Consider the following 288,358-nt stretch of genomic DNA (forward strand, 5'->3'; position numbering starts at 1 on the left):
CCCAAGGTATTTTTCACTCTTTTATGGGATGGTGTTAATTTCCTTGACACCCCTCTCTCTCCCCCCCCCTCTCTCTCAAAGTTAGGAAAACAGAAAAAATATGAATAGCGTGCCCAGGAACAAACACCAGCTTATGTGCAGTAACATACCATTTTCTGCACTTTCCATTCAGAATGCATCATCATAGCTAGACAGTTACTAACATTTTCCCTTATTGTGTCCAGTTTTTCCGTTTCGATCTTTCATGACCCTTTCCATTTCCTTTTTCCTCCATTATCCCATGTTGTTTTCCTGACTTTTCGCACCTGCTGAATGAATGGTGAGTTGTTTGAATGAGCCCCACTGGAACTTATTTTCAGAGCCTGGGAGGAAAGACATACAAGCAAACTTCCCTTATAATAAACCTGTTGCATACTGATGATACCATTTGCCACCACTGCTGTGTCTGTTTTGGTCTGATCACCTTCTGATTAAAATTGTCCAACATTTTCAGTGCCCTAAATTCACCTTCTTGGTCCTCTTTGATGTCTCTCAGGCAGTATCAGTAGAAACCTTGCTGGTCAGAGAAGGAGCCTTGTGACTGTCATTTCGAATAATAAATTTCAATGATTTGACAGCTGTAACTAGTAGAGATCCCCATCTGTGAGGAAGTAAGACATCAAAGTATTGCTAAAATTGTCTCCATGCATACTCTTAACACAATCCAAAATCTAAAGCAATGACCTAATACTCTTCCAACTAGACAAATAGATTTGTTTATTGTTTGGAAATATTGTTTTGAATTACACCTCCCAGAATCCTCTAGCCAATATGGTAGCAGCTGGGAGGTTCCGAGAGTTATAGTCAAAAGATAACACAATGTATTAAAATTTGAAAAAGTTTCTGTTCTTGGTTTGAAAGTGTTATTTCCTGTTGAATTGTGCTGTTCTTACTTTGAAAGTAAGGGAGAAGGGCGGGGTAGAAATATTGGAAATAAATAAATAAAAAGTAGTTGTTATACTCCAGAAACCTTTTTGTGACTGAGGGTCGTACTATTATTTCCTTCAGTTTCTATGCACTTCATTTGTATTTTTCCTTAATGAAAATATGTCATTTTTAACTTTTCAGTGTGCAGACTGCAACAGAGTTTTGCAGTTTAATAAACTTTTTTCCATGTTTTTATGATAGAGGCAATTAGGAAATGACATTTATAACCCAAGAATAAAAATTGTGTTACATAGTGTTTTAAATTGTATTTTAATATTTTACTTTATTTAAATGGTTGCTTTTGTACTCTGTTTTTTTAAAGCATTGAATTGTTGTCATGTTGTGAAGCTGCCTTGAGTCCTCTCCGGGGTTGAGAAAGGCAGGGTAAAAGTACTGTAAATAAATAAATAAATTTGTCCATGTTCAAATAATAAGCAATATAAGATAGCCTGGGCTGGAAACATGTCGCCAAATTTGCCACTATTTTTATTTCACTTTCATCAAACTCAATTCCTAGTGCTACAAGTATTTACACTTGTTTTGAAGTTAAACCTCTTGAAAGCATGAACCTTTTTACAGTATATTTACATCAACTACAACCTCAAAATGTTAGCACTATGCTTTATTTGAAGCTACAAGGAATAATTTTCACTTTGATATGTGAAAGCAGTTATATATGTTTGTGCTATGAAGAAGTATGACAACTTGTATTATTGTTTAAATTGGGAGTATTCCTAACCAACTGATTATTACTTTGTGTATAATTCTATTATTATGTGTATAATTCTATCAATTACTGTCATGGAAATAACAACAGCAGCGAAGACAGGCTCCTGCCTTGTAATAAAAGTGGAAACTTTATTTTCATTCATATGTTTTACCTGTACAACTAAGACTTCCATTTCCATCTCTGTGTGATGCCAGTGGCTACTTTGCCATTACACATTGATTATTACCATGACTCTTATGCCATTACCTTTGAGCTCCAGAGCTATAAGTAAAGTTTTCCTATTCAGATGCCTCTAGATTTTCATCTGAAGGATTACATCACCTGGAAGAGGTGGCATTGCTTCAGAATCTAATTGTTTGCTGTTCCTGCCCTGGCACATGGAATTTGGCTGTAAAACATAAATGAAGTATGACAGGAAACCACTGCTGCATTTGTTGCTATTTTTGAATGTTGCCCAACAGATACATCCCTGTCATAGGTACTGGGGGATTTGTTTTGCCATGTGTCACAACTAAGATTCCCCTCTCATTCCAAAATACAAAGTGAATCCATACTATGGATATACATTATTTTGATACCATTTTAACTGCCATGACTCCAACTATGGAATACTGAGATTTGTAGTTACACAAAATACTTCTCCACTGCAATCCTCTGAAAAATATTGAATTCTAAGCCATTTGCCAAACTACATATTCCAGGATTCCATATGCGTCAAGACTTCTACAAGAGTATCAAACTTCTAATACTGTGCATAGAGTTTGATACTCTTGTAGAAGTCTTGACACATATGGAATCCTGGAATATGTAGTTTGGCAAATGGCTTAGAATTCAATATTTTTCAGAGGATTGCAGTGGAGAAGTATTTTGTGTAACTACAAATCTCAGTATTCCATAGTTGGAGTCATGGCAGTTAAAATGGTATCAAAATAATGTTATGTTAACCACTGCTGCATCTGTTGCTATTTTTGAATGTTGACCAACAGATACATCCCTATCGTAGGTGCTGGGGGATTAGTTTTGCCATGTGTCACGACTAAGATTCCCCTCTCATTCCAAAATACAAAGTGGAACATACACACATTTACCATTGTTATGTTAACTATGGAAGGACAAATGAAGAGGCCAAAGGCCTGATATCCTAACAATGTTGCTCCTATAAAGGTATCTAAGCACAAATAATTTCATTTTTCTCTCATGTTCAAATGTTTTAGAATCTCCTGAAGTAAGGTAGAAGAGATAATCCCCTCATTTTGCCTCAATCTTGGAAAGGTCCCTTTAGAAGATGTCTGTCTTAATGTCCAAATAAGAAATTACGTTCTGACAGTGCATATGTGTTTGAATGACAATCAGTTAGCAACTGTGGTAGATACTTAATGGGCAATGTTTAATGATATCACCAAGGATTGTCTGTAGATCTTGAGTTTTGTCTCAGATGCTTCAGGTCCTGGAAAGATCTGAAATTGAAGCCCTAATTTTAATTGTAACTACTGTAGGCGTCAAAATATAGCCACCAACCCAAAATATCCCAAGTTCTAATTTGAACATTTCCCTATAATCAAGTAGTTATTTACACTCAAATAATGCTACTTCTCTCTTCTATTCAAATATTTTAGTCACAAGTATGCTCAAGCTGCAGTCATAACTTGGTGTTGGTGGAAAAACAACCATTAAAACAGAACTTCCAAGTTCTAACTTCTCTCCCAAAAGGAAAATTAGCTTTTGGAAAATCTGGTTGGTAGGTCAAATTGTCATGGAATATTTATCTTTCTGCTTTCAGAAAGAGAGAAATGCCAAAGCAAAGAAGTGAGACCTTTCCTATATCAATATGCATATATTTTTAAAAAGACATCTCTCTGAGTGCCCACCAGATGTCTTGGAATATACCTTCCATCAGTCTCAGGGCCCTTCCAGACAGGCCCTATATCCCAGGATCTGATCTCAGGTTTTCTGCTTTAAACTGTATTATAGGAGTCCCCACTGCCAGATAATCTGGGATTCACTTAGGAGAATCACAATCCCCTTATGCATCAATTCAAGAGTCACAGTTTCACTTACCCACATTCCAAAAAATATCTGCTCCCCTGGATATGTTTCTCTAGGTTATCCAGAGTGATTCTATGGTATACTTCCAGTCCAGTTATAGCAAAAATATAGAGTACACTATTATCCAGATTCAGGTATCCATAGAGGGTCTTAGAACATATCCCCTGTGGATATGGAGGTCATACTGGAGTTGACCGGCAGTGACCATGTGAAATAAAAGGGGGAAAATTCAGAACATTCAGAATTGCCAGAGGAGTCTATAAAGAGCTATTGTGACTTGTGTTGTGTATCTTGTTTCCTATATGGATCCGGCACAGTCTGGCTTCAGGCTGGGGCATGGTACCGAGACAGCCTTGGTCGCCTTAGTCAATGATCTACGCCGGGAACTGGACAGGGGGAGTGTGTCCCTGCTGGTTCTGCTGGACCTCTCAGCAGCCTTCGATACTGTCGATCATGGTATCCTTCTGGGGCGCCTTGCCGGGATGGGTCTCAGGGGTACTGTTCTGCAGTGGCTCCGGTCCTTCATGGAGGGTCGTTCCCAGATGGTGTCACTGGGGGACACCTGCTTGGCCCCACAACCATTGACTTGTGGGGTCCCGCAGGGGTCAATACTGTCCCCCATGTTGTTCAACATATACATGAAGCCGCTGGGAGAGATCATCCGGAGTTTCGGGGTGCGGTGTCATCTGTACGCAGATGATGTCCAGCTCTGTCACTCCTTCCCACCTGTCACTAAGGAGGCTGTTCAGGTCCTGAACCGGTGTCTGGCCGCTGTATCGGACTGGATGAGAGTGAACAAATTGAAACTTAATCCAGACAAGACAGAGGTCCTCCTGGTCAGTCGCAGGGCTGAACAGGGTATAGGGCTACAGCCTGTGTTGGATGGGGTCGCACTCCCACTGAAGACACAGGTTCGCAGTCTGGGGGTTCTCCTGGACTCAGGAGCCCCAGGAGCCTGGAGCCCCAGGTCTCGGCGGTGGCCAGGGGAGCCTTCGCACAACTCCGCCTTGTGCGCCAGCTGTGCCCGTACCTTGGGAGTTCTGACTTGGCCACGGTGGTCCACGCTCTGGTTACAGCTCGTTTGGACTACTGCAACGCGCTCTACATGGGGCTGCCTTTGAAGACAGCTCAGAAGCTCCAACTAGTACAACGGGTGGCAGCCAGACTAATAACAGGAGCGGCTTACAGGGAGCATACTACTCCCATGTTGAGTCAGCTCCACTGGCTGCCGATATGCTACCGAGCCCAATTCAAAGTGCTGGTTTTGACCTACAAAGCCCTAAATGGTTCTGGCCCATTTTACCTGTCCGAATGTATCTCCCCCTATGAGCCTTCTAGAACTCTTAGATCATCGGGGGAGGCCCTGCTCTCGGTCCCACCAGCCTCGCAGGTAAGGCTGGTGGGAACGAGGGACAGGGCCTTCTCGGTGGTGGCTCCTGGGCTGTGGAACACCCTCCCCAGCAACATACGGCAGATACCAACTCTCCTAGGCTTCAGGAAAGCCTTAAAGACATGGTTGTGCACACAAGCTTTTAATGAATGATAACATGGACTTTACATGACCTGTACAAAGACTTGAGGATTCTGGATGAATGGATTTTAATCTTGGACATTCTTAAAATTTTATATAATGTGATTTTATTTTGTAATGGTATCTGTTTTATATGAACTGTTGTTTTGTAGATTGTTTTATATGAATTGTTGTTTTTACATTGTTTTTAGGCATTGAATTTTTGCCATTTACTGTAAGCCACTTTGAGTCTCCTCAGAGAGAAAGGCGGGGTAAAAGTGATGTAAATAAATAAATAATAAATAAGTCTGGAGTGTGAAGAAAACACATCTCACACTTAAGCACATCTCACACTTAAAGACATCTTCTAGGCTCATTGCTTACCTAGTAGAAGTTATTTTTTCACTTGACTGAAAGCAATAACGAAACATATAAAATATTAGAGATTGGGTACAGCATTGTTTAATGCCTTTCTTCCTTCTTGAGATGTTTCTGGAAATTCTGAAAAACCATGACTGGGGAGAGAAAGTAGACATGATCTATTTTAATGTGTACAATACGTTTAATCCTATTTTGGGAGGAAAAGATACAGTATAAATAAAATCAGCAACAACCACTCTAGCATCCCCATTTCTACAGAGATAAAATAATGAGAAAATATTTATTAAATAGTAATACAATTAAAGGATTTGTTTAAATATAATATTAAGTTCACAGCCATGCAAATAGACTAAATGTATGAACCTGCAGTTTCTCTCGTAGGCAACAGGATTACTATTTCAACAACATCTTCTTATGCTTAGTTATAATCCCACAAGGAGTCTCCAGTGGCCTAGGGGATAAAAGCCTCATGACTTGAAGCTTGGGTTGCTGACCTGAAAGCTGCCAGGTTCGAATCCCACCCGGGGAGAGCATGGATGAGCTCCCTCTATCAGCTCCAGCTCCATGCGGGGACATGAGAGAAGCCTCCCATAAGGATGGTAAAACATCAAAACATCTGGGCGTCCCCTGGGCAACGTCCTTGCAGACGGCCAATTCTCTCACTCCAGAAGCAACTCCGGTTGCTCCTGACACGAAAAAAAAATCCCACAGATGGTAGCTTTGTGGCCCAAGATCATGTTTCAAATGTCTGAACCACACTATTAACACCTATCAGAGTGACGTTTCACCGTGCTAAAACACTTGGTTTTTTAATGGAGTATAATCAATTATCAGAGACAGTAGTTCAGCGTCAATAATGCACCTGAAGTTAACATACTGGTCCACACTATATTTGTACTTGGCAACTGCATTTAGTATGTAAAGGAATTTAATATAAAATATATTGGAGAATGTCACATTAAAGTAATTAAATATTAGCTTCGTGATTCTGTTAAGAAAAAAAATGTTTGATGCACCTGTTTCATGGAAATGTTTCTTCAACTAGAACACTGTGTTTCAAATTCTGCTGTCTTAACCACTTCCCTGACCATGTTGTTTGCAGCAAATCTACAAACCCTGCAGATGTCTTCTGGTGGTTTCATAAAGCATATATTCAGCAAAAACATTTGCATAAAATCAAGGTAAACAGCCCTTCATGATACAGAAGACAAACAGTATTAATGTGTGGCATATCACTGACAGGTAAGAGGTGCAGAGCATAAGCTTTTAGTTGCATGTTACCAAGATATAGAGAAAGGCTGAAGGGATTGTCTCAGGCTGCAAGTGAGAGCTATTTTGGGTTATATGTGGTATAATGTTTCCTTGTGTCCTTTTGAAAAAGCAATCCCTTCGCATCATATTAAAAGTAAGAAAAATTAAAGTTGCTCATCCTTAACTTAAGCAATTATAAGTCTTATAAATCTTTGTTTTGTTTAGTGATAAAAATGAAACACTGAGATTATTATCTGACATGTAAAACACAAGCTGTAGTCCTGCCACAAAGAGGAGATGGAGCATAATGTTCCCCCATATATTTCCTCCCAACTACAGTTGCTGGGTGCAAGTCTGATTGAGAAAGCAAGATGTGTCCCTTCTCAATTATTTATGGCCAAGGAAGTGCATGGAAATTACTGCATGTAGCTGTTCATCTGCAACCATTAGTTGTCCTTGTCCTAGTTCTCCAGTGAGTGACACTAGAAATCAAGGGAATGAGACAGATGCTCTTTTTTTTCAGTTGCTGGCCAGTTGTGCCGGCTTGCCCAAGACACATTGGCCAAGAGAACTCGCAGCTGTCTTTGCAGGATAAGGTCATGCCTTTTGTCTCAATTATAAAAGGATATCTAATCTATCTATCTCAGGATTCTTGCCACTGAGTTGATCATGTAAAGCAGTGGTTCCCAACGTTTGGGTCTCCAGGTGTTTTGGACTTCAACTCCCAGAAATCCCAACCAGCTAACCAGCTGTTAGGAACTGTGGGAGCTGAAGTCCAAAACATCTGGAGGCCAAAAGGCTGGGAAACACTGGTGTAAAGTGTTTGTCAATAATGTCTGGTTTATGACACATTTCTGTACTGTCTCTCTTTCTTGTACAAACTGCTTATTTTTTTCCACGGCTCACACTGGAATACAGTTCGTTTCAGTGCTGTTCTTTGAGTATTTTTCCTTCAACAAGTGGTCATTTTCAATTGTTTTCCCTGGTTAGTGCTACTGTTATCAAGTCAACTGCATGCAAAAGATGACTGCAGGTATGTGAAAGATGACCTGTGTATCCCTACTACCATTCATATAACATACACAACTCTATTTCCCATTTCACTCCCATTTTTGAAAAGGGGTGTTAGTTTAGAAAGCTTTTTATGTGCAGGTAATGGTCTGCTACAGTCAGTTAATGAGATCCTATCTGGTGTTTTCCAATCTCTGCTCTTCCAGGTGTCTTCGACTTCGGCTCCTAAGGACCCAGATCATTAACTAAGACAGCTGAGGTTTCTGAGAGTTGAAGTCCAAGAACCAGAGTTTGGGAATAGCTGCTTTAACTAGCAGACTGAACACTCATATTCCCTGGTATAACCAACATACTGTACCTATTGATCTGTAGTGATTGCGGTATTCTGACAATTTGAAGTAGCTTGTACATGAGTCTTCTTTTATTTGGTGCCAGTCTGGTTAATCCAAATAGGCCCAATCTACCATCTGATAATATGACTGATTTAAATTTGAATTGATATTCAGAAATCTGGAATTATGGTCTTTCTTGCAATAGGAAAACAAAAGTGGCTGTAATTAAAATATATATTAAAAATATATATTTTTCATGCATCTACATAAAATTTGGCAGCAGAGTAGACTCCATCCAGCCTAAGTAATTCCAATTGTTGTTTTGGACCTTCTGGTTGTTTGCAACTTATGGTAACTTTATGGTAGCGCTATCATGGCTAGGTCATTGTGGATGTTTTGCAAGATTTGTTCATGAAACATACTTTTGTCTTTTTCTTAGTTTGAGGGCCCTTCCACACAGCCACATAACCCAGAATATCAAGGCAGAAAATTCCACAATATCTGCTTTAAACTGGATTATTTGAGTCTACACTGCCATATATTCCAGTTCAAAGCAGATAATGTGGGATTTTATTCAGCTGTGTGGAAGGAACCTGAGAGCATTGCTCAAGGTTACTCAGTGGATTTCCATGATCAAGCAGAAATTCAAACTCCAGAGTTGTAGCCCAATGTTCAGACCAATACACCATGCTGGATTTTGTGTCAGACACTTGCAATTTACTACTGTACTTCTTTTAAAAAAATCTTGAAAAGCTGCTGTTGTTTGTGCAATCTTGACAATTCCTTTCAAACTGTTTTTGTTCTAGCATTGTTTCCCCAGAGTGTTTAGAGTTTGCTAAATCTATTTAAGTTCAGTTAAGATATATGATTATGATCATGATAAGGACAGCATTTTTGAAGAGTGTAATTTTTTGCTTTCTATCAACAAATCTGCTGATGAAATTCAGTGACACAACTTGAGGAAGTGAGGGGGTGGTAGCGAAACATATTTTATGTGTTATGAACAAACCAGTTTATGAAATCCCTTTGACAACCGCTGCTCTCCCTGAAGTCATTTGGAGACCTGGGCTTATTCTGGAAATTTTCCTGTCATGGCCCTATATTCCTTCTTCTCATCTGCGGATGAAGGTCTTAGGAAAGGAAATAGATGTACAGCTGCCTGTCTTGCGAAGATTAAAGATGTTTAAAGAAAAAGACACTCATTTGCTGAAAGCAGAACAGCAAACAATGTCATAGAAAATGAAACATGGGAAATATTTGAAAAAGCCAATGTGGCCTTGCAGTAAACTTGAGGGGGAAGTTGGGGGGGGGGAGCAAAAGGGGTAATATTTTTTAATATGTATATATAATCTCTACAAGAGACTTAGGAAAAGATGAAGAGCTTTTTAGGCCACATGGTAGGCTTTCAAAAGTGTGAATTCTTTCCTGTTGTTATGTGCAGCCCAGATGAAAAGTGCAGCTGCCATAAATTGCAAAGGTGCGGAGACACAAGCCAGACAGAAGGACCAGCCAAACTGGCCTGGCACAGAAGTGTGGTTTAGCTTCTTGTGGAGCAACTCAATTCCAGCTGCATAGCATCCAACTGCACCCAGTGTGCACAGACCTATAGAAAAAGTGGCATAATATTAGGATCAGGTGACAGAATTGAATTCTTGAGCCATGTGATTAAGATATCCATATTTCAGTGCAGAACAACTAGAATATATTTGCTAAGACTACTCACCTGCCAGGAAGTGGAGGGCTCCGGTGGTAATGGTAGGGTAGAGACTAAAACAGGCACAAATACATACCCCAATGACAATCCCAAAACACATGAGTCCAAGGCTAACAAAGGGCAGAAAGAACTGCAAGCGCCACAGATCTGGTAGAAAGACGCACATGAACAAAATTAGGCCATCCTAGCTTCCAGCATCATTGTCTAAAACCAACTGCCTATCTTTTCTTTATTGTAAGGAAAGATAGTAAAAATAATAGATGTAGTTTAGAGAGGAGAAATATTGTAAATATATTAATATACTTCAGTCAAGGAAGAACTGTAAGTCTTTTAATGGATAGTGGGGATTGGAACAATGTCGATGTATTTGTCTTTTTTCTTGCATGTATTTTATCTGTCTGTAGTTAAGTATTGATATATTAAAATTTATCAATAAAATATCTTTTAAACAACAGCCTGTTCAATTCAATTTCATATTTTATTTGTGTCGAACATTTTAAAAATGCATTTTGGTTTGTGTCAAGCACTGCAGAAATACTAGAGTAAACATTTAAAACAAACTATACTGTAGGCCAGTAACAAGCAATTGCAGTGAGAGCAGAGACCAATTTGTATCTAATAGGCCATGCTGGTGCTCCCAGCTTGACCAGAAGTGATGTCTCATCAGTTTTGGCTTCAGGTTTGAGAAATTTTTGCTTTTGGGGTGGCTCTAACATAGTGGTTCCCAACCTTTGGTCCTTCAAGTATTTTTTGACTTCGATTTCCAGAAATACCAGCTGTTAGGAGTTGTGGGAGCTGAAGTCCAAAACACCTGGAGGACCAAAGGTTGGGAACTACTGCTCTCACAGTTGGGAGGTGTAAGATTTTGAGCCTTCGGGGCATGTTTTGGGGTTGGGATTCTGAGCTATGCTTTGCAGACTCCAAGGCTCACATGCCCATTGCCCAATCTTGCTGTAGGAAAGCACAAGCAGGCCATCTGGATACTGAGGCTCCATCTACGCTGCCATATAATCCAGTTTCTGATCCCAGATTATCTGCTTTGAACTGGGTTATGTGGCAGTCTACACTCATATAATCCAGTTCCAAGCAGATAATATGGGACCAGATACTGGATTATATGACAGTGTAGATCCAGCCAGACACTAACTTGATGAACTTCGAGAAATTAGCCATTCATCTATTTTTGGAAGAGGCAAAAATCTGCATTATTCATGTTCCATTGTAAAAATGGCATGTTTTCATTTCTAACAATAAAAGCATACACGTCTGTATCAAAGTAAATCCAATGTATTCAAGTGAATTAATTCATAACAAACTAGGTACATAAGAGTTATCGACATTTTAGATTCACTGAACAAGAAAAACAACATATACTTACAGGTCCGTATCATATCACTGCCACTGTTAGGATTTCTGGGGTCGTTATATTTTTCCATGAACTGATCCGAAAGAGCAAAACTGACACACTTTGTGACCATTTTCCCTTTCAGAATAGAAAAGCAAAATAACCTTTATTGGGGCCTGAATTGCTTTACTATTATTCCTCACCCAGACTTAAACATGCATGCCGACTAATGAGAATGTATATGCTGTCCTCCATCCCCACCTGCACAGAAAGGAGTCCTAATAGGCACTTGAGAATGAAATGTATGCTTTCTCCCTTTCAGTTGCTCCAGATCTATTGATTTTGAAAAACATACAAAGATAGTCCCCAAGTTACAAACATCCGACTTACAAACAACTCATAGCTAAGAACGGGGTGGGACAACAGGAAGTGAGAGAAATGTACCCCTTGGAAGGGAAATTCACTGCTTAAAAGAGTTATCATTATTTTTCTGGGGGGAAATCGATGTGGGAAACCTTGGAGGCATAATACATGGGACTTCTGTTGATGCTGCAGACTCAAAGATCCAACTTCTGGGTGTTCAAAAACAGTATTAGAATCACCGCTGAAAAGAAGAAAAAACAATACAGTAGAGTCTTGCTTATCCAACCTTCGGTTATCCAATGTTCCGTATTATCCAGCGCAATCTGCCTTTTAGTAGTCAATGTTTTGTAGTCAATGTTTTCAATACATTGCGATGTTTTGGTGCTAAATTCGTAAATACAGTAATTACTACATAATGGTACCATGTATTCAGAGGCGGTCCAACCATAAGGCAAACTAGGCACTTGCCTGTGGCGCCATCGTCCTGGGGGCACCTTCGTCCCGGGAGGATGGCACCACCCCCAACCTACTTCTCCTTTGGGCCATCTGGCGGCTGCGCTGGGCCTCCTGGCGGCCGCACTGGGCTTCCTGGTGCCCGTCCTGGGCCTCCCGCCTTCGTGCCGTGCGGGCCCACCTTTGGGGCCTTCAGAGATTGTGAGGTCTGTGGGAACTTGGAAGCTAGGTAAGTGGGGTTTATATATCTGTAGAAGGTCCAGGGTGGAGAAAGAACTCTTCTTTGAAGCAGGTGTGAATGTTGTAATTAATCACCTTGATTAGCATTTAATGGCCCTGTGGCTTCAAGGCCTGGCTTCTTCTTGCCTGGGAGAATCTTTTTTGGGAGGTGTTAGCTGTCCCTGATTGTTTACTGTCTGGATTTTTCCTGTTTTCAGAGTGTTGTTCTTTATTTATTGTCCTGATTTTAGAGTTTTGCCTGGGGGCTATCTGGGTTATCTAAGTCCACACTGCCCTATATCCCTGTTCAATGTTTGGTGCTAAATTCGCAAATATAGTAATTCCTACATAACATTACCATGTATTAAACTTCTTTTTCTGTTGATTTGTTGTAAAACATGATGTTTTGGTGCTTAATTTGTAAAATCTTAATGTAATTTGATGTTTAATAGGCTTTTCCTTAATCCCTCCTTATTATTCAACATTTTCGCTTATCCAACGCTTTTATTTTTTAGTGATTGGTTTCGGGGGGGGGGGGGGGGCGGACACACCAAAATTTTGTTCGCCTACACTTGAAAATTACCTAGGGCCGGCTCTGCATGTATTGAACTGCTTTTTCTGTCCATTTGTTGTAAAACATGATGTTTTGGTGCTTAATTTGTAAAATCATAAAGTAATTTGACATTTAATAGGCTTTTCTTTAATCCCTCCTTATTATCAAACATTCTGCCAGCCCGTTTATATTGGATAAGTGAGACTCTACTGTATGTACAAAAAATGGTCCCCACCCTCCTCTCCTTTAAGAAACAGTTAAAGACACATCTATGACCTTAGCATATGGAGAGGAGGAGGATTAATACAACTGCCACCCCATAGCAGCTATGGCTAAGTGAAACTACAACAAATACTGAACACTTTCAGCAACTTGGTCATTTTAATCGGTCCAGGTATACGCTCGCTCTGTGCAGTAATGTTTTTACTGAGTGTCATGTTTATATTTATTGTTTTTTCTAATTTGGAATTTTTTATTATAATGAGTATGTTATTGTCATTTTATACTTTTGATATTAGTGAAGTAGTTGTGGCATTGAATGTGTGCCGTATGTTAACTGTCCTGAGTTCCTCTGGGGGGAGAGGGCAGTCTATTATTATTATTATTATTATTATTATTATTATTATTATTATTATTGGTACAATATAAGTTTTTACCATTTTTTTTCCTGGAGCCCCCGGTGGTGCAATGGGTTAAATCCTTATACAGGCAGGACTGCTGACTGAAAGGTCAGCAGTTCGAATCCGGGGAGCAATGTGAGCTCCCATCTGTCAGCACCAGCTCATGAGAGAAGCCTCCCACAGGATGGTAAAACATTTGGGCGTCCCTGGACAACATCCTTGCAGACGGTCAATTCTCTCACACCAGAAGCAACTTGCAGTTTCTCAAGTCACTCCTGACATGAAAAAAACAAAAACAAAAACCAACGTTTCCTTTCCAACGCAGCTTGTGCATGGGGTTTGGCCTGGAAATTACAATAAAATTAAGTTATCTGAAATTCCCAGTTAGTTTTGGGTTTTATGGGAGATTGATCAAAGAAACTCAGAAATATCCTAACAGTATACAGATTACAGTACGCAGAAAAATATTTTTTGGAGTGGCTTACCTGTTGAGTTGCACCAGTAAGAGTTTTCAGGTATGGTGATACATCTTTGCCACAGTCCAGTGGTACCATTCCATTGATAGAGAGCTTCTGTATACAAGTCTTCATTTGTATTTTCTCTGAAGAGTTCATCACAAGGAGACTTACTGATATTTTCAGGAGGTAAGGGGTTGCAGTATTCAAACCACACATCTGTGCCAATTGAGACAGCCAAGAAGATGGTGGAATTCAAGCTGAGGATGCAGGCGATTACCAGAGCGGTAGCAAAATGGTTATCACTCATGGTCCATCAATTGCTTTTAAAACATAGTAATGACAGAATGCAACAGCAATAACTGACTAGCCCAAGATATATTCAGCTGAACATCAGCAAGCCAATTTTATCCAAAAAATATTAGCCTTCTGTTTCTTCCATTGTTTTTTCCCCAGTATCTTTGCAATCCACCTTTCAAATATTAGAGTGAATATTCCTTCCTGGAAAATTATCAAAAGTAAAATATATCGATTGAGCATAAGCAAGGTCAAAAGAAAAGAAAAAGAAAGCAAATTACTAACAAGGAAACACTATTGTCCACTCTGTCTAGCTAAATCATGTGCTTCCAGATGTCCCCAGTGTCAGCTCTTATTTCTGAAAAAATGATGCTGCACTCCTTGGAAATGATGCAAATAAATAAAGGCAGGGCTCGGGAGATTTGGAAAACACAAGCAGAAAAACCAGCCAGGGCAAGTAGTCATCCTGGGATAATGACTTGGTGGCTTCACTAGTTAAGACAACCACCTGATGGCAGAGAAGATGCAAGCAGGCAGATATTTAATGATAGGCTTCTCTGAGGCTTATTAATTGTCTGAAAATTGAGTTTTTCAAAATGTGGAAACAAAAAAAAAACCACTCCTTTTTCTAAGGTTGTGGAATGTGGTTTTCAAAGACAATTGCTTGGTGCCTACTCTTTTTCCTTTATTCTCCCAAGTTCAATTAGTTTTGTTAACACAAGCTTTAAATGATAAGTAGGTTATAACTGCTCTTTCTTCCTTTTTTTTACTGTTTCTTCATCTGTAGATGTGTTGTTATTTTGCTTTTAGATATTTTTGTCATCTGTTTTGTTAAACAATGTGATGTTAGCTGCCTTGAGGATTACATTGTCAAAAGTTGGAGCAGAAATATTTAAAATACAATTTGAAAACATGAGATTGCATATTGTGCTGTTGATATGTGCCTTCAAGTCAACTACACTATGCAACAAAATTCAAGGGGGGGGGATCTGTTCCTGGTTTGAAAGTGTTATTTTCTGTTTTTGTGTAGTACTTACTTTGAAATAGTTGTTATACTCCAGAAACTTCGTTTTTGTGGCTGCCACAAACTATGTTGAATTGGTTGAGACTCTTACTATTCACTGAAAAATTATAGCAAAATGTACTGCACGATGCAGTTAAATAAACCTTTTCCATGTTTTTATGATAGGACCAATTAAGGTAAAGGTAAAGGTTTTCCCCTGACATTAAGTCTAGTCATGTCCAACTCTGGGGGTTGTTGCTCATCTCCATTTCTAAGCCGAAGAGCTGGCGTTGTCCTTAGACACCTCCAAGGTCATGTGGCCGGCATTACTGCATGGAGGACCATTACCTTCCCGGTACCTATTGATCTACTCACATTTGCATGTTTTTGAACTGCTAGGTTGGCAGAAGCTGTGCTTCAGAAAAGCTGTAAAAACATGGTTGTGCGCCCAAACTTTTAATGAGTAAACGTCAAAGTTGACATGGTCCGATTTACGGCATGAGGTTTTGGGACGACTGGATCTAATTACATATGTTTTTAAGTTTTATAATGTATTTTAATAGTTTTTAACTTATTGTATGTAGTGTTCTGATTTATAATTGTGTTTTAGGCATTACATTTTGCCAATTGTTGTAAGCCGCCCTGAGTCCCCTCGGGTGAGAAGGGCGGGGTATAAATGCTGGAAATAAAAAAAAATAATTATTTTTTTTGCAATCAATACTGTTACTGATACCCGAAAGGTATAGATCCATCCATACACATCTCTGAGGCAGTAACTGCCATCTGATTCATGGAGAAAAGTAGGTCTGGCTCTGCACTTCCATAACTACAATTTGGAGCTGCATTATGTGGTCATTGAACTGCATAATATAAGTCTACACTGACTACACTGCAACCAAAAATGTGTAACACTGCAATATCAAACAAGATTTAAAAAACAAACAAACAAACCTTAAATACCATACTAATTTTCATATTCTAGTTTTTACCTTGTTTTGTTACATCTCTGAGGGCTCCATTGCTTTCACTGCAGTGTTTGTGGAGAATTCTGAAAAGCTGATTTTTGCTAGATTTCCCTGTGGGCATAGTTGCAAAACTTTCGTAAGGTACATAGACTATTCTGAGATATTTTTTAAATCTGAAAAAATGTTTTGAGTGTTGAGAAACCTGGACTGACATCAGTTTTTGCAGTACATGATTTATTCTGTGATGTCAAAGGCTTTCATGGCCAGAATCACTGGATTACTGTGAGTTTTCTGGGCTGTATGGCCATGTTCCAGAAGCATTTTCTCCTGATGTTTTGCCCACATCTATGGCAGGTATCCTCAGGGGTTGTGAGGTATATTGGAAAATAGATCAGCGAGGTTTATATATCTGTAGAAGATGCATGGGGGGAGAAAGAACTATTGACTGTTGGAGACAAGTGTGAATGTTGCAATTAATCATCTTGATTAGCATTGAAAAGCCTTGCAGCTTCAAAGTCTGGCTGATTCCTGCCTGGGGGAATCCTTTGTTGGGAGGTTTTAGCTGGCCCTGATTGTTTCATGTCTGGAATTCCCCACAGATGTGGATGAAATGTCAGGACAGAATGCTTCTGGAACATGGCCATACAGCCTGGAAAACTCACAGCAATTCAATGATTTATTCTGCATAAATTCATGTATGCTTGACTTGCATAGAAACCAACATTTTCTATATCAAAAAGAGCACAAAAATATTATTTTGCTTAATGACTCCATTTCTACAAGGGTGAGAGACTTACTTTTTAGCAGTGAAAGCTCGGGAACTAGCTCAAATTACAGTCCAAATGAACATCAAGAGGCATACCTAGAATTTAGGTAAGTCCAGCGCACATCTACACAATTAATGAAGTTTGACATGATGTTAACTGCATGGGCTCAATGCTATGGAATCTTAGGATGTGTAGTTTGGTGAGACACTAGCTCTCTTTGGCAGAAAAGGCTAAAAACTGTGTAACACTTCAACTCCCATGATTCCACAGCATTGAGCCATGGCAGTTGAAATGACATGAAACTACACTGTAGATGCGCTCCCAGCCAAGCTGGTAGTATTGCAATCCCAACTACAAGGCTCACACAGACTAGTTTAGGCTACAGAAACAGAAGAACTTCTATAAAGATGGACAATTCAACTCTTTCATTTATAAAACATCACAGTGAAGTATCCAAATCCAGGTGTATTTATTTTGGTGCCCAGAATAAATGTTTTGTTTTTGTTTTGTTTTTTAAAAGGAAGTACATTTGGCATATCCATTAAAAAAGTGGAGGTTTGCAACAACAGTTTAACCTATATTTAGAAGGGTAAAAGATTCATAGAAAGGAAGGAAGCCAGTATTTGTGTGCTGTTTAGATGAAACTAGTAACAGAGGCAAATGAAGGTCACAAAAAAACAAAAGACAACCCTCTCGGTGATTTAGGTTGAAATTAAAACGTTAAGACCAAAATAATGGAGAAAATTGAGAAAGCAGAGACAGACAAAGTCAAACACCTTGAATTACATGTCATTTTCATTCAAATTGTCAGCCATGGAGTTATGGCAACAGGCCTTAAAAGCCTCAAGGTGATCATAAACGTATTCTTGTTTGGAAAACACTTACTCTTGCACAAAATCTCCTGAGCCTACTTTTCTGAAGCCTGACAGCTTGACTCCAACAGAAATTACAACTATTCTCACAAATTGTATCCAGCTTTTTTGAGAAACAAAAAAAAAAAGCAGCAGTTTCATTAAAACATATAGCAGGCTTTATAATCTGCTAGGTTTTGGTTCCGGGACCTTCCTTGGAAACCAAAATCTGTTTATGCTCAAGTCCCAATACATAAAATGGCATAGTTAAGTTGTGTCCCTTATATTAAATGACAAACCCAAGGTCTGCTTTTGGATATAAAATCCATGGATATGGAGGTCTGACTGCATATTGAAATTTAGATGATTTCCAAAACACTGGGGCTCTGATTTCAAATTTTGTCTAAACCCTATGAATCAGAAAACCATGAATATTGTAAAGCAGGGGTTCTCAAACTTTTTCAGCCACAGAGTTTTTTTTGAAGCAATAGTTTCTCATGGAACCCCAAGAAATGTTTATATATTATATGATATATATCAGGCATGAGCCAAGCCAGTGGTGGATGAATGGAGAGTGTTTGTGTGAACTAACTAAGGGAAAGAAAGAAAGAACAATACAATATTTAAAGTGAAGAACAGTTTTAACCAACATAGATTTAACAGTACTTCAGTGGAAGACCCCAGGGTCCATCCAACCATGCAGGAAAAGCACAATCAAAGCACCCCTAACAGATGGCCACCTAGCCTTTGTAACAACAACAACAACAATAACAACAACAGCAACAGCAACAACAACAGTAGAAACACCAACCTCCTTCTGCCATGCAGGAAAGACACTATCAAAGTACCCCCAACAAATGGCCATAAATAATAATATATTTTATTTATATTCCCCAAGGGGACTTGGGGCGGATTACAGAACAAATATACAGCAAACATTCAATGCCATTGTACAATTAACAAGGACAAACAATACATAAAGAGAGGTAAAGGCTTTCCCCATCTTTTCCATTTCCGGCATCTGGAAATTGTGCTCGACTCCAGCCATGGGAGCAGGGATGTGTGGGTGCTGTTACTCCATCTTCCATGTCGAGGACCTTTGTCACGCTTAGATGTCCTTCCGACTGAATATTTCTGTTTTCGATCTGCTAGGTGGGCAGGGAGCTGGGGCTGATGACGGGTGCTCATCCTGACCTGGGCTTGAACTGCCAACCTTTCGATCGGCAGGATTTTCTGTAGCTTTAGCGGTTTAACTTGCTTTGCTAAGCCCAGTCCCCAAAAGCCATCCAGCCTTAGCAGCAGCAGCAGCATTAATAATAATAATAATAATAATAATAATAATAATAATAATAATGGCAGAAACCTCAGAGGCCATCCAGTCCAATCTGCCATGCAGATTTGAATTCCCTCTCGATTGAAATCAAATCAGCTCCGTCCATCCTGACCTTCAGGAAGAAAGTAAAAACATGGCTTTGGGACCAAGCCTTTGACAATAATGCAGTGCAATAAGTGAAGATTAATATGTACAATCATGACTGGAACAGCTTTTAGATATGATTTCAGATTGTGTGGTTTTTAAGAATTGCTTTTAATGTTTATGTGCTTTTAAATTTATGCTTTAATGTGTATGCTTATTTTATCATATGTCTGTTTTATGTGGCATCAAATTGTTGCCTATTATAAGGACGCTCTGAGTGCCCTTTGGGGTATCCAAAAAGTTGCTACAAACAGTCTCCCAAAGAATGAAACAAGCGGATTGGAAGGAAAGAACCAGAAAAAGTCAAAGAGGTGTCTTGCTAGGAGTCACACTTCATTAGACCAGTCTGGAAGAGCCCAAAACAATTTGGACAAATATATTTTTTGGAAGTTAATCATTGCAAAAGTATGAACAGTGTAAAACCGGTAGAAAGTTCACATGTTTCTCATGAACTTTTCTCTCTATTTTTATCTAAAGACTTTAAGAGGTTATGTCCTCGGACATAAAAGTCAAATGAGTCACCCCATGAGTCACATTTTTCTCATGCGGAGAAAGTGCTGCATGAATTGGAAAAATACTCAATCTGCAATAGATCTAGCAAAATCCAGTCATGATCATCACTATAAATGCTATTTGTATGCCATTGTTTCTCACACTGCTTTCTGCACCTGACAAACACAAGACACACATTTCAAGAAAATTATGTTGACAAGCAAATTCTGGAAGCATCAAAAATCTGCCCTTTTGCATACTTAAGTAGCAGTAGTAGCAATATATATGAGCGTGCATATACTCTAAGACAGTGGTTCTCAACCTGTGGGTCCCCAGATGTTTTGGCCTTCAACTCCCAGAAATCCTAACAGCTGGTAAACTGGCTGGGATTTCTGGGAGTTGTGGGCCAAACCACCTGGGGACCCACAGATTGAGAACCACTGCTCTAAGATCTGCAGAAGAAGCATTTCTCTCAGTCCCATGACCATCCCCAATATGTCTAACAAGCAGGCCCGGCCCAACACGGCACGCTGGCCATGCCCCCGCGTTGGGCGCCACCTTCCCAGGGGCGCTATTGAACCCCTGGGAGGCGGGGCCACACCTGGCGGAGGCGGGGCCATGTGACGTGGAGGCATGGCCAGCTCTGGCCCCGCCTCCCGCGGGGCGCGCCATGGCGCAGCCAGGCCAGGGCGCACCCCGCGGGAGGCGGGACCGGCCACGCCTCCCATGGCGCGCGCCCGCTGCAGCGGGAGTCCTTTCAGGCTGCGGCCTGGAAGAACTCCTGCCGCAGCTTGGCTGCGCCAGGGCGCACCCTGCAGGAGGCAGGACCAGCCACGCCTCCCACGGCACGCGCCCACTGCAGCAGGAGTCCTTTCACGTTTGGCCCCACCTCCCGCGCCGCGCACCCTGGCCCCGCCTCCCATGCCGCCCGCACTGCGGGAGGCGTGGCCGCCCGGCGTTGGAGGCGGGGTTAGGGCGTGGGGGGCGGGGGCAGTCCTGGCCACGCCTCCTGCAGCGCAGGGGAGGGGGCGCAAAAAAAAATTTGCGTACCCCTTCGAATTTCCTCGGGCCGGTCCTGCTAGCAAGGCCACAAGAGAGAGCCTTCTTGGTGGTTCCTCCTGCTTTTTACAATGAAAAATAGCCCTTTTGGAAATTCATAATTTAGGGATTTCTTGCTCACAAATCTCAACACAGTCTATGTGAAGAAAAGGAACCAAAAATGTAGGAATACATTTGGGTAGTCTCTTTCTTCTTGTGGTTACTTAAAGTGTTAGGCTATCTTCATGCAGTTTGAACAGCCTTTCACAAGGAACGTCCCAAATGATTTCTTTCAAGATGCCAGGACAGAGCCAGGAAAGAGAGGGAGGTGACAGTGAAAAATGAAGATAAAAAAGCAGTACAGCATGATCCCCAAATCTGTAGAGGATTCATTCCTGGACTTCTCTTGAATACATAGAACCACATATAATAGCAAACCCTATGGAAATGAAGAACTTCTGACCCAGGAAATGTCTAGAAAGCACATATTTTGTCAGACATGAATAAATGAAGCTGCTGATACCAGTCCCATGGATACAGGGGTCATACTGCACTCTAACCATCTTATCACTTTGGGACAAATTGTCCCTTTGTAGCACTTTAGGGGTGGGGTCTGCTTTGCTTGGCTAATGTAATAAGGTCACAAGTCTAAATCTAACAATAAACCCCCCTCTGAACAGATCTTCCCAAGAAAACTATCAAATAGGATAATGATAAGCCAGAGTTGACTTGGATTGTCATCACTCGAGGCTCTTAAACAAGTTCTACTGTCACAAACCCATCTTGCTTGCAACTGCAGTGCCTCCTCTTATCACACCAAGCCTTATTGAGAGTACTTTGAGAAACCTCAAAGGGCATTAGCTTACCACAGATTCAGGGACACTACACTACGACATTCCCTCTATTTGCATTTTGCTTTTCTATGAGAATTGTGGAATTCCAAGAGTTTAGAGGTTCAGAGCTCTGTACTTCCAGGCCTTCAAAGTACTGAAGCACCATCCATATGAACACTTAAAATATTAATTTACAAATAAATGATCATTTGGCAATTAAAAGGCCTTTTTTATTGTCTTTATTCTGCAAGAGGGAGGTATAGTTTTGACTTTGAAACTTTTCTCAGCAACGCAAAACCATTAATGAGCAGGCGGTTCTACCAAAACGGTCTCACCTTACTAGAAAAGAAAATGAGGAATATATTATATCAGCTGCTTGCTGCAGCCAGAGAGCTGTACAGTTATTTGAATTTTTTTGGTAAGGAAGTGATTGGGGGGGGAAAAGAAAGCTTTGGCTTCACATCCCAACTTCTTTTCTGTCTGCTTTCCAGAAGTGGCAACAGCAGCAGAGAGAAGGAACACCCACAATACGCCCACAATACAAGTCACTGGCTCCAGACAAGCTATACAAGTTTTTTTTTTATTAAAATAGGATGTTACTGTTCATATAAACATATAGAGCTAGATGAGATCTGAAGGGCCATGCAAGAATATACAATCAAAGAGATGGATATTTCTCCTTATGTTTAAGTAGAATCTCTGCAGTTTGAATTGATTATGAATCTGTTTTGTGTTCTCAAGTCATTGCCAACTTACGGCAACCCAAAGGCAAACTTTGTTCGGGTGTGATGCCCTTGTCTTCCTCTGAGGTTGAGCGAGTGTGACTTGCCCAAATTCACCCAGTGAGATTCCATGGCTGAGAAAGGAATTAGAATCCTGGTCTACAGATGCACAATCCAACTATCAAATCACTACACCAAGCATAGTATTTTTTTATGTTTGTGCAAAGCAAAAACTGAAGAATCAGAAGGTATATTTAAACTCTTTAAAAAGATATAAAAATAAAGCAATTTTTTTAGAGTTGCAAAAGAAGAAAACTGATATTAAAGCTCATGCTGATATTCAAAAGCACAACTTTGTAAACTGAAATAAGAATTTGACTGCCACAAAAACTGAGACACACAACCTGTATAACATTGAACGTTTGTTTAAGAGCAGGAAAAGTAAGTTGTCATTTTGTAAAGCAATTCAAACCCAGATTGAGCTGGTTAGCAGTCTTTTAAAATAAAAGCCCTGAACGAAATTCTCTGCTTTCTTACTTCTACTACTATCTATAACCTCAAAGCCTTATTCTTTCAACAACAACAACACAAAACAACCCCTTCACTCGCCAAAGTTCAAGGAAACCACCCAACCAATGCTTTATGGTCAAATGCAGCATGTTGATTGGTCAGATGAAACCAGGTCCTCCCATTCTGGGGTTGGCATTTACATTGTTCATCAGAGATTTATGAGTGGTTACGGCACGGATGCTTTAAAAAATTCTTGCCATCTGGAAGATATTGAACAATGAAAAAAAAAGATGAAAACAATGGCTTGTGGCATCCCTAAGATGTGATAGTGCAAAAACGATATTTCACAGATTGACTACTAAAGAAGCATTCCGGCAATGGAGGAAACAATGCCAAGCTATTATGATCTATATTTTCCCAGTTCCGAAACTCCTGAAGAGATTTGCCTTCCTGTAGAGGTACCTTACAAGAACATTGTCCTACCTGTTCTCTATGCGACTGTATTCTTCGTTGGGATCCTTGGCAATACCCTTCTGATAGGAGCTCTCATCTTCAAACAGCGTATTCGGAGGCCGATTGATATCTTCATTGTCAACTTGGCAGTTTCTGATTTTATTTTTCTTATCACGTTGCCCATTTGGGTAGACAAGGAAATCTATTCTGGACTCTGGAGGTCTGGCTCTTTCGTCTGCAAAGGCAGTTCCTACATCATCTCAGTCAACATGTACTGTAGCATCTTTCTACTGACTGTCATGAGTGGCGATCGGTACTTGGCCATCATGTACCCATCAGTGGCCCGGAGAATCAGAACAAAGCTCTATTCCATCAACCTTTGTGTCTGTGTGTGGATTCTGTCCTTCCTGCTGGGTTTGCCAACCCTTTTGTCCAGGGAGCTACAGAGATATGCTGACAAATCCTATTGTATAGATAAGGACCCCACGCTCAAGAAACGGATTGAGTCGCTGCTGCTGCTGGCTTTGGCCTTCTTCGTCCCTCTGTTTAGCATCTTAATGTTTTATTGCTCTGTCACCAAGAAACTCTGTGTGCATTATCAGAAATCAGGGAGACATGAGAAAAAGCTGAAGAAATCAATCAAAATCGTCTTCATTGTAGTGATTGCTTTTGTTTTCTCGTGGGCTCCTTTCAATGTCTTTAAGTTTGTAGCTATAATGTCTGACATCCAAGACTTGAAGCCTCCTTTCTGCCTTCTCTACAAAGTTGGCAACTTTGGCATGGAACTGAGTGGCCCTTTTGCTTTTGCCAATAGCTGCACAAACCCGCTCATCTACTATTACTTTGACGACCACATCCGTAAGGCCATGTTGCGATGTATTCTTCCATGTATAAAAACTATGAGCTCTGGATCCAGTTCAGATACTTCTGACACTCAGTCTTAGCTGATCCTTGACTGCATTTGGCCATGTTTCCAAGGAAAGATGTTTCCAAGGAAAGAAGGAGGTCAGTTTCATTCTGGAAAAGAGGCATCATTTTGAAGATTTCATTGCTCACAAATCAAAATGAGGAGATCACATGGGGAAGAGGCTGGGAGTGGGTTTTATTTTCAATAAAAATAAAAATTATTTTCAAAAATGAGAAAATGAAAACTAAGGTTGAAAAAGAAACCGCTGGTGAGCTGATTGTAATAGGATAGTAATTTGAATTGAATGAATATAGTGCATTACTTACTTTTAGTTATGCAGCAAATTGTGTTGTTTAATTGGAATATAGTCTACAATTATAACAGGAATCATGCAGTGTTACAAACTAGTTAGTAAGAGACAAAATGATAGAAATGTAGAAATTATGGTGAGCTACTGAACTATTTAAACCTAGCTGTTTTAATTAAATGAATAAATACTTTGGAAACTTCGATAGTATAGAAATGTAATTAGGCAACCTAAATGTTTCTTCTTTTCTGCTCCTGTTATAATGCTGAACAATTCATGATTCTTTCAAAAGCTACTTATTAGTTTTCCAATTTGAGCTTAAGATGTTTGTGTCTCATGCTATTCAATATGAATATTATTTCTGTTTCAATAATATCGTTGTTATAATGTCTTCACAGATCGAGAACTTTTATGCTTTTTTCAGTAATAAAAACATGTATTAACTAAATTTGTAAATAACATTTTTATTTGTGTAAAAATGGTTCAAAATGTGAAGGAATCTCAATGAAGTTTCTCTGAAAAAATTAAGGTTTTAATCGTTGTTATTCAAACAAACGTAGCCGAGGTTCAAAGATGACAGATAAGTGTCTGGCTTTACAGAAGTTCTGGGGAGATTAGTCATCACTAGATATCTCTTTTGGACTCATACATTAATCAAAACGGTGATTAATATCATGTATTTTCTAGAGTTAAAACAGCATCAAAGTTACCACTAATTTTACATATTAGATTTTTGCTGTTTAAACCCAGGGAGGAAAGACATACTCTGAGCATGTATACATTTAATTAAGAATAAAAACAATATGTTGCAATGAAGGATAGTGACTATTTTAAGGTAAAAACCTAACGACTAAATTGTGTGGTTTTGTACAATTGATCACTATCACTGGACTATAAAATGTTTTGTAGAAGAAAATTCCAGCTACAGTGCTAGATCGTACAAAACCCAATGATAGGGTCACAGTAAACTGGAGTTGATTGAAGGCATATGATGGAACAACAACAATTAGTTACCCAAATTTAATAAATCAAGCTAGTTTAATGTAATAAAGTGCTGAATCTGGACTAAAGAAATTTGCATTCAAATTGCCACTCAGCCGTGAATCTTACTATCTGAGCTAATGTCATTACCTTCCAGCATAATTTATGACAGTGTTATTACAAGAGTCCCACTCCCTTCTAGTTCTTTAGCTCATCCTGACTACTGCTAAGAACTAGACGTTGCTCAGGGCGTCCCCCGGGCAACGTTCTTGCAGATGGCCAATTCTCTCACACCAGACGTAACTTGCAGTTTCTCAAGTTGCTCCTGACACGGAAAAAAAAAACCTAATGACTAAATTGCATGGTTTTGCATAAGCCTGGAAATGAGCAGTCACTTTTTCTCAATACAGTTTTATACCACTATATCTGTGGTGGAATTAGAGCTCCTCATAGGACCTCATGAGATGGGTGTAGGGCTTTGTTACCATGCACTGCGGAAGCAGAATCCCGTGGGAGTCCCACAGAAGCCACTAAATGATGCAAGGGCACCTCCAATGGGGCTCAGTTTCTGCAACATATGGAAATGGAGCCCTACAACCACCTTCAGGAGATGCTCTTTGTACTAGTTGTAATTTCTGAGTCGTCTTCAGAGGCAGCTCCACGTAGAGTGCAATGTAGTAATCCACCCAAGATGTAATCAAGGCATGGACCACCATGGCCAGATCTGGCTTTCCAAGGTATGGGCAGAGCTGCTTACAAGCTTTAATTGTGCAAAGGCTCTTCTGGCCACCACCGAGACCTGAGCTTCAAGGGTCAGCACTGAATCCAGAAGGACCCCCAGACTGCAGACCTATGCCCTTAGGGGGAGTGTTACACCATACAGCACAGGTTGTCATCCTATACCCCAATCAGCCTCCCGACTCACCAGGAGGACTTCTGTCTTGTCTAGATTAAGCTTCAGTTTGTTAGCCCTCATTCAGCCCATCATAGCTGCCAGGCACTGGTTCAGGCCCCGGGCAGCTTGCTTGGCTTTAGATGGAAATAAGTAATCCTCAGGTTGCCTTAGGATTGCCAGAGTTGTGTGTCACCTGCATACAGATGGCACCAAACTCCAAAGCTCTGGATGACTTTTCCCAGCGGTTTCATGTAGATGTTAAATAGCATGGGGGATAAAATTGAGCCTTGCAGGACTCCACATGTCCAGGGGTCAGATCAGGCATTCCCCAGCATCATCTTCTGAGTCCGGCCCTCCAGGAACGAGTGGAGCCACTGTAAAACAGAGCCCCCAAGTCCCATCCCAGAGAGTTGACCCAGAAGGATACCATAGTCGATTGTATCAAAAGCCACTGAAAGGTCCAGGAGAACCAACAGGGACACATTCCTCCTATCTAGTTCTCTACAGAGGTCATTCACCAAGGCAACCAAAGCTGTCTCTGTTCCATAGCCGGACCTAAACCCAGACTGCGATGCGCATAGATAATCGGTTTCATCCAAGAATCCCTGGAGTTGAATAGCGAATTGAGTAAGATTTCGAAGCACACTGTCCTAAACTGCAAATACCAGGAGTCCATAAGGTATAACCATGGCAGTTAAAGTAGAATCCTTGCTGTCTCAATATGTAGTGTGGAAGAGACCTAGATATAAATAGGCAATAATGAATTGTATTCACTAGCAGGATGAGAATGTACAAGGAATAGACTCCTATGTATCCAACACTCATTCCACTATATCAGCATGGTGCAGTGGGTTGAGGGTTGGACTAGGATACTGGGAGACCAGGAGTTTAATCCACACTGATCCATGGAAACCTACTGGGCAAGTCACTCAGCCTCAGAGGATGGCAAAGGAAACCTCTTTCTCAACAAATCTTGCCAAGAAAACGTTGTGATATGTTCACCATACAGGGTCACCATAAGTTGGAAGCAACTGGAAGGTACACAAAGTCAAATTCAGTATTTTGAATTGTGTCCGAAAATGAACCAACTGCCAGTAAAGCAGTTTCAACAATGGAATTGTGTGTCCCCTGTAGAAAATACAACAGCTGAAGCTGCAGTAGTGACACAAACTGCATAAAATCTGTCAGGGGCTAGAGCAGATATGGGCAAACCCAGGCCCCTTGGGCTCTTTTCTCAGGCCCTTCTCCCTTTCACCATCCTTTCTTCCTTCTCTTTTTCCTTCCTCCTTCCCTCCTGGGTGATGTTTATCTGGGAGAAGAAACAGTTGAGATAGAAGATAGAAAGTTTGCCCATGCCTGGGCTAGAGTAGCAAATCTCTCTGAACAAATTCTACCAAGAAATGCTTGTTATAAGGTTGCTTTAGGATTGCCATGAATCAGAAATGACTTGAAGGCACAGAACAATAATAAAACCTTACATGTCACCACATCAAAAAAAAACAAACAAAAAAAACCCCAAACTGCTCCAGACTTTTCCAATTGGAGGAATGTGCCGAGGAGCCATGATGAGAAAACCAAGGGCAAGTCTCACTGCACAAGCAAAGGTTCTGCTGGGTGACCTTGGATAGAGGCCTGAAAGAGGTAGAAGCATTTCTGTCTATTCATTTCATACCACCCATCTATATATATAAAATGATAAAGTTGTTTGCGCAGTGACTATAACAACAAAACTAAACATCCCAGAAATACGAAATTTGGCAACACAATGCAAAAGGCTTGCCTCCAGGTTACAACAACACAACCACACCACAAAACCACAATCCAGACCCACAAAACTCACAACAACGCATCATGCGATAACAACACAACTAAACGCCCCAGAAATACAAAACTTGGCAACACAATGCATAAGCCTTGCCTCCCAGTTGTAACAACACAACCACACCACAAAACCACACAGGACCCACAAAACTCACAACAACGCATCGTGACAATAACAACACAACTAAACGCCCAAGAAATACGAAACTTGGCAACACAACGCAAAAGCCTTCCCTCCAGGTTGTAACAACACAACCACACCACAAAACCACAATCCGGACCCATAAAACTCACAACAACGCATCGTGACTATAACAACACAACTAAACGCCCCAGAAATACGAAACTTGGCACACAACTAAACGCCCCAGAAATATAAAACTTGACAACACAACGCAAAAGCCTTGCCTCCCGGTTGTAACAACACAACCACACCACAAAACCACAATCCGGACCCACAAAACTCACAACCATGCATCGTGACTATAACAACACAACTAAACGCCCCAGAAATACGAAACTTGGCACACAACTAAACGCCCCAGAAATATAAAACTTGACAACACAATGCAAAAGCCTTGCCTCCCGGTTGTAACAACACAACAATACCACAAAACCACAATCCGGACCCACAAAACTCACAACAATGCATCGTGATAATAACAACACAACTAAACGCCCCAGAAATACGAAACTTGGCACACAACTAAACACCCCAGAAATACAAAACTTGACAACACAACACAAAAGCCTTTTCTCCCGGTTGTAACAACACAACTACACCACAAAACCACAATCCGGACCCACAAAACTCACAACAACGCATCGTGACTATAACACAACTAAACGCCCCAGAAATACAAAATTTGACAACACAACGCAAAAGTCTTGCCTCCCAGTTGTAAAAACAGAACCACACCACAAAACCACAATCCGGACCCACAAAACTCACAACAACACATCATGACTATAACAACACAACTAAACGCCCCAGAAATACAAAACTTGGCAAAACAATGCAAAAGCATTCCCTCCCAGTTGTAACAACACAATCACACCACAAAACCACACTGGACCCACAAAACTCACAACAACGCATCGTGACTATAACAACACAACTAAACGCCCCAGAAATACAAAACTTGGCAACACAACACAAAAGCATTCCCTCCCGATTGTAACAACACAACCACACCACAAAACCACAATCCGGACCCACAAAACTCAAAACAACGCATTGTGACTATAACAAATACAAAATTTGACAACACAACTCATCCACCTCCCCAATCCCTACATTCACACTTGGCCTCCAAAAAAACAATTACAATAATAACAATGACAACAACAACAACAATAAGAATCAACACCATCACAGGCAAGAAACAGCCAGGCACTGAGGCTGAGAGGCCAGTCAGTGCTACACTGGGCCTCCAAAAAACAATACAGTAGCATCTAACTTATCCAACCTTCATGACCACTACAACAACAATAATAATAAACACCTACACAGGCAAAACAAAAAAAGACTATTGTACCACAATAAAAATATAAACAGCACTCAGCAGAATCAGACATTACAACTAACAACAAACCAAAGACAACAGGGATCTCAAGCAATTATCAATCAACACAAAAATTGAAGAAGGTAACAGACTTCAAATACTACTACTAATGTGAGTATAAAGAAGGTGGAGCTCACAGCATAAATACAACCTAATGTAGACTGACCAACACCACCAGACTCAGACACAGCAACGCGTGGCCGGGCACAGCTAGTCTATATATATAAAAGGATAAAGTTGCGGGCGCAGTGACTATAACAACAAAACTAAACATCCCAGAAATACGAAATTTGGCAACACAATGCAAAAGGCTTGCCTCCAGGTTACAACAACACAACCACACCACAAAACCACAATCCAGACCCACAACACTCACAACAACGCATCATGCGATAACAACACAACTAAACGCCCCAGAAATACAAAACTTGGCAACACAATGCAAAAGCCTTGCCTCCCAGTTGTAACAACACAACCACACCACAAAACCACACAGGACCCACAAAACTCACAACAACGCATCGTGACTATAACAACACAACTAAACGCCCCAGAAATACGAAACTTGGCAACACAACGCAAAAGCCTTCCCTCCAGGTTGTAACAACAACCACACCACAAAACCACAATCCGGACCCATAAAACTCACAACAATGCATCGTGACTATAACAACACAACTAAACGTCCCAGAAATACGAAACTTGGCACACAACTAAACGCCCCAGAAATATAAAACTTGACAACACAACGCAAAAACCTTCCCTCCCGGTTGTAACAACACAACCACACCACAAAACCACAATCCGGACCCACAAAACTCACAACAATGCATTGTGACTATAACAACACAACTAAACACCCCAGAAATACGAAACTTGGCACACAACTACACGTCCCAGAAATACAAAACTTGACAACACAACACAAAAGCCTTTTCTCCCGATTGTAACAACACAACTACACCATAAAACCACAATCCGGACCCACAAAACTCACAACAACGCATCGTGACTATAACACAACAAAATGCCCCAGAAATACAAAATTTGACAACACAACGCAAAAGCCTTGCCTCCCAGTTGTAAGAACACAACCACAACACAAAACCACAATCCGGACCCACAAAACTCACAACAACGCATCATGACTATAACAACACAACTAAACGCCCCAGAAATACAAAACTTGGCAAAACAATGCAAAAGCCTTGCCTCCCGGTTGTAACAACACAACCACACCACAAAACCACACCGGACCCACAAAACTCACAACAACGCATGATGACTATAACAACACAACTTAACGCCCCAGAAATACGAAACTTGGCAACACAACACAAAAGCATTCCCTCCCGATTGTAACAACACAACCACACCACAAAACCACAATCCGGACCCACAAAACTCACAACAATGCATCGTGACTATAACAACACAACTAAATGCCCCAGAAATACGAAACTTGGCACACAACTAAACGACCCAGAAATACAAAACTTCGCAACACAACACAAAAGCCTTGCCTCTCAGTTGTAACAACACAACCACACCACAAAACCACAATCCAGACCCACAAAACTCACAACAACGCATTGTGACTATAACAAATACAACATTTGACAACACAACTCATCCACCTCCCCAATCCCTACATTCACACTTGGCCTCCAAAAAAAAACAATTACAATAATAACAATGACAACAACAACAACAATAAGAATCAACACCATCACAAGCAAGAAACAGCCAGGCACTGAGGCTGAGAGGCCAGTCAGTGCTACACTGGGCCTCCAAAAAAACAATACAGTAGCATCTAACTTATCCAGCCTTCATGACCACAACAACAACAATAATAATAAACAGCTACACAGGCAAAACAAAAAAAAGACTATTGTACCACAATAAAAATATAAACCGCACTCAGCAGAATCAGACATTACAACTAACAACAAACCAAAGACAACAGGGATCTCAAGCAATTATCAATCAACACAAAAATTGAACAAGGTAACAGACTTCAAATACTACTAATGTGAGTATAAAGAAGGGTGGAGGTCACAGCATAAATACAACCTAATGTAGACTGACCAACACCACCAGACTAAGCCACAGCAACACGTGGCCGGGCACAGCTAGTGATTTTATAAGCTTCTAACGTTGTTCTTTCCATCCCTGTCCCAGTCCCCATTTAGCCATTTTCTTTTCCCAGTCCTACCTGAAAGACAAATGTATGGCAGGTCCTCTTCTGCTCAGTTATTCTTATACAGTGCAAAGTGTGGATCACCTTCCATACGGCAATGCCCTAAGTGGAGCTATTCCTCAATGCATTCTGAATGCTTGAGAAGTATGATATGGAAAAGTTCAGATGTGGGGTTATGAAGTCAATGAATCTTTGAATTTCCCCAAATGTTCACCCTTTGAGTTAGCAGCACAAGCGTAACAAGCGTGGTTTGATTGATCTCCATTGATTTTCACCAAGCAGTGAGCAATCTTTGACATATTTAAATAGAAGATGACTAATTTCTCTCATCAGTAGAGAAACCCTCATTGCACGCAAGGTCTCTTCTCACGGACTTTAGCTAAACTTTCGTTATTCAAAGTCACACAATATTTTCCAAGGCTCCAGGAAGATACAGTGGAGGTCATGTGTGTGTGTGTGTGTGTGTATGTATTTGATTTGTACCTGATTTTTATGCTTAAAATGGGATTTAAACAAGTTTATAGCAAGATGAAATCAAATGCAATCAAATGTTTAAACTGGTTTAACATGTTCAAATACTTTTAGCTAGAAAACATAACTTAAAGCAATTGAAAATGAACAAAAACATGAAACACCTTCATCGCAAAAGCATTTTCTTTCACTGGATTGCTGTGAGTTTCCTGGGCTGCATGGCCATGTTCCAGAAGCATTCTCTCCTGACGTTTCACCCACATCTATGGCAGGCATCCTCAGAGGTTGTGAGGTCTGTTGGAAACTAGGCAAGTGGGGTTTATATATCTGTGGAATGTCCAGGGTGGGAGAAAGAACTTTTGTCTGTTTGAGACAAGTATGAATGTTGAAATTAGAGAGAATGTTCCTGGAACATGTCCATACAGCCCAGAAAACTCATAGCAACTCAGTGATTCTGGCCATGAAAGCCTTCGACTACACATTTACTTTCAGTTACCCAAGTGTCAAAAGGATAAGAGGGTGCATCTACACTGTGGAATTAAAACAGTTTGACACCACTTTTACTGCCATGGCTCAAAGCTATAGAATCATGGGTGCTGGAGTTTTACAAGGCCTCTAGCCTTCTTTGCCAGAGTGCTGGTGTCTCACCAAACTACAAATCCCAGCTTGTAATAGCATTGAGCCATGGCAGTTAAAGTGCTGTTAAACTGCATTAATTCCGCATTGTGTAAATGTACCCAGAGAGGGAAGGAGACTTTTGCTTCCAAAAGAGAAAAAACAAACAATGCATTTACTTATATAGGCAGTTCCCAAATTTCAAACAAAATAGGTTCTGTAGGTTTGTTCATAAGTGAATTTATAAGTCGGAACAGGTACATGGATAGCAGTCATGGATAGCATGAGGAAGAGTTAATGTCCCTGTGGTGTTTGTTTTGCTGCTTGTGCTCCTGTTCAGAAGATTTCACCTCACTTTCTGTCCCTGTGAGGATTGGATTCTGAAAAATCTTGCTTGTTGTGGAAACAAGGATTGGTGCAAAACGATCTGTGGAGACACCTTTTCCCCATGATAACTCTTTCTGGAGTAAATTTCCCTTCCAAGGGATAGATTGCTCTCACTTCCTGTTGTCTCACCTCCATTCTTAACTATGAGTCATTTGGAAGTCAGATTTTTGTAACTTGGGGACTGCCTATACTGTTAAATTCATCACTAGGGAAAATAACAAGATGGGAAAAAAGTTTTATGTACATGATGTTCGTGCTGGAGGGGAAGTTTCTAATGCTCCCAGTTCTGAATGTGGTGGACTTCTACTGCCACTAACTGAAGCATACTAAACCAAATTCTATTTATGGGCACATTTGCATAGGCCTGCGTGTTATATCGTTTTTCTTTCATCTTCCTGATAATAGAGGTTTGTGCCCCCTTATTCAGATGTATCATCCATGGCCAGCTAAATCACAGCATAAACTATACAACTAAATCTAAAACCACTCTCAATTCATAAGAAGATAAAAGAAAATCTTATACATGTTGAGTCTCTGCTTTTAACCAGATATTTGAATACCTGTATAGCATATGGAGCGCCCGGTGGCACAGCGAATTAAACTGCTGACTGCTGATCTTGCTGACTGAAAGGTTGGCAATTCGAATCCGGGAAGCGGGGTGAGCTCCCGCTGTTAGCCCAGCTTCTGCCAACCTAGCAGTTCAAAAACATGCAAATGTGAGTAGATCAATAGATACTGCTCCAGCAGGAGGGTAACGGTGCTCCATGCAGTCATGCTGGCCACATGACTTTGGAGGTGTCTACGAACAACACCGGCTCTTCGGCTTAGAAATGGAGATGAACACCAACCTCCAGAGTTGGACATGACTGGACTTAATGTCAGGGGAAAACCTTTACCTTTACCAATGGCATATATGTATATAGTGAGCAAGGTATGGATGGAAAGGGGGATCATTTTTCTAAAAGAGCCCTAATAGACAAAAGAAGAAAGGGGGGAAGGGGGTTTTTTTTCCGTGTCAGGAGCAACTTGAGAAACTGCAAGTCACTTCTGGTGTGAGAGAATTGGCCATCTGCAAGGATGTTGCCCAGGGGACACCCGGATGTTTGATGTTTTACCATTCTTGTGGACTCTGTGAACACATTGTCCCGTAAAAAGGAAGCCCAGTGATACTTCCCTGGTGGTTAGCACACTTTCTGCCCTGTTAGCAAAGTAGCCAGAAAGAGAGGACCCCCCCCCCCCCCCCAAACACATACACACATTAATCTTTTTCACTTGGGGAAAGGCAAGTGCAGATTTTGTTGACCAAGAATCACTTTTAAAAAACCCAGATGAGACCAGATCAGGTACATTTATTTTCATTGGTATGACAGGTTTTAAAATTGTAAGTGGCTGAAGTTTTTTTTAAAATGAGCACGCATTCCTTCTGTGGTGAGTGTTAACAGTTGGTGGTTGACAATAAGTGAATCAGGGAGGAAGGGATTGGTTAGATCAGTGGTTCCCCAACTTATTCAGTTCTCAGACTTCCTGACTGTTGGCCAAGCTATCTGGGCTTCTGAAGATTTGGGTCTGTTTAGCCTGCAGAAGAGATGGTTGAGAGGAGACATGATCGCCAGGTATAAATAAATATGTGAAAGGATGGCATAAGGAAGAGGAAGCAGGCTTGTTTTCTGATGCCCTGGAGAAGGACTCAATGGGTTTAAATCACAGGAAAGGAGATTCCACCTGAACATTAGGAAGAGCTTCTTGACTGTAAGAGCTGTTCAGCAGTGGAACTTCCTACCTCGGAGTGTAGTGGAAGCTCCTTCTAGAAAGACCTTTAAACAGAGGTTGGATGGCTATCTATCAGGGGTGCTTTGATTGTGCTTTTCCTGTATGGCAGGGGGTTGGACTGGATGGCCCATGTGGTCTCTTCCAACCCTATTATACTGTGATTTTATGATTCTAAGTCCAAAACAAGACAAGAGAGACTAGGATAAAAAGAAAGTTGATGAAAATAAAACTGCAATTGGCTTAGTTGAATTTCAGATATTGAAATTCAGGGTGCATCTACACTGCTGAATTAATGCAATGTGACACTACTTTAACTGCTATGGTTCAATGCTATGGAACCATATGAGTTATAGTTTTACAAGGCTCTTTGACAGTCTGCTGTTGCCTCACCAAACTACAACTGAGCTATTGCAGTTAAAGGGGTGTCAAACTACGTTAATTTAACATGATAACATATTTTAAGAAATACAACCAGTAGACATGAATTGGATTAATGAAACCCAGAAAATAGTGAGAAAGAGTGGGAATAGTGAGAATTTTGGTGGGAGGCAAACAACATCCTTAAAAATGTGCTTACAAGTGGAATCAAAAGAAGCTGTTTTCCTCATAGACTACAATAAAAACCAACCACAACTCTCCATGATTGCTTTGAAAAGGGAGGAGAGATAAGGAACTAATTTTTAATTTTTATTTCCATGTTTTTAGTGTATTTATATTTTTCTGCTATTGGCTGCATTGAACACTGTGTACTGGAAAGCGGGATAGTAAAATGAAATACATGCACAGAACTTTTAAGTGGCAACATAGGAAGGAATTGAGAAGAGTGTGGTTTACACATGTTTCCTTTGTTGTACACATGTTATATTTCATGACAATCCCCACTTTTCTAATTTTCTAAAGCTTAGAAGTTGCCGATTGCTTAAAATCAGGACTTGAGTGCATGACTGCATACACATCTTCCCACAGGATTTTCTTTCAAAATGAAAGACTACTCCACCCACATCTGTAATAGTCAGCCCATAGGATAGCAGTGTATAAAAAAAAATTCTGATCTCCATGGCTGCAGAAAGACATTTTGAAGACCATCAGGGCAGAAGGAAAAACTGGAGAGGAAACTAAAAGTTTAAAGTCGTCTTTCAGTTTTCATAGTTACTCAAACAGAAATCTGATATACTGAAAGTTCATCCCCTCCCCAAATACAGATTTGAAATGAACAATCTGAGAGTGTGCGTGTAATAGAAAAAGAAAAGATATGCTTCCCAACAATTGTTGCCTACTAGCACCCAGTATACATAGGAAATACTAAATGATGGTCCAAAATCTTAGGCGCTTGTGTGGGCCAAGTTCTTCCTGGAGAACATCAGGTGGTAGCAGCAATTACTTCTTTTCTATGGGCAGATTCTTATGCTGGCTTCTCATGCTTTTACAATATGTTTTGTAACACTGAATGATGGGATGTGCTACACAGCTGTTGATGCTGTTGCTTGTTTTTCACTTGCAGACGTGGGAAAGAGGAAAACCAGATCAGGAGCTGCTAAGGTCATTCCTGTGAAAAGCCCCCGTAAGAAGAAGAGTTGTAAGGAAGCTAGAATGGGTTGCTGTGAGTTTTCTGGACTGAATGGCCATGTTACAGAAGCACAGTTTTGATGTTTCACCCACATCTGTGGCAGGCATCCTCTGAGTTTGTGAGGTCCGCTGGAAACTAGGCAAGTGGGGTTTATATATCTGTGGAATTATCCAGGGTGGGAGAAAGAACTATTTGAGGAAAGTGTGAATGTTGCAATTGACCACCTAGATTAGCATTGAATGGCCTTTCAACTTCAAAGCCTGGCTGCTTCCTGCCTTGGAAGGATGCCTGCCATAGGTGTGGGCAAAACGTAAAGAGAGATTGCTTCTGGAACATGGTCATACAGCCCAAAAAACCCACAGCAACCCAGTGATTACAGCCATGAAAGCCTTCCACAACACATTGAAGACAGAACATTTCGGGTTGTTGGTGAATCAGATGGAAGTCCATGAAAACTCCTTTAAGGTTTTAGACCTGACAAAAATGGTGTGCTGTGATCAAATGTTTTCTGAATAAAGCTGTCTGAGACCCCATCCTCACTGCCATATAATGCAATTTCAGAATGCAGTTTAATATGAGTCTACACTGCCATATTCAATGTAGTTAAACTGTATTCTGAAACTTCATTATATGACAGTGTAGGTGGGGCCTGAATTTACTGAAAGCATGTGTTTCTGAACTGGATTTTGCCTTAACAGCAACTACATACAAGTATACCCTGCTAATATAGCAGTCGCAGGTTGAATCTACACTGCTATATAATCCAGTTTCTGAATCCAAATTATTTGCTCTGAACTGGATTATATGAGTTTACACTGCCATATAATCCAGTTCAAAGCAGATAATCTGAACTCAGAAACTGGATAATATGGCAGTATAGATGGGGCCTCAGACCACTGCCGTAAACTGGACATCACTTTAAAGTGAATCAAAAATTTTTATTCACTTACTAGTACATATAAAAATGTAAGTGGATGTAAGTGGATATTTACACTATAATAAAGTGTGGATTTTAAAAAAAAATAACGCAAAAGAAAATATAATACATTTTTAATTTTTAAATTGCCACAGACAAAAAATGCCCTAATACATAACTGAGCATGTGCAACAAAATGATGCAGTACTGTATAACTGAAAACTATGTATAAGCATGGTGCTCTTGAGGAAAATGTTATTCTATAGCTTCTGTAAATCTAATATACAATTCATTATAATTTGTTTATCCTCTTCTTTTCCATATCTTATTTCTTCTCCAGATACTGTTCTAATTACAACTGTATCTATTTATTTTTAAAAATATTTTGCCAAAAACAAATGACTCAGCTTGGTGGTCCCATTATTGTTGTATTTGTATTTGCATACTGAATAAACAAAAATGTTGTCCAAATTTTATAAGCCATTCTATTTTCTTATGTAGATTTAAGAGGACGTGTTGGCTTTTCTATTAAGGCAATACACCAAATTCTACCTCTCATCTGCACCACCTAGAGTAAGTTACGGGTTTCAGGTAATGAAATGTTCTGCCTGATCTCTCTTGAAGAGAGAATTAGAAACCTTGGTTCTCTATCTAATATTTTGAATTTATATCCTGCCTTTCTCCTAAATGAGACCAAAGACATTACAACATTCACACTTGCCTCCAACAGACAAAAGTTCTTTCCCCCACCCTGGACCTTCCACAGATATATATATATAAACCTTCCTTGCTTAGTTTCTCCATATACCTCACAACCTCTGAGGATGCCTGCCATAGATGTGGGCAAAATGTCAGGGGACAGTGCTTCTGGAACATGGCCATATTGATTAGCATTGAATACTCTTGCAGCTTCAAAGCCTGGCTGCTTCCTGCCTGGGGGAATCTTTTGTTGGGAGGTATTAGCTGGCCCTGATTGTTTCTTGTCAGGAATTCTCCTGTCTTCTGAGTGTTGTTCTTTATTTACTGTCCTGATTCTGGAGTTTTTTTTAATACTAGTAGCCAGATTTTGTACATTTTCATGGTTTCCTCCTTTCTGTTGAAATTGTCCACATGCTTGTGGATTTCAATGGCTTCTCTGTGTAGTTGTTAGTGTGGTCCAGCATTTCTGTGTTCTCAATTAAGTTCTCAAATTGCCTCAAACAGACAAGAGTTTTTTTCTCTCTCCCTGGACATTCCACAGATATATAAACCCCACTTGCCTAGTTTCCAAGAAACTTCCCAACCTCTGAGGATGCCTGCTACAGATGTGGGCAAAACATTAGGAGAGAATGCTTCTGGAACATGGCCATACAGCCTGGAAAACTCACAACAATTCAATGTGCTTACAACAAACTATCACCTGTAACTAGGTACTGTTGTGACAGATACCAGAAATTCTTCAATTATCCACAGAAACCAGTGTTTCTTAGTTAGTATTTTATTTACTTGCACATTTAAAGCATTTATATTACATGATGTTTTTTCTTTTTCTAGCATGTATTTATTTTGTTCTTAGCTACAAAAGATCCTAGAGCCACGAGTAGAGGCAAATAGCATGACAGTGCCTGCCCAAAAAATCTAAATTGGCTGCACTTTAGATATAGTATTTTGGTTATATGGAGATAACACATGTTGGTTAGTCCCAACTAGAGTGGATTCACTGGATGATTTCTGCTTCATTTTCATCTCGGAAAAACCATACAGACACCATGACTTCCAATTTGTTCCCCAGTTCCCATTTGCACACTTCTTTACTCTGTGAATTCTAGAAATTACACAAACTTACTTTTTATCCCTGTTTATTTAGTCTGATAACTGTATTATTACAGTAACATCAATTTTCAAATAAACCATTAAAACCTTTTTATAAGAAAAGATGTCGTATAAAATAAAATTTCACTTTTGTGAGAACAACTTCCAGAGGAGTAGCCCTATTGGAACATTTTTCGCAGCATAACCTTTTCAGATGGCTGAAGCTTTACCCTTAATTAGCAGATATGAACAAACAGAACCTTTTGTAAACACTGGGGTCACACAGTGATACAATACAAAAGAAACAGTTTGTGATTCACAACAGAAGTAGTAAGCGACAATAGATGTTATGGGAAGTTTGTATACTCCGTCTTTGTTAGAATTGGACTGCCGTCTCCCTCTAATGGCAATATCAAATACTACACTCTTGATTTTCTCAATGAATGTATGATCATACACAACACAGAGAATGCTGTTAACCGTTTGTTCATTCCTACTGTTGTGCTGTCTTTTCTTCTTCCTTCTTCCATAAGCCAGATACTTTTTCTACCAGCTCCTCAAATTGCACACTGATTTTAGATGTTTCTTTTATCAAGATGTTCCTGGAAGAAATCAACATTTATGATAGTGAGTTGGTACTGGACTGTGCGCATTTAGGAATTATAGAAAGAGAAGTGTATTGCTGTTTGCAAGATGAGAAGTACACAACACTTGTTGGAACTGCCTGGTGGTATGACCTTCCCTAGGAGATTGGAAACCATGTCATTTTCAAAGTACTGCAAACCTATCATGCATTTTTCAGAAGAGGTGTGTCATCTCTTTCCTCTAAGGCTGAGAAAGTGTGACTTTCCCAAGATCACACACTGGGTTTCCATGTCTGAGCAGGGATTCAAACACTGGTCTCCCAGGCTAGATCTACATGGCCCTACAATCTATAGTAAACTTCCAGGAGTCATATTGGGGAACCTAGAGATTTCTAGAAAGAACACCTCTCTAGGGCCCCATCTACATTGCCATATAATGCACTTTGAAAGTGCATTATATGTTGAGCATAGACTCATATAATGCAGTTTAACTGCATCGAACTGCATTATACGAGTCTCTATGTCCTCTAGTGAGATTCTATGGTCTGCTTCCACCAGAAACCTGGAAGAACTACAGATCCCTGAAGAGGCATGCTCTTAGGTTTAAAAATAACAAGCAATTTTTAATTTGAGACTTTTCCATTTTCATTGGGGTCCTGTGCCCCTAAACTCCAGCAAATGAAAGCTCACTGTATTACCCCTTGAAAGACATTTGTGATCATTGTCATGATGCTCAAGACACAGTCACATGTTGGCAATGTTAAGTACTGTATTAACAACACCGGAAGTTACCTTCATTTCTGTTCATGATGCTAAAAAACAGCATCCCCAGTGTACACCTTAAGGAGGGGGGGGGGATAATAGCCAGTGATTTCAAAAGACATCAAGTACTCTTAACAAAAGAAAGCACAGAGATAAGTAACAGGGATCTTACAAGTTATTTTTAATCAAGTCCAGCTCGAACTCAACTAAATATATTCAGCAGGTATCGTTATAGGATTGACGGAAGTTTTTTCTGCTACCTGAGTTCAAGGTGCATTTGGCTTAAAGATTCACAAGCATGCAGTCCTATGTACAACAAACATTGTCCATGTTGACATATGTCTTCCAGCACAACTGACAGCAAAAACTGGCTTATGAATAGCAAGTCAGCAGAGCTCTGCCTGAGCAGTTTATGTTCATGAATATACCTAGCCTATTGTCATATCCAGTGTGCTCTCCTTTTTTTCCTCCCTACTCTCCCTCTGTTTTTTTAATTAAACAAGATTACATTACAGTCAGTCCTCCATGTTCATTAGGTTTAGGGGCACAGAAACCCTGTGGAAATAAAAACCCATGAATAATGAAATTGCTTTTTAAAAAATTGATGAGAACAGCTTTCTAAGAATGTCTAGGTCTTCCAGCATGATTTGCATCAAAAGCTGACCACAGACTTGTACTGGAGGACACAGCCATTCCTAGAGAGGTGATCTTTCTAGAAATCTTTAGGTCCTCCCGTATGCCAGAGGAAGTAGACCATAGAGTACTCCAGGAGATTCCTATAGAGGACATTTTAATCAAACCTGTGAACAATCAAATCCACAAAAGTCAAAACTGCAAACGTGGAGGGATGATTGTACTTCACTACCATTTGTAGACTCTGTTATTTGCTTTCTCAGGAAACTTTCTCACTCTGCGTAAAAGTAGGGTCTAACATGTTCATGCCTATATTTCATGCCTCCCAAATCCACCCTCAGAAAGATTGCTCTTAACATTAGGGAAAGTCAGATGATTGTCCAACAAATATCGGAGAGTAGCAGTGGCAATCTCACATGTGCTCCTTTTGAACCATGTGTGTCAAACTCAAGGCCCATGGGCCAAACCCAACCCATCATTTCACTCTTTGTGGCTCTCCAGATGCTGGACTACAGCTCCTGTCTTCCTCATCATTAGACATAATGACTAGAGCTGATGGGAGTTGTGATACAGTAAAATCTGGAAGGCTGCAGTTTGTTCTGTTTAATCAGGACAGCAGGGTTTGCATAACTGCAAGGCATGTGAATATTATGTCTGACTGTAACCTTTCTCCAATGTCTGAGCCACAAGTACTATTGGGTTGCAATTTCATTATCCCCAGTCCACATGGTGGATAGTCAAAAGTAATGGGAGTTGTTGATCAATAACATCTGGGAACCCAAACTGGGTAAAAACTAAAGAGCACTAACTCCGTCCATGGATTCAACAGCCCTTTGAAGGCAATTATATGGTTGATATGACCCTCAATGAGAATGAGTTTTACACCCCTGTTTTAAACTCTCTAGCTATTTCATGGCAAAACTGTCTATACTGCACAATCCAAACTGCGCCCCTTGAACTACTGTGCAGTTGCAAACATAGTAGGGAACATTTTTACACACTACACATGCTAAAGTCGGATTCAGTTCCCAGTCCAGCCAGGTTCTGTCCATGGACTGGGTAGGGTCCCTCATCTTGTCCTTTGGCTCAGGCAGCAATAGGCCCCAGGCACATCTCGAGCCCATGCCAGTCATTATTGCCAAATATCATACCTTGTTTCAAGAATGAAGGGAATTTGGACAGCCTGAGCCAAGTATTCAGCAGTTTTAGGAGACACTTTGTTCACTGACTCATACACATAGAACGCAATTGCATCAGGTATGATCAGCCAGTCTCGCCGGACATGTCTCTTTGAGATGGCTTTACCATTAACTTCTGTAAAAGAGGAAAGAAAAAGAAAATTAAAAGTGAATCTAATGTCCATTCCTATAATATAGTATATAAATACTGGACTTAAGTAGAAGACCCCGTGTGTGTATGTGTGTGTTGAAGTACACAATTACACCAATTATGATACTTTATGGAGGCAAACTTTTAGTAAAATAAGTGGATAAACTTCTCATGTAACACTAGTTGTTGAATTGAGTTGTTGCTAAGGTATATCAAATCCTGAGAGTCTTCACATTATACCTTATTTTAAGATCCTCAGAAAGGTACCTTTATTGGAGGCTTTCACTACAATAATTAATATTATATCTTAAAATCTGCATTCCTTAGTATTAATAAATCACAGTCACTCTGTGAACACAGTCAAATATCTGAAGTTGGTTATTTGCCTTTACGCGTCATAATTCAACATTAGTTTTGGCCATCCAGATCCCTCTCCAGGAATTGGTTGAATGATGTTTTGTTCATTAGCAGCAAACAGGTATGAATGAGTCATGCATTCCACACTTAATGGAAGACAGGAGTGCATATGTTTTAAGCAAGGAAAATATATTTAAACCAAGACTTACGAAAACATGATTTTTTTTATCTTTCCTACCAGACAATGTAGATCCAAAAAGAAGTAGAAGACCAACAGTTAAAGCTTTAGATGGAATCATGGTTTAGTTGAGTTTGGTGATACTGTTTTACAGTGGAGTACTGCAAAAAAGGAAGTTTGAATACTTTTAAAGAAGAAGTAACATGGTTTCCCTACCAATACAAACCAGTAAAGCCACACAGAAAGCCCACCACTGAAAAAAAGGCAGCTGGTGCTTTCTACTCATTTCTTTGGTCTCCAAAAGAACAGAATGTGTTTCCTCATTGTGTGTTCTGTTTATATAATTAATATATATATTAATAGATTTATAGAAATATAGATTTTTGGCATGTATTTTAAAAGACACATACAAGCCTCTCTTCATCAGTAGGTATTAGGGTGTTTTCCACCTACCTCTCTTGCTGATTGTAGCTGTCACTTTTGATTCTGAAACATTGTCAGGTCCGACACACTTCATATAGCTGCAGTCAAGGGGTCAGAAGTCCAATTTGTTTCACATCAGCTCTTTCACAACATAGACCATTGCAGCAACACAGTGTACCATGACACAGTGTACCACACACAGACATCCAAATGACACAAATGTGATCTCCTTTTTCATTTTAACCACATCATTGTTATCACAGTTAAAAGAGCTAATCAATGATTTTTTTCATTATGAAGACATTTGCGGGGGGAAATAGTGATTATGAGAATACAACCTAAGGATTCTTTGACCCAGATTCAGAACGTCCGAAGCAGCTGAATTCAATATAAATTCAGATTGGCAATTGGTTATTGGTTGTTGTTCAGCATATGTTTTATGATATTTTATATGCTTTTATGTATTAATTTGTTGTAATTGGAATGTATTTTATATTAATATTGGCACATAGTGGCACATATCAATAATATACCTCCACAGTATTCCAAAACCTCATCACACTAGAACTTGGATCCACTTTAAATCCACTTTAGGGAGGGGACTTTAAACAGTTCAGCCAGATAGGTCCTGGGCCTCTCTAAACTATAAACCCCAGAATTCTGCAGGAGGCAGAAACCGGATTCAAAGTGGATCTATGCTCTGGTGTGATGAGGCAGCCAATCCTGAACATAGGAGACTTCTGCTTAATACTACCATGTGGCTTAATAGGGACAACTATAGATTTGTAGGTCCTGTGATTTATTATTCAAGGCAACTAACAGTAAATATGACAAAATGCAAAAACAACGTAAATGCATTAAAACATGAGTATAAAAATTAAACAATTAAACTATTTCTGTCATTAAACCATTAAACATAAAAATATTGAAATACATTTAAAACCCTACACAGCCACCTGAAAATCCTAATCACATCATCCTCAGCAGCCCATCATGTAAAGCTTGCATAGTGAACACCTTTCTGTTATAGATTATCAGATTAGAAAAAGTAATGGCCTGTTCCAAATGCATGTTTTGTGCTTTTTATTCTGTGCTAAATCTCTGAATGCAAAATGTAGCAAAGCCTTCACTTGACATGATTCAGCTAAAACCCATTACAGTGTTCCCTCACTTATCGCGGGGGTTACGTTCCACAATCACCTGCGAAAAGTGAAAATCCGTGAAGTGGGGACGCTATATTTGTGTTGTTTACAATCTCACTGGCAAGTAGCGTCTCTGTCTGCCGCTGCCTTGTGAGGCAAAAACAAAGTTGCTTCAGACTCCTTTTCCCTCCCTTTGGCTTCTCCTTCCTTCCTTCCTTCCTTCCTTCCTTCCTTCCTTCCTTCCTTCCTTCCTTCCTTACTTAGGCTTCTCCTTAGGAAGGAAGTAGAAAAAGGGATTTATAATATTATTTTATGATTTATACTATTATTTTAGTGTTTATTTAAAAACCGTGAAACAGCGAGTCCGCGAGAAGCGAACTGAGAAGTGGCAAGGGAACACTGTATTTGTAAATAATTTGCTAAGCTCAAACAGTTAATTGTTGGATTGTTTATTGAATGCAAGCTTCCAGGCCACTGAAACTTTGAAGGTATTTCCCAAACTAGCCCAGACTTTTGTTAAAAATTAACCATATATTTACATAGCTGTTTAACACTTCACTCATGCAAACTTGACATGCTCCTGTATAATTCCAGGATTAGTTATAAACTTCTCATTCTTTTTTTTTTAACAAGAACTCAGTAAAATCAGATTTGACCCTGAAGAGGGAGTAGATAAATCATAGTTTGTTATACATCTTTCATAGCAAGTCAACAAAATATAAAACATAAAATTCACTGCTTTTTAATGTTTCAGGGATTACAGGAATGCTCAATTGAATTTCTAAGCCTTAAGGCAAGGTGTGGGTGAGATTTTGGATTTCAGTTCCCAGAAGCCCCAGACAGCAAAGGCAAAATAACGAGGCAACATGTGAGGTGTAGCCCAAAACAGCCTCCATGGGACCAAAGTTCTCCATCCTAGGCTAAAAGGAGAGCTTGCTCACCAGAGTACCAACATCGCCCTCTTCCCCATTCTTGTCTTCACTGTATGGTAGAATGACTTATGAGCATTAGTGGCATTATGAGCATTACTGAGTCTTTGCTCTTAGATAGGAAGTGATTGACCAATAGAGTTCATATGCCATCATCAATTTTTCTATAGAACAGTTGAGAAACTTTAAAAAAGAAACAATACAATGTCCAGATCAAAGAGCAACACTCTCATAGGAGTTATAAAAAGGTAATAGAAAAGAGTGGAATTTTGGGAACTGGAGGGAAACTCCCCTTTGTATTTCAATTGTTTTTGGTTTAAAGCGATTTTAACTGATTTTTTAAAAAAGAATTCTAAGTTTAATTCTATTTTAATATTTATATTTTGTAGATTTTGAATTGCACTGTTTTGGGGTTGTGAGCTGTTTTGCGTCTTAATCCAGAGAGAAAAGCAGGAGATAAATAAATATACCTATGATAATGATGATGATTTACTGGTTCTAAAGATGAAGGTGTATTAGTGCAACAGCATAAGAATAAGAAATGTTAAAGTGGAATTCCTCCAGAAATGTTATTTTTCCATGTATGTTTTCCTAAGAGCAAGCTCCACTGAACTAGAGCTTAGAAAGTTATTTTGAGGCTAGTCTGTAACTTGTCAATGTTTGAAAAGCACTACAGTAAATTGATTCAGTGCCATTATTAGTTACAATGGTGAAAAATTGAAGTTGTGCAATAATCTCTTCCAGTCCTCATTCCTTTTCTATTATTTCCTTTTTAGAAAACATATCTCAGGGATGAGAAGAAAATGTCTAAAACTTGGGGGGAAATCTGTCAAAATGTCTCTGAAATGACTTAAGGCATAACTGCTGAAACATGAAAGCAGGTAACACTAGAGGAGGGGTTGATTTTTTTGACAACAAAGGAATTCTATGCAAGTACATTTGTTTATTGTATTTACATACTGCCTACCAGCACACATGGGCTGCTGAGGTGATGTACACAAAGAAATGCAATTAAAACAGTACAAAGATCAAAGTAAAAATGTATTAAAATAGACCTTTTAAATGTTTAAAAACAGTCTAAGAAGAATCCTAAAAAAGGAACAAAACAAAGCACTTTCAAACATCAAAGTGTGCGGAACAATGCTGTTTCAGCTGCTCACTGGAAGCTTAAAAAAGATGGAGCTATATTTTTTAAGACACTTCGGCTAATGCTGAGATATTCCTTAAATACAAAATAAATTCACAGAAAAGACTTTTTCCCCAGTAACTAACCTTCTTTGATATAGAGGCCCTGGGGGTTGAGTTACTGAGACACAAAGCTAGGTCTCCTCTACAGATCTCAATTTTCCAATAGGCTTCTAGTCTTTCAGATGCCCTGGCCTCAAATTGGCTCAGGCTTTGTAAGTCAAAAACCAAGCACCTTGAATTGAACTTCGAAGCACATGGGAAGTCAGTGCAGTTCTTACAAGACTCACGTGGTCTCTATAACACACACACACATACACACACACCAAATATCAGTTTGGCTACTGCATTTTGCACTAGCTGCGATTTCTGAACACTTTTCAAGGGCAGCCCCATATAAAACTAATTATAGTAGTCTAATTAGACAGTATTGAAGGCATGAACCATTGTGGCCAGATCTGCCTTCCATAGGAAATGGTACAGCTGGTAAACTAACCAAAGCTGGACAAAGATACTTCTGGCCCCTGCAGACACCTGACCTTTCAGGAGCACTGCTGTGGCCAAGAAAAACCCCTAAGCAACAAGCTTGAAGAAGTTGTGATGCTAAATTCCAAACTGGTTTTCCTATTGCCCAGCAGCACTTGCGTCTTGTCTGGGTTGAACTTCAGTTGATTCAGCAGCATCTAGTCTTCCTTGCACCCAGACAATGATTTTGGATTTCCACATCCTCCTTGCATCAGTTATAGAACAAAGGGAAAGCTGGATATGGTCAATATATTGAGGGCACTCAACCCTTAAACTGGATGATCCGCCCCACCCTCAAAGCTTCATGTAGATATTTAAAAACATTGAGGACATATTGTAGACTCAATTCAGACTGAAGTCAAACACATGAGCACATTGGCTTCTTAATGTATCAGCATCTAGAGATTAGATTTGCTGCCAGGGCCGGCCCCACTAATGAGGCACCTGACGCCGCCGCCTCGGGCGCAGGCCCGGGGGGGCGCCGTCAGGCTGGGCGGGAGGCGGGGCACCGCCCTGACGGTGCCCCGCCTCCCGCCCAGTGCGCCCTGGCCCGTCTGGCCTGCTAGAAAAGGCCAGACGGGCGAGCGGGAGTAGCGTGGGAGGCGGGGCCAGCTCTGACGCCGCTCCCCCCCCCGCCCAGCGTGCCTTGGCCCTGCCTCCCACGCAGCGGCGTCAGAGCTGGCCCCGCCTCCCACGCTACCCCCGCTCGCCCGTCTGGCCTTTTGTAGCAGGCCAGACTCAGCGGAGGTTCCTCCAGGCCGCAATCGCGGCCTGGAGAAACCTCCGCTGAGTCTGGCCTGCTACAAAAGGCCAGACGGGCGAGCGGGGGTAACGTGGGAGGCGGGGCCAGCTCTGACGCCGCCCCCCCCGCCCAGCGTGCCCTGGCCCCGCCTCCCACGTTGCGTGGGAGGCGGGGCCAGGGCACGGGGGCGGGGCCAACTCTGGCCCCGCCCCCTCACTATTCGCCCTGGCCCCGCCTCCCACGCAGCGTGGGAGGCGGGGCCAGGGCACGCTGGGCAGGGCCAGGGCGCCGGTGGCGGGGGCGCTTTTCAGCACCCCCGCTTTACATCAAAAAATATCTCCGGCCGGCCCTGTTTGCTGCCTATTTCTAACCATGTTTATGATGAAACTTTCATTTATTTCTATTGGCTTTACTGGTTTGCATCCCTTGTGGCTATGCTTTTTCAAAGGCTGATAATCTGGCTACTGCTGAGCTATTCCTTAAACACAAAATAAATGCATAACAAGGAACTTTTCTTAGCATAGACACACCTTTTCATAAACAACCATATTGGAAATTAAAGCATTCAATGTAAACAACCACAGGCTGAAAGTGATGAGAAAATCATGAGATGCTTGATGATAATTGTTCACAGCCAGAGATGAATATGTCTCAAGTGAGCAGACACAGTCACTCTATTATACTGTAGCCAAACTAAAAAAGGACTAGAGGACCACACTCCTTCCACTGCGAGAACTGTCTTTTTCCTAGAAGAGAAAATGAAAGCTCATATTAGTTAAAAGCCAGAAAGTGTATCAGGTCCCTATTCATTTTTAATTATCGTAAGCTGCATTTTTCCTCATACTGACTTACTGGAGTATCTCATTAGTTGACTTATTTAAGTATGTCAACTACTGCTGCTACATCCATTTGTGCTTGGAATTTCTGCATTCCTAAGAGCAACACAACACTGACCAAAGTAAGGAGATGTATCTCAGAGTACTGCTCTATGTGATATATCACTCCTATACTAAAGTCATTCCATTGGTTGCCAATAAGTTTCTGGGCAAAATACAAAATGTTGGCTATAGCCTTTACAGTCTTACATGGTTTGGGTCCAGGTTACCTACAGGATAGCCTTCCCCAATCCATCTCGTAGGACACCAAGGTCCTTTGGGGAACTCTGACTCCAAGCTGCTGGAATCCAACTAACAACTGTCACCCAGAGGGCCTTTTCATCGGCCACCCCAGGACTGTGGAATGACCTGCCGGAAAAGCTCCAACAGCTAAATGATTTTCAGAATTTAAGATGCAACTTAAGACCCATCACTTCCGAAAGGGCTACCAAGTCAACTTTTAATCATAAGTTTTGTGTGTTGTTAAAGGCTTTCATGACCAGAAGCCTCCCACAAAGATGGTGAAAACATCAAAACATCCAAACGTCCCCTGGGCAACATCCTTGCAGACAGCCAATTTTCTCACACCAGAAGCGGGTTTCTCAGGCCGCTCCTGATATGGAAAAAAAAAAAAACACACACACACACCACAATTTTATCTTGAACCTTTTCATTTCAAAAGTTTGTGTAAAAAAAAAAGAGCACTTTTATAGAAAACAGTTATTTTACAATATGAGCCATTTCACACCTGTCCATTGTAACACCTAAAATTTATACGAAGAAAACCTATTTACCGATTGCCGCTCTGTCCGGCTTCTGTTTATGTCAACTTTGGCTGAGCCGTTTTCAACCGATGTATAACTGGGTGGTTTATCCTCCGCCCAGTGTGGGGAACGGCGCTGGTATTGTTGTCTCATTTTCCTCCGCAAGCGCTCAGACTCATCAGATGAGCTCCAAGACTCCCGTCGGGAAGGGGGAGAATAGCTCCGATGTCGTTGGCGGCTCCGGCGATCACTGCTCTGTCGATAAGGTTCTTGCTCAGAACGCTGATATCTTCTGTCAGAGTGCTGTTGTCTGGAATTCTCCCTCCTAGCCTCCCCCGGATAGGAACGAAGACTGTTTCTACTATGCGATAAAGATGTTGTGTCTCGCCTGGAACTCCGAGACCGGCCATAATAGTTGCTATCCCTCCGCCTCTCAGCTCTGAGCTCCCTGTTTCTGCCCCATGATTCTTGATCATCGCTGGAATGAAAATCTTCATCCAAAGATAAACGGCGCTTCCGCCTACTCCCTGGCCTCTCTTCCTCATTTGGGGTGCTACGCGGTCTTGGGGTATAGATAGTCTGACGTGGGCGTGAGGAACTGCTAGATCTCTGAGAAGAAGGGATGTGCTCCACTAAGGGAGGCAGCTGGATCACTCTGCGTTCGACAATCTCTGGTCCCAGAGAAGAAAGGATGCTAGGCTGTCGGCTGACCCCAACATGGTGTGAAGGCAGCACAGGCTGGGAAAGGTTGAGATTCCTGAGTTCAGACTCAAGATGGTCTAAGAACTTATTGCTGTGGGGCATTTGAGGAAGTGGAGGCATCAGAGGCTGACTGCTATGTGTAGACATTTCTAAGAAAAAATAAATTCACAGTTAGAGGAAGCTGATGGGCTGTCTTATCAGGACCAGACATTTGGCTGTCTAAGATGAAGAGGATGCCAATGCCCTCTCCCATTCACTATACAGAAGCTGACTGAAGTGGTAGTTGAATCTTTCTTCAATTCTAGCTGTGGCTGTATATGATGACATAGCGCCCAGAAGCCTGCTGGCGCTCAAGACCAACAAATGTATTTTTTCCAGGGTTGCACACTGAAGATGAGGCAAAGCAGTAGTTTAGGTTGGGCCTGATTGGCCTATTTCTCTAATCCCTTACTTTCTCCATGATTGTTAAACTTACAGTAATTTCCGTCTGCCTCTGCCCATACTGGCAAAGATATGCCAGTGAAATGCTTTAATAGCATTCTGGCCTTGAATACCATCCTCCCCAGGACACAAAGGCAGTTGGCTAGGTTCGTGGGAGCACACTGTTCTCTTTTCCATCACCTTGTTATTTCTTCCCCCAGCACATGCTTCTTAAGGTAACACATTCTGCTTAATAGTATGGCTGGCTAGTTCAACACTACTTAGATGGCCAAAAGTTCCTCTGTTTAGAGTAAAGAAAAAATCCTTCTTGAGACCTTACACAGACTCTCCAAGTATCTCATTATCACTAGTTTAATTTTGGATTTTTACTTGGAAATCAGTCATGTCCCTGTGCTACAAAATATATTTATACTAGACCAGTGCTTGTGTGCACATTGTATGTTGAACTGCAAGTTCCAATGACTACATTGGAACACATGACTACATATAACACATGATTCACAACCTCTGTACTAGGACCTTTAAAAAACTTTTTTGGGTAAAATAGAGTGGATTTAAAGACTACCTTTGTCTTTCTATGAGTTCTATGCCTGATTTATTTCTGAAGGGAAGACTACATCTATTAGGAATGTCTTGATCCATTTACACAACAGTTTATGGCATTGACTGAACTACCTCTCTGTAACAGTGGGTTTAGTTGGTATGAAGACGCCTGGGAGTGGTGTGCCATCCATGGCAAAAGCTGTCGAGCCTGCTTCATGAATTGATGCCGTTCCAGGACTACAGAGCAAACAAAGAAATAGATTTTTAGTTTGTGTGTTTTATATAACCATAATCACAAGACAGTGTGAGCCCAAATCAATGATAGTAAAGTTTCTCTTTCATTCAAGACAAATGACGTATCTGACCACAAGGAATGGAAGACTATGATAGAGCCTCCATTTTTACTTAGTTCAATCTTTTTACCTGGTGTCCTCCAGATAGTATTAAACAGGTAAAGTATATGTCAAAGACAGAACGCCACAAGATTCAAAGTAACAGAGTTTATTAGATTACAGAACTCAAAAATGCCCGTAAAAACACAAGGGCCAGGCAGTTTTTGCCTTTAGTAGCAAAAAGGGACAAAAGTAAATGTTCAAAAGATAAACCGGATTAAACCGGAGTTTAATCCGGGTAAAAACAAACTGCTTGCTTCAGCCTAGGTATTAACAGAACAAAAGCCAAGGAACAAAAGATACAAAGAATGCAACTAATTGGCAGCAGATTCCTCTCTGCTGCCAGCACTGTGCTTAGAGTAACTTGCGTCGCTCCCACACACACACAGTAGACAGGATCTCCAACACGAGCAATTCAGCCAAGGATTGCAGAAGTAGAGTAGACCAGTTCCGTTCCGTAGATCAAAGCCAGAAGCAGACGTTTGTAGTTTTTCCAAGTCCAAGAAGGGGGGAAGACAAGCCGTGGTCAGTTCAGTCCGGGTTCTCAAAGCAGGAGATGGCGTCCGTCAGAAAGACGACGGAAGGTCAAGCTAATAAGAGTAAGCACAGGTTTGCACAAACAAATGCCCACACAATCCCTCCCGCCGTCTGACCTTGGATTCCAATCAACTTACGTCTCAGCACAGGAAAGCACACAAGTCTTCAGGGAAGCGTCCCACACACACACGGATCCCAAGCGTTTGCCCAGATTACCTTGCCCGACGCAATTTGCAATTGCTCCCAAGCCCCATTTTATGCCAGTTACAAATCTTCATCACTGTCAGCTGTCCTCCTTAACCCGGGCGTTTCCTCATCACTTTCCTCGTCAGAGCTGGAACACCTCTGACTACGCCCAACAGCATCTCCAGCTGTGGATCCCGTCCCATCCCTCCAGCTAAGCCATGGGTCTAATCCTGAAGGTCCCCATTCATCTTCTGTCCCATCATGGCCAGTGGCACCCAATTCCTCCCTTACCCGAGTCCAATCCATCTCATCCTCCTCTGAGCTAACCAGCCCCTCCTCCATTCTCTCCGTAAACCCTTCGAAAGATTCTTCGTCAGATGGTGCTGCAAATATGTCTCGCAGTCTTTTTCTCTCTCGCTCCTCGAGAGTATCTGACTCCCGAGGAGTCTTACGCCCACGTCTGTCAGTAACAGAGCCATGAGGCTCAATCATAACACTATCCCCTCTCACAAAGGCCTCCTCCCCCGATGGCGGAGAAGTGGCAGTGATACCCTCCGCTATAGCACCACGACGACTAGAGGTATCAAGTTTCAACAGTGAACGATGAAAGACTGGATGGACCTTTAAACTAGACGGTAAACGCAAACGAAACGCAACGGAAGAAATCTTTTTAACGATAGGAAAGGGACCCAAATACCGAGGCGCAAACTTTCCCCCAGCCTGTTTAATATGTTTGGAAGATAACCACACCAAATCCCCTTCTTCCAACTCCTCCCCTGCCTGCCTGTGGCGGTCAGCCTGAGTCTTCTGCGTTGCCTTAGCTTCCAGCAGTAAGCGACGGGCAACATCATGCAATGCAGCCATTTCCGTAGAGCGGTACACAGGGTCCGAAGAGACCACATTGGTCGACGGCGCCACACCTCCCCGTGGGTGAAAACCATAAGTTAGCTCAAACGGCGTATGCTGACTAGATGTGTGCACCGCATTGTTGTAAGCAAATTCCGCCACCGGTAGCCACTTCACCCAAGCCGTGGGTTGGTCTAAACAAAAACAACGCAGATATTGCTCTAAGAGCCCATTAACCCGTTCCGACTGTCCATCCGTTTGCGGATGGAAAGCTGAAGAAACGTTTAACTTAGTCCCCAAACACTCATGGAAATGTTTCCAAAAGCGTGACACAAATTGCGGAGCCCTATCTGAAATAATCACCTCGGGTGCTCCGTGCAAACGATAGATGTGCTTAGTAAATAGTAAGGCCAACGTAGGGGCCGCCGGAATGGTTGAACAAGGAATAAAATGAGCCAGTTTACTAAATAAATCCACCACCACCCAAATACAAGTATAACCCCCAGACTTAGGCAAATCTGAAATGAAATCCATGGAAATGATTTGCCATGGCCTGTCCGGAACAGGTAAAGACGACAACAACCCTCTAGGGCGCCCAACAGGCGTCTTACTCTGCTGGCAAACGGCGCAGCTGTCACAAAAGCGCAGAATGTCTTGCCGCATCTTTGGCCACCAATAGCTCCTGGTAATGAGCTGCACGGTCTTGAATCTGCCAAAGTGCCCAGCCATGGGTTCGTCATGGTGGGCTCTAATCACCTCCAACCTGAGGGCCCCCACTGGTACGTAGACCTGCCCCCTGCGTACCAATACTCCGTCTTGATCTTGTAGATGCGGCAGTATGGTACGGTTACCTGCTGAGAGCAGCATCAGTTGCTCCTGTGTCCACACATCATCCCTCTGAGCCGCAAGGATCTGGTCATGTAACCCGAGCTCATTATCTACAACACACAGAGAGGCAGTAGGCAAGATGGTCTGACATACAACCTGCTCATTGGTCTTAAACTCCGGCTTGCGGGATAAAGCATCGGCCCGCAAGTTTGCCTTCCCCTCTACGAACTGCACCTTGAAGTTAAACCTGGAGAAAAACAAAGCCCATCGGATTTGACGCTGGTTTAACTTCTTTGCTGTTTGCAAGTGCTCTAAGTTCTTGTGATCAGATCTGACCACGATCTGGTGCCGTGCCCCTTCAAGCCAGTGCCGCCACACCTCAAACGCCACCTTAATCGCCAACAACTCCTTCTCCCATATGGTATAGTTCTGCTCGAAGGGTGTTAGTTGCCGCGAGTAAAATCCACAGGGACGCAAGGTCCCTGAGGAGTCCTTCTGAGACAATACAGCCCCCAACGCGTAGCTAGAAGCGTCCGCTTCTACCACGAACGGTTTGTCAACATCAGGATGGGTTAGTATGTTGTCCGATTGAAAACTAGACTTAAGTTGTAGAAACGCCTCGTGAGCTTCCCGCCCCCACACAAATGGCTGTTTCTTGCGCAGAAGCTGCGTCAAAGGTACCGTGAGCTTTGCAAAATTCGGAATAAACTCCCGGTAGTAATTAGCGAAACCTAAGAACCTTTGTACATCCTTCTTAGTTTTCAGCTCCTGCCATGAGTTGACGGCGTCAACCTTATGTGGGTCCATTTTAAGTTCCCTACCTGACACTACATGACCTAGGAACTCCACTTCAGGCACATGAAAGACGCATTTGGAAGCCTTGGCGAAAAGCCCATTAGCCCGCAGTCGGTGCAGAACCTGCTTGACATGTTGACGATGTTCTTTCTCGTCCTTAGAAAAAATCAAGATATCATCCAAATAAATCACTAAAAATTGGTCAATTAGGTCCCTGAACACATCGTTCATGAACCTCTGGAAGACCGCAGGAGCATTACAAAGCCCAAAAGGCATGACTCGGAACTCGTGGCATCCGAAACACGTGTTAAATGCCGTCTTCCATTCATCCCCTTCCCGTATACGGATTAAGTTATAGGCCCCCCGCAGGTCAAGCTTGGTAAAGACCTTAGCCCCTTGCACCCTTGATAACAGTTCCGAGATTAAAGGCAGCGGGTACCTATCCCGAATGGTGTATTTGTTTAGGATCCGATAGTCGCAGACCAACCTAAGTTCCCCAGTCTTTTTGGCTACAAAGAATACTGGTGCCGCAGTTGGAGAACTAGATGGGCGAATAAACCCCTTGGCTAAATTTTCATCTAAAAACTCCCGCAAAGCTTGCCTTTCCGGTACAGTCAAGGCATACAGCCTCCCTGCTGGCAGTTTCGCACCTTCTGCCAGTTTGATGGCGCAATCATATGGCCTGTGCGGTGGTAATTTGTCCGCTTCTCTTTTACAAAATACATCAGAGAACTCCCCATACTCAGCAGGCACTCCCTCCATATCAGCATGAGTAACGTTTAAAGTGCAACAATCCTGCCTCTTTAAGATCACTTTACGTGTTGCCCAATCCACTTGTGGGTTTACTACAGCTAGCCAATCCATCCCCAGGATCACATCATATCTAGGCAAGCTCGTAATATCCCACACAAACGTTCCCGTTACTCCCTGCACCTCCCACGTTACTGCTGAGGTTTCCTGGTTAACCACCCCAGTCTCCAGCAGTCTCCCATCTGCTCCCTCCACCCACACGTCGCATGCCTTGCGCACTCTAGGAATGCCATGCTTCTTAGCAAACTCAATATCTATATAGGAGACCGTAGCTCCTGAGTCCAGCAGTGCCAGAGTAGAAACAAGTTCCCTTCCCCCAACAGATAATGTAATGGGTACGAAAACATGCTTCCTCCCCTCAGTTGACTGCTTGAGGAGCCCTAGTGCGTTGGACTCACGTCGCACTAGGGCTGGCCTTTTCCCGAAAGCTGGGAAGGTTTCACATTACAATTTTTGGCAAAATGCCCAGCATTCCCACAGTACAAACACAAGCCCAGCTGCCTCCTACGGCTCTTTTCCTCTGTAGACAGTTTTTTAAAGACCCCAAGCTCCATGGGCTCTTCCCCCATCACCACAGGTGCCCTGGTTACATGCATGGGTGGCGCACACATTGCTTTTGAGTGTTTACGAGCCTCGAACCTTGCGTCTAAACGCAGCACCTTAGCTACTAAGGCGTCCCAGCTTTCAGCCGGCTCCAAGCGTGCTAATTCATCCTGGAGCATATCACTTAACCCGGCAGTAAATAAAAGCATGAATGCATTTTCCCCCCAATCCAGCTGGTGGCGATACAGGTTAAACTTATTTAAGTAATCCAAAACAGTCCCCTTTCCCTGTTTCAACCGATACAGAGCCCACCCAGCGTTCTCCGTGCGGAGAGGATCCCCAAAAGTATCAGTTAACAACTTTTTGAAATTATTCAAATTGTCCTTGACTGGGTCATTTCCCAAAATTAAATTAGTGGCCCATTGTCCTGCGGGACCGGTCAACAAACTCAAAATAAAAGCCACCTTACTAGTGTCAGTAGGAAAAGCATGAACACTGAGCTGTGAAAAATAAAGCTCCACTTGTGCCAAAAAGGTTGGCAACTTGCACCTGGTTCCGTCAAAGCGTTCAGGAGTCAAAACATGTCCTTTCACAGCAAAAGCTGTTTGGCTTACGGTAAAGGCCGTTTGCAATTGGTCTACTTTGGCTCTTAACTCATCCATCGTCTTCCTGACGGGTTTATTGCTGCAATAAACTTTTTATGGGCGTCGGGCAATCTGTCAAAGACAGAACGCCACAAGATTCAAAGTAACAGAGTTTATTAGATTACAGAACTCAAAAATGCCCGTAAAAACACAAGGGCCAGGCAGTTTTTGCCTTTAGTAGCAAAAAGGGACAAAAGTAAATGTTCAAAAGATAAACCGGATTAAACCGGAGTTTAATCCGGGTAAAAACAAACTGCTTGCTTCAGCCTAGGTATTAACAGAACAAAAGCCAAGGAACAAAAGATACAAAGAATGCAACTAATTGGCAGCAGATTCCTCTCTGCTGCCAGCACTGTGCTTAGAGTAACTTGCGTCGCTCCCACACACACACAGTAGACAGGATCTCCAACACGAGCAATTCAGCCAAGGATTGCAGAAGTAGAGTAGACCAGTTCCGTTCCGTAGATCAAAGCCAGAAGCAGACGTTTGTAGTTTTTCCAAGTCCAAGAAGGGGGGAAGACAAGCCGTGGTCAGTTCAGTCCGGGTTCTCAAAGCAGGAGATGGCGTCCGTCAGAAAGACGACGGAAGGTCAAGCTAATAAGAGTAAGCACAGGTTTGCACAAACAAATGCCCACACAATCCCTCCCGCCGTCTGACCTTGGATTCCAATCAACTTACGTCTCAGCACAGGAAAGCACACAAGTCTTCAGGGAAGCGTCCCACACACACACGGATCCCAAGCGTTTGCCCAGATTACCTTGCCCGACGCAATTTGCAATTGCTCCCAAGCCCCATTTTATGCCAGTTACAAATCTTCATCACTGTCAGCTGTCCTCCTTAACCCGGGCGTTTCCTCATCACTTTCCTCGTCAGAGCTGGAACACCTCTGACTACGCCCAACAGCATCTCCAGCTGTGGATCCCGTCCCATCCCTCCAGCTAAGCCATGGGTCTAATCCTGAAGGTCCCCATTCATCTTCTGTCCCATCATGGCCAGTGGCACCCAATTCCTCCCTTACCCGAGTCCAATCCATCTCATCCTCCTCTGAGCTAACCAGCCCCTCCTCCATTCTCTCCGTAAACCCTTCGAAAGATTCTTCGTCAGATGGTGCTGCAAATATGTCTCGCAGTCTTTTTCTCTCTCGCTCCTCGAGAGTATCTGACTCCCGAGGAGTCTTACGCCCACGTCTGTCAGTAACAGAGCCATGAGGCTCAATCATAACAGTATATGATTGCATTCCTTTCATTGCCCTCAAAGCCTCTCACAAGTGTCAAAATAGTTTTCTGGGCATACACTTGCTTATGAAAAGATTCTGTATTCCACAGAGGTTATTTTGGATTTGTTTCTGTAAACCACGAAAAAAGGCAGGAAATTGACTTACCTTTTTCATTACAACAGCAGCGAGTTGGGCAGCAGGGACAGCGCACATGGCAGCAACAATGCTGGGGGCAACACTGGCACCAGCAAATCCCAATCAGCAAGAGAAGGAGCAGGCCACCAATGATGATCAAGATTACTGTCAGCCAGTCTGGTCAGATGAAGAGGACAAGCTCAAAATAAATGTACTGTTCACTGTTTTTCTTGTCATTTTTATTTTTAAATTTCTTCTGGCTGGATATCGTTTTTAAGAATCATAGAGTCAGAAGAGACCACATGGGCATCTAATTCATCCCTCTGCCATGCAAGAAAAGCACAATCAAAGCACCCATGGCAAATGACCATCCAGCCTCTGTTTAAAAGCCTCCAAAGAAGGCACCTCTGCCACATTTTGAGGCAGCGTTCCATTGTTAAACAGCTCTCATGATCAGGAAGTTCTTCCTAATGTTTAGCTGAAATCTCCTTTCCTGTAATTTGAACCCATTGTTCTGAGCACTAGTCTCCAGAGCAGCAGAAAACAACTCTGTTCTCTCTTCCTTATGACATCCTTTAAAATATTTAAACATGAATATCATATCTCCTCTGATTCTTCTTTTCTGCAGGCTAAACATATCCAGCTCTTTAAGATGTTCCTCATAGGGCAAAGTCTCCAGACCGTTGATCATTTTAGTTGCCCTCCTCTGGACACCTTCCAGTTTGTAATTATCAATATTTTAAAAATATTTTACATCATTTTTATACAAAAATAGCATATGAGGCAGAGCTTTCAGAACATTTCATGTTGGTGACACACTTTTTTATACATGCATCATTTTGTGACACAGTAATTCACTTTTACTAGCAAACTGGAGGTTAAACTTGTCATAATGAAATGTATGGAAAAACAACATATCTCATGAAATCCTTTCATTTATATATATTTTTTAAATATGATGTATTGCTTATTTCACAGACTCAGATGTTTCTCATTACGTTTGTGTGACACACCTACACATTGCAGCCAACACACTAATGCAGGGGTCCCCAAACTTTTAAAACAGGGGGCCAGTTCAAGATCCTTCAGACCGTTGGAGGGCCGGACTATAGTCGGCCACCAAGCAATAATAATTAATAATAATAATGGAGCCCCGGTGGCAGAGTGTGTAAAAGCACTGAGCTGGAGACCGAAAGGTCCCAGGTTCAAGCCCCGGGAGCGGCGGGAGCGGCCACTGTTAGCTCCAGCTCCTGCCAACCTAGCAGTTCGAAAACATGCCAATGTGAGTAGATCAATAGGTACCACTCCGGTGGGAAGGTAACGGCGCTCCATGCAGTCATGCCGGCCACATGACCTTGGAGGTGTCTCTACGGATGAGCACCAACCCCCAGAGTCAGACATGATTGGACTTAACATCAGGGGAAAACCTTTACCTACTTTAATAATAATAATAACAACAACAACAATAATAATAACAAAGAGGGTTGGAAGAGACCCTTTGGGCCATTGAGTCCACTCCCCTTCTCTTCCTTTGTGCACCGAAAGCACAAGCAAAGCACCCCTGAAAGATGGCCACCCAGCCTCAATGTTAATAATAATAATAATAATAATAATAATAATAAAGAGGGTTGGAAAAGACCCCTTGGGCCATTTAGTCCAACCCCCTTCTGCCTTTGTGGACCAAAAGCACAAGCAAAGCATCCCTGACAGATGGCCACCCATCCTCAATGTTAATAATAATAATAATAATAATAATAGTAATAATAATAATAATAATAATAATAATAATAATAATAATAATGGTTGTAAGAGAAGAAGAGACCCCTTGAGTCATTTAGCCCAACCCACTTCTGCCCTTGTGCCGTGGGGGCCGGATAAATAGCTTCGATGGGCCGCATCCGGCCCCCGGGCCTTAGTTTGGGGACCCCTGCACTAATGTGTCACGACACACAGTTTGGAAAGCTCTGGTGTAAGGTATAACTATACAAAACAACACATTAACATTAACTAAGCTATTACATACATGACTAACAGACTGATTTTCCTTTTTATGAGTACAGCTGAAGCATCTTCTGTAGGGTCCACTGTAAACACTGTGTAAACATCTAAAACAGCCACTAGGTGTTCAGAAAACTTTTACAATTGCCAATTATTTCAGGATCCCAACACTGAACTAAGAAGATCCCATTTGGGGTTGGGGCCCACAGTTTAAGAAGGCCTGTCCTAGAGCATTACTTGACTCTCAGTGCATGGCTAAACTAATTCAACCTGGTTTACCCCATGTTAAGGACTGGAAGTCCTTGGACATCATGTAGACATCCAGTAGTGACTTCTGGGCTACTGTGGGTTTTGTAGCCAGTATAGACAAGCCCTTAGATATTATTAGGACACGAGTATCTTCTTGGTTACGATCTTTAGGCTACTAGGGTACTATCTTTGGTATCCTGTTATTTCCATACTTTCTTCCTGTCAATATGATGGATGGTGAGAAAAGTGAGGAATGGGAGAGAATGCTATTCTGAAAAGAAGAAAAATAAAATAGTGCTACATACTCAAAACAATGAGCTTGACCTCTTTATCTGGGTCACCAGATGTATCTCCTGGAGCTTCAACAGCACAGTAATAGACTCCATGGTCCCACCACATCACTTCATTGATCACGAGATCTGCTTCTACAGAGGAGAAAAGTCTAATAAATTAAGATGACTGGCTTCTGTTTATGTTGTTGTCCAAGCGCTACAGGACTCCATTCTTTTTCCTCCATAACACAGAAGAACACTGAACAGTGTGATCTGTCATCTTCCTTGGTGGTGTGCAGCAACAGGATCTTCCAGGAAAACTAGGCCTTTCATTGCAACTGGATGTATAAATAATGTCCATAGCATATCAACATATAACCCATATTGATCTCTTATCCTTCTAAACACTGCAGTCAGCTTAGGGCTCACAGCATGAATGACTGGTGCTATGGTGATGGTGGTGAGGGATTTTCCCAAGGATGCAAATACTTACTGTTTCGAATGGTGATCTTCCGCTGGCTGTAATCAACACCCAGGACAGGTTCATTTTGCCCCCTTTTCTGAGCGACAATCCTCACTTCCCGTTGGTTGTCATTGCAATCATTAGAAGGGTCTTGGCCCAGACCTAGGCTTGCCTGATAGGCTAGAGATAAAGTGGCAGAGTGCAAAATTAATGCCTTCTAAACTTAAATAAAAATGTCTGAAAGGTAAAGTAGCAGATTCTAGTAGTATGCACAATTCTGCAAACTTCCCTGGGAAATATGGAAAACTCCCCCAGGGAACTGGAAAAGATGGCTAGGCTGGTGCTCACATTTAGAATAAAGTTAGAGCCCTCAACAATGGGAAGAAAAATCGCAAAAACCTGAAATGGCCTTGAGTATCAATCAGCTTGAGATCTATCAGGGTCACCAAAATTTCTGAAATGAAAACTGTTAAACTGAATCAATGGCATTAATTCTTCCCATAGGAATATTTATCTCTGCATCTGAAACAACTCCTCCAGAAAGTTGTATGATCTTCTTTAATAGGCCATGCTAGAGATCCTAGAGATTCCTAGAGAGTAATTTTGAAGGACCTAGAGATTCCTGAAGAGAACTTTAAATCCAATTGTGAATAATGAATTCTGTGAACAATCACATCCACAAAAGTTAAAGCTGCAAATGTAGAGGGACAACTGTACTATATAATGTAGCGTAATCACAACCCTCATTATTTCACAAACCCTCCTGGCTCTCTTATTTGTTGAGGGAGAGTACCACTTTACAGTAGTAATGGGGAGCAAATAGAAGCACTCACCAAAAGAGTAGTAGTCAAGGATGGGATCCTTGCAAAAGGATTTAAAACGCCAGGTAACTACCACATCCTGCAGTGGTGCGGAGGTACTGTAGTCACATCTGAGTATCACAGAGGCAAATAACATGGTGTACCGCTCAGTTTCTGGCACCGTCACCAGGACAGAGATACAGCCTACAAGGAAGAATGTACAGATCAGTTATCTACAAGTACAAAAAATATATTAGAAGATATCATCCAGGAGAAAAATAAAAAAATGTTAATCAGTACAATTTCAGAAGCTAGAAAGAATTGCAGGGAGAGACAGAAACCAAAACTAGCTGGCCATGTGAGCGATAAGGACAAAGTAGTTACCCTCTGCAGAAGGTTCAATGAGTGGACGAGCCTCCATAATCTCCTTCTGGATCAGTTATGGATCTAGAAAGACCAGTAACTAAAACAACAACAATGTCTTAGGGACCTTCCATACAGCCATATAACCCAGAATATCAAGCCAGATAATCCATAATATCTGCTTTGAACTGAGTCCACACTGCCATATAATCCAGTTTAGTGTGGATTTTATACAGCTGTGTGGAAGGAGCTATAGTTGTTGTACTCCTGTTTTCTGTTTTTTTGGTTTTTGGAAGAAGTCTTGAGTGTGCTCTGATTTTTTATTAGAGTAAACATGGTTTTCAGAAAATCCATTTTATTTGAGGGATTGAGGTCTCTTCCACACAGCAGAATAAAATCCTACATTATCTGCTTTGAACTGGATTATATGGCAGTGTGGACTCAAATAACCCGGTTCAAAACAGATACTGTGGGATTTTCTGCCTTGATATTCTGGGTTATATGGCTGTGTGGAAGGGCTCTGACATAGATTATGTTTTCACTCTGTTTTCCTTGGAATAGGCTAATGCATTTGAAGTTCATCATTTTGTGTTCCAAACAATTTTTTTAATTTATGAAATTTCTATCTCAGATTTATTTACTATAACATTTATGGAATTTCAGTACAGTACACAGGTAAGATCATGTTCCGCAGTATATGTTCTCAGAACATCAACAAATAAAGAGTAGAAAAGTTATCAATTTAGAACACACAGCAGTAGACAAAACTTAATCCAAACATAACCGCAAAGGTTATGGATCAGCAATTATGTCAAAGATCCAAAAATTGAAATCATAGTGGAACAATGACAATTTCTTAAGGCTTTTAAAGTAAACATTCCTATGTTTATCAAAGAAAAATAAACCAATGTATCATTCCGACTGTTAGCAAAGCTAAAGATAGTGATATCAGTAGAGATAAATAATATAAATATGTGGTTTGTATGATTTAAAAAGCTCAGATATTTTGAGCAGCACCTAGCTGAACTAAAGATGTAAATGTGGTTTTACCCATAAAATGGTTTATACTCTTTTAACTACCATATTCAATACTGTGTTTTAACCTTGTTCTTCACTGTGTTTCTTAATATCTAATTGTATACGTTTCTACACTATTCTGATGCTTGTACATTTTCTGTTGCTGGTCATCGACTGTAATAAATAAATATATATACCCATAAAAAGCTGAAAGAGAAGGGTGGAGCAAGTTCATGTACAGCATTTTCCCTGCCAAGCCTATACCCTCATCTCACACTTTGGTGACAGTATAGTAAGACCCAGGGATTGAAGCAATAAAAAGGCACTGGCAAAGTCCCAGGGGTCCAGAGATCAATTTATTCTTGCCAGGAAATCCTTTTCATTTTCAGCCATTGTGAGGATTCTAGCTAAAGTCAGTAAGAATATAAAAGCCTGGGAGACAGCAAAAATCACTGTTCTTCTTGTTAATTAAAAAAAACAAACCTTGACACTTATACTTTGTGTGAGTTCTGCTGCAACACCTGGGCTGCATATATATTATAGAATTACTGCAGTTTGACACCACTTTAACTGCCATGGCTCTGTAGTTTTACAAGGTCGTTAGCCGTCTCTGCCAGATAGTACTGACATCCATAGCTCCTACAATTCCATAGCACACCAGTGGTAATTTAACTGAAATTTTCATGTATGACAATGGCATCATTCAATAAGCCACCCTACTGGGATCTGCACGTATCATCCGAAAATACATCACACAGTCCTAGACACTTGGGAAGTGTTCGACTTGTGATTTTGTGATATGAAATCCAGCATATCTATCTTGTTTGCTGTGTCATAATAATAATAATAATAATAATAATAATAATAATAATAATAATAAATAACAATAATAATAATAACAACAACTCTATTTTTGTACCCCTCCTCCATCTCCCCAAAGGGACTCGAGGCAGCTTACATGGGGCCAAGAGCGGGTAATTACAATAACAGAATAAAACGTATCAAAATAAAAATACAAATTTATACACATTAACATAGTAAAATTAAAATGTACATACACTACAATCATATGCATACACTCTGTGAAGCAGGGCTAAGAATAAGGCAGTTTTCCCAGTGTTGTTGGATTGGAACTCAGTTTCTGTTAACTCAGAATTAAGACTCCACTGAGTTCATTATTCTGCACTACTAAGCTGATTCAATTTTTCATGTCACAGTGAATTTTAAGGTAAACATTAAAGGTTTTTCTTTTCCATATTCATTGTGATTTTTCCTTCTAGTGTTAGCATTGTGTGCCATCACCCTTTTTGCACGGTGGTGACCCTAAGGCAATCCTATCATAGGGTTTTCTTTGTAAGATTTGTTCAGGAGACAGTTGCCATTGCCTTTGTCTGAAGCTGAGCAAAAATTTGAATCTTGGTCTCCAAAGGAGCCATTATAAGCACTACCCTGCATTTATTTATTTAGATTTAACTTGGGGCAGACAAAAATTTGCATATGCAAATGCTACTGCCATAGACCCTCCGAACAGAAATTAAGAAATGAATTAAGAAACTTCAAAAGAAGTTGGCACACATTTTATATCTGACCTCTGCTACCATAAAATCTTATATCTACACAACAGTAAACATCTTATAACCACACAACAGCCCAACTGGAAGATACCCATTGAATAGATGAGATTCATTTATGTGAACATTAAGGAAAACTAATCAGGAGAAAAATAAATTGAACATTAAGGAAAACTAATCAGGAGAAAATAACCCTGCAACTGTTGTACTAAATGCGGTAGCATTGAATTTATGTTATGTAAAACTAAAAATATTGATTTTAAAACAGGCTTTTGACCTTGAGTAGATTGAAATGGACCAACTGAGGTGCACACTCTGGCACTTTAGTTATGATTTGATGGCAGCTAGTTTTAACTATAAATGTTCTGTGGTTTTCAAATTGTGCTATTTTGATTTTATGTGTTGTTAGTGGTTGTTATAATTTTATGTGATACCGTTTTATATTCCTGTACCGTTTTATGTCATATGCTCCCCGAGTAGAGCTCAGTGATCCTTTGAGATGGAAAAATATATAGAATTGGATTATATGTAAAAATTATAATACTGTATTTAAAGTCAAATTTTAAATTATTTTTTAAAAAGAGAAGACAGAGTTCCAATACTAATTGGAAGTAACATTTCACTTGTTTAATGGGGGAAAGGCTATATATATATATACCTCCTTCTATATACAAGTGTCTGCCTTGTCTGTAAAAAATGGCATTGAATGTTTGCCGCATATGTATGTCCCGTGATCCTCCCTGAGTCCCCTTCGGGGTGAGAAGGGGAAAATATAAATCATAGAATCATAGAATCATAGAATAGTAGAGTTGGAAGAGACCACATGGGCCATCTAGTCCAACCCCCTGCTAAGAAGCAGGAAATCGCATTCAAAGCACCCCCGACAGATGGCCATCCAGCCTCTGCTTAAAAGCCTCCAAGGAAGGAGCCTCCACCACGGCCCCGGGGAGAGAGTTCCACTGTCGAACAGCTCTCACAGTGAGGAAGTTCTTCCTGATGTTCAGGTGGAATCTCCTTTCCTGTAGTTTAAAGCCATTGTTCCGTGTCCTAGTCTGCAGGGCAGCAGAAAACAAGCTTGCTCCCTCTTCCCTAATACTGTAAATAAGTAAATATTTAACTTAGTGTTATAGGTGCAGTGTTTAGTGTTTCAATGTATTCTACTGGAGCCCCCAATGGCATAGTGGGTTAAAGCCTTGTGACTTGTAGGTTGGGTTGCTGACCTGAAAGCTGCCAGGTTCGAATCCCACCCGGGGAGAGCGCGGATGAGCTCCCTCTATCAGCTCCAGCTCCATGTGGGGACATGAGAGAAACCTCCCACAAGGATGGTAAAAACATCAAAAACATCCGGGTGTTCCCTGGACAACGTCCTCGCATATGGCCAATTCTCTCACACCAGAAGTGACACGAAAAAAAGTATTGCAAGTTGTGCAAACATGTATACTGTACTTGTTACTTTCTCTGTTTCTATAGTCTGATTGTTGTTTGATGTTGTCTAAAATGTATACGTTTAATAATAATAATAAGAAGAAGAAGAAGAACAACAACAACAACACCAACAACAACATTGGGTGCCATGCCAAAAGATCTCTGCCAGCATTTGGAAACAATAGACATTGACAAAATTATGATCTGCAAAAGGCCACCCTACTGGGATCTGCGCGCATCATCCAAAAATACATCACACAGTCCTAGACACTTGGAAAGTGTTCGACTTGTGATTTTGTGAAACGAAATCCAGCATATCTATCTTGTTTGCTGTGTCATACAATACTACTACTACAACTACTACTACTAATAATAATAATATGTTACTGGTAAATAAAAAGGGGAAAATTAGACTTCAAAAGAAACTGGCACACATTTTTATCTGATCTGGAGGGTTTTTTCTTCTTCTTCAAACAAAACGCTTTGTCAAACAAACGTTGGAAAACAAAAACAGTTTGATGGCACTCATGACAGGTTTATCAGGAAGTGGTTGAAAGGACAAGCAGGAAGGCAGGGCAGGAGGGAAAGGGTCACCTTCGTGGGCCCTCCGTAATACTGCAAGAGAGAAGGATTTACCGGGGGTGAGAAATATCCTTTAGAGGAGGGGCGCATCTATACTGTCGGATTAATATAGTCTGACACCACCTGAGCTGCCATGGCTCAAGGCTAGGGAATCGTGGGAGTTGTACTTTGTCGGGAAGAGAAGGCGAAAAGACTTAGAAAAATACTGCAACTTCCAGAAGTCCTTAGTAGAGATCCTTGGCAGTGAAAGAAGGGTCAAACTGCATTAAAGCGACAGTGTAGGCGCCCCGCTTGGGACTCACCTGTCGGGAAGCAGGTGAGGCCGAGGAAGAGCCACCAGGAGGCCATGGCGCCTCCACCCCGCCCTTCCTTCCCTTCCCTGGGGCGACTCCGAGTTCAACACGGTTCTTCCGGAAAAGGTCCTGCTCAGGTGTTGGGTTTCTTGTCCACTTTGCCTGGGAAGGACTCCTCGGTCGTTTCTCTTGGGAAAGGAAGAGACGGCCTTCTTTCCTTCCGCTCCAAAGCTCCTTCCCCAGCCCCCTCTGCACCTGTCCGCAGCGCACCTTCCTGCAGGTGTAACATGCTACGGATTCCTGCAGGGGCCGCGCTTGACTTTAGGAGAGCGCGTCTCTTCCCTGGGGCATCTACACTATGGAATTAACGCAGTTTGGCACCCTGGCTCAAGGCTATGGAAGTTGTACTTTGGTGAGACCCCAGTTATCTTTGGCAGAGAAGGCTCAAGTCTTAAAAAAACATGGAGGCAGATAAGAAGGTGCTTCAGAGGGTTACCACTACTGCCTAGATAATTACAGTAGAGTCTCACTTATCCAACACTCGCTTATCCAACGTTCTGGATTATCCAACACATTTTTGTAGTCAATGTTTTCAATACATCGTGATATTTTGGTGATAAATTTGTTAATACAGTAATTACTACATAGCATTACTGCGTATTGAACTACTTTTCTGTCAAATTTGTTGTATAACATAATGTTTTGGTGCTTAATTCCTAAAATCATAACCTAATTTGATGTTTAATAGGCTTTTCCTTAATCCCTCCTTATTATCCAACATATTTGCTTATCCAACATTCTGCCAGCCCGTTTATGTTGGATAAGTGAGACTCCACTGTAATTCTTGGTTGCCCTCTCGCCTCTTTGGAAGGACTGTATAATTCCTGCCGCCTTAAGATGGCTCAAAATATTATTTATTTATTTCTTTGTTTCCCATACTTGTATCCTGCCCTTCTCACCCCAAAGGGGACTCAGGGCAGCCACAGACTCGGCAGCAATTCGATGCCCAACATACCATTCCAAACATAACAATTACAATTAAAACCAAACATTAAACATACTGTAAATTAATTAAAAATAACAGTTAAAATCACACAAGTTCCATATCAAAGTCCAGGATAGGTCCAATAGTTCGTCACACTTTAGTTTTTTAATACAGTACCAGTAGCCAGATTTTGTTCATTTTCATGGTTTCCTTTCTGTTGAAATTGCCCACATGCTTGTGTATTTCAATGGCTTCTCTGTGCAGTCTGACATGATGGTTGTTAGAGTGATCCGGCATTTCTATGTTCTCAAATAATATGCTGTGTCCAGATTGGTTCATCAAGTGCTCTGCTATGGCTGACTTCTCTGGTTGAGTTAGTCTGCAGTGCCTTTCGTGTTCCTTGATTCGTGTTTGGTGGTCCGTATGTAGACTTGTCCACAGCTGCATGGTATACGGTAGACTCCTGTAGAGGTGAGAGGATTCCTTTTGTCCTTTGCTGAATGTAGCATTTGTTGGATTTTCTGCTTCTGGAACATGGCCACACAGCCCTGAAAACTTACAGCAACCCAGTTATTCTATTCTATTCCATGACTCCCCAGCATTATCATGGCAGTTAAGGTGGTTTCAAACTTTATAATTAATTTATAAAGTTAATAAAAATTTATTAGCAAAAAGATACATCAAAGGCAAAAATGATGGGCTCTATCCTCTAATCTTGGAACTAAGCAGGATCAGTCCTGGTTAGTGCTTGGATGGGAGACAGCCAAGCAATATCAGGTGCTTTGGGTTATATATTTCTGAGGAAGGAACTGGTAATACCACACCTCTTGAGTATTCCTTGCGTAAGAAAATCCTATGAAATTCATGGGGTCACCATAAGTCAACTTGATGGCACATTCACACATGGACGTGGGTCATGTGCTTTGTACCAATCCCTCAAATCACTGCACTCTAGGGATCCTTAGACAAATGAGGTGGTAAAATGAACAGTAGACTTTTGGTTCCCTATACTCTACTGTACATATTAAGACATTTGCCACCAGTTTAATTGCCACGGATCATTTTTATGGAATCCCTGGATTGGCAGTTTTGGTACAGTACTTGCACTTCTGGGCACAGAAGGCTAAATAATAATAATAATAATAATAATAATAATAATAATAATAATAATAATAATATACAATATATACAACACAATAATCGTGGTTGTTATTATTATTATTATTATTATTATTATTATTATTATTATTATTATTTCATTTCTTACCCACCCCTCCTCGTGGCTCCAGGCAGGTTAAAACATAGCTGAAAACACATAATTATATAAAATACATATATTAAAATACACAGAACAATGGTTAAAATATAAAGACCTTATAAAACTACAGCTCCCAGGATTCTGTAGCATTGAGCCATAGCAGTCAAAGTGTTGTCAAATTGCATTCACTCCACAGTGTAGATGCACCCATTATGGGTATATAACCCCAGGTTCCAAACTTTACACAAGGTACTTAGCACATTATAGTCTAGCCCTGGGTTATTCGCTGGTACTTATCATTTTACTCAAGTCATGAAACGAGGCACACATTATGAAGGCCACAGTTGCCCCAAGGAATTGCTTTTTACAATGGCATAACCAGTTGGGTGGCTTGGCCTGTTGTTGTTTTCCTCCTGGATCTCTCTGTTATTAAACTAGGATAGTTACCTAACAGATCGAAGGAGGTTCAACTGGTTTTTTTGTCTTGTCTGATGAGCTACAATCGCAAAGTATTTTTACACATCTCCCCCCTCTGTAGAATGAATGTAAAGGTAAATGTAAAATATTTCTCCTGATATTAAGTCTAGTTGTGTCCGGCTCTGGGGGTTGGTGCTCATCTCCATTTCTAAGCCAAAGAGTGGGCATTGTCCATAGACACCTCCAAGGTCATGTGGCCGGCACTTCCCATTGGTTATCATTGCAATCATTAGAAGGGTCTTGGCCCAGACCTAGGCTTGCCTGATAGGCTGCAGACAAAGTGGCAGAGTGCAAAATTAATGTCATCTAAACTTAAATTAAAATGTTTGAAAGGTAAGGTAGAAGATTCTGGTAGTATGCAAGATTCTTCAAACTTCCCTGGGGAAAAAAATGGAAAACTGACCCGGCGAACTGGAAAAGATGGCTAGGTTTATTGCTCACACTTAGAATAAAGATAGTAAAAGATAAAGGTTTCCCTTTGACATTAAGTCTAGTCGCGTCCAAATCTGGGTGGTGGTGTTCACCTCCATTTCTAAGCCGAAGAGCCGGCGTTGTCTGTAGACATCTCCAAGGTCACGTGCCCGGCATGACTACATGGAGTGCCGTTACCTTCCCGTCAAGAGCGGTACCTATTGATCAACTCACATTTTCATGTTTTGAACTGCTAGGTTGGCAGAAGCTGGGACTAACAGCGGGAGCTCACCTCGCTCCCCGGATTCAAACCGCTACTTTAGCAGCTCAGTGGTTTAATCCACTGCGCCACCAGGGGCTCCATAGAATGAATGTAGTTTTGCATAATTTCAAGTGCTATGGCTCAATGCTGCGGAATAATGGGAGGTGCAGTTTCCCAAGGTCTTTAGCCTTCTCTTTCAACATAGTGATGCCTGACCAAACTAGAACTCCGATCATCCCATAGCACTGAGCCACGGGATTTAATGTGATATTAAAACAGTTTAGAGATGCAACTTAATTATTAAGAATTAAAACAGTAATAAAAATAAATTACTGTCATTATGAAAGGTTTCCCAAAACTGCAAGTGCGAAATTACTGAAATATATATCATTTTATAATTGAACATTAAGGAAAAACAAACCAGGAGAAAATAATCCTACAACTGTTGTACTAAGTGTAGTAGCACTAGATTTGTTATGGAGCCCTCTGTGGCGCAGCAGTTTAAACTGCTGAGCTGCTGAACTTGCTGACCAAAAGGTCGGTGGTTCAAATCTGGGGAGCAGGGTGAGCTACCTCTGTTAGCCCCAGCTTCTGCCAACCTAGCAGTTCGAAAACATGCAAATGTAAGTAGATCAATAGGTATCGCTCTGGCAGAAAGGTAACAGCACTGCATGCAGTTGGCTCTTGGGCTTAGAAATGGAGATGAGCACGAACCCCCAGAGTCAGACACGACTAGACTTAATGTCAGGGGAAAACTTTTACCTTATATTGTACTATACCACTGTACTGCAATATTATTGGTAATATTATATGTGATATATAATATACACTTATTATATATTATCATATTGTACTATATTATTATACCACAATATATATAATACACTACCAGTATATTATACTATTAGTATTATATATTATATTGTATTGTATCATAAGTTGTGAGCCTCCGGTGGCTCAGTGTGTTAAAGCGCTGAGCTGTTGAACTTACAGACCGAAAGGTCCCTGGTTCAAACCCGGGGAGCGGAGTAAGCGCCCGCTGTTAGCTCCAGCTCCTGCCAACCTAGCAGTTCGAAAACATGCCAATGTGAGTAGATCAATAGGTACCGCTCCGGCGGGAAGGTAATGGCGTTCTATGCAGTCATGCCGGCCACATGACCTTGGAGGTGTCTACAGACAACGCCGGCTCTTCGGCTTAGAAATGGAGATGAGCACCAACCCCCAGAGTCGGTCACGGCTGGACTTAACGTCAGGGGAAACCTTTACCTTATCATAAGTTGTAGCATATATCCAAATATATCATTATTTCCAGGTATATATCCCAAAACACTCATTAAAACTTTGTGTTTTATGGCAACATAACTATCATCACTAACAACATAAGGAAAGAGAGCAGATACTATCTCCTTGCCCCTCCTAGGACTACCCTGTTTATGACTCTGCGCAGGCGCATCGGGCGAGCAAGAGTTCGGAACTCCACTTCCCAGAAGTCTTTGCGCGCTTGCAAGGTGGTTGCTTAGCAACCGGCGTCAACCAGAAATGGAGCCGAAAGGGGAGCCTGAGCGGGAAAAGGAGAAAGGTAATAGCTCCCTTTCCTCTCAATATTGGTACCAACAGTCATTGAGGCTGGAGAGAGGCTGAGAATCTGAAAGGCTGGTGATACAAGGGAGCTGATCTTAATATCGATATAGTGCAATATTGTACAGGAGCCTGTTTCATTTGGAAGAGCAGGAGCAGCAGGCGAAGAATAGCGCCAGCAGTGTATGGATGTTGGAGCATTTTGACCTGTATGTTTCTATCCCAGGCATGGGCAAACTTGGGCCCTCCAGGTGTTTTGGACTTCAACTCCCACAATTTCTAACAGGCCCAAAAAGAAAGGGTCTGGGGCTATTAGGAATTGTGGGAGTTGAAGTCCAAAACACCCGGAGGGGCCAAGTTTGCCTATGCTTGCTTTATGTGAACAAGACTCTTTCTGTTGGCCAAGTGAAAGCTCAATTAGACCAAAATCCACAGATGCCATTGCCAGGATATGTATTTCCTGTGGATAAGGAGGCACCTAAGATTTCAACCCAAATGGTTCAACGGATTCCCCTGGTTGGCCTACTCTTTTCATGTACCAGGTGCACTCTGTGGTGTTTGAAGTAGAAGTTGTGGATAAAGGTGGTCATCAGGAGCTTGGTGCATTGGTGGCTAATAATAATAATAATAACAACAACACTCTATTTATACCCTGCCCTATCTGCCCGATGGGACTCAGGGCGGTTTCCAACAAAAGTAATAAAATGGCAGACATTCAATGCCGAAAACAGACAATGATAAATCCAATCAAAACAGTGGATAAAACAATCTCAAACTTATAAAATTAAATAATAAATAATACATAATTGAACAGAAGTAAACATAATATAACCTAAATAAACTAAATAAGCTAAGCTTAGTCATCAGTGATAAACATGAGCCAGTGAAAAATTTAAGAGAAGTCTCCACACAAAAACTAAACAAACACAAAACAGGAGTCCCCACTAAAGCTCAGGAGGAACAGAGTTGAAAGTTGAGCATCAGCAGAGAAGTCAGTGGCCCCAATCCACGCCAAGCCCAGTTTCAGGATTAAGTTGATGGTCAAAGGGGAGCTGGTTGGTAAAATTTCCCATTACTGTCGCCCTATAAGGTATCAGTGACTTGAACTAACTTTGGGCCATGGCTAGCTAGCAGTGAGATCACAGCACAGTGGCGGGAAATGGCAACAATGGTAGAGCGGTTCTGTTGCACCAACCTCTCCAGGTCAATGCTGGGCAGTGGGAAGGAAGGCTGAGTGGGGCGTAGCTCAGGGAATCTGCCAATTGAATCGCAGGGCCTGTTGAGATCTTGTACCAGATCTAGAGACACTGACCTGAAAAGTCATCTGGGGGAAAAATTTCAACCCCTTCTGAATTTTTGTGTGGCTACAGGCCTGTTCCTAATTCCCTAGACATGGTTGGAAAACTGAATGTAAAGTTTACATGCTGTATTGCTGAAATAATTCCTTTCAGAAGACCTGGATAGATTATGTGGTTTTGTTTTCAGACCAGAATGAACAATCTGACAAATTGGACAGCACGGAGGGGAAAAAAGAAAGAAAGAAGAAGAGTACTGATGGTGAGTTTTATGTGATCCTTGTGATGATTGCTGCAGTTCAGATGAAAAACATATCTTTGAATGTCTATGGAAATGGTTTGCTCCCTTGGCTTTTACATTTTCTATTTTATTAGTCCTAAATTTGAGTCTTGTTTTAAAATGTTTATTTATTAAAATGTAATTTTGTTATGCCATGCCTAATTTGTCTCACTATTACTTGATGTAGATGTTTAGTATGTTTTATTTTATTTATGACTGTTTTGATTATTTTGGTTTTGATTGCACTTTACAGCATTGAATGTTTACCGCTGTTTGTTGTGAACTGCCCAGAGTCCCCACAGGAGATAGGGCAGGATATAAATAAATTATCATCATCATCATAATCATCATCATCATTATTCTGTGTTGTACTATTTGATATTCAGATATCAAAGATTTATTGTAGTTCTATTCTACTTTTTGTAAACTATGGGACTATTCACACAGTTTTGGGTTTGTTTGTTTTTTTTGCAGAAAAAAAACTTCTTGAGTCTGAAGAAGAAGAAAGGGTAGCAGAAGATGAAGAGGGAGAAGAAAGTGGAAGTGAGGGTGAGCTTGTCCATCAACCTATAGACCTATAGGACCCTTCCACAGAGCCATATTACCCAGAATACTAACACAGATAATTCACAATATCTGGTTTGAACTGGATTATCTGAGTTAACACTGCCATATAATCCAGTTCAATGTGGATTTTATACAGCTGTGTGGAAGGGGTCTTACTCTTTCAATCTTTTGAACTGATATTTTCATTATCTAAGGGCCCTTCCAGACAGGCCCTATATCCCAGGATCTGATCCCAGGTTATGCGCTTTGAAGTGGATTATATGAGTCTCCACTGCCCAATAATCTGGGATATAAGGACAGTGTAGGAAGGGCCTCAGATGCTTGTTCTCTCCTTTTAAGCCAGTGAACTGTTCCAGGCATTTGAATCCTGAACTATTTGAGTTGAAATGCTACCCAGCCGTTTGGTAGATCTGAATTTAGTCCTTCTAAACCTCGCTATTAAAAACTTCAAATGTATAGCTCATATACCCTCTCATACTAGAAATGCTTTATACCCCCAGTTTTAGAGACAGGTATAAATGGAAACGTAAAGAACTTTTGTTGTGATAGGTCCAGATTCCAGATTTCCAGTATGAGATTCCCATGCAGTTTTTTTTAACCTAGTAGTGTTCAGTTGGACAAACAAAAGAAATAAAATTGCATATTAGTCGCAGATTGCTGTATCTTACCAGTTTGAATAATATATGGCATTCTTTATTCTAACCTTTTGAAATGCAGAAGAAGAGGAGGAACCACCACCACCAGAACCTGAAGAGCCTCCAGCACCTGTGAAGAAGAAGAAAAAAGTAGTAGTTGAGAAGAAAATCTCTGAAAACTTCTACTATAACTATGAAGAGTTGTGCTCATTCCCGTATGTGACACCAGATTCTGGGATACCGCTTGACATGCTCATTCTTATGTATCCTCTTTAAATGCTACAAAAGTCATTTGGGACTTGGGTTTCCATTTACAGAGATAGTAAAGCACTCAAATGCCATATCAGTAAAAACAAAAATCCCAACTTTCTTGTTAGAACTAACCAATAAGGTTCCAGTCACAATATATATAAAAGTGTTGCATTTGGGCTGTAGAAACCTAAGTTCACATTGGGTTGTATGTTTTCCGGGCTGTATGGCCATGTTCCAGAAGTATTCTCTCCTAACGTTTCACCCACATCTATGGCAGGCATTGTCAGAGGTTGTGAGGTGTACCTCAACCTCTGAGGATGCCTGCCATAGATGTGGGCGAAACGTCAGGAGAGAATACTTCTGGAACATGGCCATACAGCCCGGAAAACATACAACAACCCTGTGATTCCGGCCATGAAAGCCTTTGACAACACTAGGTTCACATTCTTCCTCAGTTCTGGAATTTATTGAATGGCATTTGGCAAGAAGCTATCCTCTGCAAAGTTTGCTTCAAAACACATTTTACTCAATCCTAAGCCATTTCAGGCCCAGAAAAAGCTGTTTTAAAAAAGAAAGTACAGTAGAGTCTCACTTATCCAACACTCGCTTATCCAACGTTCTGGATTATCCAACACATTTTTGTAGTCAATGTTTTCAATACATCGTGATATTTTGGTGCTAAATTTGTAAATACAGTAATTACTACATAGCATTACTGTGTATTGAACTCCCTTTTCTGGCAAATTTGTTGTATAACATGATGTTTTGGTGCTTAATTTGTAAAATCATAACCTAATTTGATGTTTAATAGGCTTTTCCTTAATCTCTCCTTATTATCCAACATATTTGCTTATCCAACGTTCTGTCGGCCCGTTTACGTTGGATAAGCGAGACTCTACTGTAAAACCATTTTGGCCTATGTGCTGTAATAGCTAAAAACATGGTAAAATCATCCCCATACCCCTCTACTGGATGACATTTCCACCCACTTTTTAAATCATGTTTTTAAAAATGGTAACAGGGTGATGATTGATGACAGAAACCTCAAAGCCACCTGGAGAGGGACTGCAAGAGTTACTCATTTATATAAACTACTCTTTCTATTCTTCTGTTAGCTTTAAAAGAAATCTTATAATTAGAAATTACAGCTCAGTGTATTGTATTTTCCCTGTTCTTTATAAGTAGCGTATTTATTACTGCATGTAGGAAATAAATCTTGTTGATAGCACCTTTTATTTTCCTTAGTGATTGTTTCTCAGGCACTCCTTTGGTTATGACTGCAGAAGACGGGCAAACATCCTAATGCTAGATAGCCAAACTCTTCTGTATATTGCTGGCAATCATCTAGTACTTCTGGACTTGAAATTTAGATATCTGAGATATCTTCGAAGCACAAGTGGTGGCGGCATTGGTGTAATCACGGTACAGTGTTTGTTGCATGAGAACCTTTCTTTGGGTCTTGGTAATGAAAAAGCAGGTATTCCTGATGGAGACACTTTTTTACTATGATAAATATTTGGGTCACTGTTTCACAACCTGAGCAATTCATTGACCTGTTTATCTTAGAGACATGCCTTTCAGGACACTGCTTGTTTGTGTTAGGAAAAAGCAAAGATTGGGAAAGTTCATTTTATTACATTGCAGTTCCCAGTCTCTTCCAGTCAGCATAACCACTAACAATGACATAGAATAGACCTAATGAATTATTTGGAACGTGATAAGTCAATGTGTTTGTAGGTTTCCTTTCAATCTCCCCCCCCTTCAGTTGAGAGTGCCAACTGGACTTTGAAAGCAATTTTTCAAAGCTCTGATAAGCTGGATATTGGTATTCCTACCAATATGTTGTTGAAGGCTTTTATGGCCGGAATCACTGGGCTGCTGTGAGTTTTCCGGGCTATATGGTCATGTTCCAGAAGCATTCTCGCCTGACGTTTCTCCCACATCTATGACAGGCATCCTCAGAGGTTGTGAGGTCTGTTGGAAACTAGGCAAGTGAGGTTTATACATCTGTGGAACGCCCAGGGTGATAGAATCTGTGGAATGTCCAGGGTGGAATGTCCAGGGTATGAAGTTATTCCTAACAATAGCTCCACAGTTAAACAAACTGTGTGTACAAACTGTGTAGTTTATAATGAGCCACAGGTGCTTTGCCTAGCTCTTCACTGTCTTTCTTTGTCCTTGAATTGGGAAAGACCAGTGGTCCTAAGGAAAGGAAGGCCATGGCAGCTCAGGGCAATGATATTTGGTATTGGCGTAGAGCAGGCCTATACAACCTGTGATCCTCCAGGTGTTTTGGTCTAAAGCACCAAGAATTCCTAGCCATTGAATAAATTGACTGGGGCTTCTGTGAATTGGAGTCTCAAACACTTGGAGGACCACAGCTTGTACAGGCCTGGCATAGAGGCACAACCCCAGTGTTCTTGTGTGCTGCCAGAATTTGTGTACTCAGAATTTGGGGGAAGTACTATTTTTTGGGTTACAGCTCCCAGAGTCTTCAGAGTCAGCCACTGGCTGGGAGATTCTCAAAACTGTAATCCAAAAAACAAAAACAAAACCCCCCAAAAAACCCCAACTTTTCCAAACTGTGCTTGAAGGAATGGATAGAAATCAACTAAACGTACTTTTCCAGACAAATGTGAAAGAGTTTATGATGATGTGAAAAGGTCTTTGCTCCTACTAGGCACACCCTAATAAAACACACTTTGCAGTTGGAGAGAAAGGATGGAAACCAAACATGATTATCTATGAGTATCCTTCCTTGAGGCCATACAGAATATTACGAGGTAGGTTAGAATAACATACTATTCATAATTCCAAATGCATACAGAAGAAATAATAAATTCAGAAGTGAAAGCAATACTGTAGTGTTTCAATTTCTTGTATAAAGATATTAAAGTTTGGCCTGAATATCTGACTTCTTTACCTTGGAAGATAGCACCCTTTTCAAAGTATTTTCTCAGGCTTGCCCACCACTGCCTCTGTTCCTTTCACCACAACATATCTCTTTTTCTATCCACAGAATCCCCCAAGGCTATGTTCTGCTACTTGTCTTTCTTGTTGTGCCTTGATTGGCTCAACCAAAAATCTACAAAAAACACCATGCAAGCTTTTTATACATTTTTTGTTGGTTCAATATCATTGTTTTAGGAGGTTACTTTATTTTGCTGTATGGGCAATAGGCTACCCTTGGATATTTTTCCCATGCTTTTTAACGTTGATGAAAGAGTGACTGTGGAATTGATTTTATAGCTCCAAATTCTTAGCATGGTACTCCTGTGTGTCACATTCTTCCAAGTGTATATAACGCTTGTGTTTGGGAACTGTCCTTTTCCCTATAAGCATACACTGTATATTATTCTTCCAGGAAGTCTGCTCTGCTCCATTCAAAAAAGCCTTTATCTTCCCTAATAAATTGCAATGTAGGCCTCAAGTTGAATAAATCAGGATGATTTGTTGGTACTGAGAAAGAAGGAAAACAAACAAATAAATGCTTGTAGTATTGCATAAACGTGAAAATTACAGATGTAAGTTCAAGACTGTGGGTAAATGCGATTGAAGCCTATGGTTTATTTTGTTTCCCGATTGTATTGTCACATTGAATACATTGGCCAACACATGTTTTGGTGCCTCAAATGGTAGTTTCATTCCTGGGTATATTTGATCTGCTGATTCCAATAATGACACCAGTTTTACCCTGTCAGCTCTGGTTTTTGAGATAGAGAGTGCATGCCATATACCAGCTACTTGTTGGACTGTGATATCTTGTCTGAGTGCATTGTAGTATCCTATTTTTTTAAAAATGTTATGTATAATTATCAATCATGCTCGTTGATTGATTTGCAAATTAGTTTGTTTTGCTGATCTTGTATATTTTATTAAAAATCTGTCATTTTATCTGATTTACAGGCGGAACAGAGAAAGCATATGCGTTTGCTGATTTTAATCGGTCGGGCACCTTAATTGCCACTGTTGGGAGCAGCCCTGACTATACCTTGACAGTTTGGGACTGGAAACAGGAAAAGATTGTTTTGAGATCAAAAGCATTTTCACAAGATGTTTATAGAGTCACATTTTCTCCTGAAAATGAAGAACAACTGACCACATCTGGTTTAGGCCACATCAAGTATGTTAATATCCTTATCCCAATGAATTAGGATATGATGGAGGCAGGCATGGAAGAATCAGATTCAAACTGAGTGAGAATAAACCAAGCTGCTTCCTGAGCTTTTAAAAAAATTGCTCAGTTTATTTTAAGTCTATTCATGCCTAACTGGTGTATATAGGATAATATTTACAAATATAAAATAGAAAGAATGCCCATTATTATTTATTACCAGGTTAAAATTGAGGTTTCTGACAATTGATAAACTCTGTGGGAAAGAATAATATACCAATGAGAATCTTGAAAAATGTTCTCCCAATATTCAAGTATTCTGTAGTATTGTGGAGGAATTATTATGGCTAGAAAAATGTGGGATTTTACAGAATTCCTTTGCAACTTTTAAGGTCTTTCATATATGGGAAAACTACTGTGGAAGAATGTTCATTTTCTCCTGTGATAGGGAGAAAACTATTGTAATTATTCATTTCTGCTTGTGACAATGAAATAGTCAAAGATTTACAATTTTAATATTCTTATCTTGCTATCTTTTTAAATAATGTTTTATTTTTAGAAAAAATTATAAAATGCTCAGATTAGCAATATTCTTAATTTGTTATATTACTCAAATATAAATGTCAGAATCAACTAGTGCTAAAAATTAAGAAGTAACCTAGCACATTTAAAATGCTCTAAACCTTCATTGATTTAAGAATAGACATGTATTTCCACAGTAGACTGTGACAGAACACAAGGAGGTATGATTTACATGTGAGGGTAATCTGAATCAGCATTTCACAAACCAGCCTGAATGTTCACATTCATTTTCAACTATTTTACTTGTTATGTCTAAATCCAAACAAACTTTCAATCTGTCTTGAATCCCAGTTTGAGGCAAAAGGGAGAATAAAATGACAATGACAGTAATGACAATCGTAACAGTCTTAACTACTTTAGGAAACAAGCAGCTTCCAACTGTGGTTTATAATCTTGGATTACAGCCTAAAATATGAAGGGCTCTTGCTTTCTGCTGGGGCTTGGGTTCCAGGACCCACATGGATACCAAACTCTGTGCATGCTTAGGTCTCATTATATGCATTGGTGTAATAAAGTGCTGTCCTTTATATAAAATGCCAAATCAAGGTGTGCCAAAATCAAGGTTTCAAGCAATGAATGATGGAATCCATGGATGCAGAATACATGAGTGTGGAAGGCCAACTGTACCATTAATATGAATCATAATTCTTGGTTCAGACAAAATAAATAACCAGTTAGTTGAAAACAGCTTTATCTCCTCCTTGCACCAGTGGAGACACAGGAACCACTTGAGCTTAAGATCTCTGAACTGTGGTTTACCATCACATTTCACTGTAGCTGTTTGTTGTATAGAAAATATTGTCAACATTGTCCTGAAATAAATAATGAGAATGTAATGTGGATTTTTATGTGGGCAGGTTCTGGAAGATGGCTCTCACTTTCACTGGTTTGAAATTACAAGGATCATTGGGGAGGTTTGGTAAAACAGCAGTGACGGACATTGAAGGATATGCAGAGCTGCCAGATGGAAAGGTAAGAAATATGGAATGTAGTTGTTGAGGTTGTCAGCACATCATTTAATGCATGTGCAGACATCTGGTCCAAGATAATTGTGTGCTACTGTTTAAGAACATTGCTGTACTTTGAGAGTTCACCCTCAAATAGGACTCAGACAGATCTTTAGTATTTGAGCAGCACAATCCAATATGTTTTCCAAAATCCTGCTTGGTATAGGATAGGAGCCTTAGTTCGTCAGTGGTGAAATTATATATTTGCCCTGATATAAAACACACTGATTTCAATAAGGCTTATTCCTAGATAAGTGGACTGAGGATTTCAGCTGTACTCTTGTTGCCATTTTGTCTAGCAAACATTATTATGTTTCTGCAGGATAGGACCCAAATTATATGTTATAAAGTTACAGGTTATCTACATTATGCCTTTTACACACATCACTATGAGATATTGTAGTATTAATGTTATTTTTGTTATTTCATTTACATTGCAGGTACTTTCAGGGTCGGAATGGGGTAATATGCTACTCTGGGAAGGAGGCCTCATAAAAGTGGAAATTTGTCGACCTGGCCATAGAAATTGTCATAATGGTCCCATTAATCAGCTGCTTCTGGATGAGGGAGAGATTGTCACAGTTGGATCAGATGGATACATCAGGGTGAGTTGTTGTTTTTTTTAAAGGTATCCAGTGTATTCATTGGTTTCAGGGCAGTACTTAATATTATGCACATTGAACTGAGTTGTATACACTATTGGAAAACATTGAGGAAGAAAAGCACTTGTATTAGAGAAATACAATAAGCAAACCGTAGTATAAAGCTTCACAGTTTAGCTGCTCTTGCTGCAAGCAGAAATGGTAGAGTTTTATATACCAACACACACTGCTCATAAAAAGCAAGCTAGAGCTTAACATTTTAAAGTAAAAAAGTTGCATTCAGGAGTAACAAATATAGCCCTCAATAATATTGTATTACCACTATTCAAATGGAATTTCAAACATTTTATTTACTTGTGCTTTACATGGTTAAAAAGTAATTGAGGTAGACGTCATGTCAGTTGCATGAATGCAGTTACGGTTAACTTTTTTCCAACATTAATACCTGTGGAGAAGCTTGAGCAGCCAAAAGACCACATTGAGGAGTGTAGTGGACGGGTGTGTTAATTTTTGATAGTGTTTTCAACTTCTCTAAAACTGATTGCATTTTACAGGAAGGTTATGTTAATGCTAATTGACCTTTCTTAGACATTCCAATAGTAAATTTAGAGACACTATTTTTATGTGGGCGCTTCAAAAATGTACCTGTTCTGACTGACATACAAATTCAACGTAAGATCAAACCTGTAGAACCTATCTTGTTTGTAACCCAGGGTCTGCATACATATACCACATTTTCATAAAGTTTGGCATTTGTCAATGAATAAATTCCTTTCTCTTCCAAACTTCATGCAGGTTTGGGATTTTGAAACAATGGACACTGCTGATGTTGTGGATGACACAGGACTGATGGAGATGGATCCTATGAATGAACTTTTAGTTGGCAAAAATGTCAATCTGGGTTACATGGTAAAAGTTCATGAACTTGGAGAACCATATTGGTATGCTCAGGTAAACATTCTTGTCTTTTCCTTTTGTACAAGGAATTCCATTTAGTACAAAAAGGTGTGCAATTTATTTTCCTAACTGCATACTAGATGCATGTGCTTTAGATGGCCCATCCAAACGACACTTCAGGTAAAAGCGAATTAATTTGGGAGAAAGCAGGAAAACCCTGCTTTGTCCCAAATTAATTAGGCACTGGATTAGACCTGGATTTTCCTGAAAGACCTGGGTCTGATCCAGTATGAACCCAATCTGGACTGCCACCTTGGTATTCCTGGGACTAAAGAGGGGGCAGTCTGCGGAGCTCTCGCAGATTTCATTAGCTGAATCAGCCTTGAAAATCCCGAGGACACCAACTCCCTCCCCAGAAACCCCCCCAAAAAGCCTTTAAAGATAAAATAACTTAGTAAAGGTAAAGGTTTTCCCCTGACGTTAAGTCCAGTCATGTCTGACTCTGGGGGTTGGTGCTCATCTCCATTTCTAAGCCGAAGAGCCGCGTTGTCCGTAGACACTTCCAAGGTCATGTGGCCGGCATGACTGCATGGTTACCCAGCCACTATTATACTGCTGCCAGAGGTACATAGAAATGATGTGCCAGGAGAAGGGGTGAGAAGCAAAATTGCTCCTTGCCCCTCTCTCCTGGCGTGTCATTTCTACGCGCCAAGAGACCTCTGGCAGCAGTGTAATGATGGCCGGGTAAGTTATTTTATTTTTAAAAGCTTTTTGGGGGGTGTTTTGGGTGTCTCAGTGCCTTTCCAGAAGGTTCTGGGAGGTCATTTAGACACCCACTGCAGATAGTGCATGCTTTTGGAACTGATGTGCGGACTTTTCCGCTGTCTAGAAATGTTCAGAGTAGGGCCAAATGAAAGTCTTTTGTAAGTGTCCATGGAGATATTTCTGTATTTTTATCTTCTGTTGTGATAATATTTAAAAATTTTCATCTCTAATAAGTTTTAATTACAGGTCCTAACAGCCTTTAAGACTAAGCAAAGTGGAGTTGCTGGCCTTTGCTCTGCAACAATTAAGAGAATTACGTTTCTCCAGTAGTTCTGGTATTACAACCCTACTACTACTACAATATATATTTAGTCACAGAATTGAGGGTTGAATCTGATCTCCATGTTTCAGAACACAACTGCTTAAATTGGAAGTAGGGTGCTGTAGGATTCACTTCATTTTATTGAACATACCAGTATATGATCATTGATATCATAAAGTCTTCTACGGTTTTTAGTGAAAAATTGTAACTGCTTCCCCACTAATCTTGTGACAATGTGTTCGTGTTTTCCCAGAGTTTCAAGGTAAATTGGATGTTTTACTAATGCCTGTTTTGAATTTTATTTCCCTCTTCTGCTCCTATCATCCCACAAAAACTGGTTCCAGAGGATTTCCTGGCCACTCAAATTTAGTTTAGGGCACATCTGGGGTGCTACATGGCTGATAATTGATTCCCCTTCCCACTGGTTCTGCTGTTCTGCTGTTAAGTTTTTATTAGCTACCTTTAAGTTGACTTTGACATATGGTGAGCCTATGAATGAGAGACCTTTAAATAAGCCTATACTTAGCAGTCCAGCTCAGGCAGATCTATGGCTATGGCTTCCTTGATAGAGTGTATGTACAGTAGAACCTCTGTAATTCGAGTTAAACGGGCGGACCTCATCTCGGTTTACCCAGATAACTTGAATTACCAGGCCCAGGCACCCCCTGAAAAGTTTCCTCTCCCTTTGGCGGGCTCTTGGACCCAGGGAAGCGGGAAGCAGCAGGCTTTGTGCTTCCCTGGGTCCAAGCATCCGCCAAAGGGAGAGGAAAATTCTCCCTTCAGCGGGCGTTTGGGCCTGCTCGCTGGCTGGCTAAGTGCCCCGTGCGTGTTGCTAGGTAGATAGCAAGCTGTCAGGGTCCAGGCTGCAGAGCACCAATAACCATGCACAGAGACCAGAATCTATCTAATATCTTTATTATAGAAATATATAAAGTCAATAAAAACAAGTGAAGAATATAGTTCAGAAGCAGACCTTTCAGGAAAGGCCAAATATAGTCCAGAAATGTATTGTCCAATATAAGATATTAGAGTTCAAAGTTTTAATCCACTTGACCGAAACACACACTTTGCCAAGCAAAGTGTGGGGAAATGACAGGGTCCTTAAAATCCAAAGTAGCTTGACAACAAGGCTGGAAAATAGACTTGATTCTTGGCAAAATCAAAACTTGAAACGAGGCAACATGAAATATGAACTGAGTCCAGAGAAGTCCGTGAAACAAGGCTAGGCTGGAAACTTGATCCGTGAAACAAGACAAGGCTGAAAACTCGATCCAGGAACAGGGAACTGGGGTACGAAGTCCACACACGATCTCTCTCCTCAAGCTGAACAAATTGACTCCGCAAGGTTCCCCTTGCGGCAAAACCCCTATATAGGATCTTGTTTTCCCGCCAATAGAACACTTTCCCTGGAGAACAAGAAGTGAAACCCAAACTGTGTCCAGATGCATGACTCCTTAGAATTTCCCAAGGGAAGCAGACTTAATCAGCTAATTGTCTGGCAGCGATTCTGAGGCTCCGGCGATTAGCCTCCCTCGCTCCTCTATCTCTGTTATAATTGTCCTTTCGGGAAAACGGGGGAGAATTCTGCCCAAGGCTTGTTTGGTTAACTTCCTGAGGACAAACATCCTCCAGGTGGCGAGGCTCCGATTCAAGCTGAACCGGTGGAAATCCCAAATTTTCCTCCTCATCTGCCACAATAGCACTAGGAACGGGACTACAAGGCCCATGAGACATCACACTATCCCCCTCTTCAAGGCCCCTCTCCAACATGGCCGCTCTCCTCGAGTCGCGGGGCCGCGGCTTGGCGGGGTAGGCCTGATGAAAGCGGCGAACTAAGTCGGGGGCATGGACCGTGGAAGCGTCTTCCCAAGAGCGTTCTTTGGGCCCAAAACCCACCCAGTCAATGAGATACTGGAGGCGGCGGCGATGAAAGCGAGAATCCAAAATGTCCTGAACTTCGAATTCCTCCTCCCCGTCCACCAAAACAGGGGCGGGGGCCGGTCGGTCCACATCGGGGCGTACCCCATCCGCCAGAAGGAGCAGGGAACGATGAAACACCGGATGAATGCGCATGGAGCGCGGGAGTTGGAGTTTGAAAGTCACGGGGTTAAGTTGCGCCACCACTGGGTAGGGACCAATGAAACCGGCATCTAACTTTCGGCAAGGGCGGTGGGAGGGCAAAAAGCGAGTGGACAACAGAACCCGATCTCCTACCTTGATTTCAGGGCCTGGCTGGCAATGGCCGTCAGCGTGGCGTTTATAGTCCTCCTTGGCTTGATCCAGTTGTTGGTGCAAAAGTTGTTGCACCGCTGTGAGTTCTTGCAGCCAGTCCTCCGCTGCAGGGACTTCTGAAGTTTCGATGACAGAAGGGAAGAAACGCGGGTGGAAGCCGTAGTTCGCAAAGAACGGGGTTTCTTTAGTTGAAGCCTGGACACCATTGTTGTAAGCAAACTCCGATAGAGGTAATAGGGAAGCCCAATTGTCCTGTTGATAGTTTACATAACAGCGAAGGTATTGTTCCAAAGTGGCATTGGTGCGCTCAGTTTGCCCATCTGTTTGGGGATGGTGAGCTGAAGATAAACGAGAGTCTATGCCCAATAGTTTCTGTAGTGCTTTCCAGAAACGAGAGGTGAATTGAGATCCACGGTCAGTGACTAAACTCTTGGGCAATCCATGTAGCCAGAAAATATGCTGAAGGAATAAATCTGCAGTCTCTTTGGCCGTGGGGAGACCATCACAGGGAATGAAATGGGCCAACTTGGTAAAAAGGTCCACCACCACTAGGATCGTGGTAAATCCAAGGGAGGGTGGTAGGTCAGTGATAAAATCCGCAGAAATTATCTCCCATGGGCGAGATGGAGTAGGAAGGGGATGCAGTAGCCGTGACGGCTTCTCCCTTCTTGTCTTGGAACGCTGGCATACCGGGCAGGTATTGACATATTTCTCCACATCCTTGCGGATCTTGGGCCACCAGAAATCCCGTAGGATCAAGTGCATGGTTTTGAAAAGTCCAAAATGCCCTGCTGGCTTGCAGTCATGACACAGATGAAGTGCCTTTTCTCTGCCTGGACCTGGAGGGATGTAAACATGATTTCTGTAGCGTAATAGCCCATCCTTAAGTGAGAAAGGGAAACGTAGTCCTTGGCGAATCTGTTCTTGAGCCCAGGCATCCGCCTGCTGACTGGCTCTAATTTCTTGAGCGCAAAGGGGTTCTGGGTTAGAGGGAGTTGGTTCAATTGAAGTGGATTTGGTGTTTCCCACTGTGAGCGTGGCAAAGTTTTTGGGCTGCAGCAATCGAGATTCGAAGGTCTCTCTGCGTCCTGCAGCATACTCTGGTTTCCGTGATAGAGCATCTGCCTGCTTGGTCTGAGCCGGGGTTACATAATGGATCTGGAAGTTAAAACGTTCAAAGAATAAAGCCCAGCGCTGCTGTCTTTGATTTAGCTTTCGTGCGGTCCTTAGGTGTTCCAAATTTCGATGATCAGTATGAACCTCAATGGGAAATTTGGCCCCTTCTAACCAATGTCTCCAATTTTCAAAGGCTGCCTTTATGGCCAAAAGTTCTTTCTCCCAAATAGTGTAATTTCTCTCTGGGGCTGTTAGTTGACGGGAGTAATAGGCACAAGGGTGAAGATGCTCTCCCACTGGTTGCATGAGTATAGCCCCAATTGCCACATCAGAGGCGTCAGCCTGCACAACAAAAGGGGTTTTAGGATCAGGGTGCTGTAGAATTGGCTGGGTCGTGAATAACTTCTTTAGTTGCTGGAACCCTTTCTCTGCTTGCTCCGTCCAGCGGAAAGGCTGTTTCCCACGGATGCAGCTGGTGATTGGGTCAGACCAGCGGGCGAAGTCTGGGATGAATTTGCGGTAGTAGTTCGCGAACCCCAAGAAGCATTGCACTTCCTTCTTGTTGGTTGGCGCCCGCCATTCCAATACTGCTGAAACCTTTGCCGGGTCCATGGAGAGCCCTAGTGGCGAGACGCGGTATCCCAGGAAGTCTACCTCTTGTAGATCAAAGGCGCATTTTTCTAACTTGGCATATAGTCCATGATCTCGCAATCGTTGTAGCACCATTCTGACGTGTTGCTCGTGTTCCGATTGTGACCTAGAAAACACCAAAAAATCGTCCAAGTATATGATCAAGAACCGATCTAGATAATCCTGGAAGATATCGTTGACAAAATGCTGGAACGTTGCGGGAGCTCCGGATAATCCGTAATTCATGACTAGGGACTCAAATAATCCGAATTTGGTCTGGAAGGCGGTTTTCAATTCGTCCCCTTCTCTGATGCGAACTAGATTGTAAGCCCCCCGGAGATCCAGCTTGGTGTAAACCTTGGCCCCTCGGAGCCGGTCTAATAGGTCTGAGATCAAAGGCAGGGGGTAGCGGTTCCGTTTCGTGATATTGTTCAATGCTCTATAGTCCACAACCAAACGTAGGTCCCCTGACTTCTTTTTCACAAACATCACTGGAGAAGCAGCTGGGGATTGAGAGGGTCTGATGAACCCCTTGCGAAGGTTTGACTCTATAAACTCCCTGAGAGCTTCTTGCTCTGGTTCAGTCAGGGAGTAGAGGTGTCCTCGCGGAATCGGGGCCCCCTCCACCAAGTCAATGGCACAGTCGTAGGGTCTATGTGGGGGCAGCTTCTCGGCTTCCTTTTCATTGAAAACATCCCAAAAGTCCGAATATTTCTTGGGCAAGGTGATAATGGGCTCAGCGTCCGTGGCATGACAGACCTTGGCTACTAGACAATGGTTTTGGCAATATCTTGAGGCAAACTGTAGTTCTCTGTTGGACCAGGAGATGTTTGGGTCGTGGAGTGTCAGCCATGGAATTCCCAAAATCACAGGGAAGTGGGGAACCTCGGTAACGAAGAAGGAAATTTCTTCCATGTGTTCCCTTATCCACATCCTGGTGGGTTCAGTCCATTGGCTTACTGGACCTGTCTTTAGGGGACGGCCATCTATGGCCTGCACCACCCGGGCATTCTTGAAATCATGATATTGTAATCCTAGAGAGTCGGCATACTCTCTATCGATGAAGTTGTTTGTTGCCCCTGAGTCTATCATGGCATGGATCATGACGGGTCCTTTTTTCACTGACCACAGTGTGACCACCAGGAGAAATAGGACCCCGGTTTGTGGCTCTTGAGTGGGGTTTTTGACCGGGTTGGCGAGCCTCTCTACGCCCGGTCGCTGGCTTCCCCCGCCGGCTTTGCTCCAGCCGCCTCGGCCGTCTCTGTCTCCGCGGAGGACGCCGCCGCCAGGCGAGCAGCGGGCTTCCTTTTGGCTGGACATTCTCTGGCGAAGTGGCCCCCGTTCCCGCAGTACCAACATAGATTCAAACGTTGGCGGCGGGCCTTCTCGGCAACATCTAGTCTGGGGCGCACATTGCCCAACTGCATCGGTTCCTCCTCGCTTCCCATGGGGGTTGGGGCTGGCGGTGGGGATCTCCATACTGGACGTGGTTGAACACTGGCAGAAGCGGGGGGTTTCACTCCGGCTCTCCCACTCTGGCCTTGGAGCCACTGTTTTTTGTTGGCTATTAGGGCTTCGGCTCGTAAACACTGGTTGATGAGTCCCTGGAGGATCCACCTTAGAGATCTCTTCCTGCATCTCGAAGTTGAGGCCCTCACGAAACTGTCCTCTAAGGGCTATATCGTTCCAGCCGGTGCTCTGAGCCAGCACCCGGAACTCGGCTATGTACCGGGACAACGGCCTGTCCCCTTGGAAGAGACGCCGGAGTTTATGGCCGGCCGCCTCCTCGTCGTCTTCGATCCCCCAGGTCTTTCTAAGGTGATTCAAGAAATTTTGCGCAGAGCTTAGGTGCGTGGAACCCGCATCAAACAGCGCCGTCGCCCAATTGGCCGCAGGCCCATCTAGGAGGCTGTAGATCCACGCCACTTTGACACTTTCTTGAGGAAATTCAGCTTGGCGGGCTTCTAAGTACGCCTGGCATTGGCGACGGAAAACATGAACCTTGGAGGCTTCTCCAGAAAACTTGGTTGGTAGCGCTAGGGCAGCGAGGCACACACCGCGTTCCTTCAAGCCCAGAATTTCACCCTCCTGCGTTCGGAGAGTATCACGGATTCTATTGAATTCTTCTTGGGAAATGGTGTAACTGGCCGGTTGAGCCTCCGCTCCGGTTCCTGTAGACATTCTGGCCTTGGTTAATTGGTGCTTAAGTTGGCGGAGTCAAACTGTCAGGGTCCAGGCTGCAGAGCACCAATAACCATGCACAGAGACCAGAATCTATCTAATATCTTTATTATAGAAATATATAAAGTCAATAAAAACAAGTGAAGAATATAGTTCAGAAGCAGACCTTTCAGGAAAGGCCAAATATAGTCCAGAAATGTATTGTCCAATATAAGATATTAGAGTTCAAAGTTTTAATCCACTTGACCGAAACACACACTTTGCCAAGCAAAGTGTGGGGAAATGACAGGGTCCTTAAAATCCAAAGTAGCTTGACAACAAGGCTGGAAAATAGACTTGATTCTTGGCAAAATCAAAACTTGAAACGAGGCAACATGAAATATGAACTGAGTCCAGAGAAGTCCGTGAAACAAGGCTAGGCTGGAAACTTGATCCGTGAAACAAGACAAGGCTGAAAACTCGATCCAGGAACAGGGAACTGGGGTACGAAGTCCACACACGATCTCTCTCCTCAAGCTGAACAAATTGACTCCGCAAGGTTCCCCTTGCGGCAAAACCCCTATATAGGATCTTGTTTCCCCGCCAATAGAACACTTTCCCTGGAGAACAAGAAGTGAAACCCAAACTGTGTCCAGATGCATGACTCCTTAGAATTTCCCAAGGGAAGCAGACTTAATCAGCTAATTGTCTGGCAGCGATTCTGAGGCTCCGGCGATTAGCCTCCCTCGCTCCTCTATCTCTGTTATAATTGTCCTTTCGGGAAAACGGGGGAGAATTCTGCCCAAGGCTTGTTTGGTTAACTTCCTGAGGACAAACATCCTCCAGGTGGCGAGGCTCCGATTCAAGCTGAACCGGTGGAAATCCCAAATTTTCCTCCTCATCTGCCACAATAGCACTAGGAACGGGACTACAAGGCCCATGAGACATCACACAAGCTACCGAGCAACACGCATGGGGTGCTTGCCCCTTGGGAGGCGGCCCATGCGCGTTGCTAGGTGGCTTGCTATCTACCTAGCAACATGCATGGGGCACCTAGCCAACCGGTGAGCAGGTGAGCGAGGAGGACTTTTGGGGCCCTCCTCCTTCACCCGCCTGCCCATGCCTCGGCTCCCTTGACATCCTGGGGCTGGCAGCACCGGCGCCCAGCATGGCGGAGGAGCCAGCCAGCCAGTGGTTGAGCGAGGAGGACTTTTGGGGCCTTCCTCCTCCACCTGCCTGCCTATGCCTCAGCTCCCTTGACATCCTGGGGCTGGCAGCACCAGCGCCCAGCATGGCGGAGGAGTCAGCCAGTGAGTAGGTGAGCGAGGAGGATTTTTGGGGCCCTCCTCCACCCGCCCACCCATGCCTCGGCTCTTTTGCCACGCAGGGGCCAGCCTGATGGAGGAGCGAGCCCACTCTCCGTCCCTCCCTCACTCACTCACCTGGCTAGGTTCCGGCAGCACCGGGATCTGGCAGGGTGGGGAAGGGGGAGACGAATTTGGCTCGGTCTACACGGATGCTCGGATGAGCGGGGCTCGATTTAGCGGGGTTTTACTGTATTTTGAATATGGTCTTTCTCTTTTCCTTCTGCCTACCACTTTTTCAAACATTATTGTATTTTCTAGTGAATCAAGTCTTCTTTTCATATGGCAAAGTATAACAGCAATAGTTAGTCATCTTGGCATATAGGAGGAGAGTTCAGGCCTGACTTGCCAGTTAATATTTTTAACAAGCCACAGTATCATCACAGCTCTTTCTCCAGCATCACATCTCAAATAAGTTGACCCCCCGTCAGCTTTTACAACTGACGGATGGGGGGGGGGGGAGTCAACTTAGAATAGAAAGTACAATGTCATGGTCACATAGCAGCAACATTCTTTAAGTGTTTCAGCTGTGTTTGCGCTGTGGGCTAGATTCTAGGCTATCTTTGTTCTTTGGTGTCTTAGGGTTTGTTTGTTTTAAATAAGCTGCTGATTTGATCATATTTTATTCAAAGGAACAGTAAAATGATGCTCCACACTTGGTATTCTCCCCTAAAGCTTTCTACGAGGGCTATCCAGAAAGTACATTACATTTTGGAATTTAAAAAGAACAAAGTATAGGATAAAACACTTACCATATGCAGTTGAAAGCCAGCCGATCCCAGTTGCTTGCAAACTCTGGCCAATTGCAAACCTGGCCGATCCTGCCTGATTCTCCTTGGGAGCCGTTCTCCTCCAGGCCGTTTCCAGAGCTTGCCTGAGATTTCATTATAAAACTAGTTATAAGATTGCCTTCTGGGAATTTTTTCATTGTGTTTTTTAAAAATGTTAAAATTGGTTTTAAATACTATTTTTTTCTACTATGCATTGCCCTGAGTCCCCTCGGGGAGATAGGATGGGATAAAAATCAAGTATTATTATCATTGGGTTGTTTTATGTCTTTCGGGCTGTGTGGCCATGTTCCAGAAGCATTCTCTCCTGAAATTTCGCCCACATCTATGGCAGGCATCCTCAGATGCCTGCCATAGATGTGGGTGAAACGTCAGGAGAGAATGCTTCTGGAACATGGCCACACAGCCCGAAAGACATAAAACAACCCTGTGATCCCGGCCATGAAAGCCTTCGACAACACATTATTATTATTATTATTATTTATTATTATTATTTTTGGGAGCCCATGACACCTAATGATAAAAAAATATTTTCAACAAAATATTGTATGAGCTAATAATAAGGTGCTAAATGTTTTCTTCTTTAGGATTTTAATGGAGCCATTTGGAAGCTTGACCTGAGTTTCTCCAATGTGGTAAAAAATTTTTTACATTACTGTTACTTTCTTTGTTTCCCCCATTATCCATCAATTATATTTGGTTTATACATTATAGATAGAGGCCAATTTTTGTATTGCACAGATCCAGTGATTTATATAACTTTTTTCTTTTAAAAAGTTGGTAATTGTTAATAATTTTATGAGTCAAATTTCCCCATGTCATTCAAGGCCCAGGAGAATCTTTGTTTTAAACCAGGAAGTACCATATTTCATTGCATAATTGTTGCTACCACATGTCACACCCACATTTTTAGGGTGGCAGAATTGGTATTTTGCTGTTCCTTGCATCAAATCACATTTTATTGATTAGCCCATCGGCCGTATCAAAATATTTAACACATAGACATACATACAACATACAACCCGCAGTAAAAAAAGAAGTTAAAATAAACAAACTGTTAACAAGACCCCGTTCAGGTCAAATATCTGCATCACCTCCACAGTTTACCCCAATTGATTCCAGATATGCAATTCTCAGCTGTGTTGCTTTGAATAGGAAAAGGGCTGTGTGTTATTTTAGGATTCTGGCCGGCCAACAAAAATGAAATTTTAATATGTGAGTCCCAGTGTGTTTTGTGAATAATGTATGGCCCGAGGCATTGGTCTCTCTCTTTCTTATACAATTCACAGCTGAACAAAACATGTGCGATATCCTCCACCTCTGATGCTCCACAAATACAAAATCGTTCGTTGTATGTTGCTGTTCCTTGCATATAGTCACATCCTTTATTCACTCGCATGCATGCCTGCCTAGGTGAGTGAACAAAGTGTGTGACTTCCCTGTGCACCTGCCCCCTTTGTAGCTACAAGGCTTCTCTTGGCTGGCAGTTGAGTGAAGTCCCGTAGCTGCATTTTTTTTACCACGTAATAGTTGCCACCCCCATGCAAAGGATCGTTACCTTGACGCGGTGCTGGGGCTTGCGCACCTCGATGACGTCATGAGCTATACCGTGCAGGGCTACCCAAGACGGGAAGGTCATGGCAGAGAGGTCAGACTAAATACGATTCCTGGGGAAGGTAATGGCAACCCACCCTAGTATTCTTGCCATGAAAACTACATGGATCAGCACAACCAGAGGAATGTCGGTATACCATCAGAAGATAGGACTCCCAGGTCGGAAGATGGTCAAAATGCTACTGGGGAGGAGCAGAGGACTAGTCCAACTAGCCCCAGATGTGATGACGCAGTTAGCTCAAAGCTGAAAGGAAGGCTAACGGCTGATGGTGCTGGAGATGAATGACGAATCCGATGCTCTGAAGATCAACACACTATAGGAACCTGGAATGTAAGATCTATGAGCCAGGGCAAACTGGACGTGGTCATTGGTGAGATATCAAGATTAAAGATAGACATTCTGGGAGTCAGTGAACTGAAATTGACTGGAATGGGCCACTTCACAAAAGATGACCACCAGATCTACTACTGCGGACAAGAGGAACACCAAAGAAATGGAGTAGCCTTCATAGTTAATAATAAAGTTGCGAAAGCAGTGATTGGATACAACCCAAAAAATGATAGAATGATCTCAATTCGAGTTCAAGGCAAGCCGTTTAACATCACAGTGATCCAAATATACGCCCCAACCACAGCTGCTGAAGAAGCAGAATTAGATCAGTTCTATGAGGATCTGCAGCACCTACTGGATAACACACCAAAAAGAGACATTATTCTCATTAGAGGAGATTGGAATGCTAAGGTGGGCAGTCAAATGACAACTGGGATCACAGGCAAGCATGGTCTGGGACTACCAAACAAAGCAGGATGTAGGATGAAAGAATTTTGCCAAGAAAACTCACTGTGCATAACAAACACTCTCTTCCAACAACCTAAAAGACGGCTTTACACATGGACTTCACCAGATGGTCAACACCGGGATCAGATTGACTACATCCTTTGCAGCCAAAGGTGGCGGACATCCATCCAGTCGGTGAAAACAAGACCTGGAGCTGACTGTAGTTCAGACCACGAACTTATTCTTATTGCAGAATTTAGAATCAGACTAAAGAGAATGGGGAAAATACACAGACCAATTAGATATGATCTCACAAATATTCCTAGTGAATATGCAGTGGAAGTGAAGAATAGATTTCAGGGACTAGACTTGATAAATAGAGTCCCAGAAGAACTATGCTCAGAAGTCCACAACGTTGTTCAGGAGGCAGCAACAAAGTACGTCCAAAGAAAAAGAAAACCATGAAGGCAAGATGGTTGTCTGCTGAGACACTGGAAATAGCCCAAGAAAGAAGGAAGGCGAAAGGAAACAGCGATAGGGGGAGATATGCCCAATTAAATGCACAATTCCAGAGGTTAGCCAGGAGAGACAAGGAACTATTTTTAAACAAGCAATGCATGGAAGTGGAAGAAGACAATAGAATAGGAAGGACAAGAGACCTCTTCCAGAAAATCAGAAACATCAGAGGTAAATTTCAGGCAAAAATGGGCATGATCAAAAACAAAGATGGCAAGGACCTAACAGAAGCTGAAGAGATCAAGAAAAGGTGGCGAGAATATACAGAAGATCTGTATAGGAAGGATAATAATATAGAGGATAGCTTTGACTGTGTGGTGAGTGAATTAGAACCAGACATGAGTGAGGTCGAATGGGCCTTAAGCACTGCTAACAACAAGGCAGCAGGAGACGATGGGATCCCAGCTGAGCTGTTTAAAATCTTGAAAGATGATGCTGTCAAGGTGATGCATGCCATATGCCAGCAAATATGGATAACAAAAATGGCCATCAGATTGGAAAAAATCAATTTACACCCCCATACCAAAAAAGGGAAACGCTAAAGAATGTTCAAACTTCTGTACAGTGGCACTTATTTCACATGCCAGTAAGGTAATGCTCAAGATCCTGCAAGGCAGGCTCCAGCAATACATGGAGCGAGAGTTGCCAGATGTCCAAGCTGGGTTCAGAAAAGGCAGAGGAACAAGAGACCAAATTGCCAATATTCGCTGGATAATGGAAGAAGCCAGGGAGTTTCAGAAAAACCATCTACTTCTGCTTTATTGACTGTGTGGAACATAATAAACTGTGGCATGTTCTTGGTGGTATGGGGATACCAAGTCACCTTGTCTGTCTCCTGAGAAATCTGTATAAAGACCAAGTAGCCACAGTAAGAACAGACCACGGAACAACAGACTGGTTCAAGATTGGGAAAGGAGTACGGCAGGGCTGTATACTATCGCCCTACTTATTCAACTTGTACGCAGAACACATCATGTGACGTGTGGGGCTTGACAAATCCAAGGCTGGAGTTAAAATTTCTGGAAGAAACATTAACAACCTTAGGTATGCAGATGATACCACTCTGATGGCCGAAAGCGAGGAGGAGCTGAGGAGCCTTATCACCAAGGTGAAAGAAGAAAGTGCAAAAGCCGGGCTGCAGTTAAACATCAAGAAAATCAAGATCATGGCAACCAGACCGATTGACAACTGGCAAATAGATGGAGAAAACGTGGAGGCAGTGACAAACTTTATATTTCTAGTTGCGAAGATCACTGCAGATGCAGACTGCAACCAGGAAATCAGAAGACGTCTACTTCCTGGGAGGAGAGCAATGGGCAACCTCAATAAAATACTGAAAAGCAGAGACATCACACTGGCAACGAAGGTCTGCATAGTGAAAGCAATGGTATTCCCCCTGGGAACCTATGGCTGCGAGAGCTGGACCATGAGGAAGGCTGAGCGAAGGAAGATAGATGCTTTTGAACTTTGGTGCTGGAGGAAAATCCTGAGTGTGCCTTGGACCACAAGAAGATCCAACCAGTCCAGCCTCCAGGAAATAATGCCCGACTGCTCACTGGAGGGAAGGATACTAGAGGCAAAACTGAAGTATTTTGGCCACATCATGAAAAGACAGGAAAGCTTGGAGAAGATCATGATGCTGGGGAAAAAGGAAGGAAAAAGGAAGAGAGGCTGACCAAGGGCGAGATGGATGGACGGTATCCTTGAAGTGACTGGCTCGACCTTGAAGGAGCTGGGGGCAGCGACGGCCGACAGGGAGCTCTGGCGTGGACTGGTCCATGAGGTCACGAAGAGTCAAAAACGACTGAATGAGTAAAGAAGAAGAAGAATAGTTGCCACTGCATAATAATCACACCCCTTTTTTCTATTTAAAAAGGATGTGACTGTTATGTGGTGAAATATGGGAAACCAGAAATGAACTTCCAGTTTACTTCTTGATTTTCATAGAATTTTATTATCAGAGTTGGAAGGGGCCATTTGAACCATCATATCCATCAAATCATTCTTACTAGGTAACTGTTTATCCCCTTTGTGAATGCATCCTTAGTAGGACACCGCGTCACCTATCTAAGCAATTGATTCCATTGCCAAACTGCTTTCATGGTCAAGAAGATCCTTCTAATGTACCCTCTTGTAACTTCAAACCATTAGACCTAATTCTATCTTCTGAGGCAGCAGAGATGCCTTTGTGCTATACCTTGAGGTATTTAAAGAGTGCAGTCATTGCAGCCCTCAAACTTCCCTTCACCACTCTAAATATGCTTGCCTTCCCTTAAATTTGCTCCAGCTCATATAAATCCTTTTTAAAATGAGGTGTCAGAATAAATGCACTACTCCAGATGAAGCCTAACCAGTGTAAAATGTAGAACTGTTACATTACTCAGTTCATGCTTCTGTTTATGCTTGCCTTCCTTGGTGTAGCATCATACTATTGCCTCATGTTTAACTTACGATCAACAATAATCTCGTGTTCATATGCATTACTGCTGAACCAAGTATCCCACATCCTATATCTATGCATTGGATGTTTATGGCCTAAATGTATAATTTTGTATTTGTGTCTGTTTGATTGCATTTTGTTAATTTCTCCCCAATATTCTAGTATATCAAGGTCCTTTTGAGGGGTATTGGGGTGGAAGCAGTTCTCTCCTCTGTCTCTTGCTGCCTTTGTGCTGAGTTACTATTCCAGCATTAACCTGTGTATAAGTCAACCTAGGTTTTGGGAGGCTTTTTTGTAAAAACTTATTTTATGTTTGGGTATCTATGATCATTTAATCCCTTATGAATGCAGAAAATCTACTACAGCATTCTTGATAGGCCACCCAATTTGCTTCACAGGCTCTCATGAGGGAGAGTGTATGAATAACTTTATAAATACTCCTGTAAAAACTGTTTTTATTTTCCACTGCAGACTCATGATCCAGAATGTCTCTTCACATTTCATTCTGGAAAGATAGAAGCTGTGTGTGTCTCTCCAGTCACATACATCTTGGCTACAACAGCTCTCGACCGCAAGTGCTTCTCTTTTGACTTCTATCATAAATGTGTTATTTTGTTTGTTTCAGCAGCAATTTGTTGTTGTTGTTGTTGTTGTTGTTGTTTTGTTTTACTGTCCCATGTTATAATCATTTATGGCCAATGTATATGTATGTCCAGCAGGTGTTTTTTTTTTTAAAAGGGTTTCACATTCATCCAGACTTCTGCAATTCTGATGTAGTATTTTTGTAGTATTTAGGTAACAAATTACTATATTCATTTCCTTTGAGAAAAGTATCCTTGTGTTTAGTAGCAGTAGTATCACACTGCTAAGTAGTGTTTCTACATGAATATTGTACCATTTTAATGATCTAATAACAATATAATTTCTATTAACCCCTTTAAAAAGGAGATAATATGCCAACCATTGCTTTACACAGTTTGTGGGAAAGCAGGACCGGCCCAAGGGAATCTTCAGGGGTATGCAAAAAAAATTTTGCGCCCCCCCCCACCGCGCCGCGGGAGGCGTGGTCAGATCTGGCCCCGCCTCCCACACCACGCGCGGGTGCCCTGACCCCGCCCCCACGGCGTGGGGCAGCGCGGCAGGCAGGGCCAGACCTGGCCCCGCCTCCTACGCTGCGTGCGGGCGCCCTGACCCCGCCCCCCACAGCGGGAAGCGGGGCTGGCCACACCTCCCTCGGCGGGCACCCTGTCCCAGCCAAGCTGCAGCGGGCGTGCGCTGCGGATTGGCTGGGACAGGGTGCCCGCCGCGGGAAGCGGGGCTGGCCACGCCTCCCGCGGCGGGCACCCTGTCCCAGCCAAGCTGCAGCGGGCGTGCGCTGCGGGAGGCGTGGCCGGCCACGCCTCCTGCAGCGCACACCCGCTGCAGCTTGGCTGGGACAGGGTGCCCGCCGCGGGAGGCGTGGCCAGCCCCGCTTCCCGCGGCGGGCACCCTGTCCCTACGGCAGGCGCCGCAGGAGGCGGGGCCAGACTTGACCACGCCTCCCGCGTCGCGCGGCCATGCCTCCCATAGCGCGGGAGGCAGGGCCAGGCCGCCGGAGGCGGGGCCAAGTGTGGCCACGCCTCCCAGGGGCTTCGATAGCGCCCCTGGGAACGTGGCGCCCAACGTGGGGGCGTGGCTAGCGTCCCGTGTTGGGCCGGGCCTGTGGGAAAGATAATTATTCTTGTTTTGAGTATGAAAAATTGATTTCAGAGATAGGGTGCCTGGATCTCTTCTATACAAAATGAAAGAATATTCTGGAAAAAGGTGGGCTCTTTCCTCACTTGAAGGCCACCTTCAATTCATAGAGTCATAGAGTCATAGAATAGTAGAGTTGGAAGAGACCTCATGGGCCATCTAGTCCAACCCCCCGCTAAGAAGCAGGAAATCGTATTCAAAGCACCCCCGACAGATGGCCATCCAGCCTCTGCTTAAAAGCTTCCAAGGAAGGAGCCTCCACCACAGTCTGGGGGAGAGAGTTCCACTGCCGAACAGCCCTCACAGTGAGGAAGTTCTTCCTGATGTTCAGGTGGAATCTCCTTTCCTGTAGTTTGAAGCCATTGTTCCGTGTTCTAGTCTGCAGGGCAGCAGAAAATAAGCTTGCTCCCTCCTGCCTATGACTTCCCCTCACGTATTTGTACATGGCTATCATGTCTCCTCTCAGCCTTCTCTTCTGCAGGCTAAACATGCCCAGCTCTTTAAGCCGCTCCTCATAGGGCTTGTTCTCCAGACCCTTAATCATTTTAGTCGCCCTCCTCTGGACGCTTTCCAGCTTGTCAACATCTCCCTTCATCTGCGGTGCCCAAAATTGGACACAGTATTCCAGGTGTGGTCTGACCAAGGCAGAATAGAGGGGGAGCAGGACTTCCCTGGATCTAGACGCTATTCCTCTATTGATGCAGGCCAAAATCCCATTGGCTTTTTTAGCTGCCGCATCACATTGTAGGCTCATGTTTAACTTGTTGTCCACAAGGACTCCAAGGTGTTTTTCGCACACACTGCTCTCAAGCCAGGCGTCCCCCATTCTGTATCTTTGATTTCCATTTATTCTGCCGAAGTGAAGTATCTTGCATTTGTCCCTGTTGAACTTCATTTTGTTAGTTTCGGCCCATCTCTCTAGTCTGTCAAGATCGTTTTGAATTCTGCTCCTGTCTTCTGGAGTGTTAGCTATCCCTCCGAGTTTGGTGTCATCTGCAAACTTGATGATTGTGCCTTCTAACCCTTCGTCTAAGTCGTTAATAAAGATGTTGAACAGAACTGGGCCCAGGACGGAGCCCTGTGGCACTCCACTTGTCACTTTTTTCCATGATGAAGACGACGCATTGGTGAGCACCCTTTGGGTTCGTTCGCTTAGCCAATTACAGATCCACCTAACCGTAGTTTTGTCTTGCCCACATTTTACTAGTTTGTTTGCCAGAAGGTCATGGGGGACTTTGTCGAAGGCCTTACTGAAATCCAGGTACGCTACATCCACGGCATTCCCTGTATCGACCCAACTCGTAACTCTATCGAAAAAAGAGATCAGATTAGTCTGGCATGACTTGTTTTTGGTAAATCCGTGTTGACTATTAGCAATGACCGCATTTGTTTCTAAGTGTTTGCAGACCACTTCCTTAATGATCTTTTCCAGAATCTTGCCTGGTATTGATGTGAGGCTGACCGGACGGTAATTGTTTGGGTCGTTCTTTTTTCCCTTCTTGAAGATAGGGACCACATTCGCCCTCCTCCAATCTGCTGGGACTTCTCCTGTTCTCCAAGAACTCTCGAAGATAATTGCTAGTGGTTCTGAAATAACTTCCGCTAATTCCTTCAATACTCTTGGATGTAGCTGATCTGGCCCTGGTGACTTGAATTCGTTTAGAGTGGCCAGGTGTTCCTGGACAACTTGTTTCCCTATTTGGGGTTGGATTTCCCCCAATCCTTCGTCCATTCCATGTTGCTGAGGTTGAAGATGGCTTTCTTTTTGTGAGAAGACCGAGGCAAAGAAGGCATTAAGCAGTTCTGCCTTTTCCCTATCCCCTGTCACCATCACCCCATCTTCTCCTTGCAGTGGCCCTACTACTATATCTCTTCTTTGTGCCTGTTTGGTCAGCTGTTGACAGAAGGCTTCATCAAGTCCTTCATCCTGACTCGGAGGTCTGTAGTAGACACCCACGACAAGGTCTTTTTGAGTCCCGGTTCCCTTGATTCTTATCCAGATGCTTTCAAGCTGGTTTCCCGGATTACAGTCTTGCATTTCTTCTGCAACGTAACTGTTTTTGACATATAAAGCTACTCCCCCTCCTCTCCCCTTTGTTCTATTTCTGTGAAAGAGGTTATAGCCCTCAATGGTTAAATTCCAGTGATGGGAGTCATCCCACCAGGTTTCAGTGATGCCTATGACATTGTATGTGTGCTGCTGTGCTAAGAGTTGGAGTTCGTCTTGCTTATTTCCCATGCTCTGAGCATTAGTGTAAAGACATGTAAGCCCCTGTGACCTCCCCTTGAGCTGTTTATTTGGGATTATTGTGCTCTCGGTAATTGGTCCTTGCTGTGTTTGTGCAGCCCTCCGTTTAGCCTTTTGGCGGTTCCCTGTAGTCGTGGGTAATATAGTGTTCGCCAGGCTGTTGTTCCCCTCCTCCAGTGGATCTAGTTTAAAGTGCGCCTGATGAGGTTTGTGAGTCTGTGTGCAAAAAGATGTTTTCCTACTTGTGTGAGATGCACTCCATCACTTGCCAGAAGTCCATCCTCTTGGAAGAGTAGACCATGGTCAAGGAAGCCAAAATGCTCCTCTTGACACCATTTTCTGAGCCAGTTATTGACCTGTACTATTTTTCCGGCCCTTGTAGAGCCATGTCCTACAACGGGGAGGAGGGATGAAAAGATCACATGTACATTATACAGTTTTAGCTTTGTTCCCAGAGCTCGAAAATCATTTATGATCTTTTGAAAAGTATGCCTAGCGGTGTCATTGATACCTACATGAATCAACATAAGGCGGGGAGGGTGATGGGGCTTTAGGAGCCTGCTGAGCCTCTGAGTGATATGGTGTATTTTTGCCCCCGGGAGGCAGTATGTTTCTCGAGCCATCCCATCCGGTCTGGAAATGATGGCTTCCGTTCCTCTAAGGAGGGAGTCACCTACTACCAAGACCTGTTTCCTTTGAGGATTGGCAGGGTCCCTTTTGTGCAAGACAGTGTGTATGTCCCCTGAAGAGTGTTCCTGTTGAAGTGAATCATGTAGGTGTAAAGTGTTGTCCTCCTCCTCAACATCCCCAGTGCATTCATCAATGACAATCCATTGAGATACATCCGAGAGCCCATTACTCTCCCAAGGATGTTCCTGTTGCTCCTGGTCTATGATTGGGGATGGAGCATTTGCATGATTACATAAGTGTGACTGTGGTGATGCACTGTCCCCGTCAGGGCTATCCCCTGCGCATTGATCAAGGGTGGCCCACTGAGTAGTATCTAAGAAACTGTGGTCCTCCACAAGATGTGTTTCCTGATTGTATGTTGATGGTGTAAGAATATCAAATCTGCTGTGTAAATCCAGCTGAGCAGAGGAGTTCAGCGGAGGCTGCCTGGTCCTGTGTCTCCTTCTATGGGTGACCTCCTTCCAAGCCTGAGGGTTGTCTACCTTTGAGTTGGTCTCCCCATAAGGTTCGTGATCATGGTCATGGTGGTGTTGGTGTGATGCAGGCTGCAAATCTACAGCAGCGTGTTGTGCAGTGTCCAAGAAGAGCTCGAGTGCCTGAATGTCCTTAAGGGTCTTAATACGGTGCTCGAGCTGTTGGATCCTCTCCTCCATCAGAGTCATCTGTTTGCATTTGGAGCAGATGTAGTTGACTACTTTTTGTGTGAAAAAGCGGAACATGCCGCAGCTGGTGCATGTGATGGGAATGTTTTGCTTTTGTTGCATCTCTTGGTGAGTGTGGTGGCCAAGTGGGATCTTTGTACAGTTAAGTAATATGCACGCACTTTATGTGCAGACTGCCCCAAACCACCTCTTTGTGTATTTGTTTATGTTGTTTTGTTTCCTGTATGTACTTCAAAGGATAGTTAGTAAAGGTGTCTTTTTCGCGCACGCCGTGAGGTGCGCACGACACTGGCAAATAAAGCTTTCCCAGAAACTCAATTAACAGGGGACAATGCCTGCTGTCAATCAACTTAAGTACCTGGCTCTCTTTCAACACAACAGTCACACAACAGTTAGACTTTGACCACAGGAGCCAAGCCCAAACTCAGTTTAAAATCTTAGCCAAATCTTAGCCAAATCCTACCTGAAGCCAGGGAGCAAAAATGTCCTCCTGCTGCCTCTGCTTCTGCGAGAACCAACTGTCTATATTACTCACAATTTTGTGATTAAAGCCTGTCAGATTAGCAGTGCCTTACAAAACTAACAATATGTCAGGAAATTGTTTTATACATGGAATGTTTTAAATTATCTTTTTAATTAAAACTGTACTCTGCCTTTGCCTTAAAACTCTATATTCCATTATTGAAATCACTACAATAAATAGTATGATCACATTCTTTTGCTCACCATTTGAACCACCAGGTCTCTATATGCTCTTCATGTTCCTCTACCATGTTGTTGCATTCAAAATTACTACCATCACACAGGTTCTCAATGATTTCTACAAGACGAATTTCACTGGACTCATATTTAGATAGTGTCTTTTCTTCCCAAGCTGTATTGCCACCTCCAAAGTTCTTTTTTGCAGTATCTGATTCGAGGAAGAGAACTTCATTGCAACCCAGCATCTTCTAAAACGTTGCTCTTTTAGGTTACAATAGACTGTAAATATGAAGTCACATTTTTCAGAAATAATGCAAAGCAATCTGTCCTAGCTTTATGCACTAAGCATGTTCTTGAAGGTGCTTGAAAAACGCTTGAAGCTACAAAATAGTTCTTTTGAGAATGTTAGTGGTATGAAAATAATTGTGATCCCCATAGCAAAATGTATAGTGAATCTTAGAAAACAATATAAACACATCTTTTCCTTTTTCCTTGACCACTTGTTAAATTGTTTTAACATAGGTATGGTACGTGTTTATGATTTCCTTGGTAAGGTGCAGCTGGCTGAGATGAAGTTTAAACAGGGAGGAACAGCAATAACATGGGCACCAAAAGTGGTAAGTAAAGCAATGTAAGTTTGGGCCAGAAAATAGCCTACTTTTTCTAATATACCAGTGGTCCCTCTGGAATAATCTGTAGCCTTTTAAATCATGTTGTGTGTTTAGAAGACAAAAAACATGGTTTCTGATGGTTAATTGCACTCCTGGCAGTATTCAACTTCTTCCAATATGAACAATAAAGTTTTCTTTACTTATTTGTATGTCTGAATTGTGTCTTCATTTGAGATTCAAGCATTTTAGCCTTGGGATCATCAATTAGAGTAAAGATGGACAATCTTTGGGCCTCCAAATGAACCTGGATTTCAATTGACCCATCAACCTCAGCTAGCATGGTCCATAGTTGCAGATAATGGGATTTGCAGTCAAAAATTTCTTGATGGCCACAGCTTACCCACCTCTGCTTAAAGAAGCAGGTTTTAATGTGCAGGATAAATACTTTTGGTTTCATCTTTCTTTTTATTTGATGGGGGTGGAAATAATGGTCCAAAATTGCTTGGACAATGGGAAGGGGGAGAAGGCATCTGCCACTTTGAGTGTCTTTTAAAAAAGAAAAAGGAGAATACCAATAAATATGATAGCAACAATTGCCGTAACAATAATAATGAGCAGATTTATTGTATTTTTATTTTGTAAGTTTTTATATTCATTCTCATGCAAACATTTACAGTTTTCTTTATTGATTTTTGTGTGTGCCCTGTTCTAGGTCTTCTGCTAAGAATGATAGTAGTGTTTTGATATTGAAATTACAAAGCAACGTTTGAATCAGATGTGTTGTCGAAGGCTTTCATGGCCGGAATCACGGGGTTGTTGTATGTTTTCTGGGCTGTATGGCCATGTTCCAGAAGTATTCTCTCCTGACCTTAGTAAATAGGAACACCACATCGAAGCTGATCAGGATGTCCTTGGTGCTTAGCTTGAGGTTGCTTATCTTTTCTATGAAGTGTGTTGAGTCCTTTATATAGTGCGTGGTGAGCCCAATATGGGTTTGTAGCTGTGTAGCCAGAAATTTGGCCAGGTTGTAAATCGGAGATCCAATAGCACTCACAATGGGTCTGAATGGGATGGAGTCCTTGTGGATTTTTGGGAGTCCGTAAAGCCTGGGTGGGAGGACTCAACCTCAAGCTAAGCACCAAGGACATCCTGATCAGCTTCAATGTGGTGTCCCTATTTACTAAGGTCCCGGTAGCTGACACCATCACACTAATCAAACAAAACTTCCCAGAAAACATCACAGCCCTGTTTCACCATTGTCTCACCACTAGCTACTTTCATTGGGACAATGAATTCTAGGAACAGAAATATGGAGTGGCCATGGGGAGCCCTCTCAGCCCAGTAGTAGCAAATTTCTATATGGAACACTTTGAAAAACAAGCCCTAGAAACAGCACCAAAAAGCCAACTGTATGGTTCAGATATGTTGATGACACCTTCACCGTTTGGAGCCATGGGGAAGAAGAACTCAGCAAGTTCCTGGACCACCTCAACTACATCCACCCAAACATCCAATTCACCATGGAAAAAGAAAAGAAAAGAAAACTGCCATTTCTAGATGTTCTGGTCATCCGCAAACCCAATCAACACAGTTTACAGAAAATCTACACATAGAGATAGATACCTTCATAAAAACTCCAACCATCACCCAAGTCAAAAAAGAAGCACAATCAAAGCCCTGACAGACCGTTGCAAAGAATCTGCAAACCTCACCTCCTCCAAGGTGAACTAAAGCATCTAAACTGGGCTCTACAGGCCAATGGATACTCCACCACATCAGAAGAGCTGTGAGGCCAAAAACAAACCATGAGAGTAAAGACAAAGATCCATCCAGAGGAAAGGTGTTCTTACCATACATCAAGGGAACCACTGACCGCATAGGCAAACTGATGAAGAAACACAACCTACAAACTATCTACAGACCCACAAAGATAATCCAACAAATGCAATGGTCAGTGAAGGACAAGAGGGATCCTCTCACCTCTGCAGGAGTCTACCGTATACCATGCAGCTGTGGACAAGTCTACATAGGGACCACCAAACGCAGCGCCCAGACACGAGTCAAAGAACATGAAAGGCACTGCAGACTAACTTAACCAGAGAAATCAGCCATAGCAGAGCACTTGATGAACCAACCTGAACACAGTATATTATTTGAGAACACAGAAATGCTCGACCAACAACTATCATGTCAGACTACACAGAGAAGCCATTGAAATCCTCAAGCATATGGACAACTTCAACAGAAAGGAGGAAACCATGAAAATGAACAAAATCTGGCTACCAGTATTTAAAAAAACTCAAAAATCAGAACAGTAAATAAGAAGCAACACTCTGAAAACAGATGAGTCCCAAACATGAATCAACCAGGGGCAGCTAATGACTCTGAACAAAGGATGCCCCCAGGCAGGAAGAAGCCAGGAGATGAAGCTATTCAATGCTAATTAAGGTGATTAACTACAACATTCATACTGGCCTCCAACTGACAAGAGTTCTTCTCTTACCCTGGACTTTCCACAGATATATATACACCTTCTTTGCTTAGTTTCTCCATACCTCACAACCTCTGAGGATGCCTGCCATAGATGTGGGCGAAACGTCAGGAGAGAATACTTCTGGAACATGGCCATACAGCCCGGAAAACATACAACAACCATTTGAATCAGAGTTTGTGAATTATTTTGAATATATGCAAACATAAGATGCTGAATAACACAATGTTTAAATTAGCACTTTGTCTTTACGTTAAGCTAATGTAAACTGTTTTCTTTCTGAAAGGCAAATCCTAAAGGAGGTGTAATTGTTGTTGGATTTCAAGATGGTGTTGTGCGCATTATTGAACTTTACAACCCTAAGGGCCTTCCTATTGTTTCTAGTCAAGAAAATCTAGCGGATGCATCCTTACGCCTGAAACAGGCTTTCAAGCCTCACACCTCTGTAGTTACTGCACTGGCCTATGAACGCCATGGAGAAATACTTGCCACAGGAGTATGTTTTGACATTTTATATTAGTACTTATTAGTAAATGGTTTAGGCTTTATTTTCCCAAGAAGTAGGATATCATCTAATGCCATCAGGGCTAGTTAGTATTAATGTTTTTCATTATTGTGGGCTTTCGTATTCGTTCTCTTGTAAATTTTTGCAATGTTGTTTTATAGATTAGTTTGTGTTCCCTTTTCTGAGTATTCTGCTAACATTGGTAACAAAAGTTGGTTGCATACTCCAACAGAATTATGTTTTGTTTGTTTCAGTTAATGCTTATTACTCAACTGCTTACATTTTGTTTTTCTAAATATATGGGACACTAGCTAATGCCTCTAGGGTTGAGTGCCATTTTCCCTACCATGGTCTGGAAGTATTGGTCAGCTGCAATGATGTGCTACAATACGTTCCAGATTATTTTTTTTTTAGTTGGACACAAAATCCAGGCAGTTGAGTTTAGCATTCAGCCTGAAATACATTTATAAATGGCAGATGAAAAAAAATTCTGGAGTTTGCTGCTAATAGTAGGGGTAACTAATGAGGATGACTTTTGCTTTTGAAGCTTCATACAAAAGCAGATTTAGTAATGGTAATTTTGGGCTCTATGTGTCTTTGCCTGAAACATGGCTGCTGCTTAGAAAAGTATGGTGCTGATCATTTTTCCATCTTTTTTTTCAGAGTAGAGATAAAAACGTATTTTTCTTTAATGTTGATGAGACGTATGATCCAATTGGGTTCATTAGTGTTCCAGGACCTGTGCAGGCATTGCAGTGGTCTCCTCCTTCTCATGTGAGTTGCTGGTGTATGTCTCAATATTTCTGTCTCATATTTTTTGCCATGTACTATATGCTAAAGGATCAAAACTTGTGCAGGTTTGTACGTACAGTATGTATACATACACACATATTTAATATAGCCGTACTTATACAGTACAGTTCAACTCTTGAACAACGGTAGTGTGCAGGAGATTACCTTAACATCTCTTTAGCAAATCAAAAGTTTATTGTTTTTGAACGCAAATGTACAAAATACAAATGGTCTATTGGGAAACTTCTCTTAGAGCAGGGAAAAAGCTTCCAGTTCATGGGACTCACCTTCACCATACACTATCATGGAAAGAACATAGAGAATCTGTGACCCAAAAAGCAAAGGCGGGCCGAGCTGCTATACTAAGGACAGCACGTCCCCATGGGATTGAAAAATTTTAATGCCAAAATTGCTTTGAAACTTCTTTTTGATGCAGCCATTTGGTGGGAAAACACCTATGTAAACTTAGACAGAGTCTAAGCAAGGTTTATAAGACACCTGTTAAACGTGCCGTACTGTGTTTCTAACATGGTCCTGTTTCTAAAAATGGGTGAATGCCCACTAAGCACAAGGGCCTGGATTCTGAAAATGACTGTATGGCTGAAAACAATTGTATTTAAACTAGGAATGGACTTTTCACATTTTATCCTATCCAAAACCACTCAACCCCTTTGGGCAAGGAGGGCCAAATGGAAAGCGACCTCAATTGGTCTATCAGCGTCCCTTTTGCTTCATCTAGGTTTTAAAAGGGCACAGGAATCATTGAAGCAACGGATGAGGGACATTGACCTGGGAGAGCTTGGAGCCCACTCAAACTCATCATGTTTCCCTAGATCCTTGAACTTACCATACACTGAGCCATTCAAGTTATGTGAATATCTTAACAGTCTCACAGTGCCTAATTACTGTAGACTCTTTTAAAAAGCGAGACTAAATGTATTTCCATCAGAGCTGCTAAATGGCAGACTATCTGGCACCCCCTACTCCCAAAGATTATGCCTGTGCGGTGGAAATGAAATAGAATCATTAGAACACATCTTTTTGCAGTGTCGCTATTACTCAGCTCAACGTGGCCAACTCTTACACCCAATCCTGACCCGATTGTCCAACTATTGCCCGCAAGGGAAGGTCTGACATCTTTTGTAAGACAAGCACCATGGGGTGACCCTCATGGTGGCAAAATTCCTTGCAGTGGTAGCAAGACTGAGAAAGAGCCTAGTCTCCGATCAGGGTATTACCTGACACTGTGTAGTATGTGTCTGCATAGTTTATTTCCCTGATTACGAGGGATTTGTAAATTCCTGTATGCTATTTATTCAATAGTTGTGGGTCCATGGACCGTAGTAAAAGTTATCTATCTACTTCCACATCTCTGTGATTATTGTAAGAAAAGTTTACTCACTGTAAGTTATAAGAGAAAATCAAAGTTTGGATTTTAGCAGAAGGCATCAGTTCCATAAATGATGAATGGATGGGAAGTTACTGCAACAAGTGTAATTGTTGGCACTTGGACAACACATATCGATTGTAATAAAGATAAACTTTTAAAAAGTGATATTTGGCATCCTCACATTCTATTGAACTACTGGGAGTTACTTGGATCCCCAGTTTTTTTGGAAATTCAGAACTGAAAATTATTCCCCAAATATTATCTGGAATTGTCATCTGGGAGGTTAGTAGGTTACAATCACTAGGAGCAATAAATTTTGGAAAGAGCAGGAGAGACAGGTGATTATAATAATAGCCTTCCATCTCAAACTACATTTATACAATTCATTTCACTTAATCTTTGCTGCTTTTCCTTTTATCCTTATTCCTCTTCATTTAAAAAAGAAAAAGAGGAAAATCTCCTCTCCTTTTGCCACATATAATGACTTCAGCAGCAGCATATTTAAGCAAACCAAGAAAAGCCAAATGGGTTCATAGAATCATAGTAATAAAGTTGGAAGACACCAGTGGGCCATCTAGTTCAACCTCCTGCCGTGCAGGAAAAGAACAAAGTACACCTGATGGATGGCCATCCATCTGTTTAAAAGCTTTCAAGGAAGTAACTTCCATTGCACTCCAAGGTAGAGAGTTCCACTGCTGAACAGCTCTTACAGTCAGGAAGTTTTTCCTAATGTTTAGGTAGAATCTCCTTTCCTTTAATTTGAAGACTTTGCTCTAAGTCCTAGTTTCCAGGGCAGCAGAGAACAAGCCTGCTCCCTCTTCCTTACGACATCCTTCCAAATATTTAAATATAGTCACCATTTCTCCTCTCAGTCTTCTCTTCTGCAGGCTAAACATCCCCAACTCTTTAAGATGCTCCTCATGGTCTCCAGACTTTTGATCATTTTATTGCCCTCCTCTGGACACCTTCCAGCTTGTCAGTATCTCTCTTAAATTGTGGTGCCCAGAATTGGAGACAGTATTCCAGTTGAGGGCTAACCAAAGCAGAATAGAGAGGCACCATGACTTCCCTCAATCTAGACACTATACTCCTTTTGATGTAGCCCAAAATCCCATTGGCATTTTTGCTGCTGCGCCACACTGTTGGTTCATGTTCAACTTCTTGTCCACAAAGACCCCAAAGTCTTTTTCACATGGACTGTTATTGAGCCAGGCGTCACCCATTCTGTATCTTTGCATTTCATTTTTTCTGCCTAAGTGTAGTATCTTACGTTTGTCCTTGTTGAAATTCATTTTGTTAGTTTTGGCCAGCTCTCTAATATGTTAAGATCATTTTGAATTTTGATCCTGTTCTCTGGAGTATTAGCTATCCCTCCTAATTTGTTGCCTTCTACAAACTTGATCAGCGTGCCCTCTTAACCTTCATCTAAGTCATTAATAAAGATGTTGAGCAGTACTGGGCCCAGAACCGACCCTGCAGCTCTCCACTAGTCACTTCTTTCCAGGATGAAGAGGAACCACTGGTGAGCACTCTTTGGGTTTGGTCGCTTAACCAATTACAGATCCACTTAATAGTAGCATTGCCTAGCATGCATTTGACTAGTCTGTTTGCAAGAAGGTCATGAGGGACTTTGTCGAAGCTTTATTAAATCAAGATATGCTACATCCACAGCATTCCCTGAATCTACCAAGCTTGTAACTCTATCAAAAAAGATAAGATTTGTCTAGCATGACTTGTTTTTCTTAAATCCATGTTGACTTTTAGTAGTCATAGCATTCCTTTCTAAGTGATTGCAGATTGCCTCCTTAATTAGCTGCTCTAGAATCTTTCCTAGTATTGATGTCAGGCTGACTGTTGTCCATATTTTCAAGAAGGGAAAAAAAGAGGACCCAAACAATTACTGAATTGTTTGAGTCCTCTTTTTTCCCTTCTTGAAAATAGGGACAACATTTGCCCTTATTGTCTGCTGGGACTTACCCTGTTCTTCAAGAATTCTCAAATATTATTGCCATAGGTTCTGAAATTACTTCTGCTAATTCTGTCAATAATATTGGATGCAGTTCATCTGGCCCTAGAGACTTGAATACATTTAGAGTGGCCAGGTATTCCTGGACTACTTGTTTGCCTATTTTGAGTTGCATTTCCCCTATTACCTTGTCCACTCTATATTGCTCAGGTTGAACAACAATCTCCTTTTGTGGAGTCCAACCCATAGTATTATTCAGGAAAATCCTAGCAGGAAATTGGTAGAGTGCTTAATTAGGAGCAGTTTCAGTGTGGAAATTTGATTTGAGGAATATCCTCTGTGAAAAATATTCCTCTCACTAAATGAGAGGGTGAATGAGGGCCTGGCAGAAAGTCATTTTCTCCGCAACTGAGGAAATTACCAGGTGCATCAATGACAGAATTAGAGATAGCAAAGTGTAAGGAAGGCAAAAAGATGGAACATTGTTTGCAGAAAGGGAAGGGAAAAAGGGAGCAGGATGGTAAAAAGAATTTAGTTGAAAGAAAAGAGGGGAGGGGAGAGGAAAAAGAACGCAGACATGGTCATTGCGAAAACTAGCCATTTGGCCATTGGAAAGACCAACAACACAACATTACCAGGTTGTCCAGGATGTTCCCATGGGAAAAACTGGCTCTTAGCACACACAGACTCAGGGGCAATCATCTTTGTTAAGGGAGTCCATGCAGGACTCCCACTTGAACAAAACAAGCCACAGCATTCTGAACGTGACCATCCATGGATTTTGGTATCCATAGGGAGTCCTAGAACTAAAACTCACCTAGATGCCAAGGGCCCACTGTGTGTATTTTAATTTATTTGATTTTTAAGTCATATTTAAATGTTTTGTTTGTTATGACTTTGAGCTAAAGCAATAAAAGAGAAGTAGAATTGAACTATCGAATTGTAGAAGTAGAATTGAATATACAGTGTTCCCTCACTTATCGCGGGGGTTACGTTCCAGGACCACCCGCAATAAGTGAAAATCCGTGAAGTAGGGGCGCTATATTTATTTTAATATTTATACATTATTTTAGTAGTTATACACTATTTTAAGTCTTTATCAACCAATCGTGTGTTGATAAATCACTTCCTTTTCCTCCCGTTGCCGCTTGGGCTCCTTTTCTCTCCCTTCGGCATCTCCTTCCTCCCTTCCTTAATAATAATAATAATAATAATAATAATAATAATAATAATAATAATAATAACAACTTTATTTTTATACCCCGCCCCATCTCCCCGGAGGGTGTAAATTGTAAATTCCTTAGGCTGTAAATTGTAATTTTGTATGATTTATAATATTCTTTTAGAGTTTATTGAAAAACTGAAACAGCGAATCCGCAAAAAGCAGACTGTGAAGTAGTGAGGGAACGCTGTATAATGTAAATAATTTCAATAACAGTGAAGCAGTGACAACAGAAATAATATAATCCCATAGTTGTTTTTGGAATATAATGTTTCCTACAAGTCTGTCCTTTTCCGTCGTATTCCAGTGTTTGCATGTGTTTTAATGTTTGTGCTTCATTTTCTGATCTGCAGCGAGAAAATAAGCTGCTTATTTTCTGTGAGAATGGCATTGTTGTCCAGGTTCCTGCTCCACAGCAAGATTTTGATGCAGCATCTACCTATAAGATGAAGGACTTACCTACAGAGTATTTTCGCTTTTGGAGCATAAAGTCTCAGATTTTGGTAAAGTACAGCAGTAAAAATATTAATAGTAATCATTTAAGTCATGGAGCCCCCGCTGGCGTAGTGGGTTAAAGCCTTGTGACTTGAAGGTTGGGTTGCTGACCTGAAGGCTGCCAGGTTCAAATCCCACCTGGGGAGAGCGCGGATGAGCTCCCTCTATCAGCTCCAGCTCCATGCAGGGACATGAGAGAAGCCTCCTACAAGGATGGTAAAAACATCAAAACGTCCCCTGGGCAACATCCTTGCAGACGGCCAATTCTCTTGCACCAGAAGCGACCTGCAGTTTCTCAAGTCGCTCCTGACACGAAAAAAAATTAACTCATTAATTCATTCATTAATTTAAATCAATAAATTCATAGTATTGGACCAGTACAATAGTACTAAAGTTAAAAAAACTGAATTTGGATGTGAAGCTCCAGCAAAGCTTATTACAAAAGTGGTGGCAAGATGTTATTTAGCTACCATTTTGTGCTTGATTTCTAATCATTTTTTAGTTATTAAAGATGAGAAAAGAATAGATATAAAGTACAAGACAGAATTAGTGAATCAGAATCATTATAAATATAGTAGATTGAGCTCATATACAGAAAAGGATCTTTCCACATTCATATTGCATGTTTCACATATCACAAACAAAACCAGTAAATAAATATATATAATACTGTTTTTTTAATCTTATTTCTGATTTGTATTGATTTTTAAAAGCCAATGCAAATGAAAAGAAAATGTTCAGCGTACACTTAATTGACTCTCCAGAGGTAAAGAAGTTGTTCAACCCAAAGGTTGCAATTTTAATATCATTTACATGGGAGAAAGTGTCATTGTCACAATGGAACATGTTTCTGAATTACTTCAGAGAGGATTCCTGTAGGGATCTGGGGAAATCTGGACTTGATAGACTTTTGCTCTGACCCAGCAGGGCTTTTGTTTTACTGATTCCAATAAAGAGAGAAGATGAAATTAAACGGAGAGAAAAAGTGAAAGAAGAGAAGGAGAAAGAAAGGCAGAAGTGGATACAAGAACAATTGGATGAAGGGAAAGAACTAGAAGAAATTGAACTTCTAGAGGAAGAAGCTGAGGAGGAGGAGGAAGAAGAACCACTGCCAGATATCTTTGTCCCCAAGACTCCCAGCCCAATCCTCTGTGGGTTTTACTCTGCCCCAGGAAAATTTTGGTTGTCTTTGGTAAACATATTTTTATTCTATTTTGATTGGTGTCGTAGATTATCAAATTATAAAAAAATTGATACCCTCTCTCTTTTATAGTACCACGTGGATGACTTGAAAGTTGAGCATGTCTTACCCAAAATGTTTGGGAGTAGAAGTGTTCCTTTTTGTATTTGGGACTATTTTTATAGAGAGAGAGAGCGCGGGGGGGGGGGAGATCTAGGGGTGTCAAATACATTTTCACCGAGAGCCACATTAGCCTTATGGTTGCCTTCAAAGAGCTGCTTGTACATGTAAGACAGTATAAACTGTCATAGGATGGGTTTGTTAAATGATTTATAGTTTCCAAATCACAACCTCCCTTAACCTCTGCACCCTGGATAGCAAGTGTCCTAGAAGCAAGCAAAATACAGTAGAGTCCTTTCACAGCAAAAAAGTGCTTCAGCCCACCTTTTATCAGAGTCCAACTGCAAGCATCTGACCTTATCTACACACTGTTTAGTAAACTCACAGATTCAGGTTTTCATCCAAAATATCTGGAGGCTTTAATCTTCACTGTTTCTATATATACAAATGTACAATTATGATATGCAGATCCACTTTCAGGCTTGTCCTTATAAATAATCAGATCCTCAAAGAGTCACATACAGAATACTCAGGCACTCACAATGAGTCACGCAGGAAAGAGAAAGATGGAACCTTTCATTCTCCCTTTTTAGCCACCTGCTGACAGATCATCAGTAAGGGACAATGAGTGATGTAACCGCTTTGCAATACACCTCACATGGTTATGACTCAGCCATTACCACATCCCCTTAGGTATTTCATCATGGCATTCACAGTCACTACCCAGGTACTATCAGTATTCCACATGTTCATCAAACAGTATTTTATACTAGCTTGGGGACCTGGCGGTGCCCGGGTTATTTGAAAAAGGCATTATTTGTCTTTGAATGTTATGTATTCTCAGTTTGGAGTGGGTGAACTACAATTCCCAGAATCGTGGGTCAATCCTCCCCAAACCCTGCCAGTATTCAAAGTAGACCATTTTGGGTCTGTGTACCAAGTGTGGTCCAGGTCTGTTGTTGGCTGGTCATCGCCTGGCTGCAGTGCCCTCTGGATGGGGGTGAAGTACTACAACTCCCAGATTTCCGGGGCAATTGTCCTGAAACATCTGTCAGTATCCACAGCAGGCTATGTTGAGTTTGTGTGCCAAACTGGGTGTACTGGGTGTAGGTGAACTACAACTCCTAAATTCCCCAATAGGAGTCACAGTGCTCTGACTTGATGCAGGGTGAACTACAACTTCCACCATGTGGAGTCAATCCCCCAAACTCCTCTAGTAAGTGTAGTTGCTGCTCAGTTCAGCTCTGTTTGTTATGCAGACAGATTTGAAAGGGAAAGGCAGCAGGCGGGGTCATGCAAATTTCACACCAATGGAGAACCCTGGGATGCCTGCCTGTGGTGGAAGAAAATGCAAAATCTAGGACGAAATGGTCCCCAAATTAAAGCATTCCTTGGGTGGTGAGCCATGGTGTTTGGAAAGGACACTGGCAGGGTTTGGGCTACATGTTCATGGAGCTACTGTCAGTGGAAGGGAGTGACTTGGTGGCTCCTCAGCACTGTAAAATATAGCCTGTTTGTGAGCAGACACCCGTTCCACATACACACATACAGGTTTTCACTTTTATTATGGATGGATGACTAAACATGTTTGCTATTTCTGTCTAACATAAACATAACTATGTTGCCCTGGTATAGAAAGCCTTGTGGGTCACATAAAATGACATGACGGCTGGATTTGGCCCAAAGACCTTTCATTTGACAATGGTGTCTTATATACCTAGCCTAAAGGTAATTTTATACACAGTATTTTAATAATATTGTTTATGAAGCAAAAGTTTGGAAACATTGAACTATCAAAAAGCAAAGGTGTTACAATCCCAGCCACTCATGTGGATGATTTTGAAGTATTTCCAATTTTGAAATTCCAGATAAGGAATGTTCAGCCTGTACTACACAGTACACTGTTGAATTACATCCCCCTTTCCCACTCTGAAGCAAGTGTCTGATACTAATGCACTCTGAGCTGAATGTGTACATATGTGGAAAGTTTAAACCACAACCAGTTTTTCTCTCAAAATTAGCAGTGAAAAAGAGGGAAAACATAACTGATGTATTTATTTAGCCAGTGGTTTCATCTTTGTTACTGTTATGCACCTTCACGTCAAGTCCAATCTATGGAAACCCCCTTTATGGCAGCATTCAAACTTCTAGAGGAGATGGAGGAGAAACCACTGACACTGTTCTCATTCCCCCTTCTCTTCAATGGCAAGACTGGTATACGAGTCTTGCCTTCTCCAGATATGCCTAGCTCCACCTCTGCTTAACACCTATTCATGATGTTTCTTTTACAGGGAGGATATGACACTGGATTCCTCTTCCACTGTGCATTTTCTCCTATACAGCACCAAAAAGAACCTGATCATCGGGAAGATGAACCTTTTGATTTTATTCGTGTGGAGGGTGCAGAAGACAATCCTATTACACGGATCTGGTTTTGGTAATATAATAATAATAATAATAATAATAATAATAACTTTATTCTTATACCCCGCCCCATCTCCCTGAAGGGACTCTGGGCGACTTACATGGGGCCAAGCCCGGACACAACAATGTAAAAGCAAAACAAAAAAACAGATCAAACAGCAATAAAACATCAGAAACAATAAAAACAGTCATAAAAAGTCATGTACAAAATAAAATGATAAAATCAGGAATTAAATTCAAGGATCTGGGCCAAGGTGCAAAATATGTCAAAGTCATCAGGGAGGGGTGATTACCCAGCTATCATAGTCATTAAAGTGCCAATTATAGTACTAGGGAAGGCATACATGAGGGTCTCTTACTGAGTAGGCAAACAGGACGATCCTACAGGGATCAGTCGTCAAAGGCCTTTTGGAAGAGCCAGGTTTTCAGGCTCCTCCGAAAGGAGAGGAGGGTAGGGGCCTGCCTGATCTCCCTAGGGAGTGAGTTCCAGAGCCGGGGGGGGGGGGTACAATGGAGAACATACTGGCTTTTGCAGTATGTTAATTGACCCAATTGCTAGAACTTCCGTGAAGTGGAATGCCAAAATACTGTTTATTTCCTTGAGTTTGTTTTTCCATATGCCCATGTATTTATAAAATCTGGCACACTGATAGTGTGGTTGATGGGTTTCCATTCCACACTCTCATCCTCTCAGCTTAGTATTGGATAAATGCTGTGTAAAATAATGTTAAAATGCAGTAATCCAACTTGAACGTTGAGAGCTACAGTGACTGAAAATGCAGCCTGATATAATCTTTGCATACTAGTTCTGTCTTTCAATTAGCACATGCACAGGGCCTGAAATCAACAAACCTCTCTCTTTTTTAACACAGTGTCTATAGGTGCCCCAGCAATTGGTTGTTAAATCATTCAAATGTCTGCAATCTAGTAGGCAAAATTATTGGTTATCATTATATGGGATCCATGGGTAAAATTAATGGTGGCTCCCCTTATCCATGGGCCTATATTAAGTCATGTTGGCAGACCTAATGGATATCTTTCCATCCTTCCATAATACATAAGAGAAGACATAAAACCATGAAAATTACCTATGTTTTTTGTAACTTGGGGACTGCCTGCACTGTATGCAGTAAAGTAAGAGAAAGAATAGAAGTTTGCAGAGGTTTCTGAGATGGGAGGATTTCTAATACCTCCTTGTAAGAAGCTGTAGGCAGTGCTCAGGATAGTCCCTGATCTGACTACAACAGACAGAATCCCCAATCACTGAAACCACATGTGAAAGAGATGAAAAGTAATAATGGGAGATGTGGGGTGGGATGTGTCTGACTTTTGTTTACTGAAGCAAATAAAAATGTGAAGGTAGCAGTTAATTCATATATCTAGAATTAAACTGTGTCTGACTAAATGAGATCAAATTGCTGTGAAGGGCTCAAGAAGCCTCCAACATGTCTATTCTGCTTCTGTTCTGTTTATGTAATACTCAAAAATGTCACTCTTCCCTTAGTGAACTGGAACTACAGTGGTTATTTCTGTTTGGTAAAAACTGCAGTAAAACTGCTAATGCCAACATAATAGATTATGCATCATTGAGAGACCTGCTATTCTCCACATTTGCCTGGTTTTCTTCATTTAATCCCTTTTTAAATAGAGTTAGTTGTCAAGTTGATAGGGTGTTATGGAGAAGGTTATTTATTTATTTATTAATCTGATTATCTCTATAGCTCTTCTGGTTTACTAATGTTCTGTGGGATGCAGAATGGAGCAGTGCGGGTCTATCCTCTCCACCAGAAAGAGTTCTCAATAGACAATATAGCTGGATATTGGTCATTTGGCTTACATGACAATGACTATGGGAAAATTCAAGGAATCTGCTCCAGTTTCGATGATCGGTTTCTGGTAACCTGTGGAGCAGATGGCAATATCTTCACTTATAACATCCTTTCTGTTGAAGAAATTAAAAAAGTCCTGAAGACCAAGGTGCCCTCTCCAAGAGTAAGTACAGCCTGGAAGACATTGTTTCTATAAGATTGAAGAGTAGTAGGAATCCTCACTAGCAAAAAGATAATGGCATGTCTTGATTTCTGTGTTAAGCACACTACTGTGTTTGTGATTTGACTGTTTTAACTTGAATCAAAGCTGTGTATAGCAACATTATTCAATTGCTTTGTTCCACACACAGAGAGGCCTAGATCAAGAGGGAGCAGCAGAAGATATCGAGGAGCCCAATGCCTACAGGTAAGGCTGCTAGAAGCAAGACTCAGAGCTTGGCTTCCACATCTCTGCTAGGCAAGTTTTTTTTTTGTTTTTTGTTTTTTTTTTTACTAAAGGGTTTCTTTCAAAAAGAGGCTTGTCCCAATACAAGGAGTCTCTGTATCAGGATAAAGGTGGAATAAAAAGTAAGTAAATAAGTAAAAAAAAACCAAAAAAGATTTGCTCCACCAGAAAGTACTATTGTTTTAGTTGTTTTCAGGGTTGGCAACTGTGATGCCATGTGGCATATGTGCCAGTTTAGCTGGCACAAGGATTTAACCCATTGCACCACCGCGGCTTTCTGTGCAAATGATTCATTGCGAAATAAACTCTCATGGCCAGTGCCTTCATGGGCAGATATGTCAGCACCAAGTTGGGGCACTGAGGAAAGAAGGAGTGTGAAGCATAAGTTGGACACCTGAGTCAGGAAACAAAATTGTGAAAGAGGAGAGGAAGAATCCAGTCTAGACTCTATGCCTCTTCTACTGTGACAAAGACCCAACAGGACGGAGAGAGAGGGAAAGGAGAGACACCCCCCTCTCCCAAGATAGAAAGGAAAGGGGGAAGAAAAGGAAAGGCCAATACACTCACAAGACAGGAAGTGGGAGTGATAGACCCACAAGACCCATAAGATGGAAAGGAAAGGAAGACCTAGACATATTGCCAGGTGGGAGGGTTGCTTCCTCCCTCTGCCTCACAGATCTCAAGGCTGGAGTCCCCAACAAAGCCCTCCCGGCAAGGACAACAAAGTTCCAGGGAGAAACGTTTTGGCTGAGAAGAAGACACCTCTTCTCTCCCTCCTCTCTCCTTCGCCTCCTCCCTGTTGGCCCCACCGTCTCAGAAATTTATTAACATGGGTTAAAGATTGGATAACCTTAAAGAAAGAAAAATACTCATATTGGAAGGTCACAACTTACAGGTGGGATGGCACTCCTACCTATAACACAGTAGATCTAAAATAGAAAAAAAATTCGGAAACCACTTTGTCAGATCGGCATTATTAAGAGTATGGGAAAGATACAAATCATACTTTTACACTAAAACTCCCTTATGGGTGTCGCCCTTAGAAGCAACTCAAAGAAGACTATTGGGCTGGAGGAGATGGCCCACCTACAAAGAGATACTAATTAAGAAAAATGACACGCTACAAATGAGGTCGCAAGAGGAATTGGCAAACAAGTATAAGAACCTTACATGGCTACAGTACCACCAACACAAGAAATATATAATAAAGATAAAAAATGGATTCAATGAGAAAGATGACTTTTGGGAAAAACTGATAAAATTAGAGAAAAAAGAGATAACCAGAATATACAATAAACTCTTAGAATGGTCAACAGAGACGGAACTTATAAAGAATTGCATGATTAAATGGTCTGCTAACATTGGGAGAAATATAAAACTCAAGGAATGGAAAGAAATTTGGAACATAAAACTAAATTATACCTATGCATCTGATTTAAAAGAAAACTGGCTAAAAATGATGCACAGGTGGTATATGACCCCAAAAAGATTGGCATTATGTATAAAAATTCAGAAAACAAATGCTGGAAATGCCATCAGCATGAAGGCAGCTTTTACCACATGTGGTGGTCCTGAAAACAAGCAACAAAATATTGGAGTATGATTCATGAAACATCTCAGAAGATCCTAAAAACAAAATTTGAAAAGAAACCAGAGTTCTACCTATTAGGCATGACAAACTCAGACATGAATTTAAACAAAAATCAGGATATTTTATTCACATACCTTACAACAGCCCCTAGAATGGTTTATGCTAAAATATGGAGACAAAAGGAAACCCAATACATCATCATCATGTATTGAACAACTCAATAAAGATTATTTAAAAAAGAAAAGAAAAAAAGAAACCCCATCAAGGGAACAATGGTTGGAAAAAGTTTCAGAAATAAAAGATATGGACAAATTAACTTTTTTATTAAAGAAAGTCACAGGTAAACAAATAAGACTAACGGATTGGAAATACTATGAAGACTATATGCAAGGACTAAACTAATTGTGATAGGTAAGAAAGAGTATTAAAAGAGAAAAAATGAAGAAGAGTAGGAGACTAAACATAAGAATTCCTTTTGGAATATAGAAGAAATAGATTTAAAGAAGAGAAAATATTCGCGAAGAAGATGAATGGAAGTTAAACATTACCCTCCCCCCCTCCTTTTTTCCCCATTCTTTCACTTCCCGCCCTCTGTCCCCCCCTTTCTCTTTTTTCCCTACTTTACTATACAAAGTAATGTTCCCCCACTTTTACTATATTGTTTTTTGAAAATTATAATTTTTTTTAAAAAAGAAAAAAAATATCCTGACCCAAACATAAAGCTATGGTGATGTGATTTGGGATCATGACCCACACTTTAAGAAGCTTTGTTCTAAAGCAGCATAAGCAAAATACAGGTCCCTGCACCAAACAGCTTACAACTTTTTAAAACTGTAAAACCAGATATTGCAAATAGATATGTCTCTATTCTTCTGACTTTGCCACCTAATGAAATGATGTGCTTTCTTTAAGACACAGCACTAGAAATTTTATTCTGTATTTGTTCTTACAGATAGGTCAAGCCATTATGTTCTTCTGTCTTTATGTCTTTTCCCACTCAGTATTGAAAATGCCAAACAAAAAAAAGAACATGATTTGATAATGAGGGCAGCAGAACGGAAGAAATTTCTGAAGCGACAAGAACTGTTCAGTCTAAGGCAGGCATTTCAGGAGCTGCTTCGTATGAATGATGAGTTGCCCAGGCACATGCAGCTTCATAGAGCTGTATGTATATGCATCATTTTTCTTTCCAGAATTAGGAATTGTTTTAGCAAATAATTTTAATAGTACATTTGCAGAATTAACAATAAAACATCTGTAAAAACACATGCTCTTTTAAACAATACCTCCTGCTGGCCAACAATAATATATTATAAATTAGATCTTTAATTAAGACATAAAGCTCTAAATTTAAGGATTTTCTCTATGTAAGATAGAAAGAAGCAATATTAAATATTTATAGGGTTTTTTTTTACTTCTAACATGTATTTAAAACTTAAAGTGAAAAAGAATAGGATTAGTATAAAGCATGCAGAGAAAATAAATGTAATACTTTGGTCTACTCTTAAGTATTTATAGTGGGTAATTTGTTTTTACTATATTACATTTAGGTTTCTGCCCCAAGTGCTTAGGTTGCTTTGCAACACAGACAAAACCCCATCCACTTCTTTTGTCATGTTTAGTCCCATTAGCGAAGTCTGCTATTTTCTGGAAAAGAAAAATGCTTTTAAAAATAGTTGTGTATACATTTCTGATTAGGTTTTGATGGACTTCAGATGTACAACTCCTTGTTTGAAAAGTTTTGTCCTATAATGGGTTCTCAATCATTTCCAAAGGGTTAGCTGTTTAAGCAACAGCATTTTAGAATGCTGAATACTAGGACATTGGCTACAATGTTTTATTCTTTTAGGATGATAGCAAATTCAAAACTTGAAAACGGGAAGACAGCTTTGTTAGCTAAAATATTAGAATAATACTGATTTCTAAAAATACTTTTTTCATATACATTACTGAAAAAACAAAATAATGTAATTATATTATATATTTATATTTAAGTACTGACTGCTCTTCAAACTACAGTGAGTCTACATCTGGTTGCAGTATGTAGCTGAAAAGTAAGTGTCAAGAGTCAGACGCCAATTAGCGAACAAAAATAGAGTTTATTCAGCAGATAAGCCAAAACGTAATGTTAACACAGAAAAAACCTTGAAACACTTCACTATCAGTGCTTCAAGAGCAGTTCAAACAAAAATATAATTCAGCAACACAAGCAGGTAAAAACAAAGCTAAACAAACTTAGTGCAAACTGCACTTTCTGAGTCCAAGCCCTGCCAGCTGTCTCTGTAGTTTTCAAAGGAACAGTTCCCAAAAGAAAACACCAAATTGGTCAGGAAACAAACAAACAAAATAAGAATGCAGTAGACTGCTTCCACAATGTGGATAAAGCCGAAGGCTCCAAAAGGATGGTGAAAAGACGTCGGCCAGGATTCCAAGGTCAGGTCAGGAGATAACAGCGGTGTCCAAAGAGCAAGCCAGGAGTCAAAAGCCGATAGTAGTCATCAATCACAGAACGAAGGCAGTAGCAAGGTCAAATTCCGATCCAAGGTCTGAAGAGGGTGCAGTCATCCAAAACAGGTCCACGATAAGACACAGCGAGAGCCAAGCTAGGTGATAACAGCAGATTCAAATCATAGTCCAAGTCCAGTCTTCATAGAAACACAGAGATCCCAATGGCGCCTCAGCAACACCTTGCCACACGCAAGGTGCAATGGCCAAACATTCCCATTTTATTCCCCTTCCTCCTGGGTGACCAAACACTCACACCCAAACACCAGGTGTCCCAAATCTACTCAGAGTCTGAGCTCCACACAGCTAGAGCTCGTAGATCTGGAGTACCTAGCAATTCGTCGGAGTCCCAATCATCCTGCCCACACTTAGCCCCATGAACACTTAAAGAACCATCCTCCCTTCTCCAAGCATCCCAATTGGGATCAGCTCCTGCAGAAACCCCAGGTTCAGAAGTATCCATAGACCCCAAATCCCCAGACATCTCCGGTGGCTGTGCCCATTCAGTGCCCGCTTCCCCAGCCACCACCTGTTCCTCAGCATCCATCTCCCCATCTGAATCTTCCTCAGAAGATCCCCCATATAGCTCTCTAAGTCGCTTCCTGCGCAACTCCTCCAGTGAACCCTCATCACGAGGGTTTTTTCTTCCTCTTCGAATTCCATCCCCATCAACCATAATCCCCGAAGGCGCAGTCACAACAGTAAGAGAAGGCTGCAGACATTAAAACTGAATCTTCCAAATATTACAGAAAAGAAGAAACAAATAGAAAAGTGATATATTCAAAGATATAAAATCAGCTGGTAAACAGAGTCATTTCTATACATAGACAAAAGTATACAGGGTTATTGTTGATGGAAAATAGGAGAGTTAGTAAATCTAGATATTCTATTAATAGATCTTAAGAGCAAAAGCTGAAAAGAAGCCAAATTGGCTAAGGTTATTGAATATTAAAATATGTTATTTATTTTATTTGGAGAATACAATATTCTATTTATTTAAGCTTGCTTTTAATGCATAAGCAGGGAGGCTTTCTGTTAGGCATTCTTTACTCACCTTTTAACCTTTATATGTTTATAATATATTTTAAAATGTTTTATGATGTGGTTTTAATTGTTTTTAAATTATATGGGAAATGTTTTTGATTCTTTTTGGAAGCCGCTTTGGGTCACACTGTGGGAGAAAGATGGATATAGAATGAATGAATGAATAAATAAATAAAAATTAAACCTCTGCTTAAAACAATACTAAAGGGAGGCAGTTGCTATATAGGGTATAAGAGGGAGACAGAGGATGCATCTACATTGTAGAATTAATGCAATTTGACCCCATTTTAACTGCTATGGCTCAATCCTAGTCACGGGTGTTTTAGTTTTCCAACGTTTGTAGCCTTCACTGGCAAATAGAACTGGTGCTTCACAAAACTACAACTCCCATGATTCCACATTGGCTTTTGTCCGTTAAAGCGGTGTCGAACTACATTAATCCTCCAGTGTAGACCCAGAGAGAGAGGAAGAAAAGTATGCACTTTGAGATGCTTACTTCCACTTCCACTCTACTTTTTAGATGTGCGAATGAATCAGATATAAAAAAAAACACAGTACATGTGCTCTCTCTCTTCCTGGGAAAATTAGAATCAGGATAGTGCAGTCTTTAAAATATTCAATACTGTAGGAAGGAGGAAAAATCAAGCATATTAATTTTACAATATCCAGCAATTTGAGTTGGACCGTAGAATTCGTGCAGAAATGGACAGAAGGACAGCCCGGAAGATCCGACTTGTGATGAAAGAATTGGGCTGGGAACAGGAAAGACACCGCATCGGGCTGCGAAAATTACAAGAACGGTAGGTTTCCTTCTGTCCCTTATTTCCTAAGATGTTGTATTACAGGAGATGAAACATGTGATTTATTTTATTTCAAGGGATTGTTCATGCGTTGGTCAACATACTTTATTATTAAAAAATTCATATAATGTACCCCTGGGTGTGAGTTACATTTCTAACAGCAGCAGTGGTATTTTCATTCCATAAAGTCCAAAAATTAAAAGGGCAAATGATGCATTCAAACAGCAACAACGCAGTACCTCACAGAATTTGGTGACCTATTTTCAAGACAATAGGCCTAGGGCATATGATTGTGAAAAAATGGGCCTAGGCCAGGACATATTGTGAGAAAGGACTGATCAATAGTACATTTCATTGATGCAATCACATACTATATTGCGAAATTTGCTTATAAAGCACCAGGTGCAACATGGTTCGGGGTACCCTTTGGTGATTCCACCATACCAAAAGGTGAAGTGGGTTGTTGTGAGTTTTCCAGGCTATATGGCCATGTATGGCCATACAGCCCGGAAAACTCAAAGCAGCCCAGTAATTCTGGCCATGAAAGCCTTTGACAACATAAAAGGTGAAGTGTCCAGACACTTGTGATCTAATGACAGTCATTACTCTTGAAATAGTCCCTCCCACTATATATAAGCTTGATAGGTAAAGGTAAAGGTTTCCCCGGATGTTAAGTCCAGTCGTGACCGGCTCTGGGGATTGGTGCTCATCTCCATTTCTAAGCCGAAGAGCCGGCGTTGTCCATAGACATCTCCAAGGTCATGTGGCCGGCATGACTGCATGGAGTGCCGTTACCTTCCCGCCGGAGCGGTACCCATTGATCTACTCACATTGGCATGTTTTCGAACTGCTAGGTTGGCAGGAGCTGGAGCTAACAGCGGCTGCTCACGCCACTCCCGGGGTTTGAACCTGGGACCTTTCGGTCTCCAGCTCAGTGCTTTAACGCACTTCGCCACCGGGGCTCCTATAAGCTTGATAAAACCTAATAAATGTTGAATTGGCAGGGGAATGTTAAATGGTCTCTACACTTGATAAGACTGTATCTTTTTCTGAAGAGGGCCTCCCTGGATCCAAATGCATGTAAGAGTAACTGCTATATTGGGTTGCTGTGAGTTTTCTGGGCTGTATGGCCGTGTTCCAGAAGCATTTCTGACACTTCGCCCAGATTGTGAGGTCTGTTGGAAACTTGGCAAGTGGTGTTTATATAAACCCCATTTGCCTAGTTTCCAACAAACCTCACAACCTCTGAGGATGCCTGCCATAGATGTGGGCGAGATGTCAGGAGAAAATGCTTCTGGAACATGGCCATACAGCCCGGAAAACTCACAGCATCCAATGATTCCAGCCATGAAAGCCTTCGACAACACAAACTGCTGTATTTACACTACTCTTCTTGAGGAAGATGCTTGGGTATATATTATCTGGGCAACATTGGGCATTCATGAAGGAAACATATTCTCAGGAAAGGATATCACATTGAGGAGGGGGCAAGCTCGTTTTCTGCAGGAAAACTTCAGGAAAAGAGATTCCAACTAAACATTAGGAAGAACGTCCTGATGGTAAGAGCTGTTTGACAGTGGAATATGCTGCCTCAGAACGTGGTGGAGTCTCCTTCTCTGGAGTTTTTAAGTAGGGGCTAGATGGCCATCTGTTGGGAGTGCTTTGGTTGTGTTTTCCTGCATGCCACAGGATTGGACTCGATTATCCTTGTGGTATCTTCCAACTCTTTGATTGTAGGACCATTTCAGCCTTTTTCTGGCCAGAATATAACAACGAAAAAAACAAAAACAATTTTATTCTTGTACCCTGCCTCCATCTCCCTGAAAGGCCTCGGGGCGGCTTACATAAGAAAAACAGTCCATAAATTTAAAACACAATATAATAACAATTATAAAACAACATAACATGACAATTATTAAAACCAAAACATCAATTGCTATGTACAGAGTGTGATTAGTGCAAAACTCTGAGTAAAGTCCATGAATAAAATAGAGATGGGCGGGGGAGGACAAAGAACCGATCACATTAAAACACCAAAACCTATAAAATGGAGGGCAATATTAAAGTGCAGCACAGTTTGATAACAAGATACATGGCTGGTGGCCTCTTCACTCAAAAGCGCACTGGAACATCCATGTTTTTAGACTCCAGTGGGAGGTGGACAACGAAGGAGCCAGTCTAATCTCCCTGGGGAGCGAGTTCCAGAGTCGGGAAGCCACTACCGAGAAGGCCCTCTCTCTCTCATCCCCACCAAACCGTGCTTGAGACGGAGGTGGGAGTGTGAGAAAGGCCTCCCTAAAAGATCTTTGGGCCCATGCAGATTCATAGGGGAGGAGGCGATCGCAGAGATAAGCAGGTCCCAAACTGTTTAGAACTTTGTAGGTGATAACCTGCATCTTGAAATGGGCCTGGAAACATGTTGTTAGCCAGTGGAGATGCTTAAACAGGAGGGTTGACCGCTCTCTGTAGCTAGCTCCAGTTATTAATCTGGCTGCTGATCTTTGTACCAGCTGTAGTTTTCGAACCGTCTTCAAGGGCAGCCCCATGTAGAGCTTATTGCAGTAATCCAGTCTGGAAGTAGCTAAAGCGTGGACCACCATGGCCAAGTCAGTCTTCACGAGGTACGGTTGCAGCTGGCGCATGAGCTTTAACTGTGCAAAAGCCCTTTCAGCCACCACCGACGCCTGATTTGCTCTGACCCGATGACCATAGTGCATTCTGTGTGGAGGTGCCCTTGAAGATTGTAGATGCAATTTATACAAGCTATAGAAACTGGATGACCCTATCTTTAAAGGAGTTGCACTGGCTGCTAATCTCATGTTCTAGATGGCTTCGGATCTCACTATTTGAAGGAGTGTCTCCCCCTGTATAAATCTGCACAAATATCCCTCCAAAATAAGCAATATACATATTAAAAGGAGGACACAGGATGGGGATTGTCTGCATTATGGAATGTTTTCCTTTTGGGACCTTACAAATGCTGACATTAGTTTCATTTCCACACCAAGTTAAGATACAACTTTTTATCACATCTTTTGGGGTTTAAGACCTCAATACATATATGATTTTAAGATTATTTTTATGTTCTGGGGCATTTAAATTGCTCACTACTGTTTTAAATTAATTTTGATTTTGTGCTTCTCTGAGATCTTATGATAAAAAGTAGGACAGAAGGGTGAAAATCAAACCACTTGTTTTTTTTTTATTACTGCGTTGGTCCCTTTTAATGCAGACAATCTGAAACCTTTGAACAACGTAATTATGACATTAAAAGGAAGTATCTTTGCTCTGATTCCTTAGGTTTCGAGGCAATTTGGAATATGACACAATTGTGGTATGTGCAATGAGAAGTAACCATCGAATCTCTACATACAGACTGTTGGCAATCTCAGAAAAATTCTACAGCTCCAGAAAGCAGAGTCAATCATGGAAGAGAAGACCGAGCAAATACGATTGGAAAGTAAAAGAAGATCAACAAAAGGACAGCCAAAAAGGTCCAACAAGAGTTTGCAAAAGGCCTGAGCATTGCAAAATATTGTTTTAAAAATCAAATATTTTATTTAAAAAAAACTTACTTAAAAATGAATAAACACAGAATTTTATCTCATGTCTGCTGACCTCATACTTGTAGTCTCACAAAAAAATGAATTAATGGCACACATTGACTTACCTAAAATTAAATAAGACGAAGTAGATATGAATGACAGCAGACATGTGTAAGATGGGAACCAATTGTATAAGATTTATTTGGGATTTTAAAAATGAAATTTTGATTTTCTTTTTGTTAAAACTTGAAATGTAAAAAAACAAAACAGTCATATTATTGTGGCGGCCAATAGGTATAAGGACTGGTGTTTAAGTCCTTTTCTCAGAACCTACCACCATTTCTATCTAGAAAAGACACATTTACTAAGTGGAATTGACCGAAATGTTGACTTACCAAACATCTGTTGATTCCATGAGCCTGTGCTAAATGGGGCTAAAACAGAATTTAGATTTAAATTTTGTCAAATTTGTGTGAATAATTTACTGCTTATTATTCCTAATATACTGATGCACCATCCACAGCTTGGCACAGCTATTTTTTAAAATTTATTCTGTCTTTCTCTCATAGTGACTTACAATAGAAAGTTAAAACTAAATAGCTAAAACAGTGTATGATATTTAAAGATCATTCAACAATCAATCTAGTTAATACATTGTTTGAATTTAATGTCTTAAAATAATTGAAAACACATAAAGCACATAATATATTGTAAAAAGATCCCAGCACAATAATTAAAAGTAGAAGTCCTGTTTAATTTGGAAGGCTTTGGCTTCCCAGCAAAAAGAGAGCCAAGAGGGAGCCAACTGAGCTCCCCTTAAGAGGCAGTTTTGTAGCCTAGGAACAACAACCAACACCTTTCTCAGTTTCCTCATTGGATAAACCTGAGAGATGTGTAGGCCTTTTTTGTTAATGAGACTGTTGGAAATGGCTCAGTTAATTGGCTTTTTAAGGAGTAACAATTGGCTAAGAATAGTTACATCTCTGTCTTAAGTGTGTAAGGATTCTATGAGAATTTAGAAGATAAGCTGTTTGTATTTCTGAGAAGTGGGGATGCAACAGGAGTTTTTGGTGTGGGCTAGACAGAGGAAAAAATGTAAAAAGTTAGCTAAGGCCTGAAAGTGGCTTGGGCTGCAGGCTGTTCTCTTCAAAGATTATAATTTTCAGTTGGGCCTGCTGCCTGAGAAAAACACATACATCTATGTGATGAGGGGAGTCAGCCTTCCTTCAATTGGCTTAAAGGCACCAGTTTCTATTTGATCCTGGAAGCTAACCAGAATTGGGCCTGATTGGTACTTGAAAGAGTAACTGCTAGAGAGTTCCAGGAGCTATATAATGTATTCAAAGAAAGGTAATGGCAACTATTTTCTGAATAAATATTACCCAAGGCCACATCTACACTGACCACTTAGGTCAGCGCAGAGCTAGAGCAGCCCCTTGGTGGCCAAATGCTACACAGGGCTGATCCAGGGTAACACGCCTTAACATGACCTTGCGCCGTGTTACCCAAAGTCAAGGGAAAGTCTGCATACTGGACCAGAATTTGGATTATCCCCCAACTTTGGGCCTATGGGAATAGTTGGGCCAATTCAGAAAAGAAACAAAGTGTGACTGTCCACAATGCCATCCCATGTTTGCTGGGCTTGGATGACCTGAGGACACATAATGGAACTTCCCTTCTACCACCTGCTCCCTGTCACAGTAGTCTCTGACAGTGACATGGGTTCTGCCTATCCTCCATTGCCTGCAGTGATGCTTGCTAGGGCTATAGGGTGCTCTGGGAAGACAGTGGAGGGGGGCCTCCTCCTCTCCCCAGTCTGTCACCCTGGCCAGTATCACTGTACTTGATGGCAGGCTGGTGGGACCCATGTTGCAGCTGGAGACTACATGGGGGAAAAGGAAAGTTGTTTGCCCAGCAGTTCCAAATGCAGCTTAATACCACTGTGAACACTTCCTACTGTGGCAGCTGGAGGTTTATTATGTGGCCTATACCCAGGGCCAATCCAGCATAGGACATGCCGGAGCAGCCTGCAGTATCAGTCAGTGTAGATCTGGCCCAGGAAACTCTTACGGTAAGGTCACCATAAGTGAGAGTCAACTTGAAAGAACATCACAGAAACTAAAAGAGGTCATTTCAACAACTTTTCTTAATATACAACATAATACTAAAGATGTCTTTTAAAGTTTGGATAATGTAGATACATACATGTTTATTATCCTTTCCATATACATATGCATGTTGATATGCTTGTGCAGATATATTTTCATCTCAAACAAATACCATCTTGGAGGAGGAACCAGAACCTGAAAAGGTGAAAAAGAAACCCCAAACACTGCAAAGCCGTATTGTTGAGAATAGAATGGAAAGACTTAGAAAAGTGATTGAAAAGGCAGAAAAAGCCAAAGCAAAGATTGAACAAAGGAAAAAAGAATGGGAGGAATTGTGAGTTTTTCTTTTTTAAAACAATGATTCTTCTGTGGCTCTTCATTAATTACATCCTTTATTCTAAACAAATGGCAATATTCCTTGGCCCCTTTCATGACCTCATACTTATAAAAATTGTAAGTATGTGGAGGAAGAAATGGCATGAAAGAAGAAATCAGATAACAATTGCTGAAATGTATTAAATCTTGGTTTTGAATGGAGATGCTAAAACGTTTTAAACAATGTTCCTCAGAAATGAACAGAACTTGTTTTTTCATTGATTCCCTAGGGAATGAAAGGAAATTACTTTGTCAGAGTTTCAACAGTTTTCTTTGTTGCTTATTAAATGTGTTGCAGTGAATAACTAAAATCCATATATGCTGATTTTTTGCCAGTCATGCTTTTAATCAAAGATTAATCTCCAAGTGCAAAAAATACCAAAACATTTCTGAAATCTAGATGTTGATAGTTATGTACTGGTGAATGTGGTCCATTGGTTGTTCAGGCAGCTCTTAACCATGTAGTAATAGAGAACTGAAGGGCATAGTAAATCACAGAAATTTCCTTACAAGCAACTTATATGTTTCTTTTAAAGGGAAAGTGGGACAAAATGTATGAATACCTACCAAATTATCTCATGTTTAGGTGAAGGGCAACACCTCTGCTGAATTGTGTTAGGGAAGCAAGAAGGAAGCAAGTAGATCAGATGCAGTCTGGTTCAATCTGTTGGAATGCTCCCCTGTGCAAATTTCAGTGGGCCATGTGAATTCATGGAAAGAGCTCAGTGGTTTTTTTCTGGGCAAATGAAATAGGCTTTGGGAAGGAGAGTTACACAATCATTCTAGTTTGGTTCTTAGACAACTGAAATATGTTAAAATGTGTCAACTGTTCTAACCTTTTAATACCTTTTATTGACTTTTGATAGATACAAAAGCAAACCAAGTGATAACTATGAGGACCCACAAGATATTGAGGACATCAGGCATGCCCAAGAGAACATGGGGGACTTCAAATTAAAAACAGCTACTAACTACAAAATTCCTGAACATATGAGAATTAATGCTGCCAAGAAAATGAATCAACTAACTTCTCTTGAAGTGGCTGTAAGTTAAAAGAAATATTATTTGGGTCAAGTGATGTCACTACCTCTTTTCTGAGATATTTGCTGTGAAGAGCAGAGAAACTAAACTTCAGGGTAAAAATTAATATACTCTGAATTCAAAACGTTAAAAAGAGAAAGAGAACAACTTTTAAAAAAATAATATTTTACAACCTGAAATGTAGGAATTAGTTTAAGCACTTGGATAAATGAGGTCAGTGCGTAGTTAATTTTACACTGTTGTGTTCCCTTTCTGCCTGATTGGAATTGTTTGTGATTCCCAAGGGTATTAATTATGCAGAACATACAGTGTTAATACATGGCATTTCATGTACAGCCAAGTTCTTGAACTGAATAGTGCAAAGGAATAATATACAGTTTTGAGGTTTATCTCTCTTGTGTCATTCCAGAGACTGGAATCATACAATCCTGAATTGGTTGCCATTACTTTTTGGTTCTTTTATATTATGTGTTACCCTGAATATTTTTCTTGGCCATTTGTGTATATGTATACATACACACATACACATATAAAAATGTAATGTGCCATTTTACTATAGAGTAAACAACAAAACCACTGAACCAAATCACACCAAATTTGGCCACAAAAGACATAGTCATTCAGTCTATTTTCAAACAAAAAACCTAGAAAACTAAAGGCCAAATTAGAGGACGAGAAAGAGCTGTTTTCCCCCTTTAGAAACGGCTCAGAAAGGTAGGCCCCGCCCACTTCGTATCCTAGCAATTCCCTCAGCCAAAATGGCACCCAGAGCACAGGCAGAGTGCACTTAGGCCTCATCCACACTGTCTATAAAATACAGGTTATCTGATTTGAACTGGATTATATGGCAGTGTAGGCTCAAGTCCCTCCCACACAGCTATATAACCCAGAATGTCAAGGCACATAATCCACAGTATCTGTGTTGAACTGGGTTATCTTGAGTCCACACTGCCATATAACCCAGTTCAGTATGGGTTTTATACAGCTGTGTAGAAGGGGCCTCATATAATCCAGTTCTAAGCAGTTAATAGAAGATTATAACTATAATATATAATAATTACTGTGGTATAATAATACAGAGCAATATAATCTCTAAAATTAGGACAGTTAATAAAGAACAACACTCTGAAAACAGGGAAATTCCAGACAGGAAAAAACCAGGGCCAGCTAACACCTCCCAACAAAGGATTCCCCCAGGCAGGAAGTATCCAGGCTTTGAAGCTGCAAGGCCATTAAATGCTAATCAAGGTGACTAATTGCAGCATTCATACTTGCAGCACCGAGACTCTTAATTGCTATTCAATCTGGGCAACCAAGGATTCCACAAGGTAGAAAGCGGCCAGACTTGCAAGCAGCAAGACTATGTAACGCAATTCAAGCTGGCCAAACAATGATTCCCCAACAAAGCAAGTAGCCAGGCTTCAAAGCAGTTCTCTGATTAAGGGTGCTACTCCAGCTCACCAAACAAGGATTCCCCTAGCTATAACACAGCCAGGCATTGAAGCTGCAAGGCTATTCAGTGCAATTAAACCAGACTAACAAAGGATTAACCTTGGTAGAAGGTGGCCAGGCTTTGAAGCAGCGATACCACTCTGTACTATTGAAGCTGACCAACCAAAGATTCCCCTAGATAGCAAGCAGCCAGGCTTTGAAGTAGTGAGCTATTCATTGCAATTCTAGCAGCCCAAAAAACCATTCCCCTAGAACGCAAGTACCCAGCCTTCCAAGCAGCAAGCCTATTCCGTTGCATTCCAGCTCACCAAACAAGGATTCCCAAAAGAAGAAAACAGCCAGGCTTTGAGGCTGCAAGACTATTCACTGCTATTCCACCTGGCCAACAAATGATTATCATAAGTCACAGCAATGCGTGGCCGGGCACAGCTAGTGTGTGTGAATATATATATGTATGTGTGTGTGTGCGCGTGCACACACACACAGAGATATACATACATACATACATACAGCTAGGTTTCCAAAACCAAATCCTATTTGTGAGTAGCAGCTTTCTCATTTGATTTTAATGACCTAGTTAGATCTACAATGGAATGCTCTTGTTCAAAATAGAAGAGGCATTAAAGTATCACAAAAACTATATACACTTGTCTGAGAGGCTGTGAGTCTTCTTGTCTGTTGTTATAGATGGGCAAATTCCAACACTTCTGAACTATGCCTTAGGAGGTAGTCCCTCAGGAAGGAGGTTCACTTTTAAAGACTCCAGTGAAGAAGAGCAGACACTTTCCTTAAATGCTCCCATGGGCCTTTGCCCCATTTGTGAATCTTTCACGGCATACCTTATAACCTAGTTTACATTTCTTGCCACCTCCTGTCCCAAGGCATGTTTACTCTAAGTAATTCCCATAATTTAGTGGCTCATGGCTGAGAATAACATGTTAGAGAACTTATCAAAAAGGTCCATTCTAGCCAGGCATGTAGCCCCGCCTCCCCCAAAATTCTCAGGGCAGTCTGCGAGAAGGCCTTACATTTATTATTTGAACTGTTATGTTTATTCATATCATGATCTGATCACCATGCTCAATATATCCCATATGCATGGGTGTATTGGGATAACGATACAAAAGGTTTGCTAGGGTAGATCCTGTCTCACCCAGACTCAGCCCCCCCCCCCCCCCCAAAAAAAAAAATCAAAATCCTGGCTACCCTACTGATTCTAGCCAAACAGAAGGAACCATCCAGGCCCACCCTGGTGGTAAGATTATTCTTCCTTTTTCTGGAATCTTTTCTTTCTTTTCCTTTTTTCTTGCCTTGGGAATGAACTACAGAGGAACTAAGGATGCAATAAGAAATACTTTCCTAAAAAAACATGTCATCCCTTTCCTGGTCTGGATGGTAACTACAGTTAATACATGAATGGCTGACTTCATTTCCTTGGTTAGGATGGACTATCACAATAAGTTCCCCAAAGTGGCAATATAATACAAAAAAGCTAAAATGTTAAAACCGTAACAAACACAGCTGTGAAAAATTGAATTATGATATTTTTGTGCTCTTAAACACATGGTATGAGGGGCACCTAAGAAGAGGGGACAGTGTTGCAGAATAATGGAAACAAATGAGTAGCTTGTCCATTGGGGATGAGTAAATGAATGGAGGTCTCTGTCTTTCCTGGGCCCAATCTTTACTTATTATCTTTGTCTCTTCTCTGGAGAACTGAAAGCTTAGACACTCCTCTGTTCTGGAGCCTAGCATTCTCCCTCCTCTGTTCCTTTAAGGATTCTTTCCCAAAAAGATGAAGGTACAGTGCATCACTAGGGGAAAAACATGTTTCTTGGGCTGTGGGGGGAGGAATAGGAACAGGCATAATTATCTGTGGGGATACAAGTAATAATTCATGAATCTGTTGAATCTCTTTGACTGATAGGTTCGGCCCCAGGTATGATGTTGGGACCTGGTGTAACTGATCTATTTGTCAACTCTTCATCTGAAATGGTGTTGAGCTTTTTACTCAGGACAAGTATGAATATAGATTAAAATCAGAGTCCTATGCAAGTCTGCTTAAATTTTAAAAATACATTTGTTGGTCATATGGAGATAGACAACAGGGAGGCTGACTTACTAGTTTTGCATGGGTTTTCCATGACCTTGGCATGATTGCTAAAAAGACCCTCTCTCTCTGAGGTACTAACACACCTAACTTCACATGGCAGCAAGTTCTGTGAGGTGGAATGAAAGTTCTGGGAAAGCCTTATCAGGCTCAATGAGATTCTGTTAGTACTCGTAAAAGTAAAGGTTTTCCTCTGACATTAAGTCTAGTCATGCCCAACTCTAGGGGTTCTGAGCTGAAAAGCTGGCTTTGTCTGTAGACACCTTCAAGGTCATGTGGTCGGCATGATTGCATGGAACACCGTTGCCTTCCTGCCGGAGTGATACCTATTGATCTACTAACATTTGCATATTTTCGAACTGCTAAGTTGGCAGAAGGTGGGACTAACAGCAGGAGCTCTCCCCGCTCCCCGGATTCGAACTGCTGACCGCTGACCTTTCGGTCAGCACATTCAGCAGCTCAGCGGTTTAACCCGCTGAACCACCAACTCTAATAAACGTGAAGGTGTGTGTTATACCTGTTAAATTAAAAGTACATCTACAAATTATTTGGGTCTACTCTCTGGATAACTGAAAAAGCAACCCATGACCTACGAGTTTTTCCTCAAATGTCAACAACTCAGGGCAGGAGTCTAAATTCTTTTCAGGTTCTCCAGTTTTTTTAAAAAATGTTCTACCTTAGTAATAGATCAAGTTAGTCACCTTCTCTCTTCCCTTTTTTCTCTCTCTATACTCTGACTATTTATAAAGATGGTAAAAGAAAAACTACCTGATGGTGAGATTGTAGATAGCTGCAAATGCCATTTGACAAAAAGAAAAGGGAAGTGGCAGATGATTTAAATAAACCACAAGCTCCTGCAACCGCAGCTCAGCAGGTCGCAGAGTGATAGACAACTAAAAATAATGCAGATCTATTGACTGTTGAGAGGCAAGCCTCTGATGTGGCATTGGAAACATACTAAAACATATGTTTAACAACTGAGAGTGATTCTGAGGAATCAGCCTTCAAATCGCTACCACAGAAATATAAATCATGAGTGGAATTTTCAAAAGCCTCAGATAAAATGTCATCTTTGGCAGAAAGGGACAATGAAAATGGACTAGAGTTAGTTAGGAAGCAGAAGAAAGATAAAAATAAAGACGAGAGTAAGTGAACTGACATTTCCAGCTTTATTTACTGAGGAAAATTGTAACGGCTTGACAGATAAATCTTTTAGCATTGCTTCAGATGACATATTCTAAATGTAGATTATAGGCATAGGAGTGATGCCACCAGAAATGCAAATCTACATCTCAAAACATGAGAGCACAGACATAAGACACAGATGTTGATCTTGATTGTACTATGTTTATACATGTGCAACTAAGAATGTCTGGGCATGCTTCTTAAGATCAATGGTAACATCAACAGAACGATCCACATTCATATAAGATTATAAGATAGACACAGATTGCCATGGCTGGTTTTGGTTGTTCAGTTCTTCCGATTTCTAAAGGATAATTGTACCTATGAAAGTTATAGGGCTTGGGTGCATCATGTATGTTGTGAATTGCTTCTTATATTATCCAGATAATGAGAAGTTGGACGTACCTGGTTTACAGTTATTCTTGGATGACAAAAGGAGTAATTCACCCCTGCCCTATGGCTCCAAACAACTAAAGCAACAAATCCCCAATCCATACCTCACAACCTCTGAGGATGCCTGCCATAGATGTGGGCGAAATGTCAGGAGAGAATACTTCTGGAACATGGCCACACAGCCCGAAAGACATAAAACAACCCTGAAATCCCCAATCACTTTTGAAATGCTTCTGAAGGACTACCTAAGAAAATTGCCTCAAGATTCTTTAGGCTGCAAAGATATTGAAAATAAACATTTTTGTGTAACTTATATGCTTAGTGCCTCAATAGAAGTGTAAGAGACAAACTACTTGGGGCAAGGGACTTCCTAAATATTTTCTTCTATAAAATGTTCCCATTCCTCCATTTTTGGAGAAAAGAGAAAAAAATACAATATTCAAGATTCTCTAAGTATCCACTCTGTTGAATAAGTCTGTATAATAAAACTGGAGGAGAATAGAATCAATGTTCCAAACTGAAAATAGCTTTAGACTCCTCCCTCAACCTATTGGTATGGAGGGATAAATCCATATGTCATGGATTTCTCCTGGAGTTATCCAGGAATGGTAAATGCATGCTCTCTATTTATAAAATCTCATTTAACATTGGAAAAGTCACATTATGTTGATGCAGTAGTTAAAATAAGGAGGACTTAATTATTAATTATCCTTAACTATTTGTCATACTACCAGCACTGAAAGCCAAGTGAGATATTAGGGAAGTCTTGTGAATACATGGTCTTTCCAGCTGTATAATTCTTTCTCATTTCTATAAACAACAACCTTTGCAAATAATTCTTACTCTTCCATTGAATTGGAGTTTTTGCTGTTTGTATTTCCGAGTTCATGCTGAGATACAGCAAATATATTTGAACCTAATGTGCTCTTCAGAAATGCAGGAGACTTGTAGTATTTTTTGAAATAAAAGTGTACTTAATTCATAGATACTATATTCTCCTTGCTGGGCATTTTTCTTACTAAGATTTTCAAAATTCATTACATTATGATTTTTTAGTTGTTCATTGTTAGGAAATCAGTTAAGATATATTTCCTATTGACAGGCAATGGAAACATGTGTACTACAACTTGTATTAAATCTTGGCCGTCAAAGCTGTTCCAAAAAATTAAGTTTTGTAAGCTTTGCCTGTTGCTCCCAGAATCAATATGATAGACATTACAGCCAATAATGGCACATTTTGTGGCTTATTATGGATAATATGGCAAATATTAAGAAACAAAAAGGCATGGCAACAAATATTTTATTTGCACAACATTTTAATTATTCAACTTTGGGTAAGTGAATGTTGAAAAGCCTCTGGCATCATGATTCTGACTGTTGTTTCCAAGCTGAAGCAGCCCTGGTCTCTTTTTTCCAGATCCATGAAAGGAAATTATCTATGAACAAATGGATAGTGGGCCTCCGAGACCTCAAGGTGGCTATTATTGAAGAAATCCAGTGTGTGGTACAAGCACTGAAAAATATACAGTCATCCCTAGATCCATCCAAACATCTTCCCGTTCCTCCCATTCCTCAGCTTCTTCCTGAGGAGACGCCAGAAAAAAAATTCCAGTATGATAGTGAAACACTTCTGAAGTTCAAGCAGGAACTAGAGAAGCAGGGGCTGAAGGCCAAAGAGGCTATGACACTGGTTCCTTCAGCAGAAGCTGGGGGGCTAGGAGGATTTGGAGGAGGATTTCTTCATACCCCTTCCGTGAAGGAAATCGATACTTCCACCCGAGGAAGTCAGAAATCAGTGAAAACAGGATGTGCAACTGCAGCTACACCAACAGCAGTACTGCCAGTCAGTAGTTTTGAGATGGAATTGGTAGAACCAACAGAACTAGAAGTGGAAATCAGAAAGAGGGAGGAGATTAGAAACATTTACATGCAGGAGACGTTGATCAAGAGGGTAAGTCTGTAAATGAAAGAATCTCAAAACCAACTGTGCATGTTTTATTTGCAAGTGAAATCCTGTCTAAAGTCACATTTACTTTCATAGGCCTGCTGGTCATTCTCTTCTCCCCAGCCATCATATAAAGATGAAGAGTATTTAACGTACCATTCATATTTAGCCGTCATGTGTCATTTTCTTACCTGGGAGGAAGCCGAGTTTCTTTAATACTAAAATTCTGTTCATTTTCTTGTTCATATTTTTACTTAATCTTCTAGGGGAATTTGAACAACTTTAGTGCATCTGGGAGCTGATTTTTGTGTGTGTGCATCTAGAGATTCTTCAAGGGCCTCACTGACTGCCAAAAGCCCCCACCCCAACTAAAATGAAACAGTTGTAGTTACACACTCTTGCTATTGAAAGCCTTTTTCTTAAGATCTTAACTTATGGGTGGGATTGCAATATATTGCAAATGTGGGAGGGGGGCATCTGACATCCCAGAGCTGAACTTTATATTTCCCTGTCTTAGCGCCTGTGTCATGCTCTAGGCAAACCTGGTAGCATTTATCATATTGATAAAAACATCTTCTAGATCAAATAGCCTGGATAGCCAATGTGACTTGTGTTGAAAATACTGCTGTTGAATGCCAGGGCAGTAAATGGCAAAACAAGTGCCATTCAGGACATTCTGGAGGAGGATGCTGACCTGGCCTATATTTCAGAGACCTGGTTGGATGAGACTGGGGTGTTAATCTCTCTCAATTCTGCCTGCCAGGTATTTTTGTACAGTAGCAGGGGTGTGTGGAGGTGGAGTTGCAGTGGTCTGTTGTGATTCTTTACCCCTGACAAAGGTGCCCCATCTCACAGTGTTCAGGGTTTGAGTGTTTGTATCTAAAGATGGGTAGCTGGGATAGAATAGAGATTCCATTGGTGCTGGGGACTCCTGTTCAAGCCCCTAGCTGTTGGCCTGTGGGGTCCCTCAGGGCTCTGTTTTGTCCACATTCTATTTACCATATTCATGAAACTGCTGGGAGAGCTCATCCGGAGTTTTGGGGTACGGTGCCATCTATATGCAGATGACACCTAACTCTGCTACCCTTTTCTTCTCTAAGCCAAGTAAACTGTGTTGTTTCTAAACCAGTGTCTGTCCTTAGTGATAGACTGGATGAGGGCAAACAAATTGAAACTTAATCAAGAGAAGACAGGACAGTTCTGGGTCAAGGAATAGGGTTTCCTCCATCGTGGTCAACTGTGAAATACACACATATGGTATCCCTCAGCCTATGCTGACAGTTCACGGAATCTTCTAGAGCTCTCCCAGCGGAAGCCCCGCCCACTCTACCCCATGACCTATATATAGCCAGTCTGAGGGGCTGCCGCCCAGTTCCCTTTTTTCCGCTTGACAGTTAAGAGAATCCTTTCTCTGCTCTCCACTTTAAAGAGTAAATTTTGACTAATGGCATCAACTACTGCCTTTAAAAGATGTACCTCTTGCAGAGGAAAATTACCAGACACTGATGGGCACACAATGTGCCTTTTATGCCTAGGAGAAGGGCACATAGTGCAATCCTGTGCCATCTGTCAGGGATTCACCCCCCAGGCAAGAAGAAATAGAGAATCGCGTCTAAAAGCAATGCTCTATGAACAAGCATTGCTGCCTTCCTCAGTTTTGGAAAGTCAAAATACCTTATCAGAAGTTTGCCAAAATCCTGCAGTTCCTGAGAGAAAAAAATCCAAGAAATTCAAAAATTCAATGACTATAACAGCCCCCCAAAATGGCGGCGGACGTCAGGATGGCTCAACTTTACCTCAGATAAATAAAGATAAGAATCTGCAATCCTCAGCACCATTGCTAGTCGTGGCTGCTAATGAGGATCAACAAATTAAGCCCTCCCCGACGCTCCCGGAAGAGGTGCTTGCACCCCAGCCTCAGACTGTTGAAAACCAGGAGGAAACAGAGGCTTCCCCGGGGGCAAAAGCCGAATCCCAGGAGCAAGTACAGGCTTCGGGCTCGACGCCCGCAATGCCAATCCTGGAAGGGCCTGAAGGCCAAGTATCAAAATGGAATGGAGCAATGCAGGCTCCCTCCTTACCTATTGGGCTCCATAGCCCAGGAATGGAAGTTTCTCGCCTCCGCAAAAGACATCGGAGCCGAAGCCCAAAATTTAAATATAGCTACATCAGTAGCAATGTCTGGATTAGGACTACCACAGCCACCAATACAAGCTATACCCAAGATATCAAGACTATCTCACTCACAACAAACAGAGATCTTGGAATCGGATTCAAGTGATAATACAGAACAATTACAAAGCATCCTTGTGGACAATGATGAGTCATTAACAACTTCTGAGGAGCTACATAGTTTCTCATCTCTGATGATCCGAATGTCTAAAGCACTAGCTTTACCTACCCCTAAAATACCTACCACTGTGGATGATCCTCTCTTTCCAGCAGCTCAACAAAGACCACCAGCACCAACAACATTACCTGCACTGCCGGTAAAAGGTTGCTTACCTGTAACCGTGTTTCTCCGAGTGGTCACCTGTGAAATTCGCACATCCCCGCCCATCCTCCCCACTATGTCATGCCTCTTACCTTGCTACTATTGCGGCAGGGAACTGGGCGGCAGCCCCTCAGACTGGCTATATATAGGTCATGGGGTAGAGTGGGCGGGGCTTCCGCTGGGAGAGCTCTAGAAGATTCCGTGAACTGTCAGCATAGGCTGAGGGATACCATATGTGCGAATTTCACAGGTGACCACTCGGAGAAACACGGTTACAGGTAAGCAACCTTTTCTTTCAGCCCGTTCTAGATGGGTTTACACTCCCCCGAAGACTTAAGTTCACAGTTCGAGGGTACTGGATTCAGCGTTGAAACTGGAGGCCCAGGTTTCTGTGGTAGCCAAGAATGTCTTTGCACGTTTAAAACTCATGCGCCAACTACACCTGTTCCCTAAAATGAATCTGGCCATAGCAGTATATGTCTTAGTTACATCCTGTTTGGAATACTGTAACATGTTCTATTTGGGGCTGTGTTCAGAAACTTCAGCTGGTCTAAAGAGCTGCAGCCAGGTTCTTAAATGGGTTAACAGGGAATGCACAACTGCCCTGTTTCAGCAGATCCGCTGGCTACTACTTTTCTTCCAGGTACAATTGAAAGTGCTGGTTCTGACCTATACATCCCTATATGGCTCAGGCCCAGGCTACCTGGCAGATCATACCTCCTTATACGAACCTGCCTGGGCCCTAAGATCCTCAGGAGAAGCCCTTCGTCTGGTTCTATCACCATTGCAAGCAGGGTTGAAGGAGGTGTGAGAGAGGGCCTTCTTAGTGGCTGCCCCTCGACTCTGGAACTCTCTGCCTAAAATGGCTCCCTTCCTGCTGTCCTTCAGACAGTAGGCTAAAACCCATTTATTCAGGAAGGCTTTTAAAGAAGAAATTTCTTTAAAGTGAGCTGTGGTGTGTGGTTGGGTATTTAATTATTTTAACAGCTTTAATGTGTTTTAAGGGATTTTAATTAACAAGTTTAATTGATCAACATTTTTAAAGTTGTGGATTTAAAATTTTAATGTTTTGAACCACTTTCAGTCTTGTTTGAGAGAGGAAGCCAGAGTAGTACTAGAAGTACAGTAGAGTCTCACTTATCCAACACTCGCTTATCCAACGTTCTGGATTATCCAACGCATTTTTGTAGTCAATGTTTTCAATACATCGTGATATTTTGGTGCTAAATTCGTAAATACAGTAATTACACATAGCATTACTGCTTATTGAACTACTTTTTCTGTCAAATTTGTTGTATAACATGATGTTTTGGTGCTTAATTTTTAAAATCATAACCTATTTTGATGTTTAATAGGCTTTTCCTTAATCTCTCCTTATTATCCAACATATTCGCTTATCCAACATTCTGCCGGCCCATTTATGTTGGATAAGTGAGACTCTACTGTAGTAATAATCATAATCATTATAATAACGGTTCTAGAAATAGGAGACAATCTGTAGCCTCTTTAGTTATTTTCGTTTCCTAACAAAAGTCAGATTGAAATGAAATAGTTTCAGACTGATTTTCATAGAATAACATTTTAAAACCCTAGTAAAGATGCTTAAAATTCTTAATTTATTAGAATTTTGTTCTTATACCCATGTGGTTGCAGTCAGCCTTTTGCTATTTTTCTCCATATCTTACTTTCCAGATTGATGAGCTCATGATGACCTTTGATGCTGAACTGTGCCTTCTGCGCCACCAAAAACTGAAGCTGGACATACAGATGAAAACTGCTGACCTACGTCACGTCACTTGGTTTCAAGAGTTGCTTCTCCTAAAGAACTTTGAAAAGCATGAGGACATTCTCCAGGAACGTGTCAATAGCCTCATCAGTGAGGAGGAACAAATGCAAGTATGTAGAACATGCATAGTAAAATGTTCATGTTCTTGAAAGTGGGCTTTTCCTAGAGTAGCTTTCCCTAAGGGAGAAGTGGGGCTCCTTTTGGTGTAGAATAAGAATTAAAGATTCAGCTTAGAATTTTGAGTTGATCTTTTTGGTCAGAAAATGTACTGGTAACCTGCTGTATTTTTTTATTTAGGCTTATGAAACTAATAGGTAGTCCACTTCTGTACATGGATCTGACAAGAGTGGAACTCCTCCATTGCATCCACATGGCACATCTGAATGGGTTATGACAAAATCTTTTCAGGATCATGTTGATTCCTGGATTTTGTCTCGGCAAGCAGCCAAATGACAGCATATATTCAATTTTACAGACATACTGTTTGCTGCTCTCTCAGTTGAGCATCCTTTTTTATTTGAAATATTTTTTCTCACTTTTTGAAGTAAAGCATCCTCAAGTTACTTTGCAAGAATGAATAAAGAACTGTTTATTGCGATTTTCCCCTCGTTTACTTTTCCCAAAATCTTGTTCTGTCAGTCTGTCCAGAAATGACCTTTTAGTTATTGAAGAGGACTGAGGTGACAGGGATGGAATCCTTTTGATCCCACCGCTGCCCCCAATTGAAGAGAGCCCAATTTGTGGTACTCAACTCAGGCAGGGGAAATCTTTGTCTTTAAATCCCACTGCTGCCTCCAATTCAGGAGATGTGTGCACGTGTGAGAGGGAGGGATGGAGGATGTGTGAATGTATGACAGGGATGATTTAGTAGATAAGGAAGGATAACGGAACTGATTGGGTTTAAATGAGTAAAGATGGTAACTTATATAGGAAAGTACGGTAACTTATATAGATAGGTACGGTAACTGCCACCAACGTGAGGTAACAGGCTTACAGAGAGGCAAGGAGACTTATCTTTATGAACAATAACAAAATTCAAGTTTATTTTTTGGTACATAAGCGTATGGTTTCAATCAGTAAACGTTCCGGATCTTAAGTTACAATGTAGTCTTTCTTGAATGGATATTTCTTAAATAACTTCTCTTCAACACAGTATACTAAACTCCCCTGGTCAGTTTATATTCCCAGCCTTTCCCCTGAGTGACCATAAGCTGCCGTCCTTAGCTGATTTCCCCAGCTCCTAATCTTTCCAAAACCTAACCGCAACTGTCTTTTTTTAAACCCTCACAGCAACTGAACTTTTAAAAGGGAATATGCTCTAACTGTCATCTTAGCCACGCCCCCTTTTCCCTCCAGAGAGAGGTTACGTTGCCATGGCAACCCGCTGAACACAGCTGGCTTCCATGTGAGACCTGTCTTTATCAATACATAACTCCCCTTTTTCCTTTTAATAAACAAATAAATAAAATCATATCAATAATGTCTGTTTAACACAAAGCTTCTCTACACCTCCCCCCTTAGAAAGATTATTTTTGCATTTTCTATGCCTAGAATGGCAAAAATAATTAGTACATACATATATACATATATAACAGTATTCCTGAAATAAAACACAAAGTTAGATACAATACATAAATCATAAAATACAAACCTTCACTGTTGCATATACACATAACATGTCCATATCTTACCATTCAACATACAAACCATAAACGTATTGGTCACCTTTCCCACTGTTAAGATTCACAATCTCAAATCAAAAGACATTTTAAAAATACATTTTCCATAAATCATATTTGTAACAGTTTAATTTTCATTCAGGGTTATTCCCCAAGTCTTTATTTATACACTGGACTAAACATCTTCCGATACTCAGTACATTTCATAGGGATCTTCTTCATGCCACCTGGCACAGTTCATCGATGTTTCCTTCTGCGGAGCATTCCAGAGGTTAACATGTTGTTGGGGATAATTACACTCGTCCTTCCCAACAACACAATGAACTCTCTCTGTCCCAATATGTCTTTTTGCGAAACTTCCACGAGTCATTTAAGAAGTCCTGCGAAACATTGTCCAAACATTTTTGTAGAATCTTGAAAGTAAACTGCTGATAGTTAAAACTACCAATCCCCATCACGTCAGGGTCTTTACCACTCTCTCCATCGAAAAATAACCTCCGCTTGCTTCTTGGTTTGGCTGACCTGTCATAGTAGCTCTTCTGTCTCTGCTGGGCTACAGCTAGATGTTCTTGTGCGATGTCTCTTGCCACTCTCATTGTTGACTGAAGATCGGTCAAATATTCAGCCACTGGAACTGTATCAGCTTCCCGTCCAAAGAACATATCAGATGAGATGACTTTGGCCCCTGCAAACTTCTGCTGAGCTTCATTGGACTCCACTACTGATATCTTGCTCTCTGTCTCTCTTCTGTTAATGGGTCTGTCACCAATATGCCGGATGCTGGAGATGGCAATGTCTGCCTCCTCTTCCCCTTTGTCCATTTCCCAAGAGGAGTTGTCTGTCTCCCACTGTGAGCTGAAGGCATCGCCTAATGAAAAAGGATTATCTTTGTACTTTGGTGGTCCAGATGTGAAGCTTCCGATGTCTTCAAAGAGATCTAGCTGGGACCGTGTGGACTTTGTAGTCACTGGCGTTTCTTGTTCTATCACTTGCATCTCAGAGAGGACAGAGTGAGAAATAGAGCTCCTGGACACCAAGCCCATGCCCAACCGCTCTGCCTGTTGCTCCTTCAGTTTCTCAGCCACCTGCGCTTGCCTTTCAATTTCAGTGAAACTCTGACTATGTATTTCTGACCTTTCTTCTGATTCCACACTTTTGCTTTCTCTGTAAAACACACCATCTTTTGTGACAAATTTATTGGGTAGTTCTCCTGCTGATTCCGGTAAACTTTCAGCTTGCTTAAACAAAGGCTTCAGGGATTCATCTTCCTCCTGAGCTTGTTTAATTTCTTGAACTCCCCCTGTTTTACTAACAATTTCGGTAATGGTGGAACTGGATTCTGGACCCTGTTCAGATTCCGGTTGAATAGGTAAGCACACTGCTTCCTGAATAGGGCTTCTGTTGTAATCTTCCTTCTCCTCACACAACTTTTTCCAGTTCTTAACTTGTCTAGCTAGGTCATTGCCGATTAAACATTCATGAGGGATATCTGAGCTAATTGCAAAGTCCCAGATCCCTTTCCATCCATTGTATTCAATTGGGAGAGATACTACCTCAGCTGGTACAGCTGGTCCCAAACCCTTTAGATTTATCTCAGAGGTGGGCTTTTGATATTTCTGACGTACCGATTTTGGGTGGATAACACACACCTGGGATCCTGTATCCCTCCAACCTTGTTTTTGTTGGTTCACAATAGTGATAGGCTCAAAATAATCTTCAGAAAAATCATCGGATAAAATAAATAAACATTGTTTCTCCCTAGGGACTGTTTCAGTACTGCTTAGCAACTTAATATCCCTATTAAGAGTATTTTCTTTGGGCTCTTTATTCATAAAGAAGGATGTTTTATCTCTTCTTAAAAGAGGACATTGGTATTTTAGATGATCAGACTTTCCACACTGATAGCACCTTGCTTTTACCTCAGGTTTGGTCTGATTAATTACCTCAGGCCTCCTGTAGGCGGTGTTTTCTATGGCAGGCGTCTTTTTGTATTGTGTGTGTGTTTGATAATTGTAAAATGGCGGTTTATTCTGCCTTCTCTCACTGAGTCCCTCATCGTTCCTAAATCCTTCCCTCAGAGTGATTAATTGGTCTGTCATTGAAGCCGCTTCATTGGCAGTTGATGGCTTTCTGTCTTGAACTAACCACCGATAATCTGAGGGCACTAATTGAAACAGTTGTTCCAACTTAATTAATTCCCTCAGCTGTTGAAAATTTTCCACTTCTGAGGTTCTGAGCCAACTATCAAATAATTGGGCTTGTTTTGAGGCTACTTCTGAGAAGCTCTGGGCCTTTTCTTTCCTCAGGGATCTGAATTTTAAACGATAAAATTCAGGTGTGAGTTGCAATTTCTGTTGTACCTGCTTTTTAAAGAAATTATAATCTCTGTGTGACTCTTCAGGTACATCACCATATATTTCTAACAATTTACCACAAATCTGGGGTCTTAAATAAAGCATCCATTTTCCCTCATCAATTTCAAAATCTCTGCAGCACCTCTCAAAAGAAATCAAAAACTTTTCCACATCATCATCTTTATTAAACTTTGGGAATCTCTTCAGAAGTAGATCAGACGCTTCAGTCCTACCATTCCCTTCTTGGTTAATAATGTGTGGTTGAGACAGTGCCAATTTCTCTTTTTCCAATTCCAATCGTCTCAGTTCTATTTCCTTATCCTTCTCTAGCTGCATTATTTTCAATTCCTTCTCTTGTTCCCATCGTTTTTCCTCCCATTCTCTCTCTCTTTGCTTATCCTCCCTTTCTCTTTCTCTTTGCTTATCCTCCCTTTCTCTTTCTCTTTGCTTATCCTCCCTTTCTCTTTCTCTTTCTCTTTCTCTTTGTTTATCCTCCAATTCTAATTTTCTCAATTCAATTTTATATTTAAGGGTTTCCCTTGTCTCAGGGGTTTGCTCAGAGTCCGAACTATCTCCTTGGTATTCACTAGCCTCTCCTGCTAATTTCTTTTGTAGTCTGGTAGCCATTTTTCTTAACTTTTACCTCACGATTTCTTCCTATGTGGTCTTAAGGCACTTAGTTTGAGATGTTAAACGTATCCCACCGCTTGGCACCAATTGAAGAGGACTGAGGTGACAGGGATGGAATCCTTTTGATCCCACCGCTGCCCCCAATTGAAGAGAGCCCAATTTGTGGTACTCAACTCAGGCAGGGGAAATCTTTGTCTTTAAATCCCACTGCTGCCTCCAATTCAGGAGATGTGTGCACGTGTGAGAGGGAGGGATGGAGGATGTGTGAATGTATGACAGGGATGATTTAGTGGATAAGGAAGGATAACGGAACTGATTGGGTTTAAATGAGTAAAGATGGTAACTTATATAGGAAAGTACGGTAACTTATATAGATAGGTACGGTAACTGCCACCAACGTGAGGTAACAGGCTTACAGAGAGGCAAGGAGACTTATCTTTATGAACAATAACAAAATTCAAGTTTATTTTTTGGTACATAAGCGTATGGGTTCAATCAGTAAACGTTCCGGATCTTAAGTTACAATGTAGTCTTTCTTGAATGGATATTTCTTAAATAACTTCTCTTCAACACAGTATACTAAACTCCCCTGGTCAGCTTATATTCCCAGCCTTTCCCCTGAGTGACCATAAGCTGCCGTCCTTAGCTGATTTCCCCAGCTCCTAATCTTTCCAAAACCTAACCGCAACTGTCCTTTTTTAAACCCTCACAGCAACTGAACTTTTAAAAGGGAATATGCTCTAACTGTCATCTTAGCCACGCCCCCTTTTCCCTCCAGAGAGAGGTTACGTTGCCATGGCAACCCGCTGAACACAGCTGGCTTCCATGTGAGACCTGTCTTTATCAATACATAACTCCCCTTTTTCCTTTTAATAAACAAATAAATAAAATCATATCAATAATGTCTGTTTAACACAAAGCTTCTCTACAGTTATGTTTCAGCATGATGAGTTTTTGTTTTTTTATAATATATATAATATAATATAATATAATATAATTCTTATACCCTGCCAACATTTCCTAAACGGTACTCGGGGCAGCGTACATATGGGACAAAATGCCCATAGACACAAATACAAACAATCAAAGCAAAGAAAAATAATTAAAATAAAACATAGTTAAAATATACATATATTTGTATATGTATATATATATACATACACACACATACACACATACTACCATGCTTCCCTGAAAATAAGTGTATTATATTAATTTTTGCTCCCGAAGATACGCTAGGTCTTATTTTTGGGGGATGTCTTATTTTTCCATGAATTTATTGTTGAACAAAAAAACCCCCACATTTATTATATACTGTACAGTAGTTGTCATCACGAACCAGCATAACCAATCAAACTGTGAACCCTATCAAGAATTTATTGTTACTACCATTATTTCCATGTACAGCAATCTATGGTACATACATTTACTGATCCTGTATGCGCTGGCATTCTGTTTGGCAGACATGCTTCCAAACAAAAACTTTGCTAGGTCCTACTTTCAGGGGAGCAATTTAGCAATTCAGCAAAATCTCTACTAGGTCTTATTTTCATGGAAACAGGGTACAGTAGAGTCTCACTTATCCAACATAAATGGGCTGGCAGAATGTTGGATAAGCGAATATGTTGGATAATAAGGAGGCATTAAGGAAAAGCCTATTAAACATGAAATTAGGTTATGAATTTACAAATGACGCACCAAAACATCATGTTAGACAACAAATTTGGCAGAAAAAGTAGTTCAATATGCAGTAATGCTATGTAGTAATTACTGTATTTATGAATTTAGCACCAAAATATCATGATATATTGAAAACATTGACTACAAAAATGTGTTGGATAATCCAGAACGTTGGATAAGCGAGTGTTGGATAAGTGAGACTCTACTGTATTTACAAATGGAAAATAGCAATAATTCATAAGAGCTAAAAATTATAAATAATCAACTAAATAATAATCAACTAAATAAAATCAACTAAATAATAATTGATTTTAAAGTTTAATTGGGATTGTCTTTTTTTCAGCACAAAATAAATAGCTGTATTGCACAAATAGACGAAAAGAAAGCAGAAATCGTAAAGCTCCAGGAACGAGAGAAAGCACTGTATGTCACTTTCCATGCATCGCTTGGGGAAAATAACAAATTTGCTGGATTTCTTCTGAAAGTCTTGAAGAAGAGGATCAAACGTGTTAAGAAAAAAGAAGTGGAAGGCGAAAGAGGTTATAAATCTTTTCAGCAAGCTCCATATCTCTAGAGAGGTGGCTCTACATGGCTAGGAAAGCACTATGCATCTCCCTCTTTGTGGATCGGAGAATACAGGCAGTCCCCAAGTAACAAATAAGATAGGTTTTGTAGGTTTGTCCTTAAGCTGAATTTGTTTGTAAGTCGGAGCAGGTACATTTTAAAAATGTAGCTCTGGCCAAAAACATATTTCTTAGCTTTGGATAGAACAGGGAAGGGTTAATGCCCTTGTGGAATTGTTTTGCTGCTTGTTCAGATTTCACCTCACTTCCTGTCACTGTGATCATTAGATTTTAAAAAATCTTGATATTTTTTCATATTACAAAGTGTGTGAGAATTCAGATTTGTTGCCTTCTTGTTCTTAGATCTGTATTGCTATTTGACTTGTTCAAAATGTTCAAAAGAATGATATAATTTCATCACCCAGCCACCTGCAAAGCTAAAACTGTCACATTTCACCAAAAACCATGTTTTTTTCATAGAGTATAAACCTTGGGAGAAAGAAAGTACATCAATTCTTAGCATTAGTCCTAAGTCAATGCCCTTATCAAATAGTGTACTTTAACAGATACTAAATCATTAATATATTTTCATTGTTCGTGTTTTTCATTGACCATGTAAGTCCAATAGTTTGCTTTGTACTTTCAGATCAGTGATTAATGGCTGAATCAAGATATTTGGCATTTTGACAACTGTTTTGTTTTAAATGACGGTGCTTTGTAAATGAATATTTCTCTGGGGGCAGTTACGGTGGATGAGCTTTCTATACAGGCTGTACTTATTAATAGGAGCTATGGATTTCTTATCCCAGATGACGATGAAGAGAGTGATGAAGAGAGTGATGAGGAGTCTAGTTTGGAGAGTGATGAAGAAGAGTCAGGATCTGAGGATGAAGTCTTTGATGACACTGTTTGTCCAAAAAGTGAGACATGCTATCGGTTCCGTTTAATTTTAGGTTTTTTTTTAATCTTTGAAGATATTTGTTTATATTAATATTTGAAACTTCAGATTTAAGAAAATATTGGTCATGTGTGTACCAATTCCATCATGTACTAGTAGAACTACTTGCATATTATATACAGACAACTTGCATTCTTAAAAAGTTTTCTTTATAAAACAGTTACTAAGCCCTGATTCCTTCGAGCAGTGGTTTTCAACCTGTGTGTCTCCAAATTTTTTGGCCTTCAACTCCCAGAAATCCTAACAGCTGGTAAACTGGCTGGGATTTCTGGGAGTTGTAGGAAAATACCTCAGGACCTACAAGTTGAGAACCACTGCCTTAGAGGCTTTGTGTGGTTATAGTAGCAATGCGAAGGAGTTAACACTAAGCAAGTATCAAGCTATGTGTACTTTATATTTTCTCCCAAGAGAATAGAAAATCCCTTAGGAAGAATTTCACATTTACAGAATGTTTATTTTCTATGTGTTGCTTACCCAGATAGGAATCCTTAAAAGGTTTCCCCTGACGTTAAGTCCAGTCATGTCTGACTCTGGGGGTTGGTACTCATCTCCATTTCTAAGCCGAAGAGCCAGCGTTGTCCGTAGACACCTCCAAGGTCATGTGGCTGGCATGACTGTATGGAGCGCCGTTACCTTCCCGCCGGAGCGGTACCTATTGATCTACTCACATTGTCATGTTTTCGAACTGCTAGGTTGGCAGAAGCCGGAGCTAACAGCGGTCGCTCACTCTGCTCCCGGGATTTGAACCTGCAACCTTTCGGTCTGCAAGTTCAGCAGCTCAGTGCTTTAAAACACTTCGCCACCGGGGCTCCATGCAGTCATGCCAGCCACATGATCTTGGAGCTGTCTATGGACAACACCGGCTCTTTAGCTTAGAAATGGAGATGAGCACCAACCCCCAGAGTCAGACAGGACTGGACTTAACGTCAGGGGAAAACCTTTACCTTTTTAACCTTTTACTCTTACCTTGGCTTAACTTCACTGGCTGGTTGCTTCTATGAACACATTCAAAGTAAATAAAACAAAATTCAGAGCCCTTATTTCAGAATCCTTAGTGGACCAAATTTTGATTTAAGCTCTTTGCTGCCACCTAGTGCCTACAGGAATTAATTTTTTTTTATTCAAGAACAGATGTGTAAATCTCAGCAAGAATGAAGTAACCAATTTTTGTTAATATAAATTTAGATGATTCCAAAACGAACATTGGAACTTATTGAATTATATTTGACAGGGCTTTATTTTTTTAAGACAGTTTATGTTTTAGTCAATTAAAACTCACAACCAAAAAACTCACAAAAATCCTTTAAGGCCCTATGAAATATTGCTCCACAAATGACCTCCATGCACCATGAAGGAGACGTTATATTCCTTTAGATCAGAGTTTCTCAAACTGTGCTTTTCAAGATGTTTTGGACTTCCACTCCCACAATTCCTAACAGCTGCTAAGCTGGCTGGGATTTCTGAAAGCTGAAGTCCAAAACACCTGGAGGAGCACAGTTTGAGAAACACTGCTTTTGATGATGGCTCTTTTGATATTACATTCCTACTCACATCCTCAGGTATGATAAGAATGGTTAGACTGGCTCAGAATCTAAACAGACAGAGAAAGAATTCTCCAAGATAACTTATTTAGTTTATTAGTTACCGCCATAGCTGCGTTGTCTCCAGTGAGTTCTCTACTCCCCACAATAACTTTGTGACGTACTCAGGCTACTTTCTCTGTGCTTTCAGAAACAGTTTTAACTAAGGACTGTGTATCTCCTCTAAATGAAAGAAGAAAAACAAATAGATATGAATCCAGACTAGACAGAGGGGTCTTTTTTTTTTGGTTTTTTTTTTAGCAGTGGTCCTATGGAGGTATGTCAACCAGTTCTGGATGGGGCTACACTCCCCCTGAAAGACTGTGTTCACATCTTGGGAGTGCTTCTGGATCTGTCTCTCCAAATGTCAACCCAAGCAGATGCGATGGTCAGGAATGCTATCAGCTTGAGTTGATATGCTAGCTGCACCCCTTCCTAGATTTATAGGACCTAAAGATGGTGGTGCACGAGCTGGTAACCTGGACTTCTGCAATGTGCTTTACATTGGGTTGTCTCTGTACCAAGTTCGGAAAATCCAATTACTTCAAAACATGGCAGCAAAACTAGTTGAATTAGGTGCCTCAGACATTCAACATTTTCAGCCTTTTGCCTGAACTATTGGTATTCTGTATTTCTACATTTAGTTTGAGCAACTTGTACATGCATACTTCAATTAACAAAGACTGATAAAGAAACTCCTATTTGCAACTTTTCATATCTATAGAACCCAATTTTCTCTTTTCCTCTATATAACAAAAAGTTTTTTGTTAGCATTGGTATTGAAAGGATGGTGAAGGAGAGTTTTTGGTGTTGGATTGTCTGCAATATAAAAATGCATTTACGCTTGAGTAGGACAAAAATGGGATTCTTTTCCAGCCAATACTATTGGAGATGTAGAGATATGTTTTGAGAACAGGACTTCAAGGAGTCTCTAGAATAATGGTTCTTATCCTGTGGGTCCCCATAAGCTGGTAAACTGTCTGGGATTGCTGGGAGATGTAGACCAAAACACCTGGGGACCCACAGGTTGAAAATCACTGCTCTAGAAGGTTCCATGCATTTTTGATTACTTACACAAGGTTTGTCTGATCTAGTTCATTTTAAGTCACATGTGCATATTGCTAATTTTACATGAAATTTTTCCAGGGTTCTAATAGAAACATCTGAAATAAGGAAGTCAACATTATCTTTATTAAAGTCTGTAACTGTTAGTTTTATTTTTCTTGTTATTATTTTCTTGTTATTACTTTCCAGTAACAAGGAATTTACTTCAGAGTAAATTTCTCTGAATATTGTGGGATCTGCATCTGAGAGACATATGCAGGATTCTGCTAATAAACTCTTTTAATTTTCATATTATCTTAAAATAATTGAAGATGGAATGAGTTAAAATGGCAACAGTTCCTTATTCTGAATTCTTCCACATCTCAGACTGTGATGAGTCACTCTTTGAAAACACTCTCCAACTCAGAGAGAAACGACTAGACATCGAGGAAGCGTTAGTTGAAGAGAAGAAAGTAATTGAAAACGTGAAGAAAGAATATGAAGCTTTTGCCAAGAAGGTACAGTGACTTCTCCAACTCATTCTTGGGCCAGAATCCTGGCTTGAGCCAATAATGTTTCTGAGGTCTGTTTTTCTGGTGCGTGTTGTAAGCGGAAAACACTAACTGAAGCATCACAGAGGTGTTTAAACAGCAAACCTAAAGCCTAGGGCAGACCTCAGTGCCATTTTGGCCCCCATAGGTTCTCCTGCTTGTTTCAATTTGATATAATAATCTGAACGAATTGTCCAGTTTGCAGAAGAGGGATACAATCTTGTTAGTACCCTAACACAGGTACACCAATGTAGAAGGTGGCAGGAGAAGAAGAAAGGGTGGTGATCTGTGGCTGTGGTGCAGTAGTCAATGTTGCCAAGCTACAAGAAAGATTACTCATCCGTTTGAGAATATTTGTAAGATCCAGCGAGCAATCTGAATCTTTCTGTGCATTCCGACACATTGCTTTTGTTGTTATAATTATTATTTCTTCCCCATCTTTTTCAGAATGAGGAAAGCTACTCAGGGCGGCTTACACTAACATGATTTTTTTTTTAAAAAAAAAAACATGCCAAATACAAGCATTAAAAACAATTTAAAACAAATATTTGTGTCACAGATATAAGTTAAAATACAGTGAAGACACAATAAAAATACTCATACATCTTTTAATGAATAGATTGGACCATTAAAACACAAATCCAGTACTGCTGTGTGCTGATTTATGTAAGTGTTCTAAGGTCTTGCAGTTTGTATGTGGTGCTATATAATTTTTATTCAAACATCCAGTAAAAAGAGAGAAAGCACAGATTTACAACAAGAAAAAAACAAAAATATGGAATTAAAATTACCAAAAATTACAAAGTAAAGAGCGCCACCACAAAAATCCCCTCAAAACCCCCACAATTTTTCCATAGATACAAAACTAAACCATAGCAGCTAACCCACCTATATCTACAACATGTGATCTATGCACATTATAAACAGATTTCTATTAAAACTACTACTAAATATATTCTATGAGTCTCCCACTTGTTGCCTGCTAATTTTAACTACCTCTTTGTTAATCACTTTAGATATCACTTTTTTCTACTCTTCTACTTTTGATATCACTTCTCTAAATAAAAAGCCAATAATTAAAGATTGTCCCCATCTTAGTTAACAAAAGTTAATAAATGAATATGGTGTTATTTTGAACAGGTGAAAGTCGTAGCAGCCAGTCTGGATTCAGCAGAATGGGAATTGGAGGCATATCAAAGGGAGAAACAGCAGAAACTGAATGAGCTGCATGTGGTGGTTCCTCTAAAGCTTCACCAGGTGATGTCAGGTGTTACTGTTAGTGATTTTGGTTCCTTAACAACCAGGGGTGGGTGGGGATCTTATGTGCTATCTTTCCACTCACCGTTCATGGCTTCTATTTCTTTTCTTTTTTTTAGTGTTGCTAAGATGTGTCCCTAATCCTTTTGTTTTGTATAATCTTTCATTGTGATATAAGAGAAAAAGCAACAACATACAATCTTCAAGATTCAGTAATAAAAATATAGTATTATTTCCCCAGGTCTACCACCTCCCCATTCCCACCTGTGAACCACCATCCATGGTTTCCAACACCACACCATATGGAACTAGTATCTAACAAAAATCTGTCCTTATCATTACACAAATAAATCCTGTTTGGCTATTTCAAAATCTGTTTTTGTTTTTTTTTAAAAAAATACCCAAAGGCCAGTCTCCATTTCCTAGTGAATTCTTCTTTGTTTCCTCCCCTTATGCCATTGGAGATCATGTCGCTAATCCTGACCTCTTCAAAATGATGAAAAATCATTTTGCTTTTGCAGGCTCACTGTAGATTTAGATGCAATGGCATACCAGGGAAGTTTGGAGTGCAGGTGTTCATCATGACATTTGTGATGGAACGCACTTTGATAGAGAGGCAAGATTGAAATACAATATATAAATAATATAAATAAATTCACAACAGCTACATCTCCAAGGAGAGTGCAAATATTTGGGCAGCTGTGTTGATCCATATTAACAAACCAACAGTGCCTTCGCAAGAAACTGTCCCTTTGTAAAACGAATGGGTTTTAATTGTTTATTTAAGAGCAATCTGCCCCAGAATACTTTATGCTGTCAAGGGGATACTTCACAACCATGTGTTTTTTGCTGGACAACTGCATCTCCCCTATACTACTGTGAACTTCAGCTAAGCTCAGGCGAAAATGGGGAAATCTAAATGGTGACATCTATGTTGGTGCTATTTAGAAAGTCTTCTCCATGTCTCTTAGCCCTTGTTATCCTATGACATTACTTAACAGAAGTTGGGCAGCAGATGGTCAGAAAGTGGCATGCACTTCTGGCCAATTGCCTGTAGCACAACGATGCCATCCAGGGCAGTACAGTCTGTTCTATATGGCTTCTATGTTTGGGCAGCAGGGTATGCATGTGTAGATAATTCATACTTCTTCTTGACAGGTGGAATATATATCAAATGGAGAAATCCCTTCAGACATCTCTCAGGCTTTGGTGTTTACCAATCAGTCTTTGATGAACTTGCAGCAAAGGATCACAATCTTGCAACAGGAGAAACTCGTACAGAGGGAACTCTACAAGAAGGCTCGGGAACAGCACAAAGAACTTATTCGGGACAGGAAGGAGATGATGATTAAGATTGAGCGTGAGTTGCTAGTATGCTACACATGTGCAGCTTCCAGTTTCATTTTGCACTGTGTGTAAAGGCTTTTCCTTGGCTCCCTATTAAAAGCTTAGAATCATAGAGTTTGAAGAGATCCCAGGAGCCATCCATTCCAACCCCCCACTATGCAGAAACACACAATCAAAGCCCTCCTGACAGATGGCCATCAGTCTTTGCTTAAAAACCAAAGGAGACTTCAGCACACCCCGAGGCAGCAGCGTACTTCACTGTTGAATTGCTCTTACTGTCAGGAAGTTGTTCCTAATATTTAGATGGAATCTTTTTCCCAGCTATTTGAATCCATTGCTCCGTGTCTTAGCCTCCAGAGCAGCAGAAAACAAGCTTGTCCACCTCTTAAATGTGACATCATTTGAGATATTTAAACATTGCTATTATATCTCATCTCAGCCTTCTTTTCTCCAAGCTGCTCTCTCAGCTGCTCCTCATAGGGCTTGGCTTCCAAACCTTTTGATCTGGTGTCAAGAACTGGATACAGTGTTATTCCAGATGAGGTCTGACCCGAAGCAGAATAGATTAGAACCGTGACTTTCCTTGGTCTAGGTAGATATTGAGGCAGCTCCTATTGAGGCAGCTGATGATCATATTGGCTGTTTTTGCTGCAGCTTCACAGTACTGAAGCATATTCAGTGGGGTCTGCTCATGTTTGGAACTACTACTTTGGATTTAGCAACGTTTCCATGGCACAGTGAATTCTTAGTTGATCCAGTATTTCTATAATATACACCCATATGAGGAAAATATGTATTGTTCCAAGAAAACCTTAATTCTGACTATAATAGAGCCACTAGATCAGTGGAATTCAGCTATGTGTTCACTCATCATTCAAAAGTTCATGTACACAAAATGTTTTAGATCTTCTAGATCCTGCGGACTTGCTTGCTTTTTCAGAACAATTCTCGGGATGGTATGGAGGGTTTAGCCCCTGCATGCCAGCTGGCATGCATTATTTTTCAACTGAGCCACTAAGCCCCTTTCCCTTTTCTTCAACATCTTTTCAATATCCTGCCTAATAAACTGGTCCTGTTTGCCCTTCTCTGGCAAACTTATTGTTGGAAGTGAACCACATCCTGCACAAGTTTATAGTTCTCATTAAGGAAATTAATAGGCTGATGAGTTAGCTGGCATGGAAAAGCCCTTCCCCCACTGGCCTCTCTGCCAGTCTCTCTGTTCTCTCCTATCACGTTTATTGCTATTTCTCAGGGACATGGCTGTTTTTCTGAGAAGATGGCAAGCTCCTGAGTACCCCGTTTTCTTCTTCTCCTGAAAACATGAAGAGAGCCAAGATGTCTTCAGAGAGTTAGACAGTTAGATAGAAAAGTCTTATCACTTTGAAAGCTTGACTTTGCTTCTGTATTGTTGAAGCTAATTCATTCTACTGCTAGCTCAAGAAGCTTCTGATCTGCTAAACTGCTGCTGCTATTGTTGCTGATTTACATTTTTAAATTTTTTTCTTTTTGAAATTACTCATGGGGATACTAAGGGCTCGCAGTATAGTTCTACAACCACATTTTCTGATGCAAAGTAGTGTTGTGTTTCTTAATAAGCAAATAGGGAAAACAGAGAACTGTAGATTATTTAAATACAAGTCTTTCATCTTGCTAGGGCTGGAGGAGAAGTGCAATCAATTCATGATGATGAAATTTGGTCGGTTAGTAGATTTGGAAGCTCTTCAAACTCTTTCTGTCAACACAAACCTGGAGGAACTCAAGATGAAAACAATGGAAAAAGAGCAAGCTATTGCTGTGGACTTGAAAAAGTGGGAGGTAAGGACAAAAATATTGAAGAATGTTTTGATGCTGCTTGGCATCCTAGAGATATTGTATGGAGGTGGCTTTTGGCAGTGGACATAGGACAGTTGGGTAAAGTTCATAAAATAAGAGTTTCCACCTTAAAAACTGTTTTTAGTAAGGGAAGGCTTCAAATCCTGGTTAGGAGGAATAAGCTAGAGCACCAACTGGGTTGCCATTCCAACTGTCAAATAAGGGGGAAATAAATCTCTATGCAGAGAGACCCCCTGGTCAAGAATTACATATCAGCTGGCATCCAGTTACTAACATGCACAAATGGAAGTCTAATTCATGCCTTGTGTATTGTCTTCTGATTATTGTGGACGCTGGGATTCTCTTCCCTCCCTTCTCAGTGATTCTCCTCTCTCCAGATTTCATCCCTAACTCCACAACCACTCAATGGCTGGTAGGGAATGGGTGGGAGCATCTCGCTAAGTCTCCAGCTAGACACAGAACAATGGCATTATCATTGAGACCTCTGGAGGAACCCAGCTGGTCTCATCATTCATTTGTTGGTTGAATGGGTGTTGCATGACATGAGACTAACCAATAAGAGTCCAGACAGATTGTTGTAATCAACTAAAGGCAGAAAGGAGTCAGGAACTAAAACCATCTGGGAACTGAGTTTCAAGGGGCACTAGAAATTAGTGATGAAATGAAAGTGTCTAGTGGAGCTTTATTCATGGTGCTGAGCAGGATTTTGGGTGGCTGGATAATACCATGGCTGTATGAGTCATCCACAAAACGTGTGTGTTGTGGCTCTCTGCATGGCAGCTATGAAGCAGAGTCCAGGCCAACAACACCTCTATTAATCCAAGTATTATCTTCATTTTAAGGTAATAACTTAATTTGTCACATATGAAACATATTTTTCCATGCATATAAAAGAATCTGAGCATGCTTTAACTCTAAGAATCACACCTGAATGCATGGGTGAGATTGTTTTAATCAAAAGAAATAATCATTATGGGGTATTTTTTATACATAATAGATTAATGGAAGCAAAAATTTAACACATCTTTAGGTGTTGTGCTCAAGCTCTTTGCATACAAATACACATACCCTTTGTCTTTATTCTTAAGCATTTTGTCCATTGCTTCTATAGGTGTGATATATATCACTAACCCTATTAAAATAAGCATTACTACAACAAGTCTCTGTTCTCTTCCAGGGCAGAATCCTTGAAAAGCGCCAACAGCTGATGGCAGTGACAAAAGAAAATACCAATAAGCTGACACAAATGAATGCATTTTGCACTGAGAAGATACGACTTGAAACCAAGTTAGATTCATTGCAGCATAACCTGGTATGTGTGCTGCTTCAATTATTTATTCCTAATTAATAAGCATTTTGTCTCATGTAGAATGCACAGAGATGGAACAGGAGGCCAATCATAACCAATTCTGCTTTTATGGCAGTAATCCATGTTTGTCAAATTAACAAATTTATACCATCTTGAATTTAAACCTACATTTCAGTAATCATAGTTAATACAATGGGAGTATCCAAATGATGTGGGTTTGTGAGTATAAGTCATTTCTGCTCTTATCTCCCATCTCCCTGAAAGACACTACAGTTACGTTTAAGATCTGAGAATGTTCTAAGTGGAAGCAGAGTGCCTTGTTTCTTTCCTCCTGTTCTATTCTTTCCTATGTTATTAATATGCTGTCCATGGCTTCTGTTTCTGCAGGGAGCAGAATTCCAAGGGCCTCGCAAAGAAGATATTATGGAGAAAGAGAGGATGATTGCACTAGTGCAGCTACAAGCCACAGACGCAGAGATCCTGAAAGAAGAAATCACGCTCCTAAGTAGAAAGGATGGGCGCATCTTCGCAGCACCTGAGCCCCTTTTCCAAACAGATGAGATGCTGAATTAAAGCCCTCCAGTTAAGTTCCCTGGGTCTATTTTAACATATAAATCCTAATACATGAGAGCAACTGGCAGGCTAATCTTGAGAGGCTTAAGCTTCTTTAGCCCACTTCTTGACACATCTTGCCCATTTTAACAGAGGCCACATAAAATTTTAATAGTGATTTGGAAATGCAGTGGCTGGGGAAATTTATGCCTTTTTATAACTCTGAGAGGCATGGGACGATTGTAAAAAAAAGCCCTGATATCAGCTGTATCTATCTCCAGTTAGCCACTTGATTTTGGACAAATGAAGGATCTATGATTAAAAGACTTTGGGCAGCCATTTCACTTCTTGAAGTATGTCAAAACACATATTGACAGCACTGTGCTAAAACAATACTTTGTACTCTCAGTAACTTAACATAGCCCCATGTGTATATCCGCAATGCACTACTGGTATAGAAAGTGCTAAGACCACTGTCCTGGAAGAAGCCAAATATTTATAAAAGATTTGTATCAATATCAAAAGCAATGAAAATGTGCATTTATGTAAGCCCTTTTACCCTGAAATTGTTTTAGATAAGAAAGCAACTGCTTTGTTCATTTATTATCAAATGTCCCAATATCCTATACCTCACAGTTGTTGTTAACCTCTGTATAGGTAACCAGTTGTCTAACCAGTTAACCCAGTAGTTAATTCTTACTGAAAAAAAGTCACATTTCCAGATTTGAAACTCTTGTTTATCGTGCTTTGATAACATGACTGAATTAGATTTTAAAAAATGTTGGCTAAAATCATATATTACCCTTTGTGCAGTGTAAAGTTACATATACTTAACTATTTGACACAGACACTACACAACCCTATTAGTGAATTGCGAAGATGCATAATGGGAGAATGTGTATCAGTAAAGCCCAATGTGCATCCGAGCCCCCATCATACATCACTCTCTTTGCCAGCTCCTGCATATTCTTACATAACAAGATACAAACCTTACAAAACCCAATTATAAGTCTTACAAATGTAACTCCACTTATGGAGCCATAATTCCATATAGAATCTATAGTCAATTTCTGTGCCTGACTTCCTTTCAAAAGATGACATTTTACTAAAAACAAACAAAAGTTATTGCTAGCTATGCACCAATAGATTTTTGTCGTTTCAATAAAGCATGACAGTTCTGCATGATAGTTGTGTATGTGACTTTGTCCTTTGGAACTCAATTCCATTATCACGTAAAGCAAATTTTAACTTGTCTTCACACCACCATCATCTAAATAGAAGCATGTGAATTTAGTTGGGTGTTTGTTGCTGCCATATCAACAATATAGTCATCTGTAAACCTTATTTATAATTGGGTCCGATGGAAACTCTGCAGTCGAAAAACCAAATTGATTAAAAGTAACATGTTAATTTTTCTGCTGTGTTTTTAAAAAATGGAAAGCAGTCAATACAGAGAATCTCTCAAGGGGAAGAAGCATTCTTTATTTACTTGATGAAGCATGGCATTTGTTTTATTACAGGCACACTATGTATGTATGCATATATTGCTTGTTTATGCAGATAAGTATTGTATGTACTTTATATCTGTTTCATTCAGCATTCTGCAGTGAGGATTCCTCCTACAGGGAGGTAAGAAATAACTCTTTTCTATAATATCGTTATTTGATTTACTTTATTGCTGCTGGAAAATGAGCCCTTTGGCCTTGTGCTTCTTTAATCCGCTTCTGAGGTGGAAACCAGAAGGCTGCCTTTTCTGCAGTCTGATGAAGGCAGATGCTATTGTTCCAGCTTTGATTCATTCTCTCTTGAACCTTCCCACACGATGCCACTTCTCTCCACGTAATTATAGAAGGCACATATACATCTATTTACAAGTACATAAATATATAAATAGAGATGTAATACAAAAATAAATAACAATTTCTCTGTTTTAGAATAGTCTTTGTAAGGTAGTTTGTTCCCTAGCTGGTGCTAGGAAAAACATCTAAAGGAACGTGCAGCGGATGGTTGCTCAGGTGCTTCTCTGGGCTTCTCTCCCCCAATTCTGTGTTGGTTGGGTTTTTAGGCCACACTTCTCTTCTATCCTGGCAAAAGTCTGTCCGCTCTACATCTTCAACTGGTACTAAACCAGGACAGCAGGTAGCATCTGAGGATACAAGAAAGGACAATCAGAAGTGCATTCTATGGCAGAAACCACCTTCCCCTAAAACCCTCAAAGACCATTTGCTCCATGCACAAAAGAGCCTGAATCCCCTGCTGAGCAGATATGATCAAAATACTACTACTTGAAAGACTGACAGCTTTTCAGAGAGCTGTAAAAAAGAATTCTTGGAATCCATGAAGATAACAGTACATAATCTGCATTGGAAGTCAATGCTTTGCAAATTTTGCAGGCAAAATTAAGAACCAGAAAAATTACTGTACAAGAGGCAATGAAACCAATCTATTCACAGGCAGTTCTTGGCTGACAGCAAAGGACTGACGTTGAAAGAATGAATATGTTTAGTTGCTAACTCCCCATCTGGCTACTTATTTTGTGTATCTACAGCATATGCTTGAAGACTGCCAGACGGTGTATACCAACAGAAAATCCTTGAATGTAACACAGAACTTTAACTGAATAGAAGCTTCCAACATTTACAATCTCCGATTAATCTTGCTGCTCCACAAATAGATATAAGGGATTCCTGTGATTGCTGTTTCATGTGATACTAGTATTTTCACAGCATGGCTTTCCTTTCTCTGCCTGCACTATACTTAGATAGCAGTCTAATCCTCTGGGATTTAATGCATGTATAGAGGTGGAATATAACTCTTTCCAAAATCTGTCACACAGACCTGTATGGAAAACAGGATTCTTTACATCTTCCATAGAGGAGTTGTCCTTCCTTTGTGGTAGGGAGTTACACAGGCCAATGAATTGTTCGCAACGATGATGGTGATGGTAGTTGTTACTTTGTTGAAGCAGCTGGTGTGTGGAGTCATCTGGAAGCCTATACAGAAAAGAAGGGCTGTCTGGTCCAGGACTGGGTGACCTAAGAGGAAGGAAGAAAAGAAAGTCATTGTCTTGAAGAAAGAGTTGAGGTCATCACAACATTTAAATCTTCATGTGATTAGATATGATGGGTGAGGAAACTGAATCTCAACACAATTGTGGCAGAGCTTTATTTTCAGTCTCAGGTTCTCTATTCTATAGGATAGAATATGCAACAATCTATCTTGCTCCTCACCTCTGTTGGAAAGCTCACTCAGGCTCATGGATGTACTTGCTGAACACCTTTTACTGATATAAGAAATTATGAGTTTTTTTAAATTTTCTAACCACTTTTAATCATGTTGTGAGCTTTCCTGGGTCCCATTACTGCAAGGAAGCAGGATAATAAATATATACATACCTTTGGTGTTCAGCTGGAATATCTCCATTTTGCAGCCCTCTTCCTTGCAGAAAAGCATTGGTCTCATTCTGCTGAAATTAAAAAGAAAAGTATTAGAAATCCCCAAATCTAGAAGAGGATTCAAAAGCTTAATTTTATTTATGCTACAGGTGCTTGATTTTACAAATTTCAAATCAATATAAGAATAAAAAAGCCAGCTGCTTTGGGGGACTCAACACATGGAACTACATTTATTATTTACAGTATTTATATTCCGCCCTTCTCACCCCGAAGGGGACTCAGGGCGGATCACATTATATACATATAGGGCAATCATTCAATGCCCATATACACATAGAACTGAGACAGAGACAGACGCAGAGGCAATTTAACCTTCTCCTGAGGGGATGTTCGATTCTGGCCACAGGGGGGAGCAGCTGCTTCATCATACACTGTGACAGCACTTCCTCATTCCAATGTCATAAATTAGTTAAATTTGCCTCCCCACTTTATAAGTGGTACCTTATTTCCTACTTGATAGATGCAACTATCTTTCGGGTTGCTAGGTCAGCAGCAAGCAGGGGCTATTTTGTTTAATTGACAAGTGCTCACCCCGCCACAGGCTGGCCTTGAACTCATGACCTCATGGTCAGAGAGATTTATTGCAGCAGGCTGCTCACCAGCCTGCACCACAGCCCAGCCCCTACATGGCTATTGCTTCTCTGAATTTTTGCATGCAAATGCCTGCTGAGGTCTGTATCTATGGCAAGCCATCTTTACAGAAAGAGCCTCCCATTATGAATTTCAAAGGCTAAAATAAGTATTTTTCATGAACAGCCTTGTCAATGTTGGTTCAGCACAGTATCACTATGTAACAAAATTTGAAAGATTTTTTGTTCCTGGTTTGAAAATGTTATTCCTGTTTAATTGTGCAGTAATTTACTTTGAAAGTAGTGTTATACTCCAGAAACCGTTTGTGGCTGCCACAAAATATGTTGAATTGATTGAGACTCGATGAAATACTCATTGAAAAACTATAGCAAAATGTACTGCAGGATGTCCCGCAGAAACAACATTTTTGCAGTTTAATAAACTTTTCCCATGTTTTTATGATAGAACCAATTAGGGAATGACAATTATAATCCAGGAACACAAATTGTGTGACATAGTGTTATGAATTAATATTGACAGAAACATAGAATTCCTGGCTTCCTTTCCCAGTTATTTTAAACACTCAATAGTGCTATTTTATTCTTTCCTGCAAAATTTACAGGTACACTACCAGAAGGTTTCAAATACATAAAACAAGATCTGGAACACCTCCAGGTTTATGCCTTGAATCAGATTTTTTTTCAACTTCTATACCTTGAAGAAACCCTTGAAATAATTTTCAGGTCTCTGGGAATCCCTGCATAAAAAAATTATACCTCCAGCTCAAAAGTTTGGGGTTTTTTTCCAATCATGATTCCCCTTAGCCACTTCTCACAGAATCCTATGATTCCAGGGAACCCTGTATGAGAAACTCTGCTTTATATATAAGGAAGGTGTTCAGAAAAACTATTTTTATAAAATGAAGCAAAACCAGCTGTAGAACCATCACCCTGGAACATTACAAATGGGAACTTGACAAAGGCAAGACAGTATGAAAAACTAGTCAACCAACGCATTATTTCCAGAGAAATTACCTGAACTTCATCTGGGCTGTAATCATGTGACTTTGCATTAGGATACCCAACTGAGGTTGCAGAGAAATGGCCATTGGCACCCTGGTGCGCAGGGAGGGGAACCCCATTTGCACAGCGCAGCCCATTTGCTCGAGGCACTGAGATCCCTCGCAGGGGCACCATGGTGTACTGGCAAGACGGCACCAGCAGCCCAGCTCCAGGAAACCCCAGGTCTATGGTCTGTTCTGAATGGCAAAGGAAGATTATAGGCGTATGACACATAAACCAAAGGTCTAACATCAACTACTGACAAAGAATACTGTGAGGTCTTGGTTAGGAATGGATTTTTAAGGCCTCAGAATAAATCTACATCCTTTTATGCTCATGCAGTAATGTTTGGAAGTCTGATCCTCATATCGCATAGATGTAAAGTTATATGAAATAGGGGCAAACTTCGGCCCTCTAGGTGTTTTGGACTTCAGCTCCCACAATTCCTAACAGTCTACCAGCTGTTAGGAATTGTGGGAGTTGCAAGTCCGGGAGAGTTGAAATTTGCCCATTCCTGATGTAAAATTATATGAAATTAATTTGAAAGCTTTCCAAGGGATGATATTTTTGACAGAATTATCATTAACATCTACCTAGGTCCCTTTATTATACTCTATAGCTTTCAATTAATGATGTACACACACGCACTGCAGCAAACTTTTCTTAAGAGTGACATTTGACTTTTCCCTACTCAAGTTGCTTACTTTGCTTAGACCAAGCCCTCCAAAGGCAAAACGGTATGAAAGCCACAATGATGAGGACAATGGAGCCCAGCACCACCCCTACGATCAAGTAGGGCAGGTCGCTTGAACGGGCCACCATGGCACCTGCCCCAAGGCCATTGTGGCCACTGTTTGGTGGCGGATGATGCTGTATCGCAGACACCGTGGGTGGTGGGAGGCGGCCAGGCAGCCCTGCAGATTTGCGAGCTACAAATATAAGAGAAAAGTCATGGTTAGATCTCAACAGATAACTAATATATGTCCCTGTTGTCCTTTCAGCTTCTTTGTCTATCTTAGTCTACCTTTCTCCTAAAGTACTACATTGCCCTGTGTTATAGCATCAAAATATGAATGTTATCTGTTTGATTCTTGCCAACCTCACTAATAAATTCAGTTTCCTTCTTGCCTCTCACATTCATTGATCACTGTAACAGAAACATATTCTGTTTTTACTGTTCAGAGCACAATGTTATAAGTGTTTTGTAAGTTATAACTATAACTTTTAGTACAATTGGTATTATGCAGGAGCAAAATTCTTCATATTCTCCAACAACTACACTACTACTACTACTTTGCAACTCTTCAGATCACAGATCATGTTTCTCGTTCTTTCATAGTTTAAATAATGTTATGTTTAATGACGCTCTACTAGGCATTTGGGGAAGGATAAGGAGCAGGATTTGGGGAGGTGTGAGTGGGATTGGGGGGGCTATGAGTTCTAAAGGGCATTTCAAATGTATTTATTGTAGTTTAATCTGTTTTACCACACTGTTATTATTTAATTGTTTTTTTTAACTTGTCTATTGTGATTTTGAAACTTAACTAAGTGTGGGATTGTTAGCCACTTTGAATACCCAGGGGATAAAAGCGGGGTATAAATAAAGTATAAATATCATCTTCATCATACTCATTCCTGTATCACCAGAGATATTAGTGGTATTTGGTGGGTGTTATGGGCACGATATGTAGTCTTGTAGTGGGGAACATCACCATACTATTTGTTCCAAGTCACTGAACACATCATTAAAATCCTGTCACTTGTTGCGTATTGTCCATCTGAGCCATTTAAAAAAAAAAAAATTGTCAATTTTCACCTATTCAAATATTGTTTGCTAGTTTCAGTGGTAGTTTTTTTATCGGCTACTTTGCAATATGGAGACTATTTTGCATACTAATGGGACCTTATGTTAACTGCAAATTATGCACTTAATGAATGAATTTGTATCAACAGAATACTTCATTTTGCTCCCTCCCCACTATTTAGTCTCCTGGTCCATTTCATCTTAGTGTATCTTATTCATAGGGGGTATATTTCTAGGCTTCTAAATCTCCTCAGAATCTGTTCATTAAGGAATGGAGAGCAAGATGTTTCTTAAACACCCCATTGCAGTAGTTAGTTACCTTTGGTTTCGCAGATCATCACATTGCTGAACTCACTCTCTCCGCCTTTGTTGAAGCACTGCATTTTAATGTCATAGGAAGTTTCTGGCTGCAGGTGGCTGATAGAATGCCAGTATCGGTCACCTGAACAGGAGGCAACAGATACATGCTAATTGTCATCTGCGAAGACCATGAATGGATCTCTGTGTTATCAAAGAGTATCATTATACAGTGAGTGGCATATTTGAAGAAATCCTCATTTGAAAGGTTGGAAATTGCTACCCATGCATTAATGCACTGCACTATACTGAAATAACTCCTGTTTTCTTATGACTAATTACATTCCTGAAACTTCGTATCATCCAGCCAAAGAGGGCTTTTCACTGAACTCTTTCATTTTCTTTATTATCATGGACACAGCAATAGTAAATGTTTTACTGATTGACAGACTGAAGGCATATTATAGGAACTAACCGTTGGGGCACAGTCAACAGGTTGTTTCCTACCTTCTACCTCTTCTTTCTTATAATCACTGTCATTATCACTGTCTGTTGGTCGGTAATAGATGTAGAAACCATGAATTGGTGTATTGTTATTGCTGGCTGGGACATACTGCAAAGAAAAGTAAAAGGCAGACATTAATAAAAGTACAAGTGCTCATCAAAGCCATCTTCCATATACAGAACCTTTAGAACAGAAGTAAACAGACCTACTCAGTTTGTGGACTGTAATTTGTTTTTTATTATTAGAATGTTGAAACCCACCAACTGTAAAATCCAGGATTAATGGAAAATTATAAAATCTAAGGCTTGCACAAAAAGTCTTGCACAAAAAGCAAGTCAAAGGCAATTGGATAAGCCTCCTAATTTACAGGCGTGAGACTGACTGAGAGAAAAGATTAAATTAAGGCTGTTTCAAAATATTTAATTTTATATGCTACTGTGAGCCAGAAAACTTTGCTTACTTATTGGAATTTATTTGGACATTTTCTCTGGGCGGTTCCACACAGGACTTTAATGTGGGCCCAATCAGGTTTAAAAGACCCGGGTCTTTCCAGCTGTCAAATTACGCTGGGACAAAGCAGGGTTTTCCTGCTTTGTCCCGAATGAATTCATTTTTACCTAAGCCGTCGTTTGGACACCCCAGGGAAAACCGCGGATGCTCATGTGTTTTAGGCACTGTCTGGATGCACCCTAAGAGATCAAATTGTCTTCTTTTTGCTCAACACATGAAAAGAAACACTGCTGAGTCATTCACACTATCCAGGCTTTTTATGCCCAATTTATTCATTTTTTCATGTCAATTCTACTACTAGAATTTTTTTTGGTGAATAGTGCTCGGTATTGCGCTTGCATTTTTAGAGATTCTAGGGATTAAAAAAATGCCCCCAGATTATTGAAAACTGTGTGCCCTTATCTAGAAGGATTCAGTACTGCTATAGAAGAAAATGCAACAGTCTAAGGCGGATTTGAAAAAAGGAAAAATAAAACAATATCAAGGTTTAAAGAAGCATTAATAAAATCCCGAACGAGTCAATAGTGACTTGATTAAAGGACTGCTGCATGCTCAAAGAACACATTCCCTTCCTCTGCCCTCCAGCCCCCAAAACAGTTTTTCTTCCTCACCATCCACTTCAACATGATGGTGGTCTCATTGATGGCATCTGTGAAGGTGATGTATGGCCCGGCCACAGGGCGCTCATAGACCCGGTTGCTGTAGCCTGAAACCACATGGGGCTTCGACGCAGTGCTCGGCTCGCTCTCCCCCAGGATGTTCAGAGCTCGTACCCGGAACTTATAGGAAACGCCTATAAGAGAAACAACACAGAAGAAAGATGAGCCATTTGACCTGAATAAAGCCCTTGATAATCTTTTCCTGGAAAATGAGCCATTCCATATCAACAGGTGGCAAAATGATGCATTTGAAAGAGCTGCTTTTTCCTGACTTGGAGATCTAAGAAACAAACCAGCAGGAAATGCCTGATACCAAGGTGTTTTCAGAAAATGTTTGCTTTTTAAAAAATGTTATTCTTTGTGTAATCTGAATGGTCAACAGATTACAGATTACAGTTCTTATTTTATTCCAGGTCAATGCAAGTTGAAAACCATTTTTATTTTACTCAGAAAGCTACGTCGGAAAATTTGAGAATACAGAAATGGGACAAATAGAGATACAGATGCATAGACTGTCTTCTCCGTTATATCTCCAAAAGAAAAACATTTGTGAGGTCAAACATATGTTTGAATTTCTAGAAGCGGAAAGCTAGTGTGGTTGATGGTGACGTGGAGTTCAGAAACAGTACAAGGGAAAGTGTCAAGTGCCCTTTCTAAAGTAGCTTTTGGTCTGGGTAAAAACAAATGTAATGAAACAAATCCTAACTACCAGATTACGGTCACTTGAGTTTACATACAGAGTTTGGAAAGGCTATTATTGGACCACAATTCCCAGAATCCAATAATAATTTTCTCTACAACTGTTATACAATGCAAGAAAGAAAGTAATGGACAAATTTCAGGGGGTCAAAGGTATCATGTGTTAGGTGCACTTTTGGTCCCTTCTTAGGCCCCAGAGGTCTTTTTTGAAACAAGAAATGAATAGGAAGTGACCTCTGCTCACTTTCTAAAATGACCCAGGGAGGTCAAAAGCAGGCTGAAATGCCCCCTTGCCCCTGAGAGGCATTTGAGGGCAACACACTTTAGTTTTGCTTTTCCAGAGCAGACACATACCCCTTCATACTTAGCAGCCTATAAGATTGTGCATTTGTCTAGAAGAGGAGTGTGGACTAAGAATCAGCTTTGAAATGACCTTTTCTTCTTGACACATATCATTACAGCAATGAGCAAGACATAAATTTATTACAAGGACAAAAAACATGCATGTTGGGAAAAGAAGTTCTTCTACCTTTCTCAAGCCCTGTAATTTCTACAGAGAGGCGAGAAGGGGGAATGTCGCTTGTAGCTAACACCCAGTCCCCAAGCTTCTTCAGTTTCTTGTATTCCACCCGAAATGACTGAATGGGAAAGCCTCCATTCCCACGTGGGATCCATGTGACATAAACAGAGGTCTCAGATGCCATGGAGATGGTGGGCCTATCTGGAGCCTCTGGGGCTGTTGGAAAAAGAACTGTGTTAGGAGCCATACAATAAGTCATGCAGCTTCTGAATGGAAAAGCTGGTCTGGAACCAATCTTCTCTGCTAGGTGATAGCTCCCATGTTTCTAGATGGGAGATATAAACCAAAAAATGAAAACAACCAAAAAATGAAAAACCCTATACTGTTCTGAGAAATAATAAGCATTTTATCACAAAGCCTCTTTTAAGTAACCTGCCATGCTTATGGTCTAGAAAAATCTTGGATAGGGAGTATCTGGAACCTCACTATTTAAGAGAGAAATGTCCTTGTTTTATAAACACACTGCAGATTAATTCTTTAAACCAAAACTGCAAAGCCATAAATGTATATGCCTGTTTTCAACAAGAAGAGCTGAACACTGCATCTCTGTAGTGCTGCATTGGCTACAGTCTTGTTCCTCTTCTCCCAGATGATTCTAAGAAGGATAAATTGCTAATTTTCAATCAGATTAACCTGTGATTTTGGTTCTATTAGAGCAGAGGTCCTCAAACTTTTGAAGCAGAGGGCCGGTCCACTATCCTTCAGACTGTTGAGGGGCCGAATTATCATTTGAAAAATATATATATAAACAAATTCCTATGCATACTGCAAATGTCTTATTTGTAGTGCAACAACAACAATGAAAGAACAATACAATATTTAAAAATGAAAACAATTTTAACCAACATAAACCTATCAGGATTTCAATGGAAAGTGTGGACCTGCTACTGGCCAATGAGATAGTCAAGTTAATTAGGGTTGTTGTTGTGTGCCTTCAAGTCATTTCAGACTTTGGCCGAGCCTAAGTCTAAAATTATTTATTTACTGCATTTATTTACTACATTTATATCCCACCCTTCTCACCCAGAAGGGGACTCAGAGCAGCTGTATGTACATACAATATATTATATTAGTAGCATAGCACAATATTAGCATTATATATTACTATATTGAACTATACCACTATACTATTATATAATATGTAATACATAACATTTAATATTATTATATGGTATTATTATTAGTATTATATTGTATAACATAATATTATTATCAATATTATATGTATATACAATATATTATATTATTAAAACTGAGGGCGGGGGCCAGGTAAACGACCTTGGAGGGCCGCATCCGGCCCCCGGGCCTTAGTTTGGGGACCCCTGTATTAGAGTATGAGTTTAAATTTTAAAGAACCAATTCAATTTTTTAAATGGTGGGCATTGCTCTATCGCTCATATTTACAACTGGAGAGAGTTTATCTGGCAGGTGCTTCTTGTAAGAGAAAGTCACTCACACTTTGGAGGAAAATAAGGACTAACGAAAAGCAATTGGGAGAAGCAATCTCTGATGCCACTATTTGCATCTGTCTTTGCTTTTTCTCCCTATTGCAACAGTTCTTTCCCATTTTTTCCTTCTCTAAATAGCCCGTCATTTCCCTCAAAACCTGCTTTCTGGGCTTTTGTGCTGCAACTCTGCTGTGGCCTTACGAGAGAGTCGAGTGTTATCCGACTGGTTGCTGCTCCGAGAACTAATGCCTGGGTCATCCCTCTGAATATGCTGGTCTTTACTGGGAACAATATCTGGTTTTGGCCGTCGTCCTAAAGAAGACAAAAATAAGTAGTAAAAATACATTGCCACAGATGGTGAACAGTAGTGAGATTTGGCTGCTATTACATATAGAAATGTATTTTCCCAATGCATTGTAGAAGCTTGCAAGTGCAGGACAACAAATCTGCATGATTCACAGAGACCAGGAAGAAGCAGCAATGCTATGGAAAGAGGCATGCTTAGCTTTATTTAAAGTATGAGTTTTCAATTTTCTTCTAAAGGTTATTATTATTTTGACAATTTCCTTGCTAAAAAGGGGGCTTTTGTGGGTGTTTGATATAGCAAAGGGACACAAGATGCATAGTAATCCAGAAGTTTTAACTACTGCCCCTAAACAGTCTAGTGTCATAACAATACTGCTTTCCAAAAGATATCTTTAACCAGTAAATAAGATATCTTTGCTGACAGACACATGTCTGTATATTGGTAGTGACACGTCCGTATACGAGTTACATTTTGTATATTATATTATACATGATAAATGACAAATTATGCATTTCACATCTGATGAAATAGACAGCTGATATCCAAAATTGAAAAGCAGGATGCAGCTGGATCTGCTCCTCAAAATAAAATAAATTACATATTTGGGAAAGTGTTTTAATCTTTACCTGTTCTGAAAGTAACCATGGCTGTCTGGCCTTCTCCAGCACAGTTGTAAGCAGCCATCTCTACCTCATACAAACTTCCTGGATCCAGTTTTGTCAGAGTAAGATAATGCTGGTTGGCAGGAACATCCTGGACTGTCCAGCTGTCGGATGAATTCATTACCTGTTGAAGAACCAGGATAGTCATCCTTAGCATCTGTGACATCTTCTATATTAAAGTTAGTAATTTTTTTGCTAGAACAGGATATGTAGGAGGCCCTAAGCATGTGCATCTCAAATAGCTGCAAATTACCCCTGGTTCCACTATTTTACCTATGCCAAAGTTTAGATTTAGATGATATTACAAGTTGTAAGCCATTTTGCTTTCTGGGGGTACTTTATAATTCTATGTTTACAGGTAGCTTTACTAACAGCACTTGGAACCAGAAAATAGAATTGTTTGGCCACATTAGTTTTCAATCAAGAGATAAAAATGGAACATTAATAGTAACAACAAGTCTTGCAAGTTAAAAAAAATCACAAAATGATGTTAGGAAAGTGCAACCTAGCTTAGTTCAAGGTTTAATTGCTTATAACCAGAGTTATTACACAATGCCATAACAAAGAGGTTCCAGAAATCACAAATCACAAAGTTAAAACAGAACACAGAATTTCCAGCTCCATTTCTAATACTGTACAATTCCCCCACGAAATGGAAATGGGTAATAAGAAAAAAGCTACAAAATAATAAAAACATATGATTAAAGTTGCATCTCCGAAGCTATCAAAAATATTAAGGTACACATAGAATAATAAGATTGGCTTTGAGAAAACCTCTCTGTAGGAAGTGTTCCACAGGGAATATGCCATCATCCTAGAAGACCACCTTTAAAGAAAAGGTCCACCTCACCTCATATGACAGCAACTATCCATAAAATGCTCTCCACTAAAGATCTTATTTTACAGGAAGGGCTGAATACTTTTCCCTCATTCACTTGTCTCCTATATCGCCTGGTGTCTCTATTTCCAACTTGCAATGCTTACATGTGTCTGCATGCAGCCACATACATCCATAGAAAGTGATACTCCTCCACCATCTTTAGTTTAGCAATTGAAGATGTAGCAACTATAAACAATTATTGTATTGGTCCATGCTACATATAAACATTTTAGAATAATTTGTGCTAAGAACACATGTAGTTGGTAAAAGAGCTGCTCAGAAGGAAATGGATGTTCACTACTGCTGTAACTCAGGTACAAAGTTTACACATTTTTGTTGTGAAATCTATTTAGATTGTATTTACTGAAATTAGCGTAGTTGTTCAGTTTTGCAAAATCAAGCTTCTTCTTTAAATAAATAAACTATTTCATATTATCTGTTTACTAGCCATGTAAATGGCAGTCATGTAAGGGTTAACAGGAACAGGCTCCATCTGTAAAGACCTTTAAGACAGAAGAAAGAGCCTCCAGCTGAGAATTTGCTCTGTGCTGGAAACATTAGTGCTAAATGCAGTGACCCATGTCAACTCCCTCTGACCCCAAAACCTTCCAGGTGAAACTTGGGGGGGGGGGGGGGGGGTTGGGACACACAAAGATCCCAAAGACCAAAGAAATGACAAGTTGCAGGCCCAAATCAACACTCATCCCTGGGCACATGACTGGGCTCTATTTTGTCTTTCCAAGAGAGTTTAATACACTGTTGTAAAAATATAATAATTTCACCAATACTTCAACAGAGAAAATCCAGGATGTCTCTAATTCCATCTACCCTTATTACATCTCATGCAATTAAGAACTTCAGGGGGGCTGTGTGCCAAGAGACCACAATGAACATAAATGCTACAGCTGGACAACTTCTCCACTTCACCAGGACAAAAAAGGAAAAGAGCTGGTGCTATATTAACAGGCAACCAAACCAGCAAGCCATACAAAAGCTGTCACAGAAATTGTCATTTGGCACCTTTATCAGGATACATGGCAGATGAATACAAAAAGAAATCTGGAATATACCAACCTTGCGGTGTTTCACAATATAGTAGAGGACAGGGGCTCTGCTGTCATGCCGTGGTTTCCACAACAATTCATATGAATCTGTTTTGGTTGTCCGGGGAGAGCTAAGGATGACCGGGGCCTCTGCTGGAGACACCTGATCCTGGGTGGGGCACTGGGAGGACACGGGTGTCGTGGGCCTGGGTTTTAGGGGGACAGCCTTGTCTTTTAGCACTTTTTCACTGTTGCTAAGCCTAGTAGGTGACATGACGGAGTGAACAAAGTGCGCCACTGAGACGTGCTGTGGCTCCGGAGTTGTTTCTGAAATGCAAAAAGGAAGACCGCTGCCATTTTTAAAATAGATCCAAATGAGCAAACAATGAAACATCTATCCATTTTCTTATAACTGATATTCTGCTATGCCTGACAGCTAAGAAAATAAATCTTAAATTGAAACAATCACTCCTCAGTGGGTATTAGACAATGTGCTCCTAGGATGACACTGTAATGCCAATATATGAATGGAATCACAGCAAGATTGGGACTACCTTGCTTATCAAATGAGGGACAAAATCACTGCCTTTTTGCAATATTAATGTTCTTCTGATTAAGTTTGTAGGCATTCTTGTCCTTGATGAAAAAGAACCCCATGGGGGGGGGGGGGGCTGTCAACTGCACTAAGAATTTTTCCCCTCATTTTGGGATTTACTTGGAAGAATTTCACAATGTGGCTTCTACATGAAAAGCACTGAAATATTATTTTACACAGTGTTTGCAGTTATTGTATTGTACATAAAACGCAGTGCCTCTGTATCTTCTTGTTACTCTGCCTAGTCCCAAAATGTAAAATAATAAATCAATAAAAAGGCACAAACATTTTGTAATGTCACTCAGAGGGAAGAAAACTTTGATTATTTTTCATTTTCTTGTGTGTGTGTGCGCACGCGTGTGTGTGTATATATAGATATATGTGTGGTTTTAATTGGCTTTGGGCCACTTTGGAAGGCAGAAAGGCTGTTTCGTTAGTGGGAGTTCAGTACCAAGCAGCTAGGATTTTGGTGCACTAGACAAGAACTAAACAATTCAAATAAAATCTAACCTTTTTCATGGGCACTATATTCTGCATTGATCGAACTGTGCGCCCATTGGACTATGTTATAGTAAGGAGAAATTTGAATTGGGTAGAATTTTGGCTATTTTAGGAACAGAAAGGGCTATTCATGCATTTTTAAATTTTATTTTATTTATACCCATCCTTCCTCTCTGAGGGGATTCAAGGCAGCTAAAAGCCAAACACTTTGATCCATTTAAAACAAAGCAAATACAATTTTTAAACAATTAAACCGCACTGTGTGTGTTAGGTTAAAAATACAATAAATACAATTAAAATGCATTTTAAAACACCAATCTCTCAAAAAAATCCAACCCACAATCCCACCCAGCAGCATGCCCATCCTTCTCCAAATGCCTGCTGGCAGAAGTCAGTCATATTTTTTTTTGTCACAAGATTTTACCAGGTCTCTTTACTTGTTTGATTTTTATGAACTTTTTGTAATTCTAACTTTTGTATGTCACTATAGTTGTATTCAAAGGATAGAATATAAATTATATTATTGACCAATAAAGTAGTAAGAGGAATGTAAGAGACATAGTCAATGAAAGGAAACTAAAAAGGAACACAATTATTCCTCTTAATAATTGAAAGACTTCCTCAAGGCCAGTTAAGTTTGTGGGATAAAGCAGTCTCCATGTGTTCACAGATATATTCATAAAATTTGCTAAATAAGACTATCAGGAGATTTCACTCTGGATCATGATCTAGGCTACTGTGCATGATGTGTCACATAAATGAAGAATACGCATCGTTCTATTTGAACTTATATGACCCTCCATGACTCCACTGAAAACTTACGAGGCTGAGCAGTTCTCATTTGGACCATGGCCTGCGCGCTTCCCACTTCATTCTCTGCCATGCACTGGTATATCCCTTCATCCTCAGGCCCCACACTAGAGACCCTTAAGGCTCTGCGACTCAGCTGCATTCGGTGGCTGGAGAAGAGAGGAACTGCATTGCGCAGCCACACAACGGATGGTTGCGGGTTCCCTCGAACCTTGCAAGTGAATTTTGCATTTTGACCCCACATGATGATCTGCTGGGATAATTCCATGCTAACCTCAGGTGGTTCTGAAAAGGAAATAGAATAGCAGCTCATATTCTCTGGGAACAGCTATAAGAGTTTTGAAACAGACAGTGATGAAGCTGTGAACTTTGTGGCTAATGCCTTTAAATGTTTGTGGTATAAATGAAACATTTGGGTCAGGGCAAGGATACCTGCCTCCTTCTGTAACTGGATGCTCCAAAACAGAAAATTAACAAACCTGAGCTTTAATTCCTTGTTTGTGTACTACTTCAGTATGAGGAGGCTTTGAGTAATCTTATCAAAATTAATCTTATTAACAACATAAAAGGAACTAGCCCTTTGGCTAGGAATTACCTAGCTTTTCTAAGTCACAGTCCAGTCCCCGCCTTTGCAATGCTTCCTTGATTATACTGTAATTACTTCCTGCATTAAATGGAACTACCCGTATGTCTATGAAGCCTTTTTTGCTTAACCATCTTAAACTGACACGTAATTTGCTGCAATTTTTCACTTCTGAATGAAAGAGCTAATAGCCAAACTAGAAAAGTAAGAATCTGTGCTTGTTCTTCATAGCATATTCCACCTAGCCTGATACATGCTTAATTTAAAATTATTTGATGTTTTATATAGATTGGATGTGAATGAGCTTTCTTACAATTACTTGAATTATATGTGCCTCTAGAATTACAATTTCCCAAAAAAGAACTCTTTTTAAATTTCTGCCCATTCTGTAGAAAGCCAGGTAGGCTATTTGTGCTATCTTCCTGCTTCCCAAATTGATCTGATTGTTGGCACACACATTTGAACAGAAGTGTGACAGTATATCCTAGGACAGTGGTTTTCAATCTCTGTGCTGTGTCGGTACATTTTCTCACATGTGGGGGAGAAAGCAAGTTATATTTCAACCCTATGATAGTTTACTTGGATGTAAATGCAATTCCAGTGGGTAAGAGGTCGAAGGCTGAAGCCAAAACTTTAACTACAACCTTTCAAGATGGCCTAAATACACTGGCAATCCTGCCACTTTCATGTGTGCACACAAGATCACCTGTAGGCCATGCTTCTGGCAGCTTTAACTAAGAGAAAAGAAGAGGAACCAACCTGTAGAGGTACTCACCAAACACTTGTACGTTGTAAAGCATGACGGCTGCTGCAGCCTCACCCACTCCGTTGTCAGCCATACAGCTGTAGGTCCCTGAATCTTCCTCACTGATTGTATCAATGAGAAGATTGCTGAGAAGGAACCGAGTCTTGTTGTAGCCAGAGACACCAGAACCATCCTTGGCCCATGTGACTCGTGGAGGAGGAATTCCACTAGCCACGCATTCAAGAATGAGGTTTTGGCCCTTGGTGACAATGATGGTCTGTGCTTCTGGGGGATAAATTATGCGGGCTGCCTCAGCAGTTGAGCCTAGTGGTGAGAGAGACAGAGAGAAAAATGAAAGACCAGACAGGACAACCTTACCTCTCCCCCCCCCCCCCCCCACACACACACAAAAGACAAAATCAGTACTGTAGTGCTTCTGCCAAGAAGCAACATCTTGATATCCAAAACGGCATTTAGCAACTGGCTACAGAAGGATATTTTCAGGAAAATGTTTTTTTTTAAAATCTAAGAGCATTTAACTCTACTGTGCTCCAATACTGTAATTTAAGTGCATCTTACCATGTTTTACATTGTTACCCGTACCTCTTAAAACTTGTCAATCATCTCATATATCAGTTTTGAAAGAAAAGTGAAATACAAATAAAATAAATATATTTAAAGGTACAAGTAAATCACTCTCTTTAGAAACTGATAGTTTATGCTCAAAAGTGTTAAAGTCAAAACTATGTGAAACAAGATCTCCTACATGGAAGGTTTCCATAGGACACTAAGCCTTCTTACACTGAATATGGTTGGAGACACATTCAAAACAAACACCTGCAAACTTTGAACTGAAATACTCAAAAGAGAGATTACTTACGTCTCACACGGAGTCTCTCACTTGATACAGATGTTTTTACTTCCTCTGTGACAGGATTGTAAGCTGCACATTTGTATGTTCCTTCATCATTCTGGCTTGCATTTACTATCTGGAGATTTCCTGATGGCATGATTAAGTAGTTGTCTGTTAACATAAAAGAAGAAAAAACTCAGAACATTTTAATGAATAAACTTGTTGTTCAGTGTCATCACAGACATTAAATGAACTCTATACAGTATTAATAATAAGATATCTCTACCTAGTATGGCAGGAAATTAAACTAATAGAAATAAGAAAATCAGCTGTACTTCTCCTGGTAAACGTGTAATTGCAAATAGTAGGAGTAATTTTTTTCATGTCTGCAGGTAGCTTCTGGTGTGAGAGAACTGGCTGTCTGCAAGGACGTTGCCCAGGGGATGCCCAGATGTTTTGATGTTTTTACCATCCTTGTGGGAGGTTTCTCTCGTCCCCACATGGAGCTGGAGCTGCTAGAGGGAATTCATCCACGCTCTCCCCAAGTTGGATTCAAACCAGCAACCTTCAGGTCAGCAACCCAACCTTCAAGTCATCAGTCGTGCCAGCACAAGGGTTTAACCCACTGTGCCACCGGGGGCTCCTGGTAGTAGTAATAGTAGTCATCATTGTTACTACTACATCCCATCCACCTCTTCTTCTCAAGCAAGATGGAAAACAACAGATGAAAATGTGCTATTCACAACAGACATAGAATCCCAGAACTAAAGAGTAATGATTGCAACGACCAGAAGATATAGAGAGACAATAGTATTTCCAAGAGTGAAATAAAAAAACAGACAACCAGTCCAATTTCTTCTCCTTTTCTAGTCAGTCCCAGCTTACCTCTGGAGGATTCCAGCCATTCTTGTTTCACACTGTAGCGAACTTGGGCTTTTGGGTGGCTTTCAGGAAGGTCGCATGCAATAACTGCTGTATTTCCTTCATCAACTTCTATCACGTGTTGGCCATCATATTTGAAGTCTTTGAGATCTATTAAGAGGGTGGCAGGAGCCTCTGTTAGAATGTATGTCCGTAGCATTAATAACTTTTCATCACTAAACATTCAGCACGTTTCCTTCAGTCAAGTTCCAAAACCAGTAGAGAGTCCTTCTAGGGGAAAGATAGCATGGATATGACATTAAAAAAATAACGAGTGAATACAGGACAAGTTAAGCTGCCTTCTAGTCTATATATCACCCGCTCAACAAATGGCCTTCATCATCTTAGCAGTTAGGAAGCACACATTAACTTCTGGTGTAGGTTTCAGTCTGAAACTACAGCCTTGTATCACCAAGTGCCATCATGGAATGTTTTGATAGCATGGTCCTATTGTTACTTTGCCTAGAAGCACTAGGCCAGTGGTTCTCAACCTGTGGGTCCCCAGATGTTTTGGCCTTCAACTCCCAGAAATCCTAACAGATGGTAAACTGGGTGGGATTTCTGGGAGTTGAAGGCCAAAAGACCTGGAGAACCACAGGTTGATGACCACTGCACTAGGCAAAAGTACTAGCCCTACTAGCTTTATGTAAAAATTTACAGTACTTCTTCCCTCTGAGCTGGAAATCTGTTTTTAATGGAAAGGGAATGCATAGCCCAGTTAAATGTTTTACTACTCAGCTTATTCTCCTTTTGATATTCATTGTTCTTTTTGCTATCTAATTTCCCCATAAAACAGAGAGAACAAAAGAAGAAGGAAGAGCAAATATCTTGGGTACAGTCTGCAATTTGTTTCCCTCCTTTAGGATTAGAAGAATTTCTAGAAGTATATGTTATACAGCTAAATAATTTCAAATCGGCTGAGCAGAACTGAACAGAACACTTTGCAAGATAAGCTACATTTTTGGCCACAAGGAATTTCTGCCCTCAGCATGTAAAAAAATAGTCTGCATTTAATGCCATTTTAGTATAACAGAGCGTAATAAACAGAGCCTTGAGTGACCACTTTGCCAATTGGAAACCATTCATTTTTTTTCTTGTTCAGTCATGAGTATAAATTTATTTATTTGTATTTATTTCCATCATTCCGAAGGGACTCAGGGCGGCTCACAGTCTGGCAAGATTCAATGCCAATATACAATACAAAAGATTTGTATAAATTGCAATTCAAGACCATTTTTATCATGTCAGAAGTGACTTCAGAACATATTGCAAATTGCTTCTGGTGTGAGAGAATTGGTTGTCTATAGAGACGTTGCCCAGGGCAGACCCAGGTGTGTTACCATCCTGCTGTGAGGCTTCTGTCATGTCCCTGCAAGCTAGAGCTAACATACAGGAGCTCACCCCATCTCGTGGATTCAAACCGGCAACCTTCAGGTCAGCAACCCAACCGTCAGGTCGAGCCCATCAAATTTTATGACACATCCATATTTTTAAGAGTCATAGTTATTCATGATCTATATTTAGTCAAAGGTATTGGTATACAGTGTTCCCTCACTTATCACAGGGGTTAGGTTCCAGGACCACCTGCAATAAGTGAAAATCCACAGATACTATATATTTATACATTATTTTAGTGGTTATACACTATTTTAAGTCTTTATCAACTAATCGTGTGTTGATAAATCACCTCCTCCTCCTCCTTCCATTACCGTTTGGGCTCCTTTTCTCTCCCTTCAGCTTCTCCTTCCTCCCTTCCTTAGGCTGTAAATTGTAATTTTTTATGATTTATAATATTCTTTTAGAGTTTATTGAAAAATTGTGAAATAGCGAATTCGCAAAAAGTGAACCGCAAAGTAGTGAGGGAACACTGTAGTTTATACACTGATTTTCTTTTGAAATTCTTTGGTACACTCCATAATCCAGCATATGTTTACAATAGGATCTCTAGTGTCTCTTGAGTCTTCAATCCATCTTGGTCATATGATAAAAACCTTTGTTGTGGAATTTTGACATGACTTTGAATAGGAAGTAAAGCAATTGTCATGTGATTACTCAGTTTCTGGTGTCCCTTTTTTGAGGATTGGAATATACACTATTTTGAGTGTTCCCAATCTATGGACCATTGCTTTCCTTTCCAAATTTGTTGACAGATTTTTGTTTGAATGTTGTAGATTCTATCTCTGTGAACAGAAGCAGCTCTATTGATATGCCATTTGTTCCTTGTGATTTATTTCACTTAACTGCCCCGAATGCAGCTGCTACTTCATTTTTTAAAACTGGAGGTTCATTTTCATATACTTCTTTTTCATTTATCATCATTTCCTCTCTTTTATATAGTTCTTCTGTATGTTGTTTCTACCATTCTTTCATTTTTACTTAGTAATGTAATGTTTTCCTTTGCTAGTTGTAAAGCATCTTCACGCTTGGTTTAAATTTCTTTTTGATTTCTCAGATCTTATTGAAAGGGTCTCTTCTTTCTTTTTCTGTTGTTAACTTGTATTTCTTTGCATGAGGTAATTTTCCTTGCACACAAGTAATTGAACAGCGGCATTCTGGTTCTATGTCTGTCATTTTTCAGTTCTGCTTCTCTTGAATGCTTGAAGGCTTATCTTTCTTTTTGGCTACAGATTGTGCCTTTCTGCGTCCCTTTCTGACAAGTTCTCTAGGTTTCAGTCTGTAATTCATAATTCAGTCCAACAGCAAAATTCATATAGTCAATTTAAAATATCTAGACAAAGTAATAAAAGGTCTTGATCTAATGTTGACAACACACAAGCATGGCAACAATCTGCAGCAATCCTAAAAGTTTTAATTCTGAATAGTAATCGTAACCACCATTACTTGAAACTATATCCTACTGCTTTCAACTGAATGTATTTCCAAGTAATCATATGTAATCTTGTGGCTTTGACCTCATAATTAGGTAATCATGCTATGATTGTAAATGCTACCTGATCCAGTGGTTTGGGAGCTCAAGGTATATGAACATCAGCCATTTATATACTCTCTCTCTTTCTTTGTGGTGTGTGTGCCTTCAGATCACTTGCCAATTTATGATGAGTCTATGAATTTCATGAGTTTTCTTAGGCATTTAGTATTTATTTGGCAATCAGACTGCAGTTATCGACAACAGTTGTCCTAATGTTTGGTTGCTAAAACTATGTTGCAAACACATAGGAAAAAGCACACATTTGTTTGATTTGCAAGTAACTCCATTTGTAAAATTTACACCAGATAACAATTTTAAAATTTTCTTCCACCAAGGTTCTTTCAATGCTGAAGTAGTTTTTTACACTAGTCCCAGAGATCACAGAGTGTTCTTAGAAGCAAAACAACAAAACAGAAGTCCTTTAAAAATGAGAATTAGTATATCAGTATATCAAGTTTGATTTGAGAAGATATTTGATGTAACACCTGCCTTCAGATGACTGCTTGTCAGTAATTTGAGAAAACTGCTAAGAGCAAAAGTTTGCATAAGCTGTCATCACAACTCATCCTCCAACATAAATTAGCCTTCTTCCTTTTCCTCCCGTTTCCTGGTGCCTCTGACTCTAACATGTACAAGAGTCAAGAGGCCAAGATGGTAACTTCAAAAGATGTTCTCTCAAAACAACCTTGTCTTTCACAGCTACCTGCAATAGCAACAGAACTGGAAGAATTAAACAGGCCCTAAACAGAAGTGACTGCCACACCATTATCAAGGAAAATGTACTATCACACATAGCATTGTTGCTGCTATACAGGCATTTCACAATTATCTCGTGCCAATGCTTGCTCACAATGCAAATATAGTACTCATGAGCCTTCAGCCTGCAATGCTATGTTGTGCTCTGCCTCAAGCCATAAGGAGAGGCGGGTAACAAAACACTATTATTATTGTTGTTATTATTTTACAAACAATTTGCTTGGGTGCCTCTAATTTGTATATTCACAGCACTACAATCATCATGCTTTTCAAAGCAATTTTAAAGCAAAGAGTTTTAGAGCTACATTTTGGATATCTACACCTGTAAATCTGCCTAGAAGAATAAAACAAGGCAAGCCCATATAAACTGTAAAAAAAAATTAAGTACATTTTGCTTATCCTTCTTACTGGAATCTTTAAAACTCAAAATAGCACTGTTCAAATAGCATTCCATATATCTTAATGAGAAATCATATTTGGAGGAGCTGTTCTATTTGTAGACTGTCAAATGTGCTGCAATAAATCAAATAACTATAACATTTTACAGGGTTTGCTTCTTACATTCTTTCTTCAAAGGGCTTTGAAGACTGCAATGGCATATATAATAAAGCCACTGTGAAAGATGCACATCTGATCCCAGTAGTTCTTTGTGGTGCCATTTCTATATATCAACCAAGACCAGGGTAAACTGTATATCTCTTGACAGTGGAATCTTATTGAGCCACATCTCAAATTGATGAAGGGGTTGGGGACAACATAGAAAGCCATGCTTTCTCACAGCTTCTGTCTGTTGTTGGAGGAGGAAATGGGAGATATCTTAGTTTACTGTTTATGATTATGTGGGATTTCTCTCCTTGTTCACAGGTTGTTTAATGCAGCTTCAGAGTGTATATATGCAATAACACTGAGCTTTCCAATGAGCAACTCATGACTGATTGTCCACTGGGGGCTTCCAGAAATCCTCAAAGGATAATGTATGAGGAGCATCTTCAGCAAACAAAATTCTCCATTCAAAAAAAATTCTGCAGCTTGAGTCCTATTGTTAGAGGAAAATCATTACACAATGGGAGTCATTGGTTCAACAGTTAATTCAGTAAGTCTCTTCTACCCAAGACTAACCAATGGGATTGAGGGCCATGTTTCCCTACACTACATACTCAAAACTGTTAGGATTAGTTTAGCAGCTCCAGAGTCTAAGGAGTTCTTTCACCTTTAAGCATTGCTTACACTGCAGATAACTTTTTTCAGATACCTTGTTAAGAAAAATTCATTTTGAATGGTTGCTAATTTCAACGTCAAACTCACACTCTGGAGGAAGAGTAGGAGGAGGAGTTCTTAAAAAACTGTTTCAAAAGAGTTAATTTTTTTCCTTTTTAAATACATATAGCATTTGGACTTTTGGCTCTGAAAGTTTGAGATCTGATCGCCAAAAGAGGGCATACCATCTACAATTGGACTGGATCAATGCAAGTATTCAGACAGCTGAGACATAAGAAACTAGAACAGCCTGTGTACTAAAGCTATGGCCAAGTCTCTATTGGCAGACTAGAAGAGTGGAAAAATATGTTTTCATTCTCTGGGATTTATACCAGCTCTCCAAGAGAAAAAGACAGCTCTGGCTCCAAGGTTCTCCCACCCACGCTCATGGAAAAGTGACATGAAATTTCTCAAACAGGCTAATTAAAGCAAGATTGCTTCAAAAACATTTTAAAATAAAAAACAGCTCCCTTGGCAGCATGGCAAAAAAGGCTCCCCAAATGTAAAACGTATTAGCTGTCAGGGGACTATTTCAGCATTAGTGCATGGATTCAAGAAGAGAAACAGCAGAGAGACTTAACAAAGACATAAAAATGATTTGCAGCAAACATGTTTAATGCTTCAGGAATGTCTTGGCATCATACAACTAAAAACCAATTAATGAAAGTAAAAAGAAGGTATAAAGGGTGGAACTTCAGAAAACTGATTAATCCTTTACAGGCAAGCCCAGGAGAAGGAACCATATTTCCACTAGGCATTGCAAAAGGTTAATTGTTCACTTGCAATTAAGTTTCTATGACACAGTCCATCTCTCATGCTGCAAAAAGTGTGTCTGAACAGAAAATGAAGCTGATTTTCTTCTCCTATTTCAATTTTTCATAGCATAAAATACAAAGAGACAGGGCAAATATGAAGGCGGGGTGGGTACAGAGCCCGAAAAAGAGCTGAAAGCTTGGCTACTCATGCCACATATTTCTCTGATCAACAAAATATAAACTAGAATCAGGAAAAATTAATGTGCATCTTGGTGGTTCAAATTCATCACAGCAGTATGTGTATCCCAGAGCCAAAGCAAAGGCTCCAGAACTGCTGGCAAAAGATGTGCATGCACACAAATCTATTCAGGGCTTTAAAAAAGCCTTCAAGTCAATGAGCAAAGAGAAAGAACAGCCGAACACGTCTACAGTCCAACCCACTGGGGAACAACTTTCCATGCAGATGGAAAACAAAATTTTCAGTTATTAACAGATCTGTTTGTAAGTGAAAGCACAAAGTTAAAAATATATTTGTGAGGGTAAAACTGAACTAAATGTCATGGGTTCCAATGGAGTTATTTGTGTTTGGTCCTCAGAAAGAGAATTTACTGTCCCATCAATAAAACAAGAAAAAGCTATAGTACTGAGAATCCGAAGACAGCTATAAACAGCAAAGTGACTGGTGCTGGATCTACACTGCCCTATATCCCAGGATCTGATCTCAGATTATATGTTTATCCCAGATTATCTGGCAGTGTAGACTCACATAATCCAGTTCAAAGCAGACTATCTGGGATCAGATCCTGGGATGTAGGGCCATTTAGATCCAGCCAAAGAGATCTTTCTGAGGAAACATCTCAGTCCAAAACAAAGTCTTTTGCAAAACACTTTATATGACTTGCCTCATTATATGGTATGTTTTGTAATTTCTACTCACTGCAAGCAGAGATATTTGACTTGCCAAAAGCCATACAATTACTGCCCAGATTAAACTATTTTCAGATAAGGATGTCCCTTTTCTTGTGTTGATCTTAAAATCCAACAAATGAACTCTGTGACTACCTCAAAAGTTCTATTATACGAGGCCAGTGACTTATCATGTCAGTGGAACAGTGAATACTCTTGAGGCTTTCATCCCAAAGTTAATCCCCAAAACAGATTTGCCACCTTGGAAAGTTCCTATAAAGTTTAGACTTAAGTCCGGAGCAGATTCACTGTCCCATTGAGACAAAGGTGTCAGTTGCTACTGCTTTACACATACTGCAGTTCTTAACACTGAAGTAAAAAAATGTATTGCACATTTCACATTTCTATTTTATCATATGTGACTTGCAAGAGGGCAGCTATTTGTTTAAAAATTAACATGGCAATGTAACACAAGTTACTGGGACCACTGACCATGGTCAAGGTTTATTATGTATTGTGATTATTTTGACACATTTGTACCATGCATGCATATGGCAAGAAATCATGTGGCTTCCTTTGTCACAGAAACGTGATAGTATAAAAACTTTGCACGCCACAGAAGATATACATAAAGTATATCTGCTCATGGACAACATCAAGGAGCCTTCATTGTGTCTCGATGAGCAGGATTTTAAGTATAGACCTAAATCTATACTACCTTCAATGTCTCTTGAAACTAAATTTTAATTATAGACTGAAGCAGAGAAAAAAGAAGCTATTCTTAAACTGAATCAGAATGCAAAATAAGGAAAAACAGATGTTTATTTGCCTTTAGTTCCATTTAACAGAGTCTCACTAATCCAAGCCTCGTTTATCCAAGCCTCTGGATAATCCAAGCCATTTTTGTAGTCAATGTTTTCAATATATCGTAATATTTTGGTGCTAAATTCATAAATGCAGTAATTACAACATAACATGACTGCGTATTGAACTACTTTTTCTGTCAAATTTGTTGTATAACATGAAGTTTTGGTGCTTAATTTGTAAAATCATAACCTAATTTGAAGTTTAATAGGCTTTTTCTTAATCCCTCCTTATTATCCAAGATATTCGCTTATCCAAGCTTCTGCCGGCCCATTTAGCTTGGATAAGTGAGACTCTACTGTACTTTAAACTGGCACTCCTCCTTATACAGTTTGTTCCTGTCCATCTTGCCAAATCTGGTGATCTTAACATTGCCTCTAACTCATGACAGTCTCAAACCTAAAGTCAAAAGTATTAGAAGGGAGAAGAAATTTTAAAGTGATTTGATCATTGGACTATGGCTCTAAAGAACATATTTCAAATCCCCAACTTGGGCATGGACACCCACTTTGTGGTCTTGGGCAAGTCATGCTATCTCTGCCTCAGAGCGGGGCATGCACAAATCCTCTCTGAAAAAATATTGCCAAGAAAACCCCAAGATAGGTCAGTTTTAGGGTTGGCACACGTCAGAAATGACTTGAAGGCACACAATCACAAGAACTACATGTACTTGACAGAGTAAACTACTCCTGGGAAATAAGAGGAAATGTAAACAAGTGATCAAATCTCCAAATATACTGACATCATGGTGAGCTCAGCCAAGGGTCTATTGTGGAAAGGTACAGTATAAAAGAGCAGGAAAACTAACTTAAGAACCAGTTTCAACACAAAACAGAATATGAGATATTTAACTTTAATCTCCATTCAAACTAAAGGATACAGAATAGTAAAGCTTTTTTGCTTGCTTTCCACTAAAAGTAGACTTGGTTGCCAACATATTCACACAATATGGAAGCAAATTCCCACAAGCTGAAATAGCGACATCAGCACAGGATGCATCACATGGAACTATGACAGTAGAATGGAACCAAAGTAGCTCAAAGGAATGCCTACTAATACAAGTGTTTAAAAGGGATCTCAATACTTCCCACTGTCGCTGTTTGATCTAACAGTAGCTGTGCGATCTTACGGATACTACTAATGCAGAAACCTGACAGAGACTGATGTCCTGGACATGAAGGCAACTGAAAGCAACGTAAATTTGCACTTGGATTACACATGACCAGAGTCTTCCTCCATTTTCAGCTGCCTACACCTGTGCCATCACCTTTCTCAAGTATTTCATATCACAAGTGCTTCCTTGCTCTATTGTACACAAACTCGCATGCAACGCTTTTTAAAATATTTCTTTCCTTTCCTTGTGTCTCCTGTCCAAACTTATCCATGAAATGTTTCATTATCATCTCATATACATGGTCATAATAAACCCAGAAACAGTCTTCTATTTTCCTTTTTCCTCTCACTGCAACTCTATCCTGAATGTTTTTAGAGGAGGAAAATGGCTTTTCAACATGGACCCATCAGCTGTATCAAGGGACGTATCAGATTAGAGGCCCTGACAGAAGCAAAATGAAGAATGGGGATTTTTGTTGTTGAAAAGACAGCTGCAAATACCCTCAGGTCCCTAAAGGTGCCTTCGAGTAGGGGTCACTGCCCAGTGGCTCTTTGCAAAAATCTGATACCCAGGTGTTTAGCTGAGGACTGCTTTTCTACCTTAATTTTCAATTTCTCAAGAGATGGGAAAAGCAGATTAAGTGTTATGTAATCTAACATATTTATTAATAAACTTAGGGGCTGTGGGTGTCTCACAGAACTCTGGATAAGCAGACTATTTTGTTTGCAATACAATTCCATCTCAACACACTTTTGAATTTTACCGAGAGAGGGAGAGAGAGATACTCAGACAAAGCTACATTCTTCTGATGTGAATTTTAAAAAAACTCATTGTCTTCAGAATCAGCTACTCTTTCTTCTGCTAAAACTGGTTTACTTTAAATAAATTGGCACATATGTCGGTTGCATACTTATTGAATTTACTTAAGTTTTGCCATTCTTTCTTGCACCAGCTTTTCTTGTATAAGTTAATCCAATTTGAAACATACAGCAGGTTTTACATTGTAACTATCAGTATTAAATATATTGGTAAGGCAATGAAACTTTCCCTTAATGAATGCTACAACTTAAAAAAAATGAAGATGGCACAAGTCTCCATTTTGCTATAATTACAAGATGTGAAAGATGTCACACATGCCTTTGTCAAAGGTTTGTTATTTAGACTGCAGTGCTCAGAATCTCTCAGCCAATATGGCCAGTGACCATGCCAGCTGGGGAATTGTGTAATCTGTAGTTCAAAGAAGCAACTATGCCAAACTCTGATCTTCCTAATGCATACAACATCACCTTTCTCCTTTTTCACACTTCGCTTCTATCAAGTACTACGTTAACAGCCAATGTGTCCTCATGTCTTCTTCTTCTGTTTTTAGAGAGTCCCTGGAGGAATTAACTTCTAGTCTCAACTAGCTCTCATGCAGCCTGAACAGAAACCAGCCCAAGCATGCCAATCAGTTCCTTCACACTTAAAGAGACACATCCCAAGGCTAAGATTCAGCTGCCAACATGTCAAAAAATATTGGCAGGGATAATCTCTTTCAGACAAGGTGCCTCTAGGTAAGAGGAAAGGTGATGTGTATACTTTGGTGACAGTTAACGCTTTTTAAGATGAGAAAGATCTATTCCCTAGCAGTCAACAGTTTTAACACAAGCTTCCCAGGAACCAAATGTATTTATAGTGGGGCCAGGGCATGCGGACAGGAGGAATCACCCAAGGCTGAGAGAATACTGAATAAAATGTCTCAAAGGCATTTCCTCTTAGAAGTATTTTGACTGATTTCTGCTCACATTTCTTTCTCTTCTTGTATGTCCTCTAGTTTTCTTCTTCCACACTGGAGTCATCCAATAGCTACTCTGAATACAGTCCCCAGTAAAATCCTTCCATTTAAAGGAAGACTAAGGCCCCTTCTACACTGTCATTACATCCCAGAATCTGATCCCAGGTTATCTGCTTTGAACTGGATTATATGAGTCTCCACTGCTATATAATCTGGGATAAATAGATAGTCTGGGTTCAGATCCTGGGATATAAAGGCAGTGTAGAAGGGGCTTAAGCTTCAACTTTAACTTATGCCCATGTTAAATCCCTTAATTACCTTGCACAGAAATGCAGTCTTTAGACAAAGGAACTCTTCAGTCACTTTAGATGGCTTTCCTAACCTATCTTCTCTGCTGATATATTTACCAGTATCAGTCCAGCAGCAGTCAAAAAGCCGACTCTGGGCTGATATTTCCAGGAAGGGGTGAACTTTGGTGTCGCAAGGGGCATTGAAAAGTTTTGGGACATTTCTGAAAGTTTGGAGATAGTTTGGGCCATCAAATGTGGAGATGAAAGGACTTTGTGGTTGGTGAGAGCCTGTATGCAGCCTGCAGGGCACACTTTCCCAACCTGGTGAGCACTCTCCAGCACTTCAAAAATTCCCAGCCCAACTTAAAGATGCCAGTAACCAGATGTGGGCCTTTGTAAAGATAGACAATCCCGCTGGGTGATGGCTCCACCTCACAGCAACTCATCATTCTGCCAAGTGCCTCTCCAATCTGCCAACTTCTTGGTAACAACTTGTTTATGTGCATGCCTTTTGCCAAGCACCACATTGGCCTAATGTTTAACGACCAGCAAGTGACACAATTTTAGAATATTTTTGCTAACATATTATTTAAAACACATGATGTATCCTCATGAATAATGTAGAGCAAATTACATTCTTTTTGTTGCTGTTGACTGTATAAATGCAAGAACGTAGGATTATGGTTGCAATTACTTAAGGAAATGTATTACACATGCAAATCTCAACATTACAGCAAAAATCTAAGGGCAATAAAGGCCCACGGAAGACTGTTCTCAGTTCAAGTGGTAACATCTCTGATGTCCAAAATCTCAGGAAATGCTGCTTCTCCCCCTGTCTGTCTGATATACATTCTTTATCTTCAACTCAACACAGGCAGACGCAATAGGGTCATCTGCTGCAAACCTACACATTTATCTGGAAATACTGTAAGCTGACTGAACTCAGTAGCATTTACTTTTGTCTACAATGACTTTGTTAGTGACTTAAAGTTTCCTCCCACCAGGTTTGAATTTATACATATGCAAATTTAAGCCACTTGAAAGAAAAAGGCAATCTGGATTTCAAAGAAGACCTCAAAAATGTAAAATTAAATTGTTCTCAGATGTTGTTCCATTGAGTCAAATGCAAACTGACTGTGTCAGAAAACCAGATACATATCCAATACATATATGGAACTCTGTGACAACAGTTGTATCTATTTCCTCTACATCAGTGGTACTCAACCTGTGGGTCCCCAGGTCCTTTGGCCTACAACTCCCAGAAATCCTATCCAGTTTACCAGCTGTTAGGATTTCTGGGAGTTGAAGGCCAAAACATCTGGGGACCCACAGGTTGAGATCCACTGCTCTACATAGACCAGCACCATAAGATTAAGGAGGAAGTTTGAACCATCTGTCTAAAAGATTTGTTCTTTGTCTACTCCACGCTGTTGTACTGTATATTCTGTTACTTAACTTACTATCATTCTTTTCTTTATTTTAAGAATGGATTAAATTTAATCAGGAACAAAGAGCAATCTGGAGCGTATCTTTACGAGTGTTCGGATCTTCTAGAAGCCCAGTGATGAAAGCTAGTCTCCCCACTCACTCACTGAAGCTGGAGAAGAAAGCCATCCGCCATGTAGGCTGAACAATGACAGCTTTGTCCAAATAAAAAAATTTGAGAGAGCACTAGAGAGGCTCATAAGCAAAACAACTGTTCTAAGAGGCAGAGCAAGCAGCACTTTCCCAGTCTCTCTTAAATGCAAACCATGCTCTGAGTAATCTCATCCACCTTTTCACTCCCCTCCCTTATGAGCCCACAAGCAAAACACAGCCCCCATTCTGCTCTGGAATGCACTCTCCGAAACTTAATCTAACTGCAGAGCTCAATCCAAATCCCCCAAAGGCTTCAACCTAATGGCAGACCCCCTCCCACAGAGTCTTGGAGCTGCTTTTACTTCTCCTTTCCTATTCTGCTTCTCTTTTCTGACCCTGCCCAACCTAAACATTTCACTTCTGATTAATATCTTGATGACAAGCCAATAATTCTTGGCTTTGAAACAAAACCAGTCTGTTGTGCACAAATGTATCTCTTTCCATTTTTAAAAAAAGGCATATCTCCTTTCTGTATTTTTTCCACACCCTGTGGCGCCCTGAAGAGGGAACTCTCCTGTTTCTAGCTGAGACAGGTTACACGTCAATTCTGTCCAATGACTAATACAGATAAATAGCATTTATCGCATGGGCTTGCTCTGTCAAAACTCTTGAGTCTTAAACAATGTCAGTATCCCAATTTGACTATACCATTTATTCTCCTGATGTGAAATCAGATAAGCAGTACATTACTTTCTCAACCTCAAGTAAAGATGTGCTCCAAAATTAGTCTTGTAATCAAGTCAGAGCTTAGAAAGGTTACCTTTAGAGTATAAAGGCCAGGCTTCAAATAAATGTTATCTCCTACCTATAGGAATAAATGCCCTCGCCAACCTTACAGAACCAAGGGGTAATGAAAGCAGGACACAGTGGATTGTGGTTCAAAGTGGGAAAGCAAAGATACTTACTGGCTAATGTCACCATAGCTGGGATACTGGCAACAACACCTTCAGGCACATGGGCTATGCACTGATATCGTCCCACTGTACGGTTGTTCAAGGCAGTGATGGTGAGAAGTCTCTGTTCAACATGGATCCCCAGAACATCATCCAATTGAAGCACCTCCTTTCCATTCAGTCTCCAGGTAACATTTACTTTCAAAGGTTCAACCACACATTGCAGGGTCACCAAGCCACCATACTTCTGGACAATAGAAGCAGGCTGAATAGTGACCTGAAGAGATTCACCTGCACACACAAAAAAATCTTGTAAGTGCTGGCTGGCTAGGAGAGACAATCTGCTCCACTGCAGATACCCTCTGAATCCAAAATATTTTCACGTTCTTTAAGCTTCTCATGCATAAACGAGCAGAGCAGAAAGTTGCAAAAGAGAAACAAGATGAATCAAATAGCATAATTCTTTCAGGTTTGTGACTAATGGCATTTGGTGGTTGACAGGAGGATAATATTTAATCTTTACTTTAGGGATACCCAGCTCTCTCAGGAGGATACTACTCAAACTAAGTTAATGTGATTTGTAGACATGTGAAATAATAATAATAATAATAATAATAACAACTTTATTTTCATACCCCGCCCCATCTCCCCGAAGGGACTCGGGGCGGCTTACATGGGGCCTTGCCCGATAAAACAATTAAATATCAAAACACAGCAATAAAACAGTTATCCAATAAAAACATCAATTACAGTAAAAACAATCGTTAAAATCAACATAAAACATACAATATTAACACTGGAGACTAATTCATAGAACCCAGGCAATGTGCAACATGTGCCGAAATGGGCCGAAATGGGGAAGGTAATTTCACAGTTAAAATGGACAAAGTGCAATATAGCATTGGCAACACCTCAAGAATGGGGCTATTATAAAATGGGCAGATCGATCAGTCCGACACCAGATTAAGTATCAAAGGCCTTTTGAAAGAGCCAGGTTTTTAAGCTCCTACGGAAGGAGAGAAGGGTAGGGGCCTGCCTGATCTCTCTAGGGAGCGAGTTCCAAAGCCGGGGGGGCCACGACGGAAAAGGCCCTCTCTCTCGTCCCCACCAACCGCGACTGCGAGGGTGGTGGGAGCGAGAGAAGGGCCTCCCCCGACGAGCGAAGAGAACGTGCGGGTTCGTAGGGGGAGATGCGTTCTCTAAGGTAGGTGGGTCCCAAACCATTTAGGGCTTTGTAGGTGATAACCTGCACCTTGAATTGGGCCCGGAAAGTAAGGCAATGTCCTCTGCTCTGGGTGCTGTTTGATTTTATTTTGTTCCCCAACATCCACTCTCTTTGCACCCAAGTGTCCTCTCTTGTTCACTGTCACCTCAGGAAATAAATATGTTCAACAATATTTAGTGTTGATTCCATATCAAGAGAAAAACCCAAGTGGCTTCTTGGATGATCATTACAATGGTAGGGGGTAGCACAAATATCAACTACAGTAGAGTCTCACTTATCCAAGCCTCGCTTATCCAAGCCTCTGGATTATCCAAGCCATTTTTGTAGTCAATGTTTTCAATATATCGTGATATTTTGGTGCTAAATTTGTAAATACAGTAATTACAACATAACATTACTGCATATTGAACTACTTTTTCTGTCAAATGTCTTGTATAACATGATGTTTTTGTGCTTAATTTGTAAAATCATAATCTAATTTGATGTTTAATAGGCTTTTCCTTAATCCCTCCTTGTTATCCAAGATACTCGCTTATCCAAGCTTCTGCAGGCCCGTTTAGCTTGGATAAGTGCCTTTCTAGATCAGACCAATCTAACTTTCAATTTTTAACAAAGCTATTCAGATATTCTAGAAAGCTCATAAGCAGATCATTATGGAGATAATATCCTATTATTTCTCCCCCCCCCCCCCCCCCCCTTTGGCAATCACAATACACCTGGACTAGGCCTACTTGGCTTCTTACCCTGGGGCCAACTGCTGTTTATTCCAGGCAACCAGCCAATGATTTAGTAAATAACTCCCCAATATCGATTTGAGGTTCAGACAATCATACAGTTGGAAGAGACCACATGGGCCATCTAGTCCAACCACCATAGGTAGGTATATAGTAATTTGGGTAAGTAGTCATATAAAATCACAAGTTGCTGAACATAATGCTATGAAAGATGGCTAATGCCATATTCTGGTATGCAAAGGGAGTTAACATGAGCAGAGGAAATAGGACAAGCACATCCTCTCTGAGGCTACTTTCTTCACGTAGAGAGTAATACTTTGAAAAGGAGAACCTCTGCTACACATGAAGGCTCTCTCAATAATCCAGGACTCTGGAAAATCAGGGCTTTTATTCAGGCGGAGATCTTCTGCACACATTTTTTAAAAATGTCTGCATAAAATGCTAGTGAACTTAGTGATAAGAACAATTTATATGCTGGGTTGTTGTGTGTTTTCCAGGCTATATGGCCATGTTCCACAACCTCTGAGGACGCCTGCCATAGATGTGGGCGAAACGTCAGGAGAGAATACTTCTGGAACATGGCCATATAGCCTAGAAAACACACAACCCTGTGATCCCAGCCATGAAAGCCTTCAACAACACAATTTACATGCTCTCTGAACCACTAGACTTTTTCAAGGTTTCATTCTCTTAATGTATTATTGCTATTCTTCTGATACTGCTGAAATATTTTAAATTTTAAACCCTGGCTATACTACTGCCTTAGTCACATGTGATTTGATTTCAGGTTTGTGTTATTGTACTAATGGATATGTTTAGCTCTCCATGCAGTTTACTTGTTTAGTTTTACATGCTATTCTGAACACAGTTTTAGGTTTTGCATAATTCACTAGCTTGTTAAAAGGAGAAAAAAATGCATAGGCAGTTGTGCATGAGTTTGAAGAACATGATAAATAGACCATGAAGTTTTGCTCCACAGTTTCTTTGGCTTCTCTCACTGCACGCAGGACCAATCAAACAGCATGCATCAGCCCAAACACTGCCAGCCCATGGTAAACCAGTATTACCACAGATCCCTGGCTTATGTTATGCAGATGTCTCTCCTTGTCATCCTGAAAACATTATTTCTTAAAAAGCAATATAAAAATGTAACATTTCAATAACATAGTATCTCTTTCTATACACATAAATAAAAGTGAAAAATGTGTATGTGTGTATGTGGAGGAGGTGTCCACTTACACAGACAGCCTCCCACCTCCATAAACAGCTATAATTCTCACTGAGCAGAATATACCAATGGCCCTCCCTTCACTGACATGCAAGTTATAGTGAGCGCCATTGAACATGTAGCCCAAACCCTGCCAGTGTCCTCTACAAACACCATTCTGTCCCCACCCAAGTGAAGGCTTTCATGCAGGGACCATTTCACCCTAGATGTTCTGTTTTCCTCCAGAATGGACATCCCAGGGTTCCTTAATTTGCAGGACCCCGCCCACTGCCCCTAACTTTCATACCCTTTCCTATGGCACACAGTTAACAGAGGAATTGATCAGCAACTGAACAAGAGGTATGGGGAGAATTCACCATGATTTATAGGAGTCATACTTGACCTACATCCAGAGAGCACTGTTAACCCAACCAATGATGGCCCTGGACCAAACTAGCCATGGATAATGCGACTTGCAGTACCTTCACTGATACTGTGACCCCACCAACAATGGACTGGGACCAAACTTGGCACAGAAAATCCCCATGACCAACTGAACATACTGCAGGGGTTTGTGGGAATGGATCTTGATTTTGGGAGTTGTAGTTCACCTGCATCCAGAAAGCATTGAACCCAGCTGACATCAGATCTAGACCAAACTTGGCACACAGACCCAACATGGCCAACTGTACATACAGGCTTGGTTTGGGGGCAATTGACCTCAGATCTGGGAGTTGTAGTTCACCCTTATCCAGAGCCCTGAACCTAGCTGACAACTGTTGTGGACTAAACTTGGCACACAGACCCAACATGGCCAACTGCAAATACTGGCAGGGTTTGGGGGTGATTGCCCTGGGAATCTGGGAGTTGTAGTTCACCCTTATCCAGACATCACTGAACCTACCCAACAACGAATCTGGACCAAACTCCGGTGATATTACCTAACATCGTAAAACAAACAGTGCCTTCTTGTAATAACCCGGGCACTGCCGGGTCCCCAAGCTAGTAGGAAATAAAAGGTAAAGAAATGTAAATAAGACACAGCCACTAAAAATGCAGGGTAAATGAAAAACAAAATACAAACTAGAACACTCACCCAAATTTGCAATGCAGCTCACAGATGCCAAGAGCAAATAGGCAATAGCAGTCATTGGTCCCTTTTCCCCTGGTATCATGATAATCCCATGCAGAGGAATCTGGAGCAAAAGATACCAAGTTGGGTTCCCATAGGATGCCCCAAGGACTTCAGGGTGGAAATTCAACTTTGTAGAACACTCTGGACAACCAGAGAAGAGAAGACTGGTTAAGAGACAATATAATCTTGCTGAGCCAACTATAAGGCAAAGAGAGCCAACTATAAGGTAAAGAGCTGCCCCCCAACATTAACAAGATAGGGTTTGGATACAGGGGACAGTTGGCAGGAATATCTTTAGAATGCCGTGACTTTCTAACTGAGATCCTGAACAGAAGGGTTGCCAGCTACAATATTTTGTTGTATATCCTGCTTGTTGGATTATACAAGCAAATAAGGAAACCAGAAATTTCATGTTTGGGGCCGGGCTGTGGCGCAGCTGGCTAGTAACCAGCTGCTATAAATCACTACTGACCGAGAGGTCATGAGTTCGAAGCCCGGGTCGGGTTAAGCCTCCGACCATTAATAGCCCCGGCTTGCTGTTGACCTATGCAGCCCCGAAAGACAGTTGCACCTGTCAATTAGGGAAATTTAGGGACGCTTTATGCGGGAGGCTAATTTACAACACCAAAACACGAGGAAAGGAATGCGGAAGTACAGCCACTACTGGACGGTGAAGCAACAGCTCCCCCTGTGGCCGGAATTGTGAAGCTGGAAAAATGTTAAAAATGCCTCTGAGTCTGTCTAATGTATGTTGTTTGTCTGTTGGCATTGAATGTTTGCCATATATATGTTCATTGTAATCCGCCCTGAGTCCCCTTCGGGGTGAGAAGGGCAGAATATAAATATTGTAAATAAATAAATAAATAAATAAAATGTTATCCACTGGAAAAAAGAGGGATACACATTTTCCTGGACTCCTTGTTGCCAGGAAAGCAACTAGAGATGAATAAAGGAGGCAGTTAAAATCCTATTGCCTCCTCTGCTTACATAAGCACAACTGTTGTAGCACAATCCCCATTTGTGTGGCTACCTCCTGCATGGCAGGGGGTTGGACTAGACGGCCCATGTGGTCTCTTCCAACTCCATTATTCTATTATAATAATGCTACTTTTCCTAATTTTATTAATAAATTATATAGTAAGTGGTTCCATGGATATAATGTTTATTGCATGTTATCCAGAAGTCGAAAAGGTCATAAGATCTCTAAGCCAAACATCAAGAAGGTAACTCCAACTATACTGTAACTGACAATGTATGACTACAGAGAAATCATGAGAATTTTAACATACAGTTTTGCAAATACTTTAAGTTAACATAAATAATTACCTTTTTGAGCAACAATTTCTACAGGAAAAATAAGCAGAAGCTTCCTGTCACTGCAATAGTACCTGAGAAGAAGAAAGGAGAATAAAAGTCACTTATGGGAGAACTAGTGCTCATACTGGTTGGAATTATAGGAGATTTAGTAACATTTATGAGCTCTAATTTTACAGGTGATATGTTCATTGAAGGGACCAGTAGAATTGCATCCCTCACACCATTCCACTAAAAATTCCTATATAATTTACAGGTAAGAAAAGGCATACTATTTAGCTCACATGGTATGAATTCTACCTGGCACAGATTAAACATCCCAGTAAACAAATGTGCTATTAAGCATAGTTTCAGCACATAAAAAGAACATGTCCAATCAACTGCAATTCAATTAGTTTGTATGCCAAGTTCTGTTACCTAGTTATTTGGCTGTGGTTATAAAAAATATTTCCATTTAAACAGAAAGACAAATGAATAGATTTCCTCAGCCCTGCGGCTCTTTTTTATACAAACAGATTCCATTGTGGGAAGGAAAGAGAAAAGAAAATGTTGAAATGAAGGAAACACAGAAAAGATACACGAGAAACTAAACAGAATTTACTGAAATACTATAGTAAGAAATTTTTATTTTTAACAAAACCAGTTCACTGAACAAGCTTCCAGCTGGATCCAAACAAACTTATATAGATTAAGGTCCAATAAAAGCAGAGAGACACAAATAAGGCACATGCAGACTAATAAAAAAGATCAAAAAGTCCCACTTTTTGTTACCTGTTCTTTCCAATTTTATTTTGGAGATCCCAAAAAGACTTGTTCTAGTTTAGCTGCATCAACTTAAAAAATAATCCATAATTGAATATTCAAAATAATAAAAAATATTTTATGAAGGTGACTATTTAACAAGATATTGTGCTATAAGCTTCTTAAACTTTGGGTCCCGACCTCAAATGGGGTCCCTCTTAGTTCAATATTGGGGTTGTGAAAAATTTGGCAACAATAAAACATTTCTGAACCCAGTGGCTGCTTTAGACATTTTAATGTCTGTTAACAATGGGCAGTGTTAACAGAGGACTCTGCAGAAAATATTTCAGTTGTACTTTATAAAAAGAAAAGCCAGCTGGTTTAGCAAGCCTTGCAAATACTGGTTTATTATCACTAAATTACCTATATACCTGCGGTCAAAATCGTAAGTTGAAAAAGTTTAAGAAGTCCTGTTCTAGACAACACTCTACTTATTTTCAATTGGTGTATGAGAGCAATGACTTACTTTTTCTTGATGGGCTTTTAATTGTTCTTGAGCTTTAACTTTACAATATTTTAGTTGTCTTTTAATATTACAATTTTCTGTTCCAAATGTATTATAAAACTAAATATTTTTAACATGATCCTACCAAAAATTGAGAATTTTCAAGTTTCGCTGGCTATAATGGAAGCGATTTTTATCTGTGTTTAATTCCCCTCCTCAAAACAAAGTGCCTCAAATGTTTAAACTTGGGTTGTGATGATCCGGTTCACTGTCATATCATCAGAAGCCTGTAACACTCTCACATTACTTGTCAAAGATACAATAACTTTACTGGACTGAGGAGTTAAAAACAACAATTCTGTTTATATATCTGTTTTCCTGTCAGGTTAAGACAACAATTTCCTGTCCGCAGACTGAGGGTCTGGAAATGACTTTCCGTAAATCAAAGGACAAAGCTATTAGCAGAGTGAGATTTAGGAGGAATGAATCAGATGAACAGGGTGTAAAAGTTAACAGCAAAGTTACCAATTCTCCATCATACTGGGGGGGGGGGGGGGGCATATACATTGTAAGGAATAAGATTAAGTAAAGGGGAAGACACAAAGGAAGATAGAGCTCTACAATTCTAACATTGGCAGCAATAGAGGTGTTTTTTGATGGTTTTATTGAGGAAATGCTGCTTGCAGCTCCAAGCCCCCTGCTGCTTAAATAAGGCCCAGCCAAGCCATTCTTGTTACTAGCACACCATCTGAAATTTATGAGGAGGGTCTTAAATGAAAACCAGCCCTTGTTTCAGCTGTTGGGCATGAGAATTCCTTTTATTGCATGGGGAGAAGTAAAAAAAAAAAAGGGGGGGGAGCCAGGGGGGGAGAAAGGTGTTTGTGAAAGCAGAGATGACTAGAGGACTCAGGCCGAGGCAGAATAGTCAAAGCATATAAGGTGGTTTCCTGTCTAAGGGCAAGTGCAATTCTGCCATGTCTTCAGTCAAATGGATTGGTTCATTTACAGTCGAATGACCTCATTTGCAATATATGCACATTTATTTGGGAGTACCTCTCTCTGGACTTTTGTTGCGATCACTGCAACAAATTCAGTCCAAAATAAAAAAAATGTTTGGTTCTCATCTCTTCTTGTCTATAGGCAATGCCACCCTTTCACGAAAGGCATGCTTATGGCCTAAATCAGGGATGAATCACTTAAAGCCCCCTGGAAACTGTTGGACTCCTCACCATTATCTAATTTTGCTAGGCTTCCATGTCCCAACTGATACACCATTCTCATAACAAGTTTCATGCTGGATTTTATGGAAACCCAGAACAGAGGTGGTGTTTCATTTCCATCATAAGTGGCAAAAATGGATTTTGGACAGTGCTCAGAGAAAGGATGTCTATAACTAGCCATTTGCTCTTAGGATGAGAAGTGCTAAAAGAGAAAAGAGGGGGGAGAAGGCAAGAGTGTAAAGCCACCCATTCATCTTCTCTGTTTGGGTGACATTTACAAGGAATCTGAAGCTCCAGAGTCCAGACCATCTTATAAGCCATTCCCCAAGGCAAAAGCAAAAGCAAAGCCACATCAAATATACAATTTGAAATGTCGTGAAACTGATTTAAACGCCCAGTGAAAAATTAGGTTGCATAAACTTGACATTTTAGATTCTATTTTTGTTCTGAATCACGTAATCCCTCAACATTTTATGTCTGTGTGCACTGGTTTGTCTACAGTTATAAAAAGTTATTAAACCGCTCGTAATTAATGTTTATTGTGATTAAGGTAAACAAGCTGCACCTTACAAATCTGTGATTAAAATGAATGAGGGGCTCCTCTGAGAATAAGAGATCAAGAGGCCAATTAAGAGCATAGGAGGGACTGCTGACATAAAGTAACTTGCCTGAAGAGGTAGGTTAGGCTGTGGCTCAAAGTTTTGGTCACCAAAACACTGTAGTCTACCACAGTGGTTCTCAACTTGTGGGTCTCCAGGTGTTTTGGCCTACAACTCCCAGAAATCCCAGCCAGTTTACCAGCTGTTAGGATTTCTGGGAGTTGAAGGCTAAAACATCTGGGGACTCACAGGTTGAGAACCAATGGTCTACCAGTACAGATTAGTGAGTAAAGACACTACTTTCTCAATAGTAGCACCCTAGATATAAAGCTTCTGCCAAACTATGGTTTATGCTGATCATAATACAGAATCCAAACATTCAATTGAGTTTCTAAATGTACAGGCAACCTATGGTTTCAATCTGTTGCTCTATCTTTTTGGCAGCCGAGCCTCTAGGGCAGGCCTGCACAACCTGCTCCTGTCCAACCCACAAATGCCTCCAATAGACAGGAATTCTGGAAGCTGAAGTCCAAAATATCTGGAAGGTCAAAAATTATGTAGGCCTGCTATAGGAGTAGTTTCCTCTGAAAAACATACATAACCACAGTTATTCGTATAAACTAGTCATTGCAAGCCTAGTTCAACCACAGTCTCTACTTTTGGTTTGCCCACTGATCACAAATCAGGATTAAGAAATATGATTTAAAATCCCAAACCCTAGATTCACCTATGAGAGCAAATTTTTGATAGGTAAAGTTATTCTGGTCTGGTGTGTTTCTATATAATGGGATGAAGAAATTACATATTATAGGTGGCTATTTCTTCTTCTTCTATGCTATTTTACACTATCTGTAATCTCTATGGATGACACCTTTATTGAGATTTTGAAAATATGCAATTTTAACTTGCATTCACTTGATGGTCAAAAGGCCAATTTTGAGGTCACACTATGAGCCATATGGTCTACTTTGTTGTCCAAAATGGTTACAAGGAATTTAAGCTCCCCTACCAATCATTATCTAACCTACAGTTGCTTATCTTATTCAAGTACAACAAACTGCAACTAATCTGAACCATGATTTATTTGGAAAAAAAACTGACTTAAAATATCATTTCGTGAGCTAAAAGAATAAGATTGAGCATCTCAAAAGCTGTGCGCTGTTATGATACATGGTGAACTACCAAGCTTGCCAGTCCTTTAGACTGTATAGGTGGCTAACCACCCGGTTAGCCCATTTTCTCAAGCTGACGTAGAAAGACTGTAACATTTCCCAGGTCAAGAAGGACTTCTACCTAGTAATGGCAAACAATGTATTCATGCCCTAATGTCTACCAGAAGCATAGTCAGAACACCTCAAAAATACTTTATGGGAACTGTAGTTCAAAATTTCTAGAAAATGACAGCTTAGGGAAGGTTATAATAGAGGTACCAAACACTGCATACTTAGTTTGTGTGAACTCAGCCAAAAGTGAGAATCTACAACAACATTTTAGTACCATAGAAATAATGGCCTTTAGTTTGTAAGAATGGAAACATATGGATTTGTGAACTGTTGTGTGTTTTCTGGGCTGTATGGCCATGTATTCTCTCCTGACATTTTGCCCACATCTATGGCTGGCATCCTCAGAGATTGTTAGGTATATACTGAAGCAGAATATCACCATTCAATCTGTAAATCAATGTTTGTATGTGGGTTAACCATAACAAATCATGTATTTCTTTGGATGCACATACAATGATATAAATACTTACAGAATGTTCCATTAACTGAATTAATCAAGATCAGCTGGTGAGGACCAAACTTAACCAGTGAGGTGGTATTATAGTAAAGGTTACAATACTGGAGACAGTGTACATATAGTGGTTGGAGCGCTGGCCTACAGCTCTAGAGACCAGGGTCCGAATCCTTTCTCAGCCACAAAGCCCGCTACGAGACCTTGGTCAAGTCATACTCTCTCAGCCTCTGAAGAAGGCAATGGCAAATCTCTTCTGAAAGAAGTATACCAAGACAACCCAGGGTAGGATTGGCATAAGTCAGAAACGACTTGAAGGCACAAAACACCGTTGACACACCAGCCCCAAATTCACCACAGTATTCTCCTAATACCAAGAGGGAATTAACCAGAAGCAGTGGTCATATTTTTTCTGTCATATTCCCTACCTGTAACCTTATCCTGTCCTCCTATCCATTCAGCCATCCCTATTTCCTCCTCACACAACTTTGGAAAACACTGCCAGGGCCCTAGAAAGGATAAGATCTCCTTACCAAAGCGGGAAGGAGCAGGGGGAGCACTTCCTTTCTTCTCCATATTGCTCCCCCCACAACCCCACACACTTAATTTTCACTCCTCTCCCCCCCACCTTCAATTCTGTATAAATTCAATTTGACAACCCTGCTAATTGGATAAACGCCGTTCCCTATGCTCCTTTAAAGCAGTCCTCTTTTCTTTTCTCGTTTTTGGAGGGCGATTGTGACTGTTCTTTAACATGAATTCCATCTGCTTTATTTCTCCTCTCCCTATTCAATATCCTTCCTGAATATTTATGAAGTGCCTGCCATGGTGCCTCCCCCCCCCCCCCCAAACTCCTTTCCAACCTTCTCCCTTTCCTATCTCCTTTTGCCCAGTCTCGCCTCGCTCTTCCCCTCTTTCGGCCATGGTGCCCCCCCACACACACACACAACACCCCACATTCCCTCCCATGTTCCTCCTTCCTTCTTCCCCGCTTGGCTCAGTTATGCCCCTCTCCTATCTCTCATTGCCCTGGACAATAACCTTCCCAATGGCAGCCCCCTCCCCGCTTTAGATAAACACAGGCAGTGTCAAGTGTGAGGAGAAGCGGGGAGGGAGTTCAACTGCCAGTCAAGCCTCAGGCCTTCAATGAGGCCTAGAGGCCTACCCTAATCTGCTGCATGCTTGCCATATGGGAGCTGGGTTGCCCCGGGAAACGCTAACAGGCAGAACGGAGCTTAATAGAGTCCATATTCATTGTAATGCAGTGAGATGGCTCGAGGGACTATTGCCCCTTGGGTCTGTTTTCATTCTTCTGTTCTCCCCTCTTTCTTTCTTTCTTTTTTCCCCTCCCCCCCTCTTTTTTCACCCCTTTTTCTTTCTTTCCTCTTTTCAAAAGACAAGGTCCCCGGAGAGCTCTAATCTGGAGAGGCTGGGGCTCGGCGAAGGGACAAAGTTTGGCGCTTGTAGAGAGGGGCGAAGAAAGATGGCTGGGAAGAGGAGGAAGTGGAGTGGACAGGAAAGGAGCAGCTAATATGCATGCCGTGGGCCAGCTGTCAAGACGTTGGCAGGGCCGAGCCCTCTTCGAGTGAAAACCTGCAGGGAGAGATGGCAAGCGTCCCCTTCGCCATAACTGTCTTGGCAGACAGGAATGTGGCAGACACTGAAACATGGCTTGAGTAGAAGGTAACTAGGGGGTGCATCTATGCTGTACAATTAATGCACTTTGACATCACATGGACTTGGTGGTCCATGGCTTGAGTAGAAGGTAACTATGGGATGCATCTATGCTGTAGAATTAATGCACTTTGACATCACATGGACTTAGTGGTCCATGGCTTGAGTAAAAGGTAACTAGGGGGTGCATCTATGCTGTAGAATTAATGCACTTTGACATCACATGGACTTAGTGGTCCATGGCTTGAGTAGAAGGTAACTAGGGGGTGCATCTATGCTGTAGAATTAATGCACTTTGACATCACATGGACTTAGTGGTCCATGGCTTGAGTAGAAGGTAACTAGGGGGTGCATCTATGCTGTAGAATTAATGCACTTTGACATCACATGGACTTAGTGGTCCATGGCTTGAGTAGAAGGTAACTAGGGGGTGCATCTATGCTGTAGAATTAATGCACTTTGACACCACATGGCTCAAAGCTATGTAATCCTGGGTGATGTGGTTCTATAACAGGTATGGGCAAACTTTGGCCCTCCAGGTGTTTTGGACTTCAACTCCCACAATTCCTAACAGCCTACAGGCTGTTAGGAATTGTGGGAGTTGAAGTCCAAAACACCTGGAGGGCCAAAGTTTGCCCATGCCTGTTCTGTAAGGTCCCAAGATTTATCTACCAAATCGTGCTGGTGTCACACTAACTACAACTCTCCTTGTTTATTGAGTGATATTCAATGAATGCCAGGTGCCACTGGCGACATTTCAGAGGAAGGAACTGGCAAAACCATCTCTGAATACTCATTACCTAACAAAACCCTATGGAATTCAGCACAATTCAAGAGGCAACTTGAAGATACACATACACGCACATGTCCAATTAAAAGCACGCATGAAACCATAGGGTAAGAATGCAATAGCCAGCCAAATGATAACTATGTTTTTGTCAGCCCCGTGATTTATGGGGTGATTTAATGGCAGAATGCCTCTCACCTCTTGGCAGGATTTAATGGCCAATTAACAAATTGTGCTGGGGGCAAATAATCATTATAATGATTGCGTCGGTGGAAGAGGAACAGACAAGGAAAACTCTTCTGAAGTGGAACAATTTAGGAAGTCGTCACTTCAAACAAGTTCAGGACTGCAAAAGTTGGCTATCTTCTTCTCGAAGCACCCAAAGCATGCAAAGAGAGGCCTTAACTGAGAATTCAATTCAAAATAAAAGGTTAAACATAGTTTTCCTATCCATAATGCTCTCTCTTACCAAAGCACATCCTGACCTAATTTTCCACCTCAAGGGAAACCTGCACCTACAATTCTTCTTTAACAGTGTTCTGTCTTTCCACATTTAATTAATGTACATGCTACTTGACAACAATATAGCTCTAAAATATAAACAATGAGAACACAACAAAGTGGTCTGCCATATTATGTGATTCCTAATACTGATTTTTTTTTTTTAGATAGAGCTTCGAAACGTTACTTTTGAACTCAACCTTCAGAATCCTAAAATTCTCTGAGGATTCGGGGTGCTGTTGTCCAGTCTACAGAATGTAACCTTGGAAACTCTGGTCTTAGGTTTACAAGATAGCCTTAAATCATTTTTGTTGTTTGCTAATTTTAACTGATCCTCTAGAGAGGAAGAAAGGATGCAAAGATATACATTGCAAGTTGTGGATTTTTTTAGCAATAGTAGGATAAAATATTAATTGATAAATCAGAAGTTTATAAAAACAAATGCCATTGAATAGAAAGAAGAAAAACTTAAGTCTTCCAGCTTTTTTACATTTAAGAAAGAACTCATTTGACAACATGACTCTAATTGAAAACTTACGCATCTACATCCTTCCCAGTGCAAACTCAGTTGGTGTGAGAGCTACACAGAGAAATTAAAACCATAATCACACATTACAAAACTGTAAGTGTAGATGGAAGAATGTGTATACCAGCTGGGTCCCTTTCAATTATTACATATGGTTTATGTTCTGCCTTTCTCCGGGGAGGCGGAGTCAGCTATGGCCGGGTAAAGACGTCTTTCCTTTCAGCTCTTGAGAAAACAAAGCGAAAAGCAGTGAAAAAGGGATCGAGGAAGGATCTTTATGGATTAAAAGGGAGATGAGAGTGTTGAGCATACAAGAAACCTGAAAAGGTAATCTATTACCACTTAATTGCTTTGATTTATGAGCTTTGGCAGAAGTGAGGGGAAGCTGGCCGAAGCAGGCTGAAAGCAGGCTGAAAGCAAAAGCGAAAGTAACATGATGAGTGCGAACGCGTGCGAAGCCGGAGAAGAAAAATAGTCTGTAGCTCAAATAAGCATTAAAATAATTAGCAAGATTGAATATAATCATCTGGAAGCCTCCTTTGAGGAAGGAGTGAGCTTTCCTCATCAGATTAAAAGCGAATCCCCTGGTTCCAAAGGCTCCAAAGGAAATAATGTTACAAGGCCTTGCAAGGCCTTGCAAGGCGTACTAGGGTTGTTTTTTTTTGGACTGCGTCGAAAGGGGGAACTAAGTACTTATAAAAAAAAAAAAATTGATAAATACGGAAGGAGCAACTGAAGGGAGGTGAATGAGAAGGAATAAACAAAGTCAGGATATCCCAAAAAATCCTCTTTGGTCACGCACAAGGCCTTCGGACAGATCTTTTTCTAGACTGGAAAGGGTTTCTCAGATCCCCAAGGAAATGAGCATTGTTAAAAGAAGTCCCCCCACCTCAATTAAGGAGGGGAAACAATTAAAACGGACCCCCCCTCAAGCGGAGGGGGCAATAGGAGGAGGAGGCATTTCTACCTCTCTGCCATGTTTATCAGCAGAACTAAAAGGAAGCAGTGAGAGCAGAGAGAGGAAAGAAATGGGGAATGAAATGGGCAGTGGCCAATTGTTAAATAAAATAGCGGAATTGATCAAAGAGGAGAGTGAAAGACAAACAAAGGAAATGAATTTGAATTTGAATTTGATGTTTGATAAAGAAAGAGAAATGAGGAAGAGCGAGATCCAGGTTTTGAAGCAAGAAATTCTGACCAGCAACAAAGAAATAAAAGCACAATTGGAGGCAGAAAGGAAAAGCTCAGATGAAAAATTTCAGACAATAAGAGAAAGTTTGAAAACAGCACATGGAGAGATACAAACAAATAAATCTGAAATCGGGAAAAATAAACAGGAACAACTTGTACTCAAACAACAAACGCAAAAAAATGAAAATAGGCTTTCAGATGTGGAAAGAAAGTTCGTGTATATGCAAGATAATCAAAGAAGAAACAACGCAATAATTAGAAACTACCCAGAAGGGAATAAGAAAGAAGATCTGAAAACCGAGATTTTGAAGTGGTTGCAAAAGATCACGCCGATATTAAACTGGTCAGAATTAGATATCGAGAGAGTTCACCGCCTTCCGAGTGGAAGAAATAAAATAATTCCTAGGAATATAATAATCCGATTTCAAAACTTCGTAAAGAAAGAAAATTTGATGAAAATATTAAAGAAGAACCCAGAATATTTAAAGATGGGCGACTCAAAATTGGAGATATTCAATGACTATTGTACTGAAACTAAGAATTGGAGATATTCAATGAAGCCTATTACGATCCAATTAATGAAGGCCGGAATTTTGTACACTTGGGGATATCCTATCTTTCTCAAATTCCAATGGAAAGGCAAGAGATATAGAATAGATTCATTGGAGCAAGGACATCAACTATTGGAGGAGCTCGGTATAATAAGAAAACAAGAGAGAGATCGAAAGGAGGAGGAGGAGAAGGGTTCGGAAGCAGGAGTAACGGAGGAATTATTTGGCGCCACTGGAGGAATCGGGATGTAAGAAGAAAGCGTAACACTGCAATTAAATTTATTATTGAATTTAAAATGAGCACTCGGGGGGAGGGAGACTCTGGGCCATGGGATGACTTCGCCTTCCCCCTCCCCAATTGGGAAGGCCGGGGGCCATGATTGGGACGAGGAGTCCCGAAGAATGGAAGGGGAGGAAGGGGGGAATGAGGGAAGGGGGGGATCAAGGGGGAGGAGGGGGGAAGGGTGGGCAAGGGTAGGGGAGGGTAAGGGTCAAGGGTTCACATTGGTTCAAGCCACAAAAAAGCTTTTAAAGGGAAATGGAAATGATGTCTCATAAATTAAGAATTTCAACACTTAATGTGAGAGGGTTGGGGACGGTAATTAAGAGAAGGCGGATTGAAGCCCTACTGAAGAAGGACGCGGCGGATGTCATCTTCCTACAGGAAACGCATCAGAATAAACTGGGCTTAAATGAACTAAAGTCGAGCTGGATAAGGAATTATGAGAAATCTTTTGGGTCATCAAAGTCAAGAGGTGTAGCTATAATAATAGCAAAGAAATGCAATTTGGGTATAAATAAGGTATTGAAAGATGAAGAGGGAAGATACATAATAATATATGGTGAAATAGGGGAAGAAAAATATGTATTAGTAAATGTATATGCACCAAATGTTAAACAGCAAGAATTTTACGAAAAAGTATTAGAGCAAATAGAGAATTATCACCAACAAAATGTAATATTTGGAGGAGATTGTAATTGTTATATGGACCCAAAGAAGGATAAAACAATGTTAGCATCAAAAACAAGAAATATCGAAATAACGGACTTAAGTAGAGTAATGAATAAATGGCAACTGAAGGATGTGTGGAGATTGGTAAAAGGGAATGAAAGCAGATATACATATTATTCATCGGTGCATAAGGTGTATACAAGAATAGATTATATTTTTGTCTCCAAAAATATGTTAAGTAAAGTGTTAAATGCTGATATTGGGATAATTAAGATTTCGGATCATGCTCTGGTATCGATTGAGTTGGTGCTGAAATGTGATTATGACAAAATGAAGAGGTGGAGGTTAAATACGAAAATATTGAATTATAAAGAGATAGTAGACAGAATGCAAGTAGAATGGCAAGAAATATGGGGCTTTAATGAAAAGGGGGTGACAAAAGGAGTTCTATGGGACACCATGAAAGCAGTGACTAGAGGGTTATGCATAAAAGAGACAATTAATCTAAAAAAAAGGCAAGAAGAAAGGAAAAGGAATTTAGAAAGAGAAATAGAAGAGATCGAAAAAACATATGTAATAAAGAGAGATATACGAACTTATGCAAGGCTGAGAGCAAAAAAAGAGGAACTGGATAAAATGGAAATAGATGAAGTACAAGAGAATTTAATTTATTTAAGGAGGGAATACTTTGAGTTTAGTGATAGGAATTCCAAGATGCTAGCCAAATCAACACAAAAAAAGAAAATGGAAGGAATGATAAATATGATAAAAGATAAAACAGGTAAATTATGTAGAACTATGAAAGAAAAACTGAAGGTATTTGAAGAATTTTATAAAGAATTATATCAAACTAAAGCTAGCTCTATAGAAGTAATTAGGAAATATGTGGAGGAAAATTGGGAGTGCAAGCTGGAGGAGAGGGATAAAGAGCTATTGGAACAACCCATTAAGAGGATAGAAATAGAGGAAGTTATTAAGAAATTAAAAGTGGGGAAAGCTCCAGGCCTGGATGGTCTAGGGACAGAATATTATAAAAGCTTCAGAGAAGTTTTAACTCCAAAATTATTAAAAATGTATAATGGGATAATGGAGGGAGATAAAATACCAGAATCATGGAGGAAATCACTAATAATATTAATACCCAAACCTGATAAAGATTTAACAGACCCGGGGTCATATAGGCCCATATCGTTAGTTAATCAGGACGCAAAAATTCTGTCTGCGATAATAGCTAATAGAATGAATAAATGCATGTATAAGTATATAAAAAAAGATCAGTGTGGGTTTGTGAAGGGAAGACTAATGTCAAATTTGATAGGGAGAGTACTAAAAAAAATTTATTTGGCTAAAGAGGGGAAGGAAAAAGCAGGGATATTATCACTAGATATTTTTAAAGCGTTTGATTGTGTGGAATGGGAGGCATTAAGGGAAATCCTGAATAAATTCGGAATGGGAAATAGAATAAAAGGAATCTTAGAACAATTTTATTCAAGGAATTCAGCAGAGATAACTATAAATGATGGAGTGACTAAGGAAATAAAAGTGTCCAGAGGAACGAGGCAAGGGTGCCCTTTGTCGCCGATATTATTTGCTATGGTGATAGAAATGTTTGCAAACGGTATAAGGAATGATAAGAATCTAGAGGGGCTAGGAAAAGAGGAGAAACATAAGGTGAGCTTATTTGCTGACGATACATTGCTATTTATAGAAAATATAATAGAGAAAATGGACAAAATAAAAGAACATTTGGAGATATTTGGGAAAACGACAGGATTACAAGTTAATTGGAATAAGTCAGAAATGATGTTAATAAATTATACAAAGGAAGAAGAGAAAGATTTTATAGAGCAGAGTAAAATGGGAATAAGAATTAAGAATGAATTAAAATACTTAGGAATATTAATAACAAAGGATTTAAAAAAAATGGAAGAACTAAATGTAGTAACATTAAGGAAAGAGGTTCAGAAAAAATTAATAGAATATGAAGACATACGCCTATCCTGGTTTGGAAGAATAGCATTAGTAAAAATGAAAATACTTCCAAAGATAAATTTTATATTTAGAATGCTACCACTTCAAATCACAGAAGAAGAACTAAACAGATGGCAACAAATGATTAACAAGTATTGTAATGGAAGTAAAAGAAATAGATTAACTAAACAGTTATGGTATAGATCGCAAAAAGAGGGAGGACTAGCACTACCTAATATTAAAAAATATTATGAAGCAAGCAGATTAAGCTGGGTGATAGAAGGAATGGTTAAAAGAGAGGGAATAGATTGGCTTAGTAATGATTCAGGAAAAGTGGAGGATGAAATTTGGAATATATTTTTTAAACAGTTTACTAAAAAAGAAATGAGGGAAATTAGAAACCCAATGTTGAGCAATATATTAGAAGTGTGGAATAAATATAGGAGGAAGTTAATAGGGGAGGGGTCAATCATAACCCCAATAGTGATGGAAAAAAAATTCCCTAAAAATTTAAAAAAAGTAATGGATAAAAAATTAAGGGAGAAAAAATTAGATAGGATAGAGGATTGGCTGAAGGTGAGAATGAAGAAGGAAATGATGTTGGAAGAGTTTAAAGAAATAAAATTGACATGGTTCCACTGTATACAATTAGAACAATGGTTTAAAAATTGGGAAAAAAACAATAGAAATGGAAGCCAACTTAGTCAATTTGAGCTAACAATACAGAAGGGAAGGGCTGTAGAGGAACAGGAAAACTTGAGAGGTATAATTAGTAGAAATTATAAGATATTAATCGAAACGAAGGAGGGGAAAATAAATAAGAATACCCTTAAGGAGTCTTGGGAAGAAGACTTAGGGATAAAAATAAGCGAAATAGAATGGCAACAGTTATGGGGACAAAGACACTTAAAAAATTTATCAATACGGGTTAAAGAAAATTACTACAAGTTAATATGGAAGTGGTATCTGACACCAGTAAGAATAGCATATATGAATAAAAATAATTCAAAAAATTGCTGGAGAGGGTGCCAAGAACCAGGAACTTATATACACATGTGGTGGCAATGCAAATATGTAAACAAATTTTGGGGGAAAGTTTTTAGAGAAATAGAAGATATAATGAATATGAAAATTGATAAAAGTCCTAGCATAGCATTATTATCATTATATAATAATAAACAATGGAAAAAGGAGGAGAAAGATGCGATAACAAATCTAGTAACAATAGCAAGATTACTTATAGCAAGGAATTGGAAAAAAGAAATGAACATACAAATAGAGGAGTGGTATAAAGAAGCATGGAAATTAGCAATAAATGATAAACTAACATGTATATTAAAGGTTAAAAAAGGTATATGGAAACAAAGCGATTATGATGCTGTGTGGGGAAAATTTGTTGTAAAAGGTTTAAAAAACAAGGAAGGAAAGTTACCGTCACAAGAGGAAATGAGGTTTTGGACAGATGATATGTAAGAATTGTGGCTTGAGACGGGGGGAGGGGAGCACCGTGGTGGGGTGAAAATGTTTAAGCAAACTATAAAAGAGTGTGCTGTATAAAATGTAATAGAACCAATAATTGTATAATAATAAAAAAACATTTATAAAGTTCTGCCTTTCTCCCAAAATGGGATCCGTTTACAGTATAATTATAGCTCTATGGTTCCATTTTTCAATACCGTGGCAACATCCCATGGAATCCTGAGAATGGGAATTTGCATCCAGAAAACTACAATACCTTACCAAACTATAAGGCCAGGGTTTCCACAGGATGCTGCAAAACAGTTAAAGTGTTATTATAGTCCTGTAACAGGAACACTGCAGCAAAGATGGAACTGCATTAATTCAGATATAGTTGTGATTCTCCATGGAACTGAGAATAGAATCTCAACTTGGTGAACATGTTTACCTGGTAAATATAGAAATATAGGTTATATTAAATCATAGAATCAGAGCTGGAAGAGACCTCATGGGCCATCCAGTCCAACCCCCTGCCAAGAAGCAGGAAAATTACATTCAAAGCACCCCAAACAAATGGCTATCCAGTCTCTGTTTAAAAGCCTCCAAAGAAGGAGCCTCCACCACAGTCTGGGGGAGAGAGTTCCACTGTCGAACAGCCCTCACAGTGAGGAAGTTCTTCCTGATGCTCAGGTGGAATCTCCTTTCCTGTAGTTTGAAGCCATTGTTCCGCGTCCTGGTCTGCAGGGCAGCAGAAAACAAGCCTGCTCCCTCCTCCCTATGACTTCCCCTCACATATTTGTACATGGCTATCATGTCTCCTCTTAGCCTTCTCTTCTGCAGGCTAAACATGCCCAGTTCACAACCAACAGAAAGGAGGAAACCATGAAAATGAACAAAATCTGGCTACCAGTATTAAAAACTCTAAAATCAGAACGTTTTGTGAATTCAAGGTTTTTCTGTTGATATTGTGTAGTACAATCTTAAACGGGTTTGTTCAGAAGGAATCCTCAGTGACCTTAAAGAAGCTTGCTCTTTGTTGCTTTGCATAGGTTTGTGGCCTTCATGGTGGATAGTACTAGATATTTTTTAAAAGCACCCTATACTGATGAGATATAAAGTTGTATTATCAATACACATGTTTCTTCCCATTTGTAATAAGCTTCCAAGTAAGGGTAGATGCATTTATTTTACCAGTTGGAATGGGCATGGCTCAGTGACAGGCTTTGGGTTTACAATCACTTGCATCTCTTCTCAAAAGAATCATATGGCAGGTCAAAGGAAAGAACCCTGCCCAAGATGCCTCTCAACCATGTCTAGTCAGAGCAGATAATCTTAAGCTATCAGTGTTACTCAACTTGGCGTCCCCAGATGATTTTGGCCAGCTGGTAAACTGGCTGGGATTTCTGGGAGTTGTAGGCTAAAAACATCAACAATCAGGGGCCCCTGATGGATTCATGTCTGAATTCCTCTGTTTTCAGAGTGTTGTTCCTTATTTACTGTTCTGATTTTAGAGTTTTTAATACTGGTAGCCAGATTTTGTTCATTTTCATGGTTTCCTCCTTTCTGTTGGTTGTGAACTGGGCATGTTTAGCCTGCAGAAGAGAAGGCTAAGAGGAGACATGATAGCCATGTACAAATATGTGAGGGGAAGTCATAGGGAGGAGGGAGCAAACTTGTTTTCTGCTGCCCTGCAGACCAGGACGCGGAACAATGGCTTCAAACTACAGGAAAGGAGATTCCACCTGAACATCAGGAAGAACTTCCTCACTGTGAGGGCTGTTCGGCAGTGGAACTCTCTCCCCGGACTGTGGTGGAGGCTCCTTCTTTGGAGGCTTTTAAACAGAGGCTGGATGGCCATTTGTTGGGGGTGCTTTGAATGCGATTTCCTGCTTCTTGGCAGGGGGTTGGACTGGATAGCCCATGAGGTCTCTTCCAACTCTACTATTCTATGATTCTATGAAAGCTGGCAGTGAAGAAAAAAAGATAACAGAAATAAAAGAAAAACGTGTGATGTGATGCTACAGAAGAGCTATAAGATAGAATAGACTGCTAAAGTAACAAATAAACGGGCCCTAGAACAAATCACTTTCTCTAGAGGCCTTGATGACTACACTGAGGCTATTGTACTTTGGCCATATCATGAGAAGGAATGAGTCAATAGAAAAGGTGAAATCATTTAGTCAAGTAGGGGGCAAAAAGAAGAAAAGGAAGACTGCATTCCAGCTGGGTAGATTCAATCAAAGAAGCCATAGCCTTAAGTCTGCAAAACCTGGCCAGGGCTGTTGAGGATACAGTAACTTGTAAATTTCACATTCACAGGATTGTCATAAGCAGAAGTCGACTTGAATGCAGTTAATAACAACAAATATGTTTTCTCTAGGAATTTTTTGGAAGTTGACCATATAATCACCCTAAGTTCTCTCTGGGAAACTCTGTGCCCAGAGGAACTATATGCTCAACTTCAAAGTCACCCTGGAAGACACAGATACCTAGAAAATCAAATTTGCAAAAGTGAAACCTGCAAATGTGGAGGGCCAATTGTATATGTCCCATAACTATGCTTCCTACCTGGTCTGCAGACATTATTTTGATTACACTTCTTTGTATCAGTCCCACAGGCCCTAAAGTGTTCAGGGCTGAATTAGATCTGTGATTGCCAAACATACACATTTTCAAATAAAACTGGAAACTTTGAATGTAATTAAAATCAAATAACAAAAATAAATTACATTTATTGACAAATTAAAATCAAATAACAAAAATCAGATACTTTTTCAAATATCTGTTGCTGAGAAATCAATACCATCTACTTCTGCTATCCAACAACAACAAATCAATTAAAAACTTAAGTGTTCACCACAAATAATCAGCGGGAAGATGCTCAATGTGTTAAGGAAATCCCCCAAAATTTAATAAAACATATTTGTTTTATAACATGAAGGAAAACATGCAAAACACTGCTCAGGAACTTTTTGTCTGAGCACCTGTGCTTCCTTCATTCCCTAAACTGCATCTAGACCAAAATACAAACCCATTTCTTCTCTTATTGATGTATTGTTACATTTTTATATTTTCACTAAAACATGGCAGTTAGCAAATAACAAAAATCAATTTAAAAAGTAATATCATAAAAAGCATCAGTCTTTCTAAAAAGCAACAAGATTAGGAACCAATCACAATTCCTACGTGAGTCCTTTTTCCAGTCTGGGAAGTCCACAGAACCAATGCCCATCCAATGGGACACTAGATGCCCGCCATCAATGCCCATTTCTGGAATATAGAAGATGAAGTGAAAAACCCTCAGCTAGATATATGGCTGTGAAATAATAACTGTACTCTAACATGCCCTTTATGATTAAATGTAAAATGACTTTGTTATTGTATCTGGACCATTCTGAATGCATACAATAACAGCTATATGAGCCTTCTAGAACTCTTAGATCATCGGGGGGCTGCGAGGCTGGTGGGACCGAGGGACAGGGCCTTCTCGGTGGTGGCTCCTCGGCTGTGGAACACCCTCCCCAGCAACATACGGCAGATACCAACTCTCCTAGGCTTCAGGAAAGCCTTAAAGACATGGTTGTGCACACAAGCTTTTAATGAATGAGAACATGGACTTTACATGACCTGTACGAAGACTTGAGGATTCTGGATGAATGGATTTTAATCTTGGACAATCTTAAAATTTTTATATAATGTGTTTTTATTTTGTAATGGTATCTGTTTTATATGAACTGTTGTTTTGTAGATTGTTTTATATGAATTGTTGTTTTTACATTGTTTTTAGGCATTGAATTTTTGCCTATTTACTGTAAGCCGCTTTGAGTGTCCTAGGAGAGAAAGGCGGGGTAAAAGTAATGTAAATAAATAAATATATTGACTGAGATAAGGTGTAATACTGTGTTCCCTCACTACTCTGCGGTTTGCTTTTTGCGGATTCTCTGTTTTGTGATTTTTCAATAAACTCTAAAATAATATTAAAAATCATAAAAAATTCCAATTTACAGCCTAAGGAAGGGAGGAAGGAGAAGTCGAAGGGAGAGAAAAGGAGCCCAAGCAGCAACAAGAGGGGAAGGAGGTGATTTATCAACACCCAATTGGTTGATAAAGACTTAACATGGTGTATAACTACTAAAATAATGTATAAATATATAGCGTCCCTACTTCACGGATTTTCACTTATTGCGGGTGATCCTGTAACTTAACCCCCACAATAAGTGAGGGAACATTGTAATCTGAACCAACTATGTGGTTTCACTCAAATACTCATAGTTATATGCCATTTCTATATGCCATTTATAGAGTACCCTGTCCTTAGAGACCCAGTAGGTGCCAATGTTGTTGTCATTCCAATGTTGATCTGAAGGCTAAATAGGCTTCATATGAACACACACATGTGGATAGCTTTAAACGGTTTTGACTGAAATGTTTAAATTATTTCATATGTTTTTAGGCTTTTAAAATCTATCACACTATTTACCTTCTTTACATTGATCAAGTTGATTTTATTGCACTTACTAGATATCTTGAGATACAGGATGGGAGATAGATATTTTAATAAATAAATGAAGTATCACTTCCTCTAAAAGCGAACACAACAGGTGGGTACAAATAGAAATTGAGCCAAAATGGGAAAGAGAAAGAATGTCTGGAGAAATATCAAGGCTTGCAGAGTTCAAAAGGCCTGAGATGAGAAGACTTTAAGAAGGCAAATCTACCAATATGCAGCCCAATGACAACTGAGCCTGCACATCACCTACTGAACATTAAGTGTCAAAGCAAAGAAAAACAGAAAACCAAGGTGGTGTAATGGAACCATAAACAAAAAGCACTCCTGTTAACAAGCAACACTTGGTTGTGCCCCTTCTCTTGTTTAATAGCTTAGATATTCAGCATCCCTAAAAAGTTACTCTTCTCTCTGAGCTCTTCACAAAGGCAGCATGAGTAGGTCCAGCTGGAAGGTTTGCTTGCGTTGACACAGTTTACATTCTCCATTTCCCCGCTCCCTCCCTACCACTTTCCCCTCACTCCAAAAGTTCTCTCAAGCAGCCTTTAAGCTTTAAACAAATATGAGTTTGTATAGCAGCAGCCTGCTCCCGTTTCTTTCTGCCACCCTTCCATCCTGCCTTTCCCCCCACCTCACAGCCAAAGCCCAACAGAGCTGGCAAGAGTAGCACGTGTACAGAAAACAAACACGTGGAGCATAGCCAGTAATGAAGCTGGATTTGGCTCTGTTTGCAAAAGGAATAAGGAATAGGAAAGACAGAAAAGACAACTGGGATTGTATAATACTCAGGAAAACATATATGCATTAGTAGATAGAACAATGATATGAAGTTAGTTTCTATGCACTGTTTCAAGTAATTCCAATTTGCAGATTCTTGTCTAGATCTTAAATTAAAAACATGATGTTCCTTATTTACTTAAAACAAAAGGCCAGAATCAAGTTTCATCAGGTATCTCGCAAACAAAGTTTACTCCTGGCTACAATATATCCTGCCTTTGAGCACAAACATACAAATGAAAGAAATGGACCATTCAAAAGAGGTCTTGCACAAACTTCTTTAATCCATGTGGCAATTTGCACTCCCTCTGAACTCTACCCCCGCCACTTCCGATAGATCTGTAGGGTTCAGGACAGGAACATTGTGGAGTGGCCCGCTTCCATGTGGTTTCCACCCCAGACCATAATTCTGACCAGTCTTGCTCAAAAAATGTTCAGCTGTGTTTGGGACATCTGCAAAAACCAGATGTGTCCTACCTTACCTTACGGTCTAGGAAGATTATAAAGTCACAACTAGCAACTTTGGCACTTTTTCTATTTCTACAACTGGGGACCTAATATGACAATCTCCAGCCCCCAGTCACTTCCATAATCCTGACATGAATTAGGCCCACTACAACCTATAATTATTTATATTTCAAAACCAAACATTTGACTATTTTGAAAAAAAAGATCTAATGCATATACCCAGGTGCCTTAAATGGCTTCCTAATAAATAGACCAGAGGTCCCCAAACTTTTTAAACAGGGGGCCGGTTCACGATCCTTCGGACTGTTGGAGGGCCGGACTATAGTTGGCCACCGAGCAATAATAATAATAATAATAATAATAATAATAATAATAATAATAATAAACAACAATAATAAAAAAGAGTGTTGGAAGAGACCCTTTTGGGCCATTGAGTCCAATCCCCTTCTGCCTTTGTGCACCAAAAGCACTAGCAAAGCACCCCTGACAGATGGCCACCAAGCCTCAATGTTAATGATACAGTAGAGTCTCACTTATCCAACATAAACGGGCCGACAGAACGTTGGATAAGCGAATATGTTGGATAATAAGGAGAGATTAAGGAAAAGCCTATTAAACATCAAATTAGGTTATGATTTTACAAATTAAGCACCGAAACATCATGTTATACAACAAATTTGACAGAAAAAGTAGTTCAATACACAGTAATGCTATGTAGTAATTACTATATTTATGAATTTAGCACCAAAATATCATGATGTTTTGAAAACATTGACTACAAAATTGCGTTGGATAATCCAGAACGTTGGATAAGTGAGACTCTACTGTAATAATAATAATAATAATGTGATTTTGTGATATGAAATCCAGCATATCTATCTTGTTTGTTGTGTCATACAATATAATATTAATAATAATAATAATAATAATAATAATAATAATAATAATAATAATGGTTGTAAGAGAAGAAGATACCCCTTGGGTCATTTAGTCCAACCCCCTTCTGCCCTTGTGCTGTGGGGGCCGGATAAATAGCTTCGATGGGCCGCATCCGGCCCCCGGGCCTTAGTTTGGGGACCTCTGAAATAGACAAACAGTTTCACAATTATATGAGGCAGGGGGTAACGAAAGAAATACAAAGCAATGCCTTAAAGATTATCAATTCTGTTACATACCTATACATTAATGGAACTGGTAGGAGCCCCCAATGGCGCAGTGAATTAAAGCCTTGTGACTTGAAGGTTGGGTTGCTGACCTGAAAGCTGCCAGGTTCGAATCCAACCCGAGGAGAGCATGGATGAGCTCCCTCTATCAGCTCCAGCTCCATGCGGGGACATGAGAGAAACCTTCCACAAGGATGGTAAAAACATCAAAACATCCGGGCGTCCCCTGGACAACGTCCTTACAGACGGCCAATTCTCTCACACCAGAAGTGACTTGCAGCTTCTCAAGTCGCTCCTGACATGAAAAAAGGAACTGGTTTGTGGACCAGAAGCAAAGCAAACATGGTTATGATTCTGGAATCCTAGGAGACTGGTTCTTAATTTATACAGGGTGATCATCCCATTCCTGGAAATCCCAAATACTTCAAAATCCTAAAGTCTTGCTACCAGCGCCAACAGATTCCATCTTCAAGACAATAGTGCTCCTCCTCAGGTTTTTTGCAAGGTGGAAGCAGGCAACTGATGAGTTCTCTGAAGAGAGGCTGGTGAGATATGAGGCTGGAGAAAGACACAGGAATCTGTGAAATGTAGTGAGGCATGGACTGACATTGAATATTACACTTGGATTCTTGCCATATCACAGATCCTCCGTTTCTCTCCAATCTCACATCTCAGTTCTATTAAACTCTACTAATGTCAGTGGGAGTTAGAATCATAGAGTTGCTATCTAAGACGTTATAGCTGGCATCATGATCTAGATATCTTTATGAAAGCAAACAAATAACAATTTACCTGCTCCATCCTTCTCTATATCATACTATTATGGGGTGCAATCTCCTAGATACCTCATTCTTTAAGTACATGCAAACACATGTATTCCAAAACTTGAAAAATTCTATAATCTAAAATACGTCTGGCTTTAAACATTCAGATAAGAGATATTCAACCAATAGTTACCAAGACATAAGAATGGTATTAATAGAGCGGTGTGGTAAATATCAAGCAGGCATTTTTCCCCAAATACGTCAACTATACTAGCCAAAGTATTCTATAATTGGTACAGTATTCTAGGGGAGAGTTCAATAGACACTATGGACTGCCAAAAAATGCAAACAAATGGGTCATGAACATTGTCTATAAGCAAGATGACAGGTTACCTACACGATCGCCTTTTTCCATACCATCCACCCTGAACACTGAGGTGCTTTGGAGGACAGCCAGAGGAGCTTTTCATCAGCTGCCTCATGACTGTGGAACGACCTGCTGGAAGAGATCTGACAACTGAAAGAGCTGTCAGAATTTAAAACATATCTAAAGACCTATCTTTTCCAGCAGACCTACACAGTCAGTTTTAATCATTATCTTGAGTCTGGTGTTTACTATATTTTAATCTTTGTTCTGTGTGTTTTAATGTATGTATTTGTAGAAATACATTTTAACGTGTATTTTATATAATGTTTATGATGATTATTTGTTTTAGCTATGCAATTAATAATAATAATAATAATAATAATAATAATAATAATAATAATAATAATACTTTATACTCCCCATGGGGAAATAGGTGTCACAAGGAGTGGCAGGTAAGAAATAAAATTATTATTATTATTATTAAACTGAGACTGAGTTAGTAATGGTTGGTATGGCACAAGACAAGACTCAGCATGGTTTAGTGTTCTGAGTGTTCTGAGAGATTAAGGTTCTGGGAGCCCAGGGTTCAAATTCGGTCATTGAACCTTACTGAGTAATCTTGGGCAAAACATAATCTCTCAAGCTCAGAGGGAAGCAAAAGTACGCTCCCTCTGAACAAGTTTTGCCAAGAAAACTAGATTGACCTTAGGGTCGCTATAAGTCAAAAGTGACTTGAAGGCACACGATCGCAACAACAAGGCACAAGACAGTAGGAAAAGCAGATGACCAAATTACAGATGGAAGAGACTCAATTAAGAAGCCATGGCCCTGAGTTTGCAAGACCTGAGCAGGGCTACTGATATCAAGGTGACTTGGAGGTCTGTCATAAACAGAGTTGCTGTAGCTCTGCCACAAGGCAATGAAGAACACATTTCAGGTACAAGCATAATCCTATCAAAGAGCAGTTTTAATCTCACTGATTTCAGTGGCAACCATTTACATCTATCACGAACACATTAAAAGGATATATCACTCCTATGCAAGCTAAGTTGCAACTGTATAACCAGTTACCTTGTAAATTGAACTCTACAGGATTTTTCAGTAGGAATGTATAGGATTAGGATACACATTGATATTTTAAAAGATATTTAAGAGCTCTATCAACTTTTCATAAAGCCATCCATTTCTAATAATTATTTTTTTTCCTCCTGTTTTTTTATTTTTTTAACACTGAGAAAATTGCAGGATTTAGAGTTTGAACTAAAAGTTCCAATATGTCCAAAGATATCAAGAAAAAGTCAGAATCTGTATGTTGGGTAAAACACTGCAATTTACAGAGCACACAAAATATTGTGGTTAAGGAAAAGAACAACTGTGCCAAACAATGTGGTGAGATGTTGGTACAGACAACAAACAGCAGGATAATTTTACAGGGACGTATCAAATAAACCTGCTCAAAATCACAGACTCCAGAGAAAATATCAAACAAACATAGAGGTCTAGTTCAAATTCACGCACCCTAAATGCAGTAACTCCATGATTATGTCTTGTGATCTCAACAAAATACACAGAATACACAGAATTTAGGTCTGAGATCTTGTATCAACAGATTATCTTATTTAGCTGTATCAGCGAAAGTATCACAGAACTATAAACTGTAAGGAAGAGGAATTATGACTTATCTATGCTGACATACAATTCTTTACTACATAATACTAATACCAAAATACAAAGGAATCAAAACACTTGGTAGCTAATAAGAAAGATACATAGACAAGACAGACAGACAGACAATACAGTGGATTATTGTACAGTACCTGGAAATTATCTGTAAGTGTACTCTACGGGATAGTGTGTTAACTTTGTCATATTTTGATTCCACTATATAGAACAGGAGAGTAATGATGGAGTCTTAAAAGACATCTGTAAGGAAGGTAAAACTGGAATAAAATAACTTGGCCAAGACCACGCAATAAGCTTCTCTGAAATTTGAATCCATGTTTCTGCAAATCCAGTATTCCATCTACCACTCTTTTCTATCTCTATAGAAGCCTTCTCCAACCTGGTGTCCTCCAGATGTCTAGTATTCCATCAACCACAGCCAACAGCTTCCATCAACACCAGCTAACACCATCAATTGTGTGGGGTCATAAGAATGGAAGTCTAAAACATTTGGAGGGCATCAGATTGGAGATAGCCGCTATTTGGTTCATATGTTGTTATCATCTGATTTAAGTGATTCATTCAGGTTATCACATGATCAATTTTCATCAATCATTACTCTCAAAACATCAGTCAATGAGTCAACATAGAAGGCAAAGACTCAAAAGAAAAAGCCTGACTGAACTGCTAACCATTTAAACAATGTTCATGAACTTATGAAAACAAGGGTCTACTTTACACCAGCTGTGCTTTGCAGTAAAAGACATAGCAGCTCAATTTAATGCCAAGGACCTATAATGAATAAGCCGAGTTTGAGTGGGTTTACCAGATCCAGACTCCAGACATGACTGCATCCCAATTTAGGGTAGAAAATGGATGTCTTCATTCCCACTCCATCCATCTTCGCCACATTCATTTTGAACTCATTTGGAGAAAATGCAGCTAGACTTTTATGATGACTCAAATGTATACAAAACTCAAAGCCTAATCTAATGCCAGCTGCTTTGATTATTCAATTTCTGCAAAGCCATAACATTTCTATGTTAATCATCTTTTCTCCCTTCTTCTTTATTCTCACCTCACTTCCAGAGGCACCCCCTTCAATTAGAATGGTAACTTGGCGTGAAAAAGCAGACTCTCGTCAATCTCAACATGTCATGGTATGAGAGTATCTGTCTAAACAGCAATACTCTACTCAAACTTCATACAACCAAGTTCTTTGAAGCAAAGCATAACATCACATTCGCTGCACAAATAAGGAGGTTACCAAGTAGTACAGAAGAAAGAATGTTTTAAGGAAAATCATAACGACATGGAGCTAAATTCATTTTTAATCCACCTTGCTCAAGTTGTTTCCGATTTATAGTGACCCTAAGGTACATCTATCACAGTATTTCCTTGACAAGACTAGTTCAGAGGTATTTTCCCTTTGTCTCCCTCTGAGGCTGAGCATTGAGTATTCATAGAAATGTTCTGATCTAACTGGGACTGATTCAGTCCAATATAACTCTAATAAAGGAGGGAAACCAGGCAAACTATCCCAACTTTAGTTTGTTGCTTCTTTTCAAAAATGGTAACTATCACAACTGTATTTAGAGAAAAGAAGTTCAAGTTCTCCTCAAACACATAATTTTCTGCCATCATTCCTGAAGAAGGCTGTTAGTTATTAAATCTAAAAAATGCTTTGGTCTATCTATATATTTTGAACCCGTCATGGTGCCATGTTCTGAGTGTTGGACTAGAATTCCAGGAGACCAAGGTTTAAATCCTTAGTCAGCCATGGAAATCCACTGGAACAAGTCACACATTTTTAGTCTTAGAGGAAGGCTGTGGGATTCTGAGTTGTCATCTAAGAAAGTATGGTTTCTGAGCCCTGTTGGAGGCTTGAACCCAGATCTTGAATTCATCATTCTAATTGGTTCTCTAATTAAGTATTGGTTCTCTAATTAAGTATTAATAGTTAATTATTAACTGATGTAGTACAACAGTTACGGCAAGATTTATTTTAGTACACTTTTGGGGGCCTTGAAGAAGTTTGTGGTGTAATGAACTGCTCTTCTATTATGGATGACAGAGGAGTTAACTCCAGGATAATGTCAAGACGCTTGCTTCCTTTTCCAAGCAAAACACATTTTTGGCACTGGGCCCCATCTGGGGAGCGTCATCCCTCTCCTCCTTTTCTTTCACCCGCCTTCTCTCCTCAAGGTTCAGAACAAATGAATCTCATTGCCCAACACGCTCCACAACTAGTTTCATCTTGCTCCAAACGCTCATCCTATGTTTCAACTTCTGCCAAAAAGCTTATATGTTGAGTGGGAGGGGGGATGAAACAAATGGAGGAGGCAAGGTTACTGTATGTTGATTATCCTTGAGACAAAAGTTGGAAATACCAAAAGGGAAAGATTTCACTCAGAGGTTCTCAGATTGTCTTGAAGCCAGGATCAAACAGGCCACAAGAGACCAGCCGTTACCCATATGATCCTTCCTTCCTCTCTCTGTAACTGTAACTCAGCCTCTTGCAATCTCCACCCCATCACCATCCTGCCCATTTTCCTTCTCCTTATTTGAGTCTGACTGTCATCCAAGAGCAGAGCTAAACTGGTACACATCCTCCCCCACACCCAAGAGTCAGGAACACAGACAACTGTCTCTGAGGATCATTCCTGTGGCTGAAAACAAGAGGGTTGAGTTTCCCACAAACCCAGGATGAATCAGGAGTCATCAGAAGAAGCCAACTCTCTGGGTAATTCTTCCTCCCAACAGCAGAATTAGAGGCAATCCAAAGGAAAAACATGCAGCTTACAGGGAGAGTTAACTTGAGGCCAAGCATCTACAGACTCCATTTTTGAGTTCTTTCTTTACCTTTTCTAGGTAGGTCTGTTTGTGTCTTTTGCAACTAGTGATGTGTGGCTCCCAAAGCATTTTATGTAATACACTTCAACTGGTAGATCTTATTTAAAGCTGGACTGCAATACCAGCAAATTTAGGAAAAGTAAGTTTTGGGCACAGTTCTTCCTCATATGGGATGATCAGCGTGGTCAGTGGTCACATTATTTGGAAGCAAGTCTAAAAAGTTCTGAACAGCAGTGCCACAACTATTTGGATGACAGCAAGTAAGCAACACATCTTTACCAAGGACAGATAGGGCAGAGGAAAGCAATCTTCAAGTAACCAAATATCATGTCAGATCAAAGCTAGGTCCATGTTACAGATATAGCCAGCTTGAGAAACCATCTACATCTGCTGAAATAATGAGTAAAGTGCACCTATCCATGTAATCTCCAGAAGCAACATCATCAGCAAGGCTCTTCCAGGAGCATTGTATATTTTGAAGTATGGATACTAAATCACTCCAAATCAGGACAAATCCAGCTGTCCCAAATTCAAAAACTCCAAGAAAACCCTGTGATAGGATCGTCATAGGCAAAAAAATGACTTGAAGGGGCACAATAAAAATACTCTAAAAATAAATAAAAATTAGTAAGTTAACCTCTTATATAAATTTCATCAATTCTGTAGGTCTAGTTTACTTAATAAATAAATTCTGAATATAGAATAGAAGATAATAACAAAAATAGAAGATGGATTCAGCTTATGCCTTGGAGTTCCAGATCACAAACATTTACTGTGTAATTTTTGTGTGTGTATGTGTCAGGAGCAACTTGAGAAACTGCAAGTCGCTTCTGGTGTGAGATAATTGGCCATCTGCAAGAACGTTGCCCAGGGGGTGCCTGGGTGTTTTTGATGTTTTTGCTATCCTTGTGGGAGGCTTCTCTTATGTCCCCACATGGAGCTGGAGCTAATAGAGGGAACTCATCTGTGCTCTCCCCGGGGCTGGATTTGAACCAGCAACCTTCAGTTCAGCAACCCAACCTTCAAGTAATCAGTCCTGCCAGCACAAGGGTTTAACCCACTGTGCCACAGGGGAATCCTTACTGTGTAATATACTGTATCAATATGTGGACATGCCTCATTAGTTGTTTTCACATGTCACAACAAGCTGGAAATTAGTAGAATTCCAGTTTGCTGAGGATAAGCTGTGGTGCTCCTTTTTTAACCACTTTCACTTGTTGTGGAAGTGACTAAACAAACAGCTGTTTACTTCTCATGTTGTCTGAAGGCTCTAACAGCCTGTGTTCTGGCTACTTGTTCTACCAACAAGCCAGAAAGTAGAAATACATGGTTTGCTTTATGGTTTGTTTCTCTCGTTTCTTGAGACAGAAACAAGCCAGAGCAATAACAGCTGGTATGTACAGCTGTCATGAGAATGTGGTCTGCAGCAATGAGAAGGACTTTAGCCCCATCTTGGTAAGCCAGGATGCTTGGCTTACTGTGATATCCACAGATGCCAAAGCAGAACCCTGACTTACTGTGACGCCCTAACATGAGTTTTAGGCAGAAGTAATTCAGTAAAAACAGCACTATTGCTCACTAATCAAAAGGGGCAAGATTTGTTATGTCCAAGGATTTTGATGTCAAATATTTTAATATGAACATTGACAACACCACAATTTTTTAAAATAATAATATTCATATGTTATTTCAAAATGCTATTTGGGGGGAATTAAGGGTCATTTTAAAATGGTTTAACAACAACATAGAAACAATATATCCTTAATCCACTTTGTTGTTGTTAACTGCCATCAAGTTGACTTTGACTTATGGCAGTCTCATGAATGAGAGACTTCTGAGTAACTTCATCCAATCAACAGCCCTGCTCAGGTCTTGCAGATTTAGGCCCACAGCTTCCTTGATTCAGTTTATCCATTTGGAATGTGGTTTTAATATGCTACTAACAATAACTAATATTGTCAGTAATAACTGTGCCAATAACAACGTAATACTTTTATTATCAATGTGGTTTTTGCCACTACTGCTCATTAGAAGCAACCATAAATCCTGCCACTGCTCCAGTTGCAGCTGAAATTCAATAGTAACTGAGGGAACTTTCTATAGTACAAGAGGCATGCACTAACTCTGCCGCACAGCTTTATGGCCGGACTGTTTCTTGGAGAGTGTTTCAAAAGGTCAAAAATATGGTTGTTAGTCATGATGACTGTCACCAATACTAACAAAAATGGAACAATGGTTGCTGTTTAAAAAAAGTAGCACTAACACACACAAGGGCTTTCAGTAATTCTAAACTTTCATTAATGTTTCCAAGCTCTTGTTTTGAGGGTCTAAAGCAATGTACATACCCTGCTTCCCCCAAAATAAGGCCTACCCTGAAAATAAGAACTACCATACCATGATTTTTCAGCATTTCTGAGGATGCTTGAAATATAAGCCCCATTTCAAAAATAAGCCCTAGATATAGTTCATTTAAAAAGTCAATTTGGAAAAATAAGACTGCCCCTGAAAAAAAAAATCCCTAACATATCTTTTGAAGCAAAAATTAATATAAAACCCTGTCTTATTTGGGGGGAAACAGGATACATGTATGAGATGTTCTCTAGCTTCCACTCCAATTTTGTGCAATGAAATATTTTTCACCTCTCAAATAATGCAATACTCTTACACCAAACAAAGTTGGCCTTGTAAGTGAAATCATACTTTTGGTAATGGCAGAATAGATATAGAAAAAAATGGTGGTATCTTCGTATTGACCCTTCTGTGTGTAACTGACCAATACTGTGGAAAATTCACATCCAAAATAATGCCTCACATACTGTAACATCTCAAATTTCTCAGACAATCTCTGTGAGGCTGTTTAGCAACTTTTCACATGTACAAAATCTGAACTATGGTTGAAATCCTACTTCAATATCTAGGTTTGTTAACAATCATATTAACACAGTAACTCAACTGACATAAAAACCAGAAAATATCGACATTTGTGAGAAGAACTTTCACATTCCTTCTCCCATGCATGAAGTCAAGTGGAAAGGGAGGATAAGCATCAAAGCTTATTTGTTCTTAATTGCAGTCAGGTCAACTTTGACTTATACTTATGTTTTCACAATGTTCTTGCTAATGCTAAGCTCTGGTTTAATATAATGCCTGAATGCAGTCAAAGTGAGTCATGCAAGGTTATGAACTCTTCTCAACTCAGAATATATTAAGAGATAGTTCAGAAAAACATCACATATGCAATTTGTCTATTGCAGAGAATGAGGTTCTTCTATCCTCAAACTTGAGATACCATATTGTTTAACTTCCACATCATCCAGACAAAGAAAAACCAACTGCCACAGACCTTGGAGGGCTGTATCTACAACCACACAAAAATGAAGAAGTATGTGAGATGACATTACTTAACAGGGTTTTTTTTTTTTTTTCAATCGTGGAAGGGGAAAGCAAAAATATTACATTTTTCTGTAGCGTTGATCCCTTGTTCACATTTTTTGGGACCAGGAAACAACTACCCAGTTCAAAAACTGGGGTGAGGGGCATCATGGGTTACACAAAGGGTCACAAAAAGGAAATTGAGAGTTGGATACAATTTGTGGGCTGCTCTCCTTGCGCTAATCATAATGTGTAATGTGTTTCACCAAGTACAAGAGACCTACTCTAAAGACAATAATGGAAAATAATAAAGTAGAATGTTGTTTTTAACTATATATCCAGTCTTTCCTGTAGTTTGCGCAATGACCAAATAACAAGATTTCAGAATTACTGTATACTGTATACTCATGTATCAGTCTAAAATTTTAGTGGAAAAAAAACAAACCCCAAAACTTGTCAACTTATCCTCAGGTCACTGTAAATAATGTACGTTAAAATGATGAAAGATGAGAGTTTAGTTCATCCTAGGAAAAACTAAAAGAAGCACTGAGCCCCTCTCTACTGTCTCCACTATGGCACAGCTTCTGGCTTTTTAAAATGCCAGGGTAGGAAAACAGGAGTACTAGTGATTCCCCTCTCTGCAGAATATGACCCTCAGCTTATGATACTATCCCTCTACTTGATTATTTGGGGCGGGGGTTTACATGCACAGTACTCTATTGCAGTGTGCATCACCTATGGGTCCTTGGTGCGCTAGGTAGCAATATGTAAATACCATATACAAAATAACAATTGATCTAATAGTTTGGGATTTCACATTTGAAGAAACCTTATCCTCATTCCTAATCGTAAAGCTAACTGCTTAATTCAGAGATGCCTTTTTCATACACAATTTTATTTACACGTATCAAAAGTAAACATTTGGACAGATTTCCCCTCTTTTTAATGTGTGTGTGTATATATATATGATCTGTATCTATATCTCATTCTCAATGTGTTAAGTGGTTTATAGTCAGCATCTTGTTTCTTGAATGTCAATCCCACAGATGCAGAATGGGGGAAGAGGCTGAGAGAAAACTGCCAAGGACCACCCAGTGAATCAGTGGCTGGGCTAACATCTGAGGTCACCCCCACCCCATGCAACAATCTGTTAACAGGGCTTTCATCAATTCATAACAGATATGTTCCATAAGAAGCTACAGCTCCCAATCCAAATAGCTCTTGCACGCAGCACAGTGAAAAAAAATGTCCAAGGGGGGAAAAAATCACAACAAAGGAAAACCAGCACCCTCTAGCAAACACTAAGTTGTCTAAACATGAGGGGAAGGCAATGAAACCTCCTTTTCACAACTGGTTCAAGAGAGGAAATATCAAGTAAAAAGAGGAAGAAGGGCTGCCCTGGGAATTGATCTTTGATCACTATAGACATTACTCTTGGGGATTCTGTCAAGTAATTCTATTCTTATTTTAGAAATGTTTTTTGTTATTTGCTCAAACTCCACTTTCCTTTTCCTCAAGCCTGAAATCTTTTTATTTTATTGTTTGTTTCCTCTTGTATTTTTGTTACTCCCTATGAGATAGGGTTGTCGAAGAATCACCATAAGTCGGGAACGATTTGAAGGCATGCAACAACAACAGTGGAGTCCAAGAGCCAGCATAGTACATAGGTGAACCAGCAAAATGTAGTGAACCATGACTCAGGATTAAGGATTCAAATCCTGACTTGGCCATGGAAACCCACTTGGTGACCCTGGGTATGCCACACTCTCTCAGCATCGGAGGAAGCCAATGAGGGAAGGGGAACCCTTAGAACAAATCTTGCCAAGAAAACTCTGTGGTATGTTTGCCTTTAGGGTAATCATAACTTGGAAACGACTTAAAGGCACCCAACTAACAATAGTATTTAAAATCATAAAACAACTTATGCACCAAGAATAGATAAATGGTAAGGCATGGAATTTTCCTAAATCATTTGTACCTACAAATTCAAACACTTTATTTAAATCAATTTCACTCTTAAGGATCAATAATAATGGGTAAACGCAAATGGTCAATGGTAAAAACAATTCTACACTTTAATGTTAAACTCATTATTGGGTGGAGTTCTGCTTGTTGCTTATGCCAATTTACGTACCCCTATGGAAGTGACTGAACATTTTTGGTCCAATGTACAACGACCACATTCAGATCAAAATTACAGAGGCAAAATTGCATATGCAGAGGCACAGGGGTCTATCTATTTGTCCCTGTTAAAATCTGCAGTTGTATTCTTTTGGTTATGCATCTTTGGTTGCATATTCTGTTGTGTTCAATGTTGCAATTCAATGTAAGGATCACATAACTCAATGAATGTTTAGCTCTACAAGGAGAGAATTACATGACATTATGCCAATGTCAAATCTCAAACCTTTTTGATTCCATATTCTACCTAAGTCTGTTTACGGTAACCCAGAACTCAGGATAACAATAATTTCCACAAACTTTATCAAGAAAACAGGTCTGCTATAAATTAGTGTATGCAACATTACTTATTTTTGCCCTCCATCAATTGCTGCCATTCACCTAGATGAGGAAAAGGGTTCATCCCACAATATACAGTACTTGATGGAGTACTGTATATTGGTTTGGATTTGTAATTTTATGTCTGTTTTAATAGAATTGTTTTGGTTCTGTGTTATGATACTATTTATTATGTCTACTATGTTTAACTTTGTTGTATGGTGTTTTTTGACAATTCAATGTTTTTTATGTTCATGTTGGAAACCGCATTGAGTCCTCTCAAGGAGATGAACCGGTATATAAATAAAGTTTATTATTATTATTACTAATTATTATTATTATTATTATTATTATTTGCTGCATTTATCTTAAAATACAGCTGAGGTGTGTATTACATCACAATTTAGCTAGAACGCACCTGGAAAATGTGCCTGAACAACTAGGTTTATGTAAAAGCTAACATACAAAACAGCATAGTGTGTTTTGTAGAAAGGAGACAGTATTCTGAAGAAGGCACAAATACTATATGCAGATGTAAAATAAGTGAAACCCCAATGCTTTTCAGTTAGCAGCAGTAAGAAAAAGAATCACTGTTATATAATTCTGCCAAGGTAGCTCCCGTTGATTGCTCTTTATGGATGAAGGATTTATAATGTAGAGTTGGATTTTTCAAGCATAATTTTGTTCAAGTATGTTAAAAACATTTTCTTTGGCAACCATGCTGAAAACATACCAATGATTTTGACGTCATAAACCTTGCCTACTCCCTTTCACCTTCAAATTTTGGCATCTAAAAATTTCTCTAAGGATATGGCCAGTTTTCCTTTTGGGAGCAGGGGAGGCCTTAATAAAGAAGGGCTTGAGGGAAAGTTTTAGGTGAGACAAGAAGCAGGAGTCAGCTGGGGAGATACTTATGAGAGTACACTACAATGGTCCCTCTGTACTACTATTGGCTAAAAGGATAGATCAGTTACAGAGCTAACAGCCCTTCTAGACTGCCACCTGACCACCCTCAGGGCCAATCCAAACATAATCTTCTCGTGCTTTAGTACTTACTACCTTAGCTTTCACACTGACAGTTACTGGCTTGGAAAAAATACTCCTTCTTCTGAAAATCACACCATTGCTGAATATACACTTGAAGACTAATATTTTGAGCTGAAGCATAGTTTTCATGGATATGTGGGTTCAAACACTTCTTTACGGAGTGGACATTGAGAATGTTCTCCAGTGACAGGTTGTACCAGCAAAAATGTTAGTTGCATTACAAAAGCAGAAAACAGAATTGACAAGCTGTCAAGATGGACTGGGGAACTATCTATTAAGGTAATGATAGAATGAATCTGAGATTACGGTCACTTCTGAAATGAAGCTGTTCATGGAAAGTGTTTATGTTCAGCTATTATTACAAACAAGCCAAGGTTTAACCATAGATTCTGATCTTATCATTTAACAAATTTGTTTTCATACATTTTGATAGACAGAAATGGAAAACTCAAACTAGTTTAACAATTGAGGTGGGAGTTTTACACCTCCTCTTACTGTTTGGCAGATGAAGAGAGTGATATGGAACGCTAACCCAATGTTTAGTCCTATGTCTGAATTGGTATTCTGCCTTCTTTTCAACCAATACCCACATTATCTGTGACATATTCTTGTATCTGATCCTGTACCAGTTCTATAACTCTCTTCCCCTGGAACTGAATAAAATTGGTATTTGTTGGTTAAGTACATCAAATATCCCCAAGGATAAACAGGTACCCTTGAGAAAAATGAGATCATAGAATCATAGAGTTGGAAGAGACCACACGGGCCATCCAATCCAATCCTCTATGGGGCAGAAACTACTACAGTGTTTATTTATGGTGGTCTACAACTCACTGGGTAATCTTAGGCAAGTCACAATGAATTGAAGACACACAACAACAATCACCAACTCCATCTCTTCTAATGAGCCCTTCATTTTTTTTTACATTTGTTCTTTCCAGGAAAGGTTAATTATACGAATTATCTTCTATGTAATGCTTTAGAACATTCAGAACAGCAATACAATGGAGCGTATTAGTAAATGGCTATCTCTGTTGACTACCCTGCATAATTGAAATTAGCATCTATAATAATGGTTAAGTTCCTAATTTCATTGTTCATAAATGTTCATTATGAACTCACAGAGACAATTTAAGACCCCCCTAAATTCCAATTGAAGGATGTGTTCACTATGTAGAAATCAGGGTTCTTCCATCTTTCTCTCCTGCTTCAATGGTCTCTTTATAAATTCAACATTCTGACTTGGAGAGATGTTACCAGAAAGGAAAGAGTCAAAAGTCTTTATGTGTACTTGGAGTTCACCACACAATTCCTTGCACCAGGACTTCAGATTTTCTTTCTGGCAGATCTGTGCACGAAGAGGAAAGATTCATACTACATCAATACCTCTCTCTCCCCTCAATTAGTATTCAGTGGTTGATGCATTCAATCCAGTAACTTGATTTTTTTCAAGGCATGCTATAGCACATCCCTTCGCATTATTTTAGTGAAAGTGTTGCAGATTTCTGTTATACAACTGTAAACTGATGGCACATAATAAATGAAACACCAAATCTCCTCACAATTCTTGCAGGTACAAAAAAGCTCAGAAACAGACATTTTGCAGAACTGGCATTATCAGAATCAGTTAAGTGGTAAATTTCTTCACCTTTGAGGAATGTCATCTAAACAAACATGGCTATTCCTGTTCTTCGCTTTCTACTTCTAGTCAAATCAAAGTTTAACAAAATTGCCAGCTTCTTAACTCTTCTGCAAGTCTACCATACTGTGGAATTTTATTAATGTTTCAGTTTCAAGAAACGAGTACCCATATCATGGATTATGTGCTCTAAATGTTGCTGCTGAGAAGCCTTCAGTAAATCAAACCTCTAAACATTCAGATTATTACCCTTCAACATCATAAAATTCACTTCTCCATAACATATTTCCATTCCACTAAGGGCATATGTTAGTTGTATCACCTGACTGGATCACACTGGGAGATTAAAACTGAATTTCCAAATAGACCTTTCAAGTAGAGTGTGTTCATTTTGAGAAACAACTGAATGCCATCATGAAGGTGAGTGGAACCTTGCTTTATGGTAGCAAGGTTTTCTCCTGACTCTTTAAAAAGTGTTCTGATGCTATACTAGAACTGGGGAGCTATTTACATAGCAGAAATATAGCATTATATTAAATAGCAACATCCTAAGGAATCCCGAGATTTGTAATTTAGAGAGGAACTAGAGCTCTTTGGTGGAAAAGTCAAAATTCCCTTCCCTAATATTGAGAAGGTGGAAGGTGTCTGGAGGGTGGGGTGATAAAGATAGGAAGAGGCCTGGAACTCTAGTCCTGTGAGGCAATTGAGTATGAGCAATTGAGCTGGAGAAGTCAAGAGTGAGAGATTACATGATGGCTGTCTTTAGAAGAGTTGTTGTGGAGATGATGGTATCTAAAGAAGTGACTTCTAAGCGCATGAAAAGATTCCAATTAAACATTAAAAAGAACATCATGGAAGCAGAGAAATTCAACATTGGTGATAGATCTTCTTCATGACAGGGTTTTACATAAAGGCTAGATGGAGGGATTTCTGCATTGTAAGGGGTTTTCTTAATCAGGGCTTCTTAAACGTTTCCACTATGAATCCATTTTGAGTAAAACAGCCACTAGGTGACCAGAAAAAAACTGCAATAGCCAAATTTTTCAGGACCTCAACATTGAGCTATGGGAATCCCATTTGAGCCCAGGACTCACAGTTTAAGAACCAGTGGTCTAGAAGGCTCTTCTACTCCCTTTCCAGTGTTCTAATCCCAGCAACCTATATCATGTTGTACTTTGGATAATGCATTGTGTATTTGGAGAATCTGGCATTCTACATTTGGCGGAGAGGCATACAATGCAAAAGCAGATCCAAAACGTGATGAATGATTGATGTATCTAAGACCGAAGGAAGTACTTTAATGAAGGAAGTACTTTAATGTATGTATCAGCTTCATCTAAGACAGTGTCAACTTCATTAAAGTTGAGAGAAATTTGGCACTGGCAAATACTTTTTTTGAGTAATATATTTAATTTGCAGGGCACCACATCTCAAGAATTTTGACACAAATTTAAGAAGGATGCTGTATGTTGCCACAGTGGTCTTCAACTGTGGACTGACATACAAGGAAATAAAAGTAGGATTTACAGTTTAGGAAGGGATATTTTAAATTCCACTAGATTCCACAGTATGTTGCTAAAATGTGCTAAATTGTGCTAAAATGGTTTAGTGGAAAAGGGCACCACGTCTACTCTGGCCCTTGCTTTTTAGGATCCCAAAAATCTTAAGGTAATGGGACAAGATCCAAGAGGAGCATTGAAGGCAGGTTTGTTATAGTTCATGATTCAAGATGCTTACAAAAACTTATTTTCTCGTGATTGTTTACCTAAAATTTGGTGACACTTGCTGGACCACAGAGAAGCCATATTAGAATAGAACTAGAAATATTATAAGCAGAGATTTGCTAGCTTTTCTCTAGCACAGGGCATAGCACTTGTGTAGACAAACTGAGATGCATATCTTGGGAAACTCAGATATCTGTGCCTATGCTATATGACATAGGACCACATAGTTTATAAGCTAACAGTAATTAGGACTGTTAAATATTTTGCAATTGTTTAAAAATGGTTTCAAGTAAGTTATTGCATTAGTTTTGTTTGTTTGTAATTTTGTGAGCTATCTTAGGTCCAAATACTGAGATAAAGGTGAAATATAAATTAATTACTGTGACTACTTGTTATTTATTCGTTCAGTCGCTTCTGACTCTTTGTGACCTCTTGGACCAGCCCACTGTGACTACTACTATTACTAAAAAGTTATAAATAGTTTGGAAACTTCAGAGAACTTTTTAGACTTTACAAATTAAGCAGAAATAATGGGTCATACTGTGACTTTAGAAATGTAGGCACCATCTTTAAAATTAAAAGATTTTTTCCATATTACATGAAGTTGCATATTGTGGATAGGATCATGGTTATATGTCAGTATAGCCCTCTTCACAAAATGGCCTTCAACTTAACAAAACCCAAACCAGCCGTTGAAGTATACATGATGTCTACTTATACGTGAGTATATATGGGATTTTCAGCTATCTATTAAGTCTATAACTGAATTTCAAGAAAGGAAGTTCACTACGTAGGAATAATTAGACATTAAAAATGCAGCATGGTCTTTCAATTTCATTACTGACCATAAGACTTCAACGTGCATGCTTGATTTTCACTACCTTCTAACATCCAACTAACATCACTGGTACAACTTGTGAGCAGAAACATGCCTGATGTGATTTTGACAGACTAGCCTCCTGTATCAACAGTAACTCCACTGTCCTCTCTCTTGATATTGCAATTACCAGAGTGACCTTTAGTGACTTACCACAAGTCAGCCTTTAAGCTATAAAGGTAGAGAGTGTTTTAAGTATATGGGTTATCCCTGTTTCCTCTTTCAGCCTGTATAAAGAACATTTTGGTCATTCCTCCTTTTTAGGAATTAAACACAGGCATAAATCAATCTGAATTTGGATGGATCGTTTCAGTATGCCTATTCTAGCTTTGTTTTTCCAACAGAAGCAACTATTCTAACAGCTTTTCCTTGTCACAACAGGGCTTGTGGTTATCATCACAAATTGTCAGGGATACTATAATGATTTGCATTCATTAGTTAGATATATGCTGTCACTGATTCAAAAAAGTCACAGAAGGAGTCATTTTCAACAAGGAGTAGACTCCAAGTCTTGAGCTTTGTACTCAGGAATGTTTTCTACTCCCATTTCACAATGGCTAGTTGTGCAGTCTTTTCCTATTCAATACATGGAAGAATCAGCACTCTCAACAGAACCTCTGTAGAGCAGCCTTCCTCAAGTGGGGCCTTTTAGATATCTTTTATTACAATCCTCATCATCTCCAATCATTGACTGGGTATGTTGGGATGTACAGCATGATTTATCTGGGAAGTGCTAGCATAGGTGAGACTTCAGGAGAAACAAACAACTCTCTGCATTGGAATGGCTGAGCAGAAAACAAACAAGCTGAAACCTTAAAATGCAGCAGTAAAAAGAAAAAAACAACAACCCCATGTTCTAAAGCTAGTACAGGTTGAGGATCCCTATTGGGAGTTCTGAAAGATCCACAATCTAAAGTTGTCAGATAGTGACATTTTTTCTTTCTGATAATTCAATATACACAAACTTAGTTTCAGGAGCAAAATTGTTGAAGATATTGTACAGAATTACCTTCAGGCTGCATATAAATCATAAAAGAACATACTTAGACTTGGAACCCATCTCCGAGATATCTCATTATATACATACAGTATACACAAATATGGGCATTCAAACAAACAAACAAACAAACAAACAAACAAACAAACAAACCCAAAAGTTCAAAATTCAAAACACTTCTGGTCCCAATCATTTTAGATTAAGTATAATCAATCTTCACAGAGTAAATGGAAGTTGAGTCTACTCTTATAATACATTATCTGTGCACATATTATAATGGGTTCTGTGGCAATGCCTTCTTATAGAATGCAGTGGAACTTTTTGCAAGGAGAAGAGCAGAATGAAATGGAATACAAAAGCTGAAATGTCAAAACCATGGACCTACTAAATTGGTATCTTCTTTACTGAACCTATTCTTCTTTACAAACAATTCTACCAGTGAATTTTACACAACAAACATGCACAGTTTCACCAACAGATGTCACACCAATAAAAACTTTACTTTTGTGTTGCCTTTTTTTATAGCTCAATAAGAAGTGATGTTCTAAATGCCAGTTCTCAGCACAAACAGCTCCATCTACCCACCTCAGTTAAAAAGCTGAAAGAGGACACACAGCTAGAAAAATACTTCAATATCAAAAACACTGGCTAGTAGTATAAACCCAAACAGCTGGTGTACTATTGTAAGAAGGCATTTCAGATGCACTATACTAGGCATGGGCAAACTTCAGCCCTCCAAGTGTTTTGGACTCCAACTCCTACAATTCCTAACAGCCTAGTTTGCTCATGCCTACACTATACTGTATAAACTAAGAGGCAAGTGGAACCAGTATCAAAACAGAAGTACAACTCTTCTGTTTTGCTGTCATATATCTTGGACTTTGTCAGAGACCATATAAGGTAGACTCTGTCCTGATTTCTATAAAAAAAACAACTGTGTGTCTGAATGCAGAACTTTACTTGTCAACTTGTTTGGGAAGCTTGAAAATTACACAGAGGCAGTGAGTTGAATTTAATTACCAGTTATGCAAATCAACTCCTTTCACATAAACATTGGCTCACTTTTAAACTATGCCTATTCTTGAAATAGTCATGGAAGTTTTACACACATCCAAAATAAGATTGAGGTTTGGACTTTTAAAAGTAATCAAGATGGAATGAAAAGAAAGCACATACGAAATTCTAATGGTTGGGTTTTTGTTTTGTTTTCTGGAGTTAAGAAGAGTTCAGGAAAAAGAAATCACAGTTCCCTTATAACTTGCATGTGTTTCACACAAAAACATTACCAATCATCTTCTGTTCACTGACTCTGAAAAACACATGATTTTCATTTTCAAAAAGCACTGAAAAATTGCCATACATTTATATACAATAATGACCCTTGAGATATTATTCAAGCATCTCAGGGCACAGCTCAGTCAACATTTAGATAAACAAGTGTTGATACCTCTCCCACACAAATCCTTAGATCTTTGGAAAGCTTAATCTTAATGTTTAAATCAGTTTCACCACTTAAAGACACACCAGTTGATTAACAAGTGTTATATATCCTTTAAAAAAAAGCCCTCTTATTGTAAACAATGTTTCCCTCTCCATCCCGTTGAACAGATCTTTGCAAAACTTTTGTAACCAATAGCACCAAGGCATCCAACTGTAAAGGCCTCCAACATAAATGCTTTTATTGGCTCCTGAAAAGGAACCATCTACCACCGAAATCTATTTTAAAGATGACCACAAAGGAAGGAGACTAAGCAGCTGCACAAGAAAAGGAAGCTTGTTTACTGCGAGCAAACCCATCCATGCGTCTTCTCGAAGAGCCAGCCACAAGCAAAAAAGATGCTGGGTTGTTGTGATTTTTCCAGGCTGTATGGCCATGTTCCAGAAGCATTCTCTCCACCCTGGGCCTTCCACAGATATATAAACCTTCCTTGCTTAGTTTTTCCAATATACCTCACAACCTCTGAGGATGCCTGCCTTAGATGTGGGCGCAACATCAGGAGAGAATGCTTCTGGAACATGGCCATTACAGCCCAGAAACATCACAACAACCCTGTGATCCCGGCCATGAAAGCCTTCGGCAACACAAAAAAGATGCTGTTGCATTTAGATGCCTCACTTTCCCCACTCATACATCTTTCAAAATGCTTCCAAATACACAAATAACTTTTGCTACAAGTGTACACAGCCTTGCAGTTAAAAATAAAACCATCATTTTGCCCTCCAAGCAGAAGTGCTTAGCTTTTAAATCACAGTATTTCTTTATTAACTTTTAGGGGAAAAGTTTTGGCACAGAACACTTTGGCCAATGGCAAAAGCAACTGCAAAGTCCTCCATTATGGTAGGGATGCTGGAGAAAAAACTAAAGTAGCACAACTCACAACTGCAAAACCCACCTGCCTGGTTGAAAACAAATGCGTAAAGTTTGAGAGAGAATCTTTGGGAAGGCATGTTGACTTCCCTGGAAGAGATCAAACACCTCTTTCTTTGGAAAAGCATCCTAACCCAGCAGCACTACGTACATCTGACAAATTCACAACACAAAATAATACAATTACCAAACTATAACATGGGAGAAAGCGGGGAAACTTGGCTACTAGAGAGAATGAAAGCAAGCTTCGGGGACTGTTTGGTTGTTTTTGCTCCCCAACTGGAGCTGTTTCTCTCTCCCAAGATCTCTAATGATGCTTGAAAGGAGGATCCAGACTTACTTAGGGAAGAAAAAGGAAAGGGAGAGGAGGGGAAAAGAAGGAGAAAGAGAGAAACAAAGAGCCCAAAATCTCCAGGCTGGAAAGAGTTCCAGGCCGGAGAGCTGTGCGAGGCACTCACCAAAAGTCAAGAGACGGGAGTTGAAAATCTATCTGGCTGCAAAAGAAGGGGAATGGTTTTCAAATGTGGCCTTGGCGAGGTTGGCTCAGCGGAAGAGGCACAAGAGAGGCGCCGGGCTAGAAGCAGCCCCAGGAGCCTCCATGGAGAAAGGCGCAGGGTTTTTGGATGACTGAACTCTCAAACAATTCCCTTCTTTTTGCTGGCCAGGCCGGCGCTGGAGCCTCCCATTCCTCCCCTTCCGCCCCTTTTGCAAGAGGAGGAGGAGGAAGGAGGAGGGAAGGAGGAGCCCAGAAGGAAAGCCATGGAGAGGGAAGGGAAGGGAAGGGCACAGTCTGGGCTGGACTTCAGAGATCAGGCTGCTGGCCCTGATAGTTTACTGCAGGGGTCCTCAAACTTTTTAAGTGGAGGGCCCATTCACAGTCCCTCAGACTGTTGGGGGCCGGACTAGGATGAAATAGTAAAAAAAAAAAAAAAAAGGATTATTTTTGTGTGCCTTCAAGTCATTTCAGACTTAAGTCAACCCTAAGTCTAAAGTGTAGGACAGAGGCCAGGTAAATGACCTTGGAGGGCCGCATCTGGCCTATGGGCCTTAGTTTGGGGACCTCTGATCTAGACGATCTCATAAGACCATAGGTAAACAAAGAGACCTCCAAAGACCATCTAGATGGTCTCATAAGATCATAAGTAAGGAAAGGGACCCCCAAAGGCCATCTAGACAATCTCATAAGACCATCGGTAAGGAAAGGGACCCTCAAAGGCCATCTAGATGGTCTCATAGGACGATAGGTAAGGAAAATGACCTCCAAAAACCATCTAGATGGTCTCATAAGGCCGTAGCTAAGCAAAGAGACCTTCAAAGACCATCTAGACAATCTCATAAGACCATAGGTAAGCAAGAAGACCTCCAAAAACCAGCTAGACTTAGGTCAACCCTAAGTCTAAAGTATAGGACGGGGCCAGGTAAGTGACCTTGGAGGGCCGCATCCGGCCCACGGCCCTTAGTTTGGGGACCCCTGGTTTACTGATTCAATGTCCAAGAGATAAGCAAACACTATAAAGGTTCAAAACATAAAAAGAGGTATGTACATTAGAGCATCATGCGAAGGCCACAGAAATAGTCAGGCCTCTCTGAGTACAGAGCTATCTTCTTTCTATGTCAAAAAGATAAGCAAATACTATAAAGGTTCAAAACATAAAATGCAATATGTAATTTAGAGCATTGTGTACATACAATATTCACCTGAGAGTTAACAACAGTAATGAAAATAATAATAAGTACAGTCAATTGTCCTATGCACACTGCACATGCCTTATTTGTAGTGCAAAAACAACAACAACAACAACAGCAATGAAAGAACAATACAATATTTACAAATAAGAACCATTTTAACCAATATAAACCTATCCGAATTTCAATGGGAAGTGTGGGTCTGCTTCTGGTCATTGAAATAGTAATAAAGTTAAATAGGATTGTTATTATTGTGTGCCTTTCAAGTCATTTCAGACTTTGGGCGAGCCTAAGTCTAAAACAGAGCGGGGGCCAGGATCCGGCCCACAGGGCTTAGTTTGGGGATCCCTGCTCTGATGTGATGAGGTAGGGGTTGTAGTTTGGTGAGGCATCAACAAGACCCCTCAACTCCTGAGGATGCCTGCCATGGATGTGGGCGAAAATAAAAATTCCAAAAAGCATATCTTGATTTTGCCATTTCATGTAAGGGGCACAATTTTACGATACCGTTGTATAATATAATGGGATTTGAGCATCCATGGATTTTGTATCTGGGGGTTCTGGAACCAAACCCAAAGCAGAGGACATTGTCAGGTAAGAATGCAAGAAAACACTACTTGGGGCCAAAAGGAAAGAAAAGTCTAATTAGATAACAGATGAAACTTCAAATCGCTGTGGACAGAGGAGAAGCAAAACTAAAAGGGGACACAAAATGGGTCAGACTTGTATGCAAAGAGAATCACTACAGTGCTGTTTTATTATGTGTTTTATGCTGTTGCTTACATGCTTATATGTTTTATTGTATTTTATATTGTGTTTTATTTAATGTTCTGCTTTTTAGGAACCAACATAAACAGGCCGGCAGAATGTTGGATAAGCGAATATGTTGGATAATAAGAAGGGATTAAGGAAAAGCCTATTAAACATCAAATTAGGTTATGATTTTACAAATTAAGCACCAAAACATGATGTTATACAACAAATTTGACAGAAAAGGTAGTTCAATATGCAGTAATGCTATGTAGTAATTACTGTATTCACAAATTTAGCACCAAAATATCACGATGTATTGAAAACATTGACTACAAAAATGTGTTGGATAATCCAGAACGTTGGATAAGCGAGTGTTGGATAAGTGACACTCTACTGTGAAATTATAGGACTTCTTAAACTATGATGGGAAATGTTATTTGACCAGCAAGAGAATGAGTTACATGAACAAGAAAAAATAATGTTAGAAGCAATACACTAAAGAACTGTATAAAGAGATGAAAATATGACCAATTAATTAAAGTAAGAACCATTTGAAGATAAACCCACAGTTTTAAAAGTAAATTGCACTCAAAGCTCTAGGGCGAAATAAATCATTAGGGACAGTCTGCATACCAATAGAGCTATTTCAAGCTGTAGACCTGGAATCTACTCAAATTCTAACTAAAATTCACCATCAAATGTAGAAAGCAAAACAATGGCTCAGGGATTGGAACCCCTTTATTTGCTTCTGTTCCTCAAGTAAAGGAACACCATGGATTGTAGTAACCATCAGATCATTGCTTTAATATCCCATGCTGGCAAAGTGATGCTCTTAACTTTCACCTTATAGAGACAAAGAAATACCAGATGTCTAAGATGAGTTTACAAAAGGAAGAGGCACTAGGAATTGCACTGCAAATCTATAGTCATATAGCTTTATATGTTATAGCAAAGCCTTTAATTATGTAGATCATGAAAAAGAATGCATTGCTCTTAAATAAATGGGTGTACCACAACATTTGATTATCCTGACAATAAACCTATAGTCAGAACAAGAGATCAGCATGACTACAGAATATGGAGAAACAGAATGGTGTCTAACTGACAAGAGGTTCTTTGTGTGTCAGGAGCAACTTGAAAAGCTGCAAGTCACTTCTGGTGTGAGAGAATTGGCCATCTGCAAGGACGTTGCCCAGGGGATGCCCGGATGTTTTACCATGCTGTGGGCGGCTTCTCTCATGTCCCCGCATGGGAAGCTGGAGCTGACAGACAGGAGCTCACCCTACTCCCCAGATGTCAGACAAGACTGTGTTTCATACACTCTCTCTTTAATTTATATCATAAGCATATCATACAGAATGATGTATTACATTTGGAGGAAGGGATATCAACCATTTAAGATACGCAAATGACACTATACTGCTAACAAAAAATATAAGATTGGAACTATTGTGTATAGCACAAAAACTGAGTTACAATTGAATACTTTAAAAAAAAAATAATGATCACAGACTAGTTACATTACTTTAAATTAGACAATGAAGATATTTAAATGCTTAAAAGATTTTCTATACCATGGCTCAGTCATAAATCTTAATGGAGACAGGTCAAGAAATGTGAAGAAGACTAGTACTTGGAAGGGCAGCTATGAAGGGCAGACAAGATTCTTCGTGTATAAAACTATGTTATTGAATACCAAGATCAAGATATTCCATGTCATAATATTTCCAATTCCTATGTATTATTGTGAAAGCTGGGCAGAGAAGAAAGTTGAGAGCAAGAGAATCAAGTCATTTGAAATGTGATGCCGCAGAAGAGCTGTGGACTGCTAAAAAGTTTAATAAAGTGGGAAATAAAGTCTGAATTCTCCCTCAGAGACAAAGCAAGGTACTTGACAAGTAGAAAGCAGTAGGGAAAGAGAAAGGTCACATAATAATAATAATAATAATAATAATAATAATAAAGAATAATAGTAAAGAACTCTCCAGCTTGGATCGTTACCTTGACGTGGTGCTGGGGCTTGAGTGCCTCGATTAAGCCATGAGCTATACCGTGCAGGGCCACCCAAGATGGGAAGGTCATGGCAGAGAGGTCAGACCAAGCACGATCCCTGGGGAAGGTAATGGCAACCCACCCCAGTATTCTTGCCATGGAAACTATATGGATCAGTACAACCAGAGAAATGTCGGTATACCATCGGAAGATAGGACCCCCAGGTCGGAAGATGGTCAAAATGCTACTGGGGAGGAGCAGACGACTAGTCCAACTAGCCCCAGATGTGATGACGCAGTTAGCTCAAAGCCGAAAGGAAGGCTAACGGCCGATGGTGCTGGAGGTGAAGGACGAATCCGATGTTCTAGAGATCAACACACTATAGGAACCTGGAATGTAAGATCTATGAGCCGACAGGGAGCTCTGGCGTGTACTGGTCCATGAGGTCACGAAGAGTCGGAGACGACTAAATGACTGAGCAGCAGTAAAGAACTGGTGGAATCACAAACCTGCAAAAGTATTGGAGAATGAGCACGCAAAGATACTGTGGGACTTCTGAATCCAGACTGCCAAAGTTCTGGAACACAACACACCAGACCTCACAGTTGTGGAAAAGAAAAAGGTTTGGATCATTGATGTTACCATCCCAGGTGACAGTCACATTGATGAAAAACAACAGGAAAAACTCAGCCGCTATCAGGACCTCAAGATTGAACTTCAAAGACTCTGGCAGAAACCAGTGCAGGTGGTCCCGGTGGTGATGAGCATATTGATGCCGTGCCAAAAGATCTCAACCGGCATTTGGAAACAATAGACATTGACACAATTACGATCTGTCAACTGCAAAAGGCCACCCTACTGGGATCTGCACGCATCATCCGAAAATACATCACACAGTCGTAGACACTTGGGAAGTGTTTGACTTGTGATTTTGTGATATGAAATCCAGCATATTGGAGCCATTGCTGGAATGTAGAAAAATCAAAACATGACTAAATCTTAGGCTGGTCATATTTGATATTCCAACTGATCATTGTTAAAAGTACAGGAACAAGATACATTGCTCTGCATTGGGTTTAGATGAGGAATATGGCATTCATTTGAAAATAAAAGAACTCTGATATGGTTCTGAACCAATTCCTAAATTTTGAGAACAAAATTTGGATCACAGGCTATGGGAGACTCATCATCACAAAATGTGCTGTTTTGGTTCATAACATTCTATATGACAAGGATAAGGAACCTGTGGTGTTCCAGATGTTGTGAGAAAGCAGCTCCCATAATTCCTCATACTGGTGATGCTGGGAAATGCTAATGGGATTTGCAGTCCAACAATAGCTGGATGTCTCCTCTGTCTGTTTGGCTGCAGGGCAAGAGGTAGGTTAAATCCAGTACTCCTGCTTGTGTTGTGCTGGAAGAGTAGTGTCCAAACATTGCTTAATGAAGAGGTACAAAGTTTGTTAATATGCTGGCAATAATGTGAGCTTAGTATATAGGCTTTGATTGTATTACTCTGTTTGCAAAATTGTGTCATTATTTTGTTTCCTTGCTGTAGGATAGCAGACAGATGTTTTTCTTCATAAGACTGCAAAAGAGGCATAGACTATGTGTACATTAACTTGCATTACCCCAAACCCTGAAAAAGGTCCAGAGAAAATAAATAATAAGCTCTGAAGCAATAATATTATTTTTGCCGCTCTTGTGTTTTCTGTGGAAGGTGATAGAACAACATTTCTGTACCCTTATAGGAATGGAGGCTCTTTTTGATGGTGGGAGAAATTACTTTAAATGAGGTAGTTTGGTTGACACACTTTTTTGAGGTACACAAATATGAGACATTTCCAACAGGAACAAAATAAAACACGAAACGCCAGGCTGTATTTGTGCATATACGAACAAACCTTGTTACTGCAGAACAGTATTTTTCCTGTAATGTTCACAAATGTGTGAACATGTGACCACATCCAGACAAGAGGGAAAGGTCTTCTTAATAGAGGGGTTAACACCTCTATTTATTTTAGAGCTGAGGTTAAACATATCAAGTAAAGATACATGAATGAAAAGTGTTTATTTGTCTATCCATGCAAAATATGCAAGAGTTGTGGTGTCAGTCTAACTAGTTAGTAGTGCGGCCTTTCCCTCCTGATTCACATCTCAAAGACATAATTATTTCAAATGCAATACACATAGAGAAATTTTGATTTTCTTTTTTTAAAAAAACCCAGCAAAACAACTGAACAAATCTGTTGTATCAAATGAAAGAATCTTCACACTGGCCAAAACCTTTGAAATTTGGTGGGAATATATGGTGGTATGAGTCTTTAATGGATATTCCATAAACTATTGCAGAACATAACTTATTGCATAAGTTATTGGAACATCACTGTACCCAGTCTATGAGCACATATCCTTTTGGCAAATGTGAATTTCCATGAATATGCGGAGACCACTTTTGGAAAACTCTAGTCAAGAAAAGCATAACCTTGTTAGAAGTCAACTCTTTGAACAAGTGATATTCACAAGCATTGATGTAATAGCACACAGGTAACTTTAGCTGTTAAACTGAAGAACCATGTCTTTAGACTGCCAAAGGTAAAGATATGCCACTACAAAAATATATCTGGTTAGAAGAGGATGGTTGGGGTTTTTTTGCAGTTGAAGTTGCCCAAAAGATATACATTCTCTTTAAACCTCTTAGCTAAAATATGCACTCAGAAATGAAGCAAAGTCTTTGAAAAATAACATATCTTCTTGAATTAATTCATCACACAGGCACATTTCTTAATAAAGTTTAGTTACAGATAGGATATAGTTCTTCTCTCTGTGTTGAAAACACAGGGGATCAGTCTTTATCAATAGTCCATAGTCTTTCGTATAGTTGTACTCACTGAAGTCCATAAGCAAATATTGAAGTCTCTAAACTGACTTCTCATCTGAAGTCCAAACAGCACCTTGTATGCATTCACCTCCTCTGAGGTCTGATACAAGACCTCCAGTTCCATTGAAGTCTAAACAGATACTTTTCCATTGATTCCCAAACAGATACTGAATACAAAATGGAGTCTTGAGTTTGCACATGCTCAGTATAATCACGTGTCTATAACTTCTCCCACACCAAAGAGTCAAATAAACTGGCAAATCAGCATACACATAGAATACAGGTTACCAAATATACACATTAAAAAAGAAATAGTGAGTGGCTTGGGAGGTTGCTATTTCCAACAGTCTTGGACTACAATTCTTGAGATCAGAGCTTGAATCCCAGGTTGGCCATGAAACCCACTGGGTGACCTTGGGCAAGTCACACTATCTCAGGCAATGGCAAACGTCTTCTGAAGAAATCTTGACAAGAAAACACTGTGATGGGGTTGTGTTCAGGTTGAAATAGGTTAGAAATGGCTGTGATAAGCTTGTGTTAGGGTTACGATAAGTTAGAAATGGCTTAAAGGAACACAACAACAGCAATGCTGTATTTGCTGTTGATTTTCTGATATCCATACAGCATTCTTCCTGTCCCAGTATTTTTCTTGTGAATTCCTTATGTATTAGTAATAATTTTTATAAATGCACTGCAATGTCTGTGCCTTGTTTCTGTTCTGGGAGATTCCAAAACAGGTCGGGCTAAATATCCCGTATCTATATCCCTTGGCTTGCTTCCTACCGCAGCACTTTTGGATAATCCCACAGACAAATATGTGACTTTTCTACTGATGTTTGTTCTCTCATTACATTTCTGATCACCAGATTTAATGTTTTTTTCTCTCTCCCCCCCCCCCCCACCCTCTGCTTTTAGGGTAATAACACCACAAAAATAATTTCATATATGAATACAGAATGGTGATACTGAAGGAGTAGCATGGGGAAATAGGTATTGAGTGGATGGAGGGGTTGGAAATAAAATCAAAACAGTTTAAAACGATGTGCACAAGCATTTAGTCAGATCTTTGAGAAGAGGACATTCCATAGTCAAGGTGCCGCAGTTGAGGAAAACTTTTCCCATACCATCCCACTTTACATTTACTGCTCTAGTGGGACACATGAGGAAGACCCCATCTACAGACAACAGTATATAGGTAAAAGTGCAGGTATATATATGAAGAGAGCTTTAGGTATCATCACATTCACCTGGAATTCAAACTGGAAGCATACTGGGAACAAAAGTACCGGTAAACAACTTTAAAGCTCTCTGGAAGAGAAGTAACTCATTAAAATGCCTCATTAAACTAAAAAATCCAGGATTCCACAGAATGTAGCCACATCACTTAAAGTGGTATTTCAGTGGTATAACTGTATAACATAAATAATGCCAAATATTAACATTTTACTTTCTAGAGGATCTATTTTTCTATCAAACTGTCGAATTTCTACCAACAATTACTTTCTTTTCTCTCTCTCTCTTGCGTAATGCTATTGTTCTTTCTCTCTAATACACACACACAAACTCACACACACTCACAAAGTGAATATTTTTAAAAGGAAAAAGAAAAAGATAAGAGCAAATGTGGTATACTGGCTCAAGCATTAGACTATGACTCTGGAACTATGGTTTGAATCCCCATTAGGCCATGGAAACCCACTAAGTGGCCCTGAGCTAGTCCTACCCTCATAGTCTCAAAGGCAGAACCAATCTTGCAAAAAATAAAAATAAATAAATCCTGCAATGTGGTTGATTTAGGGTTATTCTAAGTCAGAAACACAACAACAAACAAAATTGGATGAAGTGTGCTTCCAGACAGTTTGACTACCACAACAACTTCTGCAATCAAAAGAAAGTACAGTAGAGTCTCACTTATCGAAGCCTCACTTATCCAAGTTTCTGGATTATCCAAACCATTTTTGTAATCAATGTTTTCAATATATCGTGATATTTTGGTGCTAAATTCGTAAATATAGTAATTACAACATAACATTACTGCGTATTGAACTGCTTTTTCTGTCAAATTTGTTGTAAAACATGATGTTTTGGTGCTTAATTTGTAAAATCATAACCTAATTTGATGTTTAATAGGTTTTTCCTTAATCCCTCTTTATTATCCAAGATATTCGCTTATCCAAGCTTCTGCTGGCCCGTTTAGCTTGGATAAGTGAGACTCTACTGTATTAAGAAATCAGTACGTGATGAGATAAAGCAACTTCTCAATAAAGAAATTTTTATCATCCATATTTCTCCTATATTCCTGATTGAAGTTCTTTCATTTTGTGTGATATCTAACAACACTGCAGTCCAGCTAAGGATGGTGTAGCATGACTTTGGGATACATTTTACCTATTACCACTTCATAAGTACAGTTTGCATACAGAGATGGCATTTGTTAAATTTATTTTTTGGAGGTAAACACTTCCATATGTCAACAAAAGGAGAAGTTATTCAAATAATATTTATATTCCAAAGTGCTGTTATGCCCATCTAAACTCTGTTGCCTGGCAATTTAACACTGTCTAAAATGTGCGGTATGCATCTGAAAATAAGATTGTGCATACATGGCCTTAAAAGGCAAGGGTGGGATGTGGAATATTTTAGGCCACACAAAATAGGTGAAGCCAACCCATCTACACATTCTGCCCATATACTGACAATAGCTCATGGTCTCTACCTTTAGGCAGTATCACAATCTTTAGCAAAAGGCAGTGTCGTAGTAGAACTAGGGCTCACAGGTTGTAACTGGAACACACACATTACACAGCTGTCTGCATTTTTGGACTCTCCTTGGGAATATGGCTATGGGAACTAGTCATGCTGATTACTGACTTGCCAAAAATTACTGTTACACCACCTGCAGTAGGGCTGAAGCATACTTTCTCCCAAAATAACAAAATGAGAAACAGTTACACTTCAAAACCAATTTTTACTGATACAGAGCAGATCAAATCAACTCAGACTTGGGAGATTGGAGATTTTGGTATGTTGGAAGGCTAGAACTTGTTTGCTTTCTCATGTTTCCATATATATATTAATATTCATGTTTACAATTATTGTATCTTAGCATCACTTGTTTTCCTACAGCTGTCCTTCTATGTCCTATTGCTTTTGGGACTCCACTCTCAAATTTTTAAAGGGCTGATTGATAAAATTTTAAACAAAAGATTCCTTTCCCCCAATGTTAACATCTATTTAACATCACTGACTGATTAACAAAAACAGATTTGAGGTTTTTCAACTGAGTACCCCAAAAAGGATGGCTGCGTTCTGCTACCGCAGTTACTTCAAAACTCCATATTCTTAGAGCTGCTGAAACTCCAGCTGTTTGATATTGTGCTGCTGAAGGCAGGGGGCATAGAAGTATTCCAGATGAAAGACAGGCCTGAAAAGAAACTGAACAGTGGTGTTTCAATAAGTTCCTCAGTGGGTAACTGGCTCTGTTAAATTTGTTCATTCAGCCTGTTATGCCAATGAGCTTTCTCAGGCATCCTGCAATGCTAAATTTATTCAGCCTCACAATCTCAGTTCTGAATGAACAGATAAACAGAAGATGACATATCTGGGGGTGGGGAGGAAACAAGAAAATGTGCCTAAACCAAATGCAAATGATCCTAAACTCTGACAAACTTGGGTTCTGATCTGGAGTTTGTGGCTAGTCTTTAATAATGCCACCAAAGTCATCATCAAGTCAAGTGCAGAAGTTCAAAAGGGAATTGTACAATTTCAGTCTATTTGTCAACACTTTTGTTGCTTAAAGTTCAGATCCTAAATTTCACCAGACAGAGTTCTAAAGCCATTTATTTTTAAACTATGGAAAGAAAAATGTAGGAAATAAGTAAACATGTTAAAATAAGGTAAGGTTTGAACATAAGGCAAATGGGTTTCCAATGGAAGAGAATTTTAAAAAGAAATCACAATTGGCTTGATGGAATCTCCAAAGCATGTTGGTGATTAAAAGATTAACAACATTTTATTATTATTATTTCATCCTGAGGACAAACTAATCTGAGTGAGGCAGCCTGCTTTGGAAATTATCAAAAGTCACTGCCACTGCCATTAGGGACCTTCGGATCACAGTCAGACTGGAGTGCATAAGAAGCCCTCAGCTTAAAGACTTTTAGATGCTGGTTTCACTTTGTTTACTTTTGTTATAAGGCTATTTGTTGGATCAATAATCCATAGGAAATAGGATAGTTTCTCTCCAGAATTAAACAAACAAATAATACCTTTGTTTGGTCAATGAGGAGATTAGAAAAGTGTTTTAGGGCAGGGATTCAGGAATTAGACATCTTTGACATAAAAGCAAGAGAAAATTAAACAAGAAATCAGAGAAGGTAAAGAGAGGAGGGCAATTGAAACTGTGTGAGCTGCATTAAGTGTTCTGTAAAAGTGTCTTGTTGCGTTTGTGTGCATGTTAATCCTTTGCTGGAGTGATTAGATCAATCAGCTTTGGGTGTGAAAATCAATCAGTATGGCAGCTTTTCTTGAAGAAAACAGAAAAGAAAGCATGACATTTCTTGGGCTTTGCATTGTTGAATTCTGCTGTGTGTATGGCAGCACTGCTGTGAAAATACTTTGAATATAGAACTGGTTTAAAATTGCCACATCCCACTGAAGAAATTAAAAAGCATACAATCCAGTAAATACATTTGTATAACTATAGTTTAGGACTATGCTTATCTTATTGATTGCCACATTGCATTAAAAGAGTTAAATTAGCTAATATACCTCCAGGGTTCAAATTATCAAGGTGGAGAATGAGTTAAGGAGGCTTAAATGGGTTTGGTAAGAATTTTGACTTGTCATGACTTCAGCTATTGCTTTGAAACTAGATGAACTAATGTGCCTGTACTGTACTTGATAAAATCAAGATGTTGGTGATATAATGCTGGTTACAACTTGTATTTAACCTTGATCAGAATACTTAAGCACCACCAGAAGCTCACAAGTTGGAAAGAAAGGGCCATGCAAAATTGAGTGTGGAAGAAATGGGGGAAAGGAGAGAAGTACAATTTGGAGTGAGTTGAAGCAGAGATGTAAATCTGCACTACAACCTCCTGCTCAAGACTTCTTTCATTTATTAGATTATGATACAAATATTGATGAAGGCTTTGCTGCTTCTATATAGGCCAGTGGTTCTCAACCTGTGGGTCCCCAGATGTTTTGGCCTTCAACTCCCAGAAATCCTAACAGCTGATAAACTGGCTGGAATTTCTGGGAGTTGTAGGCCAAAACACCTGGGGACCCACAGGTTGAGAACCACTGATATAGGCAGCACAAAGATACAAGTGAGATCACTAATAATTTTCAACTACGAGGAGAAGGTGGAAGAAACTTGCCTTTGAAGGAAAAAATAAATATCTCTCTCTTTCCACAGCCCTAGATAGCATTGGAAGTATTTGAGGGCAAGCAAACAGTGGGGCTTGAAGAACCACAATAACTTAAATGTGGCCTCCATTTATGACCCATTCAATTGTCTAATCTCGATCAACTGAACTTCCCAATCTGCTTGCAGTAGGGATACAGCAATAAACCAGACTGCAGAACTTGGGGCTTTCATATTAGACCACTATAGGGCTGTGATTCCACTTGAAATGCCATTGATTCATCTGACATAATCCTGGCCACTATTGTTTGTCCTCTCAACTCAACTTGTACCATGAGGATAAGTGAAATGGATAATATTGCAGGAGTGTTGTTAACTACTTTCTGAACTTCAGCCTAAGTTCCATATGATGCTACAGGATTGCTACAAGCCACCAAGATGACAACCTCTATATTTTATGCAAACTGGTGTATGCCACAGTCCTTAAAAACAATGTTTTTGTTTTTGTGTGTGTGTGTGTGTGTGGGGGGGGATCACACTAAATATAATCTGAGTTAGATCTTCCCCTTTATTTTTAGAGGAGTTATTTCATGCCCTCCAAGAATCCTGAAGCTTGCAAAGCCTTCTCATTTAATAGCTGGAAAACATTACAGCCACCGCAAACACATCTCTCCTCAACTCTCCACCAGCCTCTTTCATTTAATCCAGCCTGTGGAAAGTAACCACATTTAGACCAACTCTTGAACCTTGAAATTGTATTGTCTTACTTTTGATCACTCTGGGAGCAGTTGCATAATCTTCCCAATAATCTGTAATGTCCCAGATTTTCAACAAGATTTCTCTACCTTTGGCCCTGCAAATTTTCTGGACTTCAGCTTCCAAAAGTTGAAAATGATGAAGTATTCAGGCAGCTGAAATCCCAAATATCTGGTATAGTTTCAGATTAAGATGAGTAATTTCAAAACATCTTCCTGGTCTTTTTAATTTCCCTTTTCCCCCCAACCAAATTTCTGGCTACTTTTCGGACTGAAAATTTTTGAACCAAAAGAAATGGCCCAATTCAAATGTAATTTGGAAGAAACCAAATGTTGTGAGGAGTTGTATGCTTCCTGAATGGCGCTCCAGTTAGTAACCTGGCTGCGGAACGTTGGACCAGTTCCAGCGCCCGAACAGTCTTTAAAGGCAACCCCACGTATCTTTTGTCATGTCATTGTTAGCTGCCTTGAGTCGTGTGGAAAAAGTGGGATAAATTTAAAGATGATGATAATATTATTATTATATTGTTATTGTTGTTATTATTATTATTAATAATAATAATAACAACAACAATAATTGCAAAGACTCTAGCACAAGTCAGTAAAGGTGGTCCCAGTGCTGATTGGCACACTGGATGCAGTGCCTAAAGACCTTGGCCAGCACTTAAAAACAATCAGCACTGACAAAATTACCATCTGCCAGCTGCAAAAGGCCACCCTACTCATATCTGCATGCATTATTCGCCGATACATCTCATAGTCCTAGACACTTGGGAAGTGTCCAATGTGTGATCCAATACAGCATCCAGCATAGTCATCTTATTTACTGTGTACTAATCTTGTTGTGTATCAAACAATAATAATCTGAAATCACAACACAGCCTTATATTTTAATTATCATAATTGTGTTTATTTATATCTCGTTTTCCTCTCTTCAACAAGACTCAAAGATATTCCCAAAAGAAATTCAATAGTGTATTATCAGCACAGGAGCTTTTAAATATAAGCAAAATACTTACCTCTCTCACATAAATACACCAAGGTGCCAGCATCACAATAGACTCCTCCTGATGTCATAATATAGCCATATATCTATAAAAGTTTGTGTTTATGGGTTTATATTTACTTGTTTGCTGGAATGTCAGACAGAAAAGACATCTTTCACTTCAGTCTCACTTGATTCAGGAGCATCACAGAGAGGGATTCACACAAAGAAGATTTCAGATTGGAGAGTGGTGTCATCTTCACTTGGCACAAATCTCACATTATTAATAATGATTATTATTTTCTTTCTTACAGGAAGAAAAGGAAAATCAGAAATTTGTATACTGGAACCAAGGGATAGATCAAAAATTTTCTTCAATTTTGAGCCAAATATGGAATACTCTGGATTTTTGCCATTTATCCCTGTCCAGGAAAGTATTTCTGGTGCCTTCCTCCAAAGAGCAGGTAAGTAGGTCCCCAGCTGGGATAAAGCTGCTTTTTGGACTATGTCTCCCCAGGGTGTCATAGTCCAAACTGCAGGGCTTCAGCTTATTTCATCGGGATCTCATGCCATCAAGGTGAGCCCCATTGGGCTAAACCTTGGTTCTTTTGGGCTGAGCTTGCAACATCGCAAATCAACGACGTCTATTTGCATGGGATCCACCCCATTCTAAGTTTGGAAGGTTAAGGCACCGAGGAAGACTGGAAGGAAGGGAAGGAAGGAAGGAGAGAGGATGTAGAAAAAGAAGAAAGGGAAGGAAGGTGGATTCCATCCTCGTTTTGGCCTCCAAACAAGCTGAAACCTAATCAACAGATGAAGCTGAAGACCTATATTCAAGACAAAGCAGTTTCCTGGAGAGAGGAATGCCACCATGAATGCAACAGGAACCGAGGTCTTCACAATGGATCATTTTTCAGCATTCCCATCTTTTAACCTGGCAATGCAGGCTGCAGCTGGTTGCCTGAATTGGAGCCGAGAAGGAATTTTTCCCCGTTGACCCCAAATTGGCTCTGGGTGGAAACGGGTTTTTTTGCCTTCTCTGCATTGCCTTCCTTCTGGATTGCTGCAAATGTCCTTTGATTTGTAGCTCAGGTGGAGTTAAAAGATGGGTTTCCCCAGGATGAAGAATGGATCACTTCTTCTTTGTTCATTAAAGTTCATCAATTTATGCTCAGTTCATACAAGTGTGTGGTGTTGTTGCTTGGTGTAAAGATTTATAAACAAATAAAATATATGGCTCCTAAGTAATCTTATTCAACCTCACTTCTAAGTATACTGTCTGTGGGCCCATCCAGACAGGACCAAATCATGCAAACTGTCTCAGTTTTTACTGGAGGTTTATTATACACACACACACACACACACACACACACATACATTATTACGGTCCATGGACCCGCAGCTGTTAAGTGGATAACATACAGGAGTTATATAAAAATAGGAATGAGCAAAGGGGAAAGTGAAGAGAGGGACGAAGGAGAAAATAACCAAGAAAAGTTTGTTGCTGTTGTCTGTGCTTGCTACTGAGTTGATCAGAAAAGTTCAGGCCATAATTCCACCTAAAGCTAAAAAGGCCGGCAAGGTGCACATGTAAGTTGAAGAGAATCTCCATTGCTCAGGGGAAGGTTGTACTGGAAGCCTTGTGGCAATGGAAGCTCATCATATGAGAGCCTTGTGGCCAACTGAAGTCCTTTGTGACAAATGTGTTTTCATGTAGCCTTGTGAGCCAGAAATTACACTTCCAGGCCAGTGTGATGTAATGATTTGAGTGCTTAATTATAACTCTGGTGACCAAGGTCAGCCATGGAAATCCACTGAGATTCCTCTGCCTATGGTTTTCTGGCTCATGTATTGCTTTAACCTTTACAGATAATACCTAAATACATAAGTACATTATATAAATGGATGGGGGAAAGACCTACTATGCTAAAAGTGACTGTTTAAATTGGTACTTGGTGTTTCCTTGGCTAACTTTCTAAACCTTTTCTTCTCTTTCACTGTCACTCAGGCCAACGGTTGGTTTGTCTCAGCCTAATAAACATGACTTCAGCAAGGCCATCTTGACATTTGTTTGCTTCATTTAGACTTTAAAATACAAATCCCACTTTCAAGAAATGAAGCTCTTTGACTTTCCTAATCTTTTCAACCTGTCTCCCCCACACCATTCCCCTTCATTGGTTCTTTTGCTCATATCCTGGGTGTGAATCATTAATCTAGCATGAAGCACGTTGTTTGTGAGTGATAGCAGATTTACTATAGCTTGGATAAAAGGGCAGCCTTGATCCTTCTTAGGGCTCCCACAGAAATCATGTGGAAAAATCTCTCTCCACTCCATATACTGGCAACAGCACGTACAGCTGTGGCACCCACCTCTAAGGGCATGTCTTACACCCCCTCCAAATCCCCCCACAGTGTTATAAGTCCTATCAGCCCACCTCAGAGAAGAAAGAAACCTGATTTGCAAAAACACCTGCCTTTTTCTTCCTCATAACCCAAAACATTCCAGGGACTTCATGGTGACCTGCAAAATTGCTAGGTCAGACCAAATCCCATAGAGCCTCTTGCCTGGACACATTGCTTCAGCAGAGCTCCAAAGAATTTTTTCTCTTCCCCATTTGGTGGCTGGGGAAGGGTTTGCAAAAGTATGGTAATGGATTTAACAAATCCTTGGAACATGAGATGAAAAGGACATGCTAGTTCCTTTAATTCATCTTCAAGTGGGTATGTTTTCTTTCCTTTGTCTTTCCTGGTGTATTCCCTTTTTCTATATCATTACATCAAATATGACAGATCTTAACAAAGCAAGGGAGGCAACTCACTGATAAGATAGATATTAATTGCTTATTTGTTGTCTTTACAGTTACATTTTACAATGTTTTAAAAACACCTTTTACATATTGTTCTGTAAAAACATAAATTATATTGCATTACTGTTCATACCTAACCAGAAGTTAGTTCAATTGGACTTACTCTGAAATAAGTGCATGTCAGATGTTTGAAGCTTTAGGTTGTGCTGATATCTTTTCACAGAAGGCAGTCCCATGGCAGATCAGACCATTTGTCCAACTAGTCACTTATGCAGATTGTCATAATTTCCTACCTTGTCCTTTTAACTAGAGATGCCAGGAATGAAATCTCAGGCGTGCTATATTCAGTGCACACTATTGCTGGAACATGGTGATTTTTGTAGTTGTTACTATTACCTACCTTCTTCTACAACAACCTAATTTAAAAGGATGCTACTACCAGGTTTGGGATAAATTTATTAGTATGAACTGTTACATTCCAACCAAATTAATATCCCCATGATAAATTTTCCATCTGCTAAAACATTGGGGCCAGCCCTACTAGAATTTGGAATGCTTAGCATATTAGATTTGGTAATTACTATAATTTTAAAATAGCCCAATTTGAGATATCCAAATAGGTTACATGTTGCTGAGTGTTGCAGTATTTATAGCAACAGTGTGTGTGTGTTTATGAAACAGGAACACATGTCTATCAATAGTTCTGGTTCCTTACATGGCTTTCTGGCCACACCCTAAAATGATGTGTAAGATAATGTAGACTGTTATAATACAATTGCAGTTATCACTGAAGTACTGCAATACTGAAAATTTTGCACTGAGTTGCTGTAACACTTATTCAGAGGTTGAGATTGGGGGAAAAACAAAAACAAAATAGAGTTTTAACATTGGTTTAGACAAGATGCTTACAAAACACAAGACCAAATCATATTGGAATCTTTGCTAACTGAACCCCTCAAGTTTTTTTTAAAATATCAAGTTGAAGATGGAGTTAGCTTGCTTTCAGCTTCTCCAGAGGATAGGACCTCAATGAATGGGTTTAAAGCATAAGAAAAGAGCTTTTGACTAAATGGTAGAAAAATCTGTTTACAGTACAAGCTGTTTGACAGCACAACATATTAAAATAGAAGGTGGTGGACTTTGCTGCCTTGGAATGTTTTTGACAGAGGTTGGTTGTTTGATGTAGAAGGTCCCTAATATTCCTTCCAATTCTATAAGTTTATTAAATTTCCAAGGTGTGAGATCTATCCTTAGACAGATTGAGGCCAAGTTCCTGCTGAGGTCTGACCAAATATGAACTTCAGTAGGTGTATCTGCTCTGCTGGTCCAGAGAAGACAGCTGGACTGCCTTCCATGGGTGTACAACGACACCTCAGCAGTTCTCAAGTGCATTTCTGCCACTGCCTGTGCTCTCTTGAGTAAGGCCGCTCCTTTTTCCCTAATGTGAAATGACATCCAATGATAGTCTGCTCCAATGACCAATTGTTGCCCAGAGTAGAACTATCTGTTTGGTTATCATTGCACACCTTGTGTGTACATTGTTTGCAGAAATAAAGCAAGAGTTAATACAATCCAAAGCCAGAGGGCTCCACTATCTTTTGAATACCCAACAATTAATTCCACAACAATTTTTTTTTATCTGAAAACTTGAAGATTGTTGGCAGTGAGTGGGAAGTGGTGGGAAGGGAACCCAAAGGCTATATTCAACCAATAAAGGACCATATTCTGCATTAATAAGTACTCGTTGTCATTGTTAGCCTAATGTGAACCATGAGGTTTTCTGGGGTTTAAAGTTCATCTACAATCAAACAGCCACTTGAACCCCACCAATGATAGAATTCGGCCAAACTTCCCACACAGAACCCCCATGACCAACAAGAAATATGTAGGGATTTGGGTTCCTAAGACAACCAGAAATATGTGTTTTCTGATGGTCTTTGGTGACCCCTCTAAAACACTCCTCGTGACCACCCCAGGGGTCCTGACCCCCAGGTTGAGAAACGCTGTTCTAGTCCAATGCTCAAACCACTACACCATACTGACTCACTTGTTTACACTGCAGTACCCAAGGTCTACACCAGTGTAAATCAACAAGTGATTCCCGGCCTGAGCTAATCATCTCAGGTGGCAACTTTTGAATGTCATGAAGAAGGAGCAAATGATTAGCTATTTACTTTGTTGTTTTGCTGTCTGGAGTGGGAAGAGGTTCATATGGAATTTTATGCCTTGTGTGCTACAATAACTTGGCTGGCTTTCAGCAATAGGCACTTTGACTTGTGTGCATGGAGATGCCATTTGCTTCTTCCATCCCAGGAAGCAAAATGCATTCGGCAGCCCTGCAGGAACACTCACTCTCAAATGTGATAGCATCCCATTTGATGTGGTACTCTTCATCCTTGTAAATTATAGTCGTTACATGCCAACAATGTGAAGCCATGTCCGATACAAACAACATATAGTTTGGGACATCTCCATGGAAACATAGGGACACCATACAAGAGCACCTTTCCTGCTGCTGTCCTTTCATAGTACAATTTCCCGTTCTTGCTTCCTGAGTTCTACAGAAATCAGAATTCCAACTCATCCTTCACTGGGTTGGAGAAAGGGATAGGCATATGTCTTCTGGGATAGGAAAGCCATCTCTGCCTGAAGGTCTCAATTCTTAGAGCTCTTAAAAGAAACATGTATCTGAGTCATGAGGTGACATATTCAGCCAAGGAAATGGTGGCCTATTAAGCACTCAAAGCGGTCAATGTGCATTTAGAAAAACTAAAGTCTGCTGAAGTCTACTACACTGTATTAAACCCAAGAGTGCTGACTCCTGTCATTTCTGGGTTGCAATCTTCATTCTTTCCCACGAAGCATGAAAGTAATATGGATACCGGACTGTTGTGCTTGGACTGCCATTTTGTTTTATTATAAGAGCCTGAGACGCTGGGCAGCTGCTGCTTACTAACTTTCCACCAGTAAAGTGACCCAACTCCAGGCCAAACTTATGTGTGGGCGATGTGATGCAGGATTAAAAAAGGGTCTAATGAAACACAATAAGGGAACAGGATGGGTGTGTGCTAAGCAGTGTGGCTGTGGCTAAAATCCAATGAATACTTTCATGGAAGTAATCTTTGCCGAACTGAGAGGGACTTATTTCTGCATAAACATGCACAGAATTGCCTTGCTAAACTATAAAAGCAAATCTAGAAGCTGCAGCTGGTTATTTCTACATCTCCTATGCTCATGTGTAAGAGACTCCCTGCATGTGGAAATAAGTGGCAACTATCCTGTACTGAATAAATATGTAGGTATAGGAGAAAAGGCAAAATATGAAGGAGAGATGTATTTGTGATGATTAAGAACACCAGGACAACTTCTTTCCCACTCCTTGGTCCCTTTCACACGACATAACTGTAGTGCTAGATTTCATTTCAACTGCCTTTGCAATCCTGTGATTTATAGTTTGCCAAGGCACTATGGCTCTCTAGTTGAAAATTCTGTATGCCTCCCTTCCCAAACTGCAAATCCTAGGATCCCATAGGATGTTGCTATGGCATTTAAAGTGAAATCTTAGCATTATAATGATGTAGCGTGAAGAGGACATACAAGCACATCATACAGAACAACTTCAAAAAGAGGAAGGGATTATTTTGGCTGTTTGGAAGAGAGGCCTTAGCAAAAGTCAGTGTCTTCAGGAGACCAGGACTCAACCCAAGGCATTTTGCTGCTTGAGGGACAGCAGTAAATCAGGCTACCCACTAAATAAAGCCAATCATATTATATTAGCTCCTGACAGAAAATTCCACAAGCCACCTTCCCTAGCAGCAAAAATAAAATAATAAATGAAATAACTATTTTCTGGCCCTTCTCAACAACCTAAACTGAAGCCTGCATCGGCCACCTCCTTCTGTTTTAAGGCAAGGCGGCTTTGTTGGGGACAGTAAAGTTCAGGCTATAGGAAGAGAATACTAGGTCTTAAGAAGTGTTATATGGATGGCATACATTTCTATGGCTATTGTGACTGCTGATTGTGACAGTCCTTGCACATCAGCTTGCCTGACTTCATTAGCTGTGCTTGATACACACATAGATGGATTGCCAACACCAGTAAATGATAATTCACCAAATCCATTTAGAACAGTGGTTCTCAACCTGTGGGTCCCCAGGTGTTTTGACCTACAGCTCCCTGAAATCCTAGCCAGTTTACCAGCTGTTAGGATTTCTGGAAGTTGAAGACCAAAACATTTGGGGTCCCACAGGTTGAGAACCACTGATATAGAAGAAGCAAAACCATGCCTGTTCTGATTCTCCTTTAAACATGAGGGCTTTCTTCTTTTATGTAAAATGCCTCGCTTTGTTAGGGTAGATGGGAGCCATAATTCCAATAAATGCATTTCAGCTCCTAACCACAACAGGATGAGCAAGCCCATCCAATCCATTTGTGTCTCCTGCTTCTTGGACAATGAAAAAGAAAAGTTGTCAGCACTACATCAGCTGAATAATCTTTTAGGGACACATTATGCTTTGGTAAAAGATGTAATGTACTCTTGCAAACCACCCACCAGGATCATCTCCTACATACCTTTCAGGTCTCCATTTCAAAGCAACTAGAAGCATCATATTTCTTTAAAACTTTAACAAATATTTCTCTCCTGGAGCTAATTCTAAGAAACTTCTGATATTCTGTCTACATTTTCCTATGCTTCATTTCACCTCACAGCTCCAAGTTTTTACCAAACATGGACCACCCAAAACAAATGTTCTTCCTTCTTGATGTTGACTCCAGTTGTTCAGCAACCCAATGCTTATTTAGGCATTAATTCTCCTTCACTATTTGGAATAAATGCTACTGCTGTGTATAAAGTTGGATTAGGATGAAAATAATATAAAATAAGAAAAAGAAAAAACTGTCTCCTAGAGTTCTTTCATGATTTAGTTCCTTCTTAGGAGTCTTTGCCAACCAAAGTGGAGGACCAAAACAACTCAGTGAAAGTAGGAATATCACATTGATTGCTGGAGCTTTAAATTTTTTATATACTTTGCTCTTGTCCTGAGTCACTGTATTCTAGGTGAATTGCAATGGGTTTTTTTCAGGAATTTGCCTTAAAAATAATGAAAGGTTCTCTATGTCAGAAACCCACCTACTTGTTTCGAGCCAAGTGTAGCCCATTTTCATTGCCATTGTCATATCAGTAGCCATTATTGGCACAGACAATAAGCTGCAAACAAGTAAAGCAAAACTAGTTTTGTAATAAAACTTTTTTTCCTTTAAAAAACTGGAGAAATTCATAGAGTTGTTAGATGAATTAAAAGCACATAAATACACACACACACAATGGTTGGTGGCATTGGCAAAACTGCACATATAAGGATTTTTAGCAAAGGATAGAAAGCACTCATGCTGATAGTTATTACAAATTTTGTGTTCAGGCTGAGTATCTCTTATTCAAGATTATTCAGGATTTTGAAATCAGATATTCCAAAACTGTCCACATTGGTGACTGGGACAGCGACACATTTGCATTCTAATGTGTCAGTACATGCAAACTTTGTTTCATAGACAAAATTATTAAAATATTACATAACATTATCTTCAGATTATATACATAAAGTATATATGAAATATAAATGAATGTCATGTTTTTATCATCTCCAAGATATCTCATTTTGTACATATATGCAAATATGCACCGGTATTCCAAAAATCCAAAACACTTCTGGTACCAAGCAATTCAGACAAGGGATACTCAGCCAGTATCTAGAGTCTATACACAACTAGCTTTGGTTAAGCTTATATATTTATATGTAAATAATTTCACACAAGTCTAAACAGTAAATTCATTTATGGTATGTTCCATTTACAACTTATACACATAGCCTGCAGGTAATTTTGTGCAGTATTTTTAATCATTTTGTGCATGAAACAAAGTTTGTGTACAATTTCAGAATTCCAGATAAGAGATTATCAATTTTTATTCATGATTTAAAATCAATTTAAATATATATTTTCTTTAATAACATATATATTTATGATTTGGAGCCCCTGGTGGTACAGCGGATTCCACAACTGATCTGCTGAACTTGCTGACTGGAAGGTCGGCGGTTTGAATATGGGGAGTGGAGTGAGTTCCCGCTGTTAGCCCCAGCTTCTGCCAACCTAGCAGTTTGAAAACATGCAAATGTGAGTAGATCAATAGGTACTGCTCTGGCGGGAAGGTAACGGTGCTCTATGCAGTCATGCTAGCCACATAACCTAGGAGATGTCTATGGACAATGCTGGCTCTTCGGCTTAGAAATGGTGATGAGCACCAACCCACAGAGTCGGACACAACTAGACTTAACATCAGGGGAAAACCTTACCTTTACCTATTAATGATACATATTTTAACCACTCTGGAAATTTCACTTTTTCCATGAAATCTCCTTTTCCCAGTTCTAAAAATTAAAATGGCTCTTCTGGCAACTAATTAAATTTGTGTACATAGCTTCTTAGAGATATCCTAAGTCCTTAATTCAGAAATCTGGATCTGAATATTTTTATATTCAACAACTTTAACACAGAATGAGAGTTTGTTGTTGGTTTGGACCTCCAGGTCGACTCCAACACTATCATAGGGTTTTCTTGGCAAGATTTATTCAGAGGTTTACCACTAATTTCCTTGCCCAAATTCACACAGTGGGTTTCCATGGCTGGTCAGGTTTTCAGACTCTGGCTTCCTAGAACCCAAGTCTCAAACCACTGCACCAAACTGTCTCTTAGACCCTTCTCTTTTTTAGATGAAGAGAAGATCCTTATCTTTGAGGACTGTATCTCAAGTAGGCAGAATATGATTCTCTTCATAGTTGCAAGGCCGAACAGGGTATAGGGTTACAGCCTGTGTTGCATGGTGTTGCACTCCCCCTGAAGACGCAGGTTCACAGCTTGGGAGTTCTCCTGGATTCATCACTGAGATGGGGAAGCTTTTGTACAATTAAAACTTGAGCCCCAGTTGTGTCCGTACCTTGAGAAGTCAGACTTGGCCACGGTAGTCCATGCTCTTGTTACATCTCAAATAGACTACTCTGTGGGGTTGCCTTTGAAAACTGTTTAGAAGCTTCAAGTAGTCCAATGGGCGGCAGCCAGATTTTTTTCTGGAGCTGGGTACAGGGAGCACACAATCGCCCAGTTGCTCCAGCCCCACTGGCTGCCAGTCTGCTACAGAGCACAATTCAAAGTGCTGGCTTTAGCCTATAAAGTCCTAAAAGATTCTGGCCCACATATCTGTCTGAACATACCGTGTTTCCCCAAAAATAAGACTGTGTCTTATATTAATTTTTGCTCCCAAAGATGCACGAGGTCTTATTTTCAGGTGATGTCTTATTTTTCCATAAAGAAGAATTCACATTTATTGTTGAATTAAAAATGAACATTATATACTGTTCAGTAGTTGTCATCACAAACCAGCATGACCAGACAAACTGTGAATCCTATCAAGAATTTCTTGTTACTACTACTATTTCCATTTACAACAATCTATGGTATGTAGATTTATCGATCCTTCATGTTCTGGTGTTCTGTTTGGCGGGCATGCTTCCAAACAAAAACTTTGCTAGGTTCTTACTTTCGGGGGAGGCCTTATATTTAGCAATTCAGCAAAACCTCTACTAGGTCTTATTTTCAGGAGATGTCTTATTTTCGGGGAAACAGGGTATCTTGGAGGTTGATATTGTTCAGGGAGGCCCTGCTCTCGATACTACTTCCCTTGCAGGCACAACTGGTGGGTACGAGAGACAGGGCCTTCTCAGTGGTGGCCCCTCGGCTATGGAACTTCCTCCCTAGGGAAATTAAATCAGCCCTCTTCCTCCTGACCTTCAGGAAAAAACTGAAGACATGGTGGTGGGACCAAGTTTTTGGACAATTACTCCCAATGCAATAATGATCTCTCAGTGCAATAATGCAAATGACAAACAGAATGGCCCCTAGAAGGTGCTTTTGGATTGTGTGATTTTATGCAATTGTTTTAAGTTAATATGTTTTAATTATGTGGTTTTAAAGTATATTTTATTTTGTTCTATTTATGTATTCATGGCACAGAATTGTGCCTTTGTTGTGAGCCGCCCTGAGTTCCCTTTGGGATGAGAAGAGCAGGATATAAATGCAGTAAATAAATAAATAAATAAATTCATGCTGGGAATTACTGTATCTTCTCTGTTTAGCTAATTCAAATGTGGGCAAAGTATTTTTAAAACAAAAAATAAATTTGAAACCTGAAGAATGTGAAGCCTGAAACTTCTGTTGAAAAAATTACCAAAATGTCTCTTTGTGTTCAGGACACATGTAACTTACTTGTAAAAAATCAGATGGGGAAGAAAGCAAATCTAACAGATTTCCTTATCCATCTTGATCAGCCATATTTCTGCTCTTATTTGATATAGCTGTTGGTATAGTAAAAGCTATGCTTAGCTGTAGTGAGAGATCTTTCAGGCACTTGCCAGGTAGCCTATGAAAGAAACAGTGTTCATCAGGGTGAATTCAGAGCTGCAAATTTTCCCTATAAAAATGCTACAGCTTCTATTCTCTTTCCAGCAGAACATTCTTTCCTAAAACACACATTTTCATACACATGCTTAAAGGCCTCTTGCCAAGATTTCCACCTAACTTTTTAAAATATATTAAATATTATATATACAAATACAGCAATGGTAAAATAATGAGAAGAGAGTTTACATTATGTGAAAAAAACCCCAATATATCCAAATCAGTAGCAAAATAATATTGCTGTCATATCAATGGGCACATTTCTTGTCCTCTCCTAGAAGAGTTGTACATACACATCCTTTCTTCTTTCTAACCAAATACATTATTTTAATTCACACTGTTCCATATTCTAATATGCTTGCCCCTTTTGTCCAGATGCAATTTCTCCTGTTGAGTCATTTAATTAATTTTATGCAGCCTTGAAATGTTCCAGAGTTAAGGTCGAGTTAAGATGAATATTGATTTTGTAGTTTGAGGTCAAGCAGCTACATAGTTCTCTTGAAGAGTTTAATAATGGCAAATAGAAATAAGTAAAAGCCAGCCCACCGATGGGCCCTTCCACACAACCATATAATCAAGGCAGATAATTCACAATGTCTGCTTTGAACTGGATTATCTGAGTCCTCACTGCCATATAACCAGTTCCATGTGGATGTTATACAACTAATCTCTATAAAGTAAATACTTTTATTTAAAAAGTATATGAAACAATTTTACTCATGGCCTTTTTCATGTATACAGTGACACATGCTTAGCTTGGGAGGAAAGAAAGAAATTAAGTTACTTTAGGGGCATAGTTTCACCTTTTCAGGAGCCTATCAGTCTACTTTGCTCATCCCATGTGGCTAATGGAGAATACCAAAAAAAAGGCCAAAAAGAACGAGCTTTTTATTGTGTCCAAAGTGAATATACTGGGAGAGAATATACTGCAAGTAGCTTCTGGTGTGAGAGACTTGGCTGTCTACAGAGACGCTGACTAGGGTATGTCTGGATGTGTTACCATCCTGTGGGAGACTTCTCTCATATCCCCACATGGAAGCTGGGGCTGACAGACAGGAGCTCACCCATTTTGCAGATTTGAACTGCTGACCTTCAGATCTTTAGGTCAGTAGTTCAGCCAGAACAAGGGTTTAACCCATTGCGCAACTTGGCTTCTAAAAGAAGGAGTAATGGGAGGGCAAAGCAAAAAAACAAAACAAAAAAACAACAACTAGGGCAGCACATCACAACAAGCAGAAGATGCTCTCTGAGTCTTTCAAGTTTCTTTTTGCTGTGCCAAGGTATGCACAATCCTGCAAGGTTGTTTGTCTCCAAATGCCTCTCAGCTACGCATCCAGGTCAAGCTGTATAGCATCCAAAGCCTGTGAAATTAATTTAGTACATTAATTTGAGGCAGAAAATCCCAAGCACCTCTCCTTTGCCTTAAGATATTAATCAACTTGCTGCCCTTTCATTGCACCCAAAACTTCTTCTTGCCTGAGCAAGTTGGCCTCCTGGGCTTAATGGTAGGGCTATCCCTAGTTGGCAAGTTCTAGTTTTCATAACAAAATTGTACATTTTCAACAGAGGAGTTTTTTGGGTGTTTTTGCTAAACGTAACATACTTACAGCAACATATCCTCTAAGAGCTGAAATCACAGCTTGCACTTTAGAAGATTTAAACTCAGATTTTACCCCAAAAGGATCATTTAAATTATACAGATTGCCTCCTCCAAAACCACTTTCTACCCTCCATAAAATTGAACTATGGCAGGTGGTGGTGGTGATGGTGATGATGGGAACTTCCTTTAGAGCAAGCCCACACAACCATTCTTGTCCGACTTTCCTTTAACCAGTTGCCCTCCAAATGTGTTGAGAGGGAGATATAATCCAACACATTTCTAGGACACCAGATTGTGGGAAATGTAGAAGGTCTAGATCAGTATTCCCAAATCTACCTGGTGTGAGAGTTGGAAATTGTGTTTATCCTATATTCCAAAAACTGGTATATATTTCTGCTTGTCGGCTGCAACTATTTTTTTTTCTTTTCTGGAAAATTATCAGGGGTTGACCGTTGATGACTTGGGGACTAGCAATAGACTAGGGGCTGCCACTTTGAGTAGCACTGCCCTAAATAACAATATACCTGATGTTCTCCTGAAAGATATGTTTCTTGCTCCACTACTAGAGGGTGATAAGACTTGAACAAGGATTTAAAGGTGGGTATATTGGACATAACCTATTGTAAAATAACTGCACCCAGTCTCTGGGCACACATCCTTTAGGCAAATGTGAATCTCCATGAATATGTGGAGACAACCTTTTGAAAACCACTAGTCAATATAAGCATGACCTTGTTAGAAGTCAACTCTTTGAACAAGTGATATTCATAAGCATTAATGTAATGGAACACAGGTAACTCAGCTGTTAAAGTGAAGAACCATGTCTTTGAACTGCCAAGGACAAAGACATGCCACTACAAAATATATTTTTTGTTAGCAGAAGATGGTTGTTTCTTTAAAGTTGAAATAGTAGTTGCATTTGCCCAAAACATATACACTCCCATTAAAAACCTTTTAGTTTAAAATATGCACTCAGAGATAAAAAAGCAAAGTCTTCTTTGAAAAATAACGTATCATGTTTACTCATAAACATCTTGTATTAATTCACCATATAGGCACATTTCTTATTAAAGTTCAGTTACAGATAAGATGTAGCTTCTCTGTGTTGAGTACACAGGGTATCATTCTTTAAGTACATTTGTACTCACTGAAGTCCATAAGCATACTTCTATACTGAAGTCCAAACAGCAACATTCATGCATCCACCTTCACTGAGGTCTGATGCAAAAGTGAATACAAAATGGAGTCCTGAGTCTGAACATGCTCAGTACAATCACGTGTCTATAATCCCTCCCACACTAAAGAAGTATAGTCAAACTGGCAAAGCAACATACACATAGAATACAGGTTAGCAAATATATACATTAACAAATAAATAGTGAGAGACTTGGAAGGTTGCTCTTTCCAACAGGGTGTACATCAGAATTCATCTAAAATCTTCATCTTGCTCCATGATTGTCATGTTAATCCTCCCTTTTTAAAAAGGGCATACAGATTCTGTGATAGATTTGCCTTAAGATCGCCATAGGTTGGAAATGACTTGAAGGCAAACAACAACAGATTCTAAAAGATCTCAGAAGAGCCTATGGTTGGCACAGAGAGTCTTCACGTTGCTTGTTTCCATCTCTTCAAACTTACGCTATCGTCATCTTTGTATGCATCATTGGCTGTTAGAATATGGTGTTTTGAAATATGACAGAAATAAGCTAGCATTTATCTTGTTTGGCATCTCTAGTCATTCCCTCTCTTTTCTCCCTTTCCCCTAATCCAAGCTAATGCCTTCCAGATGAGGTGCTAGCAGCTGCTAATTGCGTTTGGATCCATCCTGATTTGTGCTTCAGTCAGCAAGGCACCTCACTAATGGATCAGAGATTTGGCAGTGGTCCTGGGACCAGCGTCAAGGAAAACAGACGAGAGGGAGAGGGAGAAGCAAATGTTCAAGGAAGGGAAAACTATCACAGCCAAAAATCTGAATCCCGATAAGGTCTGTGGCTCTCCCAAGCAAAACTGTATGTGTGGGATTTCAGACAGCACAACTTCATTCCTTTCTCCAGGCAGAAACCTGACACCTGCCTGGCTGGCCCTCCATGTTTCTTTCCGATCACATGGCAGGGAGTACATTGCTCGGAGGGAGGCTCATGTTCTAAGGCTGACAGCCATGCGGAGCTATAACACACCTGGGCTTTATGAACACTGGCCCCATGCAGGGCCTCCGCTGGCTTGAACGACTGGAAATAACTTTATTGGAGCTGAGCTTAAAAAAGAGGCCTGTCTGAGGGGGGAACGCTGCAAACCTGAGCCTAAAGCACTTTTCCTTCTTTCCCTTTTAAAATCAACCCTTTGCATTCATCATTCCAGTTTGCATGCATGGCAGCAGACGAGGAAGCCATGTTGGCCCAATGGGATTTCAAATCCTTGCAAGCAAGGTAGCAAGCTAGTGCTAGAAGGCAGGCAAGCAATGGATGGGATACGCAAATAACAGAAGGAAAATATGCTAGGAGGGAGGACGATAGGAAAACAGTATGGTGGGAATACTGACACATCCCCATCTTTTCAACCAAGATATGCACTTAAAAGGAGTATTTCTTACATAGATAGAAGTTAACATAAACCAAATACAGTTTTGAGACACATACAACAGGGCTTCTGACATGTATAATGTTTACTGAGACCTACAAATTATCTTCTATTTTCAGCTAATACACTGTAATACTCTGGAATTTAAACATAAGTGTTACTGTCTGACTTCACTAACTAGCATGTCCAATGATCATAGGAGAAAGGAGAGTCTGGAAATTATACTCCAAATACCGTGTTTCCCCGAAAATAAGACAGTGTCTTATATTATTTTTTACTCCCAAAGATGCACTAGGTCCTATTTTCAGGGGATGTCTTATTTTTCCATGAAGAAGAATTCACATTTATTGTTGAACAAAAAAATGAACATTTATTCTATACTGTACAGTAGTTGTCATCACAAACCAATATAATCAAACCAGACATACTGTGACTTCTGTCAAGAATTTCTTGTTACTACCATTATTTCCATATACAACTGGTATGTACATTTACCAATCCTGCATGCTATGGTGTTTTGTTTGGTGGGCACTGGGCATACTTCCAAACAAAAACTTTGCTAGGTCTTACTTTCGGGGGAGGCTTATATTTAGCAATTCAGCAAAACTTCTATTAGGTCTTATTTTTGGGGGATGTCTTATTTTAGGGGAAACAGGGTAATATTGTTGCAAGCTCCGAGTTGAAGTAATTACTAAGGTAAGGTTCAGGGGCCTGGAAACTCATGAGTCCCAAACACAAAGAACTCACATTAATTGAAATACCAAGGTTCATAGATGTGGTTAAAGTTCACGAACTTCTACCTGGTGTATACATGATATTGCTAGTGTGACTAGAACATGCCCATACATGACTGAAGAACCTCAGGAGAACACTGAAATTATTTCTAAAAGTGTCTTGTGGTGAATCATAAGATATACATTTAAAAGCTTTATTAAAGTTTGGATGAGATAGATAGATAGACAGACAGATAGACAGAAAGAAAATATAAGATATTATCTAAATAATCTGCTGCAAACAATCTGAAATCAGAACTGCAAAGTGTTATAGGGAATAATTCTCATTTTAGCCCTGTAAAATAGAAGAGAAGGTTGACAGGCAATAAGCACTTAGAAAGATGAGCTAATTGGCATGGTTCAACAACTCAAGATGATAGAAATACATATAAATATATAATATATAAACACAGTGATACTTTGAGTTACGAGTTTAATTAGTTCAGTGACTGAGTTCTTAACTCAAATCGCTCTTATCTCAAAGTGAATTGTCCTATTGAAATGCATTGAAATCCATTCCGGCCCCCCAACCCCTCTCCCAATGTTTTTGTTATTTTTTTTAAAAAATAAGAAAATGTAGTTTATAAATAATAACGTATAAATGCACATTCACATGGAACACAGCATCATTTTCTTCATATGTACTCATTCCAGCCTCCCTCCCTCTCTTGCTCTCTCTCACTCTCTCTCTTCATGAAGCCAAACATACCAGGAATACAAACCACACAAAATCAACAAACCCAAAATTCCTCAAAGCAGACAAGAGCAAAGCAGACAGCAATCTCCCAAGTAGACAAGAGCACGAGGCACAGGGGTTGCTCCCTTGCCACCCTAAAACCCTGTACTCTGCTGCAAGCGCTCCCTCTGGCACTAGCTCTTAACACAAAACACTGCTCATATGTCAAAGCAAAATCCAGGCTGAGGAATAGCTCTTAAGTCAAAATGCTCTTAAGTTGGGATGCTCTTAAGTCAAGGTCCCACTGTATATAAAATAAATGTGATAAAAGAAAAATTGCCTCAAAATACAATGAAGCACACTTTCTTGTATTTTGAGAAATAATAGTTTTCTCTATACTCACTGTCATTTTGGGGGATTAGAATGGAGATAAGAAGACAAAGACATTGATTTTAGAAGTTACTCATTTTCTTAACTTTGATTTGAGGTGTGAGGTGAGAATTTGTCTTTCCCTTCTTGTGGTGTAATTCAAAGTATTCATTTTCTATATTAAGCCCTAAATGAGTTTGGTCCAGGGCTTGCTCCTTTTCAATGTTTGTTCCCAGTGATTAACCTGAGCATCAGCAGTTCTGGGTGGGCAGTGACTGGAGACCGGCCTTTTCCACTGTTGCATCCTATTAAAACAATTTCTGGTAGTGTTCCATTATCCAGGTGGACTCCAAAAGGGTGCCTAGACAGAGAAGGAGAGTCCATTTTATTGGGGGGAGGTAGTTGAAGGAGGAAAACCAATTCCCCCACTTTCATTGGCCATCCCCCCTCCCTTCCCATATCATGAACAATGGTTGTTTCAAAGACAGCGACATGGGTGGGGGGAGTAACCGGAAAACAAGGAGAAATGCTTTAACCCCTTCTACCCACCCCTCCCCTGTAACGTGGACTATCCTTCTCTGTCTAGTGCCCCTTGTAGCCTCTGCCCAGATAATGGACCAGTACTGAATTTCCTTACTGGAGAAAAGTGCCTTACACCTTAATTGTTTTCTTTCTAGAACCAGTTCAAAAACCAAATGTCATTTCATATTGGATTGTAATGTGCCTGGCACAATTTGTGTTTTAAATAAAATAACAACAACAACAATTTATTGATTAGCCAGTTGGCGGGAGTCTATATATACAGATGAACAGACTTCCAACTTGATCAAGAAGATAACTAAAGTCTACATTTCAAGAAGACTGTGGCAAATAATATGAATTCCTTACTTGGTGTCTTTACAACTTGCATTGCAAACACCCATATGAAATATTACTAAACTCAGTAGGGATTATGTATGTGTGTGCTTCAAATTGCCTATCAATTTATAGCAACCCCATGAATTTCATAGTATCTTCTTGGGTAAGGGATATTCTAAAGTACAACATACCACTCATATTTATTCATTAGGGGTCTCCCATCCAAATAATAACCCAAGCTGAGATTGCTTAGCTTCCAAGATCAAATGGAAACTGATACCTTACTTCAAAGTAAATATGAAGATTGTCTCTGTATCTTCATCCTCTACAACTCTGGTTGCTCCTGACACGAAAAAAAAAATCCTTTACAAATATTAAAATAGTATGGCACATGATATACAAATTGTTAAGTCATAAATATAGGGGAAGCATACATTTAAAATGGGAAAGCAAATGCAACATTTTCAAAATGCTTAAGGCAGCTATGCAAAATGGCTACTAGATCATACAAAGCTCCTGGCAATAAGGATACTTTGGCAGGTGTGATTCCTTGGTGCTGAAAGTTAGCAACCTGCACTGCCTAAACCACAACTACATCCCTTTTGTGTATATTTCCACATATAACTCAGCAAACTGTGAAGAAACCATTGCATTTATGGTTCTGTAGGCTTCACATCAAGGGACAAGCTTTGCCTGGATTGGGTCAATAGAAGCTCATCAAAGCACTTGGCTGAAAAATATTTCTTTCATCAAATTTGCAATTGTTGGCAGAGCTCATAGGGAATTTCCACTAGACTATGATTCATTTGCTGAATGAAATCTGATCTTGGCCAGCAAAGAATCGGGAGACAGAGAGAGACACAGAGACACCACAAACTTTTAGACAAGGACCAAAGAAAAAGAAAGAAGAACACAAGCTCTGCCAAAAAAAAGTTTGTGTGTGAGAGAGAAAGAAAGACACCACTTTTCAAGATGAAGAAGGCTAAAAAGTTAGAAGGTACATTATGACCCCCATATCAGCAGGACCGGTATCTGCAACTTCATTTATCCACTCCCAACAAAATGCCTCCAGGCATTTTCTAGATCTTCCAGCAAAACCCTCTGGTATTTTTGGGTTGGAAATTTTTCATTTCAGTAGATTTCGCTGTTTTACACACTTTCACAGATCATTGTAAAATGCAGGAATGTGTCCCGCATAAATAGAAGGCTTGTATGGTACATGGGGAAAATGTTTCAAGACACCCTGTGGATACCTGAAACCACAAATAATATACAGGGTGTTTCAAAATGATGGACCCAATTTCAAAGCAGTTTATTTCACAATGGCAACATGTTACAATTAAACAAAAAGTTACAAATGGTTTAATAAGTTATCAAGTTACCAAGTTTTACTAACCACTCTTCTGATACTGTTGGAAGATTCAGTTGTATGTTGATCTGTTTTAGTTAGCCTAATAAACTCATTCTGACAATTGCTGACCTTGCTCTCTTGCGAATGACCGAGGCTAGGGGCTGTTTGCATGCTGGGAAAGGCATCTAGCAGTAATCATTTGAAACTCTTTGCCCACCTTTTCAAGTAGCAATTATTTCATTCATGGTTCCTGGTTGCAGAGGCATAGCAATTTCAAATCAGGTTCAACTTTTTGAAACAACCAGTATAATATCCTTCAGCATAATTGCACTGGAAGACCGAGGGCGCTACCGGACAGCACCAAATCACGAGTTTTAGTCAGGGCCAACAAACCTGGAACTTGAGAAGAGGTCACATACAGACCTGTTGGTCCCGAGATTTCTGCCTCTGTGATCCATACTTGCTGCTTTGTCCTGGGCTTTTGGAGTCCCCAAGATGGCTGTAGCAGGACATCCATTGGAAATTTTACCTTTAAAAAAAATTAAGATGCAAATATGCAAATAATAGGCTCGGAGCCTATGTTTGTCTGTCTTTGTTGTATGTTAAAAGGCATTGAATGTTTGCCTATATGTGTAATGTGATCTGCCCTGAGTCCCCTTCGGGGTGAGAAGGGCGGAATATAAATGCTGTAAATAAATAAATAAATAAATAAATAATTGTTCCGTTCCTGGGTTATAGAGGCTGCCTGACCATCTGTGCAGACAAGTTTGGCCATGTACTTGTGCCTGGGAACTACGGGTTGATGTTCCTGGGTTATGCATGTCTGTTCCTCATTGCTTTTATCAATAAAAACATGGGGAAAGTCTATTACATGGCAAAACCTTTGTTTGTGTGTCACAAACTTCATTAAACGTGCGGAGGACGAAGTTTCTCTTGCCAAGATAAAGTTTTCGCCCTCTAGTCAACTATTGCCATGTTTTTAGGATACAACCAATGATGAACTGATATGTATAACCCAGGAACAAACCAACATAAAAATTCTGTATTTTCTGAGTGTAGGTACATACAGAGATTTGAATATCCGCATTTTCCAGCCAGAACCAGGATATTCCCACACCTGAAAATCTCGCATCTTTTGGCCTTTGTAGCGATTGCCCCCATGTTTTCAGGTGATGTTGTTTGGCCACCCTCCATTTTGATGAGGGAGCTCCTGGGATAAAGGTATTGTCTGAATGGGCCCCTAGATAGGCTGAAAAATACTTATCGGTTAGTAGGGATTTGGGGAGGGGGGAGCATAGGTAAGTGAATCCATGGATATGGAGGTCATATGTACAATTTACTGGGTACTGAAAGATAAGACTAAATCTTGGGGCTGGAGAAGAAGCACATGCCTTTGCCTAATGCCTAGTCAATGTGTATTTTAGGATATTGCAGTCCATTCCTTCTTCTGCTCTGATTTATGTCTCCCCATTTCACAACAGAATTCCAAAAGAGCATTCTGGAATCACTCAGAAAGTGCAGTCATTCCTGGGCTTTGGAGATGTCAGGATCCTCCATTAAGAGTTTTTTCCTGCTTTAGAAGATATTTTCTGCTTCTGCAAGGCTCCCCCAATTTTTCTAACCTCTTTTAATAAGTTTTAATCACAACATGGCACCTGCATTTGTTCTTTTGCCCCCTCCTTCTCTCCTGTACACCTACACATTTACTTCACTTAAACATTTTTTCCTGTCAGTACTTCTTACTCTTGGGCACTTTGAAATATTTTCAATACATACACACTACTCAGGTGTCTGTTGTAAAAACAGAATCACTCTGACGCTTTGAACATATTTTATGCTTTCCTGGGAACAAAGAGCAAAACATTTTCTCCCATCATTTCCCATGCAGCAAAATGGCAAAAGAGAAGCCCAGCAAAGTGGTAAGAAAACACAGAATAATCACATATGTATATTGAAAAGTAAAAAGGTTATTGCTAATATTTGAATCTATATACTATGGCAACTTATAAACAAAAAAGCTTATAAGTTATTTTCCCAAGAAGTCTGCTTTTGCCTTTTAAGTTTGTGTCTCTTATCACTCAAGTACACATCATCTGGCATTATTCAGATGCAAATAATATGCCAATTTCTTCAACTAGAACTCATCTAGCCATTCTTCCAAGATGTGTATGTCTGGGTAACAGCATTAAAGAATAAAGTTTCAAAGGGAACTGATGCAATTTGATATCACTTTAGCTTCCAAGTCTCAATACTATGGAATGGAAAATGAAGTTTTGCAATATTTTAGCTTTCTCTGCCAAAGCATGCTGGTGCCTAACTAAACTACAAATCAATGCTACCACAGCACTAACATCTAGGATTACCATATTCTTGTTCCTCAAACCCTCAGACAGGCTTATTTGCGTATTAAGTTTGTTTTACTCTGATTCTTTGCTTGTAATGGAAATTATTTCCCATTCAAAGTCACTACTTTCAAAGCTGCTTTATAAATTAAAAAAAAACCCTGATTTTTCTAAGATTCTTAGTATGTTATGTTGCAGCCTGTGGGACAAGGAGCTACATGTGCTCTCCCTCCGGTGTTTTGTGTACTGTCCAAGGACAATGTACTTTATCACTAGCTTGCCACTCCCTCATCACAGGCCTCCTTCCATACCTGAAGGGGATGCCAATAATCAACTTTTTTTTTTTGCCAGGAAGGAGGATAAGAAGCACAAACTAAGTTTAGGATCCTGCTTGAGGCATAAAATTCAACATTAGTTCAAGTTGCAAGAGAAGTCAAACAAAAACAGCTGTAAACAAATAGTTCAGACAGGAGAAGTTTCAGACTCAGACATGCACAGCCAAGGCACGAAAAGTGAATGAAAATTAATTGTAAGCACTTATACAACAGATAGAAACCAAGATATTTCTAGACCAAGATATCTCTAACATGCCCAAGGCATATGCAGACTGTTCATGAACTACATCAACAACCTGCTGCAAAAACCTTTTCAGCAAAGCAAAATATTTTTGAGATGTGGAAGGTTGTAGCATGCCCCATGCACAGAATCTAAACCAAAGTAGAATCCAAAATTATCCAGCTCAGACTTATATCCATAGCTGCAAAATGGAAGTAACCAGACTAACTCAGTGATGTTATTTTTTCTTAAAATACTAGTGTTGCCATGTTTTTCCAATATTAATATGGGGCAATCCTTTCTGTGCCCAGGTCAGGTCAAAACTTGCTGGTACATGTTAGGCAGGTCTATATAACACCCATCTCAAGTCTTGCAAAAGAAGGTTTTTCTCAAAACAGTCCAAGACATAGGCCCCTCCCATACAGCCATATAACCCAGAATATCAAGGCAGAAAATCCCACAATATCTGCTTTGAACTGCGTTATCTGAGTCCATATGGACTCAGATAACCCAGTTCAAAGCATAGATTGTGGGATTTTATTCAGTTGTGTAGAAGGGGTGTTAGTTGACATTAGATATCTTGCTGATCCTGGAGCTCTTAGAAGAAGTCCTCTCTCACAAAACTTCATATGAGCCTTATATAGGTCTGCCTCATTTGCTACTCATATTACCTTAGTTCACTGGGCCCCCTTCCACACAGCTGAATAAAATCCCACATGATCTGCTTTGAACCACAATGTATGGCAGTGTGGACTCAGATATTCCAGTTCAAAGCAGATATTATGGATGATTCTGCCTTGATAGTCTGGTTTATATGGCTGTGTGGAAGGGCTCAGAGCCTGGAAATATAAGAGCTGAATAATGGGTAACAGCCTCATTCAGAACAGACAGATTTCTACAGCATTTGACATGCAATTTGTTGAATATCAAATGCCTTGTGGTCAGTCTGTTGCGAGTGCAGCTGAATCCCACTCTTCTCACTCACACTAAATAGAAAAATATGGAATTCAAAACCACCTTTCTGGCCAAATAAAGATGATCAGGGAGAATGGCACCATGTCAATCAGGGGGAATGGCCATGAATTCATTGCCATGAATTAAATGCTCAGGGATTGGCATATTGGAAATGCAGTTGACCTCAAAAGGACACAGGATATAGAAATGCAGTTCAAGCCCCCAAATACAAGATGTCCTATATAGAACAAAATTCCTGGGGGCCCTTCCACACAGCCCTATATCCCAGAATATCAAGGCAGAAAATCCCACATTATCTGTTTTGAACTAGGTTATCTGTCCACACTGCCATATATTCTAGTTCAAAGCAGAAAATGTGGGGTTTTATTCAGCTGTGTTGAATGGACCTGGTAGTGCTATGGCATAGTTACTGCCAAAAGGCATTTATTGCAGGTAACTAGTTATCTTTAGCTACTTCTGAGCTATGAGCAGAGCCTCTGCATTGATTTTAATCAAAAGTCAAAATGTTAGAATGCTAAATGTAAAACAAGTGTATATGATGCAAACAAGTTTCAGTGTTTCAGCTCAGCTCAGTTTTATGTTTGCACTTTCAAGGGATAGGTTATGAATCTCAGTTATGAACCTAGTGGGACTTGTCTTCCCCATATCAGCTGCAACCTTTCTGGTTTCACAAGGGATTAGTCAGTTCAGTTTTGCTGGAGGGTCATAATCTAAGAAACATCTGCACCAAGACCTCCTTCATATAATTTATTTTACCTCTGAGAGACCCTTCCTCCTCCGCTTCATTTTTGAGATCTTGGAATTTGACTGGGATGTTTGTTTAAAATTACTCCAGGTTTCTTGCAAGTAAGACCTCTTGATTTATTATGCCCTAGTTTCAATAACACTAACTTGTGGAAAAGTAATTTGGTATTGTGAGCAGTAGTCCCTTAAAAAAAACTAATAGTGTGGCACTTATCTTAGCCATTTTCTAAATTCTCTCTCTCTCTCTCTCTCTCTCTCTATATATATATATATATATATATTCAGAATAAAATACTATTCTTAGTTATGTCATGTTTATTATGAGAGGAACATGGAATTGTTGGAGGAACCAAAGTAGTTCAGTATTCTGCCTCATGTCATAACATTTCTGGTTGGCCAGAATGTTACATAGTGTTATGATTCACTTGACATACCTTCTCGGCATACACTATAAAATGCTTAAGTTAGGCATTTCAATTATTATCAGGGACTGGAAAAATGCTCAGGCGGTATCTACACTGCCCTATATCCCAGGATCTAATCCCAGATCATCTACTTTGAACTGGATTATATGAGTTTACACTGCCAGATAATCTGGGAAAAGCAGATAATCTGGGATCAGATCCTGGGATATAGGGCAGTGTAGATCAAGCCTCAGAGAGCCCAAATGACATAAATAGCCAACTACTTGACCACAGTTTCTAATATAATGATATCTCCCTGTGTTTAATTTCTCCATACCATAATTTTCATAAACCATCATCATATACATCTCAACTTCTCTTTCTTCTAAACTACTAAAAGGCTCAAATATAAACTCCCATCAAAGAAGTATAACTCCATGATCATTTTGGTTGTTTTTTTCTGCATCCTTGGTAGTTTTAAATGTACTTTTTAAGATGTAGTAACCAGATGTATAGCCACAAACCATAAATTTGTATAAAGATCCCCACCTCATCCTTGTAAAAATTATGTCTCATCTAGAGCTGGAACACAAGTGACACCACTAGTTGAAACGCAGTAATTCCATAACTACCTCAAAATATTTCATTAAAAACATTTAAGAAAGTCTGCTCTAATGGAGGTAAGAGCATGAGAAAATGCAATACTGCAGATATGTTTTCATTGAATTCCCTTGTAGCTCAAAGAGCCGTAAATTATGGCTGAAGCAATACATGATTTAATGTTTCTTAGCAGTGCTCCAGAGGTGTATAAAAGAGCTCAGAAGTTATGTGAGGCCAGTTAAGGGATAAAAGATTCCTTGTAAAGATTCAACAAATCATGTCTTGCTGCAATTAAAACTCACCCCCCTCCCAGTTTGTCACTTCTGCGCAGGTGGTGTTTTTCACTCTTATCCAACACAAATCAATGAGCCAAAACTTCATTCCTGGAAACAGAGCCAAAAAAACTTGAAACATATTGAAAATGAGAGAGAGCAGTTCATTTAACCTCCCACTAAAAACTACATATCTACACATATTTAGTTAAAATGACTTAAATACAACACAGCACGAATAAATAAGAGTCCCTATGTGTGTGTGTGTGTGTGTGTGTGTGTGTGATCAGTTCCTAATATTAAAATGCCATGCTGGTTAAATAGTAACCAGGTGGAAAACACTTTGTACCAGTAGCAGACAATGGTAACAAATGGAACAAGAAACTAAAAAGTTTTGTTAAGATTTGTCCAAAGGTACCAGGTTGAATGAAGGACATTTTGTTTCATTGTATATTATAATAATGAAATTGAACAACCTTCCTTTACATAGCTAATCCACCAGGTACCTACTCAGATTTATGTGTAGCATGCTGCAATGAGTATGTACTAGTGCTAAATAGACACAATTTAATTAAACGTTATGCAAGCAAAGATGTAACATTGATAAAAGTTGAGTTTCTATCAACAGTTATTTCCAGTAACACTAACACTTCTTTCTTTCAGGGCATTAAGCAATACTTAATCAGTTGTCTCAGATCCAGCAAAAATTCATGCCCTCCCACTATTTCAATTTGATGTGTTGACAAAGGCTTTTGTGGCTGGAATCACTGGGTTGCTGTGAGTTTTCCAGGCTGTATGGCCATATTCCAGAAGCATTGTCTCCTGATGTTTCACCCACATCTATGGCAGGCATCCAAAGAGGCAATCTTTGTTAGCATTGAACGGCCTTGCAGCTTCAAAGCCTGGCTGCTTCCTGCCTGAGGGAATCCTTTGTTGGGAGGTGTTAGCTGGTCCTGATGTTTGCTGTCTGGAATTCCCATTTTCTGAGTGTTGTTCTTCCTTTACTGTCCCAATTTTAGAGTTTTTTAAAAAAATACTGGTAGCCAGATTTTGTTCATTTCATTCATTTCGTGGTTTCCTCCTTTCTGTTGAAATTGTCCACATGCTTGTGGATTTCAATGGATTCTCTGTGTAGTCTGACATAGTGGTTGTTAGAGTGGTCCAGTATATTCCAGTGATAATCCCAATCAATCCTTTCTCATTTCACTGTTTTAATTTCTTTGAAAATATCCTGGGTTGTGTCTTCTCCTCCCACTTTCCTCCTTTGTCCTCCTATACCTTCATTAAGGCAAACTGAGTTCATATGGCAAAAGTAATTTGCACTTGGGTAACTCGGCAAAAGATAGAAGGGAGTAAGCGGCAGAATATTGCTCTTCCCAGGATGCTTCCACACTGCAGTTGAATATGTGCCAAAGTGGGTTTAAAAAGCTCACTTAGTCACGTGTTTAACCCCCCCCCCCCCATGGGCTTTCCCAATGGGGTGGCCAAATGCCATCCCAGTAAACTCCTGAGATGGCACCCAGTCACCTCAAAACCCCCAAAATAAAATAAATCCTCGCCACCTCCAATCTCCTGGCACATCATTTCTACATGCGAGGAGGGCTGCAGAACCACCTTAGTGGTGACCCAGTAAAATTTTTTTTTAATGTAAAGCTTGTTTTGGGGGCTTGGAAGAAGCGGGTGGGCAACATCTCACACCTTTGAGCTTGAAGAGCCCAAAAGTTGTGAGATGACAATGGGGACTAATACAGACCTAAGACCCCATTAGACTCAGGGCTTTTGGGAAGGCCTGGATCTAATGGTATATCTAATTAATTCGGGATAAAGCAGGTAAACCCTGCTTTGTTCTGAATTAATGCACATTTTGACACCTCAGGTAAAAGTGCAACATGTCCCACATTTTTGGGCCTGTCTGGAAGGGCCCTCAATGGATTCAGGTAAAAGCAAACTGCCGCAGCCTCCTCTAACTTGGTGGCTTTTGCTCTGGAAGTTAGAAGGAAAAAGCACTACAACGTCTAGAGTCTCCTCCAAAATAGCCTAATTAGCTTTTCCTGGCTCTGTTTTTTTAAAAAACCAAACACCCAGAACCAGGATACTGTATAGAAAAGATCCCACTTGTGCCTGGTGAGGGGATAATATGCTCAGGGAACATATTTGTCCTTCCAATGCAGTGGTTCTCAACCTTCCTTAATACCGCGACCCCTTTTATAGTTGGTGACCCCCCAACCATAAGATTATTTTCATTGCTACTTTGTAACTGTAATTTTGATACTGTTATGAATTGTAATGTAAATATCTGATATGCAGGATGTAATTTCATTCACTGGACCAAATTTGGCACAAATGCCCGATATGCCCAAATTTGAATACTGGTGGGGTTGGGGAGGATTGATTTTGTCATTTGGAAGTTGTAGTTCACTTACAATCAAAGAGCATTCTGAACTCCACCTATGATGGAATTGAACTAAACTTGGCACACAGAACTCCCATGAAAATACTGGAAGGGTTTGATGGGCATTGACCTTGTGTTTTGGAGTTTCAGTTCACCTACATCCAGAGAGCACTGTGGCCTCAAACAATGATGGATCTGGACCAAACTTGGCACAAATACGCAATATGCCCAAATGTGAACACTGGTGAAGTTTGGGGAAAATAGACCTTGGCATTTGGGAGTTGTAGTTGCTAGGATTTATAGTTTTTCTACAATCAAACAGCTTCTTGAACCCATCAATGATAGAATTGGGCAAATTGGACTTGGTGGGAGGATTCACTGTCTGTTTCCAAAACAGAAGAGAAGTACAGGCGAAGAGATCTTCAGAGTTCTCTACCAAAGGGGTATGAATTTTCTGGTGGTCTTTGACACCCCCTCGCGACCCCCCCCGGGGTCCTGACCCCCAGGTTGAGAAATGCTGTTCTAAAGGGAAATGCTGATCTTAATACTCAGCAAGTTTTAAACTCTGATAAATCCACAGGTTTTATATACAATTACAGATGAGTATAATATTTTAGGAAAGATAACCTTTTAGCAGCCACCATATCTACTGAGTATTAAGAGGTATTATTTGCATATTTCAACTATCACATGTGAATGCAAATAAGAATTTGCACAGAAGTAGTATTTTTAATGTATGCACATGAATAGGGGGGATAAATCAAATTATGAAGACATTTCAAAATGCACAGGTAAGAATGAAAAAAAAAGCCAACCTTATCCCTTAAATGTTTTGGGTGTTATATCTTGTATTTTTCTCCCCTGTATGGTGACTCTCAACTACCTAATCATAATTTAGTTTTCTAAAAAGCCTCTTTCCCTTGATTTCTTTCCCCTTCAAGGTGGAAAGGGAACTGGATTTCCGCTCACTTGTCTTCTTCTTGCCCAAGTCTTTGATGTTAATTACCTGCCCGGCTGGAACACTGCTTAGCTGATTAAATCCGAACATCTTTCCTGGTTTTGTTGACCCATGAATGGGGGCCACTCCAATGCTCACTGGAGTGCAGTATCATTACCCCTCCTTACCACCTCCCCCACATTTGGCATGATGGATTAATCCCACTATATAGAGAGAAATGGGATGAGATGACGGAAGCAACAGGAATTTGGGGGGTGGGGGTGGGACAAGGATGCAAGAGCATCTAGCAAATGCTCTACTGCTCTTGCTTAAAATAACACCATTCATTTAAACAAGTCAGGCACACTAAAGGTTTATGAAATGGTGTTTCTGAAGTCCACTGTTTCTGTTATGGAACCTTAAATGTGCTTTGTAAAAGGCTAAAACAACGTTTTAACTAAAACAGAATGTACTTTAAATTATCTCACACTCTCCTCACAATCCTCATTGATTAAGGACACATGACTGTACATATGTTTTGTATTTTCTAGTTTGCCAAATTAATTTCTGCACTGGAAGTGGGTGAGAGCAAGCATGATGTAGTTGTCTGAGCACTAGACTATGACACTGGAGACCAAGGTCTGAATCCCTCCTCAGCCACTGAAACTCACTAAATGACTTTGGCAAATCATACTCCCTCCGCCTCTGAGGAAAGCAAAGCCAAACTCTTTGAACAAATCTCACCAGGAAAATCCCATGATAGATTACCAATTACAATTCCTTCTCACTTACATTAATTCCTTTGTGGATTCCTATTACTAGATATAGTCCTATTTATTCATTCCAAATGATGGAAAATTGCATACATTGTTAAGATGCATAATCTTAAAAACCAAGTTATTGGATACAGCATGCCACAATTAATTCCAGCATTATATTTTTCTTGGCTTTCAATAGTAGAATGGTGAACATTAGTCTTAAATTTATCTTCTCCCCGGAACAAATGCACTGAACAGATGAAACTGCAATCACAGCAACCATTCCATATTGCAAGCATACAACTAGCAACCAATGCAATTCACATTGAATATCCATTTTGAATCTGTTCAGGGCTTTAAATGCAAGAATACATTAGAATAATCTCAGAAGTGAATAGATTGCCAGCACAGCTCCTTCAGAATCAATGTGATGCAATTCTACTAAGGGCATCAACTGCAATTCTAGTTGCCACAGCTTTGACCAGAGCTTTAGAGCTTTGCTAGCTTTCAGTTCATTTACTGCCATAATTCAAAGTGCTGTTTATGACTTTTAAAGCCTCCCATGACTTGAGTCTCCACTATAGGTAAAGGTAAAGGTTTACTCTGACATTAAGTCTAGTTGTGTCCAACTCTGGGGGTTGGTGCGCATCTCCATTTCTAAGACAAAGAGCCGGCAATGTCTGTAGACACCTCCAAGGTCATGTGGCGGGCATGACTGCATGGAACACTGTTACCTTCCCATCAGAGCAGTACCTATTAATCTACTCACATTTGCATGTTTTCGAACTGCTAGGTTGGCAGAAACTGAGGCTAACAGTGGGAATTCACCCTGTTCTCCAGATTCGAACTTTTTGGTCAGCAAGTTCAGCAGCTCAGCGGTTTAACCCAGGGGCTCACTATATCCAATCTCCCTATATAAGGCAGCCCACATTTTAAGATCTTTAGGATAGGGCTTCTTCTTGATCCCACCACCATCGTGACATGTTCAGTGAGGACACAGGAGAGATCCTGCTCCATGGCTGCTCCCAAGATGCTGAGCTTTCTTCCATTGGATATTAAGTTGGCCCCTTCTCTGCTCTCTTTCTGTTGGCAGGCATAGACATTTTCATTGAGACAGGCCGACAGCATTTAAAGTATGAGGCAGAAGTAAATGGTGTTTTGAATACGTTTTTATCTATCTTTCAGTTATGTCTTCAATTTATTTTCAATTGTTTTCAAAATGTGTTTTAATACGTTATTTAATTATTTTAAAAACATTTATAAATATGATTCTAGCTGGACTTTGTTTTACATTTTCGTAAGTTGTTTTGACTGACTTTTTGGGAGAAAGCTAGTATGTTTACCTTCTCTGGCGACTCCTCCACAATCCACCACTGAATGTTTTAGGAAAAAAGGGGCAATCAAAAGTTCAGGCAGACACTACTATGTTTCCAAGCATTCAACTTGTATTTTCTTCTTGTGAGAGCTGAAGAACACTTAGAATCAGAGAGTTGGAAAAGACAATGGCCATGCCATCCAACTCCCTGCCATACAAGAACACACAATCAAAGTACCCCTGACAGATGGCCATCCAGCCTCTGTTTAAAAGCTTCCAAGGAAGGAGCTTCCACCACACTTAGAGGCAGCTTATTTCACTGCTTGACAGCTATTATCATCAGGAATAAGGTGGAATCTTAGGTGGAATCTCTTTTCTTGTAGTTTGAATCCATTGCTCCATGTCCTGGTCTCCAGAGCAGCAGGAAAAAAAATTGCCCCTTCTCAATGTGGCATCGTTTAAGATATTTAAACATGGCTATCATGTACCAGCTCCTTAAGCTGTTCCTCATTGGGCTTGGTTTCCAAACCTTTGATCATTTTGATCACCCTTTTCTAGATATATTTTAGCTTTCTTTCTTAGATTGCCGTTAGTGTACTTCTAGCTTCTGCATCTCCAGCCAGCATGCTCCACTTGGCTCTCAGCATTGATAATGGCCTACCCTTGCTTGGTGATGGACACACAGATGCCAGTCTTCATCTGAAGTATGAAGTCTTAGCTTGCAATTCCACAACTTCAAACCAATTCACTCAATGACTTGATCTGCCTCAGTGATCAGGACATGTGCTACTGCCAGCCTGATAGGACAATTAATTCCAAGTTAAATCTCTCTACAATTTTAATTTCCATAGATGTTGCTTTTCTCTCCATGTCAAGTTGCACGTACCAAAATTCTCCTTACGTGCAACCATTCAAGGAACCCTGTCTTCTTTGCCATCTGGTTACCTTACCACCAACCACATCATACAACCATGTCAAATTGAGTGTGGGCAATTTTATAATTCCGACTGTTGCTCCATAAGTAGTTCACTTTATGTTGGTATGGCTGTGTCCACCAATTACTTTAACACCTGTGAGACTATTTAGAAAATGTGGTTTGAGGACTGCACTTTAAAATAATTTCTCCTCCTGCTCAGTGGCCTGGTTTATTTTCCACATTTCATGCAGTGTACAATCTTTTCCAGACATGTAAGGGTATACTAATGTGTGGTAATCTTTTCTATAAGCCTAAGAAGCACACTAAAAATGATATGGCATTCATTTCACTTGTGATGTATTTGATGCATTTAACTTGCTATGCAAGCAAGATCTGACACATGCTTGTGCGCTTCAACTTTCAATAAACTGTTCACAATTTCTGTGCCACGGAAAACAGTGCTCATTGATGTTTTATCATTATCATCTACCATTAAAACACTAGATAAATACGAGAAAGCCGGTGAGGTATAATGGTTTGAGTTATGATTTTGGAGACCAGGGTTCAAATCCCTGTTTAACCAAGGAAACTAACTGGGTGATCTTGGGCATGTCACACTCTCTATGCCTCAAAGGAAGGCAAAGGTACACAACACCAAGTGATAGATTCATTTTAGGATTACTAGTTGGAAACTACTAGAAAGAACACACAAGGTAAGTCACCAAACCTCATAAGGCTTCCACACTCAACTTTCTGTATAATGAGGTTTGTTGGAAGCACTAGAAAGCTATGCAACCTTCTATTTTGTAACCAGGGATAAGGTCGAGAATAAGAAATCAGTAGGCTTCTCTGATGAGATGTTCTCTCTTCCCCACATTCAATGACACTTTCTTTCTGGCCTTAGGGCATGTCTGTTGGTGTTGGCACTACAAGGCCTTCTTCTTGGTCCAATTATTTAGTTAGACTTGCCAGATGCTTCAGGGCCAACTGGCTCTCAAAAGCAGCAAAAGAGAAATTGAGAGAGAGAGAGAGTCCTTCAGATGGAATTGGCAGATATTGTGTTTCCAAACACTGGAAGAGAGAAGGAAAATTCTGGCTCTGCAAACCAACTTAAGCTGCCACCATGGTGGATACTTTGCCAAGTGAACATAAAAAATAACATTTCTGTCCTCACAGTGCTCAAGGGACGGTGAAGTGTGGAAAATGAGGCACAAGGGATTTCCAAGCAATTTGAGATTTCATTTTTTAAAGAGCTGCTGTGTTCTCAAAGAACTCTGCTTAGAGTCAGCCTGTAAATTTTAGCTTGGCACCATGCTAGTTTTCATAAACCAGTTCCAACCAGTAACTTTGGGAACAGGCTCAACAAATGACTTTTGCTCATCTGAAGATTATAATCAAGGATACCTGTTTCCACTTGTTAGTTTCTGACATATATATCTGATATATGTACAACTCTATGTAAATATATCTGTTAATGTACCCCCAAACATTCCCCAAGTGGGATGATGTACAGGGTAAGTTTATAGAGTCAGCCTCCTTTTGGATGAAAAAATATGGGACAATCACGGTGTTCTTTGTAATAAACAATATGGCCTGAGTCAGAGAGTATAGGAACTAAACTTCAAAATTTCTGGAGAGGATCAGGTTGCCAACCACACTACAATT

At 40.1% G+C, this 288,358-nt stretch overlaps 6 protein-coding genes across 9 annotated transcripts; 2 read left to right on the top strand and 4 right to left on the bottom strand.

The window, feature by feature from the left end:
- Positions 1–5,878: 5,878 nt before the first annotated feature.
- LOC100567973 (claudin domain-containing protein 1) lies at positions 5,879–14,746 on the bottom strand. Its single transcript, XM_003219201.4, has 4 exons — positions 13,980–14,746; positions 11,320–11,424; positions 9,951–10,088; positions 5,879–9,830 (listed from the first exon to the last, which is right to left on the bottom strand). Exons 1-4 carry the CDS (start codon positions 14,257–14,259, stop codon positions 9,613–9,615), a joined length of 741 nt encoding a protein of 246 aa, XP_003219249.2. The 5' UTR covers positions 14,260–14,746; the 3' UTR covers positions 5,879–9,612.
- An 8,319-nt stretch (positions 14,747–23,065) lies between these two features.
- On the top strand, positions 23,066–25,306 carry gpr15 (G protein-coupled receptor 15). Its single transcript, XM_003219200.4, has one exon. The coding sequence runs from the start codon at positions 23,282–23,284 to the stop codon at positions 24,299–24,301; it is 1,020 nt and encodes a 339-aa protein (XP_003219248.2). The 5' UTR covers positions 23,066–23,281; the 3' UTR covers positions 24,302–25,306.
- Positions 25,307–37,876: 12,570 nt separating this feature from the next.
- Positions 37,877–43,996, bottom strand: LOC100559254 (apovitellenin-1). Of its 2 annotated transcripts, XM_062974767.1 has the most exons (4): positions 43,847–43,992; positions 43,454–43,554; positions 42,681–42,843; positions 37,877–40,152 (listed from the first exon to the last, which is right to left on the bottom strand). In XM_062974767.1, exons 2-4 carry the CDS (start codon positions 43,512–43,514, stop codon positions 40,044–40,046), a joined length of 333 nt encoding a protein of 110 aa, XP_062830837.1. In that variant the 5' UTR covers positions 43,515–43,554; positions 43,847–43,992; the 3' UTR covers positions 37,877–40,043. The 2 variants fall into 2 exon arrangements, with proteins under 2 accessions (XP_062830837.1, XP_008106078.1); XM_008107871.3 differs by lacking the exon at positions 43,454–43,554 and having other exon boundaries at positions 43,847–43,996.
- A 4,686-nt stretch (positions 43,997–48,682) lies between these two features.
- On the bottom strand, positions 48,683–67,965 carry ildr1 (immunoglobulin like domain containing receptor 1). Its single transcript, XM_008107870.3, has 8 exons — positions 67,639–67,965; positions 62,412–62,582; positions 61,609–61,758; positions 61,149–61,268; positions 58,627–58,773; positions 51,797–51,901; positions 50,009–50,829; positions 48,683–49,085 (listed from the first exon to the last, which is right to left on the bottom strand). The coding sequence occupies exons 1-8, from the start codon at positions 67,682–67,684 to the stop codon at positions 49,044–49,046; spliced, it is 1,602 nt and encodes a 533-aa protein (XP_008106077.3). The 5' UTR covers positions 67,685–67,965; the 3' UTR covers positions 48,683–49,043.
- A 4,499-nt stretch (positions 67,966–72,464) lies between these two features.
- Positions 72,465–161,958, top strand: cfap44 (cilia and flagella associated protein 44). 2 transcript variants are annotated; one of them, XM_062974768.1, is made up of 35 exons: positions 72,465–72,601; positions 74,086–74,157; positions 74,650–74,724; positions 75,460–75,640; positions 76,889–77,051; positions 78,310–78,412; positions 79,536–79,752; positions 81,183–81,297; positions 81,773–81,937; positions 82,730–82,885; positions 92,796–92,843; positions 98,028–98,127; positions 104,115–104,209; positions 106,981–107,190; positions 107,863–107,973; positions 112,923–113,072; positions 114,020–114,256; positions 116,656–116,801; positions 118,510–118,780; positions 118,968–119,023; positions 121,655–121,817; positions 124,872–125,002; positions 128,303–128,496; positions 130,803–130,989; positions 131,897–132,074; positions 138,629–139,162; positions 143,343–143,546; positions 150,123–150,318; positions 151,152–151,262; positions 154,312–154,442; positions 155,616–155,732; positions 156,891–157,092; positions 158,734–158,894; positions 160,090–160,224; positions 160,609–161,958. In XM_062974768.1, exons 1-35 carry the CDS (start codon positions 72,562–72,564, stop codon positions 160,792–160,794), a joined length of 5,541 nt encoding a protein of 1,846 aa, XP_062830838.1. In that variant the 5' UTR covers positions 72,465–72,561; the 3' UTR covers positions 160,795–161,958. The 2 variants fall into 2 exon arrangements, with proteins under 2 accessions (XP_062830838.1, XP_062830839.1); XM_062974769.1 differs by lacking the exons at positions 72,465–72,601; positions 74,086–74,157; positions 74,650–74,724; positions 75,460–75,640; positions 78,310–78,412 and having other exon boundaries at positions 76,913–77,051.
- A 276-nt stretch (positions 161,959–162,234) lies between these two features.
- On the bottom strand, positions 162,235–241,231 carry boc (BOC cell adhesion associated, oncogene regulated). Of its 2 annotated transcripts, none has more exons than XM_008107868.3 (20): positions 241,005–241,231; positions 199,065–199,126; positions 197,700–197,879; positions 193,450–193,728; positions 180,226–180,372; positions 179,368–179,511; positions 178,518–178,811; positions 177,172–177,444; positions 175,285–175,580; positions 173,295–173,454; positions 172,563–172,673; positions 170,863–171,069; positions 169,587–169,768; positions 168,468–168,573; positions 167,983–168,105; positions 166,564–166,788; positions 165,833–166,056; positions 164,169–164,236; positions 163,612–163,808; positions 162,235–162,919 (listed from the first exon to the last, which is right to left on the bottom strand). In XM_008107868.3, exons 3-20 carry the CDS (start codon positions 197,776–197,778, stop codon positions 162,735–162,737), a joined length of 3,300 nt encoding a protein of 1,099 aa, XP_008106075.2. In that variant the 5' UTR covers positions 197,779–197,879; positions 199,065–199,126; positions 241,005–241,231; the 3' UTR covers positions 162,235–162,734. The 2 variants fall into 2 exon arrangements, with proteins under 2 accessions (XP_008106075.2, XP_008106074.2); XM_008107867.3 differs by having other exon boundaries at positions 164,169–164,239.
- Positions 241,232–288,358: the final 47,127 nt, after the last annotated feature.

This window comes from Anolis carolinensis, chromosome 3, assembly GCF_035594765.1.
Source record: "Anolis carolinensis isolate JA03-04 chromosome 3, rAnoCar3.1.pri, whole genome shotgun sequence".
In the NCBI taxonomy this organism is placed as follows: Eukaryota; Metazoa; Chordata; class Lepidosauria; order Squamata; family Dactyloidae; genus Anolis; species Anolis carolinensis.

Coding starts and splice junctions, on each gene's coding strand:
- LOC100559254 (XM_008107871.3), bottom strand. CDS start 43,910: ATGAAGTGTGTCGGACCTGACAATGTTTCAGAATCAAAAGTGACAGCT. Junction 42,844..43,846: donor AGCTACAATCAGCAAGAGAG/GTAGGTGGAAAA, acceptor CCTCTTTTACAG/AAGTTAATGGTAAAGCCATC. Junction 40,153..42,680: donor CCCTTCATTCTTGAAACAAG/GTATGATATTTG, acceptor GATTTCTTCCAG/GAACATCTTGATAAAAGAAA.
- cfap44 (XM_062974768.1), top strand. CDS start 72,562: ATGGAGCCGAAAGGGGAGCCTGAGCGGGAAAAGGAGAAAG. Junction 128,497..130,802: donor ACAAAAGGACAGCCAAAAAG/GTCCAACAAGAG, acceptor ATGCTTGTGCAG/ATATATTTTCATCTCAAACA. Junction 139,163..143,342: donor AGGAGACGTTGATCAAGAGG/GTAAGTCTGTAA, acceptor CTTACTTTCCAG/ATTGATGAGCTCATGATGAC.
- ildr1 (XM_008107870.3), bottom strand. CDS start 67,684: ATGGCCTCCTGGTGGCTCTTCCTCGGCCTCACCTGCTTCCCGACAG. Junction 58,774..61,148: donor GGTCAAGCTCATTGTTTTGA/GTATGTAGCACT, acceptor TCATCTGACCAG/ACTGGCTGACAGTAATCTTG. Junction 49,086..50,008: donor GCCGGACAGAGCGGCAATCG/GTAAATAGGTTT, acceptor TTTCTCTTCTAG/GAAAAAGACAGTTCTCGCAG.
- gpr15 (XM_003219200.4), top strand. CDS start 23,282: ATGGAGGAAACAATGCCAAGCTATTATGATCTATATTTTCCCAGTTCC.
- LOC100567973 (XM_003219201.4), bottom strand. CDS start 14,259: ATGAGTGATAACCATTTTGCTACCGCTCTGGTAATCGCCTGCATCCTC. Junction 10,089..11,319: donor CAGTGATATGATACGGACCT/GTAAGTATATGT, acceptor TCTTTCTACCAG/ATCTGTGGCGCTTGCAGTTC. Junction 9,831..9,950: donor AGCCCTCCACTTCCTGGCAG/GTGAGTAGTCTT, acceptor CTTTTTCTATAG/GTCTGTGCACACTGGGTGCA.
- boc (XM_008107867.3), bottom strand. CDS start 197,778: ATGATACCAGGGGAAAAGGGACCAATGACTGCTATTGCCTATTTGCTC. Junction 193,729..197,699: donor GAGCTGCATTGCAAATTTGG/GTGAGTGTTCTA, acceptor TTGTGTGTGCAG/GTGAATCTCTTCAGGTCACT. Junction 173,455..175,284: donor ATATTGTGAAACACCGCAAG/GTTGGTATATTC, acceptor GTTCTTCAACAG/GTAATGAATTCATCCGACAG.